This window comes from Eulemur rufifrons, chromosome 29 (assembly GCF_041146395.1).
Source record: "Eulemur rufifrons isolate Redbay chromosome 29, OSU_ERuf_1, whole genome shotgun sequence".
NCBI lineage: Eukaryota > Metazoa > Chordata > Mammalia > Primates > Lemuridae > Eulemur > Eulemur rufifrons.
The window spans coordinates 39,375,430-39,663,787 of record NC_091011.1 but is presented as its reverse complement, the minus strand read 5'-3'; the positions used below and the strand labels follow the sequence as shown (position 1 = coordinate 39,663,787).

The 288,358-nt window shown below is 34.5% G+C and overlaps 2 protein-coding genes across 2 annotated transcripts; one reads left to right on the top strand and one right to left on the bottom strand.

Moving 5' to 3' along the window:
* Positions 1 to 92,359: 92,359 nt before the first annotated feature.
* On the bottom strand, positions 92,360 to 98,739 carry NDUFA4 (NDUFA4 mitochondrial complex associated). Its single transcript, XM_069462123.1, has 4 exons — positions 98,608 to 98,739; positions 97,399 to 97,487; positions 96,662 to 96,722; positions 92,360 to 92,571 (listed from the first exon to the last, which is right to left on the bottom strand). Exons 1-4 carry the CDS (start codon positions 98,647 to 98,649, stop codon positions 92,515 to 92,517), a joined length of 249 nt encoding a protein of 82 aa, XP_069318224.1. The 5' UTR covers positions 98,650 to 98,739; the 3' UTR covers positions 92,360 to 92,514.
* A 14,832-nt stretch (positions 98,740 to 113,571) lies between these two features.
* Positions 113,572 to 276,192, top strand: PHF14 (PHD finger protein 14). Its single transcript, XM_069461412.1, has 18 exons — positions 113,572 to 113,977; positions 114,491 to 114,601; positions 122,684 to 123,489; positions 129,967 to 130,111; positions 150,716 to 150,875; positions 155,949 to 156,060; positions 164,729 to 164,866; positions 172,575 to 172,721; positions 173,324 to 173,594; positions 173,904 to 174,010; positions 175,115 to 175,210; positions 177,085 to 177,188; positions 179,487 to 179,618; positions 180,695 to 180,863; positions 188,153 to 188,203; positions 188,332 to 188,453; positions 232,776 to 232,893; positions 276,057 to 276,192. Coding segments are annotated over exons 1-18 (2,865 nt in total). The 5' UTR covers positions 113,572 to 113,976; the 3' UTR covers positions 276,132 to 276,192.
* The last annotated feature ends 12,166 nt before the right edge of the window (positions 276,193 to 288,358 follow it).

The window sequence follows — 288,358 nt, the reverse complement described above, 5'->3', positions numbered from 1 at the left end:
ACAGAATTAAATGACCCACCATATTTTACTTGATATCATCCCAGAACCCCAAAATTACCAAAAGTTCATATTGGCTAATCTTCTGGATTTACTCCAAATGTCCAGCTCTTTTTTCATGGATATCAGTGATGGCCAGTTAACAAGCAACTTTCTCCCAAGTAACAAACAATAGGCAAGAAGTCTACAAATAATTGATGTATGGATATTTGTATATATAACAAAGCAGTAGGGCAGTTTTATCACATGTTGTCTCCATAGCTTAGTCTAGTTTGAGAGCTGGTTGTAGTATGTATTCACACAACTTGTCCAAAACTCAGGATATTAATCTTTTGCCACAGAACACACACTAATCCAGTGCTTCTTTAAGCATTTAAAACAAGTGGGGAAAAGTACATAAATAGGTGGGGAAGAGGTTGTCTCAGGATTAGCAGTCATAAAGGTCCTAGAATTCAACAGTTTTCTATCAATAGAGGAAAGGATGGCTACATCTACCAGAATGAAAGTAGATGAAAAATCCTTCAAGAAGGATTTTTTTTTTTTTGAAGTGTAACCAAGCATATTAAAAACTGAGGTAAGTAAACACCTAAGATACTGGTTTGTTCCAACAGAGGCATCTCCTACAGGGCACCAAATGAGTGCATTTAGCAGAGTTCTATGATTCCCGAAAAGCTTCAAAGACTGTATTACCAAAAGGTATACAACTGCAGATGCCCACTGTGTAGGACAATTGGGTTCTGTGGGTTTACTGTCCATACACCATATATGAGCAATACCTCACACTTCATAATGGATATGTACTATGTCATAGGTTCAGCTCTGCTAAATAAATGTATTAATCTAACTTTGTGGTGAGGAGGTCTGCCTTATGTTTTAGTTATCTCTTGAAATCCTGAGTAGGAAGGAAAATATGTCACATTTGTATTCCATGGAATGAAACTTTGAAGAATTCACAAAATCAGCAAAAGAAGTACTGCTACACAAGGAAACGTAGACAAGGTAACAGAGGAGGATGCCAATTCACTAACTTGATTAGAAATTGCTAATAAATGTCTAGAAATCTATGTTCAGCAAATTAAGGTTAAGTACTTATGAGTTTAATTTGTAATTGAGGCAAAATTTGATTGAAATGCCTTGTATGTTCATATTCACACCTAAACATTGAGGGGAATACTATTATGCAATTCAAGTGTTAGCTATTACAAATATTTCAGGACAAAAGATTAGCTAGGTTCTTCTTTGACTATATTCGCTAATTATTTTCAAACAAAGCTCATATTATGAAATTTGACAATTGTTTGAACTAAAGTTGCCAATAAATTTTATGTTATCAATAATCTTAAATTCTGCACCTAAAAAGCAAGGATATGATACTCTAAGAAAAGAACATTTGGAGAACAAAAATTGGCTCCTAGAGACTAAAAAGATGATAACAGAAGTCCAAACTCTATATAAAGAATCTCTCAGAAAGAAAAAAAAAAAAGAAATGGAAAATAGAAAAAATTGTTTTTAAATCCATATTAGGCATGAAAATAGATGTTTCAGAGATACCAACAAAAATGGAGAAAAGTCATCAAGAGAATAAGTGAAAAAAAATTTCAGAACTTGTAGATGTGAGTTTCCAAATTTAACGGGCTACTAAAGGCCCAAAATAATGGATAAAAAAGGACACTGTCCAAGAAATAGCATTTGAAATTTTACATCACTGGAAACAGAGAATCCCTTGAGCTGCCAGAGAGAGGGAAAAAATAATATATCTATATTAGATAAAGAATCAGGATCAAACTAACATAAAACTTCTGAATAGCAAAACTGAAAGCTAGAGGACAAAAGGGGAAATACTTTCAAAATTCTGACAGAAATGTTCCAAACCAGAATGCTATATTGTGTCAAATTATCAAAGTAGAATAAAGACATTTTCTGATAGGCAAAAACAATTCCTACCACGTATGTATGGCTCCTACCACATTACCTTCTATGTAAGATACTGGCAGGAAAAAAAAAAAAAAAGAGAGAGAAAGTAAGTCCAGGAAGTAGGGTATCCAGTCCAAGAGAGGCAAAAGAGCTATTTGTTATAAAAGAATATCCAAGGACGGCACTGGGCAGTATGCCTAAATAGCATCAGATGCAGATTTAAGCACTGCAAAAAACTTCAAGTGAGAAATGTCCAGTAAGATGAAACCAATAAAATCGCTCATGATTTTGAACATATGACAGAATATTTACACATATTCTAGAGAGGAGTATAGGGCTGAATTGGTGATAAATCCAAAGAAAAATAAGCATATGAAAAACCAAAACAATTATTAACCCAGGAAAACCAAAGATTATGTCCAAAAGAAAAATAAAAGTATACCATATGGGTCAGCTATAAATAGCGATGACTTGGTTGTCTAATGTAAACCCTGAGAATTGATCTTTACAAAACCAACATATTACTACATTGGAAAAGTACATGCATGTACTGAGGTCAGTGGTGAAGCTATGAAAAACAAATGAATCTTCATTTCCCAAAGTTGCCTATTCTTCAGCAATATGGCAAGAAACATTAAAATATTTTAAAAGTTGAAATTAGTTGCTTAGAGAGAGCAAGAAAGGGAAGAGGGTGTGCCAGTGCAAAAAGAAATTGCTGTCACACATAATAAGCTTAATTTCAGTTTAAAACTATTTCCATATGTAACTTTTATAAAAATAAAAATGCCTTGGTGAGGTGCAGTGCCTCACACCTGTAATCCCATCACTTTGGGACACTGAGAGAGGAGGATCACTTGAGGCCAGGAGTTCAAGACCAGCCTGGGCAACATAGCAAGATCCATCTCTACAAAATAAGAAAAATTAGTCAGGCATGGTGGCATTTGCCTGTAGTCCTCGTTACTTGGGAGGCTGAGGCAAGAGGATTGCTTGAGCCCACGGGTTCAAGGCTGCAGTGATTTCATCTTAGATTTAAGTCTGTTATCCAACTTGAATTAATTTTTGTGAGTGGTGAGAGATAGGGATCCTGTTTCAATCTTCTACATGTGGCTATCCAATTTTCCCAGCACCAGTTATTGAATAGGGATTCTTTTCTCCTGTGTATATTGCTGTCTACTTTGTCAAAGATTAGATGGCAATATGTGGATGGTTTTATATTTGGGTTCTCTGTTCTGTTCCATTGGTCTATGTCTCAATTTTTGTGCCAGTACCATGCTGTTTTGGTTACTTTAGCTTGTAGTATAGCTTAAAGCCTGGAAAAGTGATGCCTCCAGATTAGTTCCTTTTGCATAAAGTTGCTTTGGCTATTTGGGCTCTTTTCTGGTTCTAAACAAAGCATAGAAATATTTTTTTTAGATCTGTGAAAAATGACTGTTTTTTATAGGGGTTGCATTACATCTGTAAACCACTTTGGGTAGTGTGAACATTTTAACAATGTTGATTCTGCCCATCCATGAGCATGATCTGTTTTTCCATTTGTTTACATCATCTGAAATTTCTTTCCTCCATAAGAATTCTAGTAGAAAATTTCAGAAAAACTCTTTTAGATATTGGCCTAGGCAAAGAATTTATGAAGAAGACCCCAAGGGCAATCACAGCAACAATGAAAATAAATAAATGGGCCTTGTTTAAATTAAAATGCTTCTGCACAGCCAAAGAAACAATCAACAGAGCAAATAGACAACCTACAGAATGGAAAAAAATATTTCCATGCTATACCTCCAATAAAGGGCTAATAACCAGAATCTACAAAGAACTCAAGCAAATCAGCAAGAAAAAATCAAACAACTCCATTAAAAAGTAGGCAAAAGACATGAACAGAAGATTTTTGAAAGAAGATAGACTAATGGCCAATAAACATATGAAAAAGTACTCAACATCACTAATCATCAGAGAAATGTAAATCAAAACGAGAATGAGATATCACCCAACACTGGTAAGAATGGCTTTTATCAAAAGGTCCCAAAACAGGCCGGGCGCGGTGGCTCACGCCTGTAATCCTAGCACTCTGGGAGGCCGAGGTGGGCGGATCGTTTGAGCTCAGGAGTTCGAGACCAGCCTGAGCAAGAGCGAGACCCCATCTCTACTAAAAAAATAGAAAGAAATTATATGGACAGCTAAAAATATATATAGAAAAAATTAGCCGGGCATGGTGGCGCATGCCTGTAGTCCCAGCTACTCGGGAGGCTGAGACAGGAGGATCGCTTGAGCTCAGGAGTTTGAGGTTGCTGTGAGCTAGGCTGACGCCATGGCACTCACTCTAGCCTGGGCAACAGGGTGAGACTGTCTCCAAAAAAAAAAAAAAAAAGTCCCAAAACAATAGATGATGGTGTGGATGCAGAGAGAAAGGAACACTTATACATGTTGGTGGGACTGCAAGCTAGTGCAATCTCTATGAAAAATAGTATGGTGATTCCTCAAAGAACTAAAAGTAGACCTACCATTTGATCCAGCAATCCCATTACTGGTTAATGGGAAAAAAGTCATTTTATCAAAAAGACACTTGCACTCGAATGTTTACTGCAGCACAAATTCACAAATGCAAATATGTGGAATCAACCCAAATGTCCATCAATTCATGAGTAGATTAATAAAATGTGGTATATATACACTATGAAGTATACTCAGACATTAAAAATGAATTAATTACCTTTTGCAACAATCTGGATGGAACTGAAGACAATTCTCCTAAGTGAAGTATCACAAAAATGGAAAAATAAACACCAGATGTACTCACTATTAAATTGGAACTAACCAACCAGCACTCGTGTGCACAGATGGAAGTAAAACTCAACAGAAATCATGCAGGTGGGAGGAGGAGAAGGGGATGGGTGACATCATACCTAGTGGGTACAGTGTATACTACCTGGGAATGGGCACATTTATAACTCTGATTCAAGCAGTACAAAAGCAATCCATGTAATCAAAATACTCATACCGTCATAATATTCTGAAATTAAAAATAAAAAGGCTGCGGTGAGCTATGATCACACCACTGCACTTCAGCCTGGGCAACAGAGTGAGACCCTGTCTCTAAAACAAAAAACAAAAAAACAAAAATTCTGATGCTCACTAAAGTTAAATATATATATATATTTTCTATTAAAAAATCCAAGTGCTTACCATAGCATCTTTAAAAATAAATAAATAAGCAAGAAAGCAACCTATTTAAGCCCATTGTAGCCCCCATCAACTCAAACTCAAGACTCTTGACCAAATAAGTTCAGATTCCTACGTCTTCAATAGTCCTTATAAACTAAAAATAGCCATTAATAAATGCTTTATTTAGCAAATCACAACCCTCGATTCTGTCCCTTTGTCTTCAGAGTGAAACAAAAAAAAAATTTTAAAAGATAGTCTTTTAGAATTATATTCGATACCAGCCTGGGTAACATAGTCAGACTCTGTCTCCAAAAAAATCAAAAAAAGAAAATTAGCCAGGTGGCTCAGACCTGTAGTCCCAGGTACTTGGGAAGCTGAGATGGGAGGATCGCTTGAGGCCAGGAGTTCAAGACCAGCCTGGGTGATATAGCAAGACCCTAATTCAAAAAATATATACACATATATGTGTGTGTGTGTATGTGTATATTCTTGATTTGATTTGTGACTGTTGTAATATTTCCTAAGATGTTACATTTAGAAATAAACTTAAGCAAAGCAAAAAAAAATTGACAGCTTTTGGTTTTAATGCTTTTCTTTGTGCCATAATATTTATTGAAAATATTAAATCTGATTTTGAAAATTTTCTATTGTTTTAGGAACTCTTTATATTTTTATTCATATATTCAACTTCCCAGATCTCCAAGATAGTGTGGGAGCAGTCAAGGCTTGAGAGTTGTGAAGTAAATCAGATTTAAAATATTAACCCACTTTCTGACTCAAATGGATTTAATTGTTTTACATTCAGTATTTCATTCATGCTGTTTTTGTCTTATTCTTTGTTTTCACTCATTCACCCATTCAATTAATTATTAAAGCCCAGGAAATGTGATAGGCACTAGAGAATTTCTATGTTTTGACTCCTCAAATAGATTTTTGTTCGTTTTAGACAAAGATAATATATAAGATTTGTTTAGAACTCCCTCATAGAGTACTCAGCCTATAGCAAATGTGTAAAATCTCCTGAATAAATAAACTTTCTCTTCTTGCATTTTGACTTGGATAACGCTGACATATAATATAATATGGGTTAAAATCATAAGGACTATTTTATCTAGCTTTATTTTATTAAATAAGCAGCTCTACTAGTCCAATTGAGTTATTGACCATTTTAAACATCCCAAATGGATCAAAACAATTTGCTATACATAAGCAACAATTCCAGTACTCCAGAAGGCTATAAAAAGTCACAAGTGAAATATCCTTCCTGTCACAATTTATTACATTATAGCCAGTGTTGATAGATTGCCATTGTTACCATTTAAAATATTAACCAACCTTCAAACTACACTTAAAGAACCATCTATACACACAATCTGAACCAAATACAAAGTCAAATAAACATTAGCAACAAAGACTAAGCTGCATATAAACAAAAATAAGAATGTGACATATAATATTAATTCAATATTCCAAAGAATGCAGGTTGAGAGGATACACGACAGGAATGTCTAAGGCATTGTTTGTCTTGTAGGAGGAAAACTCACAAATGAAAACCTTCTCAGGACTCTTGGTTGTCCACTTTTTCTTTTCCTCTGAGTTCTGATGATCTTTTATACAACATGTAGCTTGTTTTACCTTATGAGCTAAGATTATTGATATCAAATGTGTATTTTGGTCATCATTTGGGACTAATAGGACCCAAACTTAACTGTAAAACAGGAAGGTGCCTGGGAACTATTTAAATACCATTGTCCAATAGGACCCTAAAATACAAAGGTGAAACAAGGATTAGTTCTCAGAATTGAGCAATGCTAAATTCAAAAGTAGAGAGAAGTCAACAAATGGGTTATTAAATTTTATAAATTAATTTCTATTTACTAGGAAGTTGCCTATAATCTTTACTACCACTGAAACCTGATGTTTCATTCCTAAAAAAAAAAAAAGTACTTTATGATGTATAATGTGGTCATATAACTATAGCCTAAGCATTTATTATAAATGATATTCTAGCCCAGGCTTTGTGGGAGACCCAAACATCTATAAAACACAGATCTCTCAAAAAGCTCACAATATGGAGGAGGCTATGAGACAAATTTCTGGAAGGCAAGACTGTAATGACAGCCATACAACAGAAAATCATAGAAATCCTCAGATGATCTGCCCAGGAGTTTCAACCAATAATGAAATTCAGGATTCATGAGCTGAAGTTAGATCATTTATGTTGTATATTCAAATACTTTTTTTCCTGTAATGCTGACATCTTTTGACTGGATAAATTAGGAAATCTGAAAAAAAGATATGACAAGCTAAAATTAGATGAAAGTAAAAACTGTCATTTTTTCCTCATGTTTTATAAGGTAGATATCACTTTGATGTGTCTTGTGAAATAATACCTTGAAATACCATGCTATTTTATTGAACTTTATTTGTTTACCAAAGAAGTATGAAAATAATAATTGAAAAAATAAGAATACCTCTCTTCAATTTAAAAGCCCTGAGATTTGTTATTCCAATAAATCTCTGCATCAAAATGAACACACATTAGAGTTTACAGCTCTGAGAGCCTATTTTGGAAAATAGGTTAGTCTGATAATATGATATTCAGACATTTGAAAGGGTTTTTTCCCCTTAATAACATATTATTTGGCATTATTTTCATTCTTTTTATGTGAAATTTGACCCAAATTTCCTTTCTTATTTGTATAAAATTCTTTTGATATCACACTTGAAAGAAAGAAGATAATGACAGAGTAAAGGAGGCTCTCTTTTCCACAGTAAACAAGACACAGACTGGCATCTTTTGATTATGTTTTATGATGTGCAATTCTTGATTATACAAAGGTTTTATTTAAATTACAGAATTTCAAAGCTATGACAGAAATTAAAAATAATTATTCAGTTTGAAAACTGACTCCAAAAATGTACAATGTTATTCCTTAAATAAAAATATAAAATGTTTTGATGAAAAAAATAAAAGAAAAATAGCTAATTGGCCAGGATTTGGTAACAATGCCTCTTAAGACAACAAAGAGAAGATAACGATCCTCATACATAGAGCTCTAGGGATGCTTAAATTTTAAACTACGGAGAATTCCGTGTCTGCTTCACCGTGAATAGTATTCTTAAAATAAAACATTTCTTTTTGATTTGCTAAGATATGATACTGGTTATGTGCCCTTTAAACTGGCTTCATTAAAACCCATTTGCCTTAAAGGTGATACAATATCAGAAAATCTATTCATATGCTACACCTTATTAATAGGAAAAAAGAGAATGACATAAGTCTATCTCTATAGATGTCAAATAAAAGCTCTTAAAAAACTTCAACAGTCACCAGAGAAGAATGTCCACTTTCATAATTATTATTTAATATTTCTCTGGACATATCAGTCAATGAAAGGAAAAAAATAAAGGAAATATATATTGAAAATGAGGAGAGAAAATTACTATGACTGGTATGGGAAATTCTGAATACTTATAAAGGCTCAAGAAATCAATACAAAACTATAATAAATAATAAGAAAATTCAGTAACGTGTCTGGTTGTAAAATTATACTCAAAATCAATTTTTTTCTATGTATAATCAACAATCAGCTGGAAAACATAATTTAAAAAATATATCTCATTTACAATAGCAAAAATAGATAAAATAGATAGAAAAAACTTTTTTTAAAATGTGAAGAATTTATATAAACAAAACATTAAAAGTTTACTGAAATATAAAAGAATTTTACTGTTGGATAGTGATACTCAAAATTTAAAAGATTTAATATATATTAACAGGATTATTTTTGAAACTTTACAAAATTGTACTAAAGTTCATTTAAAATATAATGAGAGGCCGGGCGCGGTGGCTCACGCCTGTAATCCTAGCACTCTGGGAGGCCGAGGTGGGCGGATCGTTTGAGCTCAGGAGTTCGAGACCAGCCTGAGCAAGAGCGAGACCCCATCTCTACTAAAAATAGAAAGAAATTATATGGACAGCTAAAAATATATATAGAAAAAATTAGCCGGGCATGGTGGTGTATGCCTGTAGTCCCAGCTACTCGGGAGGCTGAGACAGGAGGATCACTTGAGCTCAGGAGTTTGAGGTTGCTGTGAGCTAGGCTGACGCCACGGCACTCACTCTAGCCTGGGCAACAGAGTGAGACTCTGTCTCAAAAAAAAAAATAAATAAATAATGAGAGAATATCCAGAACAGTCTTGAAAAAGATTAATGGGGGGCAGGGGGTAACTAGTCTTACCAGATATTAAAATATATTTTGAAGCCATAATCATTCTTTAGTACTAGGGAAATATTTGACAGATGAATGAATTGCACAGAATATATATCTAAAATATTATGAAACTATAGTTGACATTAAAGATTGTTTTTAATTAGGAGGGAAAGGAATTATTCAATAAATCATACTGAAACAACTGGTTAGCTATTTGGCAAAAATAAATCTAGATTTCTTCTTTATTCTATTCACTAAAATATTGTCCATAAAGCACCAAAGAGTAATAAAAAGTAAAAAGATTAAATGAAAAATATATTTGAAATCTTAGAATACTGTAGGTATTTGTAAATAGGAAATAAAACTTGGAAGTCATGAAGAAATGAATTGATAAGTTTTCTACATTAGAAAATGATATATTTAAATCACAAAAAAATTCATAATAGTAAATTATTAATCACATGATTTGCTATATCAATCATGAAAATATATTTGACTATAAACTATAACAACATAAAACTAAACCTGTCAGAGAAGTTCTATGAAAATGTTTTTAAAATATATTAAAATGTAAAAATTAGGTATAGTAACCTGTTATTTCCCCCTCCCTGCCAAAAAAATTATCCCAAATTTGAAATGATATTTATTCTACCTGAGACTTTTACATAATGATGATTTTGTCTGTGCTCAAATGACACAATGTTAAAACTAGGACACAATGCCTCTATTCAAGGGATACATAAAGTCTATATAGGAAGCAAAAAACAAATACAAAGGTGACTGCTTTATAGGGTAAAACAAGACACAGATGCCACTGGAGTAACAAAACAGCAAATTTATTAATTTTAGGGAATATCATTTTATGGGGGTTGAGGGGACAGAGAGAAGAGCAGAAAATCTCATGGAGAATGAGTGCAGTGCACACTGCCTGGGGAGTGGGCACACTTGTAGCTCTGCCTCGGGCGGGGCAACGGCAATATATGTAACCTAAACATTTGTAACCTATAATATTCTGAAATAAAAAAGAAAAAAAAAGAATGAAGCATGTTATAGCCTTTATATAATTTTCAACCTTTCTTTGCCACTTTGAAGCTTCATAATCTTTTGATGTAGTGATGTTCCTTTCTGGTCTGGGAACACGTACAGGGCCATAACCCTAGTCAACAAGAACTATGAGATATGCAACTTTCCTAGGGAAAAAATAACTTACAGCTGCCTCATCTCCTAACTCAACTCATCACATTATCACCCCAATACAAACTTTTTTTTTTTTTGAGACAGAGTCTCACTCTGTTGCCTAGGCTAGAGTGCCGTGGCATCAGCCTAGCTCACAGCAACCTCAAACTCCTGGGCTCAAGTGATCCTCCCGCCTCAGCCTCCCGAGGTACGGGGACTACAGGCACATGCCATCACACCCAGCTAATTTTTTCTATTTTTGGTAGTGACAGGATCTCACTCTTGCTCAGGCTGGTCTCAAACTCCTGAACTCAAGTGATCCTCCGGCCTCAGCCTCCGAGAGTGCAAGGATTATAGGCATGAGCCACTGTGCTCAGCACCCAATACAAACTTTAAAATAAACAAAAATATTTTCAATAAATGGTATTATACTTGCTGTCTAGATTTCATAACTCATCAAAAAAGTTGGCCAAATCCAGCAGAAGAAAAGAAATAACTAAGCTCAGAGCAGACCTAAACAAAATGGAAACCGAAAAAACAATACAAAGGATCAATGAAACAAAAAGTTGATTCTATAAAAGATAAACAAAATCAATAGACCACTAGCCAAATTAACCAGAAATAGAAGAGAAAGGACTCAAATAAGCTCAATCATAAATGAAAAAGGAGACAATACAACTGATACCACATAAATACAAAATATCTAATGACTATAATTATCTAAAAATTACTATTCCTGACCAGGTGTGGAGGCTCACGCCTATAATCCTAGCACTCTGGGAGGCCAAGGCAGGAGGATTGCTTGAGCTCTGGAGTTTGAGACCAGCCTGAGCAAGAGTGAGACCGTGTCTCTACTAAACATGGAAAAATTAGCTGGGTGTGGTGGCACATGCCTGTAGTCCCAGCTACTCGGGAGGCTAAGGCAGGAGGATCCCTTGAACCTAGGAGTTTGAGGCTGCAGTGATCTACAATGACATCCCTGCACTCTACCCAAAGTGACAGAGTGAGATTCAGTCTCAAAAACAATATTTAAAAAATTAAAAAATAAAATAAAATTACTATTTCTTTAGGTTCAACAGTTAGCATCTACTTTCTTATGCTTTTTCTTTTTTTGTTAACACTAAATTCAGAATCCAGTGCTTTTTTTTGATACATGAGTTTCTACTGCTGGTTAGCTTCCCACTCCAGGTAATATTACTTGTTAAAATTGGGAATATATCTGCTTTGTTCACAACAGAGTTTAGCACAGTGTTCAGTACAAAGTAAACTTTTAATAAATGCGAATTTGTTGAGTAGATAAAAAATGTAATATGATGGATATCTAATTACCCTGATTTGATCTTTACATATTATATGAATGTATTCAATTATCCCAAAAATATGTACATCTATTATGTATCAATAAAAAAATTTCAAATAAATGAAATTTAATAAATTAATGCCTCAAAATCATTTTCACTGATGTTAATGGCTTCCAACTACAGATTCGCCATATTCAAATTGCCTCCTTTAAGCACTTTTTTATAATTTTCTCTACCCTATCTCAGATACCCACACTTCTAAGGAAGGCAGAATAATATCCTGGAGAACAGCATGGACTCCACAGTAACACAGCATTAGGTGCACATCTGGGCTCTCACACTTGAACTTGGGAAATGAGCAGATGACATTGTTTCCTTACTTGTTTTTGAGGATCATTATGCATATTAAGTAGATAGTGTGTGTGTGTGTGTATATATATATATATATATATGTGTATATATGAAAGTTCATGTCACAGCATTTGGCATGTAATAGGCATCAAAAAGTGTTGCATTTTCCTTCCTCTCTCTGTAGCATACTTTTCTGCATATCCAGCTCCATCTGGTCTGGTATCTACAAAATAGTTACTGTAGATTTCCAGTTCAAGGGCTCTGCCACTGGAATCTACCAGTCCTCCACCCTGGCCAGGAGCCACGTATCATGCCCTTCCCACCAACCCATACCAACAGAAGATCTCCTTCATTATGCCAGCAAAGGAATTTAAAATTTTTAGGTTAGAACAACAAGATAAAAACAACAACAAGATTCTGATCTCTGCTTTTTTCATTTACTCCAATTTCTGAAGAGAAAGCCAAGTATGCCAGCACCAGGTTTTAATTTCTTTGTATTTAATCAAAAAAATGCACTTCTAAGGATAACGGAAAATTTTATCTAATTAACACTCACTACTCTCTCTCTAAAACAGACTTTTAAAGTTAGTGGCTTGAAATTTTCTTCCTTGGGTATTATTACCTTTTGAAATCAAAGTAATTTGAAATCTTAGTACCCATTACTATTTCATTGAACATTTCTTCAAAATCTTAAGTAACTCAATTTCAACATAAAGTATTAATTAGCAATTTATACCTTTTCAATGGCATGAGTGACCTTTATTCAGAGGTTGTTGAGGTAATTCTGTGAGTTAAACAAATTAAATTTCAACCTTAGGCACAGGGAATTATTTGCAATCGGGTCCTTTAATAGTGACTAAATAGACACTTGTATTACTGACATTGTAAGTTATTTCCCCACAGAGAGTTAATAACTGTTGTCCCTTTGTATAGCCATCATGCTTAAGAGTTTTCTACAAAGCCAAGGCAAACGTATGCTCACTCATACAGTAGCAGAAAATGGAGGAATACCTGCCTGCTCCCACAATATATTTAATTTTGGTTTTGAAAAAATTGCTTTCATTGTCCCAAGGCGATCTTCTACACAGTAGTCTTTCTTCCTGGTTTTGCTGGGCTCCCTTCTCTTTGCCTTAGTTGCTTTTATTCTCCAATCTATACCCTATTACTAACAATATACTTATCTCTCAATCTCATCCATTTTATCATGGAGACTATTCTAGAATGATTTTCTCTAGCCCTCTCATTGATGTTTCTTTCCTGATTACTTTGTTTTCCTAAAAAGAAAATACAGAAACAATTTTCACCAAACTGGAAAGGAACTATCTTGCTAATATGCTGTAGTTTGTAGAGTCCCATGCCAGACAGGTCACGAAAAAGTCTTAAATCACTGAAAATGCCATAATGGTATTCAATAATTCCTTTATTCAAAAAATACTTAATATCTTTAACATTTCACTGAAAAAAATGTCCAGATTCTCTTTCAGTCTATCTAGCCCAGAAAAAAAGAATGAAAGCCCTTTTGATGTTAAATAAAACTAGGATGACTTCATGTTCCACTCTTATTTAGCTACATATATAATTATTGTTTTAAATGTATGAGTGCTTGAGACAGGTGTGGTGGCATGTACCTGTAGTCCCAGCTACTCACAGGTTGAGGCAGGAGGATTGGTTGAGCCCAGGAGTTCCAGGCCAGCCTGCACAACACAGTGAGACCATGAGACCCTCTCTCTAAAAAGAAAGAAAGAAAGAAAGAAGAAATTATGACCCCAAAGATAACTGAAGAAGTAGAATGAGAAAAAATCTTGCTGCTTAATATGTCTCAGTTCTCTAAGAATACAAAGTAGGCATCACAGAGTTGGATTTAGTTCCATTTATTCATTCTATAAATATTTGTTGAGTACATACTGTGTTCTGGACACTGCCTATGATTTGAATGATACATTGGTGAAGAATCATAACAGTTCATGCTCATGTAAAGCTGAAAGTCTTATAGTCTTACAAATTTTGGTAAGTGAAATGGAAGGAAAGCATAGGATGACTTGAGAGAGTAGAACCAAGGGTCCAGATTTAGATCGGGGTGTCAGGGAATTCACCAATAAGTAGGACTTGTGGAAATCAAATGAGATAGTAGATGCAAATGTGCAGCTCCCAAATACTGGATAAATATGAGTAAATAACATCAAGTGACTTGTCTACAGTTGGGGAGGCATAGGAAAGTGGGGAGCTGGGATGGTGGGGGGAGGCTTGCAGAACATGTTTGATGGTGCTGACTCAGAAAGCGTCCTGTATATGGAAATGGGGCACCCATTCCTACACACCTGCAGGCTACACACAGGTGTTTAAAATGTCCTTTCCCTCACTACAGCATAAAGAATACCACGAATGTTTGCTTTTCTAGCACTTACAAGGTGGGATTTCCTTTGAAGAACAGTTCCAAAATCAGGACCCCCTGAGTCCAATGGGGCCTTTCACAGTGGTAAATTGTGGTTGCATTGCCACATGTGTCCAACATTCCTAAGGAAAAGATAAAAAAAACCCAATGGAGCCACTCAATGGAGGAAAGTTAAAGCCCCCTACATTATTAACAGTTCCAAATCCTCCTTTTCTGAATACTGCCACAGGTTATTATAAGATAATGGATAATTTGAAGAACAGTGGAGAAGATGCTTCCTGGGGAATTCTAATCCACATAAGTTTTATTTAAAGAAAAAAACAGCTCATGTAGGAAGGCCAGGGAACAGAATGAACACCACCAGTTCTTAAGTGTCTTCAGGCAGACCTATACCTTTCATCTTTTCATTGCCCTGGAATCTCAGCTTTGGACACAGATTTATGAGTGAAGGACCTGGAAATTTGCTATGCTAACAAGTTTTCCAGGTAATTTTAAGTTTAAGCCAAATTTAAGAAGCACTGTTATAGAGAAAGCTAGCCAAGTTGTACAACCCTGGACTAACAAGGTAAAACATGTCTTACAAAGCCTAGAAAATGTATTTCATCTTTATGCTATGCCTACTAAATAATTTGGTTACAAATTGTTAAGAAAATTTGAACTTCAGGGCCAGGCATGGTGGCTCACGCCTGTAATCCTAGCACTCTGGGAGGCCAAGATGGGTGGATCATTTGAGCTCAGGAGTTCAAGACCAGCCTGAGCAAGAGCAAGACCCCTGTCTCTACTAAAAATAGAAAGAAATTATATGGACATCTAAAAATATATATAGAAAAATTAGCTGGGCATCGTGGCACATGCTTGTAGTACCAGCTACTCAGGAGGCTGAGGCAGGAGATTGCTTGAGCCCAGGAGTTTGAGGTTGCTGTGAGCTAGGCTGATGCCACTGCACTCTAGCCCGGGCAACAGAGTGAGACTCTGTCTCAAAAAAAAAAAAAAAAAAAAAAAAAAGGAAAGAAAGAAAGAAAATTTGAACTTCAAATATTGAATTTTAAAACTGATAGATTGGTTAAATGTTTGTAGGGATTTAATTTCAACTCATTATTTTATCTAGATATTTACTTCCTATGTCAGATAAGTTTCCACAAACAGATTATAGATTTTATAAAGATAAGCAGCTACATTCTTCTGAATATCTCACAATAGTCCTCCAATAACATATGCACATAAAATACTTGTTAAACAAATACTTATTAAACCAAATTTAATTACAAAACCAGTTGCTGCCAGTTACCTAGTCTCACACATATGAAAAGTTCTTCGGGGTTCCTGAGAAACCAGCAATTTTATTTTTCATTTAATTTTCACAAAACAGTTTATACTTCAGGCTGTCAAGTTCATAACAATGAATAGCCTACCTTCCTCAATTTTAGTCTGAAAAACTCATTGCCATTTCCCTTTCTTGCTTGTCTGGCTGGGACTTCTTTTCATTTTGTTTTACTTTCTTATCCTTTGTAAAGCATCACCAAACAAAGGACAAAATAAGGACAACGAAACAATTGTAATGTCTTTTATTTCACAGTTCTGCTCATCTGCTGCACAAATAGCAGAACCCATGGTTAATCACTGCAAACCCTCGGTTCCCTGGGCACTCGTGGAGCTTTCCATATGGTCTGTTCAAAATGGGGATTCATCTATATATCAAATATAAATTATGCAAAGAAATGCGATCATATAGTGGAACCAAGTCATAAGAGAAAAATACCTGTTCAACAAAAACAGAAACCTACTTAACAAACACTCCATATTTCTGGTTCCCAAGGCAAAGCAATAATGTGCACACTATATAAATCTTCATCTTAACATTAACTAGGATAATCTCTCAGACATACTCAACTGGAAGCTTTTATTTTCACTCATCCAGAGCAAAAGAAAAAAAGTTTAATTGATTATTTCCATTTTTTTTTTCTTCCTTAATGTTTTAAGCTTTTCAAGTCCTGATGCCTCCTTGATGACTTAGTCCCTCTATGGTAAAGTATTGAGGTGTTTTCTTTTTCCCCAAATTTGATCTTTAAACTTTAGTCTGTCCCTTTTCCTGCTGGTTTAAATAGATCATTTTTATTAGCCTTAGAAAGGGTAACCACATAAACAGGGGCCCTTTTGAAAGTGAAAAGAAGCACTAAACAGAAAGGACCCTATGACAATAAGCAAAAATAGGGATTGTGCTGGCAAACTGAGAGACACAGTCACCTAACTTTAGGGTTTGCTTTTTAGCCAACATAAACCTTTTTCTTTAATTTGTAAGGTTAGTCCAAAGAATCACTTACATGGGCAGAAACTATTTTGACTGTAGGTTGGATCACATTTCCAAAGCATTTCACATTCCTTGCAACAGTCAAGTGGGAAAGGCAGAAAAACATCAGTTTTCATGAAACACATCCAGTAACAAGAAAGCATGGAGAATGAAAGTGGAAAAAAGCCTTTTGGTACAACTGTACATCAGGCACTCTATCTACAAAGAGAGAGGGAAAGCAAGCAATTATATTTTCTTAACAATCCTTTGATATAGATATTAGCATTCCCATTTTAAGAAATGGAGAGCCCATACATTGACAGTAAATACGTAAATTACTACAACTGTTTTTGGAAAATAACTGACAATATCTATTCAATAACTTGAAGTGCCTACATTTAGAGACTGTAATCCTGCACTGAAGAATATCTTTTAAAAATGAAAGCACCAGTACATAACTGATGTATGTCTTATACAAGGAAGTTTATTACAGCATTGCTTTTAGAGCCAAAAATGAACTAATCAGATTCACATCAATAAAGCATATCCCAGAATAATATGTACAATCTGATATTATTTTTGTAAAAAGGGAAAACCACCTTTGTATAATGTATATATGACTTATTTTATTCATTCAACAAAGATTTTTTGAGTTCTCAGTATGTGCTAAGGTGTGCTCTAGGTGCTATATTGGTGTATACTTGAAGGAGCGTAGAGAAAGATGAGCGAAGATTCACATCAAATGTTAATTACATCAGGATGGCAGAACTGACAAGGGAAAGGGTAAGAATAACAACATTTCATACACCTCCATCTTTTGGCAGCTTATAACAAGTATGTATTTGTTTTACAACTTTTATAAATCCAATTAAGAAGGGAATTGTGCATTTTATATCTGCAGAAGCAAAAGCTCATTGCTCTTAAGTAATTAAATGAATTGGCCCTCCTGACACAACTAGAAAGGGGTCAACATGAGCTCAGATTCATGCCAAACTCCACAGCATCAGGTCTCCATAAGAAGTTGTTGCTTTAAAGTCAATTTATTGCTTAGAAATCCAGCAATTCATGCAAGATAAAACAAAGCTAAAAGGAAATGGAAAGATATATGAAGTAGGTTAACCATTTCAACTTCAACAATAACAAACTAAACACTAATGTCCAATGCCATACACTCCTAGAAATATTTTTGTTTACTCAACCTCATTATAAATTTGAGATTCTTTCTTCATTTTGCCAACTTTGGTCCTGATTTTTCTAATTTCATAATCTACCTATGAGATCTTCTACAGCAGAGTTTAATAACTCAATAGCTGTACAAAAGGTAAATAAATAGAGTTTCCTAGGGTTGTGAAATCAATTGAAATCATACCAACTGTTTTATCTGACCACAATGGAATAAAACTAGAAAATCAAGGCCGGGTGCAGTGGCTCACAACTGTAATCCTAGCACTCTGGAAGGCTGAGGCAGGAGGATCACTTGAGTTCAAGAGTTTGAGACCAGCCTGAGCAAGAGCAAGATCCCACCTCTACTAAAAATAGAAAACATTAGCCAGGCATGGTGGTGTGCACCAACAATCCCAGCTATTTGGGAGGCTGACACAGAAGGATCAGTTGAGGTTGCTGTGAGCTAAGCTGTTGCCACAGCACTTTAGCCTGGGTGACAGAGTGAGACTCTGTCTCAAACAAACAAACAAACAAACAAAAAAAAACTAGAAATCAATAACAAGAGGAACATTAGAAAATACACAAACGTGGATATTAAACAATATGCTTCTGAATGACCAGTGAGTCAATGAAGAGATTAAGAAGGAAATTAAAAAATTTCTCAAAACAAATAAAAATGAAACACAAAATATCAAAACCTATGGGATATAGCAAAAGCGGTAATAACAGGAAAGTTTATAGCAATAAGTACCTACATCAAGAAAAGTAGAAAACTTTCAAATAAACAGCCTTACAATGCATATCAAAGAACTAGAAAACCAACAGTAAACTAAACACAAAATTAGCAGAAAAAAAAGAAATAATGAAGATCAGAGCACAAATAAATGAAATTGCAACCAAAAAAAAAATTGCAAAAGATCAACAAAACAAAAAGTTGGTGTTTTGAAAAGATAAACAAAATTGACACACCTTTAGCCAGACTAAGAAAATAAGAGGGAAGACCCAAATAAATAAAATCAGAGATGAAAAAGGAAACATTACAACTGTTTCTTCAGAAATCAAAAAGATCATTAGAGACTACTATGAGCAACTATATGCCAGTAAATTGGAAAACCTAGAAAAAAATGGACAAATTCCTAGACATATCCAACTGACCAAAATTGAACCAGGAGGAAACCCAAAACCTTAATAAACCAATAATGGGCAACAAGACAGAAGCAGTAATAAAAAGTCTCCCATCAAAGAAAAGCCGAGGACCTGATAGCTTCACTGCTGAATTCCACCAAGCAATCAAAGGAAGAACTAATACCCATTCTAGTTAAACTATTTCAAAAAATCGAGGAGAAGGGCATACTCCCAAACTCATTCTGTGAGGCTTGTATCACCTATATCACCTTTATCACCAGAACCAGACAAAAACACAACAACAAAAAAAAACTATAGATCAATATTTCTGATGACCAGAGAGGCAAAAATCCTCAACAAAATACAAGCAAACCAAATTCAACAACATGTTAAAAAGATTATTCATCATAATCAGATAGGATTCATCCCAGAGATACAAGGATGGTTAAAAATATGCAAATCAATCAATGTGATACAATGTATCAACACAACAAAGGACAAAAACCACATGATCATTTCAATTGATGCTGAGAAAGCATTCAATAAAATTCCACATCTCTTCATGACAAAAACTTCCCTTCGGGATAAAAAGATCTAAAATAAGACAAGGATGCCCACTTTCACCACTGTTATTCAACACAGAACTGAAAGTTCTAGCTAGAGCAATCAGATAAGAGAAAGAAAGAAAGTGCATCCAAATTAGAAAGGGAAAAGTCAAATTATTCTTGTTTGCAGATGATATGATCTTATATCTAGAGAAACCTAAAGACTCCACCCAAAAACTATTAAAACTGATACACAAATTCAGTAAAGTTGCAGGATACAAAATCAACATACAAAAACCAACAGTATTTCTCTATGCCAGCAGTAAACAATCTGAAAAAGAAACCAAGAAAGAAATATCCCATTTATTAAAGCTACCAATAAAACAAAATAACTAGGAGTAAACTTAACCAAAGAAGTAAAAGATTTCTATAATGAAAACTATAAAACATTGATGAAAGAAATTGAAGAGGACACCAAAAAATGAAGATATTCCATGCTCATATTGGAAGAACCAATATTGTTAAAATGCCCATACTATCTAAAGTAGTCTACAGGTTCAATGCAATCCCCATCAAAATACCAATGACATTCTTCACAGAAATAGAAAAAACAATCCTAAAATTTATATGGAACCACAAAAGACCTAGAATAGCCAAAGCCGTCCTGAGCAAACAGAACAAAACTGGAGGAATCACATTACCTGACTTCAAATCATACTAAAGAGCTGTATTAAACAAAACAGCATGGACACTGGTCTTGGCAAGGACTTCTTGAGTAATACCCCCAAAGCACAGGCAACCAAAGCAAAATTGGACAAACGGGATCACATAAAGCTAAAAAGCTTCTGCACAGCAAAGGACACAACCAACAGAATGGGAGAAAATACTTGCAAACTACCCATCTGACAAGGGATTAATAACTAGAATATATAAGGAGCTCCAACAATTGATAGAAAAAAATCAACTAGTGCCGGATGAGGTGGCTCACATCTGTAATCCTAACACTCTGGGAGGCTGAGGCAGGAAGATCACTTGAGCTCATGAGTTCAAGAGCAAGACCCCTGTCTCTACTAAAAATAGAAAAAAATTGCCAGGCTTGGTGGCACACATCTGTAGTCCCAGCTACTTGGGAGGCTGAGACAGGAGGATCACTTGAGCCTAGCAGTTTGAGGTTGGTTGCTGTGAGGTAGGCTGATGCCACAGCACTCTAGCATAGGCAACAGGGTGAGACTCTGTCAAAAATAAATAAATAAAAATTTAAAAATTTAAATTAAAAAAATAAGGAATAACAAAAGGCATATGTTTAAATAAATAAATAAATAAAGCACCATGATGGCTGAGGAAGAGAATGGGGCAGTAAGAAACAAAGTTAGAATAAAGTTTGCACTGTTTTTTTTTCCCTAAAGCTTCTGTTTTCTTATCCTACTTATTACTACTTCTAACGTGAGTCCTGTATTGAGAAATTGTCATGTGCGAAGATCGGGTCCACACTAAGAACCTGACAGGCCTCTGTGCCACAGCCTCAAAAGTGCCTGATGCATGAATGAGGCAGAGAAGGAAGGGGTGAGAGGAAGGGAGAATTCTGCTGGCCCTCCCTGGAGAACCCATTTGTAAATGCAAGGACGTTTATAAGTCAGGCATATGTAAGTCAGGGACTGTGTGTAATTGGATCGTATAATATGACATTCATCCCTGACTTTTTTCCTCTCACCTAGTCTCCTGGTTTTATATCCTGCTTTGATGTGAGATAATATGGTTGTACATGAGTGACTTGAGTTAAAAAATAGATGCATAAAATTCTCTCAAGCTAGATACTCAGCCACCTAAATTGTGAGGCACACTTTAGCCAGAAACAATTTCATAGAGAAGAGAAATGCAGCACTGTATTACACAAATGGAAAACAGCCTTTATTCCCTTATTAAATTTTCAAGGAGTTGCATGGAGATTTAACCACAAAGCTCACATTATTTAGGGGATTTAATTATTGTTTGTTTCCTGCCTTCATTTTCTGTCTTCAAATAAAAGCATATTTCATTACATGGTGAGCTTTAATGCTTTTAGGAAGGTTCCGGAAAAAAAAAATATCAGCTTTTCACAAAAACAAAACCATATTCCTTATTATCTACACAAATTAAGAAAAGCCATGGTGCTCTAGCATTGGACAGAAAAGAGGGGAAAAATGTTCAGGTGGCACCTTTTTAGATTTCTTTTCGTAGCCAGGCCTTTTTAAATTTTGGAATTTGGGACTGCTGAGACCTGGTCTCACATAGGGAGGCTGCTATTAGGACAGTGTTTCCTAAATACAAGGTGCCCAGAATCACCCAGGGAGAATCACTGAAAGTAAAGCTTCCCTGGGCCCCAATCCAGGCACTCTGAAAGGCAACCCTTCCAAATTTTACCCTCAATAAGTTCTCCATCCAAATCTTTTTGTAGCAGATATATATCTCTTTTTTGAAAAACAATTGCCTTAGAGCAGTTTTTTTTTCCTCTTAAGTGTGATTCTAGTATTATCTTCAAGAAGAATCACTTAGCATGTTTGTAAAACATGCAGATTTCCAGACTAAACTTTAGTTTCTAAACTAAACTGAATCAGATTCTCTGGGAGGTGGGATCCAGTAATCTTCCTGCTATAAAAGTTTGGATATTTGTCCCCTCCAAATCTCGTGCTGATATTTGATCCCCAATGCTGGAGGTGGGTCCTGAGGGGAGGGGTTTGGGTCATGGGGGTGGATCCCTCATGAAGGGCATTGTGCCATTCTGGAGTTAATGAGTAAGGTCCCCCTCTTTTCCTTCCCACCTGAGCTGGTTGGTTGAAAGGGCCTTGCATCTTCCTCCCCCTACCCCCCTTGCTGCTTCTCTCATCTTGTGATCTCTGCACAGCTGGCTCCCCATCCCCTGTCCCCAGGAGTGGAAGCAGCCTGAGGCCCTCACCAGGAAAAGATGTTGGCACCATGCTTCTCATACAGTCTGCAGAACCGTGAGCCAAATAAGCCTCTTTCCTTTATAAATTACCCAGCCTCAAATATTCCTTTATAGCAACACAAATGCACTAAGACACTTCCCTTTTAACAAGCACCCCAGTTAAGTTTTATTCCTGCTAAAGTTGGAGAATCACTGCCTTTAGAGCCTTCAGCCAGGCATGCATCGCTTGTCTATTTTTCTTTTTCTATTCTGTTGTTAATTTCTTTATCAGCACAAGATTTTACCCTTTATATTTTGATTATTAAATTAATAATAAAAGAAATAAACATCTTCGACATGTTCCCGCATGACCTTGAGGTTTTTCTGGATGTGCCAAGAAACATGGGGAAGGTCTGCACTGGTGACAGAGACTTCTGGCCATTTTCCAATTGAAACTCCTTCCTTCCTCCCTTAGGAAATGGGACTTACAGAGGGTTGTCAGTGGATTAGACTTTAGGATTTTAAGGCCTTAACTTCTGCCTACCACACTCAGTCTCTCTTATATTCTGATGTGTGCACAACTTCTTACCAGTAAAGTATCAGCAAAAATGGTTTCTGTTCCATGCCAGGGATTTTAAAAGTCAGGCATTCCTTCTCCTGTACCTCTCTCCCCATCTTCTGGATGAATTTTAAGGGCTTCAAGGCCCTAAGAGATGGTGGAGCCACAAGTAAAAAGTTCCTGAGTCTCTGAATCATCAGCTGGAAGAAAGCAGCTTATGGACAAGGAAGATACACTCCAGATTATTAATGGGCAAGAAATAGATTTTATTGGGTTAAGCTACTAAAAATTGGGGATTGATTTGGCACAGCAAATAGTACTATCTTACCAGATATCTTATTTCTTTTGCTTCTAAATATAGACTAAATAAAATTAATTCAAAATATGCATTTCCTGAGTGGAATGGGACAGCTCTCAGTCTGAAGTCCAGTTCCTTCACATAATAGTTTTGTGGCCTTACAAAAAATTATTTCACCTTTTGACTATGATCAAGTCTTAACAAACTTCTGAGGCCTGACTAATTAGAATAGAAGTACTAAAATTTCATCTCCCTTTTTAGCAAAGATCCTAATTCATATTAGTCGTTAACACCTATTAAATTCAAGTAATTATGCTCTTCAAGTACAAATCCTCTGGCATTGGAAATGCTAACCCAAACAATGCAAAATTTAATAAGGACCCTAGACTCCCCGTAAGCAATTCCGTCATGCTATTATAGATTATATTCATATGTTTGGTTCTATCAAACATACATTTTATGTACCTATGGGTACTGTATATCTTCTTCAAAACACAAAAACATATTAACTGGGTAGAATGTATAAAAATATCCATTAGCAAACCACAGAAAATGAGAATTACCTCTTCAGTATTGTCCCCAAAACACAAGAAAAATAGATAATATTCACTTCTTGAACTAGAAAACCAGCAAATACATTTTAAATGATTTTGAAATAAAATTCCCACTTCATGTGCAGGAAGGGTTTTTTATTTCCTTCAGCAAATCAACATTTAGTCTGTAAAACACGATGCTCACTCATAATGTCATGCATCTCACTCACAATAATTCTTTCTTATTAACTGCTTGGGTACAATTTATTTTCCTCTCAGGCTACGAAGGTGCGTGCAAGTGCAGCACACTCTGGCTGGAGCTGATAAGCCAGCCCATGGCAGCAGCACTGCTGGCCTGATGAGATTTGTAAGAAGACAATATTCCATTGGCTCAGAAAACGATGCTGTATATCAAACCTATCAAAAATAATATCTACAAACAATGCCTTGATGCATTTGCCAACTCTCACAGAAAGCTCTCTGATGTTCTTCTGAAAATATAGCTCAGTGGGTTTGGGTTTTTTTTTTTTTTTTTTTTTTTGGAAGACACACAGACTACTTTTTTAAAAGATCCTTGCTTTTGTTTATATTTTTTTCACGAAGCAGGATAGTCTAAAGGAATATTTCTAAACCTTGACTTTGAAAAAGACATCACTATAGTTCAAGAAGAGAATGGTTTACCCATCTTTAGGGTTAAGACAATTTATTTCATAGAAGAATAAAAAAGAAATCAAGGACGGCCAAGAAAGAAACATGTCACAATCCCATAAACTAAAATTCTTATTAAAAGTTTCTAATGCTTTTTAAGTGAAATATTTATTATTTGAGAAAGGCAAACACAGTCCTTCAAAAATATTTGCTTTTTCTTCTGCTTAGGGTAATTATTCATTATTTTTGTTATTTTAGCACCACACAATTGTTTGTTTCAAAAGCACTTTTAGCTATTTTAATCTAATCTATTTCTGAGATATTTCTTTCTTAAAAAATTGATGATATTAAGAAAAATGCTATTTTAAAGATAAACCACTGTGAGGAATATAAATAGATCATCCACTGGATGTATTTAAGGGAAAATAAATTGTAATGATATTATATTCAGATAACGTTTTACAGTTTCCAACACACTGACATATATTTTCCACAATGCTGTCATGTGGATATGGCTCACCCTGGAATTAGCTTCCAGTGTCAATTGGCTATCATTTATTGAATGCCTATTGTATACTCTATGCTTCATATACGTTACCTCCTTTAATCCCCATAACAACCACATGACATTTTTTAGAAGGCAATATTCTATTGGGTCAGGTAAATTCTGCAGTATATAAAATCTATTCAATGCTTAGTGGATTTTCTAACTTTTACACACAAAAAACTATCGCTGTACATTGAAATATAAAGCAATTTGTTTTTTTCCTTTTTTCAAGAAAGAGTAAGTAAGAGGCCTGAGGCTTAGAGAGTTAAGTGACTTAGCAAAAGGAAGGAGACAACTACATGATTTGAGCACTAACTCTGGATGTGCTAAGTTCTTTACACACACACACACACACACACACACACTCTTACGTGATTTCAGTGAATTTTATCAACTGCTCCATAAGTCTGGTATTATTATACCCCTTTTTTCCTCTGTTAAATTTTATTTTTCAATTTTATTTTTGAAATTGTCATACAGTAAGATTTCCTTTTTAACTTTAGATGTACAGTTCCATAAATTATACTTCATGTATAAATTCATGTAACCACCATAATCAGATGCAAAACAGTTCCATCACGCCATAATCCTCCCTTGTACTATCGTTTTAGTCTCACACACACAGGTCCCTCATTCCTAACCTCTAGTAAGCACTGATCTGTTCTCTGTCACGATATTTTTCTTTTCAAGAATGTCATACAAATGGAATCAAATCGTATCTAACCTTTGAGACTGACATCTTTCACTCAGCTTGATGGTTTTGAAATTCATCTAAGCTTTTGCATGTATCAATAGTCTGTCCCTTTCTATTATATGATATCTATTTTAAATATGAAAAAATAAAACAAAAAGTGTAAATAACCTGCCCAAAGACACACATCCAGAAACTAGTGAAGGTGGAATTTAAAACCAGGTCTGACTCTAAAGCTCATGTTCCTTCAACTAAGATTCAAAAATTTAAAATCAGGAATCAAACAGAAAAACAGGCCTGCTAAAACTTTTAGGTACAACGACTGTATCAAAGGAAGGGTAAGGGAATCACAGGCACTTCAAATAGAGAAATTCACTGATACTCAGGAAGAGAAATACTTCTCATTCTTCATGTCAATTCTAGATAGAAATACTATTTTACATTCTTAATTTTACAAAATGTGAACTTTCCAGTAATTTAAATGTAATTTTTATTACTTCTCAATTTTTCATTCAAATGTAGTGAAAAATATTCAGTTTTAAATCTATATCGTACTTTTTAAGTATATTGTATGTCTCCACTTCACAAAGAAAAACAAAATTTGAGAGTTGGACAAAATAGCAAATTTACACACAAACACACAATTGTTGAGGCATGTAGGTAAAATAGCACTAGCAAAAGAGAAAGTTAGTGTCAAGTGATTCTACCTAGCTTAAATTTAGCAGCCAATTGCCCTTGCTGGCCACACCTATCTGGTAGCTCCATGTTCCCCCAGGGAAGCTGCCAACCATTAGCCAAGAAGCTGCCACTCCAGGTTGATGGTGGGTGCCCTTCAGAGCACAGCCTTGTAGCTTTCCTGGAGAGAGGAACAACCACTAAACAGGAAAGGCATAATGCCACTTCTCTGTCACCCCCTTTTCTGCTAACAGTAAGCCCATCCCTTCTTTGGTCTTCTTCCAGTTCTAGTAACAGTTTAAAAGCCTTTATTATTGTCTCTTTTTTTAATGCCAAATTCATTCTTCTTAACACGGCCTAAAGATAACATCTGTTAGTTTTGTACTCTCCCATGGTCTTCCTCTTTTGTATATGCCCTTTTAAAATCTAGATTTTCATGGCCACATTGGTATATGTAAATGTTTCTCTTGTTTCCACCTTACTGGGATAAAGTGTGATTGTACTATTGGAATATTGCTATTTAGAGCCTTCTTTCTCCCACCATTCTCTTAAATCATTTTTCTTCAAGATTCTCAGAATTTAGACGTAGGTAGAAAACAGAGTGTAATAGAAAAGTTTTTATCAAAACTCCTTGGAAACGAAATATCAACCAATTATCTGGGGATGGTGTAGACAGGGGGGATCCAATATTGGTAAAGGCACACTAAGCGGGAAAGTCTCAACACCCAAAGATGATCTTTGCTTATGTTATAAGTGTGTTACTTAGGAAAATTTCTTATTACAATTGCAAATAATGTCTATGCAAACTAATCAAACATTATTTTACTCTACATGGAACCACCTATAAAATCAGGAAAATAGTACTTACTGAAGGGACCCTGCCTACTCATGCCCCAATGAATTTGCCCCCTCCCCCATCCCAGAGCACAGAGCAATGCTTTGCCAGAAGGAAGCTCTCAAACATGGTTGATTAAACGACCTATTACCAGTCTCTCAAGGACATTGCCTTCCTCAATGCTCCAGTGGCTCCTTGAAAAGAAATGTTTCCATTGTTGTAAAAGAGCAGATTTTTATTCCCAATAACACAACCAACAGATGTCTTTAAAATCCTAAGGCAACTAGGATGGTGGCAGTTTGTGGTATTTTCCCTCCCTTATGGTGCATTGAAAATATCTGTGCGACCACCTGTGTTCTTACCTTTTGCCCATGCAATCAAAGCTGTTTCCTAATAGAGCCAAATGAGGCAATAAAAGGACTCCAAGGAATCAGAAGCTTGTCATATAAGTTACAATCTCCAGAGTGACAAAGGGTGAATTTTAAGAACTAAAAAGATTTAGATTCCTAAACTGTGTATCCTTTCTTACAAATTAGCCTGTCTCTTGTTATGGAAAATTTTCTGTTGATACTTATGTGAAAGAAAAATAATCCGTAAATTATGACTCCATGTTCTATCCAAAATATATCAATGCTATGATCATTATGCTCCACATTTATATCCATGACCTCAATTTTCATAACCCTATAACGTAGAAGTGCTTATCTTTATTTCACAGATAAACCAAAATAGTCACACTGGTCATAAGTGGCAGAGCAGTATTCAGAGCCGTGTCTGCTTAATGTCCGAGTCCATAGTCTTTCTGCCTCAACATGCTACCTCTCCTCAACAACGAAAAAGAAAATCAGAAATTATTTGTCACCTCTTATTCTTAAATTTGTTTCTAAAATTTAGTAATTCAACAGCAAAACAAAAAAAGAATTCTGGTACATACAAAGCCTTCGTATTTCACTATATTGTGTGTTAGACCATATTGTCAGTAAAACAAATATAATGTGTAAGAGGTTCATTTACATTAAGGCAAGAAAAATTTTTGAAAAAAATTACTTTAAGCTACATTTTTCATTCCCAAAAAGGAAAACTTTTGCTTCAATTTTCAAAGCAGACCTATATGTAAGCATCATTTGCCAACATATCTACAAAGAAAGATTACTCCTTGGGTACAAAAAGAGGATGTGCTATAGTCTTCATTCATTCCTATGCTAATTTTGTCCTTTTGCATAAAAGGCTTTCCTGAAGAGTTGTGCCAAATGTGCGGTAATTTTGTAATATAACCTTTAGGCCACATAAAACTTAGCCGAAGTTACTGAAATAATTTCATTCAGCAGAATTTGGATTCAGTCCCTTAGTAAATAAAGAAAACCTGGGAAAAGAAAAAAAAAATAGTCTTTTAAAGTAGGGAAACAACAGCAAACAAAAGGCAACCAGTGTCTGCTTTCACAATACCACTGATAGTAAGGCTCATGGATCTTTTCCCAGTGTACTTCAATATAACGTAAAGCTTTCTAGCTATGGTAACTCCGTTATAGAATTAGTTCACGGAATTGTCTCAGGCTCTCCTCTTTTCTCTTGCCTTAGCCTGCACGGTTTTGTGACTACCGGTCAGCTCTATATGAATAATCCACAGATCCACATCTCAATGCTTTAGAAATCTTGAACAGGTCCATGCGCTCCTAGTAGCACTTCAGAGAACAGTGGTGTCTAAAGTGAGTTCATCCTTTTGCCTTCCAAACCTATTTCTCCTCTTGTGGTCCCATTTCTTTGTTTATTGCACCACCAGTTACCCAGGCCCACACCTTAGGTTGTTATCAACTGTCGCCTAAACTCTTGAAGTTACCCTCTGATTCGTTTTCTAATCTTTTCTCAATCCATTTTACAAATTACTGTCATTCCCTTCACCTTGACATACTTTATATTGCCAACAAAACAAAAGCGTTGATCCTGATTTCTAATTACTGCAAACATGGAAATACTACTACAGCTAACTATAAGAGAAACTAGAATGATTAACTTTGGTGCTCAAGTCTCCCAAATGTAATGATTTGACATTAAATAATATCATAAAGTAGGTCATGTTACTCAGTAACTTGGGAAGGTATTTGGCAGCTCTCTCGAGCAGGGACATCAGAAGGCCAGCCCTCTCAGAAAGAGACCTGCCACAGGAAGATTTCTGAGGTTTCCTATAGTTGAAGTGGATAAATTCTTGCCACTGCTATAAAAAGCTTTCCAGGTAAAAACCATATTCACTGTGCTCTTTACTCTCTAGGGAAATTCTTGAGTTTATATGAATAATCCAAATACTGGAGCAAATACAAATTGCTTATTGAAACAGATGTAGCAAACATATGCATATGCTAGCAAAACATGAGTCTACCCTCAATATGTTATGAAGAATACCAGCATGCCATTCCCACATTCCATTCCAAAACCCAGATAAAACTGTTATATGTGAAAAATACTGCAAAGGATATGTTATTCATTTATTTAATTTACTTACTATATTTATTGAGTGCCTGTTATGTGGCACTGTTCTAGGGCCAGGAAGCACATCAGTAAGCAAGATAGACAAAGTCCTCATGGGTCTTACACTTTAGGGGAAGGAAACAGAGAATAAACAAACTGATTATGTAATATATAAGGCTGTGGTAAATACGGTGAGAAAAAATAAATTAGTACAAGGGAATAGTGAGTGACAAGAAGAAAGGGAGTGGCTACTTGTACTGATTGGACCAGGATTATCTGAGCAGAAATCTGATGGGAGCAAAGAAACAAGCCTTGGCATTATATTCATTGCCTAGGACTGCTGAAACAAATTACTACAAACTGGGTGGCTTAAACCCCCAGGAATTTATTCTCTCTCAAGGTTCTGGAGGCCAGAAAACTGAAATCAGGATATACCAGGGCACATTCTCTCCAGTGATTTTAGGGGACAATCATTCCTTACCTCTCCCAGCTTCTGGTGGTTCCTGGTGCTCCTTGGTTTGTGGCAGCATCCGTCTGCCTCCAGCTCTACATCACCTTCTCTCCTATGTCTCTGTGTCTCTCTTCTTACGAGAACACTAGTCATTGGATTTAGGGCCCCTCTAAATCCAGGCAGATTTCACCTCAAGATCCTTATCTATTTGCATCTGCAAAAACCCTACATCCAAATAAGCTCACATTCCGAGGTTCCAGATTGATAAAAATTTTGGGAGAACACCATTCAACCAACTACAGGAGTATATGGAAATCCGGATAAAGAATATTCCAGGCAGAGCAAGCAGCAGTACAAAGGACATGCGGTAGTAACATTCTTGGAATATCTAATGGACAACAAGGTGGAAAGTGTAGCTGGAGCACAGGAAATAAAAGACAGTGGTAAAAGATGATGTCAGAGAGGGAGCCAGGAATCAGAGTATATGGAGTCTTGTAGGGTGTGGAAGAACTTTGGAAAATTTTAGCAGAGAACTTATGTTTTAAAAGGATTGCTCTGGCTGTTGGATGGATAAATGACTCTGGTGGGGTATAACAAAGACTATTTAGTTGCCCCAAATATTTACTCTCTATATTTAGTTGGTAACTTGGCCTCCCAAAATAAAGAATTCATTTCCCAGCCTCCCTTGCACCTATATATGGCAATGAAACCAAATTTATAACTAAAGATAGAAACTGGAAATAATAAGGGAAATTTTCAGGAACTGCTTTTTATTTATTTATTTATTTTTTATTTTTTTTTTTTTTTTTGAGACAGAGTCTCACTCTGTTGCCCAGGCTAGAGTGAGTGCCGTGGCATCAGCCTAGCTCACAGCAACCTCAAACTCCTGAGCTCAAGGGATCCTCCTGTCTCAGCCTCCCAAGTAGCTGGGACCACAGGCATGCACCACCATGCCCGGCTAATTTTTTCTATATATATTTTTAGCTGTCCATATAATTTCTTTCTATTTATAGTAGAGATTGGGTCTCACTCTTGCTCAGGCTGGTCTCGAACTCCTGAGCTCAAACAATCCGCCCACCTCGGCCTCCCAGAGTGCTAGGATTACAGGCGTGAGCCACCGCGCCCAGCCAGGAACTGCTTTTTAAAAGAGGTAGCATTTCTTCTTCAACCTTCCTGCCTATGTGCTGAATTAGATATGAACTTTATGGCTTGAGTGACCATCTTAGATTATGAGGAGAACCCTCTTCATTGTGGAGCAACAAGATGGAAGGAGCCTGGGTCATTGATATCATAGAACATCATACCAATCCTGAAATACCTTACCTGGACTATTTCACACGTGAGAGGAATACACTTCTATCTCGTTTAAGGTTCTACTATTTGAGAAGTGCTGTCATATACAGCAATACCCAATCCTAATTGATACAGGAGGAAATAAGGAAACAAGAAGATCTATTATAAGTCCATTTCAATAATTCAAGTGAGAGAAGACAGTGGCTTGGAGTAGGTGGCAGCAGTGGAGGTGGTAAAAAAAAAAATATTCAGATTCTGAAATGATTTTCAAAGTAGAACCAACATGATTTGCAAATAGATTGAAACTAGTATCTGTGACAATGAGAGAAGGTAAGAATATTCCCAAGGTTATTGGTCTAAGCAACTAGAAGGGAATTACCACTTACTAAGATGGAAAAGAGTTCAGTTTTAGACATGTTGAGTTTGAGGTGCCTATTATTAATAGATATCAACTAGAAACATGAGCTTAGATTCAAGGCATAAGTCAGAGATGTAGATACAAATTTAGGAGTCAACAGTGTGGAGATATTATTGAAACCTATATGCATGGCTGAGATCCCCTAAAGAGGGAGTGTAGCCAAAGAAGAAAAGAAGTCTAAGAACTAAGCCTTGAAGACTAAACCAAAGTTTTGAGGAAATGAGAAGGTACCAGCAAAGGAGACTGAGAAACCATGGACAATTTCTCTTAGACAGGAGGATGTCCTGGAAGCCAAAGTAAATAAAATGTTCCAAAAGGAAGGAATAATCATGTCAACTGCTGATGGTTCAAGTAAGAAGATTGAAAATTGACATGAAAGCCATTGATGACATTGATAAGACAATATTTGGTAGAGTGGTAACTGGGCAAAAAGGGTTATTGGAATGGATTCAAGAAATAATGGAGGTAAGTGAACAGTGAAAAAAATATGCAATTTTAAGAAAGTTTTACATAAAGAAAAACAAAGAAATCAGATGGTATCTAGAGAGTTACATGGTGTAAAGGGAGATTTTTGTTTGTTGTTTTTAATATGGAATCTTTTTATGCTCATTAATATGACCCCATATCCATATGGGAATGATGGGTGCAGGAGAGAATGATGATAATTACTGAAGTGACATCCTTGAGTAGGCCAGAGGAAACAGAATCTAATACATGAGTACAAGGGTTGACGTTAAATCAGTGTTTATCCTAGTATCAGGAGAAGCCAAAATAAGTGCATATAGCTGCAGGTCAACCCACATATGTGGTTTTGTGGATATACAGATGTTCTCTTCTAATTGCTTCTATTTCCTAGTGAAGTAGGAAGCAGGGTCATCATGGGATAGGGTAAGAGTATACTGAAATTTTGACAGTGGAGGGGAAGATCTGAAATAGTATCTAGCAGGGAGAGAGTATGAATGAAGTAGGAAAGAGTAGTAGGATTGCCCTTTAACATCTCTGGTCTTGAATTTGAAATGAAAAGATTCAGAATGGCTGTATATCCAGCCACAGTTGGCTATAGAGATAGAGGCACAAAGTAGTAATATCGATAGATAGAAAAAGCAGGACTGAGGGATTTACAAGCAAATATAAAAACATGAAAAAGGATTAGCAGAGCTGGAGGAGTACAAAAGTGAGTGAACCATAGAGTCTAATATGGCTAGGAATGGAAGTAAGGATACAAGCAGCACGAATGTTTAGTCTCACTTCTCTAAGAAGCAGATACAAAATGGGATTAAAAGTGTAAAAATTTTATTAGGGGAACTATCTGTGTGAAAAGAAATACAAATAAAGCCAGAGAGGACAAGAAAAACTGCCAGACCACGATCCAAATCTAACCACAAGAAAAAGAAAGTTGGTTGTAAGCATTCCAGACTATAACGCAGTCTAAGGAAGGTTCAGCAAGCCACTGCAGTCTTTGAGTCAAAGTTGGCAGACAAAGGAGTCCCATGTCTCCCAGGAATGGGTCTGCCTTGCAATATCTACCACACTGAGTCACTGGCTTTGGCACAAATGCAGCAATAAATTTCAATTCACTTGCTGTATTAGGAGGTCACCAAGATGCATTCTCATGGCCATTGCAGCAGGAGACAGTTAAAACATGATAGAATCAAAGAATTACCAGTCTCAATAGGTGCAAAGAATTTTTAATAATATATTAGAGGGAGTAAACTTGATAGATAGATGGCAGAAAACCTGAAATTAAGATTTAAGAAGGAAAGTAGTTATTGGTGACAAAATCTATGTCACCATGGGGATGAGTAGCTGAAGTAGGAAGGAAACAAGATCATTGGAGGAGGAAATATCAAGAAGACAAGAACATTAAAGAGATCTTCTGCTTGGGATAGAGAATCCACCAAAAATTGTAGGTAGAGCAACATGGAGAAAATGCCAGTAAGCCATAGACTGAAGTCTTAAAAGAACTAAGAGAAGCAATTTGTGATCTCCAGATGACTGTACAAGGAGAGCAGGTGGGTAGTATGATCTTATGGCTGCGGCTCTTCAGGGGAAGGAAGGAAGAAAAATTTGGTAACAACAATAAAGAGCAAGTAATATATCTATACTACTTCCCAGCTCCGTGGTTCAAAGTGTATGGGAAAGAAAGAAGTCACTGATCCAGAATGATGGAGGCAAAATATTGTCTTTAGTATTTGACTTCAGTTATTAGCAAAAAAAAAAAAAAAGAAAAGAAAAATGGTGGGGGAGGGTAAAACAGAGAAGATATTGAGCTTTAAAGCTGAGGTATTTTTGTTTATAAAAATATATTCTAGATAGCAGAAGAGATGGATTTAAGAAACAGGGAAAAAAGGAAGATGGGACCCAGCTTAGGAGCTGCACAGAGCCATATCAGGATGAGAATCCACATAACAGTCCAAGTGGGCTTTGGGCTTCCTATAGTTACTGATATGAACAGGGAGGCAGGACTTAAGGCAGTTAATATCATAACCAGCATTCAGATTAAACCACCAAAGTCTACATACTTGGACTGTATTCTTTAAACCTAAACCTAACTAAATCACCTATGTGGAGCTTGTATTTGATTTAAAAAAAAAAAAATGTGTTACAAGAAACAGCTACATGAAATCCACTTCTGTACATGCTGTAAAACTTTAAATAGACTGTAAAACGTTAAAGATGTTTAGAGCAAGCCCTGGGAAAAAAAAATACAAGGATATATGGCCAAAAATAAATAATAAAAAAGTAGACCTAAATCCAATCAAATAAAAAAAATGGTAGTTAACAGACTAAACGCTCTTATTAAAAGGTAGAAATTGTCAGGGTGGATCACAAAGCAAGACCTAACTATATGTTTTCTACATAGGATATACCTTAATATAAAGACACTAGATTGAAAGTGGACAGGTGGGAAAAGATAGAGCATGAAAACAGCAAGTGTAAGAAGATTAAAGTTCTTATAGTATTATCGGATAAAGCAGACTGTTAGGCAGAGTATTACCAGAGATGAAGACAGACACTACACAATGATAAAATGATCACTTTATCAGTTAATTTCCCACTTAATGCCCTTGCTCTTAAGGAAGCCCACCAAAGCTCAATGAAAATGAGAGGAGTCTGGTCCATCTAAACTCCAGAGCTGCAGTGTTTTCTTTCCTTCAATTCTCCCCTTCCTTTCATGCACCTGTTTATTAGGCCCTGATCAAAAACTATTTACTTTATCATGCCTTATTACTCAGTTTATTTTCTTTAGTACTAAATCTTCTGGCAGACTGGGGATCAAGTCTCAGGCATCACCTCTCCCTGAGGACCCCCTTAGTTAATCCATCATCTTGCAACATGTTGTTGGGCATATTTTCTACCTGGGTATTTTGTGGGTCAACCAATATAAATAGTACCTCGAGTTCTTTGTACAGCTCCTAATAGTCTATAGCTATCAGGATTATTCCGATTCCCTGTATCAATCCTTCCCTACTTTAACAGAAAAAGAATCTCATATCTACACTATATAGATATAGGCTTAATAATGGAAACAGAATACCCACATATGTCTATACAAATGATACTGCACCATGATCACAGAGGGAGTTACGCACTCTCAGAGTGAGGGATTCCTTTTCTTGGAGAGTGAGAAATTCTTTTATAAAGGTGTTCTTTCTATTGTATACTTTTCAGCTACAAATCACTAGTAGCCTGCTTTGTAAATGGATTCACCTCAAAAGATAAATATGGCAAGTTTCCTCCTGCTGTATCCAACAAAAGAGTTGCTAAAAGATAACAGTGCCTCCTGGGAAGAAGGTGAAAATGCATCTCTAAATTTTATTATGAGTCATATACCAAATTGTAACAAACCTGGTAGAAGAAAAACATCAAAAGGAAGTTATCAGAATAGAATGCTGTCAGATGCTATAACCAGATTAGAAAATATCCACAAAAGATGAATAAAGTTTCATTTCTGTTTGTGACAATTTCAAAACGGAAAATTTTTCTCTATTGAAGACATCAGATGAGAAAATTTTCTTTGCCACATTATCGATTTCAAATCAATGTTGTTTCAGACTGCTGCATATATGTGCACACACACACGCACACACACACACATTTCTCCCTTAAAAGCATAACATTAGTAACCAGAATATATACACAATTATCCATACTTCATCCTCCATCATACATTTTTTGTGAAAACTTAAAATTTTCAAGAGCTATCATCTGCTGAAACTTTGTTGAATTTCACTTATATCAACCTTAATATTTTTAGCTTTATTTCAGGAAATGAAAAATGTCAAACAACAATCCATCCTGTTTTGGACATAAAAAAACAATTAGAATTAAAGTGGCAACGTCTAAGAGAATAAGAAAAAGGACTTTACCCTTTAATATTACCTGCTTTATTGCTGAATTGATTATTCAAAACAAAGATAAGTCTGTGTTAGAGTAGATGAGGTAGATTTGGCTATTCAAAATCCATTCATTTTGGTGACTTTCCTCATTAAATTAACTAGTCCTGCAGCAATCCACATTGATCAGGGTTAAATTAATAAATCAACTAGGTTCCAATCTATTACTTTATCAATATAGCCAAAAGGAGTATGAATGAAAAAAAAACTTTTAAAAAGAAAAATAATAGCTTCTGTTTTATTCCTCTTTGTTTGTTTTCATTTGTGATGAAGATCCTTGAAAGAAACTGAGTTTGCTTTAAAATGAAAAGAAAGAGCTGTGAGCCACATCCACAGTCAAACAGGTTTCTTCAACATGAAGAGAGGAGTAGACTTAAAGAGTCAAATAAAAGTGGTTAATATTAGACATTCAAGTGCTTCCAGTGTATTGGCTTGCTGGTTTTATTCTTAAGCCACAAAAAAGAAACTGGAATTACATAGAGTTCCTGAAATTTTTAATCTTTAAAGCACACACACACACACACACACACACACACATTTTAAGCACTTCCCCTGCTCACAGAGTGAACACGGACATATTCCTATTCCCAAATACTGAGGAATACTATTCACTCTTCAACTGCCTCTTTTCATCCTTTCTAAAATATTGTTTGTTCAGCAAATATTTCCTGAATGTCTATCATATGTCAAGCATTGGAAAAGGCATTAGAGTCCATGGATGAATGTTTTCTGAGCCCCTTCTCCTTGCTGTACTCAATGGGATGGTGGGTACTTCGCAATCCCCCTTTTCTTTGCTGTGTAAACTGTGTTTGTAGGGACAGCTTTACAATCTGGGCTCTTTCACCATTAGCTCACTGAAACTGTCTGAGTGCATAGTGCACCCAAAATTAGATACAAATTCAACCCCAAAATGACATTGTATCAAATTTTCATCAGAAGATGATAGAGATATGACATCACAGAGAAAAAAAATAATCCTCATAGCCCCATCAAATCCTGCTACCCCTATTTTTCCTCCCCACACAAAAATTCAAAATCCTCCAACTAATATACCCTACTCTGCAAAACAAAAGCCTGATGCATTCTAAACAGCTCCCATTAAATGAAGCCCCAGTGGTTAGCCAAACCCCAAGTAAGTGGTGTGATTCATGTCTATATATATATACATATATATATATATATATATATGTATATATATAAAAACATTTTTTCTCATTTGAACCCTGGCCACTGAACTAATGGCTCATGCAGTCTTTTCACCATATCATTTACCTGAGTAAATGTACCTATGGCCATAAATTCTCAATTTAGAAAAAGAATGTCACACCTGGATTGTTGATGGCATAGAGTAGAACCAAATTATATAGAGTCCTGTTTCTGCTTAGCTGCTCAGTCTTAAACCAGTTTCTAAGCAGAAGTTCAAGTTGGGACACTGAAATCAAAATTGTTTCGTTCTGTTACACAAACACAATGGAACTGCCCACAGGTAACTCCACATACGCCTGTAGAGTCTTCTGTCCACACTACCTGTCCTGTCTAAATATACCCATTCTTCCTTCAACCACTCCCTTTCTCAGTCCAAAACCCAAACATGTTTCCCCAGTTGCATGTTCAGGACCCTCTCTAAGCTCTGGGGTACAGAAGAAGGAGAAATAAAAGCTGCACAAAAAATAGGGCAGGAGCATGGTACTCACTTGTCTACGTGATCAATTTCTCCTTGCTTTTTCAAGAATCATATAATGTTGATAAAAAAACAAATAAGTCCTTAATGAGTGTTAATTGCTGTTTTTGTTGCTATTGTTGTGTTATTTCTATTTGTTCTTCTGTCAACCATGGGAAAAGAGAGCCAAATCAATATGCTCTTTAAAAATAGGCACCTGTGCTACAAATGGGACGAAGAAGGACTATCCTTCCCAAGGACAAGTTTTAATTGATGACGGCTGCAGCACTAATGAGGCTGCCTCCCATAGCTACAACTCCTGCTCCAAAGTACCACTCAGAGGGGCAGCCATAGAGGCAGACAGAAATGACCCACTCTGTTGCCAGAACCTCCCATGTGGCAACATCAATAACTAGAGAGGCACCAATCTTCCCATCTTTAAGTCCATGTTGTCAGCTCATACCATGCTTAGGGTATCAGACTCTCCAGGGAAATACCAGTTAATAAAATAACTAGGGAGAAACCAAGTGTTACTATAAGGTGGTTCTTCTGGTAGATGACTAGTGTGTATTATTAGGAAAGTCTGGTGATATATAAGACATTTTATTCAAGGCTTCAGAAAAATAAAATTTTCAACGGTTAATTTAGCAGTTGTGAAAAAAGATATTTCCATGTAGTTTCAATTATACATGTGAGCAAGATATTTTAAAGACAAACATTTCTGCAAAAAACATCTAAAATTTTCAACGAGAGTAGGAGAAGAGAAAATTAAGGTAAGTCACCCCCCATAAACCTCAAATGTTTGGATATTTGAGATGATCTTTTCTTGTTTCTCAGATTTCTGGGTTGATGCTTTAAACTGCCTGTTTTATTTTTTAAAAAATAGCTGAAATTGAGGTTTACCATGTACCACAGTGGACCAAATGCTTTGGGTGAATTGTTTCATTTGTTAGTCACAACTTTCTGGGTAAGTACATTTATTACTCGATTTTCCAATTGAGGAAACTGAGGGATAGAAATGAAAACTAATTTTCCCAAAATCACATAGCTAGCACATCATGGTACTGGCTTCAACCTACGTGATCTTCCTCCTAAAACTGCTCTTTTTAACCACTAATTTTACTGCTTTCCTTTAATTTTTCTGATCAAATAGAGCTTGCCAAAGAAGTTCATGTCCGCTTAGGAGTAGAAAGTCAGATAGTTAAAGGCATGCTCTTTGCAATTTTCTTTCATATTGTCAAATTAAATCTACAAAAGTGAGCACATATATCAATATTCCACAGTTTTACTACTACACCTTTTATATTACAGTTCCCCTCACTCTCCAAAATCTACCAATGAGAGCTGTCAGCTCTACTTCCAAAAATATACTGAATCAGTCCGCTGCTCTCCAACTGCATGGCGGCCACTTTTATTTTAGCTATTGTCATCCCTTTCCTGGACTACTGCAGTAGCTTCCTAATTTGTCTTCTTTCCATTCATATTTCCCAAAAACTCCTTTAATATGTATGTATTCCCTACATAGTAGGATTTTTATGCAATTTAAATCAGATCATATTCCTCCCATGTTTAAAGCCCTTCAATGACTTTACACTGCTCTTAGAATAAAATTTAAACTCTTTAATATAGCCCACAAAATCCTTCATAATGTGGCTGCTAACTCTCTAGTCAACCTCACCTCATACTTCCCTCCCCCTTGTTCACTGGGCTTCATGTACTCCAGTCTTCCTTCTGTTCTTTGAAAGGAAGCTATGTTCCACCATTGAGGAATGATTGACAAATAAAAAATTGTATGTAGTTAAGGTGTACAATGTGGTGTTTTGTTATAAGTGTACCATGTGTAATGATTCTCACAATCAAGATAATTAACATATCCATCATTTCATACAGTTACCATTTTGTGTGCATGTATGATAAGAACACTTAGATCTATTCTCTTAGCAAATTTCAAGTATACAATACATTATTATTAACTACAGTCACCATGCTGTACATTATATTTCCGGAACTTATTCATCTTATAATTGCAAGTTTGTATCCTTTGACAAACATCTCCCCATTTCTCCTACTGCCACCCTCCAAGCCCTTGGCAACTACCATTCTACTCTGTTTCTCACTGCAGCATCATTCGTATCGAAAACTCAGAAACAACCTAAGTGTCTACCAACATACGAATGGATAAAGAAAAGAAAAAAAGGAAATCCTTCCATTTGCAACTATGTGGATGAATTTGGAGAACATCATGCTAAGAAATAAACCAGAGAAGGATAAGATATTGCTTGATATCCTTATATGTGGAAATTACTCCTTTTAAAATCTAACTGTAGAAATTCCCCTTTGATATTCAGAAAATCAAGGGACTAAAAAACATTAGGTCAGACTTCAGGAAAAATTGTACATAAACACATACACCAAAAAGAGCTGAAAATATTTTCATAATACATATACTACCAACTGTAATCATAAATCTGATTGAAAAGAATAGCAAAAAAATTTTTGGACTGGTATAATGCTTTCTAAAATTCATAAATTTAGCCCAATAATTATAACTTCTAAATAATTTAAAATTGAAAAAAAGGTGGAAAACTTTTTAAAGTAACCTGACCTATTCTTGCTCATCTGCATGTTTTTTAACTTTTTTAACCCAACCAAGAGTCTAAGAAAACCACAAATTCCACTTAGTTTTCATACCACTTACCTCAGTGGAAAAAGTGGAAAAATTATCAACAAATTGTAATCAACAAGAAGATGTTTTCAGGATACGTTAGACATGTGTATATATCTTTGATTACCTGTGTCAGCAATGTTTTTCTTTGCCTAGTGGGCAAATTTCTGAGCAAATTTATTGTCTGTCTCAAAGATTGGAAGGTAACCATATTTTTTATGCCAGAAATAAAGACACTTAAGAAATATGCTAAAGTATGAAAATATTGTAGGAAAAGAATTCAATAAGAATTGTAAAGCAAACTAGTCAAAAAGATACTCAAATTTTAAGGTCTGAGCCAGGCATGCTGGCGCACACCTATAGTCCCAGCTACTCAGGAGGCTGACGTGAGATGATTGCTTGAGTGCAGGAGTTTGAGTCCAGCCTGGGCATCATAGAAAGATCTTGAAAATTAATTAATTTTAAATTTCAAGGTCTGGGGAATCCAACGAAAAACCACCAATTGGTAATTTCTGCCTAAAATGATTATTGCCTGCAATCTAAGACTCTTCTAGGTCTTTACTCAATGAGACATTTATTGATTTCCTACTACAGGTATGTGCAAAGTGATACATGTGATTGAAAGTTCAAATAATGATAATATATGGCCCCTACTCTTTAGCTGATTATAGTCTGCCAAATTAAACACACCAACAATCAATTACTGGTTCAAATCTCTCCTCCCTATAGGTAGCAGGCCCTAACTGACCTGAACAGACTGACACATCGACAAGTTCTCCACAGTGATGCTATATTTCTGTATTTCTAAGATCCTTTCACTACAGAAAAATAAAATGTAACTATTATAATTAATTTATTCTCTCTTACCTATACCTTGCAATTCATTTTAGATATAGAGCAGCATAGTATTTGTCATGAACAGAGACAGTGTTATATACTGAAGGATGTAAACCAAAAGCAAATTCTCCAGACCTGATTCCAAGGTCCTGACTCAGCCAAAACTCAGGGACTAGTGTACAAGTGCAAATGACAGAATCATGCCCTCAGGAAATAAGAGTCATTCAAAATGCTAAATCCAGCTAGCAGCTGCAATATCCTCTATTGGCCATCTATCCTATTACCTGACTTCATGAGATTAACCTGAACAGAATTTCAGTTTTAACATCAGTTTAATGGAAAACTGAATGTATCTTTAAAATACAAATGTCAAAAATACTGGAAAACATTAATAGACTTCTATTCATTAAGGGATGTATTGAGTGTCTTCTATATAATTTGTTTGTACTAGGCACCCTGATGGCTTTTTCTTTCATTAAACATTTGTATATTATTTACTTAATTATGCCCATATAGGCAAATACATGCCAAGGAGACATGTGCAGTATAATAAATGACATCTATTTAATAAAATTTTATCCTACTCTACAAAGAATAGTTTACCTGCCTTTTATTTTATTTAACAAAAATTTCTTTTATTCAGTGGATCACAAGGAAGTGGAGACACCAAGTTCTTTTTTAAATGTAAGAAATACAGTGTCTGTTACCTTTACCTTTTATGAGTTGCCTGCTCTCCCACATTTGGCAAGACAAATAGAATTACATACTGTGAGTGACTCAGAACAGAACTTCACTATCAATCATCTGCCTGGCTCTGCACAAATTCTGTAGGGCATTCAGGACATTTTGCTGCCTATGAATATTTTAGACAAGAAGAATCCCTGAAAGCTTCCTGATGGATTAATTTAAGAAAGGAGGACGTTTTCATGTTTTATAGCTATTTGCTAAAGTACTACGGCCATTACTACACTCCAATGAAAGGATGCCTCTTTAAACAGAAAGAAGCGGCCCCATAGAAGAGTTCTGGCACCCTTTATCATAAACTGATTTCACAGTAATGATATATAATATATAAATATTGCATGTACTCCTCTGTAGAAAATGAAATGCTGTACTGGTGCTAGCACCTTTACACCTAGCAATAATTGTGGGGGGAAAAAAAGGAAAAGAAGGAAGAAAACCTATGCCAATCATTTAAGAAACTAAGTTTGCTCGCATACCTCTTTAGCTGTGCTAATGAAATAAAATGCAATTTAGTAGCTTCTCTATCATTTTATTGTGGGATTCACGCCCATGAAGAAATAGCAGAGTACCACTGTCAATAGCAGTTCACAAGTTCGCAAATAAAGTTTATATATGTTTTAAAGGTAACAGAGAAAATTTAGAAAACACAGGAAAATAAAACAGAAAAAATTCACATGTGGGTCTACCATTATTGATATTTTAAATCATTTCCTTCCAGTTTTTAATGTATTTTTATACGTAGTATTCTATATATTACTTTTCCACAAATATTTACTTTTTTTTTTTTTTTTTTTTTCTTGAGACAGGGTTTTGCTCTGTTGCCTGGGCTAGAATACAGTGGCATCATCATAGCTCACTGCAACCTCAAACTCCTGGGCTCAAGCGATCCTCCTGCCTCAGCCTCAGGAGTAGCTGGGACTATAGGCATGTGCCACCACGCCCTGCTAATTTTTCTATTTTTTGTAGAGACAGCCTCCCCAAGTGCTAGGATTACAGGCATTAGCCACTGCGCCGCGCCCGGCCTTTTCCACTAATATTTAAACATTTCCCATGTTATGAACTCTCTGTAAACATTTTAATGGCTACATAACATTCCATGAAGAATATGTAGGCCAGGTGCAGTTCACTCCTATAATCCTAGCACCCTGGCCCAAGGTGGGAGGATTGTTTGAGGTCAGGAGTTTGAGACCAGCCTGAGCAAGAGCAAGACACCATCTCTACCAAAAATAGAAAAATTAGCCAGGTGTTGTGGCCCGCGTCTGTAGTCCCAGCTACTTAGCAGGCTGAGGCAAGTGGATCGATTGAGCTCAGGAGTTTGAGGTTGCAGTGAGCTTTGATGATACCACCTCACTCTACCAAGGGTTCCAGAGGGAAACACTGTCTTAAAAAAAAAAAAAGAATATGTAACAAAGTTGATTTGCATTTATCCATTGTCAGATATTTAGAAGAGGTCTAATTTTTTACTCTTATAAATATCATTATTTCACATCACTGTTTAAATATATTTATCTTATTTTTGATTACTTGAACTTTTTTATTTCTAAATCAAGCAATATCTCTGCCATCTAGAAATGGTAGGATAATATACCCAACTGATCTCTTTTTTTTTTTAAGCACCTCTTCTATTACTAAGGACAATATATAGAAAATTCACATATATCTAGAGAACAAATTAATGACCACCAATATAAGGTGCTTTGCAATTTGTCACAACTACCCTGGGAGTATGTGTAATTATTATGCCACTTTTAATTAATAAATTGTGGGTGACTTAAGTGCCCTACTCAAGTTTAGACAGTTAGTAAGTCATGGGGCTGATATTTTACTCCACACTGTTCTGACTTCTCACCACGTGGCGCTAGGCAGGAAGCTGGGAGGCTGGACTCCATCCTTGTCATGAGCCTGAGCACTTGAGTCCTACGGCCTTGGCCCAGAACCTGCTTATTCTCTCTGTGATCTTATACAAACTACCCATTCCCTCTGTGGCTCCATTTTCTAATCTCTAAAATTCTGATGAAAATAAGTATATTAAACCTAGCACAGGTTTGTTTTATTGTTTTAAGAATTAAATGAGAAAGTCTGGTATATTAAGCACACAGTTCATGTCTGCATTCACTTTTTACCTGTTAGGTGAAGTTTCCATACACTTAATTAATATAATCTTTAATGTGACAGTTTTCCATATTTCCCTACTTCCAAGTAGACAATATATGTTTCACTGTTCATTAAAAATAAATATGAAACAAAGTCACACCTCCAAACTATCACCCATGATCTAAAAAAGCATACAGCAGATTACTTAATCAACCCATTCTCAGATTACTTACTTATGTTAAGGACTCTAATGAACTGATCTAGCTAAACTTCCAATAAGAAGTGTGTACTACAAAAATACGTTTTATAGAGCTCAAATAAGATCATCTGATTACCACCTAGTACTACAACTCTATATGATTTTAAACAAGGTCTTCGGCATAATCAGTTTTAAAAATAGTAGTTAAGGTGTAATTATTGTTTTGGTTACACTCAGAATGTACTAGAATGAGAACACTGAAAAATTCTGGAAAAATAAAATTTAGACTTCTTGCTAATAATTGAAATCAAATTTTTGCATATCAAGAGAGAAGTCTTAAATTTGAAAAAAAAAATCATAGTAATTCATGACACAGAACAAGTGGCAATAGAAAAGTTATCAGAATAAGTTTCAGCATGAAGAGTTGAATCCCTCAGGGTGCAACCAGAAAGCTGACCCACATGAGTCACGGGCTATGATATTTATTGTGAGTTATACCTTACACAATTGGGGAAAGAGCTGGGAAGGTGGAGCTCCAGGAGGGAAGTTGGAGGATCAGAGTTAGAGTAACCAGCCACTAAACTGAGAAACCAAGACCATCCAGCCACTGATTGTGTCTGTAAAAGGAAAGCTTATGGTCTATGGGAAGTGCAGCCACCATTTCTGGGAATCCAGTGCAGAGTCTGAGGGTGGGCCTGGAGCTTTGTGGCTCCACAGGGTCAGCAGTCAGAAAGAAAAGCTGGATGCAGACTAAGGACCAGCTGGAACCAGCCAGCACTTCTGCATCTGTCTGTCACAACAAACCATGCCAGCCTTCTAGAGTAATGGTTACTGCCTCATTTCTGCCTTCCAAGTCTTGCCCGAAGTCGTCTTTTGGCCAATGCTAGCCTAAAGCTACACAGGAAGGAGCATTCTAACATGTACGGTTCCTTGCATAACTAACATAGTACAAACCACCACAAGAGTTTGGATTAAATGGACAGGTAATTAACATTATGACACAGCATGTCTCTTCTAACAATAGTTCTTGCTATCATAGAAATAAAAAACATCAAGATGCTAATATCAAGGAAAACTGCAACATTAGCGGAGGAAAAAAAGCAAAAGCTTTCTTTTCACACCAAAACACGAGAGGTGAAATGGAAATAAGCAAGTAAAATTGTCTAATTTGCATGCCTAGGAGAGAAATGATCTAGTAAGATTACTCTTCTCAATTTAATAAGATATTGCTTCCTCATTAATCATCACCACCATTAAACAAGATTCAAGGAGAATCTTGGTTGCTCATCTGTTACAGCTAATGAAGACAATGCAGGATTTTTCAATTGTTTTTTTCAAATTTGTGAAGGGAAAAACAAAACTTAAAAGGCCCAAAACATTAAAAAGGAAGAAGACAAGAGAAATACCAAGTGATTGCACTCCATCAATCTGAATGGGACTGATGGAATGTGAAATAAGTTCTAGGACAAAAATGCACCATGGAACTATAGGAAATGTCAAATATTATTTATTTGCTTAGCATTATAAGGCACAGGTAAGAAAAAAGAAATGGAAAATAATGTTTTTCTTAAATAAAATGTCTAAAACACTTTGGGCACTGAATGTGCCTTATATCCCCCAAATAAGAAATACAAAGCCATTTTTGCTGTTTTGAAAAAAATACATAATTTTCTAAAGAACAAATTATAGTGGTAATTATCCAATCTCACAGTGAAGTTAGTTTACAAAAACAAATTAAAATAATACATTATAATCTAGTATTATACTGTCTAAATGACCAAACGAAGGGGAGGAAATTTTATGTGAATTACTCTAATTAATTGTTAAAACAATTTTCTAAATTCAATTCAAAATCAGTTATTTATTGTTTCTCATGTGCTACTGCTACACGAGGTGCTAAGTATGCAAAGATGAGTAAGGTATATATATGCAGAAATCTGCCATATGTGTTAGCCATCCAAATCTGAACTCCTTTACATTTGTAGGGGAAAGTCTTCATTTTATTTTCTTGTTGGAAAAACAAAAATTTCTTCCCTCACAGGAGCTGAAAATATTAGACACTCACATATTCAGTCATTCTTGCAGATAGAGAATAATCTTAGGCTCTGGCAATCAATACAACATACCTGACTCACTCTCACACTATCTGAAGACTTAGTATCAGTAACAGAATCTGCAAGGTCAAGGCACAGAAATGGTATGAGGTAGCAGTTGTAGCAAAGTTGAGGTGCTGGCCCCAAAGAGACAGTAGTGCACCTATAGCACCTTGTCCTCTCCCATGGTTTCCTCATCAGACCAGCTCCAATGTGGGATTTGGAGCTTTATTTCTAGAAACATTATCTCACGCCTAGTGCTACAGACTTCCATTATCCCTGGGAGATATCCAATATCTTTTCAATAAACTCCTTTCTCCTTAATTGAAGTCAGCATCTGTTGCCTGAAAACAAGAACTGTGAGTGATAAAACGTGTTTCCTAGCTTTAGAGAGTTCATAGTCTCAAAAGAGATACGGATGATGACACCATATAAAGGCATAAACGTGGTATATCTAATTACCAATCAGTATCTCCACCGTGAGGTCTCAAAGGCACATCAAACTTAGAATGTCCAAAACTAGACCTCAAACTGGTCCTCTGTCAATTTTCCCTGAGTCAGTGACTGGCACTCCTCTTCCAGTTGTTCATGACAGAAACCAGTTAAGACATTCTTGAAACTGTCCTCTCCCTTACTTCCAATATCCAATACATTATCAAGTCCTGTCAGTCTTGCCCCCTAAATATCTCTGTAATCATTCGCTTCTCTCCAGCATCATCATCACTCCTCAAGTCTAAGCTTCCATGATCTCTCTCTGGAGCTGCATTAATAGTCTTCTAACTAATGACCCACATTTCGGCTTTCTTCCAAACCACTACCAGCAAAGTGATCTTTTTAAAAAACAGGTCAGATCAATCATTCAACTACTCAAACTTTTCAATAGCTTCTCAAGGCTCTACATACTCTGGCCCCTACATGTCTTCCCACTCTTATTTCTGACCACTTTCTGGCCCTCGTGTTTGCATCACAAACATACCAGCCTTCTTGCTTGTGGACATTACCTAATTCTTTGCCTTGTTTTGTAACATTAATTTCTACTCACCCTTCGAATTATAGTTCAAATATCACAGCTTCAGGGAAGTTTAGACTGCTGAAATGCTAGACTGTATCTGGTCTTCTTATTATAAACAATCAAAGCTCCTTGTATTTTTAATCATAGCTCTTATCACAGTTTGCAATTTATTTATGTGATTACTTAATTAACATTTGGCTCTCCACTAGAGCATAAGTTCACACAAAGGCCAAGACTACATCTGGTTTTACTCACCATTGTGGGCCCAGTGTCTGGCACATTGAAAATACATGGGAAACAGGAAGTATTTGTTGAATGGAAGAATTAATTAAGTAAAAGAAAGAAACAGATTAAGTAATTCGATACAGATAGGGAGACAAATGAGGGTAAGGATTTGCACAAATGGTGGTACTGAAGTTAAAGGGTGACTAGAACTTCCGCAGGCAGAGAAATCACTGTATCATCTTTCAGTCACCCTCACTGGTGTAAATCCCAACATTCATAGAGGTAATCAAGGTCAAAATGCATAATGCACTCATGTCCTGAACTCTCCAATTTGCTCATAACAATGATAGATAAAATATATTATTTAAATTTCTTACAACCTAACCACCCACAAAATCAAGATAAGAACAATCATGTTCCAGAAATAGAACAGAAAAAAAGAGTAGTGACTAGAGCCATAAGCCCTGTATATTCAAAGTCCCTCAAAAAGCAACAGCTGTGAGTCCACTCCTTGGGGTTAACAGAGACTAAGGTTTCCCAGGAAGAGTTAAAACTCACTCTGTAGAAGCAAAAGTTGGAAAAGGGCTTCTCAACTTCAGAAAAGGTGGCAACAAAATCCTATGACTGCCTAGGCCTCCTGCCAGGGGTGTGCTGATAAATGTCTAAAAACCAGCTTTCCAGGGTGTGGGGGAGAGTATGCATATATACAAATACAAGTTTATTGTAAATTTTATTGATAATAATGACATATAACAATTTATAAATAAGATATACACTATTCCTTATTGTAAATTCCAGATAGTCAATTGATTGTAGCAGAATGCTTTTATTGATTTTTGCTGAACCCATGTCCACAGCCAACCTATAGTTGCAATTGACAAACTAGTATACTTACAGCGTGAAGATTGATATTTCCCTTTACATTAAACAGTAAGATGAAATAATGAATAACTTTACTTATTCATCAGTGATGTGAAGGTCTTCTTTGGAAATAGTTTTTGAATACTAGAAGAATATTTCCTCATTTTTCTATGCTATTCACTATTTAATAGCTACAAACACAGCACATTTTTAAATTTAATCTGCATTATTAATATGTTTTCCATAACTATCTTAAGTCTATATATACGACAAAGCAATAAATGAAGCCCTGATTTATAGCATTTGCCAACTTCTCTGGAAAAAATATTAATACTTCCATTATGGTCAATTGTAAGCCACCAATAAGACGTCATTGAACAGAGAGGTGGGAAAGATGCACAGTATCACACCACTATATAGTATTTCTACCATAAAGTCATAATAGACATAAATAACCCTAAGAGTATAGATAATAGTAAAATAATTAGAAAGTTATGAGTTTTGAATATTTATTACCTTTGTTTTTAATATAATGTATGTGATTATAAGTTTATATAACTTAATTTTTAATAATGGCTGTGTTTAAAAACTGACTTCCAATATTTCTTAAAACTTTAACAATCGAGTCTTGGAAGCCAATAAAAGCTGACTTCAGCACATCATGGGTAGCACCTGAATGAAGCTTCTGTATACTTCTGATAGCATGAAAAAGAAAAAACAACTCTCCAGGTTGGAATGACACAACAGCACCGTGTTTCTCTGTTTTTTTATATAACACTGAAATATTCATGTCAATATTGGTATTTTATTGAATATGTTCAGAATTTATTACATTTTTTAAATGAACAAGATAATTTTAAATATTTAAGATATAATTTTATAAAATATCAATAAAAATGAAAGTTTATTAAATATAAACATATTCTCAGTCTATCATAATAAAAGTTATTGGCACATAAGCTAATGGCAGTAAAATATTATCCAAAAATAACAGAACACTACATTAAAATTAATAAAATTAAATTATATAAAATTGAGAAAAAATATTATTTAGTTTAAAAAGCAAAGTGTGCCAACAGTGGCATTATTAGTCATAGGTATATTTTTGTAGAAATTTTTCCAGCTGCTATAAAAGCTCTTTTTGGCTTGGCTCAGCCCTGCCCAGAAAAAACCGGTAAAGAGATGATAAATGACTCCTAAATATTTTCCTCTGATTCCTCTATCTTCAAAAAATTTCAACTTTTTATACCTTGATAAAAATATTGATAACATTGGAGAGTTCTATTTAAAAAGCTGTTTGGCCCTTTTTCAGAGACTATACTCACTTTGTTTGATAGCAAGCTACAGTTTTTGATTCAAAGAAAGCATTTTACATTCCCTATCATCATCTTTAGTTTCTTGAAAATCTTCTACAACGATTTGGCAATACCTATCGTGACATTACTTATGCAATTATCCTTTGACCCAGATATTCTACTTTTAAGGATCGATATAAATACAAAGAAAAAGTAAGCATAAAAACTATTTGTGGTATCCACAAACTGGAAACAGAAATCATGCTAAATAGTTCAATCACAGAGTATTTACTACAAGGAAATGTTATAAAATAATCCAAGGGCTGAAGGATCAACAAGGTCTAGGTAATGTGAGGTCAACCAAAGAATAAGAACCCTGGAAGCTGCTCCCACCCCTTGGGCTGGAATGACGAATGGGAAGAGGGGGGGATACCAGCACCCATAGCACACTGACTCTGACACTGCTAGAGACTGCTGTCTTCACTGAAGCCTCTGCCACCCCTGTTTTAACCACCAAAAGCCACTGGGGTTGGTAGTCAGCCCTGGCCTCGCTGCTGGTACCACTGAAACCACAGGAGCCACCTCTTCCGCTGCTGGAACCGCCAAAGCACACTATACTTTAGAGCTCTTTGCTGCTGCTTCCCGCCTTCAGTCTCCCACAGGTGCCTCCCATTAGCCAAATCTAACTGGAATTTACCTGGCAAAAGAGGCTGGAAAGTGAAGTTTGCAGGGATCCAGCCTCTTGAGATACAGGGTAAGATTATGGAACGTCAGGAGTTGAACTAAGAGCAGGCAAAGGATAGCCCAATACACCGCTTTGGCTACTTAGTATCGATTCTCTTCCTTCTGTCCCCATTTAACTTCCTTATAACAACTTGTTATTTGGAAGAATGTAAGTCAGCTTTTCAAAAACTGAGCTGAAGCCACCAGGCTCAATGCTGAGCTGACTTCTACCATTTGAATCTCTCTATCAAAGCACAGCAGTTCACCTAAAATAGCAGCTTTAAGAGATGGTCAGTTTCAGTGAATTCTAAACCAGAGTTCCTAGGATTAACCAACATGTCATCCACTGCTGGTTGATAGTTATGACTCTATTTGATATGATTTAGCCTTTATCATAACAACAATTTTAGAGTTTTGTTCCCCATGAACAAAAAGTGGCATACTGCCAAACTATTTCACTGACGCTAATTTACCAATTAACTGTACCTGAAATAATTTAAACCCCTCTATATTATAGAAGTTATACCAATATATAGCTATTTGGCTCCTGCAATTAAAACAGCAATTATTAATATACTCACCAATGATTCAAAATTTTCATAATAAGAAATGAATCATTATATTACTGCAGGTTTAATTTTAATTGGCCCAGCCAATTAAAATTCATTTAATGGTAAACATATTATAACTTTATTAATCTAGATTTTATGATGATCTCTAACTTTTATATATTCCATATTTAAAACAAAGGCTGGTTTATTAGGTATTAGCATTGATAACACAATAACTCATAAAATTACCATTATATTTCAGAAAAATATAATCAAACAACAATCATATAAATCTTTTATTTTTTTAATGTACGCTAGTGACAAAAATTCAGTTGGTTGAAAAAAAATCATCATAGTTGATATATCAGGACAACTTCCAATATATAAAATGTCAACTACCAGGTGTAAATGTAAAACGATTCCCTATTTTCTAAAATTCCCATTCATCCATTGTATAATATATCATGCTTCATGCTGTTTTACATTATGTAAAATAAACAATGAATACAGACTCTGCGTTTTAATGCCTGAGGTGTGAAATTAGTTCTTTGCCAAGTGTGTTTTTGATTGTTTGAGATTTAAAACATTCAGAAGTGTGTCAGTCTGAGACCACATTTCTACAGTTCAGTTACAAGAAATGAAAAGTAATCTAGACATTTAAAAGAAGAGAATAAGACTGTGCTATAGAATGCACTGTGTTGTGATTTTGCACTGTCTTTGGTATTCATTGCATTCTATGCACACTACTAACTCAGGCAATAAATAGTTTGCATACTCAGTTTTCTTAATTTTTCCTCTGAGGCTCCTTTGCATTGCAGTTATCACAAATCCTCCATTATAACAAGATCATCTTGTTTACAAAAGTATAATCTCAAAAAAATTTGCATCTCTAATGTAATTAAGTACTTGTTCACATCATAATGTGTCCTATCTAATCTTCTATTTGCAAATTTTCATTTCTGCAGGAGTGAAAATCTTTTTCTGGCTATTAAAAAGCTTTGGGGATTCCTGAGCTAAGATAGTGGAATGAAACAGAATTTCCTCTTTCAACATCCAATTCCCAAAAAAAAAAAAAAATAATAACAAAGTTCAGGAAAAATTCAGCAGCAGCAACTAAGCAAACTAATGCCATAACGTTCAAAAAGTGGAAGCCAAGAGGGGGAAAGAAGTTGAAATTCTGGAGCAGAGTGGGAGTTACTTTAGAGGGAGGCACCCAACCTCTCCCCCATTCATATCCCCCAGAAGCCAAATAGTGAGTCAGGGCATCTAAGTCCTCTCCTAAAACCCCCAAATCTGAGGAAAAATGAACTGAGTGATATTCTTACAGGGAAAAGTGGCAAGAGCTACAGCCATGACATTAGTCAAGCATACAGACAGCAAGCAATCATTTGAAAACATGAAAGAATTTGGGGACCACAAAACTCACAAGCCTTTCTTCAAAAACTACCTTTAAGAAACAAATCAAAATTTAAAACTATTTTTATAGGAGGAATGAAAATAAAGAACTCAGGAACAGTGGAATGACGTAAAAACAACAAATGATGAGTACTGCCTCAATTCAAGTATAGTACTAAGAGAATTGTGCAGATTATGTATATAGAATGGAATATAAATGCTATAAACCTTGACAGTATGAAAATAATAATATGCTAAGAAAAATCAAGAGATTAAGCTAAGAAAAATTAAGAGATTCCTTTCTCTCAAAGGAAATGTGAGAGTACTAATGCCAAATCTCACAAAGCAATGAGTCAATCAACACCATCTTAAATTGAAGATATAGTTTTTTAAAAGGCTCCAAATTGTTAATATTTTCCATGATTCTTTTATTTAATCTTAGATCCTTAGAAGGATCTTTTAGGGAATTATTCTTGTGGTGAAAAAATTTTGTTTTAGCAATTTCCTGTATTTCACTGCATTTTCATTTGCTCCTGTTAAATTCAAATTAAATGAAATTTATTTTGGTTTTAAAATATCACATGCAATATGATACTATTTCATGAAAAATACTTCAAAGGTTTCTTTCTAGCCTCTATTTGCATACATATATAAAAATAATGGGGTAATGTTCACTTAATATGATGGTTGTTTGGGGGTAGTGAGATTGGAGAGCAATTTTATTACTTTCTTTTTTGCAATTTGCTAAATTGCTTAAATTCTTTATTACAAAAATAACAGTAATTTTTCTGTGAAAAAAATTCTTTGTTGTTATATGATAAAAATCAGTTCCAAAGACTTAATAATGTTTTCTACGTACAGACATTTGAAAGTAACATGCATTGCCATTAGAGTTAGCTTTTTAAAAGCATATATGTCTTATTTGCAGAATTAGATCATAATCTTGAAGAGAAAACTGAAGGTTTATAGCTGTTAATATGCCCACCAAATCACTAAGGACTTAAAAATACACATTTATACATACAAATGAAATTTTAGGTTTTTTTTTTTGCATTTTGAGTCATAAAGAATTATTCTGTTAGCAACCAAAAATTAATCTGTCAATCAAATTTATGCATACTGTTTTTTAAAACACATATAAAAATATTTAAAACAAAATGTACAGAATATGTTATCATGTGATATTTTCTAAAGGAGGAAAATATTGTTAAACATTTATATTTGCTTGTATATTCATAAAGAATCTCTGGAAGAATACAGAATAATATTGTTAATAATTTTACCTTGAATATTTTAAATCATACATACTTCCATTATCCCTCCCTCGTCTTTCCACAGAGATTTTTCTTAATATCTAAACTGGCTAAACCAATTTTTTTCAATAATAGGTGTGATATAGTTTGGATACTTGTCCCCTCTAAAGCTCATGTTGAAATTTGATCCCTAATGTTGGAGGTGAGGCCTAATGGGAGGCGTTTGGGTCACGGGGTGGATCCCTCCTGAATGGCTTGGTGTGCTCCCCATCGGTAATGAGTGAGTTCTCATTGTGTTAGTTCACACAGAGCTAGTTGTTTCAAAGAGCCTGGCACCTTCCCCCTCTTTCTTGCTCCATCCCTCACCATGTGACAGGCCTACTCCCCATCTCCTTCCACCTTGATTGGAAGTTCCCCAAAGCCCTCACAAGAAGCAGATGCTTCTTGTACTGTCTGCAGAACTGTGAGCTAAATAAACGTCTTTTTTTAATTAATTGCCCAGTTTTGGATATTTTCTGTATAGCAGAGCACAGGACTAACACAAGGTGTTACCCAAACTTCCATGAATCTAAGTAGCAACTGCAATAACGCAAAATACCCCTCCCTCTCCAGCCCTTGTTGGTTCCCGGGACAGTAAAAGGGTGTGAAAAGTGATTAAATGCTCATTTAGCCAGGAGCCCTCCCAAGTGCTAAACAACTCAAGGTGTCTGGGCTGTAGCTGCTGACAGCTGCCATGAGTTGGGAGGATGCATATTTAAACAAGAAGGATAGAAAATTCTGCAGAAAGTATATACATAGATACTTCCTCTGTGAGTTAAGAGAGGAGACATAGAAATGCACACAAAGAAATAAATGCTTAAATAAAATAGCTGATTAATTGTGTCCTACTAACTCATCCTTTGACTTCAAGGAAGGGGATAGCATAAACATACATTTTAGTATTCTGGTATTTTTAATTAATTTGAAATTGAGGAGCAAGGAGGGGAAAGCAAGTATTTCTTTAGGTTTCCTCCACTTGAGACTTAAAGGCTGATTTTATAGACCAATGTTCCAAAGTTCAGACCAGAAGAATTATGAGAAAAAAAGAGCAGGTGTCCAGGCCAGATCTTCCATGCAGTGAACCGATGTACCCTTGCAAGGAATGGGGCCTGAGCCACAATGGGAACAGCTTTGTCCTCTGTTTATCCATTAAAAAAGGGCAGTACTTTTTGTTTTTCATGAATTCATTGAGCAGAGGTATAGTGAGTCATCTGAGCGAAGGTAGGTCTAGTCTCAGAAAATAGGGGTGCCTCAAGGCCATTAATGAGGTGACTAGAAAGAAATATAGATGGAGTGACTGATGTAAATCGCTAAGAAGGTCAAGTTGAACACATCAGTATTTTGTGATCCTATTAGTCAGTCAAAGATAAACACAGGCTTTTAATCAAATGTGATTAAATTACTGCTGTAAGTCCAAGTCTTAATAACCATAGCCAAAATGCCAGTTGAACCACAAAAAAATTTCCCCTAATTGTTTTTAAAAATTCTTCAAAGTACCATTCTATAAATTAAATGAAGTTCTTTTCCTATGTGTGCCCAAATGTCTTTGGGTCAATGTATCCATAGGTACGTATATGGACAGAGTCTGAAAAAGGATTTACAAGTATTCATGGAGATAACATATGGTATATGTATGATTTATAAAAAATATATATATTCTGAAAAACTATTTATAAAAATATATATAGTCTGAAAAATGATTTCCTGAATCTCCAATCAATATAATTGAATTCCTTACTTTGTTTTATGATTACAGTTATTTCTAATCTTTACAAATAGAAAAGTTTACTGTAAAACAGCTTAGTTTTCCATTGTTTTTTAATTAAAGATGGGCAATAAAAAAATTCCTTAGAAAAATAAATTCTAACCAGTTCTTTTATGTAAAGACAGATTTACATTTGTATCCCTCCTAGGTAAGTTTTAGAAGCAGCTCACCTATAGTGCATTTAACACAATGCAGATAAAACATGGGTTACAGATGTTATTATAATATGGCATTCTGTTTTATGTTTTATATTGTTTGCCTTCTTTTTTCATAATACTTTTCTAGCAGTTTTTAGATGCTAATTATAAACTTTGAAAACTCGGGATCATCCAAACAGACATGCAGACACTGATTTATATTAAAATAGAAATTGTGCACTTTAGGCTTTAATCATCTAAATATGATTAAATAAACACAATTTCTAGTCTATTATCATTTAATAGATTAATACACTCCTACTGTTACAACTCAGGGGTGTTTTGAAAGGTAATCAAATTGAAAACACTTCTCCCACCAATATGAGGATGCTTTCATTATTGCTGTTAAACCAGAGTTTTGTCTCTAAATGTATATAACATAATAATTTGAAAGAGTCAAAATTCTATGAATACGGAGTAATTAGTACTACATAAATGACCTTCTAAATTCCTTTTTAGGCAATGCTCAGTTGTTTATGAGAAACATCCCAATCTAATTTGTGGATTACAGCTCCTCCCTGATTTGTACCAAGAGATAACTTTAGTTTATTTTTAAAGAGCTCATCATTTATATGAAAAGACACAGGTTGAAATGAAAACATGTAGAAGAAAATAATTCTCATAAACTGAAAGAAGCACTGGCTTGCTATAGGATGAGATAGCATCTATCAGTAAAATGAAACAGCTGTTTCAGAAAACAAAGATAAAAACCAAATGCCTTCATCAAGGAAAAGGGAATGGAAGACCACACTGTACTATTCAAACTCAGAAGTCCTAGAGACAGAGAAAGGTCATTGACAGGTACAATTGCTGTGGTGGTGCTGCCCACACTGAACGCTGTGGTCCAGGAGGTCAACTTGCTTCAGAATGTTTTCAGTCTAAATGGCATCTGCTCAGACATCTTTCCTGGCCACCTTCCGAAAGTATTCTCAACTCTCTCACCCAATCCAGCAACAACATCTTCATGCTCATACTCTGTTCATTTCCTTCAAGGCACTTATCACTTTACTCTGTTTCCCCCACTGCTCCGGGAGGACAGGGTTCACTTCAAATTTATTCACCACCACAATTCCAGCACCTACCAGTGTGCCTAACACAAAGTAGGTCTTCATAGTACCTAGCACATAGTGGGAATTTGTTATGGAACAAATTAACAAATGTTCCACTGCCACAGAGAGAACACTAAGGCCCAGCCAGTCCCAAAAATATGAGCTATTAATATAATGCCTTAAGGATGGATTCTAGAGCTTTCATCTCATTATCACAGTGCGCTTCCCAATTAACTTTATAAAGTTACTTACTGAACTCACCATTGTGAAAAATATTAACAGATACTTAGCAGACACCCAAAATTAAACCCAGAACTACTTTTCCAAAAAGAAAAGGCTGGGCTCTGCTTCCAAGGGGAATCTATGAGTCTGTGAGAGAGGTCAAACCTATAGAGAGGGGGCGTTTTTTATCACCTTTGTGCTAAAGACATTATAATCATGTTATGGAAAGAAACATTAATTCACTGACAAACTGTAGATTCTCTATACTTATTTCAGAAACAAAAAGAAAATGGACTGTGTGGTGGTTAATTTTATGTGTCAACCTGACTGGGCTAAAGGATGCCCTGATAGCTGATAAAGTATTATTTCTGGGTGTGTCTGTGACAGTGTTTCTGGAAGGGATTAGTTTGAATTGGCAGAGTGAATAAAGAAGACGACCCTCATCGATGCAGGTGGGCATCATCCAATCTCTTGTGGGCCTGAAAAGGTGGAGGAAGAGCAAATTTGCTTCCGGTTTGAGCTGCCCTTGAACATTGGCACTCCTGGTTCTCAAGCCTTTGGACTGGACCAGTACTTACACCATTGCCTGCCCCACCCCTCTCCTCAGGCCTTTGTACTCAGACTGAAGTGAATTACATCTCCAGCTTTCCCAGTTCTCAGCTTGCAGATGGAAGGTTGTGGCATTTGTTGGCCTCCATAACCATGTGAGCCAATTTCTATGATAAATTTTCTCATTTTTATATCTACATCCTATTGGTTCTGTTTCTCTGGAGACCCCTAATACAGCCTACCACCTGTATTTCAAACACAGATGTAGAATTTTTTAAACTTCAATATAAATATAAACTTCAATGTAATAATGATTTAAATCCTAATTGAATGTGATTACTTTCTCAAAAAACATCTCAATAGATCCCATGAATTAATATACTTTTGCATATAAAAATGTTTATTATGCCTTTAGTAGATAAAATGCAACAATTCTGTTTAGAGTACAATGTCTTAGTAGTCTATGCCACAGCATAGTAATAATTATCACAAAATGAACACATACTGTCTACTAGGCATTTTATAAATATTATTTAACTAGATTCTCACAATTCTATGAGATAACTATGTATAGCTCTGCTTTACATTTGAGAGACTTGAGGCTTGGAGAGATCAAAAAACTTTCTCTACAGTCAAGCTGCTGGCCATGATAATTACAAAAACCTTGCAGTTAAGTGTGACTCTATGGAACAAACCACAGTGAAATGTTTTGATTAGCCAAACAATATTCTAATGGCAGAAGGAAAATCTTTATCCAGGAAAAAATAAGGAAGAAAAATCATGAGTCATTTGAAGATCTGAATATATAAGTTCTACAAAGCAAAAACCATCATTTTCTTCACATGTTGTGCCTTGGGTAGCTTTCTTAAACTCAGCCTGAAACCTATCCCATACCTCTCTCTTCTTTGAAAAAAATCTCTTCAGCCAGGCACCATGGTGCACACCTGTAATCCCAGCTACTCAGGAAGCTGAAGCAAGAGGATCCCTTGTGTCCAGGAGTTGGAGACCAGCCTTGACAACATAGTGAGACCTCATCTTTAAAAAAAATTAAAACTTTAAAATAATTAAAAAATAAAAACTCTTGTAAGTTACAGACTTTGTATCTTAAAATGTGGTATTGAAGAAAGATATGAAAGAAGATTTTAAGTAATATTATTACCAATAAAACTCCAAATTCCAAAAGTGTATTGTGGATGTCTCTGCTGTTGGAAGATCACAGCATAGCCTTTAAAGCTATTAGATCTCACAGATAATCATGGTGTTCTGAAGGTAGATCCTGGAATATGTGAACAATTCATTTATTTTCTCTGTCCTCCCAGCGTGCTTAGATTGAATGTAGATTTTTACTTTTTGCCAATTTCATTGCTACCCTAAGCATATCTTCAAATAGATGCCTCATATCCTGCAACCACTATACATTCATCCAAGCAGCTTTTCCCTGAATCCAGCAAAATAGTTTTTTCATTTACAATCTTATGTGTCTTGAGTGAGCATTGACTTTGTGTCCTTCCTAACAGATGACCATGAAGTCTGACACAGGTTGCTTAGCAACTACCTTATGCCCAGAAGTAGAAATAACTCTTTGATATACTCACTATGTGTATTTCTCTTGATTTATTTCATTTGTGTTTAACATGGTAGATCAAACAAAATCATTAGAATCCTACTAACACCTCCAAGGGTAGAAGAGTTCTGGTCCACTTAAAGCTAAGTACTCCGAGATCAAAACAGCTTACGTGTCATCACAGAACAGTACTGCAGAGTAAAAGAACAAGAAAATATGTTGCACTGTTACCAAGGACGAGGTGTGTACATTCTCATCAGTGCTGGCACCATGATATTCTTTGAGATTTGAAAAGAATGCTCAACATTGTTATTGCAAGTCTTACTTTTTGCTAAGTGATAAAGGACTATATATTTCCCATCATGTTGTTTGCTTAAAAGTCTTTGATATCCTGAAGGACAATCCATTGTTTTAATGCACGATGTAGTGTAATTCATCATGCACCAAGAACAATACTAATCACCCCTCTCATTTGCATCAGCCATCACTCTTCAACCCTCATCGTATCTGATCTAATCTAAGCTCATTTATATTATTCTTGACTTGTTTTTCTAGAAAGAAGTCAAACAAATATGTGGAGGTATTGTACCTCAGAATAATAATCTATGCAGAAAGATCCTGGGTCTAAAATTCAAAATTCAAGAACTAAAAACATTTAAAATATAATTTTAGGTTAGGAATATGAGGTTAATATTAGAATATAAGGAATATAAAACCTTAGCATATCACAAGGATAAAAATTAGAATTTTAATAAAGGAAACTTCAGTTAAATTTTGTAAGCCTACTGCTGTTAGCACAAGTTTAAAAATGTTAATGTTCTGGAAACCTGCACACCTTTTTTACACAAAACCAAATAGCATGTAAAAAAAATCTTTTGAAATTGTAAAAAGTCTATTTAAAAATCATAAAGTTATGAAAATAATAATATCAAAGCAAAATTCATCCCAGTTCAAGCCTAATGTGTAAGAGACTATTTTATTTTAGACAATGATTTAAAAATCAACCAAATGTCTATGAAATGGAGACTAGTTGAATAAATTATAGTAATCCATTCAGCGAAATATAGTTAAATAAATTTAACGGTCTATACTACAATACTCTGCTGCAATTTTTGTTTCTTTTTTCTTTTGTCAATGATGCAGAACTCTATGTACTGATATGGAAACATGCCCAGAAAGAATTGTAATGCGAATAAAGTAGGGGATAGAACAGTGTGCATGCTACATTTGTATTCAAAAAGGGGAGTTTCATATATGCATATGAGTGTAAATATTGCATATATGTGATATGCATATTTTATATATTCATATATATTCCCTAGAAGAATACACAAGAAACTGGAAATAATTTTTGCCTTTGGGAACTGGGAGATATGGGTGGACAGAGAGTTATTTTTTCAATGTACATCCAGGTGAACCATCTTCACAGAAAAGCATTATTCCTCTTTTTGTTTTGCTCATGTGTGATGACAGAGACAGAAAAGTATACAGGGTTTTTTTAACATATTGATATGGAGAGAACACATAACACATAGTGCTCGCTAGATCCCAAAAGTTGCACAAGCTTATCAAGAAAGACTAATTTGCAATAATAAAGCAAGGACCTATAGGGAAAAAAATCAGATTATATGTTTTATAATCCAATCTTCTATCCACTAATCCAAATGTCAGCAAATGGAATTAACAAGATTTGGGAACATTAAAGAATAGTACTTCTCTATGAAATATTATTTCCTGTAGATCTGAAACCTGGCTTTTCATAATTCTAAAAACAAACAAAAATTTAATAGAGAATTATTCTAAATTACAGAAAACTTTTAAGTGACTTAATTGTTGCACTGCAGTAGCACCATAAATATGTCATGCAGTAAAGAAAGGGAGAGTGCTCTAAAGCAATGCATTCCAAAGTGTGTTCCACAGAGCACTACTCCCAGGAGAAGCTCCCATTGTCAAATAAGTTTAGGACGTTGTATACTGTATTTCTGTTAAAAGAGAGAAACTATAAACATTGGTATATTAAAGGCACTATGGAATTGGTGCAGTAAAGAAATTTAACTTTTTTAACCACAAAACCATTTTGACACACACAATGATTAAAATTCCCAGGAACTAGTACTTCATTGATCCCATTTTGGTAAACACTGCTCTAAGAATATAAAAGCCAAATTGATGACTTTTCCCATGGGGAAAAATACACTTTATCAATGAATCGGGAAGATTAGTAGTAAGAGGCAACTATTAAACTGATTGGTCTGCTCTAATTAGAGTCACATTAAGTTACCTGATAAGGCATTACAATTAATTTTCAAGAATAATTGAACTACACTTATTCTACACCCTATGACACCGTTCTATTTCATCTACATCATATTACCTGTTTTATTTTTAGGGTTTTTTTATGTGTTTATTTGTTACTGTCTATACCCAATGTAAGCTCCCTAAGAGTTGGGATATTGTCTGTCTTACTCAGTGCTGCATCTCCAGCACTTTGAATAGTTCATACTAGTTTCTCAATAAACGTTGGCAGAATATGTGAGTAAATCTAGTTCTTTTTTCTTTGTTACCTAAGTCAAAAAAGTACTTCCCACTTTGTCTCCCAAGATATCAGTGGTTAAAGAAGTATTCTGTGCTGACTTATTAGCTGTGTCACCATGATTATTTCATTTAACTACTCTGTGTCTCTTCAGCAATAATAAAACCATTGAGACAATGAGTTAATATGTATAAAGTGCTTAGAACAGTGTCTAGTGTATGGTAACCATAAGTGTTTCTTCTAAGAAAAAAGTCTTAAACTCAAATGAATTTGGGAAATACCTGATTTACAAGATTAAACAAATATTTTACTATATTTGCAGAGCTTTTACTATGTTGCTAATACGCTTTGGTGAATCTATGAAAAGTAGACACAGTTGGAAAAATTTCAAAATTTAATCTTCAAACTGCCTTTCACAGAGTGCGTATTAATATCTCCTAGAATATAAGCACTTCCAGAAACAGTTTGGGAAGAACTCGGTCAGAAGTTCTTGCCTAGATTCCTCCTCTACCTTTTTCCCTTTCTCCTTTGCTTTCCCCTCTTGGCCCTCCCCCACTAAGAAGAAGTTCTTCCCTAAAGCAAACACGTGTAGAATACGTCCCTCCACCCTCCCCAGGACACACACAAATTCCCATGATTGATAAACTAGAAAGTGAGTGGATGCAAAAGGCACTCATCTCATGGCTTAATTTATTTCCAATCTCTCTTTTTACCTTTGGTTCTGAAGGTCAAGAATGCTTTGGTTCTGCGAAGGACTTGTTTAAAAAAAAAAAAAAATGGCCAGGTGCAGTGGTGGCTCATGCCTATAATTCTAGCACTTTCTTGTCTTCCAGCTGCCTTATCTTTCAAAAGATCTAAGTTAACATTCTTTATCATAGCCTTTTCAGTCAATGAGACCTCAAAGGATAAAAGAGAATTCTACCATGATCAAAAGACTAAAGTTGTAGTAAAAGAAAGAAAATTTTAAGGTCTTTCACCTAACAAGTCTCTACATAAATGAAAAGGGTTGTGGTTGATTTTTAATGCCTTTTAAAGGGGAAGAATTTTTATTTAAACAGAGATCAAGACAGAATCAGAATCCCAGAGGCGAATAAGGGCATCTCCTGATAAGAGGGACGGGAGAGCAGCAGAGATGAATCAAAGCAGAGCAGTGTGGTGTCGTAAATCATGAGCTCTAGAGCATAGAACCTGAACTGGACTATCAGCATCAGCTTCCAGCTCTGGACCCTCTTTGAATTTCCATATTTCTATCTACACAATTATAAAACACTATCTAGATAATAACCATTGAGTACTTCTAAGGTACCAGGCATTATTCTAGGTGCTTTACATGGATTAACTCATTCATTCTGATACAAGAAAGTGGACCCCAAAACTGAGGTCTGGCCTGAAGGCCAAGTGCATACTTGGCTTCACATAGGAAAGAATTCAAGAGTGAGTTGACAAGAGTAAGGTGACGGCAAGTTTATTGAAGTCACAAAGAAACAGAAGGAAGGCTTACTTCATAGGCAAAGCAGTGAACCTTGTGAGTTTCCAAGGTCTTATTTCATACCTTCTATTTAATTTAATGGTAAGTGGAGGGAGGATTATTCATAACATTTCTGGGAAACGGGTGGGGAGCTCCTGGAACTGAGGGTCTCTCCTCTTTTTAAACCATACAGGGTAACTTCTGACACTTACCATGGCATTTGTAAACTGTCATGGTGCTGGTGGGAGTTTCTTTTAGCATGCTGATACATTATAAGCAGGGTATAATGAGCAGTGAGGTAACTTGAGGTCTTTTTTGTGTATGGGTGGATATCTTGGTTCTGGCTGGTTTAGGCCCACTTCCCCACTGTCTCCTGTTTTATCAGAGACCTTGGCTAGGGTCTTAGGACTCCTTACTGAGCAGGGCCTGTTGTTTCCCTCTATCAATTTCACATGAGGACCACCTATGTTCAAACAGGGTTGGGTGTATTGACTTCTTACAACAAAGAAGACTATCATAGAAAACCACGTGGCATCTCAGCAAGTGGGTGTTTGAAAGAACTGGAATTCAAACTTGCATTCCGGTGAAGAGTAAAGTACATTTTAATTGTTTATCCTTAAAAAAATATAAAATTAAAATTTCATTTTACTCTAGTGATGATTGCAATATCAAAAGCGAGTTCTAGCAAAAGAGTCCCACTGCTAGGTGAGTGCTAGAAGCAGGTACAAAAATATGGCACTTTCAAATAACATTCTTAAAGGCTTGGTTTTCCTCAGAATACAAATACAACATATGGAACTAGCCTATGCAAAATTATGAACAAGAAAAAATTTCTTTCTGCGTCATTCCATGTCACTCCACCAATCTTATTTATTCTTTGATTCCAACTCCAAGCTCCTACTACCTTCATGGTAACTCTGGTTGTCATAGCATGTCCCTTAGCCATTCTGAGTTCCATTATCTTTCATCTCACCACTCCTCCAAATTCAATCTTTCTTGTTTCTCATCCTTACTCTCTGCTAGTTAACCTAGTTAACAAAATAGTTCATGTGTACTTACTTATTCTGATAAATCATTGTGTTAACTCTCCAAGAGGATACATTTGCATATTTTGATTAAAGCAAACTTTGTTGATACAGACCTTCCAGGCATCATGGCAGGGATAGCAAGAGATAGTTTTGTCTACGTATATGCAAGGAGAGAGGAAGAGTCAGAGCTAGCTCTATGAGTAGGAGTAGGTAACCTATACTTTGGTATTTCAGGAGTACTCAAAATAGTTTCCCTCCCTCACCTCTAAAACAGTTATACATGTATAATATGTTTATGGGCAGGGGAAGGGGGAACTGTTTGTGTAATCAGCAAATACACACACACACACACACACACACACACAATGTTGCTATTTGGCTTCTATGGAATCAGAAATGAATGATTTTCTATTTTGCAAATGAGTTAATGTCTAATGAAATGACAGTTACATCAACATGCTGCTAAAACAAAATTAACCTCTCAATTCTTATTGTTAAAGGATTGCAAAAAGAAAACAACAATGAAAAACATTGCCATGGAACTTATTTTCCAGGAAATGTCCAGAATATAGTTCCATATATCTGATATCTTAAATGTCTCCTAAGCTTAGATTTGCTCAGTTTGTATCATGTAAGAAAAAAAAAACAACAAAACCAGCCAACTCAAATTTCTAGATTCACCTTTTGTGAGAAGTATTAACTTCATTCATTGCCATAAGCCATAATGATTAATCCTAAAGAAGAGAGAACTCCCAGTGTTAACAAAGATAGAACATTTGACTTGAATCAGTGTAACTTTAAACAAGTGAGCTATTCATCTGCAAACTGAGAGAGCTACAGAAAAATAGTTCCCTGGAAAAGAAGTAGTTCCCCGGGTCCTTAGGAGTTCTGGAGCTATTTTCAATTTTTCAAAACTATAATAGAATTAATATATTTGTTCCCAGTGAGTATGCACTAAATACTAGGGTTTTTTTTTTTTTTTAATTTGGTTGAGATTCACTCTCTCAGGATCATGGTATTGTTGAACCCATGCTGAAGAGACCAGCAGTTATATGTGTTTCAAATTTATTTAAAATGAAAAACCTAATTATTTAAAGAGTGCTTTTGGTGAGGAAAAAATAGACAAAATATTTCAAAATGTTGAACCACTGAAGAAAAAAATAATTAAAAGAGCCCTTGGCATGAAAATGTCAAGGACTGCTTGTACCAGACAATGTCTATGGTATCTTCCAGCTTGAAAAATCAATTTGAATATGTATCACTTTGAGTCATATTTTTGAATTTTTTTGTATAAAGTTAGATGAAAAAGATCAGATTTTATTTCCAGGCAGTTTTAAAGCTGATATTTTTAAATGTCTACATTTTACATTTCCCCATGCCTGTTAATAAGAAAGTAGGTTATCAAAAAATGTTTGTAGTCTAGTAACTACAAACAGCCTCCTCAAATTCATCTGCTTACTAAAATTTCCCATAAAGATATAAAATTCAAATAGCAATAACCTCCACTTTAAAACAGGGCTACAAATAAATTTAAAACAAATATGAAAACAAAAATGTTATTTGTAATCATATAGTAATAGGGAAACGGAAATGAACATTTGACAATGGGTTTATAATTATCTAGTACTTTAGAATTCAAAAATATAAGCTCTTGTTAAAGTAATCTAAAATATTCCTAAGATCCTTTAAATTCTTCCTAACTCCATGACCCAAGGTATCAACAACTAAAGAGCTTAAACTTCACTAATGAGTTTTTGTGCAGTCTTTCACAAGTTCTTGGAAGATTTTACAAAGACACACACCAATCTATTTAAAACAGGATCAAAGAATCTTGGAAAACCTACCTCCGTCTTCCTTTTACGTGAATACACAGTAGGAAACATTCAGGTACTCTGGCTTCTGTTCCTCATTTATATACAAATAAATGGTGGGATTGCAACACCTTCAGGCTAGCAATATTAGGACAATTTGTAAAAACTAAGGAAGGAAGGATGCTAGACTGCTCTCTCATTCCTCACAATGTTACTGGGTAATAGTTTTGATTAAACTAAACACCAATAAATCCATCCTTGAATTTCAGATATCTTAGGTATCTTAGAATTCATCCAGTCTCCAATCCCCTAATTTGTCCATGAGAAGCCAGAATCCCAAGGAATGTAAAGGACTTGCTCACAATCATATAACCAGTTGGTAGACAAGCCTAGAATCCAGCTCTCAGGACTCTAAGCAGTGTTCTTTCCTCTACCAGAAGTTAGAAACTGTTTCACTAAAATGTTGCCTCTTCTTATAACATCCAAGCTGCACAATTCCTCATGCCCTACCCATTTGCTGCTCACTTGTTACCCCCATGTGCGGCCTCTTCTAATGGAGGGTCTGCTCAGATGATGTCAGAGCCATGTTGTCACAACCCTCTGATATCCCTGGCTCTTGTACCAACATCGTCTTTCCCTAATATGTGCTCTTCAAACTTTACCACAGCTTTACCTTCTCCTTCAAATGAATAACCTGGCAACCCATGGCTTTTGGCTTACACTTGGTGATTCATTTGTTTCTTCATTTGCTTGTTTCAATCCTCCAAAAGGTTTAAGATAAGTGCCTGTTAAGCACCTAACCCTTTTTAGCACTCTTGTTACTCCTTCATTTTGTTGGCCTCTCAAGCTACCGAATAGAACCTTTATTGCAGGCTCCTTGAACCCAAACGTCTGTGTCTGCCCTGAACAGATGGTTCCCCAGCCTGGCGGAGCCTCTTCAGCCTATTCAAGTCAGTGCTTTTCCCGCCAGTTCCTGGCTTCTGCTGCCCTCTAGCATCCATTGGTGGCATGGCAGGACTTGAAACAATAAAGTCAAGTTTTTACTGAAATGAATTACTCGATGGGTTGTTTGGCTTCATGCAAATGTAACCTAAAAAAAAAATTGTGACATGCAATCAATGCCACTGTTATGTGATTCCCCCACCCCTAAGCAAGAGTTAGAACCTGGTCTTAAAGTTTGAGCAATAATAGGACAATAATGTCTAGGCATGAATAGATTAGTTTATGTCTCAATTTAGTTGCCCAACTCTGATGCTCGTCAGTGGTTCCTTTCAAAAGTCAATTCTTTAAAATTTGCATCTGCTCATTTGAAATCCTGCCATAGGAACACTTCAAAAGGAAGGAGTGACAAAAACAACCTTAAATGTCCACAAATCAGGGATGACTTAAATAAATTATAGTGCATCCTACAATGGTATATTTTGCGACTACTAAAAATTATGCTTTAAAAAATTTCCAAAACTATAAGGAAATTCTTAGAATGTAAAATTAAGTGCAATAGCTAAAAAAATAAAGAAAGAATTACTATGAAATTCCAATAATAGACAAAGAAAGAAAAGAAATGGTCTAAAATGTTAATAGTGGTTGTTTTTTGTATTATCCAATAAGCATGTGTTACATTTTACAATCATAAAAGCTGCATCTGTAGAAGTCAGACTGTGAATCACTCATGCCTGAGTATAAGACACAGAGAATAAGATCTTCAAAAAGAACTACTGTGGCCCATGCAGGTCATCACAGTGATGACAGTAGCATCATCACAGCCAAGGACAAGAGTCATATTAGTTTGAGTGGCATAAAGTGTTGCAATGGCAAGACAAACGATAGCATTAGTCATATTCTCTTCTTGCTTCACTGCCTAGAGTTTGCAAGATGATCCCTTTTGGCAAATTAAGCCCACTGAATTTTTCACATAGGGGTGGCCTCAAAAGTGAGTTCCCAGATAGATGTTCTATTTCCTTGAGCATGCAGAATATTGTGCAATTTATATGACTGTGAATTTTTTAAGGTAAATATGACCTTTTGTATAACTAGGCTGGTGAAATAGGTCAATCATTTATATAAACAACACTGATATTATCATACAGGACAAATTGTGGTGTCAACTGTCATAATACATTTAAGGTTTTCTACATACATAATCCATTTCCTTCTAGAAAGTTTGTACCAATTTACACTACGGGTATCATGTACATACAGCTGCAGGTTGTGTACATTTTCTAGTATAGTTGCTGCAAATCTCCTGCTTTCACTCTTTCAAAAAAAGGGAGATTCTGATTCACGCAGCAGAGACAAGGGAAAAAAAGGAAGAGGCTGTAATAATAAGAATAATCATCACATCTGCTCTTATGTTATTTTTTTAACTAAATCTTACTCAAATTTTGGTTCTCCTTCACTGAGGGGAACACATATGCACGAGAACACATTGTATTGGCAAGGACAAGAAATTTGCTACCCACAATGAGGACCAGATGCCCACAACTAGGGCAGGTGCTGCTGCCTGGAGTCAGCAGTTACTGAGTCCAATAAGACTCCTTAGATTTTCCTTGTTTTAGTTTTTAGAAGGTATTTTTGATAAAGGAAAACATTTAAAAGTACATTTTTGTTGGCCTTTCTGAGTCCCTTTTATTGTACCCCACTCACATTTTATTGGTTGACTAAATACATGTTTCCCGACATTTTTCCAGTGGTAATTTCTACACCCGTCATTAAAAAGGATGATATGAACTCCAAAAAACAGCACCGAGACTAGATTTCCTCTTTACTTTTTATTTATTCATCCAACAATTCAACAACCATCTGTTTAACACTCATTGTATTCCAGGCGTTGTTGTAGGAATTGGGGACATAGAAGCGAACAAAAATAACCCTCTCCCTGCAGAAAAAAAATCCCTGACCTCATTAAGCTTACATTTCAGTATTTTGTTCTTAAATAATTGTTATTCATAGTAAATGCAGATTTACATATTTCTGAACCAAAGTTATTTTGTAAAAGAATTTTAGAATAAAAATTCTACCCACAGTTCTTCATGGTATAGTTGTCCTTCTGCTTCTCAATTGTTACTTTCAGACCATTTTCCCATTCTTCTTCCTAAAAATAGAAACCTGACCTTATTGTTATCATAAGGCCATACCACCCTCTACTCCTACTGGTTGTGGTCATCTATTTACCTCCAGCTCACTTCCCTTAATGTTTTGGAGATTTGGGCTTTGTGCCCACTGTTAGTGCTATCTCCAACAATACTCATGTCATAATTCTTGGTGATTTCAATGTCCCCATAGATGATTCTTCTAATACTCTGCATTCTCAGTTATTTGATCTCCTCTCTTCCAATGTCTTATTCTCTGTCCTACCTCAGTCAAGCACCCCCCCATAGTCATGCCCAAATATTGTTATTACTAATAATTTCCACCACACAAAGTTTGTTTCAGACATTTCTATCACTAGCCATGACCTTTTATCTCTCTAGTTCATTCCTTCCAGTTTTCTGACTCCAATAATTCTTCAATCCCATAGAGATCTATAGTCCCCTGATCCTGTCGCCTTTTCACTGTCCATTACCCAACATGAATCTTCACTATCTTACTTGCTCAAATTAAATTGCATCATTATATCAATCTTTAGAATATACCATCAACTCCCTTGCTCCTTTTTCATTGTCTTTATTCTAGCCTCCTCCTGTGCCTGCATTCACTCAACAGAATGTGAATGGAGAGAAAAACATACACACACACAAACCTAACCATTCCAACTGGTCTATTGCTTTGAATTCATGACCACTAACTCAAGAAGGTGATTGGCTGCCCAACAATTACACTACATTCTTTCTAGTCCATTCTTTCTCCCTCTCTCATAGTCCTCTAGAAGCAAATCAGAAGACAATATCCACAATGTGATTTCAAGTGTGCTTAGATTATCTACTACAGTCTAGACATTTTTTGAGAAGCAATTAACTTGTATTTAATAGTAAAAATGATAAGTCTTGAGTTCTGGAAGTTTAAGGCTTCCAATTTCATTTCTCTTTTTAAAAGACTTACCATAATTAGCCGGGCATGGTGGCACATGCCTGTAGTCCCAGCTATTCGGGAGGCTGAGGCAGGAGGATTGCTTGAGCCCAGGAGTTTGAGGTTGCTGTGAGCTAGGCTGACGCCACAGCACTCACTCTAGCCTGGGCAACAGAGTGAGACTCTGTCTCAAAAAAAAAAAAATAAAAAATAAATAAAAGACTTACCATAAAACTATAGTAATTAAGACAACGTACAATACACTTGAACAGGCACATTATAAGAACAGATATCCAAACAGACACTAGGCATATGAAAAGGTGCTCAATATCATTATGTACCCTGGAATTAAAACCACATGCCTCATTAAAATCACAATGAGATACGCTACACATACAAAAGAATACAAAAGGTACATACCATCAACTCATGTTTTGGTGAAAGTATAAAATGGAATAATACCTTTGGAAAATTGTTTCATGGTTTCTATTATGTTAAACATATGCTTACCCCATAAGCCAGCAATCTAGGTATATGTCTAAGAGAAAAAAAGATTTCTTCAAGAATGTTTATAGCATCCTTATTAATTATTATGAAAAACTGGAAACAACCCAAGTATCCATCAACAGTAGAATGTACAAATTGTTTTATACTTATACAATGGAATTCTACACAGCAATAAAAAACAAGCTATTGATAGACACAAAAACATATATGAAACTCAAAGCATTATGTTGAGGTGAAGTAGCCAGACACAAAATAGTATATATTGTATGATGCCATTTATTTGAAGTTCAAGGACATGAAAATCGTATCAATGGTGATAGAAATCAGAACAGTCATTACCTTTGGTAGCTGGCAGTAGTTATTAACTGGGAAAGAGCATGAGGGAACTTTCTAGGGTGATGGAAATGTTCTGTTACTTGATCTGAATGGTTGTAGCACAGGAATATACATATATAAAAATTCATCAAGTTGTACAATTAAAAAAAAATAGTAAAAATGAGATCAACTTACTTTATATATTCATATTTTCAAGAAAAGTTTCCAAAACCTGCCAAACCAAAGACTGTTGGATCAGTTAGGATAGGTTAGATTATCCTGCAGTAGCAGTGAAACTGTCACTATAGATTACTGCAGGTCAGCTGGGGTTGTTGTCCCACAGGGCTCCAGGCTAAAAGAGGCTCAATCACCATATTACAAAGCCAGGAAGAAGTAGCAAGTTATACATTAGTTCTCAAAATTCTGCCCAGAAATGACATACTACTGTTCATATTTCATTGGCCAAAGTATAACACATGGTCCCATCTAACTTCAAAGGTACAAGAAAATGCAATCCTACCATGTACCCAAAAAAGGAGTGAACTAGAAAGATTTGATGAACAGCAATAATGACTACCATAAAAGGCCCTACAGCTCCCCAAATATCCTGTTCATTGTTCTTCCACAGGCAAAATGTAATCACCAGCTCCTTACAGACTAAGGAGTAATGGCATCAAACTCAGAGTACAGAATCTCTGGGTGATATGCAAAAGTCTCTGCATTTGTGGTTGATATAAAGTCCTGGGTGTGGCTTCTCTTCTTAGGCCTAAGAACTCAAAAGTCAAATTATCTGTCCTACAAAACCAATATACAACAGTGAAGCAGGACAGGATAACCAAAATAAATACATTCAGCAAGTGAAAAAATGGAAGAGACACCATAGAAAACATTGATCCTTAGCAGTTCTGAAAACTTCAGGGCAAAACTATGAGTATCTGCTTATATGAAATGAAAAATGATCTTTGATTAGGCCTTAATTTCACTTCCTGAAAGTAACATTCTTCCCATTTTTCTTCATGGTCCCTGGCTCCACCCTCTGGGATAGTTGTCCTTTCCCACAGGTGCCACACCTAATGGGGGCACCAAGAGACACACTCTCTTTGGAGTCTGAGCTGCTTTCTTCTGCCTATAGATGGCATTATTTTAAGCCTCAAGTAGTCACAAACTTTTTCACTCCAGTCTAGTGGTTTATCAGCATGACTTTCTTACAAACATAAAAAACTTTGTATCTATTTGATTCTAGTTATTTCTATGTGCCCATAACCATAGCCATAGCCATAGTTCTTTGATTTGTTATTTGTTCTCTTTGTTTATTGCTCTGTTTTGCTTTCTTGCCAGCATACCACATCCACCTCCAACATAATTATGTATTCTATGAGCCTATGGAAACTAGAGAATAACTACATTAATCCCTTTTTGCTGAGCAATGTTGTTCAATTTAAAAGATTTACTGAATGCTCCCTTAAGACATTCATGAGTTTCAGCAATGGGTATAATGAGCAAACATTTGGTTTGATCTTTATCATGTGGTTGAATTTTAATGGTTTTGTATTTACTGGTTGAGATTGTGAAGCTGCTCCCTTGTCCAGCCCTGCAAGTTTCTGAATTTCTGGACTTACTCTATTCCCTTTAATCCTTGCTTATAAGCAGACCAATTCTTTTCTGAGCTTGTCTCTATCTTATAATACCTTGTCAAATGCAATCAATAGAAGCTAGCTTACATTCTAATACTTTGCTTAAAACCTCTTTCCTAAGAGTTACAAATTAATTTAGTTCATGATTTTCCTTCTAAGTCATTGCATGTAGCATTTTCCCAAAGACTTTTATCACAATACACGGATTGCTATCTTTCCCATTCCCAAAAACCATTTTTCACAGGCTGTCTTCAAATCTCTAAACCATATTTTATATTTTTATGACAGCCCCTACTTCTGGTACCAACTTTATATAGAACAGACTTGATTATACTTGGTAACAATCAAATACTCAGTGTCTTAAAACAACAATGGTCTATTCCTTATTCATGCTACGTGTCCATTATGAGTCAGCTTAGATGGAGAGTAGCGGGTGGACTCTGCCTTATATCATCCTCACTCAGGAATTCTAGCTAAGGGAAGTCCATCTGCATGTTTCTGTGTTCCAGGGTAGGAAGAAGAGAAAATAGTAAAATATGCACTGACTCTTACAGCTTTTATTTGGAAGTGACAAGCATCATTTCTGTCCATATATCATTACCCAATGCAAGTAACCTCAAGGTACAGGAAAGTGCAATACTACCTATATCTGGAAATATTTAGTGAATAGAACTAATTACTCTCTCAGCTGTTAAAATGAGTTCAATGCATAAATGTAAGGGCTATACTACTTGGACATCTCCCATCTTACTATCACCTTATCACCCAGGATTAATTCTGTCTTATGGAAGGATTTCCCTCTATCATTCTATGTATCTCCTTTTTAAAGCTGCTGCTCTCTTAAAGAGGAACATTTATAAAATAGAAGCAAACCCTTCCTTAATCAACAATAACATATTGTTGATTCATATTCCTATGGTCTTCTTCTACATGGATCTCAACCCACTTTAAGATTACAATATGACCTCCAAAAAATATTGGCTACTTAGCCAAAATAATCCTGAAAAGGAACAAAGAAGGAGGACTCACACTTTACGATTTCCAAACTTACTACAAAGCAATGTAAATCAAGACAGCATGTACCAGTGCAAGGATAGACATATAGATAAATGGAATAGAATTGAAAGTCCAGAAATAAATCCATACATCTATAGGTCGACTGATTTTTTATGAGGATCCCAAGACCCTTCAGTAGAGAAAATAGGTCTTTCAACAAATGCTGCTAGGACAACTGGGCAGCCACATGCAAAAGAATGAAGTTGGATCTTTTGTATTGTAAGTTCTGACATTGCATGCGCTGCATTGACAACTTTAAGTTTCATAGGGCCCCAAAGCCCTAACCATGGGATCCCTTACTCTCACTAGAGTGAGAAAAGCTCCCCACCTGCCTAGTTCCCCTATCAGCTGGGCCAGCCAAACCCCACACAGACCTCAACATAATTTCAGCCCATGAAATTCAAACAATCTCATCACATCCTATCCCGGGTACCAGGGATTATCTCATCCTCTGGTTACTACAAAGCCAGACTTCCATGTCCCTGTTTGTCCTTTCTATTCCCAAGTAAGTGCAACCCCCACGTGGCCCTGCATGACATGTTGTGTTCTTTTCTGAGACTATGTTTATAATTGATTAACAAACTATTTGATTTCATCTGTCTGATACTTGGTATCATATGTTCAGTCATCTCATATTTATGATAGGGGATTTCTCCATCACCAACAGGGAGAATAGGAGGCAATCACAATAGATTGCCCCTTACCTCACAAGAGATACAAAATTAACTCAAAATGGATCAAACACCTAAACATAAGAGATAAAACTATAAAGCTCATAGAAAACATATAATAAATCTTCATGACCTTGGCAAAGAATTCTTAGATAGGATAACAAAATCATGAGCAAATAAAGAAAACAATAGATAAATTGGGCTTCATCAAAATTAAAAATGTGTGTGCTTTAAAGGACACTGTCAAAAAAGTGAAAAGACAATCCACACAATGAAAGAAAATATTGTAAATCATATATCTGGTAATTGAGCTTGTATTTAGAATATATAAAAAATTCTTACAACCTAATAATAAAAAGACAAATAACTCAATTAAAAATATAGCAAAAGTGCCGAGCATGGTGGTTCGTGCCTGTAATCCCAGTATTTTGGGAGGCTGAGTAAGGAGGATTGCTTAAGGCCAGGAGTTCGAGACCAGCTGGAGCAACATAGCAAGACCCTGTCTCTACAAAAAATTTAAAAATCGGGTGGGTGCAGTAACTCATGCCTATAGTCCTAGCTACTTGGGAGGCTGATGTGGGAGAATCATTTGAGCCCAGGCAACCCTGGACCAGGTCAAGGTGTTTGATGCCATCCCACTGCACTATGACAAGGAAAAGTGGATGGCGATTCCTTCTGCCCTCAAGATGTGCAACTGAAGCCTATGAGAAAGTTTGCCTGCTTAGGGTGCTTTGCCTACTTTGTGCCTGGCTCACAAAATTGGCTGGAAGTACCAGGCAGTGACTGCCAGCCTGGAGGAGAATAAGAAAAATCCACTACCAGAAGAAAAACAGCTCATGAGGCTACAGAAACAGGCCAAAAAGAATGTGGAGAACAAAATTGATAAATACACAGAGGTCCTCAAGACCCATGGATTCCTGGTCTGAGCCCAATAAAGACTGTTTATTCCTCATGTTTGACCTGGCCTGCCCTTCTTCTATCACTGCCCTGGGATGTGGGGGACCCAGGGGAGGAAATCCAGGTGCCAGGTGTTCTAAAGTTGACTGTGGTGGACCTAGAAAGCTGGAGACAAGGAAAGGGCCTTAGTCACTGCCTTTCTATAGGATTAATTTAAAAGATTCTAAGACTTGTGCAAACATAATTTGTCTATGACCTACTTGTTCATGAGAGAGCTTTAAGAAAATCAATAGTAAGAACAACCAGGTACTTCAGTTTCAATATTAGCAAAAGTGGCCTGGAACACTAATTGGAGCAGAGTGAATGGGACATCTGTTTTAACTTCCCACCTGATCATACATGATACTCTGCAGCTGTTGGAATGTGAGACTATGTCTGTGAGGACAGCATGAACTTGGTGTTGTACAAAGTATTTATAGATGCATAAATAGGAAAGATGTGCAACCAAGGGGCTATAGGTATCACCCTTGTTCCTTCTCTGCATTTTGTGATTGGAAACAAATAAATTACTTTCAAAGAAAAAAAAAGAACAAAGTATAGCTTAGGTGAGCCCTGAAACCATTATACTAAGTGAAAGAAGTCAGTCACAAAATTTCACATATTATATGATTCCATTCATATAAAAAAACCAAAATAGGCAAATCTATAGAGGCAGAAAGTAGATTAGTGGTTGCTTAGGGGTGAGAGAGTTATGGAGGAGTAGGATGGATAGCCAAAGGGTACAGAGTTTCTTTTTGAGGTGATGAAAATGTTCTGAAGTTGACTGTGGTGATAGTTGTACATAATCTTTGAATACACAAAGTACCATTGAATTGTACACTCTCTATGGGTGAATTGTATGGTAGGGGGATCATATCTCAATAAACCTATCTAAAAATTTATATTGGCTACTACCAAGAAGAGTACTGTGGTAGATTCAAGAAGATTGACACAAATACACAGATGACTAATTTGTAATAGATTGTTAAGAAAAGTTAGCAAACTTGGTTTTAGTTGTTGCTTAAAGAGAATTATGTTCTCCTATAAAATATTTCTTCAGCCAGACATGGTGGTACACACCTGTAGTCCCAGCCACTCCGAAGGCTGAGGTGGGCGGATGGTCTGGGCCCAGGAGTTCGAGGCTGCAGTGAGCTATGATTCGAGCTACTGCACTCGAGCCTGGGCAGTGGAGCCAGACCCCCTCCCTAAAATAAATTAAATAAATAAATAAATAAAGTATTTATTGGTGCCAGTACACAAAGAAGATAGAGATGGATGATCCACTAGTATAAATAAATATGTCAATTTGTGGAGTTGAATATGTTTAAAAAAAAGATAGAGTTTTCAAAATTTAGGCTCTGAATTAATGAATCTACTTTTTCCTTATCATAACTTCTCCCAGATCTTTGAAACCATCGTCCATCTTCTGATTTTACTTGCCTCTTTATAAATCTTAAGCAGAGCTCTCTGAAATGATGCTCTCTCTAACCTTGCGGGGGCACACGGGGACCTGGATCTATAATCCCAGGACACCACTTGGTCACCTCTGGCAGAAAGCAGTCCCCTCTGGGGCTCCTCAGAGGGCAGCCCAAGAGCCGCCCACCAGTGATGAGTAACCTCTGGTGTCTCCTGTTCTGTCATCCAATGACAAGCACAGACAAAGATGTGTTCTATCACCTGGACATCCTCAAAAATCTTTGTCAGCATTCAGTAAATGCCCATTACACACAAATGAACCTAGAAGCTGTGGAAGGAGTTTGTGTTCCAGGCATCCAAGTAAAACAGCCCACACCCCAGAAAGTTAGGGGTGAGGAAGGAAGTCAGGCAGACACAGCTGGAGGCTACATGCCCAAAATCTGTCATCAGAAACAATATTCTTGGCTAATTTTCCCTTGCAGTGGCCACCGAGCTAGCTACACAAGTATTCTTCTAGCAGTGCATATACATTTAAATGCTTGGTCTAAAAAAAATTTACTTAGATGTGAAATCTCTTTTCATTATCTAAAAACATTCTAACATTACATTTGTCAATGAAAAAAAAGGAAAATCTGTATTTAAAAAAGTGTTTGAAACAGATTTCAACTCCTATAAAATTGAATTTTCCTATAGAATTTAATTTTTTATTACATACTTATGTGAATAACATTTTTTTATCAATAATAACTATCAAGAATTTAAAAGGATCATCATGTAAAAGTCTTGATCAGGAATTGCATATGGCCATTCTAGGGGGAAAACAATCCTGATATTAAAAATGATATGCTTATGAAAAGAAACTTAAGTTTTTCATTAAAACATTTTAAAATATTTTATTTAGGATTGTATATGCAAATTCAATAGTTAATATCTTCCATAATATTTGCTTTTCACTATTTTCATTATAGTATATATTACTAAAAATAAAATAGGAAAATTTTTTTTCCACCAAGTCCCACATAGATGCCTCCAAATGCCACAAAAATTGTCATTTCTATGTCATTTTCCTGCCAAGATATTAAAAAAGTAGAAAAGCATTAGTTTAAATCCAATAGTCAACCATTTCAAGGAAGCCCTCAACAATATTGTCCGCTCCCTACCCTCACACCCATTCTCCAAAACGTTCCTGTCTTTGTCTGTCACTCCAATTCACAATCCTATGTACCCTGGCATTTATACAAATTCCCACTGCCAGACCGCCATTTCTCGCTTGGGAATATGATCAAACTGCAGCAAACAGATGCACAGTATTTCCGCTTATTTCCTAAAATCAGCAGGGGATGAATCTTCCTTTTGCAAGAAGAGTAAATCTACGAATTATGGACTAAATTGTGTCCCTGCAAAATTCATATATTGAACCCCTAACCCTCAATGTGACTATAGGGCCTTTAAGGAAGCTAATTAAGGTTAAATGAGGTCATAAGGGTAGAGCCCTAATCCGAAGGGACTGGGGTCCTCATAAGAAGAGGAAGAGACATCAGAATCAATGTCATGTAAGGACAGGGAGAGGGCAGCAGTCCACAAGCCAGAAGAGAGGCCTCACCAGGGATTGAGTCTGCCAGCACCTTGATCTTATGCTTCTAACCTTCAGAACTGTGAGAAAAAGAAAATCTTATTGTTTAAGACACCCAGTCTGTGGTATTGTGTTAGGGCAGCCTTAGCTGACTAATACGCCATCCTAGAAGAGTTCTACTCTCAGTCACTTACTATTAATACATATTTAGCTGTGTTTGATTACATTCTATCTTCTTTACTTGCCTCTTAGGAGAACAAAAGCCTCTTATCTCCAAAATAAATCCTTTCCTCTGTAGCCTTCCTGGCACCCCTTTCCATCCAAATTTTCTCTGTTCCTTTCTTTCCCACCGACTTTTCCTTTCTCTCTGGGATCAAGTCACTTTAGGATGCTGAATTATTAGTAAGAATGTTGTTTTGTAGGCAAGAAATCGAAGTAAAGAGAGATGGATAGTCTTGAGGAAATATTCGTTCAGAGAATAGCAAAATCTGAAGAATTCTCCTTGTCCTTCAACAAAGTCAGCTCTGTGGTGATGAAAATGGTTCTTCTCTCTATATTCATTGCCATGCTCCCTTTGTGCCTGCTGGACTAATAGTACTACATTCCTGGACTTTGGCCTCCTTTTTCTAGGTGTTATGCTCACTGTCACTTTCTGTTCATTAATTTCCATCTAGAGATAAGTAATGTAATTATGAACTGGTGTATTTCCCATTTACTCTAGTATATGAAGTTGCAATTTAATTATGTTACAGCTATTTACTATTTAATATGATTCATTTATGCCTGAAGACCTTTATCTATGTTTACTCTCTCCATTTCCTGACTTTCTACTCATTTCTCAGCCCACTCCATAGATATTGCTCTTGTCGTGATCTGCACATTGCAAGACGTGGTGGCTATTTTCCATCCTTTTCTTCTTGAACTTTTCGGTAGCACATTCACCCACCACCACTGCACCTTCTTGAAACAATCTCCCACTGGGGATGCATTATGCTACACTGCCTCTAGCAACACCTTCTCTGTCTCCTTTCCTGTTCCTCCTTCTCGACAAAATCTCTAAATGTTAGAGCACATCCAGATCTATCCAGGACCTTCTTCGCTTCCGTATCTACACTCTGTCCCTAGCTGATCTTAACCACTCCCCTACCTTCAAATGCCATCAATATGTGGATATCTCATTAATGTTTATCTCCAGTCCACACTTCTCTCCAGGGCGCCAGACCCACATACCACACATGATACATTCACTGGTATATGATACACCCACCTGGATGTCTAACAAATATACCAAATGACCCGTTCAAGCAGAATTCTTCATTTTCTCACTAACTCTGTTTGTTCCAAGTGTTTCCATAGGTAAGTAATAGGAGTATATCCATTCATTCAGTTGCTCAAACCAGAAACTAAAGTTGATCTTTCTTTCTTTCCCCCTTCCTTCCATCATTAAGTCCTGTTCTTCTGCTAGTTCAACATTATATCTAAAATCCACCCTCTTCTCTCCATCCCCACTGACAGCACCCTAGTCCAAGTGCCATTGTCTCATCGAGATTGTTAAAAGTGGCTTCTAGCTAATTTCTTTGCCTTCACTCTTGCCCTCTTCCATCCATTCTCCAAACAGCAATCAGATTGCTCTTTGAAAAACAAAAAGCAAATCATATCACTTCTTGAATATAAATCTTTCTGTTGTCAGAATAAAGTCCAAATTCCTTACCCTGGTTTGGCTATTATCTCCTGTTCCACCTTTTCGTATTGATTTTCCACATGGCTACCTTCTAGTCACCCGGCTTCACTTGGCTCCTCTTCTAAGCTGCAATGTCTTTGCACTTGCTGATGCTTGTGCCTGTAAAGCTATTCCACCAGTTCTTCCCTTCTCAAGCTCATTCCTACTACCTCTTAGGTTTCAGCTTGTGTGACTGCCCACTCCCACCCCCCGCCAACACACACACACACAGACACACACACACAGAGCAAACTTCCCTTATTACCAGACTCCAAAGTCTTCCTACCTCTTCTTTGCCCTCTCTGTTATCTTATCATCTAGCTCCTTCCCTTCCCAGTACTTATCACAATCTAAAACCATTTGTTTATGTGTCTCCCGTAATAAGAACAGGGACATTTCATCTTACTACTCTATATCCCTAGTCATTATGACAGTACTTGTCATTCAATAAATATTTGTTGATTAAATGAATAGATGAATAAATAAATGAATGCTATTCTGAGCCCACATGCTAGTAACTGATAGACTTGGAAATTCTTAAAGCTCATTTTTGCATTCACTGAGTTCAGAGAGAGTAATTTCTACTGGTGGTTAATTTGCATTCATTGCCTATACGTTCTTCAAAACTTCATTCCTAAACAGTAACAGATCTTATGTATTATCTCTACTACCACATGCACATGTCTATATAGTGATTAAAACCAAGAAGGTGTTTGTTGCTAAATTCTAGTTCAAAAGCAGATTCTGTTATTCTTTGGATCTGATTTATTTTCTGGATCTCCTTCTACACAGCTACTTTTATTATTTTTATGTTGATTTTATTTGTTCAACTTTTTGTATGTTTTAGTACCTTAAGCCACCAAAATTTCTTTTATAAATGAAAAGTCTTAGTAGCTGCTTATCAAACCACTTTGTGTTCTTAGGCACAGAGCTAGTGTGTCAGTCATTTGTTGGTGTGCACTAAATATTTGTCACTCTCTGCCTTACACATGGTCGGTTGCTCTTACTTGCCCACTTTGATCTTAGGCATCGCCATGTGACTTGCATTGGCCAATGAGAGAAAGAAGTGGCAGATGTCACTATTGGGCACATGCCTTAAGAGTCAAGTTTTCTTCCCACTGCCGCAGTGATTGCGTGGGGGTGAGCAACCATCCTAATTTTCCCAGGATGGTGGGAGTTCGTGGGACACAGGACTTCTAGCTTTAAAACAAAAACAGTTCCAGACAAAATTGCCCTGGTTTGACTGGAACTAATGGGGGTTCCTGGGATGCAGAGTAAACCTGGGAAAGATCTAAATAAACCAGAATGATTTGGCCACCCTATGATTTTGGAAGAAAGTGTTTAGATGAAACCTCCTCCATTCTTAATTCTAGAGTGGATATGATGAACAGAAGCTCTCACTCAACCCACACCAAGCATGCAGCATGAAGAAAAAGAATTTTGGTTGAGTAAGTCACTGAGTTTTTTGATTCTATATCATAATCTGACCTATCCCGAGAAATGCAGAAATTGTTACTAACTAGTCAAGTGCTGCCATGACAACAAAACCTAGCAAATGTGGCTTTGGATCCAGGCAATAGATGATAAGGAAATTCTTTCCAGAGGCTGAAAACATGGTTTTTCAATACCATGCCACGGTGAAATATATGATAGTTTTGCCACCTGGAATAATTTGAATGGAAGATGATATACCTAATGAACTTGTGGCCCTAAGGGAAAAGGTTGGAAAGGGGAGTTTAGCGGTGTGTTTTGGTTGCTGTTGCCTACATTCAATGAGGTATTACAAGAAAATGAGAAGCTCATGAAAATAATTGGCTGGTAACAAGCAGAAATATATGGTTTAGAGAGAAGGCACAAATTCAGTGAATTGTAGGGTCAGAAGAGGTAATTCTTCTCAAACCCAAACTGTAAAAGATAAAACAGAGAAGAAAACAGAGCAAGAAAGAATGACTAAAACTCAGCTTTCTAACAGAGATCAAACCTAGAGTTTGTAACTAAATCGAGGCAGCATACAGTATATGCTTTCAATTGATTGCAATGAAAAGACTTCAAGGGGGTGCTTTTACCACTGAAGTCTGACAAGTCCAAGATGCCCCAGTTAAGTTGAGACACAAAGAGAGAACGATGAGGGTGAGAGAGTAATAGAAAGAGAGAGGGAGAAAAAGCAGATGAGATGAGAAAGAAAAGATATATAGTAAATCTAAATATTCTGCGAAAGAACTGTAGTTATGTCATTGGCACATGGAAGCAACTGTAATGAGTTTAAAATTCTACTAAGTTTAAAAAGGCATTTTTTCTGTCAAATAAATCATAAACTTTCTGCCAATCAAGAATATCTGTTTTGGACTTCACTGAATCCTATTGTGTTAAAGCATGGATATTTGGGGGTGTTACTGACTCAACGTTTGTGTTCCCCCAAAATTCATATGTTGAAGCTCTAATTCCCAGTGTGATGACAATTGAGATGGAGCATTTGGGATGTAATTGGGGTCAGATGAGGTCATAAGGGTGGGAGCCTCCTGATGTGATGAGTGTCCTTATTAGAAGGGACACCGGAGAGCTCACCCTCTCTTTCCACCATGTGATGACACAGAGAGAAGGTGGCCATTTACAAGACAGGAAGAAAGCCCTCACCAGAAACCAAGCCATTTGGGTGGCTTGACCTTGGACTTCAAGCCTCCAGAAATGTGAGAAAATATATTGCTGTTGTTTATGTCACCAACTCTATGGTATTGTGTTATAGCAACCCAAGCTGACTAAGGGGGATTTGTCTGTTTTAACAATTAATATTTTCCTAAAAAATACACACAGTATAACTTATTTTTTAAATAACCTTTCATTTGGACATCCTAATTCCTGTGTCTTTTCTGTCCAACTCACCACGTACAACTATGCCAAATTAATCTCACAAAAGGAAAACTCTGATTATGCTCATCATACTCTTCTTCAACTACCACATAAAATCCAAACTTATCATTTTTCCTTTCTTGTTCTGTCCTCAACACACACTTTCAGTCTTATCTCTTACTACCAGGTTATATAGCTTCACTACAAACAATATATCTTATAAACCTTATATCCCTATTAACTACTATTCAGATATAACTTTTGTTTTCCTGCCTTTCACAACATAGACTAAAAGCAGGTGTGGGCCATAAGGCAATCACCAAGGCGATGAATTAAAGAACTGCATTTGGGGATGGATATATGCATACATAATGAGTGCGATGCACACCGTCTGGGGGATGGACACGCCTGAAGCTCTGACTTGGGGGGGGTGGGGGTGGGGGGAAGGGCAATATACGTAACCTAAGCATTTGTACCCCCATAATATGCTGAAATTAAAAAAAAGAGTTAGGTCACTTGGGTTTTAAAAAAAAGAACTGCATTTGAGCTCCCTTCCCTCTCGAACTCCCTCCCCCCCCACACACACACACCTCCCCACCCACCTTTCCACAAGCAACATAAATCCCCAGGAGATGATGAAGTCTGTGGTAGGGAGGAAGGATTACAATTCCTCCTCTATGAGGCTGGGCATTTTAGCACAGTGGTTAAGTATATTGTGCTCTGGAGTTACCCTGCCTGGTTTCAAATCTCAATTCAGCAATTTGTGTCCTGTGAAACATCAGGTAATTTACTTAACTCCAATTTTCTCAACTGTTACAATAGGAACAAAAATAGCCCAAAGACGATGAAAAAAAGCAAGCGACAATTAGGGCAAAGCGAAGCCACTCTCGTCAGGGTTGCAAATTGGTAAATCCACATCATTTTGCCAATGACTTTAGGACTCCAAATAACTGACACGTCTTCATGGGCTGCCCCAACAAGTATAGCTACAAGTAGAGAGGATCTTGCCAGAGAAGAGGCCTGGTATAGTGGGAACAGAATGGACTTGGGAAGCTATGTAGGTTTGGACTGAAATACCTCTCTTAAAAGCTGATAGCATGACTTTGAATCATGTATTCAATCAGACTCCCTGAACTTTATTTTTCCTATATGGAAATGAGAAAAGTGATGGCAGCACAATAGGACTGATGTGAAAATAAAAAGTAAGATAACCCATGTAAATAGCCTTGCACATTTAAACGCAAGTCCTTTCTCTCCCCTCCCTATTCATTACAGAAGCAAGAGCAAAATTAATCCTCCTAATTCTTTAAGCTTCATTTTTTATCCCTAGCAATCTGATTATTCAATGTTTCCCCATGTTCTTTGCTTCCTAAGCATTTCTTTCCTAATACAATATTTCATTTGGTTTGTGCTTTCAAGAAGCAGTATAAATTAGCTAAAATGTTCTCTGTTTTCTTTCCAGGGAACTAATTCTCACTGCATTCTAATAAATAAATTGTACTGTATTGCTTGCACTTGTTTATGATCTGTGATCGTGTCTACATATTGATGTACCAGCAAATACCATACTCATTTTTTTCTCCTGGCAACATTCATTTGAACTCAAAATTATACTTATTTGAAATTTGAGTTCAAAACTAGAATTAAAATCATTTTTTTTTTTTACCAATACTGGCCAATAATATGATCTATTTTGTTTGTTTCTGAACCTGAAAATGAGTGATAGGCATCTAGTTAGTATTTTTCCATGGCATAACTTATTCTCCTTATCCATTAGGTCCTTTATTTTATTTGCCTACAGTAATGAAACTAAAAGAAGAGGACATTTCATGCTCATAGTCATTTTGCTTCATTATGAAAAACAAGTCTATAAATTTATTCATGACTGTTAGTCACTGTGGGATTCTAGTAAAAAAAGGGGAAAATATCATCACATTATAATAATAAAGTATAAATGCCTATATACATCATTTTTCTAGAGTAATTCAAATTAATAGCTTCCATCTAGAAACATCATATTAGGTGTCTACATGGTAAACAATTGTCAGTAATTAGGATTTCTTCAACAGCTATTTTATTGCTGTTTTATATATGATCCCTTAGGTGCTTATAAAAAAACATTTACTACATTTTATTTTCATTTTAATAACCCATAAGTACTTGAGTTTCCACTTCTAAACATTCATTCAAAATTCAGTTACCATCTACAAATTAAATTATGCTATCACTGAGAAAATGTTTATACATCAAAAGCCTTTGCAATTGCATTATTTTCAATATATTCAATCAATGAGTACTTGCAGGCCTATTACACAGCCACCGTCAGGCCCTGGATATTCAATGATGAGCAAAAAAGACATGGACTTCGTTCTCAGGGATATACAGAAACCTCAGTGGGACCTCGTTCTCATGGATATACAGAAACCTAAGTGCACTCAAGGTGTGTGTAATTAAGAAGTAGAATTTACACATAAAGTTTTTGAAAACATCATAAATAGTAAATCCATGGCCAAGTGTTGTGGGAGGTGCAAGGGAAAAGGAGTTAAATTGACTGGAAGTCACACCCTGGATTTTAAAAAAGAAACAGAACTAGAAATAAAGTACTCTTCATAAAAAAACAAAGAACAAATTCATAAAATATTACCCAGTACGTATATTCCCCTCCTTCCACACCTCCTACCTTTTAATGGCATTTATGAAATTTCTGGATTAAAGTGAGTTGAAAGTGGCCATCATTTTTCTCTCTCCCTTGGCCAAATGTCCCAAGACATGAGTCTTTCTGCCAGAGTACTGCTTCTAACCCTAATGACCTGATGAATCAGTTGAATTATATCTAACATGTCAGCATGCTTATTCAGATGCACCGTTTTTTCTAATGGAAATTTTTATCTGTGAAATATATGTATACAAGGATTGTGTCATATATATTTAAAATGGTAATTTTAGTTGAGTTTGAATACCCAGCAAATACATTGGAATGACATAATATTAACATATTTTAAATAAATTTCAAGAGTATAGATTCACAAAAGGACATATGAAAAATTCTTAGAGATTGGAATTACAGGAAACAATCGGTTTTCCCACAAAAAGGCAGTATTTGTGAAGTAATCAAAGAACAATTGGATGATTAGTGTATCTGAGCATGGTCAGTCTTATGTTGCAACATTAGACAAAACACACACACACTCAGAATATAGAGCAGTAAAATTAAGGAAAAGATAAAGGAAATAATAATTTACTGACTACTCATTTTTAGGTGCTTCATTTATTAATTCTACCAGGAAACAATTACTATGTGTTCATGTAAGGCAAAATACACAGAAAAGGAGTATGCACACAGGCCAATAGAAAAATAAAGTTTCAGAGAGCTTCCAGATAGCTAAACACATAGAGTTTCCTTGAGGGTGGTGTGCCCAGGCAGGGCATGGAAGTTCCGCACCTCTTCCCTCACACCTCAACCTATATACATCTCTTCATCTGTATCCTTTATATGAACCAGTAAATGCAAGTAAATGTTTTCCTGAGTTCTGTGATATTTCCCTGCTCTGGCAAATTAATTGAACCCATAGAGAAAATTGTGTGACTTGAAGCTGATCAGTTAGAAGTTCCAGAGGCACAGACTTGCCGCTGATGTCTGGGTGTGGAGGTAGGGGAAGACTTGGGGACTAACTAAACCATCAACCTGTGGGATCTGATGCTATCTCCAAGTAGAAAGTGTCAGAATTGAATTGGAGGATACCCAGTTAGTGTGTGCTTAAGAATTAATTGCTTGCTTGATGGTGGGGAGAAACCCCATACACACACATTTTGTCACAGAAGTCTTCATTGGTGGTGGTGGTGGTGGTGGCAGTGGTGCAAGAGCAGAGACCAAACAGGTTTGGGGTTGAGTTTTTCCCCCTCATTTTGCTCAACCCCATGAGATGTCATTTGTACCACAGTGTACTTGAAAAGGCCTCCTAATGAGCTCCACATGACAACCCTGTCCCATTTCTTTTTTCCTCCCTAATTTCTCACCATCCTACCTTCCAGCTGCCTTAGGTCCTAAATAAAAAAGCAAGAAAAGTAAACACCAGCAAATGGCATAATTATAGTGTGTGGTTTTCAATTAATTACCTTTTATCTAGCTTATATTCTACTATGAAATATAAAGAGAAAATGAACAAAACTTTTATTGGAGTCCACCCAGGGGACAGCTCACATCAGCTCCCAAGAACTAATTATTCTTATCTTTTCCCAACCTGTGGTCAGTAATGCCAAGATGGTACCTTGGACCCTTGCCACTGTGTGTGTATTAGTTTCTATTGTTTCTATAACAAACTACTACAAATTTGGTGGCTTTAAAAAGCACAAATTTATTATCTTACAATTCTGTAGGTTAGAAGTCTGTCATGGTTCTCACTGGGCTGAATTCCTTTCTGGAAGCTCTGGGAAAATCCATGTCAATAGCTTTTCCAGCGTCTGGAGGCAGCCCACATTCCTTGGCTCATGGCTCCCTTTCTCCATCTTCAAAGCCAGCAGATTGCACTTTTTTGACCATTCTTCCATACTCAGACCTTTCCCTGACCTTCTTCAGCTTCCCTCTTCCACTTTTGAGGATCCTTCTGTTTACATTGGGCTCACCTAGATAATCTAGGATAATCTATTTTAAGGTCAGCTGATTAACAACATTAATTTCATCTGCAGTCTTATTTCTCTTTTGCCATAACCTAATATAGTATCAGGTTCCAGGGATTAGGACATGGATATCTTTGGAGAAAGGCCAATCACAGTTGGGAATATTTAACACAACAGAAATTGGCAAATGCTGCAAATCAGGATTTTTTTTTTCCCGGAGAGCTGGTTGTGAAATGTTTGCCAGCACACCACTATCTACAATTAATTATTAAAAAAAAAAAAAAAAAAAGACAGATCTCTTGTTAGAATTATAGGATCAAGGCAATTTAACTGGATTCTTCTAACAATGTTGCTTTGTGACTTAAGATGTTTAAATATAGTACAGATGTTCCTCAATTTATGATGGGGTTGTGTCCCAATAAACCCATTGTAAATTGAACAGATATCTAATACACCTAATCCATCAAACATCATAGGTCAATCTTACCTACTTTAAACATGCTCAGAACACTTACATTAGCCTACATTTGGGCAAAATCATCTAACACAAAACCTATTATAATAAAGTGTTGACTATCTCGTGTAATTTATTGAATAAATTATCACATATCACGTACGATGTGCATTATCACTTTTGCACAATTGTAAAGTTGAAAAATTGAAAATTGTAAGGTGAACCATCGAAGTTGGGGACCGTCTGTATATAGCAGGGAAGGATAAATGACTGGCAAGTTTAAAACAAACACATTTGCAATGTAACTTCACCTAGGATAGAGGTCTAAAAATCTTGTGTAGCATTAACTCCTTTCTTTTTCTGATGTTAGGAATAAACATAAAAAGGTTATTATAGAGCATACAAGCTGTTGCCTTTTAAGATTAAAAAGACAACAGCAGAGGAAGAGACCTGAAATAAATTTTTCCTGATGCTATTTGTCATTCATATAGCATCAAATAATTCTTTCTATCTCAGACATGGATTAACTCAGTATCATTTTCAACCTAGGGAAGATGACCTGCATATCAAGATTTTAATTCACTGAGTCATAATGCAAATCAGAAAGAGTGGAATGTTATTATGACATGGTATGTGGGCAGGCATTGCTTTAGAAAACCTAGGGAAAAATGTAAATCACACCACTTCTTAGACTTACAACTCTGATGTAAAGGCAGTCACCTTGTCCATATGTTGAAATCAATGATATTTGCATAAAAGATTATTTAATCAGATTGTTGACAGTTGGATAGGCTTTTACTAAATCGTCCTTTTCTTTCCTCTGAGTTTTATATGACTTTTAGAATTTTCCCATTAAAGTTTCTGGAGAAGGGAGGAAATGCATTCCAAAGTTTATAATTGTAATAGCTGATATTTAAGTAATGCTTTTTCTGCCAGGCGATATACTAAACCCCTTTTACAAGATATCATTTAATTTTAAAGACAACCTTATGAGATAAATCTAAAGGGTTTAGGGCTTGAATTCTGAAGTAAAGTGTTTGGATTCAAGTCCTGGCTCCACCATTTCCTAGTTTTTTGTTTGTTTTGTTTTGTTTTGTTTTAAAAAGAAAGTTCTCTTTGGTTTTATTTGTGCCTGTATCTGCTTTCCTTTTTAAAAAAACTAATATTCATCTTAATTGAAATGTGAAATAAGAAAATAAACAACCTTCAAAATCCAGAACAGGAGAGGTTGTTTTAGCACAAACATAATGCTTTATTTGGAGATTTTTTAAAATCTATTTAAAAGTTATCAACTGGGGTTAATGGTGAGAAAATACCGCTTACAGTCCTTTTGCAAAAGGCCTTCTACCATCTCCAATTCTGACTCTCTGTCGCTGGTCAAGAACCACTTGTAACCACTTAAGACTAGATAACTCCAATCTTATCCTTGACAAACTGGCCCTTTATTTATTCAACAAATATTTATTGAACACCAACTATGTGCTAGGTACTGTCTTAGGTGTCCAGAATACAATAAACAAAGTATAAAAATACTTGTCCTCATGGTGCTTACATTTCAGGGGTAGAGAGACATTTCAAACAAAATAAGTAAGCTAATTATATAATGTTAAAAGGTAGTAAATATCGAGTAAAAATAAAAGGAAGGAGATAAAAAGTGATGGGAGTGAGGTAGGGAGTAAAATTTTGGACAGGGAAGCCCTTATTGAAAAGGTAATAATGAAGCAAAGACCAGAAAAAAGTGAGTGAATCATGCCAATATTGGGGGGAAAGAATTCCAAGCAGAGGGAAGGACAAATGCAAAGTCCTGCTGCAGGAACATGCTTCTGTTTGCAGATCAAAGAAGTCCATTTGGTGGAAATGTGCAAGTGAAGTAAAAAGGGGAGTCAGAAAGTTATTGGTAGCAGAAGAGGTGGCAGATTTTGTAGGGCCTTGTTTGGGATTTTGTTAAGTATCTAGCTTTTACTGAGTAAAATGGGGAAATGTTGGTGGGTGTTGAGCAGAGCAATATTATATTCCAAGTTATGTATTAAAGATTACTCTGGCTGTTGTGTTGAGAATATGTTTTACACAGGAGACCAGCTGAGAGATCATTTTAATAATCCAGGTTAGATGATGGTGTTTTAAGATCAAGGTGATAGTACAAAAATTGTGTGGAAAATATGTATTCTAGATATATTTTGAAGGTAGAGCAAACATGATTTATTGATATATTAGACATGGGGTGTGAAAGAGAGTTAATGAAGACTCTAAGGTCTTTTGGTCTAAATCACTGAAAGGATTCCCATTGTTGGAGGTAGGGCCTAATGGCAGGTGTTTGGGTCACAGAGGCAGATCCCTCATGAATGGCTTGATGTAGTTTTCATAGTCATGAGGGAATTCTCACTCATTACCCTCAAGAGCTGGTTGCCAAAAAAAGAGGCACCTCTCTTTTTGCTCTCTTGCCATGTGATCTCTGCATATGCCCGCTCCCCTTTGCCTTCCACCAGGATATTGAAGCAGCCTGAGGCTTTCACCAGACACCCAACCTTCCAGCCAGCAGAATCATGAAACAAATAAACCTTTATAAATTACCCAGTTGCAGGTATTCATTTACAGTAACACAAATGGACTAAGACAAGTACCTACTGGCAAACATTTGTAAACTCTGAAAACTGTAACTTTTCAAGTACACATAAATGCCAATCAAGGACAACATCTGTATTTAAATGTAGCTTTGCCTGGTGCCCTCATTAACGTGAAAAACTAACAAAGCAGTCTGTTTTCTGGTCAAGTAAGCAGCACAGTAAAAGCACAATTTTAACTAAATTCATTCAAGGAAAAAAAGAGTATGTTATCTTTCTTGGCAGCATTGACACCTGATAAATTTCTAAATGACAATTTACTTCTCTTGCCATTGTAATTTCCCAAATAGCAGTAATAGAAAGTAGTTTCTTCTTTAAGACATACTGTATTTCATGCCAATTTAACATTTATTCTTACATTGCAAAGTCTAATAGACACTGAATACAAAGATGTTATTCTAAGTGTCTTTAAGATCTATAAAATTACCCACAATAGAAAATGCTATTACTTATTTCTTAATGTACCATTTGGAATTGCTTAATGTTTTTCAATTACTTAATACAGTGTTTCTTTACACAATTTTAAACTTTGAGGTCAGTGATTTATACCAAAGTCTCTAGGGTAGTTCTCAACTGAGGCAGGAGTGGGGCACTTTTGCCCACCAGGGGACATTTGGTAATTAATGTCTGGAGACAATTTTTTCACAATCTGGAGGAGGGAAGAGAAGGAATGCTTCTGGTCTGCAGTGGTAGAGGCCAGATTAGCTGCTAAAACATGCTAAAAATGCACAGGACAGTTAATTGCAATGAACTGTCAATTATTGTCTAGCAGAAATAGTTGATAGCAGCAAGACTGAGAAACTTTGCTCTTAGAGATTGAAATTATACATGACACGCAGGAGCTAAAAGTATACTCAAGCAATTGAAAAGCACTCTGCACACTCTAAATTCAATATCTGGGTTCAAATGTCAACCATTTGACTAACAGAATGAATTCAAGTAATTTAACTAATCCAAGATTTAGTTTTAACTGTTTAAAAATTTAAAAAATTATATGAGATAACCCATGTGATTCAATTGCTTAGTTCAGTTCCTGATATGTAAAATGTGCTCTACCTTGTAAACATTTAATCTTATATATATTAAAATCCAAAATTGTCTAAGTTCCTCAAGTTTCTATGATGTGATGACTTGCACACACCTATGTAAAAATCTGATAAATAAGGTATGATTAATTCTTGATTAGCCACCCTTGAAATGTTCTGCTCATTGGACCATTTGACTTGGCTAAAAGGTCTGAGCCATGTTAAGAGGTAACATCAATATACACATTCAATATTTCTCCAATCTAATTCCAATTCCAAAACCCATTTTAAAAAACACAGCTCTCCTACATTTTCCCCACCTTAAAATTGCTACTAATGTACTTTCTGGCTTTTGAAAACCTGCCAAGACTCAGCAGCAGAAATTCTCAAAATCTCTTGACTTCTAGCTCCATGGTTAGCATGAGACTCAGAATTCAACTTCAATCTTAAGACCAAAGCCACTGAAAACCTTGAAAATCTTCAACAAAGAGAATGCCAAGGTAAAAACCATTACAAAAAGTGCACACACTTCCAACATCAGCCAGTAACAGAAATCCAGGTTTCCATTTTGCCAATGTTACAGAAGCTGCAGTATTCTTCCCAATCTACCTTTCTATAATATCCAGTTCCAGTTGCCAAATACGCTCTAGTGAAGTTACAAATGGTCTATACACAGAATGTGTTTTATTATACAAATACATAGAAATTCAAGAAATTCTTTAATAGTTTATTTCCCATACCCTAAAGTTCAGAGCATGTTTTCAGCATTAAAGAGTGACACATATACCAAGTTTCAGATATTTATTAATCAGTGTGAATCCTCAACACAATACATCAACATGATTTCATGCATTTAGAGGATAAATATTTCCTGGTTAAGTGAAAAATTGTGCGGATGGCTTCTGGAAGACCTTCATTCTAAGCAGCTTTATAGTGAAACATTTGGTTTAGAAGTCTGGACCTTCTTTCTTCAGTTTGCTATAATCCACATTCACTGAGTAGAACTTGGAGAAGAAAAAAGATATTTTAGATAATCTATCAAATACACAGAGATAGCATAAAAGTTTTATTCAGTTCTCCTATAGTAACAATTGTAGATATGAATTTTTAAAGTATATTTAACAATGTTAAAGTCATTCAGAGAAAAATACTATCTCCTAAATTCCAGTGCTTTAATTATGGTTTTGGTAAAATAAAAACATTCAATATACCTCAAAAGAGCAGTGTAATAACAGTCTATTAGTCAGAACCCATAAAAAAATCCTTTTATTTCAAAGTGAATAATTAAGAATTCCTTCTTATACTTTCAATTCTGTAAGTTTTTATTTCATCACCACTACATACATGGAAGAATCTCCAAGAGAACAGAGGAATATCAAGAATTAGCATCCCTACTTGGTTAATATAGTGCTATAATTTAGATGGAGAGATCTTGCAACAGAGGCTAGTAATATAAGGGAATGCTTTATTTTGTGATTTACATAACTTTTTAGACACAAACTGCCTTGCCTCAATGGCTTTTCTATTTTCTCTGTCTCTGTCACTTAGATGTTTCCTTAATTTCCTAACCTGAACTGTATCAGTATCAAACTGACATTTCGCCACCTGTGGTAATAGCTTTTAAATAACACTGCAATTTTTGGGTGTTCAAAATTTCCAAAAATTTCTTTGTATTCAATTAAAATTAATTTTATAATAGAACTAAATCTTACTGTATTTAAAAAACCGCCTATGATTCCCAATAACTTTTTCAAAAAAATGATTTATATTTGAAACTAGTCCAGAGTTTCTACTGTGTAAACATTAAGACGTGTACATAAGCCCCACTAAGGCTATAATCTTCGGTTTACTCATTCTTGTGCCAAAGAACACTGAAGAAGCTGTTATAATTACTGTATTATTTATCTCCAAAAAACCCAAAATTACAGAACCATCAACATTTTCTTCAGGATCTTAAGCAAGGAGTTCGCAAATCTGTACCCATTTTTTCTTCAAATCCTTTTCTTTATTCCTTCAAACATACTCTAATTTCTTTCTCTCTCATTGAAAAACCCTTTTTTTTTTACTTCATTTTTTTAAAAAAGAAAAATCTTCAGGTTGTAAACTGTATTACTCAAGTATTCTTGAGACACATACAGACACAGACGTTTATGGACAGAAAATTATGAATAAGCCATAAAGCAGTATTCTTTGTTCTGACAGCATTCTCTTAAAAAGCAATGAACCTAGATAATGAGACTTAAAAAAAAAACTAACTGTGCTATCCTCTAACATATTAACAAAATATTAGAAACAATATTTACAGAAGACTTTGCAGGTATATATTAAGAAGAAAATAAACATTTGTTAGGCTCATGTCAGCCACTGGGCTAGATGCTTTATGTGTTATCTTAATTAATTATCACAACACTTCTCATTCTTACTTTACAAAAGAGGCAATTGATCAAGTTATATGACCTGCCAAACACTGAATAAAAAGAAAGATCAAGCCCCTACACTCATGCAGTAGAAAGCTCATGGTACCTTTGGCAATTTTCTCAAAACTAAGCAGGCTTCTGATGCATTTGCTTCATACTCAAAATTCCTTCTAGAAGTAATTTTAAAATCTGCTTTACTTTTCAACTTCCAGGCCCCTATTCTTTTTCTCCATTTAAAAGTGGCTACCTTGAGAGTCTTTGAAACAATAGTTGGGAGGGAACAACATATTCCGATCTTAGCTTTGAGGAATTTTACTCAGTTGACAAGTGTTGCTAGGCTTTTAATGCTTAAATCTTATTTTAGTCCTATCTCTTGCTGTTTGTATTCATTAGCTTTTGCTAGATTATAACACGGCAATACATAACCCCCTGCTATAGACTGAATGTTTATGTCCTCCCAAAATTCATATGCTGTAACCCTAATCCCCAGTGTGATACTATTTCAAGACTGGGCATTCGGGAAGTAATTAGGTCATGAGGGTGGGGCCTGCATGACTGTATTAATGCTTTTATAAGAGATAAGAGTGAGCTCATTTCCTCTCACTCTAACTTGTGAGGACATAACCTGGCAGACACCCTTCATCAGGAACAGAATTGGCTAGCACCTTGATCTTGGACTTTCCAGCCTACAGAACTGTGAGAAATAAATTTGTTGTTTAAGCCACTCAGTCTATGATATCTTGGTATAGGAGTCCAAACTAAGATTACCCTCAAATCTTAGTGGCTTACCTAATAAAGGTTTATTTTTCACTCACATTATATGTCATTTGTAAGTTGACTGCTCCATGTTCTTTTCACTCTAATTTGAAACTGAATGACTAGCCCTTACCTTTCAGTTTTGGTCTCATGAGAGATGGAAAAGAACAATGGGGGAATCACGCAATGGTTCAGAAGTGGCAGATACCATTTCCCCCAACTTATGATTTGTCAGAGCAACTCACACGGCCAAATCTGATACCAGTGGGCCAGAAAAACAAATTATCTTAGGTGAGAGACTGTGAATGACGGAGACAATAATCTAGTCTACGTACGTCATTCTCCTTGGGTTTAAAAGCAGTAGTAAGCAGGCTTCATTCACTCCAGATTCCCAAGTTTCTAAATGTGGTTCCTTTCATTTCTACCACTATATAGCATGACTCTTCATCCTCCCAGACTCTAACATCAATGTCGTAACTATTCACAGACCATTCTATGCCACACACATTTTTGTTGCAGCAACATTCCTTTTCCAGTTCACATGGCTCACACTGGCATGTGTTATATTCCAAAACATTAGCAACTGGATGCATTATCAGAATCATTGGTTATACTTTTTGAACTACACATACCCAGGGACTTCAATATGCTCTCTGGTGGAAAGACCAAGGCCTGCTGTTTTTTTGTTTACTTTTCTGCAGTTTCTTGGTTGTGGAATAATTTTCTCCGGAATGGACTTAATTTAAACAAATTCATAAGGCCAATACATAAATCAGGATGCCTATTTATCATTTTTTGAGGCAAAATCAGATTGCTGAAAACAGATCAGATTGCTGTTTCAGCCTGGCCAGTGCATTTTTATTTGCTTCTTGGAGGAAGATGTATGTAGGGATTCAGAAGCCAAATTATAATAAGGTTAAGTGGGAAGTTTGAAATCACAAATGGTGATCTTAAAAGTTGCTGTCACCAGTAGTGACAGCATCCATCTCCAGCATGGACATATGTCAGCTAAGGGATCCTGGACACACATTGGTCAGGGCCCCTCTTCTTAAGAGTGCTAAAGCAAACTGCCAATTATTCTCTTTCAATGAAGCAGCTTGGTATAGTAGAAAGTACATGGGTAAGTTAAACTCTTTAAATAGGTGAACTGTATGGCATGTGAATTATACCTTAATAAAGCTGCCCTAGTTTTTGACATTTGTGAGGGTCTGTCTTTGTATGCAAAAATTTTTACACATAAGGAAGGCTATGTTTGGAGAATTAATAAATGGTCTCGGTGCATGAAATCATTCTCTGGAATAGTTCCATAGATGATTTTAAGTTTATCTAGGAGGTTCATAGTAAAATTTAAGCTTCAACTGACTTTCATTTCTTCCTATTAAGCCTCACCTAAAATATTTTAGCCACACCAATAAGAACAGCTAACCAAACCAACCAATAGATTAGTGCTACTCAAAGTGTGATCCACAGATAAGAAGCATCAGCATCATCTGGAACCTTCTTAGAAATGCAAACCCTCAGTCTCCACAAAAGGCCAACTGAATCAGAATCTCTGGGAGTAAAGGTGAAGAATCAGAGGTTTTAACAAGCTCTACATACAATAAATCTGAGAACCAACTGCTAGATTATCCAAGAACTAAGAAAATGGTAAACGATAGCTATACCAGCTTTCCTTATCTCTTAGTGAAATCACTATAATTGAGACATTATATTAATTTCACATCGAGTCTAAAACCAGGAATAAAATTCCTAGAAAAAATATTAGAACAATATGCTATTTTAATTTCACAAATCCAACTGTCCTTCTAAGTTCATTATAATGGATTTTTACTTGTATATTCAATTTCAAAAAGAAACCACCTCATAACAAAATTTATTATAATATACTTTCCAGCAATTTTGAAACAATTTTGTAGTTTACCTTGTATTGATCATTGGGACCCAGCTTATTCCAGGGTTCTGGGTTATTCTTTCTGTCCCAACTAAAAGAAATAAAACATTATGATTGTTATAGTAATAAAACATTATTTAAAATAGTGTTTTGTACTTCTTAAGAAGGTAGTATCTCAAATAGATCAATCTCATTTTTTATTAAGTGAAGTATGGTGTTATTTCCATTTCAGAGTTGAAACAGAGATAGGATCTGTAATAAGCAATCCCATGCAATCAATTAGAAAAAAGGTAGAACACAGGGCCTCTTATAGCAGTTTGTTGGTGTCTCTATCCCTATCACAAGAAACTTTACACCCGGCTTTTACAAAGGTTTCTATTTCTTAAAAAAAGTGACATATAGAATAATGCTGAATCAATCTTTTCATTGCTTATTGTTCTTCAACTGCAAAAAGAATCATAACCTACTGTGGAAATGCAGGCAAAAAAAATTTACATGTGCCATGAACCATGATTAAGTATTTTATAAAAAACAATTATTTTCATGTCAATCCTCAAATCATTACAAGCAGTTCTACTTTATCAATGAGAAAATAAGACTCAGAAAAATTAGATAATTTCATGAACCAGAAAAAGTAAATGACAAGGGCAGAATGGGGATGCGAACTTGTATGACTCTAAAAGTCAGTTTTATTCTACTACGTGATGCTACCTCCCTAGAAAGACTGTGGCTCCTACAGCAGTGCTTAAATATGTTTAAGTACTTACCTAACATCTGGATTGAACAATGCCAGACGCAAGACATACAGTGCTGCTCCAGTACCTCCAGTTCCAATAAATACGAAGAGGGGGATCAACTAGAACCAAACGCAAAATAGAAAGAATAGCCATCTTCAAATATCTAGACACTGATCAAAAAGAAGCTATGGTAGTTTCTATACATTGATTCCCAAGTTTTAAACTACTATTTTGTCTTAAAATTTGAATAAAGGTATACATTACATTGAGGTAATATTTCCCATAACTGTGTTCTTAAAAAATGGAATTTGCAAAGGATATTACGATGATTCTGGTTTAAGTATCTGATTTTTTAATGTGGAGCAAATTATATGCAAACTTTTCAATTTTCAAGAAAACATTAAGTCTTCTTCACCTCTCTAATATTTATACATCATTCCTATTAAATTTTCTGGCTTTCTTTATCCTGAAGCTTGCAAAAAGTTTCTTTGTAAATTAATTAAGTGTACCTCCATATAGATGCTCGAAAAACAAAATCTCTATGAAATAAGGAGTCTGAATGACCAAGTAAACATGTCTATTACAAATATTTGCATTAGCCAAAATCTCTGAAAACATATTGCTATCAATGCTTGCTGCATATTTATGGAACTGGACTTAAGATAGACTAAAGACTGCATATAGTTTTAGGTTCACAGCACAGTGGTGTGCTGGGGAAAATAAGATACAAAAGAACTTAACTGCAATTAAATTCTGCACGACCAAATTCCCCCAAATACAAAGACGTCCAAAATGAAGATTCCAAATTATGGATCCCTCATATTTGCCACAAGGCCTGATGGTGCAATGCAGTGAGTGCAAGATTTTCAAGAGCATGGCTTACAAATAGGGAACCTGACCTATACTAGTTGTCTAACCCACACAGCACACATCTATTCCTCTTGGACCGACCAACCTGCAAGAGAGCACGGGCACCACATTGTCCCAACATTCACTAGTTTATTTTCCCCGCAGGTGTCCCTCATCTTTCGCCTGCCAGCCAAACCCCACAATACATGGCCTAGAAGGTCAAAGCTCAAGGGCCTGGGGCAACCGAGACAACAACACAAGGAGAGGTAGGGTCTAGCCCGAGAGACGGGAAGCGGCTGTTAAAGAAGGACGCTCCCCGGGTACCAAGGCTGCCGCACCCTGACAAAAAACGGACAAGGGAGGACACTGGGAGAGGGATCACGAACTTACGCTCGGATGTTTCTTGGCCTGACCGATGATCTGGCGAAGCATGTTTGCGGCAGGCCTTCGGGTCTACAAGGAGAGAAAAACAAACCTGCTTGGCGAGCCCTGGACTAAATCTGCACCGAGGCTCTGCGGACGTCCAAAGTCACCCAGGACCTCCTACCTGAAGGACCCCTGGCTGGAAGGGCAGCCTGCGGCAGGAGGGCCCGGATACGGCTGTCCTTAACAGTGCCTGATTTGATTCAGCTCCTCACGTGTCTCTCCTGACCTGGCCCGAAGATAACAATTCCACTTCGTAGTGAAACATCCTTCATTCCTGTGCTCTGTATATTTCCGACGGGAAATTTTTTGCGCTGACTCTAGGACCCTTCGACCGACCAGACAGGCACTTTCAGAGGAGGCCACATATGGAGCAATGGGGTCAACGGGAGGGCGGACGGGCCGCGCGCTCAGCGAGGGGGGGCCCTCTCGCAAGGAGCCTGAGAGCCGGGGCCGCGCGCCGAGGCGCTGGAGGCGCGCGTGCCGGGCGCGCGCCGGCCGGCCGGGCCGGCTGCCGAGGGAGCTGCGCGGCGCCTCTGGCTGCCGAGTGCCGGGCGCCTGGAGGCCAGGTCGGGTCTCTTGCCGCTAAGGTCAGCAGCTGCGGTTTAAGAAGACTGCAGCTGCTTCCTGTCGTAGGCTGTCGCTTACAGGCAGAAGTTAAAAACTAGTAAATGACTTAAAGATGACAATAGTCCTGCCAGTGTGATCTCTTAACCCTCTCAGGTCCTGGCCATCGGTCGAAAGTTCATCACCACAAAGACCTTTGCGATGTGCCACCATCCCCTCTCCCTGGTCCCGAAAATTTCATTCTTAAAATGTATTTCCCATGGTCCTGTTTCTGCACATAATCTTTTCCACCATTCCAATCCAATTTTTGTTTATCAATTTTTTTAACACGAAAATTTTCCATAGAACAGGCTTTATGGGGCCCTGGGGATAAAACGGACACTCTGAACCCTTTTCAACTAGATTACGTAGCTTAAAGCATTAAGCAAATGATCAAGCAAGTAATAGGAAGAGTAGAAGAAAACTCCGAAAAGTAACATTAGACCTAAAGGACATTAACTAGGTAAAACCGGAAAATGCAGGTGTAAGAGCAGAGGTAATGCATGTGAAGGTCTGCAGGTAGCGCTAGCGAGAAGTTTGGGGGAGCTGAAGGAGGTCTGGTATGGCTGAAACCTGAAAAGTGAGGGCAAGGGGGGATTAGACCTGCAGGCTAATGACTGCTTGTACTTCATGGGTTTTGTACTGACAGCTTTGGGACGTTCAGCAAATACAAGATGTTGTGGTTTTAAATTACTGCTTTGTCTATTATTTAGGGTTGATTAGAGGGGTTAAACGTGAAAAGGGGGAGATCCATTAAGGTGCCAGTACAGTAGTCCGTATTACATATAATGGTAGCTTGTACTAAGGTAAGGATGTAATGATGAAAAAAAGATTCCAGAGATATTTAGGAGGTGGCACCAACAGTACTTGGTGGTTGGTTCAATATGGGGGAGAGAAGACAGAGGGGAGTCAAAAATCATTTCAGAGATTCAGTTTTGACCACCCATGTGGATATTGATGACAATTAGTGAAACAAGAAACCAAAGAAAATGATGTATAAGTACCTATGTAAAAATCCAAGTGGATTTCTGTAGGGCAGAAGAGAGATCTAAACTAAATGAGTAAATTTAGGACTCAGTTTATTGATGAGAAATGAAGCGATATGACTGGATAAGATTGCTTGGGAAGAGAAAAGTTGAGTGAGAAGAGAGACAGGGGACAATGGAGCTGAGGAATTCCTACCTGCAATGCTTGGGAGAGGAGATGTGGCCATTAGGTAGGAAAAAAAATAGATAGTGACTATTAAGGTGATATAGCATGAAGTTTATGAAGACTAGTGTCTTTGTTTCATTCATTCAGCTAATCTTTATGAAGTACCTACTCTGCGCTAGGCACTGTTCTAGCCACTAGGGCTATATCAATGAACTAGAAAATTTTTCAGCCCTAATGAAGCATACATGCTGACTGGGGAAGACAAATAACAAGTAAGATTATTTTTGATAGTGGTAAGCCAACAAAATAGAATAATGAGAAAGAAAATGACATGGGAAGGATGGAGGAGAGAAAGTTACTTTAGGTAGAGTAGACAAGGAAAGTCCTTCTGAAGATATTCGAGCTGAAACCCAAATGAAAAGAAGGAGATAACCTGGTGAAGATCTGGGGCAGAACATTTCAATTGGCAAGAGAGATGGTATTGAGATTTTAAAAAACAACAAAGAAAAAGTGCTCAAAAAAGTGATCAGGGTGGGTGATCCATAACAAAGGAGAAGGAGAGGAAAATGAGATCAAAGAGGTAGTAAAGATCTCTCTGACATGGACCTTAAAGACTATCTATAGTAAAGAGTAGGGTTATGTTGAAAGATCAGCACAACAAAACATGGAAAATACTTAGAAGTAAACAAAGAAACCTAGCAGTAATAAATGTAGATAGACTTTCAGGAAAGACATTAGAAGAGGGGAGGCCTCTTCTTGCAATATTTTATTTTGAATGATAATAGTTGATAATAAAATAAGTGAATAGGGATACAGGAGTCCCATTAGCAATAAGAAAGTAAAATCCAGTGACTTAGTTTTTTGTCATTGACCTAGTTTCTAGAGCTAACAGTATTATAAATAGCCAAGTAATACTTTTGGAAATGTTAACAAAGCAGGGTTACAAAATATAAATTTCATTAACTATAAAACAAAATGTCAAACTGTAAAAGTTTAAATTTTGCACATTGAAGTTAGCAAAAAGAGTATGTGACCTATATTTTAAGCAGGAATGGGTGGAACAGAGATGACAGTCTAGAAAAAGAAGCCATGGTAGAGGAGTTTTTGCAAAATTCAATGTGAACTCCTGAAATAAGGTTGGTATGTGTAGTAGATTAAATTGTATATAAATATTAATACCTGCAGACTCTCTCTAGGAGATATCCCTTGCCTTGTTAATGTCAGACTTGATAATATGACTTGCTTTATTACCAAATGAGATGTGAAAAGTAGCATGTGTTATGTACAAGCAGAAGCTTTAAGAGATAACATGTGCCATGTTCTCTCTTTTCCCTCTGCCACAAGATCAGCAGTGTTCTAGACAGAGGACACTCTATCAGTTTGGGAGTCAAGGTTGTAACTATCTGGAGCAGAGCCATTGCTCACCTTTAATGTATATGTATTGCAACCTTTACTGTTGTAAGTCACCAAATTTGGGAGTAGTTTGTTAATGTGACATAACCTAGCCTACTCTGATTGATAAATAATTCAGTACTAAAAGTGAGGTGGCATATTATCATAATAAGAATCCTAAAATATTGGCATTAGATTCAGGTCTAATCAGGTGACAGGGAAACTATTATGAGAGGCTAGAAAGTTGGCAATCTATATAATGCAATGTTGGAACATTTGATGAAACATTTATTTCAATAAATTATAAGGCAGTTAATGTCCCTGATGAACTCATAGCTTTCAGTGAAATATTATAGTAGGCAAAGAGTATGTTAACAGCATATATCAATTACTACTGGCTACAGTTGACAAGATAGTGCAATAAAGAGATGAATTCAAAATAATTGGTCAGCCTGCAGGTTTTAATGACAGAATAACACGTCTAGAAATTTACAGACGTTCAGAGTCGGAAGATCCAATTGAGTCTCATATCCAGTTGTATAAGATAAAAGTGAGAGGGTATTTAAGCTACAAAGTCAATTAAGACATCAAGATAATGGCCTAATCAAGAATGTGACCATCATACCTTTGTTAAAATATTTCAATAAAATATCTTCAGTAAATCTTTTCAACTGAACAATTTAAAAGTCTGAACAAGGATGTAGCTCTCCCACCAAAGCCTGATAGGATCGAGGTGACTGACATTAAGTCTAGAGAAAGAGTGAGGTATGTCTGAAAAAGAATTGTGGATGTGGCCATTGGTGCACAGAGCTGACTAGAACCAAATATAAGAGAAGTAGAGTACTACTAAAAGAACCAACAGTCTTGGATTAAGAGACTGTGACTGTTTGAGATGTGAAATGCCCCGGGCTCCCCAATCTTCTGGAGATAAGAAGCAGCTAGAGAGACATGCTCATCTTCCAAAGAGGGCCTATCCTCTAATGTCCTCCTTAGATGGCTCTAAGGCAAGACTTACCCAGTGGGTGAGGCAAGAACCACAGAGAAGAGTGGACTAGAACTAATTCCAAAATGGCAAAATCAGGACCTACCCAAGGAATATTCCCCACCTTCAGTCAATAGCAACTTCAAGCTAGTGAAATTTCAGGACCAGTGTCTACCTTCCATTGTTTTCCTTCCAGAATAGTATCATTCATTGTAATTATCCAGTCCATGTTCCACCATTGTATTTTGGGTGTTGTGAGGCAAATAACTTGTCTTTGTTACTTCATAGATCACCAGATCAAGAGAAGACATACCCAGAACAAACACAGAGACTGCAGCACCATTCATAGATCATAGATTTTGAGCTGGAAATAATGACAGTACAGGACTTTTAAGTTATCTCCCTTGGGGAGTATATTTTGAGAAAATAAAACGGAGAGATCTGAATGATTGTAATCAGAAGGGCAGACTATGGTAGATTTCCTTTTTGTTCACAAATATTTAATGTCCTTACTGGGAAAATATTACATTTTATCTCCCTTTTGATATCAGTTTTAGCCAGGTGACTTGATTTGTGTAAGGAAGAATACAAAAGTAAAAATACTGATAATACAGAAAGAATTAAGACTGTGGGGCCTGTGAAGAACTGAATGAAGACTGTGACAATGTATTGGACTGTGCAGCATAATCAGGCCGAAAAAGAGGGAGAATTGCATTTCACATAGACCAAAAACCTGAACGAGGCAGAGAGAAATGAAAGTTCATAGTGTAAGTGCGTAGTGTGTGGATGAAATTGAGATGAGGTCAGTGTGATGGGGGCTTAAGTTACCTAGGAAAGAGTTGTAGAAAATGAAACTGAAAAGGTTAGGCCAGATTTTTGAGAATTTTAGATTTGGGACTTTATTTTTTAGGCAATCAAGGCTTATAAAATGTTTTGTATCTAAACACAGAATAAAATAACTGCAGGGCATAAGATCATAATAAATGAATTGGAGATATCTTTACCATCTCGCTCTGAGGCTTGTGCCCTCTGGATTTCTTGTTCTTCTGTTTGGTTTAATTTTGTGAATGACTTTACAATACGAAAAACATATAAATATTAGTTGTCTGAATTAAGGGTAAGTTGTATGGTGAATAGCTCTAAAAAAACCTATGCAATGTATCAATAGCACTCAAGATGAAACATTTCTCTTGCACAATTTCCCTGAGATCTCTGGCCTAGAAAATTCTAGAAGGTATAGTGATTATATGTTGTTATTAATGTGTGACAGTAAAGAAATAGCTTCCTTAGAGAAACATAATTTGATAAGTGAGCCATGGAATACAATTATATTAATGCAAATTGAAACCATAATCTTATTTTTTTATTCTGTTTGCATTTGGGCATTTAATTATTTTTCTAATAGATAAATTGACAACTGGTTGTTTTACTGATAATGCAAATACAAATTATACTTTCACTTGTTAATAAAGATTTTGCAGCTATTCTTAATCTAAAAACAAATATGTTCTTTCATTAGTATAATGGTTATTTAGCATAAACTATATTTAATTATAAAATTTCTATTAGAAAAATTAAAACAGTTTTTGTTCTGTGAAAGTTTACTTCCACTTTTATAAATATCAAAGCTTTGTGTACTGTCATCAGTTTAAATTAAGTACCTGAAGCACTTTATGTACAAAATTCAGTGAATACTAAAAAGCAGAAATATTCTAGCAATTTTAAATAGTGGTGCTTCTTTTCACTGAAACCTGGTTAAATAATATTTTAGGAAAACAATATTTACAATTTTGGAAATATTATGCCAAACACCTAGATCTTCAAGTTATAGCCTTTTTACATTTAGATTTCCTATGTTTTATTACTCTTCTGTTGCCATTTATTATCTCTCTGCAATTATCTTTCCTATGAATCTATACATTCAGTCATTTGTTCATTCATTTATTCATTCATTAAACATATATTGAGTGCCTCCTAAGTACTATTCATTGTGTGGAGTGCTTAGGATAAGAAGATTAACACACTGATGTCTTTTTTCAACACTTTGTAGTCCAGTGGTTCTGGCAGATACATAATTATTACAAAGCTTTATGATAAGTGCTGCAATAGACACTGAAATATAGCTTTGGTTACTGGGTGTACAGTGGTGCCACTTACCAAGATCAGGAATATGAATTCATTTTTGGAAATGTCGAGTCTAGGATGCCTATGGAATATTTTCCAACTAGAGACACTCTGAAGGCAGGCAGAAACATCACTCTTGAGCTCAAGAAAGAAGTTTGGGCTGGGGGTACAATTTAAAAATAAATGGCATATGGGTGAGAATTAATACACTGGAAGTTGATTATCTTGTCTACAAGGCTGTGTAAAAAGGAGAATATAAGCAAAGAAAAGAGTCAGTGCTAAAACCCTAGAGGACATGAACAAATGAAGATGAGGCCAGGAGGGAGGAGTTAGTAATGAAAAGTTAGAACAAGTCGGAAATGTAGGCAGATGCGTTAGTCAGGGCTCAACCTGAGAAGCAGACATTCTAGGATATGTACATATATAATAAGAGATGTATTATAAGGAATTAACATTATGCAATTTGTGGGAGCAGTGTTTCCTTGGCAGCCTCAAGTCAGTAGGGGAGGCAGTCAGGAAGGGAAAGAAGGACATGAAGCAGAGAAGCAAAAATATATTACAACTTGAGGGGATAAGTGGAACCCATGAGGACACAGGGAACCCATTGATCTCCTGTTGCTTCCAAAATCCCAGCTTCGATGATGTGAGTGAACTGCAGAAGAGGCTAGAGCCCTTTGTCACGGAGCTAAACACAAACCAAGTCCCGAAGCATAGAAACTAAAGGAGGAATTTGGCAAGAACAGGAGTACTAAGAGGTGTTTCAGGGAATCTCATGCATTCCAGACATACTCCTTTGTAACCCCACTGAGTTGTGTACCCCAATAACCCCTTGATAATCAGGATCAATCACCCAAACTAATAGAATAAACTTTTATTTGCCTATTGATTGGTTGACTGGCTTGATGAGCCCAAAGTGACCAGGTGGCAGTCTCAACTTCCGGTTTAATAGAACCATTGCCCTAACTACTGATGGAAGCATTCTTCTCTTGAAATTAAGACTTCTAGACCAGCAAAGCCCAAAGGTGCTAGGATGGGAAGTTAACATTTCACTAGTGAATCACTGGGGACAATAGTAAGAGGAGCACTTCCATATACACCTCCTTGAGTTTCAGACCCATGAATCCTAGCAAACAGTAGCATATACCATATCCTAGGAGATATTGTTTCAGCCCACCAAGGTGTTGCTCCCAACTGGCACTGTACCTGAGTCTTCAAAAGACTATACCACCTATTCTATTAGATCAGATGTTTCAGGGTGATGGAGCATATGGTAAGACCAGTGAATTCCATAAGTATAAGCCCATTGCCATATTTCATTTGCTGTAAATTTAGTTTCTTGGTCAAAAACAATACTGTGTGCAATATTGTTATTGTGAAGCATTTCAGAAGTTCATGGAAGCATTGTAGGCAAGGAAGCCAAATCCTCGTCCACAGTGTCTATGCCATTGACAACAAAGCACTGCCCCTTCCACAATTATTCATATCTTCTACTGCAGCAGTTCTTTGATGAGCATCCATCTGGAACACAAATATCTTCACACTCTGTGACAATGCAGAAACATCTATCCGCATATCTCTTTCCCAGATCTCCTTGTTACCAATTTTCTAATTATGTCTCTTCCAAATCCCTGGTTAAACAGTCAAAATGTTAGCCACACCTACAAATCAACATAGATCCATACCTCTGGCCGTTTTTTCTTCCAAACAAAATGAATATCAAGGTGAACTTCTAAAAGTTCTGCTCTCTGGGATGTTTATCTTTCCTTACTGTCTCTCAGGGCCAATCTAGAGTGGGACTAAAGTTCTATAACTCTCTACTTTGAAGTATTAACAGCATTTTATACCGAACTGTCTTTACACCAGGTTCAGATATTTCTTCCTCAATTAACTGGAAGAGGAACCCTCCAGGGAGTCATATGTGCAGGTTGAAAGGGAAGGAGGCACTATTGCAGGAGTATGGACCATGGGCATTTATGACACTTGCTCGTGCGACTTAATCATGCCTTTAGGACCTGTTCAAATACTGGTTTTTCCTATTTCCATTTAGTGGTGGAATGTTCCTATTCATATAAAATATTATGTCTTTGTTTTTCAGATAAGACCAAGTCCATGATGAATAACTCAGTCTGGTAACTTGCTGCAAGCACCCAAGCACCAACAGACGTGCTGGGTTATACATCTCAGCAAGTTGTGTGGCCACCTAGACTTGTTGCAGAGCCTTCTTTTGTTCTGGGCCCTACCCCAAAGTGTTAATAGCAGCCTTTCAGGTTGCTCAGTAAAGAGGTAAGGGTAGCATGCTCAACTGAGGTAAATGTTGCCTCTCAAATTCAAAGAGGCCCACATAATACTATACCTCTTCATGGTAAGAGGAGCCAGATGCAGTCCTTCACTTTGAAAAGGATATCTTGACATATCACAAACTATTGGAGCCCTAGAAATTTTACTGAGAGGGTAGAAATCTGATTTTTTGTCAGATTTACTTCCCATCATCTGGCCTACAAGTATCTTACCAATATGTCTAGAGTAGTAATTGCTTCTTTTTTGCCAGGTCCAATTAACATATTATCAATGTAAATGACCAATATGATTTCCTGTGGAATAAGGACAAAATCAAGGCCTCACTGGACATGCTGGCTTTATGCCTATAATCCCAGCACTTTGAGAGGACAAGGCAGGAGGATCATTTGAGGCCAGGAGTTTGAGATCAGCCTGGGCAACGCAAAAAGACCCCATCTCTACAAAAATTAAAATAAAATCACCCAGGAATGGTGGTGCAAGCCTGCAGTTCAAGCTACTTGGGAGGCTGAGGCAGGAAGATTGCCGAGCCTAGGAGTTTGAGGCTGCAGTGAGCTATGTATGATTGCACCACTGCATTCCAACCTGGGTAGCAGAGCAAGACCTTGTCTCAAAAACAAAAACGAAAACGAAAACAAAAAACTAGGTCCCTGCAACAGGGCTGAAGAATTAACATAACCCTGAGGTAAGATAGTCAAAGTATATAACTAAGTAACAGAAAGCAAACTACTTTTGATAGTCTTTAATAACAGCTATAGATACAAAAGCACTCACCAGTTCAATTGTTAAAACACTAGAAGCCAAGATATCTGTTGATTTTCTCTAGCAATAAAACCACATCTAGAACTGCAGCTGCAATTAAAATTACCACCAGATTAAGTTTACGATAATTCACTGTCATTCCCCAAGATCCATCTTTCTTTTCCACAGTCCTAATTCAGAGAGGATTCTGAATAGCTATGTCTATTCTTATTATTGCCGTGGCTCTGCTGCCTGTTATAATAACCAAGAACAATCTATCTATGGTTTCTTTAATCTTTACCAGACTAATTGCAGCAGTTGTATCAAAGAAATATGAGATCCTTCAAAATGTGGGACCCTCGTAAAATATTATGAGTTAAAATTACTGGATTTTAAAATTGTTCACAGACCTTTATTTCCAGGATTGGCAGAGTAGGTTAGTTAGATGTTGCAGATCATGTTTTCTTGATCAAAGACATTGAGGAGCATAATGGGTTGAATGGTGTTCCCCTAGAATTCATGAATACCTGGAACCTCAGAATGTGAACTTATTTGGAAATAAGGTCCTTGCAGATATAATTAATTAGATGAGGCCGTACTGGATTAGGATGGGCCCTAAATCAAATGACTGGTATCCTTATAAGAAGAGGAGGGATACACAGAAGTAGACACACAGGGAAGAAGGCTGCGTGAAGACAGAGCCAGAGACTGGAATTATGCTGCCACAAACCCGGAAACACTAGGAGCCACTAGGAACTGGAAGAGACAAGGAAAGATTCTATTCTAGAGCCTTTGGAGAGAGCGTGACCTGTACACACCTTGATTTCAGATTTCTGACCTTTAGAACTGTGGGAAAATAAATTCCTGTTGTTTTAAGCCACCCAGTTTGTAGTAATTTTCATGGTAGTCCTGGAAAACCAACATAGATTTTGGTATCAGAAATGAGATGCTACCGTAACAGATACCCAAACATGTGGAAATGGCTTTGAAATTGGGTAATGGGTAGAGGCTGAAAGAATTTTGAAGTGCATAATAGAAAAAAACCTAGATTTCCATGAAGAGACAGTTGGTAGAAATATGGACACCAAATGCAGTTCTAGTGAGAGTTCAGATGGAAGTGAGGAGCACAGCAAAGAAAGCTTCTATGAATACACAAATTGTCGGGAACAGAATGTTGTTAGAAATATAAATGGTGCTTCTGGAGAGGTCTTAGAAAGAAAGGAAGCACATTTGTTGGACAGAAATTTGATAGTAGGCTTAGACTCAAGATAATAACTACCTTTAGGCCAGGTGCAGTGGCTCATGCCCATAATCCTAGCACTTTGGGACGCCAAGGTGGGAGGATCACTTGAGACCAGGAATTCAAGACCAGCCTGAGCAAGAGTGAGACCCTGTCTCTATAAAAAATAGAAAAATTATCTAGGTGGTGTTGTGCACACCTCTAGTCCCAGATACTTGAGAGGCTGAGGCAGGAGGATTGCTTGAGCCCAGAAGTTTGAGGCTGCAGTGAGCTATAAATGATGCTATTGCACTCTAGCTGGGGAAACAGAGCAAGACCCTGTGTCAAAACCAAAACCAAAACCAAAAACAAAAGGAAACAAATTAACTTTAGGTAGACAGGAGGAATATTAATTGAAGTAGCTCAAGAGAGGCTTCTTGGTATTGACAGGGATAGTGTTCATAAGAGTGTTTGTTTCATCATGATCTTTTGATACGTACATTTGCATATTTATTTTTCACTTTTCTCTGTTATATATTCCAATAAATTTTAAAAAGATGAGTTTATAGATTTAGAACAATGTTACAGAGTTTGCTTATTATTTGTCACTTAGGGATGTGATGAATTAAATAAAGCAGACAGTATCATTATGCATTTTTGTTTGTTTGAAAGCTTCTCCACCTTTTGGGTTCATGACATGAAACCTCCTGTCTCTAACTAACCTTGTTTGTCTGTCTTACATATAATATTATACACTTTACGATGTTGCTCTACTGTTGCTGTCTTTGCCCATCTGTTTTGCTTTCTTGGGACTTGCCCCTTGTGAAACACAACTCCTAAGACTGACATTCATATGCACTGAAACATGAGTAAATACCTCAGCGTGTCTAAGAGATCTGTCTAATAAATAGCTATTATAGCAAATATTGAAGTGTTCACTTTTCACTTGTGTCTCGTTTCCATGCAGAACACATACTGATAACATTTCACAGCATTAAGTTAGTTAAAAACAAGTTATGTTACAACATGGAGGAACCATGAAAACATGCTAAGTGAAAGAAGCCAGACACACAAGACCACATATTTTTATTCCATTTATTAATATATAAAACATTAGAATAGGCAAATCTATAGAACCAGAAAGCAGATTAGTGATTACCAGGGGATAGGTGTAGGGGAAATGAAGAGTAACTGCTAATTGGCATGGGATATCTATGTGGGTTGTTGTAAATGTTCTTGAATTAGATAGTGGTAATGGTTGTAAAACTTTTTTAATACAGTAAAAACCATTGAATTATATACCACAAAAGGGTAAATTTTATGTGAATTATATTTCAATAAAGCTGTGGTAAAAACTCAGCCCTGTGCTAAGCACCTTTAAAGAAAAAGTTAATTCTTGTATGACTAACTGGCTAGGGCACAAATATAGGATGAAAATTTTAGTTTTCTTTTGTGCATTTAAAATTTTTATACTGGTCAGGTGCAGTGGCGCATGCCCATAATCCCAGCACTTTGGGAGGCCAAGGTGGGAGGATCACCTGAGGCCAAGAGTTTGAGACCAGCCTGAGCAATGTAGTGAGACCCTGTCTCTACAAAAATTTTTTTAAAAAATTAGCTGGGCATAGTGGCATGCACCTGTAATCCTAGTTACTCAGGAGGCTGAGGCAAAAGGATGCCTTGAGCCCAGGAGTTGAAGGTTACAGTGAGCTATGATCATTTCACTGTACTCCAGTCTGGGCAACAGAGTGAGACACTACTTCTAAAAAATAAATAAAATAAAATAAAATAAAATTTTTGTATATGTGTATATACTACTTAGGAAAAATTAATTGATTAACTTAAAACTTTTAAACAATATTATTCATTTGTTATATACGCGAAAAGTTTTTACAGTATAATACCAGAGTAGATCAATGCTATCTAAATATTGAAGAAAATTCTGTAGCAGTGTTTTAACATAATTTGGAAAGGGTGATTATCAATGAAATCTTTATTAGAAAACATTGAAATAATTTTAGAAGTTCCCAGCCATACAGAGTTGCCGTTGAGAATTCTGATTTGAAACTTATTCCTATTTCTTTATAGATATCCTGTCTTTTCTCTCTGGGAGTATTTAGGATTTTCTTAAAGTTCAGAAATTTCAGCACAATCTTTTCTTGCTTTCTCAATAGTATTTTCTCTTGAATGTCTCTGAAAATATTAACTACAGCAAGATAAAATGAGCCACGTATTCTCTGCAAAAGATTTATGATCTCCTTTAGGGATCCCAAATGACAGCTGTTTGGCTAGCTGCCATACTTTTGGATTGCCAAGTTAACTCTACAAGGTGAGGGAAGAGAGGAATTGCTGTGGACAAAGTATTATAGAAGATTTTTTAAAAAAGAGTTTGTTATCAGTCAAGGTATAGTGCACCAGAAATAGACACTACTCTGTGTTTTCAAGCAGGAAATAGTTTAACAGCTGGAATTAGGTATTTACAAACTCAATGGGAGGTCTGGAGAAGTAGTTAGGGAGTTGCCTTCTGAATTTTGGCTCCAAGGTTACACAACTGTATTTGCAATCCAGTTGTCAGGAAGCTGGTGCCTGTTACTGCTTTTGTGGCTACCCATACCACAACCACCTAACATCCACAACTCTCCGATCTAGACGCTAGAACAAGTCATCTAGTGCTCCATATTAGATGGAACTCACGCCTATTGCAGTTTGTTGCCTGCTGCTACAATTGCAAGAAATTGGCGACTACTTTCCTTCTATTTTTAAATCTTGAAAGTTCATCTTATTGGCAGAACTTAAATCACATCTATAATCCTAGTTCTGAGGGAGTCTGAGAAATGTAGCTTTTATTTTGACAGCACCTGTAATACAGAGAATAGTGTCAGTGGACAAAATCTAGCCCAGTTTTCTGCTTTAGCCTACTCAGCAGCCATACACACTCTTCCCACAGCAACAGTAGCAATAAAGCCAGGCTACTAGTAACATAATGTAACTATTCCTACTATAAATGAAAACATTGTTTCCTTCAGGGTCAGAATTTGTCCTTGCCCCTTCCAGAAAACTGGGATCTGACTCTAGTTATAGGATGCAGTGAGGGGATGCAATAGGGATGGACATGAGGAGAACCACCATCCTTTTGCGAGGTAATTACCTCAGGTGAGACCATTTATTATAATGTCTTCAACAAGAAAGAAGTGTCTAATTCTACTGGACAAAGGGAGGCTCTGGGATTTTGAGGTACCATTCTTTCTCAATAAATATCCTAAATTCTTACAGACTTGCCTAAAACCTGCGATTTGTAGGTTCAGACTTCTGGAAATTGATGGTATAGGAAGAATACATGTGAGTAGGCTCTCCTTTATGGTTTATGAATAGTTTCTATGCTGGTTCTTCCTATTGCTTGAGATAGCTGAAAGTCAATGGGGTTGTACTGTTTCCCTGCTGTAAACCTGGTGCCCACTTTGATAATCTCTGGAGTTAGATTTCCCACATAATAGAACTGAACTTGACATATAAACGTTATAAAAACTATTAATACTGCTTCAGATTCTAACTTTTTAATAATGTTTTAAAAACAGTTAATTTGTATGTGAGTAAATGTGGCTAGACATTGTTGAAGGACTGCCATATCTGATTGTACATACTGTCAAGTTTTTACGGGTTTAAAAATTCATCTAAAAAAATAAATTCTATAAGTGGATACAAAGCATTATTTCACATTCATGTGGACACACATCCTGAGAAAATACATAATATATTTCTGAGAAGGTATTTTCCCCAGATTTATTCTTTCTCTTTTTCTCTTAGCAGTACCGTGTATGTTTTATTGATGTGGAAATGTCTGTCCACAGTACAAGAGTTAATTATATAATTAAATGAATATTTTTTTTCTCTGTTAGATTTATAATTTTCAAAGCAGCAAACAGGGTCTTATTACCCCTCTTCAAAAAATAATTTTTGCACGTTCCAGGATATTCTAAGACATGGAATTTACGGAAGCAGCAGGTAGAGTGTGGCTGTCGGTATCAATTGGGTTTTGGTAGTGACTTAAGGTAGGAAACATCCCTTTGTGGGAAGTTTACTCTGAGAAAATTCTTAAAAACAAACCAGAAACAAAAACTAGCCTCCCGATTTGGACCGAAGGGCGGGATTGGGCGCGGAGAGGGTGGAGCCTCGGGGTTGAGGGCGGAGCCGCAAGGGTCTGGGAGGGACGTCTGCTCCCGCTTGGCACTAGCCGGCTCCGCTCGGCTCCTCACGGTTCCACCGGCTCCCTCTCGACTTCCGTTCGGCTCTATTCGGTTTGTGCTCTGGGAGAGAGCGCAGCGGCGAGTCCTGCGCACGCGCTCTCCGCTCTTGCTGTTCTCAGGGCTGCACTCGGCCTCATGTTTTCACTTCCTTCTCTTCAGAGCTGTATCCGGGTCGTTGCTTTCCCTATTGTCTGAGGCAGCCTGCCTCGGACTGTGCAAATTCTGGGTCTTTTGTTGCTTCTGGTGCAGGCTAATAAAGTTTTCTTTATTTTATTTTTTTCTTCTACTTTTAACGGGAGAAATTAACTCCCTGCGGCCGCCGGGTTGGAAGCGCTGCCTAGGCCGGAGGGCTCCTCCGGCCGGGGAGCGCCGTGGGAAGGGGAGCAAGCGGCGAGGGCCGGGGGAGAACGGGGGAGACCGCGGGGCTGCTCCTGGGAGCGCCCTGGTCCGGTTGGCGACGCCGCCGATTTAAAATAGCATCTTTCGGCCTTGTCTCCGCGTCCCCAGTCCCAGACCTCGGCGCTGCCTGGGCTCCAGCAGCCTCTCTCTAGGTCTCCTCCAAACGACCACCTCACGGATTCCTTAGTAAGTGTGTCCGAGGCCTCCGCGGCGAGAAAGGTCTCTTTTAGCCCTTCTAGAGGTCAGGGCTAGGGGAAACAGGGCAGGGGTGGGAGAGCCCCGCGGGAAGCTGGACCCTTCGTGGACGCTCTCGCTCCGTGGTCCGCGGGAATGAACACCGCTTCTTTTATTCCCTGGGCTTTGCGTTTTCTTTCTATTGACTGTCACGGTGTCTGAATGAGGAGGAATTACGAGGGAGTCGCAGAAACATCTTGACAAGATATGCAAGAGGAGGGTCAGCTTCGATTTTAGCCGGTCTGAGTTGGCGTTGGTCGTATCCCTGGGCAGGAGCTGTCCACAGAGCAGCTCAACTCTCCCCAGCCCATGTCCCGTCCCAACCTTCCTCCGACCCCTTTTGCTGAGAACGCAATTAGTCAAAGATTCCTTGTGTGAGGTCATCTTTATCTTCCCTCAGCAGCACAGCTCTCCCCTGTGTTTGGTGTGATTATGAATGACGAAGTAATTTTTTTCTCTCAACAGTGGATCGCAGCTCCAAGAGGAGGCAGGTGAAGCCTTTGGCAGCTTCTCTGCTGGAAGCTCTCGATTATGATAGTTCAGATGACAGTGATTTTAAAGTTGGAGATGCCTCAGGTAAATGTTTCCTTCTTTCTTCCCCTTACCCAGCTTTCTGGAGTTGGGCTTATTTTTAGACTTTTTTTTAAAAAAAATTGGTTTTGATTAAAATGCCAATTTAAAGTGAAAGCACATAAATTTCATTTGTTTGTTTGACTTCCCTCCCACATTACCCTAAGATCCTATCACTAGATCTATCATTGCTTCCGTTTTCTTTGATACTTACTCAGAGATAATTAGGGAGGGAAGGACTTTTTCTTAAGATGCAGAAACATTTTATCTATTCTACACCTTAAAATATATTTGTGCTTATTTCATAAATGGAGGCAAAAAATCCAGAGATAATACTCCGAAGTAGAATAATATCCTGAGAGTAATGTGGACCATGAATAACACCTGAATAGCATTCTACTCTTTTCAAATCACTTGGCACCCTTCGAGGGGAGTTTTGCATTTTGTCTATTAGCTCTCTTACTAGAATAAAATAGACTAAAGTAAAAGTTGTATTTTAAATTATGATAGATGGTGGACCTTGTGGATGGTGGACCTTTCAGAAATCTTTGAGGTTTAAAACATCCATGCTTGCTTATTATACTTAGTGATTTTAAAAATAACTTTTTAGAAAGTCATATGTTCACATTTTGCAAAATTGGAAAACCTAGAAGTGTGGTTTTCCTTTGTATCTTCTGCTCAGTGTACCTGATATATATAATATATAAAGTTTTTATTTTTTTATTTAAAAACATTTTTTTTTCTTGGAGAACAGGTCTTGCTATGTTGCCCTGGCTAGTCTCAAACTCCTGGTCTCAAGCGATCCTCTAGCCTCAGCCTCCCAAAGTGCTGAGATTATAGATGTGGGCCACTGCGCCTGCCTGTTTTTAAAGTTTTAGTTGAGGGAATCTGAGAAGCATAAAAATTAGGTTGAATATTTTATGTGGAAAATACTAATGATAATACTAACATGAGCAATAAAAATTATTTACAATTCTGCCCCTTTTGATGGAAATTTAAATAAAATGAGAAAATCCTTTCCCATTTCGTTCCTTTATCAATTTTGAAATATCCTTCTGGAGAGTTTGCTACACTTAGTCATACTCTCTCCTTCCCTCTGGTTTTCCTTTGTTTTTTTCCTGCTGGCGATGGTAAGAAGGGATAAAATTAGGTTGTGTTGTATTGCTGTTGCTACTTTTAATTAATAGAATCAACAAGCAGAATTTGCTTTGTGTTTATTGATAACTTTTTGTTTGCATAATCTCATTTAATTTTTACACTAAATCAGTGAAGGAGGTACTATTTTACAGGTAATAGGTATATTGAGTTCTAAAGAACTTGCATGAGGTCACTCAGGCAGTAATGTATCAAATGGATTTGACTCCAGAGTTTGTAGTCTTCACTGCTTAGATCCCAAGAGTTGATAGATGGAAGCTTAAACTGAAACTACTTGGATATTGTGATTACTAATTGAGTTCCCTCCTAGCAATCAAAAGTTGATAAGTTTGTCTTGAGTAACTGTTTTTTTACCTTTGCTTCTCAGTGCTTTATCTCCCACTTAGTCAGGTTCACTGGTGTTTGATACTTCCAAAGAAAGGAAAGAAAGGGAAGAGAAAGGAGGTAAAATTTTAATCTTGGTAAAGACGTTGGCAGATGAGCATATTCCTGGCAGAGTGTAGTTTTGGTTTGTTATAGTTGAGGTTGTAAACCTTGACAAAAATAGTTGGGTCTCAGAAGTTATGAATTCTTTGAATATTATTATGGGGAAAACCCCAAAACTTATTTTCTTTCAGTATTCCATAGTTATTTCTGTGACAATAAATCCTGACTTTGTTGATAATTTTTTTCTTTTTGTTTATTGAAATGTAGGTATCATTTCTCTTTACAAGGGATAAAACAATCTAATGATACAAACATAAACTATTTTCCCTAAATAATTTATGGTATCAAGCTAAGTACAGATTCTTGACCTTGTTAAGTCCTAAGCAGAGTTGAAGGGAACTGTCTCTGTTATTTGTGAAGAGTGAGAGGATGAGTTTTGTTAGGCTGATATACGTGTGTGAGTATATATGTATGTGTGTGTGTGTGTATATATGTGTGTGTATATATCCCCTAAAAACACTAAAAACTATATACCTTCTTTTCCTTTCTCAAAAGAATTTATACAAGCTAAGTAGAGATTCTTTACCTTGTTAAATCTTATCAGAGTTGAAAGGAACTATTATTTGTGAAAAATGATAGGATGAGTTTTGTTAGGTTGATATATATGTGTGTGTGTGTGTGTGTGTGTGTTTGTATATGCATGTGTATGTGTATACATATATCCCCTAAAAGTACTCAAAAATACATACTTTGTTTCCTCTTGTCATAACAGTATCTAGTCTGCTGCATTCATAATTGATTTCCCTGGACCCTGGGTAGCTTACATTTCTGAGCTAAGGTCTAAGGTCACAACTTTATCTGTGTAGTTGTTGGTATGTTATTGTAAAAGGAAATTAAGTAGAAAATGATTTTGTTTAAAATAATTAGTAGTCAACAGAAATTGAATCATGTTTTCCACTCTTGGTGCAGGTACGTTGGTGCTCCCCATAGGTTGGCCTCAATTTTTGTTAACTGGATTCTGTGCATCAATTTCTTATCTTCATTTTGAAATATGAAATTCTCATAAAACTTTTTGGCTTTCTGAATAAATATAGAAAACACCAAAAGATTATTATCAGCACCCTCGCAGATAAATGTTATTTTACTCATATGCTTTTCAGATAATGATAAAATAGAAAAAAGACCAACATTGCTAGAGAATGACCTGCCAATAAGATTGGCAAGTGACTATCAACAAAGTTAATAATTATAAGCCTCTACCTTTAAAATATTATAAAACTGAAGATAGTTTATCTTTTATTTCTAATGTGAAAGTAAAGCTGTGTTTTCTTTTTTTGACTGAGGGTAGTCAATAAATATAGTTTAAAATGAATAAGTCCTAAAACAGGATATTTATGTGTTAGAATTATGGTGATAATCACCAGACGAACCATATGTAGAAATGCTAGGTGGAATCATATGAAATCACCAGTTTTGTATGTCTAAAGCAGTCAAATATTGGCAATTTCATGGTTCAACCTAAAGTGGTTATATTTGAGACGTGAGCCTACTATTGGGGATAAGATGGGAGACTTACTTACATTTAGTTATCTGCTATTTAAATTGAGTGTTTTGAAAAATGTGTGCATGTATTCTAGTAAACAAGACAAACTAGCAGTGCCATGTTTAGCCCCCCCACACTGCTCTGGCAAAAGTAAAATGGTTAACCTGAGATCTTGATCCATGGTTAGTTTAGTCAGGCCATACTACCAGGAAATAATTTGACTAGAAAAGTCAGGCTGAGACTTTGGGAGTATTTTGGTTTGGTAGTATTTTATGCTTAATTTGACTTTGGATAAATGGATCAAGATATGTTCAATGACTATCTTTAGTTTTGTTCAGTGCTTTGCTAGATGTTATAATTAATTTACAAAGGAATAGTAATATTAAAATAATTAAGTAAAATATGTAAATAAAATAACAATTAGAATAATTACATAAAATAATAGGTGATAGAAAGGATGATTGATCACTTGTATAGATCAGGTCTTTCAGAGGACCTGGGATTACTTTGGACTAATGTAGAATGTAGAACAATTTCATTGAGGAGATAAGACTGGACCAATGTACTGAAAGAGGGAGAAGATTTCAATAAAGAACAGTCTTGATGTGGGAAATATTAAATGTTAAAGGTGTGGATGCTCAGAATTGCCATTTATATTTGCGGATCAGGGTGAGTAAAAGGACAGTAGGAGAAAGATAAGCCTGGGAAAGTATAAAGAAGTCAAACTGAGACCTTAAATTCTCATGGAGAGTTTCTCAACCTGGGCACTATTGGCATTGGATAATTTGGCACTATTTGTGTTTGATAATTCTTTGTTGTGGAGGTGTGTCCTATATATTGTAGGATGTTTAGCAGCATCCCTGTCCTCTACTAGTGTGGTCCCCAACCACTGGGCTGAGGACCTTGGCCTGTTAGGAACTGGACAACACAGCGGGAGATGAGCGGCTGTCAAGCCTGTGAAGCTTCATCTGTATTTATAGCTGCTCCCGATCACTGTGCATCACCATAAGCTCCGCCTCCTGTCAGATCCGCTAGGGGGCGTTAGATTCTCATAGAAGGCAACCTTACTGTAAACTGGGCATGCAAGGGATCTAGGTTGCCCGCTCCTTATGAAAATCTAATGCCTGATGGTCTGAGGTGGAGCTGAGGCAGTGATGCTAGTGGTAGGGAATGGCTGCAAATACAGATTATCATTAGCAGAAAGGTTTGACTGCACAATAAATGTAATGCGCTTGAATCATCCTGAAGCCACCCCCCTCATCTCCCACTGGCTGTGGAAAAATTGTCTTCCATGAAACCAGTCCCTGGTGCCAAAAAGATTGGGGACCCTTGCTCTACTAGGCGCTAGTAATATCTTCCTTACCTGCCCCACCCCTGCTTCCTTGTTGCAACTGTTATCTCCAGACATTGCCAGATGTCCTTTGGGGAAAAATTATCCACACTTGGGAACCACTGCTTTAGATATACCTAGAAAATGTAAAGTAACACAACTGGCACTAGAATCAGAAGTAGAGGATTAATTGTGTTGACTGATTGTCTTTTTTCAGGAGATAATACAGGATTATTCAAAGATGGCCTCAAGATGAAAATGCTGAATAACTGGTAGACTAGTGATATGTCTATTATCTATTGTTTATATTTATAGTATTAATTACTGTTACACTAGATCAGTGAACAGAATAACTCAAGTTGATGAAATTGATGAACAAAGATTATGCTGGAAAGTTATCAAAAAAACTCTGAATTAAATCATACTGATTTTTATTGTTTAATATTTATCCTGGGGCAAACTTAAGCATTGGATATAATGGTATTGATGGTTGATATTAGTTAAATTAATTCTTATTTATTATTTAAGATTGTGAAGGGATTCTTGAAGCTTGTTTTTTTAATTCTATAACTAAAAAAATTCCTTACCTGTCTGCTAGTTGAAATAGCCATTACTTGGAGAGTTTCTGATATATTGTGTGTTTGAGAAAAGTTGCTTTTTATTTAAGCAAACGTGAAGTAGGATTTCAATTTTAAAGATTTTTTTTAATGTAAAAAAGTTTATTGTAGACTTGGAATTAATTCTGTCCTTATGCCTAAGATATCTTTATTTGAAGTGTTTGTCAGATACTTCAGCTTTCTTCAGTCTATTATCCCTTTTTTTTCCGGTTATTTCTTCAGTCTAATAATGCTTTTGGGAGAGGTGTAGAAATGATAGATTTGGAACATGGAAAGGAGTCATTTTTTGATTTTGTAGTGGTAGGAAATTTTTTCTTTATATCCTATGAAAATATAGACAGACAAGGACGTTGATTTTCTCATTGTCATTATTACCAAGCTATGCTTGTAACTAAATATTGTTTATCTTTGTCCCTCAAGTGCATATATAATAAAAAGAAGTGATGCCTAATCAGATGAAGTTATTTTCCAGAGATCAAAGAAATATAAGACTAGTTATATTCCTGATCCCTGCAGCTAAAGCATGGGTAGTGTTAAAAATGAAGAGTTGAGTAAGCTACTTACTAGGATATGGATTTGTGGAAAAATTTCACATTCTTCTCATAATGCATTAATAAATATAAAACATTTAAATCTTTTTAAAACATTGCTTTCTTTTCAGGCATGATTGCAAAACAAAAACACAAAGAGAATCAATTTACTTATAGTTTTTAAAAATAATTAATTAATTGGCATTGCAACAACAGCCAAAACAAACTTGCAAAAATCCCTGACATTTTGTAAAATTTACCAAGTAATAGCCAAGTTGGGTTGACCTTCATTGTGGTCAGGTAACCACACTTCTTCCCCCAGTTAATCTTAATTTTGTATCTCTCATTAAGTTTTTATTGGTAAAAACACTTTTGGGATATTGATCCAGAAGAAAAGTACTTTTTCTTTTTATCCCTATCTTCTAGCTCTCTTAATTATGGCATTGTTTGTAAGATATTTCAGTTTTCATTAGTCAACATGCAGAAGATCTTTCTCTGCCTTAGAAGCATTTTGTCAACTCTGTTTATTAAATCATTATTTTAAATGTTTAGAATTTATTATTATTTTTATCAGAGGTGATTTTTCTTGGTAGGTTGAGTTTAATTGTTGTGAGTAATTTTCATAATCATAATTTTCCTAATGCTTTGTAGAGCTCTTGAACTGAAAAGAAGTCACCTGTTTGTGAGTAATATTGGGTCCACACTCAAGAAGCTCAAGAAACTCAAAAATCCAAGTGTTTCCTAAGTTTGAAACAAACTTATTTGATAGCAAAACATGACTAGAACTGATATGAGTTTATTTCTACTATAGTGTTTATGTCTCATACTCTGTAAATATTCATGCTTTCCACTGCAGAAATAATGTGTTTGATTGTAGGATAGTACTCTAGACCTCACTGAGGGTATTAGTGTAATATGTGGTACATATGCCATGCTACCCTTCTAAAATCTGAAAATTTCTGAATTCCAAGGCACATCTGGCTCCAAAAGTCTCAGGGAATTGTTAACCTGTATAATAATTGTTCTTGTGGCCTGTGCAAGAGTGTTTAGGATGAGAGGGTTTTTTCAGAGCAGTCTGGAGTAAGTTATGGATACCTACACGATAATCTTGAGATTGATAATGATTTCACAGGGTCAGTCAACATCTGTTAAATGTTAGTCTTTATTTTTTATATGATTCAACCTGCAGAATATTTTTATCATCAGTTATTGGTGTAGGACTTCTGAGGTGCTTTGGATACAGATACTAGTTACAGACAACTTCCTTCACTTTTATTGCTCAGTTAATTTTATAGAGGTCAAGGCTAGTTAGGTTAATAGAAATTAAAATGATGTGGAAACACTGACTGTTTTCACCATTTTATCATTACCTTTTTCTTGGCTATAGGTATTCAAAATTCATTAGCCTATAGATTTTACTATTCGTATTGGCCAAGACTCGACTGATTTCTTCTCCACCTTCTCTTCCCCCACTTCCCCCTCTTCCTCTCCTCCCATTAATACCTTCCTTCAAGTATTTTAGAGTTTTGTTTGTTTGATTGGGTGCAAAGAGGATTAGAAGGTTACTGAGTAGTGTTAAATTGAGAGAGACTGGGCTGCCCTGGGCAGGAATGGAAGAAACTTGCTAGAAAGTTTATAGTCCTATATGAGCTCTTTAATGTCCTCAGCCTAACTTTCCAGTATTTACCATGACTACTCATTTCTAAGATAGACTCCTTTATTGATCAGTTTCTTCCATATTAGGGCCTATAGTAGTTACTGCCTAGAATTTTTGAAAGTTTATGTGACTCTTCTTTTACTGATATGTATAGTATCCTGATATGCAGGAAAAGTGTAACTTCTCTTGCAACTTCCATTTTCTGTGCCATTGCTATTGTCTTTTTTCATCTGTGTACTTAGTACTCCTAAAATTAATTTAGTATATAAGAGATGTGGTATAAGTTGACTATCATAAATACCTATGCTAATTTGGTGGGTAAAGAGTAAAATAAATGAAACAAAGTTTTTTGGACCAGATTTATCTTGTTTTGGATGTGACTCTTTCAATACTTATAAGTCCATACAGTTTATAAAAGGAAGATGTAAGGGAAGAATTTTTTTCGGTATTACATTATAATACAATTTAAATCAGGTGCCCAATTTAAAAAGAAGCACATTAACTTTTAGAAAAAAATTGCCCCTAGGGTACCAAATATAGCATGAGCTATAGGACACAAAATAGTGCTCCTCTTTTTAAAGCATATGTTAATTTAGAGTTACATATATTCACCTTCATTAGTGCTATGCTGAACTAAAACCATTATATCAACTTCATTGATTTATTATTTAATCAGGTTGGGAATGTCTACCATTCTTTGACTTAAATTTGTTTATATTGTTTTGCGAGTTATTCACAAATTTTGGTGGTTTCATTTGTGTCAGCGTTGTGTGTGTGTGTGTGTATGTATATACATATGTGTGGTTTTTTTTTTCTCATATTTTCAACAGATTCTGAAGGGAGTGGTAATGGAAGTGAAGATCCCTCAAAGGACAGTGGAGAAGGATCCTGTAGTGATTCTGAAGAAAATGTTTTAGAGGAAGAACTGAATGAAGATATTAAAGTAAAAGAAGAACAAGTTAAAAACTCTGCAGAGGAAGAAATACTGTCATCAGAAAAACAGTTAAGTAAAATGGAAAAGAAGGAGGAAGAAGAAAATGGAGAAAAACCTAGAAAGAAAAAAGAGAAAGAGAAGGAAAAAGAAAAGGAAAAAGAAAAGGAAAAAGAAAAAGAGAAAGAGAAGGAAAGAGAGAAGGAAAAAGAAAAAGCAACAGTATCTGATAATGTGGCCGCTTCTGCTGCTGCCACCACCCCAGCCACAAGTCCTCCTGCTATTAACACATCCCCTTCTGTTCCCACTACAACAACTGCTACAGAGGAACAAGTCAGTGAGCCAAAAAAATGGAACCTTCGTCGCAACCGACCACTTCTGGATTTTGTATCCATGGAAGAGCTGAATGACATGGATGACTATGACAGTGAGGATGACAATGATTGGCGACCTACTGTAGTAAAGAGAAAAGGGAGATCTGCGTCTCAGAAAGAGGGAAGTGATGGTGACAATGAGGATGATGAAGATGAGGGAAGTGGAAGTGATGATGATGAGAATGATGAAGGCAATGATGAAGATCATAGCAGCCCTGCCAGTGAAGGGGGTTGCAAGAAGAAGAAGAGTAAAGTTCTTAGCAGAAACAGTGCTGATGATGAGGAACTGACCAATGATAGCCTGACACTATCTCAAAGCAAGAGTAATGAGGTAGATCAACCCAATTTTTATGATATCTGTCTGTCTGGGGAAAAGGGAATTCTCTCTAAATCACTCTACACTTTATATTAAGTGGCTTCTTTGAAATCCTATTTATTGACAGCTGTGGGAGTGAATGAGCGCTCTAACTGTAACATTTATTCATTTGGTCAACAAACTTTTATTGAGTATCTACTCTTTGTCACCGTTCTCAAGGAGCTCACAATCTCTGTCCTCAAGGAGAAATATATAGAGAAATATTTTTTTATCCATAGACTTGGGAAATGATAGAATTTTCCATTCTCCTTTTTATCCCCTTAATCCATTGTTCATAGGACTGCTGAATGGTGCTGAGTGGATTATGAAAACAAAGGTCACCTTTCTTTCAATTTAGTTATGTCCATATCCACATAAAAATGTAGGGCTTTAGAATAGAGCAGGGCAACAGACAGCTTAATGATTCTCTCAGACTTTTAGAGATTCATTTTAAAGGTTAATTCTTTTACCAGTTATAGCACCCATTATCTGTATAGTCACCAAATCTTTATATGTATGGGAGTACATATGAACTATATATTTAGTGAATAGTTTTCTCTACAAGGAAATGGAAACAAAAGCAAACATTTCCATCATAAAACAAACATTTTTATCATAAAACTACAGTAATGGCTCAGTTCTTCCACTTGAAGTTCTACTACTGAAAGTTAGGTTTATGCATTGGGCCCAGAGATGCATCATTCAAGACTCTTCAGTCAAACACATTTGTGTCTCTTTGTCTGTGTGTTTATGTATATGTTTTTCTTCAAAAGAAAGATTGAGTTGTCTTACATGTAGATGTATCTGTTACATCACATGTAGAACTAAAGTAATTAATTGTCATTTTTGTTAATGTGTTTAGTCACCAAAATTTATTTCTTTGCTAAATGCTTTCTGTTTTTTCATGTCATTGAAGTAGGTTCAACTGGTAGAAGATTTTCAATTAAGTTTCACTTAAAAATTTGGTGATTTCCTTACCATGATAATGTACAGCAGGCTTTGAGGGTTTAAATGTCAGCGGAGATGAGATGGCAGCTTATATTTTGGATAGTAAACATTGGTTAACTTTATGCCCACTTTCTTATGAAGAATGTTGCCTGCCATCCTGATTCTTATCTTTAGGTAAAGGAAAATTGTCATTTGTGAAATAGTATAGTATTTTTAATGATATAGCACAGACAATTTCATATTATCAATGCTATCTTAGGGACCAGAGGTATGGAAAATCCAATTGTTCATATTTTAGACATAAATTCAGTTTATTTTATAGCACTTAGTACTCTGTATCTAATGAATAACATTACTTTTGGCAACATCACTCCCTTTCTTCATTTTTATTAGGCTGATATTCACAAAAGTAGTCTAGCTAATGATAGAAGTAGTATAGATTAGATTTATGTTAAGGTGTGGGGGACACTTGCATGTGTTTAGAAACTTGCCATATAAAATGTATACATTATTCTGTTTGCTAATAACCTGTAGTTCATAACTTACTGCTTAAGAGGTTGTGTAGACTAACCTTTATGATGCATTTAAAGGCCACATGTGCTGTTTAATTTTTTCCCACTAGAAGACACTTTAGTAAATAATGAGACCTTTTATGTTTAGGTTAATAGTCCCAAAGACATTCCAGGAATGAGATTCTGAAGCACTTCTGGGAAAAGTACCCATGTAAAAGAGCTTATAGAAAGCTTATAGAAAGTTAATTTTCTCCCAGGATAACATTCTGCCTAAAAGCTTGATAACTGTGTTTTTCTTCACAACTCTATTGTGCAAACTCTACAACAATTTTTTGATGATTCTGATTCTATTTAAATCATATTACTCAAACTAGATATTAAATTTTAATTAAAAACTAATCAATTGAGAGTGTTACTTAAATTTCTAAATTTCCTATTCAGATGATCTTGATTTTATAAAAATATGATGAAAGTTAATCATTGTTGCCTTGTGGCCAGTGTTTGTGTCTTAACCTTCCTAGTTATTTTAGATAGTGATAATTGCTAAGTGATAGTTACTTAAGTATATATTTGTTTATATTTGAAATTTTATTTTCTCTTTTACTTTAAGTTTTCAGATACAACTTTGTAGTAGAGATAACTAAAAATGTAGCTTTAGAAATACATAATTATATTTAGTTTATAAGCAGGTAAATTTTTTTCTTGGCTGCTATGTAAAGTGCATTTGTAGGGAAAGGATGTAGGGCATCACTTTTTTTTTTTCCAGCAGTAGGATCAAGGAAAGAGGGCATGATTTTTAGGTAAATGATACCCTAACTTCCATAATTTTGAAGTTTCTTATGAGAATTTGATATTTTTTTGAGCAGAGTCCTTTTATAACTATTGCTCTTAATGGCCTTAATACACCTATAGAACAGTGGTTCTCAAAATTTTTTGTCTCAGGACCCCTTTACATTCTTAAAAATTATTGAGGACCCTCATTATTATTTATGTAGATTATATTTGTTGATAATTTACCATTTCAAATTAAAACTTCACCATACATCCATGAGAGAAAAAGAGAGCGAAAAGACAAATAGCATTTTTTGTATCATTAAGAAAATAGGCCGGGCGCGGTGGCTCACGCCTGTAATCCTAGCACTCTGGGAGGCCGAGGTGGGCGGATCGTTTGAGCTCAGGAGTTCGAGACCAGCCTGAGCAAGAGCGAGACCCCATCTCTACTAAAAAAAAAAAAATAGAAAGAAATTATATGGACAGCTAAAAATATATATAGAAAAAATTAGCCGGGCATGGTGGTGCATGCCTGTAGTCCCAGCTACTCGGGAGGCTGAGACAGGAGGATCGCTTGAGCTCAGGAGTTTGAGGTTGCTGTGAGCTAGGCTAATGCCACGGCACTCACTCTAGCCTGGGCAACAGAGTGAGACTCTGTCTCAAAAAAAAAAAAAAAAAAGAAAAGAAAAGAAAATAGTCTTTACCTTGTAGATCCCCTGAAGGTGTGTTCCCTGGACTACATCTTGGGAACTACTGCTCTAGAATTGGGAATTTGATAACCTGCATTTTCTGCAAATGGGCACCTGTCTTTGTCAATGGCCTCATGGCATTTGTGAATTTAGTGCTGTCTGAATATTCCTCTTGAAATATGATTGTATATCTTTTTCAACATTTTGTATTGAAGCTTTTGATTTTCACTAAGATTATTAGTTTTCTGAGGTAAGTTTTTTGGGGAGAGCAGATTAGCATTTTTAGAAAACGGTTCCTGTTTTCAAGAATTTGAAACTAGAGCTTTGGATGAGAATTAGTACATGACAGAAAATTATGTCAGTAGAAATGATAGGTTTTTTGTTTTTATAAAAGGAAGAAAAGCCCTTGTCTCACAGAATATTTAAAATTGGAGACAGTTTGGATTACTGTTTTATCATTGTAACCTTATATTCTTTGCTGAGTGGAAAATCTTTTCTTGTAAAAGGCTCTGTTTTGTTAAATGGATTAGACACCTTGCCATGTTAAGAAATAGCCATTGTCGCCTGATTTTTGCTAGTTAAAATATAAAATTTTTTCCAAAATTCATAAATATGCTTCTTTTAGGGGATTCTGAAGTATTAATTGCCTTTTTACACATTTCAAACTAAAACAAATTGCTCTAAGTCGTAAAAGAAATAGTTGTGTGATTTTATACAAATTCTTGGTGATTTAATCTTTTTAAAAAATTTAGAGGAAGAATTATTATTCAGACTTTTTGGTATACTAATTTTTTTCTCATCTTCAGGGCAATGGGATTCTTTTAATTATGATTTTACATGAAGTATGCTGGAATTTCCTTCTAGTAAACACACATATAACTTAGATAGGTAAAATTTAGGGTATTGTACAAACCATTTACAATCATATATGTGGAATACATATATAAATGAACCCTAAACATTTTAGAGCCCATGGAGAACATTGGACAGTATTATCATTTTGGGGGTAAATTTTAAATCTTGAGGGGAAAAAATAAAAAAATTTATTATAAGTAGTCATTGATTTATTAGTATAGTATATATTATGTAATGGAAGAATAATTGAAAGACAATATACATCTTCAGAAATATGCTAACAAAAATTGAAGATAAATTAGGTTTATATGGATCTGACCATAATTGTGCTTAAACCTATGTTTGATTTATTAAAGAAAATTTAGATCATAATTTTTTTAAAGAGGGTGTATTATTTAGATTTTCCCATTCAAACATTGTCTGCCAGCCGTTTGGTTAGGGGAATATTGTAGGGGTCCAGTTTCCTCCTTTTCTTTCATTACATTTCTATTAAGAGCGGGGATCAAGAGGGCCAGAAATACTAGTTAATTCTAGTATTTTACTTTGCCTCTAAGTGAATATATATGGAGACAAATTGGTGTAAAGACTTAATTTAGACACTTTTTCTGAGCAAAATGGAAAAATAGGAAAATAGAGGAATGAGAATTACCTGTTGATCCTATATTTTCTGAGCCATAGAAATTACTTGTTTCCCATATATCGGTAAACCTTTTTTTTCTAGGGCTGATTAGTTGTAATTCTACCAGATAAACACAAATAACCATTAAATTATCAAACTCTGATTGTTTGCTAGGTCATTTCCTAGTCTGTGATTTTTTTTTTTTTTTTAATCTAGAAGTGGTATTTTAAGAAAAAAATCCTTTTTTGGACTTACCAGGGGGATGATATTAATATGTAAATTAGCAGTGCTTATTGAAGCGTCTAACTTTTCTTTTGGGGTTCTCAAAAGTATAATGAATTGACAGTTCATGCTCCTGTTTTTGAATTACCTACAAGAAATGCAGAGGAAATGAGAAGGGAATGAACATTAATTGAGTGCCTAGTATGTGCTAAGAACATTCTTGCCATGTATTATTTTGTTCTCACAACAACCTCATGAGGTAGGTATTATTTTTATCATCCCCATTTTACAGGTAAAAAAATTCAGCTTCGAGGTTCAACAGCTATTAAGTGAGAGCTAAGGGTGAAACCCAAGAATATTTGACTTTAAGTTACATGCTGTTACTTTGAAGTGCAGTTAATGGTATGAAAATCTGGACATATTTTTGTTTGCTTACTATACTGTAAAACATATGAGTTTTCTTTTTAGGATCTTTTCATCTTTATTTGCCAGCCATTTGTTAGCTCTAAACTATTTTGTTTGGTTTTATAACAAAGATAGAAGCAAAATATAAAACTTTGAAGCACTAGAATTCTCAAGGGAAATAATGTTATATCCTTGTTGACTGTTGCATTCTTTTCTTATTTGTTTTGCAGATGAACTGTAATTTAGATGTGATATACAAAATATATTGAAAGAATTATTAATTTTGATCTTCAAGTATTATTCAAATGTCATTTACAAATTGCTATTGTAATGATGGCTCCAAATGTTAACCTTTGGATATTGGTCAAGTTTAAAAGACTATAAAAATATTAATATGAAACAAAATATATTTAGTGAATATATGGTATGAGACTAATTTATTAAATTTGTTTCTGAATATTGTTAGGTTCATAAATGAAATCTATAGACTCAAGTGCCATCTTTTATGTTATTTAATAATAAGCCCAACCTATTAAACATGACAGAATCATTTTCTTATTCACGTAAAGTTTAAATTCATAGTGCAGAAGGTTTAAATTAAAACAAGCAGACTCTTTTTTTTTCCCTGAAATTTTATCTTCTTATATGTATATATATCTGTTAATTTTTTCTCCTTTTATATTATAACTAGTTAGGTGTCTTTATTACCAGTTTACACTACATATTTATTGACATAAACTTAATTAGTAGAGTATTCTGACTCTTCTAGCAACTGGTCAATCTGGGTCCTGTTTTAGATTATTTTCTGTACCTATGTATACAGAAATACTTATGCCAGGATCTCCTGGATCTATCATCTGGTAATTTGATAACCTTGGAATTTCTGAATTCCCCAGTGCTTAAGGAACATGGAGTCTGTAACTCTGCCATCACATGCATACTTGCTTATATGTTATCTTGAATTGATTTCTTCCTATTTCATATATGTGTGTCTTGTCTCCCCTGGGTAGAATTATAAGCTTCCAAAGTATAAGAATCATGTCTTATACTTTCTTAAACCCATCTATAGGATTAATAATTACTTATGGATTAATTTTTCCTTTCTCCTATAAGGGGCAAAGCAGAATGCAAAGCAGATGAAGAGTTGTTAGTAGCATGCCTGCTTTTTCATTTCCTAGTGGAGAGAGAATATGGAACTTTGCAGAGAAGTGAAAAATTAAGTGAGAGGGTGCTTAGAGTGTCCTTTGACAAAGAGGTATACTTCTTAAATGTAGCATATTTTGAAGTTACTAAAAGAGTAGAAAATGGGGTATAAATTTGGAAATGCATAAAATAATGTTTTAAAATGATTTAAAATGAAAATTTTAGTGATAAAATTTCCTTTTATTTTAAATGTGTGATTTTCTGATATATTTTAATATTTTAATATTAGGACTCGCTGATTCTTGAGAAGAGTCAAAACTGGAGTTCTCAAAAAATGGACCATATTCTGATTTGCTGTGTTTGTCTTGGAGATAATAGTGAGGATGCTGATGAAATAATTCAGTGTGACAATTGTGGCATTACAGTCCATGAAGGTAATTTTGCTTTGTTTTGTCTCCTATAGAAATGGCTGATTCATATCATGTTTAAATAAATAAAATCAGCTCTTTCACATTTTGTACTATTTTAAGGCTTTTCTATAATATTTAATGGTGTTTCAACTGAAATAATAAACTGAATCCTCAAAACTGTGATGGGTGCTATGTGGTCATCTTAACTTGAAATATTTTTAAATAATTAAAGTAGAAATATTATTATATGGAAATTAATATTTCTTTAAAGGTTACTGTTATAGTCTTTTCCTTCATGGTATTATTTATTTCTAGTTTTTAAATAAAATTTAGAAGTAGGAAAAAGTTTAGTGTATTAGTCCAACAGAAAGTATTCTTAGAAAACTTACAGTCTATTGATTTTTTTACAGTTTCTTCTTTCATAATTATACTTTTTAATTTTGAATTTGAATGAATTTGTAGAGGTCATCTGAAAAGGAGCTGCTCTAATAAATTGAAAATATTCTTTTCCCCATTATGATTTTTAAACCTTTTTGTTACGGATTTATTTTTTTTACTTAAATTATTTTGATATAATTTCCTACTTATAGAAAAGTTACAAGAATAATACAAAGGCTTCTCATATAGTCTTCACTCAACTTTCTCAAATGGTAACATTTTACTGTATTTGTTTTATCTTCTCTGTCCCATAACAATTTTTCCCTTCTATGAAAGTAAACTGTGGACATAATGTTCCCCTTTACCCCTACATACCTTGTTGTGTATTTCTTAAGAACAAGGGCATTCTTTTACATGTAATTATCAAAGTGGGGAAATCAGCATTGATGGAATACTCTTATCTAATCTACAGACTGTATTCAGATTTTGCCAACTGTCCCAAGAATGTCATTATTAACAAATAAAATTCAGGATCATGTATTGTATTTGGTTGTCATGTCTGTTTAGTTACCTTTAATCTGAAGTAGTTCCTGAGTCTTTGTGTTTCATGCCATTGACATATTTGAAGAATATAGGTCAGTTTTTTTAAAAATAAAATGTCCCTAATATTTTTTTCTTATGTTTTCTCATGATTAGATTCATGTTATATGTTTGTGGCAAGAATGCTGCATAAGTTATATTATGTTCTCAGTACATCATATTAGGAAGCATATAATATTTATACAGCTGCTGGTGATAGTATTAATATTTTGATCCCTTTGGTTGAGAGGGTGTCTTCCTGGTTTCTCTTTGGTAAAGTTATTTTTTTCTTATCAGTTAATTTTTTTTTTATCAGGGCGATGACTACCACAAAACAGTATTTGTATGACCTTGCCCTTACCTGCCTTTCTGGTCTTACAGCCAGCTCTCCTCCCAGATAGTTCTGGGAGTCTGCTGGACTTCAGGGACCTGTGGAGCCTGTGCTTTTTCAGCTAATCCTCTTGCCCTCATGTGGAACTGCCCTTTTGCTTCTAAGGCACACTGTGGGAATGTCACCTGTTACTGATAATTTGTTTATTTTTTAGTAATGTTTGTTGAGTATCTTCTATGTGCTTGGCATTCTGTAAATTTTAGGTATATGAAATACAGTGTCAAATTGTTGACCTCATGGAACTTAATGTATAGAGAGACAGGCAGTAAAGAAATAAACCAATAAATATCTATCAGGTAGTGATTTGGACTATGGAGAAAAATAAAGCAAAACAAGGAGTATAGGGAATACTGTGGATGGGGGATGGTTGGGTAGGTTTGTATTTATAAAGGATGATAAGGAAAGTGCTCTCTAACAAGATGATATCTGAGCAGTGATCTGAAGGAAGTAAAGGATCAAGTCATGTGAATATTTGGGCAAAGAGCACTCCAAGCAGAGGGAGTAGTGACCGTGAAGATCTTGAAGTGGGAACATGCTTGGAATATTTGCATAATGGCACAGAGGTTAATATGGCTAGAACTGAGTAAGCTGGTTAGTGGTGGGGATGGGGCTGGAAGTAAACCAAGTGAGTCCTTGCAGATCATGGTACTGACTTTAGATTTTACTATCATAGATACGGAATGATATATGAATTTTGAGCAGAGGATTAGTATGATTTGATTTACGTTTTGAAAGGATCATTCTGACTGAGAGTAGTCTGAAGTGGATCTAAGATGCGAATCTGGGCTACTATATAGGAGACCATTGCAATGATCCAAGAGAGGAATAGGTTTTGAGGTAGATAGTAAAAATTTGGTTTTAAACTGTGTGGAGTTTTTATGTAAGATGTTAGAACTGGAAATATAAATCTGGGACTTATTAGTCTGCAGATGTTATGTAAAGCTATAAGTTATGATGTTTAGGGAGTGAGTGTATATAGTAGCAAAGTAGTCTCAGCACTTTAGAGAAGATGAGAAACACATGGCTAGTGAGATATGAGGAGAACCATGAGTGATGGCACAGAGAAAAATGTTTCAAAAGGAGAATGTGTAATTGTGTCAAATAGGGTTTTTAAGAGTCAGATGAGGACCTCTATCATGTGGGAAATGACCCTAATTCAATGGTAGACTTCAAGTACACCACCAGGCAAGCTATCCCAGAAGTTATGGAAAAAAAGGGTCACTGACAAAATGTTTACATCCTATGGGTTTATTAAATAAATATAAAATACCCAGAAGCAAGGAGAAAGATAGAGGATAACAACTCACTTAGGGTAGCGTACAGTGGGGTAGAAGCACCATACTATGTAAATACTGGGGTACATAGTATACCCCAGTATACCCCATATTTTGCCTCTCTTTGTCTTGTCAGCCTTCTTTGCTGATGGTATGATTATGAGGACCAGAGCCCACATGAAAGGTGTCCTGGCCAAAAATACACTGTCAGGAAGATGCAGCGACAAGTATGCCTGGCCATGGCTTTAGCTCTCCAGTTAATCTGATAAACAGCTATGGGTTTTATTTGTGTTTCTAAGGCAGTGGACACATGTTGCCAGAATAGGTATCACTTACTGATGGATAGCCAAATTAAGACCTCATGAATATTGAGTTCTCAATATGTCTCATGTATATTTAATATATTCTGGCTCTTTGGAGCCTTTTGTATATTTGGTAAATAGGTACCTCAAGGATGTTAGGTATCTTTTGGTCCTTTTGTCCCTTTCTGTGTTTAATGCATACATGCTTTACTTTTATCTATACGTAATACACATAAGTTTTATTTATCTCATTCCGTTCTCTGTAGCAGAATTTAATATCCTCAAGCAGAGCAAAGAAAGCACATAATAATTGAGAATTTACCATTGAACTTAGTAACATGAGCGTTATTGGCCATCTTGGTCTGAGACAGTTCAAATGAGAATAAAAGAAGGGAAATTGAAAAAAATTACTAAATACAGTTTCTCTGATGAGTTTTATATAAAGAAAAGCAGGGAGATGGGACTTTAGCTAAAGGGAATGTGAAATCTCAATTTCAAGAAGAGTTTTTTCCTTCTTATTTTAGATGCTATATTAGTTATCTACTGCTATTTAACAAATTATCTCAAAACAGCAGCTAAAAACAGCAAATGTTTATTACTTCACACAGTTTCTAAGGGTTAAGAATCTGGGAGCAATTAGTTGGGTTGTTCTGACTTAGCATCTCTCATGGAGTTGCAGGTCAAAGCTGTCAGCCTGGCTGCAGTCATTTCAAAGCTTGACTGGGGCTGGAGGATTTGCTTCCAAGCTTACTCACATAGTTGTTGGTAGGCCTCAGTTCTTTCCTGGCTGTTGGCCAGACATCTTAGTTCCTTACCATGTGGGCCTCTCCATAGGCTGCCTAAACGTCCTTATGACTTCAGAGTGAGTGACTGAGTCTTCAAAGAAAGAGATGGAAACAATTGTATGAGAGGGGTAGTATCTTTTATAATCTAATTTTGGTACTATATACGGTCACTTCTGCCATATTCTGCTGTTGCACACAAACCAGCCCAAGTCAAGTGTAGGAGGGGAACATTGTAAGAGTGTGAGTTCCAGGAGGCAGTGAACATGGAGGGGTATCTTACAGGCTGCCTACCACATGGGCGGAGATTATATAGCATGTTGTGTGCTGGTGGAAGTGACCTAGTGAAAGGGAGAGTTGAGAATTTGATGATATAAGGAAAGAAAGGGAAACAATTGCTGGAACAAAGGTTTTGAGTACAAGGTTAGAAGGGATGAGATCCACTACTAAGTGGAGAGATTGAATAGATAACAGTAGCCAAAGTGTTTGTAGTGAAAAAAAGGGTAGATTAGTCCAGATGTAGGTAGGTTGTTAGATGTGGTGTTTGGAACATGTGGAAGTTGGTTTTGGATGTGTCTTGTTTTCTCAGTGAAATAGAAGCAAGGCCATTAGCAGAGAGTGGGTATGGGGAGGAGTTAGAGATTTGGGGGGAGACTGGATGGTATAAAATTTGGGAGAGTAAATGGAATAATAAGATATGTACATAAAATATATATACACATATGTATGTATATACACATACCCACACACATATATTTAGGCAGCAATAAAGGACCACCTGATATTAGTGGTGATGAATATAAACTGAGAACAGTCAACATGGTTGTGTGTATGTGTATTTTTCTTCTCCAAGTATGTTTCAGATTCCCGACAGCAGATACTACAGTAGTAGCTGTGCTGCCAAATGTGTGTTGTGTCTGTTACCACTGATGATCATAACTATGTTACTGAGGTTTATATCCATGAATGTGTGATACAAGCCTGACCACTGCTGTTAGTGTTGGTGACTTTTCTTATTATGGTGAGGGTGCTATTTCTGTTTATTTATCTCTACATTATAATGCTGAGGATACTATCTCTACTTGGTAGGTCATTCTTAGGTTGAGGTCATTGACCACAGAAGTATTTTTTAAGGCCAGCACAGTGGTTTTAGGAAATTGAATTGGTTGCTAATGTTTAGACACTGGGAGATTTTATTGTACACATTTAAGATTTGAAACAACTTTTGAAGAATACAAAGTTCTGGCAGCTCTAGAGTTTTTTTGTTTGTTTGTTTTTGGACATAGGGTCTCCCAAACTGCCTTTGACCTCCTGGGCTCAAGCAATCCTCCTGCCTCAGCTTCTTGAGTAGTTGGGACTACAGATGCACACCACCATGCCTGGTTTAGTGCTAGGTTTTCACTCTCTTCAAGCACAATCTGCTGGAGCTGAATAGCGCCACCCCATGCTAATCAGGTCTATAATCTCCAGTTCACAGTCCTCTCGCAAACCATTTACTTATTTTTGTTAGTTCCTAGAGGTATTTGAATATATAATTCCTCATCTACTTTAAGGGTGCTGTCTCTTGATGCTGGTATTCAGGCTGCCAGTGCCTTGTGGTCTCAATTTCCTACATCTGTAATAGTAAAACAGTGCTTTTACTATAGCTTTTTCCTTTCAGACTCAGGCTTGAGGTCACTGGGGACTAGTACCATGCAAAGCTAAAAAGGAACCCTCTGCTCTGTCGTATTGTTTTTGAATTACATTTGTGCCCCTTCGACTCTTAACTTGGATGAATTCTTTCCCAGTAGATTCATTGTTCAAATGAACATAGGTTTCTGGAAGGGTACCGCATTAGTCACACTGATATGCTTAGAGCTTTAAAGGTCATAATAGAACCCTTGCTTCTATTATGCTTCTTCAGATGAATAGCCTTAGTAATGGCAGATCTACCTTCTTTCTAAGGTAGCTTTGATTTTTAGAATCACCTAAAAAGCCTTTCTGAGTCCAGGCAGACAAATACGATGATTAAACTGAGTGGTAATGCCATTTAAGTCAAAAGGAAGTTGTGTCTATAAAGTAATATAATAACTGTGCTTGGGTAATTCATTTAACTGTCTCTGATGGCAGTTCAAGTTCCAAATATTTTTGAGAATTTGCTAATGACTACTCATTTAATCCTCAAACTAATTCATAAGAATTGGGGACCTATTTTTATCATCGGAGAAGGAAGAAGTTTAGAAAAGGGAGAGGGAAATTAATGCTCCTGAGTGTAATGCTTTATAAGCTTTTTGAGACCTAACTATTAAATATAATAATATGTGACTTATAAACACATTGTTTTCCTCTTCTTTAGGTGAATCTTTATGTTGTATAATTAATTTGTTGGTAATATTTTGAATTATATAAACTTTTTATATGTCCAAAGTAAAGATATAAATTATAAATCAAAGTAAAAAATAAATTTTGAGTTTTTAAAAATTATGCTAAGACTTTCACCCTCTAGTATGGATAATTTCCTATTTCCCTTTTTAATTTTAGAGCTTTTGTTGTATGATTATGATTATCATATAATTCTCTCTGTCTTGCTTTCTTAGTAGAGTTAGAACTAAGCTTGAAAGATTCCTGGTTTTGGAGATTTTAAGTGATCTTTTATGGGTTAGGGGAGAAGTATTATTAAACATTAATGTAGTTTTCATAAACTTAATAAATTAAAGTAACCATTCTAATAAAATTATTATACAGTGTTAGTAAATGTTTCAAATATGGTATTTGGGTCCTTTTAAATGTAATTTCCTATAGATCATTTTTGTCTTGATAAGTAGTCCACAGAGTTCCTTTACCAGGTATCACTGGGTAGTATGCTTGAAAGGGTGTGCTTTGCCATGCATATACTCCTGATTTTTAGTAATGTTAGTTTTATTTGGTAATACTTGGATAGTGTCAGTAAGAAATTATGTTGACTAGTACATCTATGAAGAAATTTTTCATCTTCTACCAGCTTTACATCAGTTGAATCTACTAATAGGAATTTTTCTTTTCTTTTTTTTTTTTTTTTAAGAAAACAAACCTTGCTTAGTAATCTTTGGTTAGATGATTGAATTTCTCTTCTGATAAAGAATAATGATGATAATTCTCAATACAGTAATGTATAGCCTGATTGGTATGTGTATTTCCTGGAGCCCTTTTGGGTCATCAGGTTCTTACTGATACTGTTATGTGTTGTTGCCAGTCCATGTTATTTAATAATTAGAGGATGGGCTGAAAAAATGAAAAGTAACAACATGTGACCTGGTCCAAATAACTTGGATTTTTTTGTTTGTTTCTTTCTAAGTCTACCAGGTTCTTAATACTTTTTAACTTTAATTTTATTTTCCTTTCTATAAAATGGGGGCTAGCAGCCTCTCAAAAGTAAACTTTTTTATCCTAATAGGAGCTTTTATGGCTACTTAATTATTTTAATTTTAAATGTCCCTTTCACTATATAACTGAACTGTTGCTGCATCTAAAGTAAATAAGATTTTAAAAATGTTCCAGACCTCATTTAATAATTAAAATGTCACTCTTACAATTTTGGGAGTTTAAAAAAATTTATTTTTAATTATTATGGATACATAATAGTTGTATATATTTATGGGGTACGTGTGATGTTTTGATAAAGACATACAATGTACAACGATCAAATCAAGGTAATGAGGTATTTATCACTTTAAGCATTTATCATTTCTTTGTGTTAGGGACATTCCAATTCCACTGTTTTAGTTATTTAAAAATATATAATAAATTGTTATTAACTATAGTCACTCTATTGTGCTACTGACTGCTAGATCTCATTTATTTTATCTAATTATATTTTTGTACTGTTAACCATCTGTTCTTTATCCCCCCATCCCCACTACCCTTCCCAGCCTCTGGGAACCATCATTCTACTCTCCATCTCCATGAGTTCAGTTTTTTTTTTTTTAGCTGCCACATATGAGTGAGAACATGTGATGTTTGTCTTTCTGTGGCTGGCTTATTTCACTGAACATAATGTCCTTCAGTTCCATCTATGTGTGGAAATGACAGGATTTCATTCCTTTTTATGGCTGAATAATATTCCATTTGTATATATACTATGTTTCTCTTTATCCTTTTATCTATTGATGGACACTTAGGTTGATTCGCTATCTTGGCTATTGTGGATAGTGCTGCAGTAAACATGGGAGTGCTGATACCTCTTCGATAAACTGATTTCCTTTCTTTTGGATATATACCCAGCAGTGGGATTGGTGGGCCATATGGTAGTTCTATTTTTAATTTTTTGAATATCTCAATAATTTTTTTAAAGCTTGGTACTCAAAGTGTGGTTTATGGATCAACAACATTAAGCAGTGGCGTCTGTATCACCTGGGAACTTGTTAGAAATGCAGAATCACAGGCCAAGTCCCAGATTTTCTGAACCAGAATCTGTATTTTAACAAGATCCCCCAATCTTTCTTACGTACATTAAACCAGAGGTCCCCAATCTTTTTGGCACCAGGAACTGGTTTCATGGAAGACAGGTTTTCCTAGGTTGGGGGCTGTGGGGGGATGGAGCTCAGGTGGTGATGCCAGTGATGGGGAGCAGCTATAAATACAGATGATGAAGCTTCACTGGCTCACCTGCCACTCACCTCCTGCTGTGCAGCCCGGTTCCTAAGTTTCATGGAAGACAATTTTTCCGTGGATGGGCAGGGGAGAGCTTAGGTGGTGATTTGTGGCCGGTTCCTAACAGGCTGCGGACTAGTACCGGGCTATGGTCTGGGGGTTGGGGACCTCAGCATTAAACTGTTAGCTCCATTGACAGTATAAAGGAGTGGCTCTGCAGTGCTTTCCAGGGTGTCTAAAATTTAAGATTTTCAACAGTATGAAAGGCCATAGTTAGCATCATTTTATTCATGATAGAGGAGGAAAAAACGCAGCTCACCAGCAAGGCAGCCTCATGTATTCCTCTTGTGTGAAAGTCTTTGTAGTAGTCTTTATAGTAGCTCACATAGTCATCAGGAAGCTGTCTTCTTTGGACTCATTGCCTTCCTCTCTGTTCCTCCCTCACCCAAGAGACCGTTCAGATAAAAATGAATGATATCTCCCTAAGGTGGCTGTAAGGAGTCACCCTGCCATAGAAGCTTCATCCTGCACAGGAGTCAACATACCTTTTAACAGTGCCATAATCATGGGTACCAAGGACATGCTCCATTATTAGAGTCACAGCACTCAGAAAAGCCCAAATTAGGTGTCCCTGTCAGGTGTTTATAGTTCTTTCCAGTTGAGATACAATCTACCAATAAGGATCATATTTACTATAAGCAATATTTCCAAGTAGCATAGTTGATATTCTACCCTTTTCTGGTTTCCAGGGTAACAGAGGTGGAGAGTTATCCAAAGGTCACAATGTAATGCAGCAGAGGAAAGGGTCAGTTAAAATCACAGGTATTCCTATCAGTAATCTAGACTTCAGGATTAAGGGATATGAAGTGTTCTAATGCCTATGTCCCTTTTGGACCTGCTTCATAATGACCATAGGTATTGTTTTATTATCTACATACCCAGAAAGTACTGTTTTGTACTTTGTTTTTTCAACTGTACTGGACTTCCCTGTTATCTATCTTTGAGTCTTAGAGCCTATCAGCATTTCTGGCTCTTTAGTATTATGATTCTAAACTTATTACTACCTAGGGAGGATGAGAGATTTGGGGAACACAGCTTTCTCTATGTATTTGATATACATATATATTTAAATGCAAAATTTTGTGCTAGGGAACTGGGGGAATGCAGAGGTATAGTTTCTGCTATTTCACTGTTTATATTCTAATAGGGAAGATAAGACATGTACATAAATAAGAGCAAAGAATAAAGTTTTGTAAGTGAATAGTAGATTCTGTGCTATGGGCATATATTTCTAGTAAATGGACAGGTAGCATGAAACTGTCCACAAATTATCTATGAATGCTAATTTGGTGGTAGAAATAGAGGGTGCAATAGTGCTTATATATATTTATGTTCATAACAGGACGTAGGTAAGGGAGTGTAACATTTTTGTAAACATAGGTGACTCATGAATTAATTGCATATTCTTTTGACATGCAAACAATAAGCTGCTAATCCTTGCTGTAAAATATTTATTTATGAATGTATATAGTTTATTGCTTTTTACTTATGTGAAATTTTAGTATATTTATGGTTTTAACCATCTTTAATACTATTAAATTCATTTATAGGCTGAGTGCATTTTTTTTTTTCATTTGGGAATCACTCTTTTTCAAGGCTGGCTTTTATGTTCTTGCGTTTAGCGTATGCTACTTTTCATAAAAATAAGCTTGTCTAACTAAGCAGAGATTGTTTTGTATTTGTTGAGACAAATTATGTTTCTTGTGAAAAATCTTTTCAATACAGAATTGTTAACTTTGTTTATTTTCAGAAATGGAAGACAGTTTAGAGATTTCTTATATATGCATAAAATGATATAATCTGATTTGTTTTATAAAGATAAGGTGACTTTCACAAAGTTGTTACACCAACTAAGAAACAGTGTCTTTTAGAAGTATATTTCATTTTTCTTTGTTGCTATTTTGAAGGGTATTGAGTCTTTAATTTGGTTTTCCGATTGACAAGAAAATAAAATATCTAGGTATATATCTAACTAAAGAGGTAAAGGACCTCTATAAGGAAAACTATGAAACACTGAGAAAAGAAATAGCAGAACTTGCAAATAGATGGAAAAATATACCATGCTCGTGGATCGGAAGAATCAACATTGTTAAAATGTCTATACTACCCAAAGTGATCTACAGATTCAATGCAATCCCTATTAAATTACCAACATCATTCTTTACAGACGTAGAGAAAATAATTATACACTTTGTATGGAATCAAAGAAGACCCCGTATAGCAAAAGCAATTTTAAGCAACAAAAACAAAATGGGAGGTATTAATTTGCCAGACCTCAAACTATACTACAAGGCTGTGGTTCTTAAAACAGCCTGGTATTGGCACAAGTGCAGGGACACAGACCAGTGGAACACAACAGAAAATCCAAATATAGAACCATTCTCATATAGTCACCTAATTTTTGACAAAGCGGGAAAGAATATACTCTGGGGACAAGAATCCCTATTCAATAAATGGTGCTGGGAGAATTGGTTAGCCACTTGTAGAAAACTGAAACAGGACCCACAGCTTTCACCTCTCACAAAAATCAAATCACGGTGGATAACAGACTTAAACCTTAGGCGTGATACAATCAGAATTCTAGAAGAAAATGTAGGAAAGACTCTTACAGACATTGGCCTAGGCAAAGAATTTGTGAAGAAGACCCCCAAGGCAATCACAGCAGCAACAAAAATAAATGAATGGGACATGATTAAACTAAAAAGCTTCTGCACAGCCAAAGAAACAGTCAAGAGAATAAACAGACCACCTACAGAATGGGAAAAAATTTTTGCATACTACACATCAGATAAAGGACTGATAACAAGAATCTATTTAGAACTCAGGAAAATCAGCAAGAAAAAATCAAGCAACCCTATCAAAAAGTGGGCAAATGACATGAATAGAAACTTCTCGAAAGAAGATATAAGAATGGCTAACAAACATATGAAAAAATGCTCAACATCCCTAATCATCAGAGAAATGCAAATCAAAACCACAATGAGATATCACTTAACTCCGATGAGAATGGCCTTTATCAAAAAAACCCAAAACAACACATGTTGGCATGGGTGTGGAGAGACAGGAACACTAATACACTGCTGGTGGGACTGCAAACTAGTGCAACCCCTGTGGAAAGCATTATGGAGGTATCTTAAACAGATTCAAGTAGACCTGCCATTTGACCCAGCAATCCCATTACTGGGCATATACCCAAAGGAAAAAAGGTCATTCTTTGACAAAGACACATGTACCCGAATGTTTATAGCAGCACAATTCACAATAGCAAAGATGTGGAAACAAACCAAATGCCCATCAATACATGATTGGATTAGTAAGCTGTGGTATATGTATACCATGGAATATTACTCAGCTATAAGGAATGATGAAGATACGACATCTCTATGGTTCTCCTGGAGAGAGTTGGAACCCATTATATTAAGTGAAGTATCCCAAGAATGGAAAAACAAGCATCACATGTACTCACCAGAAAATTGGTTTCCCTGATCATCACCTAAATACAAATCTGGGAACGACACCAATCGGATATCAGACTGAGGTGAGGGGTGGGGGAGGGGATGGGGGTATGCCTACACAATGAGTGCATTGCACACCGTTTGGGGATTGATAACGATTGAAGGTGCTGACTCGGGAAGGCGGGGTGGGGAAGGGAGGGATATACACCTACATGATGGGTGCAACGCGCACGACCTGGAGAACAGACACGCCTGGATCTCTGACTTGGGGGGAAAGGCGGTACAGGAGCAACGTATGTAACCTGCAATTCTGTATCCCCCATAACAAGATGAAATAATAAAAAAAAAAGTATATTTCAAAATTTATTTAGATAATTTCCTCTAATTATATAAGCAATAGGATGGAATTGTAATATTTTAAATGGCTCCATAATGTGTCCTTTGTCGTTTATTCTGCTATCAGCCAAGAACTTATCAACTTTCTTGTTGCTCTACATCCTCACCAGCATTTGATATTGTCAGTATTCTAGATTTTGGCTATTCTAACATATATATCATAGTATCTCGTTGTTTAAATTTGCACTTCCCTAATGGCATATGACATGGAGTATCTTTTTATATGTTTATTTGCCATCTGTCTATCTTCTTTGCTGAGGTGTCTGTTCAGTTCTTTTGCCCATTTTTTAAATGGGTTATTTGTTTTCTCGTTGAGTTTTAAGAGTTCTTTATATGTTTTAGATAACAGTTCTTTATCAGATATGTTTTTTGCAAACATTTTCTCCCAGTCTGTGTTTTGTCTTTTCCGTCTCTTGACAATATCTTTCACAGAGCAACAGATATAATTTAATGAAGTCCAACTTATAAATTATTTCTTTCATTGATCATGCCTTTGGTTTTGTATCTAAAGTCATCACCATGTTGAGGATCATCTAGATTTTCTCCCTTGTTATTTTGTAGTTTATAATTTTGCATCTTATATTTGGGTCTATGATCAATTTTGAATTAATTTTTGTGAGGAGTAGAAGGTCTTTCTCTAGATTCATTTTTTTACATGTGTATGTCTAGTTGTCCCATCACCATTTGTTCAAAAAAACTGTCTTTGCTTCATTGTATTGCTCCTTTGTCAAAGAGCAGTTGACTGTATTTATGTCGGTCTATTTCTGGGTTCGGTTCTATTCCATCAACTGACCTATTTGTTCTTTAATCTATACCATACTGTCTTGATTACTGTAGCTTTAGATTTAGGTTATTAAGTATGAAATGTCCAATTTCCTTGAGTACTAAGTTTGACAGTTGATTTCTCTGACATTTCACTTTGGCACTTCTTATTTGATTTTTATTGTGAAGGTACATCCTCAGTCTTTCAAACGCACATTTTGTCTTGTGATTATCTTTTACATTTTTTTTTTAGTGTAATTTTTGTGAAACCACGGATATGTCAAAAACTTGTGTTATTTTCGACTATGTGTTCTGTCATGGAACCAGTGCAGCGCAGAGAGTTCAAAATATTAATGAAGTGTTTGGGAAGGATGTGGCTAATAAACATATAGTACATTGATGGTTTGAGAAGTTCCATTCTGGTGATTTTAATTTTGAAAGTGAGCCATGTGGGTGACCTGAGACCAAAGTGGATAATGATAAGCTGAAAGCTGTAGTGGAAGTGAATCCATCTCAGCCTATGCATGAATTAGCAGAAGGATTTGACATCACTATTCCAATAATATTGGACCATTGGGCAAGGTAAAGAAGCTGGGTAGATGGGTACTGCATGAATTAAAAGAGCGTCAGAAGAGAAACGATCTCGAAACTTGCCTTTGCTGTTACAACATAAAGGCAAACAATATCTAACTGTATTGTATTGTTACTTGTGATGAAAAATGGATTCTTTTTGATAATCACAAGTGTTTGGCACAATGGTTGGATAAAGATGAATTGCCGAAACACAGTCCAAAACCGAATATTCATCCAAAAAAGCTAATGGTGTCTATTTGGTGGTCCATTACTGGTATTATCCACTACAGCTTCATGAAACCTGGTCAATCGATTACAGCAGATGTCTACTGCAACCAATTGGATGAAATGATGAGGATGCTTGCGATTAAGAAGCAGAGATTGGTCTATAGAGACAGGCCAATCCTCTTGCAAGACAACACTCAACCACATGTTGCACAAACAACGCTGCTCAAACTCCAGAAGCTGGACTTGGAAGCTCTCTATCATCCACTGCATTCACCAAACCTTGCACCAACTGATTACCACTTCTTCCAGGCTTTGGATCACTTTTTGCAAGGAAAAATATTCAATTCTCAATAAGCTATAGAAAATGCCTCTGGCAATTTCATTGCCACTTGCTTTTCATGCTTCTTTGCTGCTGGCATAAATAAGCTACTGTTAAGATGACAAAACTGTGTCAATAGTTTAGGCATATACTTTGATTAATTGTACTGCTTCTTGTTTGAGATATAATAAACTAAACTTTTGATTAGAAATCAGACATTTCGTATTTAATGACCTAATAGTAAGTTGGAAGTTGGAAGTGTCACTCTGTTGACTTTGTTCTTGCCCTTTTATGTTGTGTTGGCTCTTCTGGGTCTTTTGCCTCTCCATGTAAACTTTAGAATCAGTTTGTCAATATTTACAAAATATCTTTCTGGGATTTTGATTGTGATTGCATTCAATCTATAGATCAATTTGGGAAGAACTGACATCTTGGCAATATTGAGTTTTCCTATCCGTGAACATACATCTTTCTATTTATTTAGTTCTTCTTTGATTTCTTTCATCAGTTTTGTAGTTTTCTTCATAAAGATCTTGCCAATATTTTGTTGGATTTATACCTAAGGTTTTTTGGGGGGGTGCTAATGTAGATGGTATTATGTTTTTAATTTTAAATTCCACTTGTTCATTGCTGGTATGCAAAAAATTGATTGGTTTTTGTATGTTAACCTGGATCCTGCAGTCTTGCTATAATCACTTATTAGTTCCAGGATTTTTTTGCCAGTTCTTTCAGATTTTCTGCATAGACAATCATGTCATCTGAAAACAAAGATCTTCCATCCTAATCTGTCTACCTTTTATTTCCCTTTCTTGTCTTACTGCATTACCAATGTTGAAAAGCAGTAGTGAGAGAGGACATCCTGCCTTGTACCTGATCTTAGCAGGGAAGCTTCTACTTTTCTTTTTGAAATCTGGGGTCTGCAGTCTGTCACTTAGTATAAACACCTTTGTGGCAAGATCTTGTAACTGACTTGTAATAGTAGGGTACTCCTGACTGTGATGTCACTTATCCTGATATACTGATAGCAGCGTGTCTGAAGAAAAACATCAGGTATATGTCACAGTACATGAGGGAATATTAGGCAGTGCACTTACTAGCACTTGCCCTCAGGTTTAGTTACTATGCATTAAACAAGATAATGCCTACTAAGAGATGTTTTCCCCCATTATTTGTTTATTTTTAGTCTGCTGTTAGCCTAGCCCTAGACCTTTTTATTTTTTAGTGTATGCAAAAAGATATCCTCATCAGTGTTTACTAGGTAGTAGAGTATGTTCAAGTTGTAACATTTAGACTTCATAAGTACTTTGATTCTTTTATACTTTAGGACATATTTGTGACAAGTATTATGCATGTTATAGGTACTTCTTTTTTCATAAATGGTATTACTCATTTTAAAATCTTTTTTAGGCTATGTGTGGTGGCTCACACCTGTAATCTTAGCAATCTGGAAAGCCGAGGTGGGAGAATTGCATGAGGCCATGAGTTGGAGATCAGCCTGGGCAATATAGCAAGACACTGTCTGTATGAAAAATAAATAAAAACATTAGCCAAGCATGGTGGTGCATGCCTGTAGTCCTAGGTGCTTGGGAAGCTGAGGCAGGAGAATCGCTTGAGTCCAGAAATTTGCGGCTACAGTGAGCTATGATCACACCATTGCACTCTAGCCCGGGTGACAGAGCAAGACCCTGTCTCAAAAACAACGAAAAAACCCAACTTTTTTCTTGTTGAGTTTTGTAATCGAAAGCCTAATGATAGGATGTTAAATACAGAACAAGTATTTTATGTTTTTAAGTGGCAACTTTTGTGTTTCTGTTTTTCTCCTTTATATAGGGAGAGATAATTAGGATAGATACTATTAAACACGTATTGCAGATAAAGTAACTAAGCCTTAGAGATTTGGTTTGTCCAAAGTTACATAGCCAGAAGCTAGAAGACTGAAAAGCTGAATGGGGAAAATGTTCACTCATTTGGATTACCCATATCTTTGCACAATTCAAAACAATTGTAAACGCATTTTGTATTATTTTTTCCTTAAATATGATTTGTGTAGATTGTATATGTTAGTCAGAGGTTGATCCTTATTTTTTTTTTGGTGTTTTTTTTTTTTTTTTTTATTTCATCTTATTGTTATGGGGGATACAGAATTGCAGGTTACATACGTTGCCCATGTACCGCCTTTCCCCCCAAGTCAGAGCTCCAGGCGTGTCTGTTCCCCAGATAGTGCGTGTTGCACCCATCATGTAGGTGTATATCCCTCCCTTCCCCACCCCCCCCTTCCCGAGTCAGCACCTTCAAGCGTTATCAATCCCCAAACGGTGTGCAATGCACTCATTGTGTAGGCATACCCCCATCCCCTTCCCCACCCCCCACCTCAGTCTGATATCCAATTGGTGTCGTTCCCAGATTTGTATTTAGGTGATGATCAGGGAAACCAATTTTCTGGTGAGTACATGTGATGCTTGTTTTTCCATTCTTGGGATACTTCACTTAATATAATGGGTTCCAACTCTCTCCAGGAGAACCATAGAGATGTCGTATCTTCATTATTCCTTATAGCTGAGTAATATTCCATGGTATACATATACCACAGCTTACTAATCCAATCATGTATTGATGGGCATTTGGGTTATTTCCACTGATCCTTATTAAATAGCTATAGAAACATGTTTTCTATGTTGCACATTTGAAAACATAACACATGAAATGAGTTTTACATGTTTCTAAATTTTTTATTTTACATGTTTACTCATATAAAATTTTTTTTTCCATACTCATGTTTTGTATAGAAGAAAGAGAGATTTCAAAATGTATTTATTTAGTCATTAGTTAAAGTGGATTAAAGTTGTAGAACTTTGATTTTTAGAACTCAGTAAACCCAACAGTTATGGCAAAGAAATAGAGAAAAAGTGGGAGGTGAAAGTACCAAGTAAAGAACTCTGTAAAGGTAATGACACAGTGTGGATCATTTTTCAGGGTCAGTGAAGCTGAAGAAGAAATATTTATCCCCTTGCTCGTGATTCTCTGAGCTTGCTCAATACCTATCTTCTACATTACAAAGGAGGAATTTCCTAGGAGTTGAGCTCAGAAATCACTCCTAAGGTGGTGTGAAGGAGGTTTAAAACTCTACAGATGTGCACAAGTTTGCCGTGTCTTTAAAAATAGAATTGAAATTTTACTTTATTCTAAAAAGTAAACTTCTGTGATTTACCTTGATTTTACTGAGTGAAGTTAACAAGTTGGATAGCCCCTAAGGGTTTTATTATCTTGTTAATTGCTTACTTTGTGTGAATACAGATTTTATCTAGTTTGAAAGAATTTTTTCAAAGCTGCATGATTTTGTAAAGAAAATAGATATTCACTCCCTCCCATGGTATTGCATAGCCCACTGAGAAAATAGATTGACTTATTGTTTTATGATTTTTCTTTGATTATAACATTTTACTTACTCTTGCTGTTATAGAAAAATTTTATTGGAAGCAATAATAGCTGATCCCAAGAAGAAAATTTTATTTCCTTTTAATTTTATGATTTTGCATTTAAAATGTATATCTAAACAAACGTGGTAAAGATGATGATTGCTAACCGCAACTTAATGACATTAAAGAAATTAATGAGTTTTGATTCCTTGTGTGCTGTAGTCTAGTTTCTTTAAAATCTTTTTTTTTTTTGGCATTGTTTTATATGACTTTCAGATTGTATTAAAGTTCACTATTATAAAACCTTTGCATAGCATAAGGATTTGGGCTGGTCAGCGTGGCTTGTGCCTGCAATCTTAGCACTTTGGAAGGCCAAGGTGGGAGGATCGCTTGAGGCCAGGAGTTGGAGACCAACTTGAGCCACATAGGGCATAGTGAGACTTTGTCTCTAAAAAACAAACAAAAAAACAAAACATAATAGCCAGAAGTCTGGCACCTGTAGTCCCAGCTAATTGGGAGGCTGAGGCAGGATTGCTTGAGCCCAGGAGTTCAAGGTTGCAAGGAGCTATGATAATAGCACTACACTTTAGCTTGCGCAACAGAGCAAGACCCTGTCTCACCAAAAAAAAAATTAAGGATTTGCTTGAGGCAGCTTATGTTAGTCATAGTTGCAAACCAAGTGTTTAGGTTTCTGCCCATTATTAGACTATTTTAATTATGAATGAGATAATTACATGTAACTATTGACCTATAATGACATCAAGTGAATTAATGTTGGTGATTTAAAACTATTTACTAGTTTTATATGGTTCTTTTCTTTCTTGTGGGTGATTTGGTTGACTCAGTATTTATTTATTCATCCATTCGTTCATTCATTTATTTATGTATATACTTGGTTATTTATTTTAATTTGGGTGTCTTTGGTGGTTGTGAGAGGTCATTCTCCAACTTAGACTTCTATTGTCTGTTTAGTGTAGAACCAGTTCACATAATCACATGATCTTACATTGGATGCATATCAACTTTACCTGTGTGGTGAAGACTTTTGAGAGATGATTATCACTGACACATGTTTCTCATAGTGGCTTTTTTTGGTGTCATTGTTTATTAGGGGTTACTTTGAGTGCCTCTTAGAATTTGCCACAAGGACTATCCTTTTAGAATAAACTTGGTCAAAAGTATCCTGGGATGGTTGTTATTTGGTTATCTTTAAAAGTGACCTATCTTGAGATGTAATAAATGTGTCTTAGGAGATTGGAGAAATGCCCAAACCTAAAGATGTATATATCAGGACTAGAATTAAATTACAGTCTATTTCATTACTATATAGGCATTAAATTGTTTCTCTGAAGAATATGTTAACATAAGGGCAGTGTTTTCCTTTTTAGAAGAATGGAAATTGGATAATATGAAATCAGTATGTGGGAAACCATTTGGGAAAAAGAAAGCTGTTTAGGAGTCATGACTATTGTCCCTAGAGAAGGGACGGCTCTTTATTGTAAGCCGTCAGTTATTCAGCATGGTTTTTTATACTGCAGATGAAATGACCTCTCAGAATGTTTCAATTATCCTTTATCAGATTCTCTGTTTATCAGTACTTTGTTGGTACTAATACAGTCTTCTAGGTGTGTTGATGCTGAGAAAGAATTATTCATGGTAATGAGTGTGGCATTACTTACTAGTGAGTTTGGTTGGTTTGTCAGGCACCGAGAGCTTCATCAATGCTGAGTTCGTAGACAAAATTGAGTTTTAGGATTTTTAATTATGAGAACCTGATCTTACCAAAATGTCAGTGAAGTCCTATCTGAATTTCTGGTTGGCTTACATCTTTGACGTCTGATCTACACTTTATAATCTCAAAATCAAGAAAATATTTTGACTTGATCTGGAAGCACTAATAAATTTAAATGTATAGTTGTCCCTTAGTATATGCTAGGGATTGGTTCCAGGACCCCTATGTGTACCAAAATCGTCCATGCTCAAGTCCCAGAGTTCACTCTGTGGAAACCAAGTATATGAAAAGTTGGCCCTTCACATATGTGAGTTTTCCTTCTGTGAATACTGTATTTTCTATTCGTGTTTAGTTGGAAAAAATCTGCATATAAGTGGACGCACACAGTTCAAACACATGTTGTTCAAGGGTTAACTGTAATTTGTAACTCCAGACGTATATATTTGAGTTAATAAGGAAACTTTTTGCTTTTCATAATTGGAAGATAGTTGAAATATATCATGTCCTACTCTAAAATGTAAAGAACTATGCTGAATTATCTTGTTAGGTGTGATCATAAGGATGTTTAAAGATTTTTATCACATTATCTGCCTAAATAATTCATCTAAATCCTCTCAGAATATCGAGTTTAGTGAATGAGAAGAGGACAAAAGAGAATGATCTGTTGTTATCATTCATTTCAGTTATGGATCAATTTTTACAGAAGACAGAAGAATTTTAAATTTTTAAAGAGATTAAATATTTCATGTAGTTAGAGATTGGCTCAGTTGTGACTGGAACTTAGCTTGTCTAACTCTAGCTTGAACTTTTCAAATTGTTTTATAGCTTTAATTTATGTGTGTGTGTATGTTTCTGTATTACTTTCCTTTTAATAATATTTACTTTGCATTTATGGGTATATGAGTTTTTGTTACAATCTGCCACCTCCAAAAGATCAAAATCTTTTTTGTTTGTTTGTTTTTCATGAGCTTGGTCTTTTATATGTATATTCTAGTACTTGGTACAAAGGGAGCTAAAGAAATATTGACTATCTAATATTTCATTAATCTGATGTCTTCTTAGTGACAGTTCGTATTTTTATATTTTTAAAAAATTAAAAAATTATTAACTGTTTTCCCACTTTTAATGCTTTTCCAGTACAACTAAACTACTTTAAAATGTCATTTATTTCATTATATATATTATATTAGGTGACAAACTATTTTTATAAAATGATTTTACTTTTGTGCTTTAATATTGGTATAAACAATTGGATTTTCAGATTTTTTTCTCTCCTTGTTTCCCTTTTTCCTTTTTTTCTTGTGAAATTATAAATGTGAGTTTAGAAAAAAAAACCCTATTTAATTATACTGTTTCTTTTTTTTTTTTTTTAGGTTGTTATGGAGTTGATGGAGAGAGTGATTCTATTATGAGTTCAGCTTCTGAAAACTCCACTGAACCTTGGTTTTGTGATGCCTGTAAATGTGGTGTTTCTCCTAGTTGTGAACTATGTCCTAATCAGGATGGAATTTTCAAGGAGACAGATGCTGGAAGGTTGATGTCTTAATTATGTTGGGTTCATATGCCTACCTTATAATGTGTCTGCTTTTGACTATCTTATTCTTCTGTTTATGATTTTCTGAGTTACACACTTTCATTTGATTGTTTTTTATCATCTTGGCATAGAATAAATGGCCAGTAGGCTAGAGATGGGGAAAGGAGGGAGGAAAAACCATTTATTGAGTACCTGCATTTGCCTTTATATCCATGATCTCATTTAATCTTAATAATGACCCTATGATGAGGCAGGTGGTAACATTTTTTATAGGTGTAGTAGCCAGGGCACAGATCATTTAAATAATTTATTAGTTCAAGGCCACAAACTGGTGAATAGTTAAATTTGAACCCAGATCTGTCTTGTCAGACTTTAAAAGTATATTAGGAGATAGAACCTATACGGTGATTTAAAAAGGGGAAGTGTAGTATACAGAATTATTAAGCTATGACCAAAGAGTAACCATAAAATATAAAAGAACTCCCAAGGATACTCTGGGGTTGAAAGCGATTATCCAAGAAAGACAAAATTGGAAGGATGCCCTCTTTCCTTAGGTTGGGGTTCAGACTTTGTTGGTGAAATTGCAGCTATAGCCTACTGGGTAGCAGAGAAGTATGCTGGTTTGCTTGGGCCAGAGTTGGTCTGCAGTTCTTGATAAGTGAGTAGCTGGTACAGTTTGCAGGGGGAAGCTAGGGCACTGGTTTGAAGCCTGAGTATGTGCTGTCTATGTTGAGAGGGCCATGGAAAATGATCTCCAGGTTGAATCAGGGCTGTGAGGTCACTGAAGGACTGTGTGTGTGGCTGGGCCAGAGCACATAAGAGATTCTCTGCCCATCTCTGCTGAGAACCGGCACCCCCCCCCGCCCTCCCCCCCACCTCCTACAATGCCCTCTACCGTTGAACTTGCAGTGCCCTCTACTATTGAGCTTAATGTCATGCTGACTGTGAAGGAGAACTGCTGAAGAAATTGTGCCCATTATTGTAGAGCAGGTATTGACGTATGAATTTAGAGTTGAGAGGCAATAAATTGATAACTGGTAGAAAGACCTGTGTTTTTTTCACTACATTCATACTCATGTTTGTTATCGTCTTTTAGCAGCCGTCATCATAATTGTGTTGATGTCTTTCATGTTTTTTTCCATGAGACTGCCATTTGGGGTTGGTGACTTAAATATAAGAGTAGTTTTTAACCTTTTGTATTTTGTATAGATTACTCTCTTCCCCATCTTCCCCAATATAAGAGGGGGGTCCTTAAGTTTTTATTTTGCCACATAAGGATGTTTCATTATTTTTATTAAACATGTTTAATATTATATAGATAATCTATATAAATTATCACCATCATCTTAACATTGAAAATGGTAGGATACATTTTGTCCTAAAATAAAGGATAGGCTTTTAAATTAAATAAATTTTACTCTACTAAGGCAAAAAGTATTTTTATTTTTCTCATTTTTGCCTCAATTGGTGGACAGGCCCTTGAGAAATGTTGCCATACAAGATTGCTGAGATAGCATTGACTCTGCCATGGAATCTTGGTGAACCCTGTGTGTTGATGTTCAGGAAAACTGACTGGAAATCTTCCTTCTTCATCCCCTATCCAAAAATAAAATAAAATAAATATATAACATATTTTGATATATTGACATGAATCTGTGGTCTATATCATAGACGTGGACATTATGTTTGGACTGACTTTGGCCTAGAATTAGGGAGTTTAGTAAGTATTAAAAGTGTGTACTTTCAAGTTGGACTGCCTATATTTGGATTCTGGTCTTTTTTTACTATGGTTTTAGACAAATGATTTAACGTTTTCATACCTCTGTTTCCTTAGCACTGTTTGGAGGATTAAATGAGATAATTTATATAGAACAATTAGTACAGTTTCTGGAACATAGTAAATGGTCCTTACTCCTCCTACTGCTGCTGCAGCTACTGCTAGTGCCTCCTCATTACCAATATTGCTCTACTTATTTAAGGTAATCATGGAGTACCAGCTGCTGCATACATTTTTTTGGTAACTCTACCAATCCTGAGAGTTGAAATTTATGGTGATAAATTATGACAAATAAGTAAGGCAACTTTGGAAAACACAACTTACTTTTAGGGAAGAGAATTTTTTTTCTTCCTTGTCAATAATTTACAAGTTCTATTGAAAAGTTGTAAAATAGCTGTCTTTTCATGCTATCATAATCCACAAAGCAACTTGTAAAGTTGTTTCTAAATGAAGAAAAGTGACACCTCTTTACCCATTTAGTTTTGCATTTGTGTTGGCCACCGTGGATATTATACTTCCCTTGGTGGTGCAGCCTGGCAAAAATTCTTTTACGTGTAATACTATTTGAACACTTTATTTGTGTTGTTGTCCACATTCACCTATAGGCTATAGTGGAAATTTTAGGCCTTGATATATTTTGGAGGTTGTGGTACTAACTTGATTCAAGGCATAAAAAGCCAAGAAAATTTGACAAGCCTTTTAGTATTCTATCTTCAAATGGAAAGCAGGGGAAAAGAAAGAGTTGTGTATAGAAAGAATGGAAAAAGTTTTGAAGTTGACTTATATCACAGGGCTTAATTAGACTTCTCCCCCTCTATTCTTGTTGGGAGCTGGAAGTTCTGCATAGAAAATAATGTGATTTAATGTTAGAAAACCATCAGTACATTCTTGTTAAATTTTTGTATCTTTTGGTGAGATTTTATCTTAAGTGTTCTTATAAACCTGATTATGGGAAATATTAGACATACTCTTCTTCTTCATGTCCTTTATTGGTTGTCTATTGTGAATGAAATGTGGCTCTGAACTAAATTCTTTAATTTTTTAAAATAAACATTATGGTGCTTCTTTTTAAGTCTCAGTTCCATCACTTGCTAGCTCCTTTAAGTCTCGGTCTGTCACTTGCTAACTTTATTATATTTGAAAATCATTTAATCCTTCTGAACCCATTTCTTGATATGCAAAATGAGAATAACAATCTCCTACTCACCAGAAGCTTTTGGACTTTTTTTTCTTGTAGTTAACCTTTTTTGAGTGAAGACAGTGAGTGAGATACTATGCTGTAAGCACTTCATGTACATCTTTATAACTTTCAGACTGTCTTTGTGTTGCTCCATGCCTAGTAGACACCTAGTAATTGATTACTGAATGAAGGAATGAAGGGCTGAAAATAATATACTGCAAGTGAATTTGTTTTATAAGCTGTAAAGGCACTACAGATATAACGCATTTCAAAATCTAATTTTATTGATTAATCCATTCTCAAAAGAGAATCTTTTGAGAAGTATTTTTCTAGTCTGCTTTATTAATATATATAACTTAAAATAATCTGTTAATAGTTTATTCTAGAATGACAATTCTGACACTTTGTTTTTTGGTGGTTTTATGTGATACTTGTTTTCTGTTCCTTTCCCCAATCAACATCTGTCATCATAGCTGCAAGCAAAATTGATGGTAAAGTAACAAGGAAGATTTTTTTTTTTAATTTTCAGATTTGTCTTAATTACAAAGTTGTGAAGTATGTGCAGCTAAACAAACGGGCAAAAGACTATTTACAGCTGGTATTAAAAAGGATCAAAATTGTCTTGGCTGTGATTTTCACTGACTTTGATATGTATTTTAATAAGGACTCAAGTTGGTATCCTTACATGAGTGGTTGGGGGAAATGATACACTTGTGTGCCAATCACACTGAAATGGCAGTTTAAATTTGTAGTATTTATGTGACTTGTACTAAAACATTTCAAGAAGGTCAGTATGAAGCAAGCAGCCAGCTGTTGGGTTTATCAAAGATAAACTCCTACAGAGTACAGCGGCATTTAATACATCAGTGGAGCATGAAAAAACTGCGCAAATTAAATTGAGAAAGCAGCTGCTTGTTGAAGATGGGTATCTTTATATTGAACTCCACAGGATGTATTTGGGAGGTTGGATTAAAATGTTATATCAAGAAAAATCTCAAAACCTTGGATTTTCTTCCCAATAAAAAAATAACTTTTAAGAAGATTTATGACTATTTTTCCCGGTACCGCTATAGAATGATTCTTAGTCTTAGTCCTTTAAGACTCATAATGCATCACAAAACCAGAACCATGTAGCATTCACAGCATCTTAAGTTGTGATAAAGCCAAATTTGTTGTTAACATATTCACAAGGTTAATAGAGAGCTCCCATCTCATTTTTATACCCTTTTTTACAAAAGTGATATAGATCTGTTGTTTAAATTTCAAAGTCATTGATCCCACAGTTTGGTTGTAAGCAAACACAAAAGGTGCCTAGTATACTAAAAATGGCTCAGAGTAGTTTTAAAAAAAATGAAATTAGAACCAACTCCCCCCATTTTTTAGGGTGCTGAAACTCTGAGCATTTTTTGTTACATCATTCAGACTTTAAAATTATATTTAGCACATATAAATTTAGTACATAAGTTGTACAATAAATTTTATTATATAAGTTGTACAGTGAACAGATGAGATGAATGAAAATATGACTTGCTTATATTATTATAACTTTGATCTGTACCTTCTTCCAGCAATCAGTTTTAACCTGGAAAGAAAGTCAAACTGTATACAAAAACTGTTTTAAAATATGTCTTTAAAGATTACCTATCAGCTTTTGGAAAAGAGTAACAAGAGTAACAAGAAAGCAATTTTACCTAATTACTGCAGAGTAACTTCACCCTTCTTAAATTAGGATCCTTAATTCTCCAAGTGCTTAAAATATGTGAATACTTTTCCATGCATATGAAAATAATGTTTTGTTTCATTTGAATAGTTGTTTTATGCAAATATTTAAGAATAGCAGATAAGTGCAAAGTGCAGTGAATTTTAGCGGAAGATAATTATAGTTGTTAACTTTCAGTTTTGGCTAAGCTACTGAAGTAATCGTAGTCCCTTTTCTGTCATTCTATAGGTGTTCAGAATTCTTCAGTTATGTGTCTGAGATTGTGAGATTTTAACATTTTATCACAGAATTCTTACAGTAGTATTTTGAGATGGCACATGTTTTATATGTTTGTTTTCCATGTGGGAATTTCATGAAAGGATTTGATAGCAAAATCATATTTTCTCTTCTTATAGATGGGTTCATATTGTTTGTGCCCTGTATGTTCCTGGAGTAGCCTTTGGAGATATTGACAAATTACGACCAGTGACACTAACAGAAATGAACTATTCCAAATATGGTGCAAAGGTGAGACAAAGTGTTTTTGATTGTCTAAAAGAGAAAGTTTTTATTTGTTAGTTTACATGGCTTTTTATTTATATCATTGCTGACTATAGAAATGCTTATTAGTAATCATGCTGTGTAGCGCTAACACATTTATTATTGATAGTAGTTATCCCAGAATCCCAATAATGTATAAATTCTGCCACATATTCTTAATTTATAATAACTTACGGGGTAGAATGGTAATTGGTACTACTGCTATTTCCCTGGCACTTTTCATACCGCCTAGTACATAGAACAAAGCTTTGTTTATAATTAGTTGAATCAAATATAAACCTAATTTTTTACTTTTGACTTTTGAAGTGGAATTTATCAAAATTATTTTTTAAAAAAAGTATAAGAAGTACCCTTTATTTTATTTAGGTTTCAAGGACTCTTTTTATCTGCATTACTACATAACCTACTGCCTAGCAAATGATTCTCAGCCTTGATAGTTTACAAATTGGTTGTTATTCATTGAGCTCTAGGATTATAAATGATTAAAAATTTTCACTTTATTAACTTAAACTTCAGTATATAATTACTACAAACATCCTAGGAACACTAGAGCTGCTTGGGCACCGATATATTCTCTTTTCTTTAATGTCTGTAGGGAAATTAGGAAGGAAGACTCTTGAATAGCATCAGTAACATATTAAAGGTGGGTTAGGGAACTGTCTGACTCCTTTTAGGCTGTTATAACAAAACAAACTGGATAATTTATAAACAGTAGAAATTTATTGTGCACAGTTCTGTATGCTGGGAAGTTCAAGATGAGGGTGCCAGCAGATTCAGTGTAATGGTAAGGGCTTGCTTTCTGCTTCAAAGATGGCACCTTATTGCTGCATCTTCACATGGAAGAAGGCGGCGAGGCAGCTCCTTTCAACCTCTTTTATAAGTGCATTAATCTTATTCAGTAGGTCAGAGCCCTCATGACTTAATCACTTCCCAAAGGCCCCATCTTTTAATATGATCACATCGGATATTAGGTTCCGACATAAGAATTTTGGGGAGACACAAACCTTTTGACATAGCAAGAACTTACAGCTTGTTACATCTTAGAAAATTCTGATACTGAAAATTCAGAAATTTGATGATATATTATAATCAGAATATTGTCCTTGAGCTCTAATCTCTCCTTCCAAGCATCTTCCTCCTCGTTCACCCCAACCCCAGACCCAATACTCTTATGCTTTAGTTTGAGTAATTGCTATTGAACTATCCTCAGTTGCCCTTTCCAGAATTAATTAGCCCCAGGGGGAAAAGCAAGCCCAAACACTGAACTCACTTTCCTGGTCCTTAGATAATTCTACATTGTTATGTTACCTCTCTGATGCCTTTAAGGTATAGTTAAAAAAATAATAATAATTTGTCCAGATTGCCTAGTTGTGAAACATTAGTAAAAATTATCTAGTCCACTGTTACTGCAAGTAGAAGTTAACTTCTTTCCTTCTTTCTTTTATGATAATAGCCTCATAATTCCTAAACACAGAGCTTAGAAGAGAATAGCTTACGTACTTTTCAGTGGGTACACATTTTACAGTAAGTATAAATCCAGAAGCAATTAAAAAAACTCAAAGAAGGTTAACCATTATTTCTTACTTGACAGTGCTTCCCATGCAAATTTAACATATCTAATCAGCCAAATGAGTTTTATGTCTCTCTCTTTATAAGGAGAGAGAACACATTTTGGTGGATATCCCAGGGGTCCTCTGGGATATCCCAAAGTTGGTTCAAGGTCAAAATAACTTAATTTTGAATTTGATTTTGGGAAGTTGTAAAAAATGTCAAAAGGTTTAAAACACTTGATTAAATAGAATCACATATCACTGTGAAACAATATTTAGTTATCTAAAGTGACAAAAGATTTTATAGGCAAATACAGAAAGTTATATAGTTGCAAGAAAAACCTTAGCTCTTTTAATAGAGAGAATTCAGTTTTCTTAAGTAATAAAGGCCTGCTAAAAGACAGCATGATAAGTAGGAAATTATTTTGATAAGAAACAAAGTCTTTGTTTCCTTGTTGGATTACTTAAAAGGAGAAAGTATGGAAAACCTTTTACAATTTCTTAAGAGCAGGCCAATTCTCTAAGAAAACCTTGTTGTTTAAATAGACCATTTTCTAGTTGTGCATCTGCATATTTTTAATATTAATGCTCAAGTTAAAAAATTAAAAGTCCCTTCAAATCTTAGTCAGCTTGATCACACATAAAATTCTTTTGCAAGATTCCTTTTCCACAAAGCCTCTATGACTTTTTTATATCCATTCAGTTTTTGTCTTATGGTTTTCCCCTTTTCTCATTGTGAACAACCAATCATTTCACTCTAGGACAAAAGTTAATTTCCTTAATATAACAACATCCATTGTAAAAACACAACTCTCACACCTCATAGATTTACTTTCCAAAAACATGTCTGTCTTTTCTCCCATACAGACTTGTTTCTCTTATTATTTCTAGTTTTAATCATCATATATTAGCTAGAATTCTGAACTGTTGGTAACTTTTAATTTCTAATGAAACTTTTAATTTCTAATGAAATTCAATTGTGAATTATCTGTCACATACCAGCCTTCTGTAGTTTAACACCATTTCATAATTTCTCGAAGTATGTGCTTCTGCATGATACAATTTTTCATTGTGGTATAGGACTGTGGTCCCCAACACCTGGGCCACCGCCCGGTACCAGTCTATGGCCCATTAGAAACCAGGCTGCACATCACCACCTTAGCTTTGCACTCTCCCACCTATGGCACCCTACCCCTCAACCCCCAGTCTGTGGAAAAATTGTTTTCCATGAAACTCGTCCCTGGTGCCAAAAAGCTTGAGGACTGCTGGCATAGGATGTGTTTGCTAACAGACCCAAATATCTTTAGTTTCTTTGTAATAATAAGCCAAAAATGGGTATACTTATGTTCAGCAATTAATGTTTCAGTATTTTATCTTATTTGGAAATGATCTAGGTATTTAATGAATAGTCATCATTTAATTAAACTTAGCAAAACTCTAAGTGGTAAGTTACTAAAACAATTTGGGAAGCTGTTTTTAAGTATACATATGTTAACAATAAACAGGGCTAGCCATCAGCAAGTTATTTCCCTGTTAGCATTTATACAGTATATATAAGTTAGGCAGTCATCATGAAGGCAAGAACCCTAAAAAATTAAATACATGGATTTTTTGTCTTACTGCTATGCTTGAACTAACTGATATTTATTAAAAGACTTTTAAGATTTTTCATTTACTTTTTGTAGAGAGTCTTTGGAGAGGAAATTTTTGATTTGTTTAATCTTCTAGATGCCTCTGTGTACCTGTCAAAAACATCTCATTGTTTTTGAAGCATTTTGAGTCTATCCTTTTCTGATGCACCTCCCAAGTGAACAATTTTGTCAAGATTAAAACTTCTCTATTGTGGCCACTAAATTCCAAGTTATCCTAGTAAGGTTAACCCATTTTTTCAAAAATACACAGGTTCGGGGCCTATAATATTTATACATAAAATTAACTGGTGTCCTAGAAAGTGAAGTCCCCGACTCCTTAGATTCAGGGGAACCCATTTTAGAAGATCTCTGAGGCCTCTGACTGGATCCAGTCCAGTTACTTATTAGAGCCAATCTAATTCTGATCCCAGTCTGGTTAAAGAAATGCTCAAAGTCCAAGAGCTCAAAAATGCAAGTTTGCAGAGCTTGAATCTGAGAAGAACTCACCTACAACCTCCAGTTGCTAATAAGAGAACAGCAAGTACAATTGGTTCCCGTGGGTACCTTTGCTTAGTCGCTCATTGTTCCTGGGGAACACCAGAGGTCTCCTTCAGATCCCAGGCTGACACCAAAACTGTTAAAAACTGCAGGCATACCTTGTTTTAATGCACTTCACTTTATTGAGCTTTGCAGATACTGCATTTTGTACAAATTGAAGATTTATGGCAACCCTGTGTCAAGCAAGTCTGTAGGCACCATTTTTCTAACAGCATGTGCTTAATTTGTGTCTTTGTCACATTTTGGTAATCCTTGCAATATTTCAGATCTTTTCATCATTATTATATCTGCTATGGTGATGTGTGATCCAGGGATCTTTTTTTTTTTTCTTTTTAATTAATTTTACCCAGTGTCAGCATAGGGATCTCTTGTTTTGGGACACAATGAACCATGCCCATATAGGACTTTAAACTTAATTGATAAATGTTGTATATGTTTTGACTACTCCACAAACTGACTCCATCTCTCTCCCTCTCCTTGGGCCTCCCTATTCCTTGAGACACAACAATATTAAAATGAGGCCAATTAATAACCCTACAGTGGTCTCTAAGTGTTCAAGTGAAAGGAAGAGTCACACGTCCTACATTAAATCGAAAGCTAGAAATGATTAAACTTTGTGAGGAAGGCATGTGTGAGGATGAGACGGGCTGAAAGCAGAGCTCTGGTGCCAAACAGCCAATTTGTGAATGCAAAGGAAAGTTCTTAAAGGAAATATGAAGTGCTACTCCATTGAACACAGAAATGATAAGCCTTATTGTTGAATGAACACATGAATAAACAGCCTTATTGTTGATATGGAGAAGATTTTAGTGGTCTGGATAGAAGATCAAACCAGCCACAACATTCCCTTAAGTCAAAGCTTTGTGTAGAGCAAGACCCTAACTCTGTTCAATTCTATGAAGGCTAAGAGAGGTGAGGAAGCTGTGGAAGAAAAGTTTCAAGCTAGCGTTGGTTGGTTCATGAGAATTAAGGAAAGAAGCCATCTCTATAACATAAAAGTACAAGGATAAGCAGCAAGTATTGATGTATATATAAGGGGCAGCAAGTTATCCAGAATATCTAGCTAAAGTAAAAGATGAAGGTGGCTACACTCAACAGATTTTCAACATAGGTGAAACAGCCTTATACTATATTGGAAGAAGATGCTATCTAGGACTTTCAAAGGACAGGCTGACTCTCTTGTTAAGGATGAATACTGCTGGTGACCTTAAGTTGAATCCTGTGCTCATTTGCCATTTTGAAAATATTAGGGCCTTTAAGAATTATGCTAAATGTACTCTGCCTGTGCTCTATAAATGAAACAACAAAGCTTAGATGGCAGCACATCAGTTTACAGCATGTTTTGCTGAATATTTTAAGCCCATTGTTGAAACGTACTGCTCAGAACAAAAGATTCCTTTCAAAATATTGCTGCTCATTTACAGTGCATGTGGTCACCCAAGATCTCTGATGGAGAAGTACAAGGAAATTAATGTTGTACAAGGAAATGTATGTTGTTTTCATGCCTGCTAACACAACATCCATTGTGCTGCCCATGGGTCAAGGAGTAATTTTGACTTTTGAGTCTTATTATTTAAAAAATACATTTTGTAAGGCTATAGCTGCTATAGATAGTGATTCTTCTAGATGGATCTGGGAAAAGAGAATTGAAGACCTTCTAGAAAGGATTTACCATACTAAATGCCAGTAGGAATATTCTTGATTCATGGGAGGAGGTCAAAATGTTCACATTGACAGGAGTTTGGAAGAATTTGGTTCTGGCCCTCATGGGTGACTTCGAGGGGTTTGAGACTTGCGTGAAGGAAGTCACTGCAGATATGGTAGCATAGCAAGAGAGCTGGTATTGGAAGTTGACTCTGAAGATGTGATTGAATGGCTGCAATCTCATGGTAAAACTTGAATGGGTGAGTTGTTTCTTATGGTTGAGCAGAGAAAGTGATTTCTTGAGATGGAATGTACTCCTGGTGACGACGCTGTGAACACTGTTGAATGAAATAACAGAGTATTTAGAATATTGTATAAACTTAGTTGGTAAAGCAATAGCAGAGTTTGAGAGGATTGACTCTAATTTTGAAGGAAGTTCTGCTGTCGGTAAAATGCTGTCAGTGTCATACACTACAGAGAAATCTTTTGTGAAAGGAAGAGACAATCAATGTGGCAAACTTCATTGTTGTCTTACTTTAAGAAATTGCCTTGGCCATGCCAAGCTTTAGCAGCCACCACTATGATCAGTCGGCAGCCATCAACATCTAGGCTAGACCTTCCAGCAGCAAATGTGAGTTGCTGAAGGCTCAGGTGATCATAAGGATTTTTTAGCAATGAAGTATTTTTTTATTTAAGATATGTAGATTGTTTTTTTAGACATAATGCCATTGCGCACTTAATATAGTATAGTTTAAACCCAACTTTTATATGCACTTAGAAATCCAAAAATTCATGTGACTTCCTTTATTAGGATATTTTCTTTATTGGAGTGGTTTGGAACTCAACCTGAAATATCTCCAAGGTATGCTTGTAAATTTAACAGAGTTTATTTCAGCATTAAAAGATTAATCAGGCAACACTCAAAACTGGAAAAGGTTTAGAGAGCTCTGGTTTAGCAGCGTAAGCACGGGGCTTTTATAGGCTGAATGTGAAACCAAAGTAAGGAATTTACTTAATTGACTACTGCTGTGGGTGAAAGTTTCTAGTTGCATATCTAATGGCTAGTTGTGGTTGGCTAAAGATTTTTTTTTCTTTAAATTAATTACAAAGTTTTTCTAAGTTCAATTTCAGTTTGCTTGTATAATGTTTCTGGGTACAAAAATAATCCCAGGCTAATGGCCTCATGCTTATTTTGCTTTAACAAAATATGATTGACAAAAGTAGTTGAAAATTATGTATTCTCAGTCTAACTCATCTGTAAAGTCAAAAGTAATGTTGATTATAACTGGGACAGTCTTCTAGACCACATTGTGTACCCATTTTCCAATCTGAATTGCCATCTCCTTCTCCTCTGTGTTCTGTGTTGCCTGGTTCACTAGCATTTTAAATGATTCAGGCAATTGAGAAAGATGTTATTTTCTCTAATAGATTGTTTTGTTGTCTAATAAAACTCTGTTGTCCGGAAATTTTTCCTTGTATTCACTCTGAAATCCCTTGCTCAATTTCATCATATTACTTGAAATTTCCCACTTGGGGAATTATCCCCAAATTTGTCTCTCCATGGTGTTGACATCCTTTAAATAATTTAATTTCTCTCTCTCTCTCTCTCTCTCTCCCCCCCTCTCTCATTCTCCCTCTCCCTCACTTCTTCTCTGTCTCATATTCATATTCTTTCTGTCTCTCTTTCTTTCTCGCTCTCATGTTTATATTGCTATTTGCCAATACTTTATACCATTGGAAAAAGATATTAGCTAGGTAGTAGAATGTCAGGATTTGGGAGTGTTTTCACATCTGCGCCCAGAGTCGTCTTCTTGCTAGTTTTATTCATTTCTGATGTCCAGTCTGGTGCTGCCTACCCACCAGGTAGTCACTAACTATTGCAACATTATAATAGTAGTTTAGTATCTATTAAAACTTTTTTATTTTCCTCTTTACTTGTTTCTTTTGTATGTCATTTACTTAGAATAAACTAAATAATTCTTCAATTGTCCACTGTCAGTCTTCACAATTTAACAGGTTTTTCTTTTATAAAGATTTCTGTTATCAAAACAGTTTATATTTTGAGACTAGTTTTTTTTTGTTTTCCTCTCCTCTTTTGTTAATACAGTTAAAGGGAAAAAAATTTTGATGACAGGATTTTGGGTGATTTCAGCAGTTCATACTTCTGGTTTTACAATTTTTCCCTTTTTATACAGAAAGAATATAAATAATTGGCTATATTGTATGTCACTGCCAATTTCACCAGTTTTTTTTTAACCTAAAAATACTTTTAATTCTCTTAAAGGTATTTTTAAAAATGCATGATTTCTAGGTTGCAATGCCTAGATTTTTCGTTGGATTTTCTCTGGTCTCTTACTTATTTCCTTTCATTTCCTAGGCAATATTGTATTGTTTAAGAGTTAGTATAGTTTAATGGTGGACTTTAAAAGAAGATTGTCCTGGTTTGAAGCCTGACTTTCATTTTCCTTCTTTGTTTTTTTTTTTTTTAAGCAGATTTCTTAATTCATCTTCATCTCAATCTTCTCATCTGTAAAATGGGAATAATTATAGTACTTCTTCTACATAGTAGTTGTGAATGTTAATTGATTGCATATATTTAGACAGTTGGTCCTCAATTTATGATGGGGTTAGTCCCAATAAATCCATCATAAGTTGATAATTTCACAAGTTGAAATTTATTTAATTCACCTAACCTACTGAAAAACATCATAGCTTAACCTAGCCTACTGTAAATGTGCTCAGAACACTTACGTTACATTGGACAAAACCATGTAACACAAAGCCTGTTTTATAATAAAGTGTTGATTATCTCATGCAATTTTTTGGATGCTGTGCTGAAAGTGAAAAACAATGGTTACATGAATGCATATCACTTTCACATCATTGTTAAGTTGAAAAATTTTGAGTCAACTCACTGTAAATTGGGACCATCTCTATGTGTAAAGTGCTTAGAAGAGTACATAGCACATACTAAGTCCTCAAATAATATTAATTATGATTGTATTGTGATTTGTTATTATCATCATTATAATAATATAAATGGAATTTTGGTTTATTGGAACCATATAGAGAATTACTTTTTTGCCTACAAACTCTTGTCTTCACTGCAATTATTGTTTGTATTGGTACACAGTTGGTTCACTATTTGTATTTCTTTAGCATTTTAAATATTTAGTGGATGCTTTTTATGGGAATGCGGTCTTTGTTCTGGAAATATTTTGCTCTGAGAATTTTTCTGTTATTCTGTTGTAGGAATGTAGCTTTTGTGAAGACCCTCGCTTTGCTAGAACTGGGGTTTGCATTAGTTGTGATGCAGGGATGTGCAGAGCCTATTTCCATGTAACCTGTGCCCAGAAGGAAGGTCTGCTTTCAGAGGCAGCAGCAGAAGAGGTACGTTTATATAAATCCATAGTTGGTGAATATGTTCATAAGACTTCTCATGACTTTGTTGTATCGTATAACAGGTAAAATAATTAAAGGAATTTTAAAATCTATTCTTAAAGTCTTTGCTGAGATCACTGTTCTGAAATTTTAAGAGTAGATGTCTATGAGTTTTCTCGGTCTTAAAGCTAGTCAGACATTTGGAAAATGTGCTAAAATTTTTATAGGGAGATCTGGAAGGTAAAGATAATCTAAGGTGTTTTAAAGCATTAAAATGTCAACATATTTTATACAAAAATGTAAAATTGTATTTGGTAACCTTGATCTGTTTTTCTCTAAGTAAAATCATTACCCTATCTTTAGTATCTGTTAGTATCTCTTTACTTTTTTCTTTTTTTAATTTCAGAATATTATGGCAGTATAAATGTTTTAGTTACATGAATTGCTTTTCTATAGTTTGAGTCAAAATTATAAGTGTGTGCATCACTCAGATAGTGCATTGTACTCCTTAAGAGTGAATTTACCCATCCCCTTCCCCAAACCACCTGCTTGAGTTCTGTTGAATTTTACTACCATATGTGCACTTGAGTGTTGATCAATTATTTCCAATTTGATGGTGAGTACATGTGGTATTTGCTTTTCCATTCTTGCAATACTTCACTTAGAATGATGGTCTCCAGTTCCATCCAGGTTGTTACAAAAGGTATTAATTCATGATTTTTTTTATGGCTGAACAGTACTCCATGGTATACATATACCACATTTTATCAATCCATTCATGTACTGATAGGCACTTGGGCTGTTTCCACATCTTTGCAATTGTGAATTGTGCTGCTATAAACATTCCAGTGCAAGTGTCTTTTTAATAAAGGGTCTTTTCCTTTGGGTAAATACCCAATAGTGGGATTGCTGAATCAAATGGTAGGTCTACTTTTAGTTCTTTGAAGTATCTCCATACTGCTTTCCATAGAGGTAGTACTAGTTTGCAGTCCCACCAACAGTGTATAAGTGTTCTTTTCTCTCTGCATCCATGCCAGCATCTGCTGTTTTTGGACTTTTGGATAAAAGCCATTCTCACTGTAGTTAGGTGATATCTCATTGTGGTTTTGATTTGCATTTCCTTGATGATTAGAGATGTTGAGCATTTTTTTATATGTTTATTGGCCATTAGTCTATCTTCTTTTGAAAAGCTTCTGTTCCTTTCTTTCTCCCACTTTTTAATGGAGTTGTTTGATGTTTTCTTGCAGAGTTCCTTGAGTTCTTTGTAGTTTCTGGTTATTAAGCTTTTATTAGATATATAGCATGCAAATATTTTCTCCTATTCTGTAGGTAGTTTGTTCACTCTATTGATTGTTTCCTTGCCTATGCAGAAGCCTTTTAATTCAATCAGGTCCCATATATTTGTTTTTGTTGCTGCCGTGATTGCCTTTAGGGCCTTCTTATAAATTCTTTGCGTAGGCCAATATCTATAAGAGTGTTTCTAATCTCTTCCTCCAGAATTCTCAGAGTTTCATGCCTTAGATTTGTGAGTGGTAAGAGGTGTGGATCCTGTTTCAATCTTCTACATGTGGCTATCTACTTTTCCCAGCACCATTTACTGAATAGGGAATCTTTTCCTCATTGTGTATGTTTGTCTGCTTTGTCAAAATTATAGATGGTGGACTTGGAAACTCTCTGTCATCCACCATATTTCACCAGACCTTGCACCAACTGACTACCACTTCTTCCAGGCTCTGAACCACTTCTTGCAAGGAAAAATATTCAATTCTGAACAAGCTGTGGAAAGTGCCTTCCACAATTTCATTGCCATTCACTCTCCAGGCTTCTTAGCTGCTGGCATAAGCAAGCTACCGTTAAGACAGCAAAACTATGTTGATAGTTTAGGTGCACACTTTGATTAATTGTACTGCTTCTTGTTTGAGATACAATAAACTACACTTTTGATTTGAAGTCAGACATTTCATATTTTATGACCGACTAACTAGAGAAAGAAGGTAGTTCCCTGGAATTAGCAGAAACTTTAGCTTACCTTTCTCTTACCTCTAGCTATTTAAGGGTTACAAATTAATGTGTTGTAATGTCATTCATTTAACATATTTATTCAAGAGATAGTCTGACCTATTATATGTTAGGTATTATATTACTATAGATCCCATAAAGATAGCAGTGAACTACACAGACAAATTATGTACTCTTAAAGGAGCTTACATTTGAGTGGCAAGTAGGGAGAGGACAGATAATGAAAAAAACAAACAAATAAATATATAGTGCTAAGTACTGCCAAGAAATACAAAGTAGAATAAAGTGTTTAGGGAGTAATGGAGATAGGGTAATGCTATTTTATATGGGAAGGTCAGAAAGGATTCTTTATTAAGGTGACATTAATGAAAATAAGTGAGAGAAGTGATGATTGGCATGTGAATATTTGAGGGGAGAACCTTACAAGCAGTCAGAATACCACATGCAAAGGCCCTGAGAGAGGAACATACTTGGTTTGTATGTTGGTCTCCAACAAGGAGACCAGTGTGGTTGTACTTAGTTAGGAGCTGGATTGGTGAGAAGGGAGGAAGGAGTAATAGAGGTAGCAAGAGGCCACATCATGTAGGACCTGGGATAACATGGGGAAGTGAGATAAAAAACCACAAGTTTTGCATAGAGTAGATGTGAATTGACTGTTGGTTTAAAAGGACCGCTCTGATTATTTTATTGAGTACATACTGTAGGGTTAAAGTAGGGAGACCAGTTAGGAAGCTGTTGCAACAGGCTTTGGGCGGAGGTAATGAGATATGACAGATTTTGTAGGTATTTGCTATTAGATTTTTTTATAGAGTATAAAAGAAAGGGAGGGATCAAAGATGATTTCTCTTTGGCCTGAGCTTCTGGTAGAATGAAGTTGAAGTTTAATGAGCTGGAGAAGGCTTTGGGAAGAGCAGACTTGTTTGAAGAGAAAGTGAAATTGAGTAGTTTTGACATGTTGAGTTCACAGTGCCTATTAAATATCTAAATGGAGATATCAAGTAGATAGTTGGCTATCTTAGTGTGAAGTTCAGGACGGCAGTTAGGACTAAAAATATAAATTTGGGAGTTGCTGAAATATAGATAGTATTTATGGTAAGATGACTAGATGAAATTACCTAGGGTATAAGAGTAGGTGAGATATGAAGAGGTCTGATGACAGGTCAGGCTACTTCAGCATTCTGTGTTGGGAAGATGAGGGAGAATCTGCAAAGGAGGCTGAAGAGTGATTAGTAATGTAAAAGTGAAGTAAGAGATAATAGTATCCCAGGGGTCCAGTGAAGAAGTGTTTCAAGGGGGAGTGAGTTTTGTGTCAAATGGGTAAGGTTAAAGTTTAGAAATGACCATTGGATTTATCAAATAGGAAGTCTTTTTTTTTTTTTTTTTTTGACAGAACAGGAGTTATTCATTGGAGTGGTTGGTAGTCATCATGAAAATTTGGGAGTGGAATAGAACTGAAGATAGCTAATGTGGACAGGCCTTTGGACTTTTACTTTTAGGGGGATCTTAGAAGTGGAGCAGTAGATGGGTGTCAAAGGAAGATATTTAAACTTTTTAAAATACATATTGCAGTTTGTATGCTGAAGAGATTGATCCCAAAGGGAGAAAAAAAATGCAGGAGAGAGTTAGAATTGGTGGAGGCAGTAGGGAAGAGGATATGGGATCCAATGCACAAGTGGAGTTAACCTTAGACAGGAACATTTGGCAGTTTGTCCATAGTAACAAGGAGGAGAGGCAGAGGATATAGTAGGGACGCAGATAGGTTGCTGTAAGTTGTCATTAGAGGATGTGGAAGCTCTCATTTCATTGATTTTCAATTTTTTTATTCTCTTTTTTTGAGTGAAATAAGAAGCAAGATCACTGCAAATCAGCAACAGGGAAGAGATAGTAAAGGTGTGTGAGGAGAGATGAAGTTATCCGATAATTGTCTAGGAAAACAGAGAGTAAATTAATTTGGGAATGTGTTCAGCTGCTCAGGTGCATGTGCAGTGTAGGGTAAGAGTTGGATTAAAGTATGCTTCAGGTTCTGTCAAGGGAAGTTAGATGAGGAAGGGTAGGGCTAAGAGAGTAGATCCTCCGTGCAAAGGAGTAGTTAGCTGATGGGCCATAGAATAATAAGGTAAAGAGGGCAGTTATGCACATGGGCTGTAGGATAGTCAAAACGTAGAAAGTCAATAAATTGGAGATCCTTATGGTTTTAAAAACTTGTTTGAGTTTTAGAGGGAGTGACCAAGAAAGATAAAAGTTCAGAGAATGATATTTTGGGTATTGAATTAAGGAGAAAGTACAGAGTCTAGGTAAAATTGGAGCAATTGGATGGCTAAGGTGGAGTGGACAATAGCATTGATACTGTATAATTGAGAAGATAAGTTTGATATGACACTAAGTCATTACGATACTTAGGCTTTTCTGCTTTCAGTAAACACTTTACTAAGATACCAATAAAGCACATCTACTTTCTTCAGGTGTACAGTTTTTACAAATGCCAGCTGATTCTCAATGTACGAGACTTCCATTTGTTTATGTGCCTTTGATCTGCTGTGTTGGTATTACTCAGGGAGCTTTGTGAGAAAAAAATTAAGATTTTAGACCAAACCGAGCAATCTGGAGGTCCACAAATTAAATTTAACTCATGGATACATTTTGTTTGATAGGAATAGTGTTTAAAAAAAAACTAAAAACCTTGAATTTGAATGCCTTTAGATGGGATATTCCAGTTTGCAACAGGCTCTACAGTTCTCGCGTGTCCCACCACTTACTCCCTGCCCCCATCATTTATTTTTATGATTTTCTAGCATCTTTTAGGTCCCCTTTACTCATTTATGTTTACTGTTACTGCTTTCCAAGATATTCACATTTAAAGTTCTTTCCTTAGACTTGCTGAATGAGACTCTCCGGAGTTGTGCTTCAGTAATCTTTATTTAGAAACCTCCTAAAATAAAACTGATTATAGTCAGGTAGTGGTTGACAAAGACAGATCTTACATACTGGCTATGTATCTTGGTTTAGCAGCTTAACCTTTGAGCTTTTCAGTTTTCTATCCATAAAATTGATATTTAAATAGTAGAACCCACCTCATATGGTAATGGTGAAGGTTAAGTGAGATAGCACGTAAAAAAGCACATGTGCTTGGTACATGGTAGATATTTGGATAAATGTTTTTCCCTTTCCATTGGGAGTAGTATCTTGAAAGCTCCATTTCTTTGAGCAGGTTGAAAGGATATTCCACATCAACCAATGAGTTATTAATAATTAGGACACTATTTTGACTGGTTTAACAAGTCCAAATAACCAGTGTCTTAAACAAGGCAGAAGTTAAATTCACTATAATTTGAAATTTCTGGCCAATTGGATACTCAGGGGAATTTGGTTCCAGGGATTAGTTTCCTTCTTTCTTGTTGCTTTACTTTCCCTTAGTCTGTTGCACTTTCCCACACAAAGACTTGTGGTTCCAAGTTATTGAAAGGAGCAAAGAGGAGGTTAAGAATAGGAGGCTTCCTTTCAAGGGCAGGGTCTAGGAATTTCACACACATTGTTGGCCAGAACTTAATCACATGGCTACATCTAGCCATAGGGAAGCTGGAGCAGATATTTTCTAGCAGGGTAGCCATGTGCCCAGTAAAAACTCAGAGGGTTCTAGTACTAAAGGGAAGAAGAGGGGAATGGATATTAAGACAGTGGTTTCTGCGTAGTTAATATTTCTGTGGTATATCTCTTTCCATTCTGTAAGCAAATTTAATCCATTGGTTATTCTAGCCTTAGAATTAGAATTTACTGTCCCCTAATCCCAAATTAATTAAAAAAAATTACTTGGGTTACTTATTCCTGTACAAATCTCTTTTAGGACAGGGATGACTGATGTTTTTCCTAAGTCAGAGTCTTGGTCCTAATGCTTAACTCACATATGCAGGCATGAATCTTATCTCTAATAACTTGATTTCAACCTTACTTACTTTAAAATAATAGAATGATTATCTAGATCTGGGCATTTTGGCTAAGATTCAACATAAACATCTCTGTCACCAAGATTTAGAGCATGTCATGAGAAATAGCTGTGTCTGTGTGTTAATGCAATCTTCTACTTACACTTTAGTATTTATTTTTAGTCATATGAAATAATTATAATTAAAATACACTTTACTAATGAAGTAACTGAGGCCCAGAGATGTCAAGCAACTTATTTGAAGTCACACAGCCAGTAAATGATGAAGCCAAGATTTGTATCCAAGTTTTTATATCTCCAAATTCTGTCATCTTATAAGAGTGCTATACTATGACTTCTGTGGATATCACAGTACAGAATTGCCTCATATGCTTTTTTTTATATTGAGGACACATTAGATTTTTAAAAATAATTTTCTTTCTATTCTGTCTCATATGTCTCTCCTTGTTAATGTCATCATTTCTCTTTGGGTTATAAAACCTCACCTTACTAAGAGACTCTTTTAACGTTACTTAGATAAAAATTATATAGATAGCTTATCTTTACTGTTTTTCCTTGGGACAGACCTAAAGAATGAATTACCTGTCATTTTGTTAGCAATCTTCCTGCAAATTATTTCTCTTGACTACATCTTTATAAATTATTTCTGTTTTGGGTAGAATAAATCTTTTTTTAATACTTTACTTTTCATGAACACAAAATGTACCATTAGGCTAGACCATGAAAGATGGCTGTGAGGGAGCTGTGATTCCATTTGAAGATTGATTGATTGATTGATTGAAACTAGGCCTTGCTCTGTTGCCTGGGTAGGGTGCCGTGGCATCATCATAGCTCACTGTAACCTCAAACTCCTGGGCTCAAGCAATCCTCCTTCCTCAGTCTTTTGAGTAGTTGGGACTATAGGCTCAGGCCACCACACCTGGCTGATTTTTTTGTTTCTTGTAGAGAGGAGGTTTGGCTATTGCCCAGGCTGGTCTCAAACTCCTGGCCTCAAGTTATCTTCCCTCCTTGGCTTCCCAAAGTGCTGGAATTACAGGTGGGAACTTCTGGGCCCAGCCTTCTAATTTTTTTAAATGATGATTTAAAAAAAATATATAGCCAGCCCTCTGTGACGATGGATTTCGCATTGGCAGATACAACCAACCATGGATCAAAAATATTTGGAAAAAAAAAGAAAAAATAATAAAAAATAACAATGCAACAATAAAAAATAACAATGCAATAATAAAAAAGAGTACAAATAAAAACTAATACAGTATAACAATTATTTGTACAAGAATTACATTTGTTTGTATTGGGTATTATAAGAAATCTAGAGATGATTTAAAGTGTACAGGAGGATGTGTGTAGGTTGTACACAAATACTATGCCAATTTTTATAAGGTATTTGAGTGTCTGGATTTTGATATCCTGGGGGATGGAGGTCCTGGAACCAATCCCTCACCACCAATACTGAGGGATGACTGTATAAGTACACCTAAATAATGTGTTAGATTTGATTTCAATATCTCTAAATCTACAAAGCCCTTTAAAGAAAAAAACTTACTTTTAATTTGAAGTTTATTTGAAGTTGATGCACAGAATAAAGCTTTAAGGAAGTAATTTTTATCATTAAGTATAAAAAACTATTTTTATAATTTATTATAGAAGGAACTTTCTCTAGGAGATTCTTCAAAACGAGAATATTTTTTTGTGTTAGGTTTTTTATGACTCTTTAGAGTAAAAATGTTCACTTCCCCCCCTCTTTTTTTTGTATAGGATATAGCAGATCCATTTTTTGCTTATTGTAAGCAACATGCAGATAGATTAGACAGAAAGTGGAAGAGAAAAAACTACTTGGCTTTACAGTCCTATTGTAAAATGTCTTTGCAAGAGAGAGAGAAACAACTATCACCAGAAGCACAGGTATGAGATTTATGCCAAAACTCATATTTTTTTGTTTTAAGGTTATGGATTTCAGATTTCATGTGTGTTTTCCAGGTGACATGTGAAATATAATTATGAAATTTGGTTAGTTACCTAGGAAGTGGATTGTGATTAAGGTAAATGGTGAGTATAATTTGTGGCTAAATATATTACTCCTCATCTAGTCAACAGACCAGTTATTTACAAAATATGTTTTCACATTGAAAAATATAACTGATAGAAAATTATTCTATCAGGACAATATGTTGACTACACTGTTTTTGAGTCTGTTCAAAGAATTTGATCAGTTTGCCCATTATTTAAAATGTGTTTTTATATACATTAATTAAATCTGTGGAGTCTATTACAGTTATTGAGAAGAGAAACTGCATCTTAATCAGATTAGTTTCCCACAACTCTGATCATAAATTAGGTCAGTTGTTACTAGGGGTAAATCTAGTTTATCGTAACTCAAGAATTTTACAGTATACCTTAATGACTATTGATATATGTAATTTGCATTGACATACGAAATTCTGGTTATCATAAGGAATATGTTCCATTTTATTATCTTTTAAACTTTGTATACATTTCTTTTATAGGCAAGGATCAATGCCCGGCTTCAGCAATATCGTGCCAAAGCAGAGCTAGCTCGATCTACCAGACCCCAGGCCTGGGTACCAAGGGAAAAATTGCCCAGACCACTCACTAGTAGTGCTTCAGCCATTCGTAAACTGATGCGGAAAGCAGAACTAATGGGGATCAGTACAGATATCTTTCCAGTGGACAATTCAGATACTAGTTCTAGTGTGGATGGAAGGAGAAAACATAAGCAACCAGCCCTCACTGCTGATTTTGTGAATTATTATTTTGGTTAGTAGAGATACTGATACATGCACATTTTCGCTAAGAACAATTTGCTAATGAAAATATTTGATATGTTGTTAATTTTTAGAAATTTATTAGCCATGCTACATATATCACATAGAGGCATGTTTTCCTAATAAGTTGTGGGTTTTTGTAAACTGTTAGGTTCATGTAATTGTGGTTATACTTAAAAGTGTTTTAAACAATGTAAGTTTATCCATATGGTCATCCCTATGGCTAGTTTCTTCCTTTGTGTATTTTGTATATCAGCTTTTATTTTCTACTGAAGTAAAATTGGATATTTAATTTAAATAGAGAGAAATATGCGCATGATTCAAATTCAGGAAAATATGGCTGAACAAAAGAATATAAAGGATAAATTAGAGAATGAACAAGAAAAGCTTCATGTGGAATATAATAAGGTAAGTTGGCTACAAAATATGTAACATAATAAATCTTATTGATGATTTCTTTTGTGATTTTATGGCATTTCTGTTTATGCTTCACTTTGAAATTCTTCTAGAGATTTTAGACTCTTCCCTATAGCTCCTATCCCTTATTATCTTCATTATCATCACTATCTCTTACTGAGCGCTTTATGTGCCAGGTGTAATTCTGATCTCTTTACATGTATTACCTCATTTAATTCCCACCTTCACTTTACAGTGTAGGTTATGATTATTGCTCCTATTTTCAGACAAGGAAACCGAGTCCTGAAGAGGTTAAGTAATTTGTCCAGGTTCACAAAGGTAGTAAAGCAATAGAGTTGGGGTTCGTGGCCAACCTATCTGACTCTTCCTTATTTCTAATCAATACACAGTACTATAGAGCTTCTCTTTCTAAGTTTGTATAGAAACTTATTTTTAAATTACTGTTTATCTTGAATTGTAATGTTACTTTTAATAAAAATACAGCACTTTCCAATTTACATTTTCATGTACTCCTTCTAAGGACGAGGAAGATAAAAAAGAAATATGTAAAAGCAAAATATTGCTAAAATGTCAGGTATACGTAACATGAGCATATAAAACGAATATTGACTTACAAGAAAACATTTTAAGTTATAAAAAATTAGTAGGAAATAAGTTTCCAATAATCACCTACACTGCTGTGAAAAGAGTACTGGGATTAGGTTCAGAAGAACTGGGGGTTATTGCCATCTCTGTGGTCTTGGCCAACTCATAAAAACTCCGTGATCTTTAGTTTTCTCACTGGGAAAATGGTAGAAATGCATCTTGATAGAGTCATAAGGATTAATTAGCAGAATTTCTGTGAAATTATGTAGTAAACTATAACAATATATAAATATAGGTATTATCATTAGTAAAAATGTTAGCATAAAACAAAATGCTTACATAACAGCAATAGATGGAGCTAAATAATTGGATAGCCAGTGGTATTGTGACTTGACTATATTAAAAGTATATGGAATATAAATGCAGATATTCTTGGACATTTATTGATAAATTATTTAAATTTTCACATATTTTAATGAAGTTTACTAATTTGACTTATTCATTTTGTAGCTATGTGAATCTTTAGAAGAATTACAAAACTTGAATGGAAAACTTCGAAGTGAAGGGCAAGGAATATGGGCCTTACTAGGCAGAATCACAGGGCAGGTTAGTTTCTTTCCAGTTGCTATCTTCTTCTTCAGTTCTTGCTCTCCATATGATTTTCAAAGAACAGATTTCTGATAGAACTGTCACTTTGCTAACTGAAGAATTTTGTTTGATCAGGGCCTAATCCTCTGGGATAATGATTTCTGCCTGAAATATATCTAGACCATTGGCAGCTACCTACTGAGAACCTTAGCTTAATTTGGTTGTTTCAACAGCTATCTTGTTTGCAGAATTTTTTCATTTGCTCTAACTGATTGAACTGTCATTTGTGATGAATCTAAGATCTGAAGCATGAGTTTCTCCTACTACATTCTTCTTTCCTTTAATTTAGCAGTTTTAGATTCCTTGCCAAATTTTTTTCTTTCCTGTTCTTGTGCTATTTTTATTTCTTTTTTAGATTTGGATATATAAATCAAAATTTAAAAGCACAAACTAGAGGGATTCATTTCATGTTAATTTGGTTTTGAGCTGTGTAAGGAATGTTTTTGAAACTTAAATGTTAAAGTGTAGTTTTTCTCTTTTAACAGTAGCTGTAATTATAGTTATGGTTAAAAAAAAAAAAAAAAAAAAAAAAGAACTTTATCCTTAAACACTTTCAGGCTGTTGAAGTTCTTGGTGTTAAAAGGAAGAATTATTGTCCAATGGATTTCTTTGAGTGCCTTTTTTTAGTTCTGTGTATGTAATTGATAAACTAAGAATTTTTTCAAATAATTTCAATTATATGTTTTAAAGATGACAGAGACCCACTGTTTGTGGTCCTTTCACTACAAAAGTGGTTTTATTCGTGAAGGAGACTTTTCAAAGAACAGATATTTTTCATAGAACTTGTTGATGAGGTTTACAGAGTCCAATCTGTCAAACAATTTGTATAGATATTTTATGAAGTGATACATACTGATTTCTACTATGCCATACTAGCTCTGAAGATTTTTTTTTTTTTGATGAACAGTTTATGTGGCTTGTATTATGAAGAATAATTTATTTTAAAAGGTGAGAATAAGTAGCCACCCTAGAAGAATTAGCCTTTGTTTCCATTGATGGGCTATTGATGGATTTTTGGAAGATTATGGTGTTTTTTAATATTTAGAGAAGTTAATGTTGAGTGCAAGGCTTTAGTTACCGGCCAGGCTAGCATTATCTTTCGGTTTGATTACAAATTTCTCTCATAAGAATCTTCTGTTTAGTGTAAAATATTATCTACTATAAAAGACATTCTTATTATGTATTAAAGGACTTTTGTCAGAGGTTTGCAAATTTCCTTGTGCAAGTGTAAAATACACAGCAGAAATGGAATTCATTTGTACTGCTTACATGACACTTTTTTTCAGTTGGTTGAACAGATGCAGGCCCACCAGGCCACTAAGAAATGACTTTGATAGATGGTTGCTGTCTGAGAAACCACCATAGTACAGATTAGTAGAAACCCAAAGAGAATCTCGTCCACTTTGTTGTAGAGTTTGGTCCAATAAGATAATTTTTCTAATTAACCTATGGAGCACCAATATAGCTGAGATGTTGAGGAAAATAAACGGGCTCAATATTCTTTTTGTCAAGTGTACTGTGTTATTTTTTTTTAAACTTCCTAAATGCTTATCCTTGTCTTTCAGTTTTAAAGCTAAAGTGGAAGTTTAATTTTCATAATGTTTTAGTGTACCACTGAGAATTAATAAAAGCATGTAATTATAGGTTTCAAATGGATATAACATTAGACAAAAACTCATTTTAATCTTTTTTGCTGGTGTAGTAACTGGTAAAGCAGATTTCCGCATAACAGTTCTACCCTATTTAGTTGGCTTGAGTGGCAAATAGAGGAAAATGTTGCTTTTATTTATTTATCTTAAAACAATATATACTGCATTTGTTCAAATTAATAGAAGTTGAATATACCGGCAATTTTGCGAGCACCCAAGGAGAGAAAACCAAGTAAAAAAGAAGGAGGTACACAAAAGACATCTACACTTCCTGCGGTACTTTATAGGCAAGTAATGAAATTATGATAGAATAATATTGTGTATTTTTTTAACTAATACTTATTAGTGAGAAGATATTTCAAATATTTGAGAATTAATTTTGTTTATACCAGAATTTAAGTTAAATGCATTTGAAGTTCGTTTTATCAAAGATGCCTTCCAGGTTGAATGATAGAAGAGATTATTGTTGCTGTTTTAATAAGATAAATGACTTTTTGTAGACTTTAAGTAACTGGGGATATATATACATAAACTCCATGGAAATGAAGAGTTCTCTGTGGGGAACTGGAAAGTTACTATAAATAACATGATGATTATTGTCTTAAATAATTAAAATAGTATAATAAATAAATGGGCATTTATATTTTATTTTACTTGAATGAGTTGTAGAGCTTTGTATTTTTAGGTAGTGATGGATATCATATATACAGTCTGATCTGTTGCCTTTGTAGGTAGTGGATAATGAAGATAAGTTTAGATTTCAGTCTGTTTATACTTTTTTCTCTCTATTCTCAGTTGCAATAATTTTGTTTGCAGAAGTATTTTTGTTCGTTATTTTCTTTGCTTAATATTTTTACAGTGTTCAATTCATTACAGTAATTATACATAATTAAGACTTTCCATATCCAAATAGGTTAGGATGTCACTTTTTTCATGTCACTTTTATTAAGTGATTATGAAGATGCTGGTGTGTTTTTGTGTGTGTATGTGTATGTACATGTATATATACGTATACATGCATAAATATATGTACACATACCTATGTAAATACATAAATATTCTTCTCAAAACATCTTTCTCAGAAGTAGCAGCAATAACAACAGTTTCAACATCCATAAACTACCTTCCATTTTTTGTTGGAAGCTCCCTCTACAAGTAATAGCAAATAACTTTCTTGAAATATGGGAAAAGCCCACTATTGTCTTAGTGTACGATGTGAATATCAGGATGTTCTTAGGTCAGCTTTTCTAAACACAGTTGGTTCATAGGGAGCCATCAGGCATATCACTGTGCTTCTGACTTTTATGACTAGAATTCATTTTTGGTTCAAAATGTATTTTAAAGTGGTTTTCCTTTTTTTACTCTTGTTGTTTTGTGAGTTTTTTTGTTTGTGTGTGATTTGTTTTTTATGGGAGTATTAAAAAATTCTAAACATCATTGTTCTATTGCTCTTTCTGTACATAGATGGCTCTTTTAGATTTTCAACAACTTTTTCCTCACCATGTACCTTCCCAATATAAATATACCCTAGATTTCCTGGTCATGTTACTTGTGTTGTCAGGAATAGTTAAATTGCCTTTTTGCACAAAAGAAGTTAGATGTCTTAGTCCGGGCTCACGTTTGTAATCCTAGCACTCTGGGAGGCCAAGGTGGGCGGATCGTTTGAGGTCATGAGTTCGAGGCCAGCCTGAGTAAGAGTGAGACTCCGTCTCTACTAAAAAAAAAATATATATATATATATATATATATATATATATATATATAAAGAAAATTAGCTGGACAACTAAAAATATATAGAAAAAATTAGCCGGGCATAGTGGCCCATGCCTGTAATCCCAGCTACTTGAGAGGCTGAGGCAGCAGGATTGCTTGAGCCCAGGAGTTTGAGTTTGCCGTGACCTAGGCTGATGTACTCTAGCCTGGGTAACAGAGTGAGACTCTGTCTCAAAAAAAAAAAAAAAAAAAGTTAGATGTCTTAAAAACAAACCAAAAAGAAAAAAATCCAAAATAACAGTAACAAATGTGAAACTCTCCAATCTGTGCAGTAAATATCAATTGGCATATTTTTAAGACTCAAAATCTAATTTTGAAAAGAGACTTATGTACATGTGCAGCTTACTTGCATGTTTTCTACACTTTGAAAGGTTTATAATGATAGAAAATAAACTGAATTTTGTTTGTGCAGTAATTTCTTTTGTAGTTTAGAAAATTACAAAATTATTTTGTTTGATAATTTATGTTTCTAGAGAAAAAGTGAACTAATGTTAGATGAGTTTTAAATTATAATTAAAATGAAGATGATGAGACTAAATATATGTATATATCTTTTTACCAAAAGTGTTGACTCTGGTAATATTTAAATTTACACTAGATCTAAGCTATTTTTTTAACATTCCCAAAATGATTTAGAACTAACAGTTAGTTACTGACATTGTAAAAAGACATGCACCATGAAAAAAAATTCTGATTTCAACAGAAGAAATATTAAGTTAATCAAGATGAAATTTTTAAATTAAAATTATTCTATAAAAGAACTTTGTTTCACTATGATTATTCAAATCCTTATTTGCTATCTTTATTCAAAGTTGTGGGATTTGTAAGAAGAACCATGATCAGCATCTTCTGTTATTGTGTGATACCTGTAAGCTCCATTACCATCTTGGATGTCTGGATCCTCCTCTTACAAGGATGCCTAGAAAGACCAAAAACAGTTATTGGTAAGTAAAATGGAGGAGATTTAAATGTTTGTACTGATTTATTCTTAGTTTCAGCAGAACAAGATGAAGTATTATATCATATTGATTCATAATAAAGTTTTTAGCATTTTTTGAATTGATATTTTCATAAATATTTAGTATGTGAATAAAACTGTAACAGTTTTCTTGAGAAGTGAATTTTCAGTTAATTGTAGCTATTTTGGTATCTTAGAAATGGATTCTTAAGGCACGGATTCTGCCTACTTTGTTTATAATTCTCTTTTGTTTTGTTAAGAATTTCTCAAATTTAAATTTAAAAATTCAGTTTCTTAGTCACATCAGCCACATTTCAAGTGTTCAGTAGCCACATATGGCTTGTGTCTGGTCAGTGCAAACACAGATATTTCTAACATCATAGAAATTTCCATTGGACACCACTGATCTGAACTGAAGTTTCAATTTCTGTTATCTTTTACAGTTACCCGTATTAAAATGCTTTATAAATGCTGCTTTAACAAATTCGTTTAGTAAATAAATTTATATTTTTTCTTTTACTATGAGCCACCAACTAAAATGTCCATTTTTACCCAACACTTCTTAGAGTTTGTTTCTATAGTTTTCTTCAAGTAGTATATTCAGCACAGCTTGCCATTAACTACAATTAAAGGATGTGACAAGGCATAGTTATCAAAGTCCACGAAGGACTTGATTTTCAGATGTCACAGAATATGTCATTTATCAAAAAGTTATGATTTCCAAAGGGAAACTACCCTTTTAATCAGTGCTAAGTCTCTTATGTCGGTTCACTTAAACATACAGCATTGTTGCATGTCTTTATTATACTTACAGAGATACATTAAATCATTTTACATATTATATTCACAGTAGTCATTCCTAAGAGAGTATATGTGCATTTTTATATGTTTAATCATTATTTACCCTGCAATCACATTACCTGTGTATATATATTTTTTACCTGAGTATATTTTTATATGTTTTTAACATTACCTGTTTTTTTTATTTATAGAAACTATAGCTAAAGCTAGAAGATAATAATAAATATATGGCCTTACTGTTGTTTTTTTCCCCTTATGTAGGCAGTGCTCAGAATGTGACCAGGCAGGGAGCAGTGACATGGAAGCAGACATGGCTATGGAAACCTTACCAGATGGGACCAAACGCTCAAGGAGACAGATTAAGGAACCAGTGAAATTTGTTCCACAGGATGTGCCACCAGAACCCAAGAAGATTCCAATAAGAAATACGGTAACTTATTTCTTATTTATCATAATCATAAAATTCTGAGTCCAAAATTTAAGAGAGCAAGAAAGACAAAGGGCAAACATATACTCAGGATCCATAAAAAGAAACATGTATATTCCTATTGGTTATTCTTATTTCGTTTTATTTATTTTATTGTATTTCATTTTATTTTTATTATATTTCATTTCATTTCATTTAAAATAGGGTGTCACTCTTTCACCCAGGCTGGAGTACAGTGGCGCAGTCATAGCTCACTGCAACCTTGAACTCTTGGGCTCACGTGATCTTCCCGAAGCCTCAGCCTCCCAAGTAACTGGGACTATAGGCGTGTGCTACCTCGCTTAGCTAATTTTTCTTATTTTTTTGTACAGATGGGATCTTGCTATGTTGCCCGGGCTGGTTTTGAATTCTTGTGCCTAAAGCAGTCTTCCTGCCTCAGCCTCCAAAAGTGCTGGGATTCAGCACTCACTGTTATACCCCAATTTTGGTTCATATGAGATTAAGAGTAAAACCTAGTGTGGTATTAATATATGGTTCATAGGGTGAACTGAATGATGAAGTTCTAGAAAGGATACTCTGAGAAATAATTGAAAGATTATTTCCTTACTGCTATTTTTTTTTGCTGCCCTTACCACAATTGTAATTGTTTTTGTATGTTTATTTGCTTAATAAATGAATGAACAGAGACAATTTACATATTAAAGACCTAGCTATTTATCTTTAAATACTTAAAAGTTCTGTTACATGAATACTTGGATAAAGTCAGTCTTTGTTCAGACAGTAAAATGGGAACCAACAATTAGAACTGTCTTACATTAGAACATGTTTCCTTGTTCTTTGTAGTGGTTGAAGCTATATGACTGTCAGTGATATTTTTTGAAGAGTTTCCTGCATTGGGTAGAGAAAGAGGATTATATGAAATAATCCTTGATTTTATTTTTAAGATGTCTGTGAAACAAGAGTGATTAAATCCAAATTCCTGTGATCTCAGTATATTGTGGGTTCTTCATCACACTTCTAGGCAAGTAGCCATCTTTATTCTTAAAGTTACCCAGCCAAGTTGCCCAGGTACCTTCTGCCTTCACTTTAGCTCTGGTATCTCAACTAGATTTACGTTTATTCATGTTAGTAATGCTTTTGCTGCTGTCCTTGCTTCTTTTATCCTCTTGCCCTTCCTTACCTATCTTGAACTCTTTTTTTTCCCATTCCTACCAGAGGGTTGTCAGCATCATTCTTAAATTTGTTTCTTTAACTTTTTTTTAAAATTTGTTAGGTGTTTTCCCTATACCCATCTTTAGGATTAATGTAGAGTTTTATATCATTAATGGATATTAAAATTATGACTCACTCTTACATTGAAGGACAATTTTGATAAATGGATTGTAGTTGAGATTTTGAAAGACAAGAGCAGCACGTGGCTTTTATACTTTTATATATTTTTATACTTCACCTTAGCTGTACTTACCATATCTATAGGTAATTAATTCATGTATGTTTATTTTTGATATCTGTAGACTCATGGACCTGAACTTCAGGTGGACAGGAGCTGTCCTGTTCACCACAGAGGAATTGGTCCCATTCTCCTTGTGTGTTTTACCATATTTCATCAGCAAAACTATAGAATTACTGTAAAGGCAGCCTGAGAGACTTTTGTTTAAATACCTTGTTATTTTGTTATTTAGACATTTTCTCTGCATTATTTTTTATGTGGAAACTTTTCATTTCCATTTAGGCAAGGAAATTACTTTTGAAGAAAATATAAATTAGCTTACCCATGTCCCTTTTGAAGTTACTTTAAAATTGATATTTGTACTTTTGGGTATATTTTCTAATAACTTTAATGTAACTTGAAAGCTTTCAGATTTTCTTTCTGTTTTCTTTGCACTCCATGTCATCTAGTGACTTTTCATCTTTTATAGAAGTGCCAAAGGACTTGCTGGGACCTATCTTTCCATAGTCTTTTACACACATGCATCATTTTCTATTCTCTTTGAAATTCTGAGTTCTTTCTTCTTGACTGATAAATTTTTGTTGTGTATTCTATATTTCCTTTTTTGCAAAATAAATGCAATAAATAGTCAGAGTACTTTTTAGCGGCTTTGACTGAAAACCATATGTTTTCTATGATGCACTGTTCCCTTTAGATCATTATTTTGGAAAAATACTTAAACATGTTTAATCTGTTTTTCATTTTACTTAACAAAATGAGCCACTAACGTGTTCCAAGTGGCACTCTTTATTTGAAAGATAATCAAATATTCTGGGGTTTACTTTTATTACATTTATGTTTTAAGTAGTTTTACACATATGCAAAGTAGCTATTTAATGTTAGGACTTAAGTCTTGAGAATCTGAAAATGTGAAATGTTTCTCATATATATTTTTGGATGCTGGTTTAGGAAAAAACGTGGAAGCATTTGGATTCGGTCCTATTGAAATCACTAAAGGTTACTGTGCATTGTGTCCATGTCTTATTTTACTTATCCTTATCCTAACTGTTTGAATTATTACAGTTCTGGGAAAGAAGGTTGTTTATGGGGGCTTTAGATATCAGAGTTATCTGTTATCAAACCCAAGGTGACCTCTGAAGTACTAAACAGATTATAAAATCTCTTTCTGTCATAGATTCTTAGAAGAAACCCTGGCAAACAATTTTTGTGGTGAACTAGAACATACTTAATTCACTTTGGTCACTGTGGGAATCCTTAACTCAAGTAATCTTATGCATAACCCAAACGCTCCTGTTTTGTTTTTTGCCTCTTGGAAATCCATCATTTTTATTTTTTTCTAGGACTATGAAATAAGAAGGATGAGGAATAGGTGGAGCTTCAAGTTTACTTATTTTGTATATACCATTACCTGTGAGAAGCTTTTTATAGCAGCACTTACATATCATGTAGAATATATATTTTATTATATATCTTTAGACCTGTAGTTATTTTAATTTATAGTAGTTAAGCCAAATTGGCCATGATTTTATTTTTCCGCTTATATTCATAACACTGTTAATATAAATTAAATTAGATAAAAATAAACTATGCAGCCAATTGACCAGAAGGGAAACACTCACTCTTGGTGATCACCATTCCATCTGTTGTTTGTTGATAGCCAACAGAAACAGACGGCACTTTTTTACACCTTGTTCTCATATATATATATATACACCATTTTTCTTTGAATATTTTATGAACCTTAATTTATGATTTGTTTTCAATATAGTTTCATAATTGAATAAACTTTATATTGAAGCATTTTTGAACAGCTGCCAGAAAGCTACTGGCATTTATTCCCCAGCATAAATCTGATACTATTTAGCTTCACAGTGTTTTTCAAGATTTGACTTAATTGTCCTAATTAACCGTGAATTGGGAATTTTACTCATGGAATAAGTTTATTCTCTTTTAAAATACAAATCACAGAGGGGAACATTCCTTATGATTCATCTAACTTATATATGACTTATTAATTGTTATTAGTATAAATGTTGATTTGTCATCAGAAATGTGTTAAATTTAGAGAACACAGTTCACAAGTAAAGCTTAGTTTAGCGATATCAAAGAGATTAAGGCACTCACTGTGTTTTAGCTTTTTGCTAAATGAATCATTCTAACCTTGGGAAAATCATCATGCATTTGACTTAATTGTAGACTAAAATAACTTCAGCTCTAAAGCATTAATTAAAGTTTGTTACATGTTTTCTAGTACAAATCAGAAGTTATAAAAATATTTAATTATTTGATTCAGATGAATATACTATTACAATTGATGCCTGGTAACTAAAAATAATTTTATTCTTTTTCAATTTAGACACATTATCGCTAATACAATGCCAATATCTTCTATGTATGTTTTTATCACCTTTTTTTAAGTAAATTTCATACGTAGATTAAGAACCAGGTGATTTAAGCAGATTAGATTATCGTTGTTCCCTAAACAAATTAAGTTCTAAAAAAATTTTTAAAAATGGAATGTGTCAAGATTTGGAGGGAGTTTCAAACTTTCATTTACTTTTAGTAGCTTAATAATAACTTTCAAAATGAAGCAAATTTAGAATTGAACTCCTAAGTGATTAATCATTTGGAATTTGCAGATAATATCTGTGTTAAATTCTAAAACACATATTTGTAAAGTAAAATTCTTCCTTCTTCCACATACTGTTTTCACCCTGCTGCTTTATTTATTTTGTTTCTGAAGTAGTTTGTGTCAGCGTCAACATATATTGTGAAATGACCACTCAGTTTTGAATACTTCTATTCATTTGAGATGAGGCAAGCTCTTTGAAAATTGAAATTTGTTAGATGAGCCAAATTTGTTTTGTTTTTTTCTTTCTTTTTGCTTCTTTTTTTTTTTTTTCCCATTTTGACCTCTTTTAAAGTCCCCTTACATTTTCTGATTAAGTCAAGGATGCCACGTTTAAGACACTTCATTGTAATGTTAGGCGGTTATGAGTTTTCGTGGTTAATAGTTGCTGTCACGTCATGAACAATAGAAAAAACCCATAGCTCTCTACATTTTCTTGAATACTATTTTGAATAGTTGTGTTTGGATTAAATCCTCTTTTATTTTTTTCTTTGGAAATATGAGTAATGTGACAAATGCTAAAGAAGCATGTTATAAATTACTTTGGTGATAGATTGTTAATCATTGTAGTGTATGGGGATATCTAATTAGGTAGAATATAGTGCCAATTTGAATTTCCTCTTCATTAGGTATGATAAAATTCTCTAACTTCTTTTGAAATGTAAGAAATCTTCATCAGGCATCATGATGTTACAGTCAAGTATTCAAGTGGAGTAAAAGATTTGCTTTCTTGTGATTTTGCTCATTTCTATTTTGGATTAAGTTATTAGTGTTGGATTTGAAATTCAAGAAAAGTCACTGAATTGAGAGTTGAGATACCTGGGTTTAAGGTTTACTTCTGACACTTACCAGCTATGTGACATTGGCAAGTCATTTCTCTAGACTGCTTTTTCAGAGCTCTAAGGTGATATTTCATAGTCTTATAAAAACCTTGTTTTGTAACTGAAAATTGTTCTTGTTGCTATTGTTTGTTATTTAAAATTATTACACAGATAAATCAATGACTACCATTTGGTAATAAATGCACTTAATTTGAAGTGCCTGTTTTAGATAATTGCAAATACCTGTTCATTTCAAAAATAACACTCTATAAAATATATATATAGTTATATAAGAAGGAATTTATAAATATATAGAGAAATGTAGCTATATACCATTATGTGATAGAATCACAAATTGGCATTATGCCATATGATACTAATTGCAATCTGGGTATGAAAAGAGTTCTAATTGATGGAATCATACCAGATGTTCGAAGAGTTAAAGTATTGTCAAAAATAGTAAATAATTAAATATCTTTAAAATAATTGAAAACATGAACTTGGAACATTAACATATATGCTTGAAAGATTAATTCAAAACTAGATGATACATTTCCTACTTCATTACCTAAAAGATGGGTTGAATGAAGAGAAATGTGGAAATGTATGAAGGCCTTTTTGAATATTCTCTTTAGAAGTTCATAGAACTAAAATGAGTAATTTGAATATTTTTTCCTTGATATTGGTTACTAATTCTGAACACCTTATTGAAATGCCTCACATATATAAATTATGCAAATTGATAATAGATTATCAGATAAAAGAAAAATAATTTAAAATTTTTTCATATCTTTTTTCATTTGTATTATGTAGTATAATCATTTATTCATTTTAATCTAACCACTTATTTATTTTATTAAAAAATATATTGAGTCTTTATATGATAAGCATTGTATTAAGTTTAACTGGAAAGATGAATATGATATGGTCCATACCAATTTGGGGATGAATGTGTCAGGGGACAGAAATTGACGCATTAAAGGGCAAGAGTGTCACAGAAGGAAAAGAGTTGAATATAGAAAGTGCTAGCCATGAGGTTTCAGTTAGAACTTGAGTAAGTGTTGTTGATATTAAAGACTCTTCTTACACTGGTGTTCTTAAACTTAATGTGTGTTGACTTGGGATTCTCCTTAAAAGACAGAATCTAATTCAGTATGTTGGAGTTAGCTTGAGATTCTGCATTTCTGACAGGCACCCGGAGATGCCAGTGCTTATAGGCCATGATTAATATGAGGAGCAAAGCTCAGTATTGTTCTTTGGACATAAGAATAGTAGATGTAGGGTCTGCATTTAAAGATCTTTCCAATATATACTCCTCATTTTTTCCCCCTAATTACTTCTATAGTGTAATTAAAACATTGATTGGTAATACAAATATAAAAGAATACATAGTCTGTAAATTTACTTTTTTGAATGACAAACTTAGTTGCCTCTTGGTTCTCTAGGGCAGTTTAATTAGTATGCAGATAGCCATGGTATTAAATAACAATGGACTTGGTATTGTGAAGAATTGAAATGACAGTAATTTAAGAAAACATTAATGTATTTATATTATAATATAATTCTGCTTAGAATTATTTGATACTTAGTACTCTAATTTGGGAATGTTCCTTGATTTTAACTGTCAAAGTAATTTGTGGGAGCGGTGCCTGCTCTCTTCTAATCTCTAAAAGAGCTGTGGTCTACATATGGGGATTATAAATCTACAGAGACTGCTATGGGGGTAGAGATTTCTAATGTATTAGCTGCAAACACTGTTGCCTATGTTACTTTTAAACATTTGAATGTGTTCTTTCAAATGGTAAGTATGTTCTGAAATATAAGATGTAAATTTTAACTGTATTAGTTTAAAATAAGTCATTTTGTATCATGTTTTAATTAACTTTGTTATGTTTTAATTAATTTTATTTTAATTAGAATTTTGAGATGTGTGAGACCTGTTCCTTCCACTTTTTTTTTGGCTGCTTAAGAATTGTTTCTTTACATCATATGGACATATGCATGTGTACACACGTGGGCAAACAATAGATGTAGTATGACCCTAGGTTTAGCATTTTAGCTATAGAAGTCGTGGATGATAAGTTATGAAAATTTAAATGCTCTAAGTAAGTTATAATTATGTGACAATCATGAAGTATTGAGAAAATTCTTCAAAATAATTTTAGAGAATTTATGTTTATTTAAACATAAAGCACTGTAAAGTGTTATTCGTGGTTTTATTTCCTATGACATAAATTGTAATAAAATGCAGTGGTCCAATAGAGCTTTAACTAGAAATACTAATTTTCCGAATACTTAACATAAGTAGTAATGTTTAACAGAGAAAAATTATTTTTATCATTAATGAAACATTAGATATTTGTATGGATTTTTTTTTTTTTTTTTTTTTTAGAGAACCAGAGGACGAAAACGAAGCTTCATTCCTGAGGAAGAAAAACATGAGGTTGGAATAAGTTAAGCACTTTTTACACAGTCTAAACTTTGAGAAACTTTCTTGCTTAAAATTATTTCTTTTTCCTTACATCCTGATTTTGTTTTATTATGTTTTATTTTGTCCTCACTGTATGTCAGGAGAGAGTTCCTAGAGAAAGAAGACAAAGACAGTCTGTGTTACAAAAGAAGCCCAAGGCTGAAGATTTAAGAACTGAATGTGCAACTTGCAAGGGAACTGGAGACAATGAAAATCTTGTCAGGTAAGTTGGATGCTAAGACCTAGTCTTTAGGGGATTAAAATTCCATGTTTGTCATTTTCTCATCACAGATAAAATGAAAAAAAAAAAATTACAGCATAGGGCTTTTCTTAAAATTTTATTTAGTGGAAACAGTACAGATTTCATGCACTTATTAACCTGCCACACATGGTTATACTCTGGATTTAGATGTTTAAAAACAAAGTGATAATCTGCATTTTGAACACCAAGAATTATTTTTCTCTTGACAAGAGAAGTTGACAGTGCTCTGTATATAAAATAATTTGATCTAAACACTTTGTATTAAGATTATGTTTTATGTCATAAAACAATAAAGTTACTATTCTCTGTTAGCATATCATTAAAGTTGAAGTTTATTAGCAATAATAAGACAGACTTTTTATTAACAAGAACTGCATTAGCATTTCTTTATTGCTTATTGAAACAAATGTGTTAAATGCTTCTTTCTTATGAAATAAAGAAAGGTGAAAAGATGGCCTAGGTAGATTTTGATTTTTGTTTTGTCTTCTTTCTTTCTTTGTTTTGTTTTGATAATTTTTTTTGTTTTTATCAAACACAGTGTTAATCAGGAATCTCAGCTGATGCTGCACAGGGTCCAGAGACTGCCAATTTTAGCCATTTACTTCTTTTGTGGAAATGAAAAGATTGCTCAAAGCCCTGAGTGAGATGGGGGAGTGAGTGGGTGAACAAAAGGAGAGCTCATTTAAAAGAGGGATCAGTCTTTCAAAGGATAGTGACACAAAGGTTCTTATAGTATGGTAAAGGAACACTTTCTGATTTCTTTCAAAAAATGTCTTTTGGTAAAGCTCTGTTAAATTAACTGAGGACGCAGAAATTAAACATTTCAAAAAGAATAAACTTACATTGATAAAACAAATAGTATTGTTATATGATTTTAAATATTTACTTCTAAAATGATGTAATTTATTTCAGTCATTAAGAAGATAATTTCTGTTTGTCTTAATTCCTCAAATAAAGGCATGCATTTTTAAATTTTATGAATTTTTTTATACTACCACTGAGATAGATAAGGTGAAAGTGAAAATTCCAGTGAAGAAATACAAAGTGCTTCAACAAAGTTAAGAAAGTCTATAACATTTGGCCAGTGATTTTTAAGCTAGTTCATGTAGAATGTCCTGGGAGCTATCCTGAAGTTTAAGTTCATTTAAATTTAAGATAAAGAGTTCCAAGTTCTGGAGATATACGTGAATAATTCTGACCACAGTATAATTTTTTGAAGTATGTCAAAAATGAAATCGGCATAAGCATAATATGAAGTACATAAAACAAAAAGAAAAGAAAACCATAATAATCTTACATAATGAATAAAAATTCAATTCAGGTAAATTCCCTTGGGGTTGGGAGTGAAGTTGAGCACCACGATGAATTTGAAACAATAGTTAAAAACTATTGAGCTAGTGATATTCTTTTTAATTACTTGAACTATGTGAATATTTACTCTCCTATTAATTTTTTTTGAGATACATGATTGATTCAAGTGTTTTTGCTATAGGACCTACACATTTTACGAGATTTTTTTGGTTTGTTTTGTTTTTGTCATACATTTGAAATACAGAACCTAGGAAATGAATGTAATTTTTATTTCAAAAATGACTGTATAATGGAATATTTTCAATCCATCATATTTTAGTCATTTAAAAAAAATAGATATCTTTCTTCTAATCTTGATAAGATTTTTGAATGGTATATTCCTATGTTATTAATTTTGTTAGTTTCTGCTATAAAATTTTTATTTCTAATTGCATTATTACAACATGCCAGTGTCTGGAATTTTGTGAAAGTCTTCTAGAAGGTAAAGATATTTTTATTACCCTAGAAATGATGGAAATACAAAGTCCCCTTCCTTGGTTTGGCCTTGTTAAGAAGATAACATCATAGATTTTCTGCAGAGGTTTTAAAGAGGTAATCAAGAGTAAATTAAATGTTTTATAAATATTATATATTAATATTTTTGAGAACAAGACAAGATGGATATAAAGCAATACCAGAAAATGTTTTATGGTTATAATATGATCTTTCTTTAAAAAAAAATCATTATTTAAGCACTATTGTTCTTGGGATAAAGAAGAATTTTATTTTATGTAGAATTTCATTATGTTTAATAAAAGTAATCTTATAAGCTAATATCTACCATTTTCCCTGACATCTCGTTTGCTTTAGACTTGGCACCATTATTATTTGAAAATCATCCCCCCAAAGTCCACACTTTTATGATTACATTACATCTTAAATATTATGTATACATGCTGTTTTTTTAACTTTAATTTTAAGATATTTTGAATAAAGTTTTTATTTTCTCTAAAGATATATTTCAGTGCTTGCTCAGAGATACATTATACTGATTGTGTATTATTAGGTTCTCTTATGAAATTAAACTTCTCAAGTCATAATAATCTTTCATTGAATAAACTGTCTTTATTTTCTCAAGTTCCTTTGAATGTACATAACTCAGTAGAATCTGCTCTTTAGCAGCTTCTATTTTGAAACCACACTTCTCTATGTAATTCAGGCTATATAGAAAATTCCTTTCAAATTATTTTCCTTTGCTTTTTCAGTTATTTGTATATCATTATATGTGAATTTACACATTTTAAAATATATCCTTAGGAAATTGTATGCAATTTATCAGTAAAGTATAATTAGTTACAACTTTAATTTTCTGCTTAGACTGTAAGTTTTTCTTAATTCTTTGGCAAATAATTATAGCATTTCTGTGCCTCAGTTTTCTCTTCTATTGTACATGATCAGAATCATACTGTGCTTCATTAGATAGGTTGTGAATAATTGCTGTGTGATAGTAAAGTTCTTTCTATATAAAATATTAGAACAGTAGTATTATTTAGTAATGAAAGATACATGTATGTGTGCATTGAAATAAGGGTCACAATTGGTAATATGTTTCCAGTAATGATAAATACTTATTTTACCTCTCAGAAAATGTGCATACCCTGTTTTTGTACATAATTATTTCTAGAATATGGGGGACAAAAAGAAACTTGAATTTGTTGTTACGTGTTCTTTAAAATGATTAAACTGAAGGTTTACAGCATCTTAGGCAATTTTTTTTAAAGTGTTTACTTTTTATCAGCTACTTTTAAAATTTAATTAGAAATTACCTGAGAATTTCCCAACCAAAAATATATTTCTTTATGTCACTTAATGCACTTTAAATGGTGAAGGCCAAGTTGAAACTCTGTCTTGGAATTGTGATGTCTTTTTAGGCATTTATGTGTTTATGATAGGTGTTATGTATTGGTGGTGGTTATGGACCCATTTAGTGATACCTTATTTATTTTTGTTTTCCACAGTTTCTGGGACATTTAATACTCAGTAATGCCTTGATAAATAAATGATAAATGCCTGGTAAATGAACTTCACATAAGTAATGACTGATTATTCTTTTGCTGAAATAATAAACTTTTATAATTTAATCCTAGAACAAATTGAGTCACTAAATATAAGTATTTGATGAAGATGTTTAAAAAACTTAATAAAGGAGGATTCATTTTATCGCATTAGTGAATGGCTTTTTTTTTTCCTGTGTATAAGTAAGGAAATATTCACCACAGATGAGCAATTAGTTGATGCATCTATGTAAAATAAAGTGAAGTGATTCCTTGAACATATTGGAGAGGGAGGTGGGCCTTTCTTCTCCATGAGTCTTTATCAAACTATCAAATTAGGAATAAGACCAAATTTATAAAACTCAAATTTTAACTATGTAAACCAAATGTGACACATTCTGTTACTTAATGAAAGAGAGGAGAGAAAGAAAAAAGGTTTCCAAAAACTAAGAACCTAGAATCCATGAGTCCTCTTAAATAGCATCTTTCATTTTATTTTGTATTGTGGCCATTATTCAGAAGCACTGATGGTAGGGAATGATCTATGAAGCTATTTCACTTTTATAGCTTATTCTTTACTGTTAAATGCTTGCTAGATTCTCCTCCTTATTTGAGTATATAGCAAATTATATAGGTTTTGAACCATTTTGGTTGCAAGGTTAAGATGTCAATTTAGTCTCTAAACAATGTTGTTGACATTTTTATTTATTTCACATTTTAAACACCTGGCTTGTGACTGCTTCACCCCTCCAAACATAATTTGATTTTATCATAAATTGTTAGGGTCACCAGCAAGAATTCATATATATTATATTTTTATTTCAAATATTAGTCTCTTATTCTGATTTTTTATTTTTAATTAACTTTTCTGTTCTAGCTAATACAGAGGCTTGTAGACTGCCTGGGTCATAATAGAAGGTTTTTTTCCCCTGAGATTTGATTAGACTGAGAGTAAAGCTAAAATTGTTATAAATTTAGTTACTATTTTCTCAAAATGGATTATTTTAAATTATTTTAATAAAAGTGAAACCTAGTTTTATCTTTTAAGAACAGTTAGGATTGTGTTTGATAAATTTCTTAAAATAGATTTAGTTACTTTGATTATAGACTTGCTAGATTACTGTTTCTTGTACAGTTTATCATACAGTAATCGCTCTTAATGGTAATAAAATTTGCATATTTATGTAGGAATATCATGATTGTGAAGTGATGATGCAAATGTATATTATTTGGATACTTACAAATAAAACTAAGAATCAAATATCGGTCCTTAAAATGATATGTGTCTTCTAATAAATTTTAAGTGCATTAAAGCCAGACATTTCTTGCACAAGGACAGTTTTGGATAAACTTCTGTTTCTGGTCTTTACCTCTACCAACAATTTCCAGGATAGGTTTTTGGGCTTGTTTTCTTTCTCTTGTATTCCCAAGTCATTGATTAGTATTATGCAGTTATTGTTTTTAAATGATTGTCTCCAGAGCTAGGATTTATTTTATTATTATTATTTTTAGAGACAGGGTCTACCTCTATAGCCAGGTTGGATTGCAGTGGCCTGATCATAGCTCACTGCAGCCTAAAACTCCTGTCCTCAAGCAGTCCTCCTGCCTCAGCCCTCCAAGAAGCTAGGACTATAGGTGTACCCCACCACATCTGACTTATTTTTTTATTTTTTATAGAGATGGGGTTTTATTATGTTTCCCAGGCTGGTCTCAAACTCTTGGCCTCAACTGATCCTCCTGTCTCAGCCTCCCAAAGTGCTGGTATTACAGGCGTGAGCCACTGTGCCCAGATCAGAGTTTGGATTTCTAATATTTCTTTCTGTTAAGTATGGAAAAGTGTATCCCCTCATTTCACCCCATTTCTATCAAGATATAAACATTTTCATGGCTCCAAAGACTTGCCTTTGGAGCAAGACTTGCCTTTGAGGCAATAACTTTTCTAGTTTTTTCACCATAGCTTAGTTTTGTGTCTTCTAGAATTTTATATAAATGCCATTTTTAGCCTTTATTTGATTTTAGCCATTTTAGTAGGGTGTAGGGGAATCCCACGTTGGGTTTTATTTGTATTACCCTGATAAGTAATGATGTTGAGCACATTTTCATGTGCTCACTGGTTGTTTGGGTATCTTCCTTTGTGAAGTAATTCTTTGCCTTTTTAAAAAAAAATTAAGTTGTTTAGTATTGAATGGTAAGACTTTTTTTATTTTGGATGTGAGTCCTTATTTGAATATATGTTTTGCAAACATATTCTCCTTATCTGTGGCTTGCCTATTTATTTACTTAGTGGTGTCACTTAAAAAGCAGAAGATGCTAATTTTGCTGAAGTCCGGTGTGGCAACTTTTTGTTGTATGGTTATTGCTTTCATTTCCTATCTAATAATTCTTTGCTTAGGGCCAAGTCACGAAGATTATCTACTTTGTTTTCTTCGAGAAGCTTTGTAGTTTTAGCTTATATATTGAGATATGTGAGCTATCTGAAATTAATTTTTGTATTTGGTTTCTTGTAGAGTTAAGAAAGTTTTATTATCTATCTCATGTGGATTTCCAGTTTTTTTAGTATCATTGGTTGAAAATACTTGCCTTTCCACATTAGATTGCCTTAGTGCCACTGTTAAATATCAATTGACTTTTTTGTTGTAGGTCTGTTTCTAGACTTTGTATTATATTCCATTGACCTAGGTAATTATTCCTATGCCAGTAACAACTGTCTTGATTACTGAGGCCTTATAGTAACCTGTTTCGTTATTCCAGATCCTTTGCATTTCCATATAAATGTTAGTAATGGCTTGTCCATTTTCATTAAACAAAAAAAGCCCGATATAACACCAAAAGCACAGGTAACAACAGCATCAAAAAATTAAATTAGTTGAACTTTATTCAAAATTAAGAACTTTTAAAAATGGTTGTGGCAAAATACACATAAAGTTCACCATTTTAACTAAACAGCTCTGTAACAGTAAGTACATTCACTGTTGGGCAACCATCACCATCATCCATCTCCAGAATCCAGTAGCAAAGGATACTGTCAACAGAGTAAAAGGACAATCCATAGAATGGGTGAAAATATTTGCAAGTCATATATCTAATAAGAGATTGCCATTGAGAATATATAAGGAACTTCTCAACAACAAGAAAACAAACAACCCCATTAAAAATAATTAAAGGGCTTGAAAAATTTTTTCTCCAAAAAAGATATACAAATAGCCAAGTAAGCACATTAAAAGATGTTCAATATCACTAATCATTAGGGAAATGCAAATCAAAGCCACAATGAGATACTACTACCTTACACCCATTAGGGTAGCTGTCATTGAAAAAACAGAAAATAACAAGTGTTAGCAAGGATGTGGAGAAACTGGAACCCTTGTATATTGCTGGCAGGAATGTAAAATTGTGCAGCTGTTGTAGAAAACAGTATTGCAGTTCCTCAAAAAATAAATACAGAATTACTATTTGACCTACCAATACCATGTCTGGCTACACACTCAAAAGAATTGAAAGCAAGTACTCAAAACAGATTTGTACACCTGTGTTCATAGCAGCATTATTCGCCATGGGCCTCTGCATCTGGAAGGGCCTTAGGCTCCTTCCACTCATAATGGAAGGTGAAGGGAAGCCAGGCTTTGATAGAGATCACATGGGAGAGAGGAAGCAAGAGAGAGGGAAGGTCCCAGGGTCTTTTTAACAACCAGCTCTCCAGGGCACTAATACAGAACTCACCCCCAAAGGAGGGCATTAATGTCATCATGAAGGATGTGTCTGCATGATCTGAACACCTTCCATTAGGTCCTCCAACATTGAGGATCAAATTTCAACATGAAGTTTGAAGGTGACAAACATCCAAACCATAGCGTGCATACATTAGAGTGCTATTCAGCCTTAAAAAGGAAGATAATTTTGACACAGGCTGTAACAGATGAACCTTGGGGCCTAAGTGAAATAAGACAATCAAGGACAAATTTCTTATGATTGCACTTGTATGAGTTTCCTAGAGTAGTCAAATTGATAAGACAAAGTAAAAATGGTAGTTGCTGGGGGAGAGGGGAATGAGGAGTTAGTGTTAATGGGTATAGAGTTTCAGTTGGGGAAGATGAAAAAGTTCTGGAGATGGATGATGGTGATGGTTGCCCAACAGTGAATATACTTAATGTCACAGAGCTGTTTAGTTAAAATGGTGAACTTTATGTATTTTAACAGTATTTAGTCTTTCAATCCATGAACTTGGTGTGTCTCTCCATTTATTCAAATATTTAGATAATTTTTATTTTTTCTCAATGATGTTGTAGTTTTCAACATAGAAGTCTTATTATTACATGAATTTCTGAGTATTTTTTTTATATTATTGTATGGGATATTTTTAATATTTTCCGTTTATGTTAGAGTTGAGATCTGCCAGATAGTAAATTAGGATAACAAGCCAAATTGAAAGTAACAAACCTTTCTTTTATTATTGCAGTAGTATAAGCAAGAGGACAGACAGGAAAGCTTGCTAGCTCCAGAATATTACATTTTTCCCCTCTGAACAGCACTGGGTAAGGGTCAGGTAGATCAGTGAAACATTAACTGCTCCCCCTTGTACTCAGAGGAGAGATTTAGTCTCACTGCTGTTTGAGCCCCAAACAAAAGCCTCCTGCTGTCTTATGGACCTAGAGGCTGGTGGGGGGTGGGGGGGCCTACAGCTAGGAAATGGAAAGGTACTGAATCAGAGTGGAGGAAAGTATCCTTAAGTGTCCTCAATAAGGAGGAGGTCTTGGCACAGGTACATGAACAGTGTTTCTGCTGAGCTTCCCGCCCCACCCCAACCCCTTAGCCAGGGAGGCCTCAAAAGTTGAAACAACCTTGCAAACCTGGGATAACCTTTTCTGATCATGATGTATTGCCTCTTTATTTTTGGATTTTATTTGCTAGTATTTTGATAAGGGTTTTGCTAGTATTTGATAAGGGTTTCTCTATTCATGAAAAATATTTTTCTGTTAATTTCTTTTTTTGTAAAGTCTTTATCAGGTCTTGTTTATTAGGTATACTGGCCTTCTGAATGGAGTTGGAAAGTGTTCCCGTCTTTTTTGTTTTTAAAGCATTTGTTTAAGATATTGCGTCTTCATTAAATTTTGGTAGAATTTTCCAGTGAAACCATATGGACCTGGAGTTTTTATTGTGGGAAGATTTTTAATAATGAATTCAATTTTTAAAATAGATTTATTGAGATTTTTTTCTTTCATTTTGTGTCAGTTTTGATAAGCTGTGTTTTTCAAGGAATTTATTCATTTCATGCTTGTTTCCTGTGTGTCAGATGCTTCTTTCCTGTGTGTCAGCACCATCATATTTTTTTTTTTTAAATCATGCTGGTCTTTTGAATGTACATTATAACTACTTGCTTAAGACTTTTCTGATTTCTATAATGTATTGGAGCATATTTTCCTTTTCCTTCTAACACCATGTCAGTGTTTACTTCTTTAATGTATTCTTTCTGACTTATATGACCCAATATTGATCTTCCTGCATTGATTGCACTTGGAACCCTCATAAAATCCCAAGTCGTGCTGTCATCCACTTGCTTTTAAATTGTGTTGTCATTGTCTGTGAATTATTTTTATTTTTTCCACTAGATGAATGTAGGGTCTGGGCCTTCCATTTATTCCTGATGGTTCTTATAGTCTAATACAATATGGCTTAGGTAGTTATAGGTTATTATTAATCTGTATGAAATGTCTGATTTCCTTAAGTACTAAGTTAGACAGTTGCTATCTCTGACATTTCACCTTGACACTTCTTGTTTTATTTTTATTGTAAAGGTACATTCTCATTCTTTCAAATGCACTTGTGATCATCTTTCAAAGTTTTTTTAAAAGAAATTTTTCTAAAACCATGGACAATTCAAAAATTTGTGTTATTTTTCAATATGAGTTCTGTTGTGGAACCAGTGCAGCACAGACAGCTCGAAATATCAACGAAGTGTTTGGGAAGGATATGGCTAATGAACGCACAGTACGTCCATGGTTTGAGCAGTTCCATTCTGGTGATTTTAATCTTGAAAATGAGCCCCATGGGCAACCTGAGACCAAGATGTGGATAATGATGAGCTGAAAACTGTAGAGGAAGCGAATCCATCTCAACCTATATGTGAATTAGCAGCAAGGTTTGATGTTATTATTCCGACAATATTGGACCATTCGAAACAAAAGAGCAAGGTAAAGAACCTGGATAGATGGGTTCCGCATGAATTAAATGAGCATCAGAAGAGAAATCATCTTGAAGCTTGCCTTTCTTTGCTGTCACGACATAAAGGTGAACCATTTCTACGTGTTGTTACATGTGAGGCAAAACGGATTTTTTTTGACAATTGCAAGCGTTTGGCACATGGTTGGATAAAGATGAAGTGCCAAAACACAGTCCAAAACCCAAATATTTATCAAAAAAGCTAATGGTGTCTGTTTGGTGGTCCAGCGCTGGTATTATCCACTACAGCTTCATGAAACCTGGTCAATCGATTATAGTGAATGTCTACTGCAACCAGTTGGATGAAATGATGAGGATGCTTGTGATTAAGCAGCCAAGATTGATCAATAGAGACAGCCCAATCCTCTTGCAAGACCACACGTCACACAAAGAACGCTGCTCAAACTACAGATGGTGGACTTGGAGAATCTCTGTCATCCACCATGTTCACCAGACCTTGCACCAACTGACTACCACTTCTTCCAGGCTCTGGACTACTTCTTGCAAGGAAAAATACTCAATTCTCAAAATGCTGTGGAAAATGCCTTTGGCTACTCGCTCTCCAGGCTTCTTAGCTGCTGGCACAAACAAGCTATAGTTAAGTGGCAGAACTATGTCGAGTTTAGGTGAATACTTCGATTAATTGTACTGCTTCTTGTTTGAAGTATAATAAACTACACTTTTGATTTGAAATCAGACATTTTATATTTTATGACCTAATAATTCAGAATAAATGCTTGTTAGTTTACTGATGCACTGCTATATCTGTACACATTTGCGAATTTATACAATTGAAATAGTTTATAATCTCTTTTCTGGCAGAGATATTTCTTTATTTCCTGATTGGTTTTATTTTTAAAAATTTAAAGACTTCTTAAATTATTAAGAACAAATTTATAAATAGTATATACTGTTACAAGCAAAAATAATAGGTAACAATGGTTTTTGATTAACTGATGATTCTTTATTTTTGTAATAGTTGTTTATTGCACTGAAAGATAGGAGCTCTCAACTAGTTCAAACTTGTCACTTAACCAATTTTGTAATTTTAAGCAAATCACTTAATCTCTGTGAATCTCCATTTTCTTATTTTAGGAGAGTACCTTAGACTATATCATCTCTGAGACCTAACACACTAGCGGTGATATTCAAAGATTGTATGATATTCCAAGTTCCCAAGTCCATCCCACCTATTTGTTTACATTTGGTGACAAGCTCTTGTGTAAAAACATACTTTCAGTAGCACCCTGTACTTGTTAGAATGTGATTTTTTTTCTTGTTTAAATCTCTCAGAATGGAAGCTGATTGTCTAGTTGCCCTTTCTTTCATTTAGCTAGTGAAGTAGAAAGTAAGTCAGTTCAAAAAACCTGCTTCCTTTGATAAATAGCAAATGTTACTTTCTTTTTTAAAAACAAACCCCTCTATTGGAATCTACTTTTCATCCATAAAATTTCACCTATTATAAATGTAGAGCTTAATGATTTTTAATAAATTTATATAATTGTTCAGCCATCACTACAATCCACTTTTGGAGTATTTCCATTACCTCAAACGGCACTGTGCCTGTTTATAGTCAATCCTAGCCCCCATATGCAGCTTCAGGCAACTGCTGCAAATGTTCTGTTGTCACAGGTTTCTCATAGCCTTGAGATATGTTTCTGACGTATACATTACTTTCCCCCCCAAATTTTAATATACTAAGGGAACTTCTAATTAAGGAAATATTAAAATGAGTCTTTCTTATAATGTAGAAAAATTATCCTATTTTATTCATTCTTCAACTCAATATATTTTTTTTTTTTTTTTTTTTTTTTTGAGACAGAGTCTCGCTCTGTTGCCCGGGCTAGAGTGAGTGCCATGGCGTCAGCCTAGCTCACAGCAACCTCAAACTCCTGGGCTTAAGCGATCCTATCGCCTCAGCCTCCTGCGTAGCTGGGACTACAGGCATGCACCACCATGCCCGGCTAATTTTTTCTATATATATTTTAGTTGGCCAGATAATTTCTTTCTATTTTTAGTAGAGATGGGGTCTCGCTCTTGCTCAGGCTGGTCTGGAACTCCTGACCTTGAGCGATCCACCCGCTTCGGCCTCCCAGAGTGCTAGGATTACAGGCGTGAGCCACCGCTCCCAGCCTCATTCTTCAACTCAATATTTTTAATGTTGGATATTTAAAAAGGGACTCTGATAAATTTATATGAAGAGCCTAGATTTTATTAAATTTTAAATTGTCTTTCTATATTTTGAGAGATAGTATTGTATAATGAATAAGTATGAGGATTTATTGCCATTCTGCTGAAGGTTTGAAACCTGTTTCTGTTATTTGTGAACTCTGCCTTTTTCTTCCCTGTGTTTTAACTTCCTTACCTGTAAAGTAGCAATAAACTATAGTACCTATTCTGTGGGTTGTCTGGATGATTAATGAGATAGTAAAGGATTTGGCACAGTAGGTAGGAAATGGTAAATGCTCTATATATGTAAGCAACAACTCTAATAAAACACTTATGTAATGCTTTCTTATATATTAAGTATTTTATATTTATATGTATTAAATCATTTAGCTACTCTGTGAATATTATCTCCGTTGAATTGATAAGAAAACTAAGGCTTAGAGACCTTAAGTAACTTCCCAAAATTTGCATAGCTAGAAAGTGGTAGAACTAGAATTCAAACTTAGGCAGTCTGGCTCCAGAGTCTATAATCCTAACCCTTACATAATTTATATTTCCTCTCTGTGGTTGGCTAAAACTTGCCTTTGATAAATGTATTTATTATAGGCTAAATGATGACATCCCCTGATGTTTTATTTTCTTTATTTTATGGTTTTCAAGACTATATTTGATCTTCTTTGAGATTCCAGTGTTATAATCTTTATTTTCTTAAGCATGCTATTTGGTTCCCTTTGATATTAAATGGATTTATTAAAATGTACTAACTACTTTTTAACTTTAGATGTCATTGAATTATTCTTTATGTTTTATATTGAATGAGGGTCATAGCACTAATAATGGAACTGGACCTTCTTTGTAGATGCTTATCTCTGGGATATTTGCTTTTTGGCAAGATTACACTTTTTTTCAGATAATTTTAAGTTATGTTAATATCTCAATGATATATGAATATGACATTTACATTGTATTTATATTGTATATGCACATATTAAAATGGCACATGTGGTACATACTTAATTCACACATTTAATATACACATTTACTACCATATTTTTTTTCATTTTTTTAAAAATTTCAATAGATTTAGGGAGTACAAGTGGATTTTTGATACATGGATAAATTTTATAGCAGTAAAGTCAGGGTTTTTACTGTACCTATCACCCAAATAGTATATGTTGTACCGGATAGGTAATTTTTGATCCTTTATCCTCCTCCCAAACTCCCCACTTCCAAGTCTCCAAAGTCTATTATACCACTCTGTAATATCATATATATTTATTGACGTTGCTGTTTGGGAAATTCTGTGATGGCATCTAACTTTTACTTTTTTGGTCATTAGCAATTTTAATTGCATCTATTTACTAAATGCCCTTGTAGTCCCTTTGTCTTGTCTTAAAGAACAATAAACATCATTGCTCTTTGTAGATTGAAGAAACTTCTAAATATGTAGGCTTAATTATGTGAAATTTAGAGAAGTAAATATTTGAGTTGACCACTAGTTGTGCAAAAAAAGTCACATTACAAGCACACTGTATTTGCGTTTTGTTAATTAAATTTGGGGAACAGATAATACCTCACATACAGTCAGCTCTAGTTTACCGTTATCTGAGGAGTTATTTTTTTGGCACAGGAGAGGTTATTTGAGTGCAAATATAAGGTAATAGACAAAGAATTGCAGTTCTTTGAAATTTAGTAAGCTTAGCAAATAAGAACATTGTCTATTTCAAAATCATCATAAAATAAATGTCAGTTTGTTTCTCATTTTTGAAATTTTGTACCATTAAGTTGATTCTCTCTTCAGCATGCATGAAAATGAGACTTAAATTGCAAGAAGACATGACCTCAGAATTAGAAAACCTTAAGGTGATCTTGTTCAAGTATTAAAGTGTGTGTGTGTGTGTGTGTGTGTTTGTGTGTATTTTAGTTAACACTGATACTTGAACAGAAATGATGTTTGAATCAGAAAATCTGTTTTCTGATTGAGGATAGAAAAGAGAAGCTATCAAATCTCATTTTCTTCCTCATTTCTTCTTCTTCATTTTATTCTTCAGATGTAATATGTGTCATTAGTTTGTCCCTTAATGTTGTTGATATATATGGAAAGGTTGTTAACTAGGAAATCCAGGACGATGATTTTCTTGTTTATTAAGGGACAGTCTCGCCCTGCCCCAATTTTTTGAGCAATAGTAGTGCATTTAATATTTATCTTAATAGTGAACAACAACAAAAATAAGCCTCACTTGAAAATTTAATCAGTAATTAGGAAAAAATGAGGGGAGAAGGCATAGGGCTAATATTGAAGAGTTGAAGTTTTTGGTAAGGCTCTACCAAGGAAGAGCCTGTGTAACCATGAGAAATACAGAGAACATCTCTGGGAACCAGTTGTCTCATTTGTAAAGTGAGCAGTTCATTAGATTGATTTGAAAATCACTTTTAATTTTCATGTTTCATGATTTTGTAATACTGCTAGAATGAAGAAGAGAAAGAAATTTGGAAATGCAAAATATTATCCAGGTATGAGGAATTATGAATCATTTGTAGAATAAACCTCCCACTGACTATGCTATTTTTAATTATTTATTAACCTATAATATTTTTCTAATTTTGATTTTAATTATATATTTTATAGGCCATAGCCTATCAAAAATATGTGAGCTAATTATAAGGCAGTCACTTTTCATTTATTGCTAATTGAGACAAGTTTGTAAGAAATGCTTTATAGTAGAAAATGTTTTATTTTAATCTGAAAAGCTTGTCTTTTTCTTTCTATATAACTAAATTGAGCTTTTAAATAGAATAAAATATGTGTATAGGTTAAAATGAATTATATTATCTGGGTATTTATAGCATTTCTCATATTTATTCTCTTTAAATAGCTACTAATGTATGATATATGATTGCTTTTCATTTTAATTCTTAAGTACCTAAATCCTTTATGTAAAAGTTTCAAGGATCCATTACATTTATCCTAAACTGAAGTGAATTTAAGGTTATCAATTTCTGAATTAGCTTTTCCTATCACAAGGTACTTAATAGGATTTAAATCTAAAATAGTGTACCTATATATATACAGCAGGATCCCTTTGAAAATAAGTTTCCTCTAATTCTGTTCTCTCTCTCTCGGCTGACCTCATGTATTATTAAGAAAATACATAATCAAGAATTAGATTGTCACTGTGAAATGGCTTGGTAGCTGGCTTTTACCATTGCATACAAGCAGAGCAGTTATTCTAAATCATAGCATCACTTTCAGCCAGATAACCACTAAAATCACTGCACTGTGGTTTTCTGAAAATGCCATAATCCTTCAAATACCACATTAGACTGAGAGAAAAAAATCATCAGTAGTGCCTGCACAGTTATGTAGAAGGATGAGCCATGAACTAAGTGAAGAGATGTTCTGGAAGCACAGTAACCTTTCCCTTGATGTGTGCATTTCCCATTACGTTTTTGACACAAAATGGTGCAGAATGATTTAATGGTGGCATTTTGTGACTTTTCTTTTCTTCATTAAAAAGAAACCAAAGTTAGGATAGGAATGTAGAGGAAGAGTGACCAAGCACTGAATTCTATAATAGGAATCTGTTTTCAAAATAGATTAACAAAATATTTTAGGAGCATAGCTTTTCCTCTTTTACTTTGTATATTATCAGTAATATATAAACTCATTTAGCTTATTATATTGTCAACAATGATGTTGTTTATTCTTTAAAGGTAATTTTTTCTCCATTGTTGTCCTCTTTTTTTTTCTTCCTAGTAACCCTGGATCATAAATGACATGCCAACAAATTAGGAAAGCTTTGTTTTAGTAATGAAATAGACTTATCTATTATATGTAACTCAGTGTCTTATTTTTGATTGTCACTTTGGTTGTATATTACTAAAGCTGATTATACAGGGAAACAAAATATGAATATGCTCAGTGGTCTAAATGATGAATTCCTATTAACTTTGAGAGGATACATTTCTATTAGAAATGAATGTCATAAAGTTATTCCACATAAAATAACTATAAAGTTTATTTGCACCTAGGAAAACATACTTAGCTGAATAGTGAAAGTAACTTGCCAAAATACAGTTTTCAGTTTTAGTGTTGATGTGGAATAGCTGGGTGTGGATCCTGTCACACATTCATTTAAAAAACAAACAAATGAAAATAAAAAACTTGAGGATTTATTTTACACACATGTACTTGTTAGTATCTGACTTTTAAAAAAATTCATCTGGTATTGTTTGACTAAGCACTACTTTGGTTTGGAGTTTCTCATTATGCTATCAATTGTTCATTTCAACCAACTGAGTAGCTTTTTTAGTAGGAGATTATTGCTCTTATGAACTCTATATAAGTGTAGATTAGATTTAGTTTTATTTGTTTGTTTTGAAACAGAATCTTGCTCTGTTACCATTGCAGTGGCATCATTATAGCTAACTGCAACCTCAAATTCCTGGGCTCCAGTGATCCTCCTGCCTCAGCCTCCCAAGGGTAGGACTACAGGAACACTACCCAGTTAATTTTTCTATTTTTTGTAGAGATTGGATCTTGCTCTTGCCCAGGCTGGTATCTAACTCCTGGCCTCAAGAGATTCTCCTGCCTTGGCCTCCCACAGTGCTAGGATTAGAGGGGTAAGCCACTACACCCAGCCCAAGATTTAATTTTTTAGCAAATGTTGACTGTACTGCTTTTTCTCCCAAGTGTCTCAAAATAGAAGGCTTTACATTTAGTTCAGCAATTCTTTATCTTCATTTTATCTTATTTAATCCTTGCAAACAACTCTTCCTTAGACCAAAAGAACTGATCAGGACCATATTCAGTATGGATATATATCCTTATGGTTTCAACTAAAAATGATGTAAGGCCTTTGTTAGTCTTATGATTAAAGTGTGCCCTGCTGAGCAAGTACCTTTGAGGGCCATCAAGTACAAAGTCTTGAATTTTGAGTATAGAGGAAATTCCTGAAGAGTTGGGCTATGTACTTTCATTTACCTATCTCATTTAATAACCATTGTTACCTATTCCACGTGTTAATGGTGCTATAACAGTGATAAAGATAATTTCTAAAACACTATTGTTATCCCCAGAGAGCTGCTGGTGATTTGGCCTAAGGTGATAATGGAAAATATAAAAGAAGTAAGAAATTTATCACTCTAGTTTGGAAAATGAGACAAGCACATGGAAATTTATAATACCCTTGCATGCTGGTACTAGAAAATTAAAGTGGTATAACTTTTCTGGAAAATAATTTAGCAATATGAATCAAGGCATTAAGCATGACAATACTGTTTTTAAAGCAACAGCACTTGTAGGAATCTTTCCAGAGGAATATTTGGAAATTAGCACAATTTTTATGTAAGAGTGTTCTTTATAGTGCTCATCATAATAGTGAAAAGTATTTGGAACCAACACAAATGCCTGCTAGGAGAATGGTTAAATGAATTATGGTATACTATAAATTTCTTTTCTCTCATTTGATCACTTATTCAGCCATTTAAAAAGAATATTTAAGGTGTAGGAAAACAAAACCTTCATGTAAGCTTAAGTTAAAAATATCCCATTTCTGAATAGGATTTATGATTTTAATTTTTTATATAAAATAATTATTTTTATTTTCTTTTAAAGCTTTTCTGTAGTTTTAAAGATTTTTGATAGTGAATATATCTTTTAGAAGCAGAAAAAATGTTTTTAAAAAGTTAATAGTATACATAGAATTCTGTTAAGAGACTCTGAGTATTAGGTGAGAGGGCAGGCACATCAGATTGGGAAAATTGAAAGTACAACTGAACCATGGAATCTCTTATGACTGCCTTTAAAAAATTAATTTAATAAAACCATAATGGAAGGGTATAAAATAAAGTCAGTTCTATTTTAATTTGTATATCCTAAGTTAGCATAATGAGTTCATGAATTCTCTTCCTTTACAATTTCAATGCCCATTTCACATTTGTAGATAAGAAGCATGCTCTTCTTCTATTCAATTATTTATCCCAGTATTCAGTGCCGTTCTGATTTAATGGCAGTCAGTTGTTGCCTTCTACTATTTCTCAGTCTTCCTTCTCTCACAAGTACTAGGAGTAACTGGAGATTAAAAAATGAAAACAAAACAGTTGAGGATAACTAAACATACTCAGTTTATCCTGGCTCCAGAGGTATTTCTCATTTTCCTCCTTCATCACACGTAGGTAGTAGCTCTACTCAACTATGTTGGGAGCCCCTCTTCAGTCTCAGCCCTCTCACTCTGTAGAATTTTGGAGAGTTTGATTTTTCTCTTCCAGAAATTATAGTTCAGAGTCTGTTATTCCTGTCTTACGTTCTACTTTTCCTTCTAAGTGTACCCACACGCTCCCTCTTGCTCATTTTCCCTCCCTTCCTCCCTTTCCCCCTCTTTATTCCCTCCCTGCTCCCGTCTTCATGACTGGAAAGCTTCAGAAAGTTGTTATATAGAAATAATCTGTGTTTTCCCAAGAATTTTATCTAATGGGAACGCTTAGGTGGTATAGGATTACCCAGTAAGATAATTGTAAAAATGAGTGGTAACCAATAAAACCAGTGGGGCTGTATAAAGAATGGGTAGGTTTAAGCTAGAAGGAAATAATGGAGCAAGGCATTCCAGAGGAGGGGCGTAGGGGCTGGCTCTATAAGCATAGCCAGGATGATGGGATGAGTCATTCTGGAGCAACAGGTAGATTTGAGCAGAGGTTTATGGAGAATTATTTGATCTGAAACAGCACAATCTTCAGTTGTTTTTCTTAGACTATAATAGTACATAAGTAAAGTACAAAAAGATACTTTATCAGACACTGTTTTACAACAATTACTATTTGTTAACAATTTAGTAAAAATAATTACAGAACTTAAACTTCAAAATATTTGGGGAGAGTTTATATACATACACATATATTCTGGAAAAAAATTTTAAAAAATTAGCAGAGCAAATGTTTTGGAATATACACATGGTCTTTGATTTTAAAGATGATTAATGGCATTCTGAATTAGAACATATGTATTTACTTGTTGAATTGATTTTTAAAGGACCAAATGTTATTTTCTCCTTAATTCCTCTAAACCTGTCCCTTTGAGTGAACAAAATTGTTTTAATGTATAATCATTCACACTTCTTTCTTCTAAGTACAAACAAAATGTTCAGGGCCTCCTGCCTGGCCTGCCTCTTCCATTTCAGTTATAGCTGTTACAGGCTTTACTGTGAAACTTGCTTTTTTAAAATGTAACATCACATAATGGACTTTTTCTCAGTAAATATAGAACTAAACCAGTTTTTAAAATAGCTATAAAATATATCAATGTGGAAGTATAACTCACTGTAATATTTACCTATTAATGAAAATTCATTTTTCTATTTGATTTCTATCCCAAAGTGAGTGGTGCTAGTTCAAAGTATATGCATATTTTACATTTTAATGGACAGTAGTATTTTATTTCCCATCACACATGAATGTGTCATGATGTCATAGCAGAGATTTTTGTCAATTTGATGGGTGGAAATTGGCATTTTGATTGTATTTTGTAACTATTGGGTTGAACATTTATTTATATATTGACAAGCCATTTGAATTTTCTTATGTGTGAACTGTCTTTCCATATCTTGTCCCTGTTTATCTATGGAGATGTTTTTTTTCTTTTTTAAAAATGAATTTAACACATGTCTTTGTGTAAGTTACAAATGTTTTCTTTCAGGTTGTTGAGATTTTTGTTCATTTTTTCTTTCTTTGCTAATGACACTTTTTGCCAAATTTAAATTTTTTATGTTATGATATTTATATCTGAAAAAAGAAAAACTGATTTGGTGTGCTATTATGAAATATACATGACTTAGGCAGGAAGTGCATATTATCTGTCCTTACTTACACTTTAGGCTATGTATGTACAGTTTCGCTTGAAATGTTTTTAAAGATCTGCTGAGACACTGTGTCATCTAAAAATAATTTTTTAATTATACATCTTGGCATTCACTTAATATAAAAATGCTATTTTGTTTTATCAGGATATGTCATATTCTTCTGTTGGTTTAAAAACTATTTATTAGTTTTCAGAGCCTCTATTTTGTTAATTTTTTAATATCAGGACTACTAATTTTAAAGCACATCGAAGCTACCTGTTGATGTTATAACTTTTTGTGTAGTAGGACCTTGAGGGTGTTGGATATATGTTTGGTGATTGGTTCCAAAAGCAAAGATTATTACTTCCATTGAAGTCACTGGTGAACTCTGAAATGCTAAATTTAATGGTCTTTCAGTTTTCTGAATATTCATCTTATTTGGCCTCATTTTGGCATTTAACATTGGTGACCACCCTTCCTCCTTAAAACTATCTTTTCTTGGTTTTTATGGTGCAATATTTTACTCTAGTTCTTATCAGCAGCAAAGCATAGTGGTTTTTTAAAAAACAAACAAACAAACAAACAAAAAACATGTGATTAAATGCTTGAATTCTGGAGCCTAGTTCTTTGGGTTCACATCCTTGCCCAGTGCTCATCAGTGATGACTTTGAGCTGGTTACACAATCTCTGTGCTTTAGTTTCTTTATCTGTAAACTGGGGATAATAATTATTTTTACCTCTAGAATTGCTGTGAGAATTAAATGAATACAGATATATAGTGCTTATTCTTTATCAACTCTCTCCTGGACTATTAAAATAACCAGCACCTTCTCTAGTTTGAGTACGGCTAGTCTCTATCCTGTTGTCTTACTGAAACACAAATTTGTTAGTGTTGTACTTAAATTGGTGCAGAGGCTTCCCATTTCTTGCAAGGTAAATCTGGACTTTATAACATGGTTTATAAGGCCCTCCAAACCTGGCCTCAGTCTATCTTTTTGTTGTCATTTTCAGCTCTTCATAGCTCCAGGTGACCCATATTTAGACCACTGGAGTCTATTTCTCCTTCCCTAAACTAATTACCACTCTTTCCTAGCCTTGGATAAACATTTTTAAATAGGTAAGAAGAAATGAATAATTTAGGAAAATTATGATTATTTTAAGAAGTTGAATGGAGGCAAAAAGATTAAATAAATAAATGTATAACTTGAAAGTAATACAAAGATTAAAAATCACCTAGAGTAATTGCTTTTGATAGGACATAATTTTCGAAGTTCTAATTGTAGAATACTGTTTACTATGTTTCCTTCAGTATAAAATTTAACTTTGCAAGATAATTACTATTATAGTCATCCCTTGGTATCCATGGGGGATTGGTTTCAGGACCCCACTGGATACCAAAATCCCAGGATACTCAAGCCCCTTACGTTAAACAGTGTATTTGCATATAACCTATGCACATCCTCCCAAATACTTAAATCATCTCTAGATTACTTATAATACCTAACACAGTGCAAATGCTGTGTAAATAATTATTATACGGTATTTTTTTCATTTTTTTTGTTGTATTGTTATTTTTATTACTTTTTTTCCCGAATATTTTTGATCCATGGTTGGTTGAATTCATTGATGCAGAACTTGTGGATATAGAGGGCTGACTGTATTAACTTCAGAAGGTAATGTGTACTGTTCACACACATGCATGCATACACGCACAAGGACCTATTTCCCAGCATGAGAAGTTGTCAAATGATTCGTACATTAACAACTAATGAAAATAACAGAGTATTTTTGGTTTTCAGGAATTTTAAAGTGCCTTTTATAAATTTAATGCATTTTATACATAATCCAACTTTTTCATTTTAAGGAAAAGTTTTAGTTTCTGACTGTTTTGGTTTTGTTAGACAGACATATATATATATATATATATATTTAAATCATAAGAAACCTCCTCCTGGGAATTTATCACAAGGAAATAAAGAAAGAAAGTCTAATAAAAAGGACATTTATAGCTATAGTTATATTGGGAAAATTATTGCTAGCAAAAATATACAAATCCCAAAATAAAACAGCTTAAAATATTTTATAGGAGGGGGATGATAAACTGCAGCAAGTCAGTATAAAATATTATGCATCTCTTATAGATTCGGAGATATTTATGTAGGAATGAAAAAGCTTTTTTTAGGACATAAGTATATGCTACCAAATTGTTACGTATAGGTGCCTAGAGATTGGAAGGGAGCAAAAATATAAGCATAGTATTATTTAGGATGATTGTAGTATGAGTAAAATTTTACAGCATTTTAAAAATAATTTTAAGTAAGTTAATTTTATGAATTTAATGTCTAAGTAGAGCTTTATTTTGACCACATACACACAAAGGTTAACTAAATATAAAGAACATGGCTATGATCAGTTAACCACAACAAATAAAAACGTATGACTAACCTTTGCTCAGGAACTACCACTTTCTAGGGCAACTTATATTCACGTGAAATAAACAGCAAATCTCAAAAACAATATTAAAGTTATTAAGTTTTTTGTATGCATAATTTCAGCTAGTTATGCAACAGAATACTAAATGGGGTATTTTATTCATTGAGGTATAAACTGTACTATATTCATTGAGGTATAAACACTTCATTGATTTATATATATGTGTATATATTTTTAAGTATGCCTAATCATTATAAACTAGGCCCTCAGTGTTGTCTGGGAGTCCTTCCATGTTTTCCTAGCCACCTTGAACTTTCATTCCTATTTCCATTCTCCTCATGCTTCTGACCCCAATCACCTCTTCTCTTCTTCCTTCATGTTTAACAAATGACCTCATCTACTTCACGTAAGAAACAAGCCATCAGACAGAAACGAGTAAACTTTCTGACGATTAACCTATAAACTTACATACATCTATAGGCATCTCTTTTCTACCACCCTTCTCTCTCCTTGCTTGCTATTCCTTTTCCTTCTAAAGCCAATTTTTCTACCAGTACTCTGGATCCTACCCTCCTTGACTTTGGTTATTTTCTTAATCTTGTGTATCTTTAGCTGCTTCTCCACTGAATCCTTCCCTTTGGCTTTCAAGACATGGATTTTCCTGTGTTCTTCTACCTCTCTTGCTAGTCCTCTTTTAGACTTCTCTACCTCTGTCTTCTCTGTACATATTACTGTTCTTGAGCATTCCGTCCTAGGTCCTTTTCTTATTCTATACACTCTTTGCTGATCTAATCCTTGACATCTCTTCAGTTACCATGTTAATGCTGACTATACCCAAATTTTTAACTGTGCTCGCATGTGGTCTCTTTCATGCATACTTTTTTCTCTCTATCTCTGTCTCTTCGTAGTTTCTGACTGGTATAGCCAAATGCCTAGCAAGACATCTATCTCCAATTGAGATTCTGTAGGAACCTCAGATTCAATATAAAAATTGTTGACTTGATTTCTTAAATCTTATGGCAATCTAGACTTTCATCTGCATCTTTACTCCTGCTACCTCAGTTTAGACCTTTCTACTGTCTCATTTGAGCTTTTGCAAATAACTTTCTAAAATTTCTCCCTCTTTATATTTTCCTTTTCTTCAGTTAATACATCCCATAGCTCTCTTTCTGTATCATACATTTATGTTACATAATTGTGTAAGTCCTTTCAGAGAGTCTCAAGGAAAATGTCTTACATTGCTTGTCATTTACTCAGAGTTCTCTTTACTCCAACTATACCAAGCTATGTGGATTTCCTGACATACTCTTTTTTAAATTACTCTGTACCTTTGTTAATGCCTTTCCTTTTGCCTCACATTTTATTCTTCAGCTTCACTTGTCTGGTGAATTCCTACTTACCTTTTAACATTTGCTTTAATTCCTTGTTAATCTTTTTCTGTTAATCTTTTGCTTTACACTCTCTCTCCTGCTTTTCCCTCTCTCTCCTGCTTTTCAAGCAGAAATGATCTATCTACCCAATATGATATGCTTCATTAGCAGCTTATGCAAGCCTCTGTGATAATACTTGTCACACTGTATTGAATCTGTCCTATTTTAGAGTCTTATACTTTTTTCGAATTGACTCCCCCTCAGTCTGTTCAATTGACCCCTCCCATCACTCCAGGAAAGAGTTTTACTTATCTTTATATCTCAAGAGTTGGGATAATGTTTGTCATGCTATAGTCTTTCAGTAATTTCTTGATTGGATGGTTTCTAAAAGCTTACATAGTTAGTGAGAGTTAGGCTTGGAACACAGATCTCTTGACTTCAGTGTTCATGATCATACTATTTCCATAGATTCTGTGTTAAGTTCTTGCAATAATATCAGCCTTTTAAAAGATACTCTTACATTGTGCAGTTATATCTCTACATGCCCTATCACCAATACTTTTTTAAATGAAATATGTGTACTTTTTGATATTTTTATTCTAGTGTCTTCACTCATCATTTTAATTGTTTGGAGAGAATATCTTCTGCTGCTTTAACTGTACAAGTCCCTTCATTGTTTAAATACTTGAAATACTAAATATTTTGTTGTATCATGTCACTGTATGTCATTGTATTTCCACATTTTGCTTCTGTGACAGCAGCTACCTTCATTCTGGGGCAATTTATTCATTTAGTCTGATCAGTTCAGTGTAATTGGTGGTCAGTTCCTGTTATGTTTCTTAAGCATTTATCTCCACTGTCACATCTTTGTAAATTCTGCACCATTATAGCAGTAATATTATATCCCATATATGAAAATGTTTACTTTGTAAATTCCCTAGGCCTTCTTGTTCCAGTATTTGGCTCTCTTAAGTCCCCCAATTTTTATTAACAGTGTGTGGTTTATTGCTATCAGACAGACATGTTATCTGTGGGCAAGTTTTTTAGTCTCATTAAACCTCTGTGCTGGCAAATAATAAATATAACTCTTATCCCCTAGGCTTGTTGTAAATATTTTTTAAAAAGGATATTAAATGCTTAGAAATACCTGGAATATAGTAGGTTTTCAACAGGTATTTTTTCCGACCCCTGTTTTTCTTTACCTTATCACAATTTTTTTTTGTAAATATTTTATATACTGATTAGCAATCTACTTGTTTCATTTGCTTAATATGACATTGCTTTTAAATGGGACAGTTGGCAGGATAGCTATCTTAACCCTTCTGAGGTGTTAGTCATTAAAATATTCTTTGAAAGTACATCACATTTTGAAAAAATATATGTATATATAATATTGCTCCGTTTATACTTCATTGCTTAGCCTGCAATTCTCTATGATAAGAATAGATTTAGGATTAGATTGTCTCTATATAAGATTGCTTTTTTTTAACAGTAACCGTTTGGATTACACTAACTACAATTTTAGATTAGACTAACTACACTTTTGGATTACACTAACTTTATTAGTTAGTAGAACTAGAATTAAAAACTGGAACATAAATAACTGAAATGACTTACCAGAAATTTCAAAAGATTTATTTCTTATCATAAATCTGGATTTTTTCCTTTAAAATCCTGCATATTTTCATAAAAAAGGGTTCTTATAATCTTTGTTCTATTACATGTAGTATTATCTGAAAATTAAAGTATCAGTTCCAGAATTGTTATTTCTTCCCAAAACAGTACCTTTTTTCATTTACCCAAATTGGTTATTATGATATTTAATTCTATCCTAGGCAAGAATATTCTGTTATTTAAACAAAGTTTGTTTTATTGTACCCTAACTTTAGTTCTTTGGTAAAAGAAAGAGAAAAAATTTAGAAAAGTTTAAAAAGTGAACCACCCAGTTTTCTCAGCCTTTCATAGAAACTATGTCAGTTCTTTGACTCTTACGGTTTTTCTTTGAACTTTATCTGAATACTCCATAGTTTCTTAAAAGGTAAAATTCAGAACTCTGGAAACATTTTTTATGAAGTACTTAAACTTAACATATGTCTATATTCCTAAACTATTTAAGCAAGTTTCAGAAAGGTATCATGAATGAATAGAAGAGGGGCAAGTTAAAATGGTTGATTATTACCTCATGACTGTACTATTCAAAGTGACTTTAGTGAACAATTGTTCATGCATTCTTTGTGTATGTGTGTGTCATTTTTTAGATTAAAAAATGGATGAAGCAAAGGACTCTAAGTATGACTTAGCTCATAAATAGGTAACCTGCTGAGCTCTGAGAATTGATTGAACTACATGAAAGTAATTCGTTAAGTGTGTTCTCTACAAATAATAGCAAGTAGAGGACGAGTTCTGCTTTGAATGAAACTGTTAAGTACTCTCTGTAATAGCCCCTGAATCAGATTGACACAGATAGCTGCACAAGGAAGATAGGCTTAGGAAGGTATAAATTAATGGGATTTAGTCACATCCAAGTGAAATTATATTAATCAATAACTTTGCTTTTAAGTAACTGAAATCTTCCAGACCCCAATTTTTCTTTTCAGTTTACTCATTTATGTCAATTGCCAGATTATGTCAAGGACCTTGTTGTGATATGTCTGTAAATGTAGATCTTTACTAAAAGGAAAGTTGTATTTCACATAGAGCATTGAGCACACTGACTGAAGATTTCTTTGACTATTTTTCTGAAGCTTTCATGTGTAAAAGAGATTGTGAAATCTATTTTTTCCTTTTATTTTTAAAATAAGATTATTATGTCTTCTTACCAGATTTACTTTCTATTTCATATTTATTAAAGATATTGAAAGCCATTTGCTTATTAATCTATTAAATTGTTATGTAGAGGGTCTATAAGAGACATAAGAATTCAGAAGATCATGGGATCATTCCTAAAAGGATGAAGGAGAAGTCTTCATATAGACCAAGGTGACTTTTGAACTGGATCTTGAAGTATGAGTAGGTTTTAAGAGATTGGAATGGGAAGTAGCAAATCCTTCAAGGGACTGAATGAACATGAATAAAAGACACAGGATGGGACCACAGAAGTCATGTGTGATGTAGGCTTAAGAGAACAGGTAGATTGGGGCCTAGGTTCAGGCTAAGGATGTTAAGAGGCCTAATGGGGATTTACTGAAGTCAAAGGATGATATGAACAATAGTACTTTAAAAGATTGATATTGCAGTAGTGTACATGAGGAATGAATGGGCAGCTAGAGGAAAACCGTTTTGGGGGCTGAGAACCTAGACTGATGGAAGTAGAAATGGAAAGGATTAGAAAGATCTAGGAAATATAATGTCACACAGGGGTTGCAGGAGATAATTTAACCAACAATGGGAAGGCAAGGAAGAAAGAGGAGTGTTAAAGTAGCTGACTTTAAGCTGAATAATTAGAGAAAATGGTGAGACCAGTAACAGAAAAAAGATAAGTGGCTAAAGCTATTTTTTGAAGACAAATATAATAGGTGAATAGAGGATTGTGAGGTTTGTTTTTAGGCCTGTTCAATTAGAAATTTTTGGAAAACATTTTAAGTTATGGGATGATAAGTATAGAGAAAAGTAAAACTCTGGAAATAAATTTGGTACCTGTTACAGATTTGTTCTTTACCCCTTAAGTATTCATTCCTAATTTTCCTACTTTAAGTAAATGATTGTGTCTCTGAATGGATTTTGAAGGTCTGGTAAGAAATCATATTCTATAAAATGGAGAAACTGAAAAAGTAGGGTAGATGACCTTGGTTTAGTTGGGCAACAGGCTGATTCCAGAGAAATTTAATTACCAAGTAGGAGATCCTCAAGATGAAAATGTTTAATATTCTGCTGGTGTTTTTTTTTTTTTTTTTTTTACTTTTTAATACTATGTTTTGCCGACCAAAGTTTCTCTGTATATAAATAATACTTGTCTCTGCTTAGTGGAATGTCAACTGGTCCACCTTAAGTAAAGTTGTGGAATATATGTAATTTGTCTATTACCACCTTTATTTGTTTTGCGTTTGTTTCCACGCCTCCTTCTTTGTGGTTACCTTTATACCAGTTGAATTTGCCGTACTTTAAGATAGTGGTTCTTAAACATTAGGATGCATTTGAATCACCTGAAAGCCTTGTTGAAACATGGAGTTTCTGTTTCGAAAGTTCTGGGGGGGATGACCAAGAATTTGTTGTTATTGTTTTTTTTTGATACAGGGTCTCACTCTGTTGCCCAGGCTAGAGTTTAGTGGTGTGATCATAGCTCACTGCAACCTCAAATTCCTGAGTTTAAGTGATCCTCCCACTTCATCCTTCCAAGTAGTTGGGACCAGAGGTGTGTGCCATCAAGCCTGGCTAATTGTTGTAATTTTTGTAGACACACAGTCTTGCTATGTTGCTTAGGCTAGTCTCGAACTCCTGGCCTCAAGTGATCCTCCTGCCTCGGCCTCCCAAAGTGCTAGGACTACAGGTGTGACCCACCATGCCTGGCCAAGAATTTGTATTTCTAACAAGTTCCTAGAGCAGGCTTTTAGAATCACTACTTTATTCAAAAAGCCCATTAAGCTAAAGCCTTAAGATAGTTGTTCTCAGCTTGGCTAGGGATGCAAATGAATAACGTGTGGAAAGGATTACAAAAAAATAAACAAAAACAGGCCTGGGGCCCACTCTTGGGGATTACAAATCAATAGCTTCTAAATCTATGGGGTGGGATTTGTCATCTGTGGTTTTTATAAATCTTCACAGGTACTAGGTGCTACCTGATAGTACCTATATCAGTTCTTTCTCTGGCCCTTAGATTCACTCTTTCATTATGTAAGTTCCAACTGTTTGTGGGAGATTTTAGAAAAGCATTCATTCATTCAGCAAATAATTATTGTATATCCATTTGCACCAAGTGCTAGACTTGGTGCTGGAGGTACAAAGATGAATAACTTAGGAATGGCATCTCAGAGTTTAAATCTCCCCTGCCTTTTTAACATATGCCCACATATTTACTCATGTAAACCCACTGAGTTGCCTTTTTGAAGTCTCTGTACTGGAGCTGCCCTTATGTGGAAATCTTACAAGAAAGAGCCCCATTCGATACTAGTTGAACCTAGTCAGATACACTGATCAGGTACCTGGTGGTGCTTAAGAGTATTACAAGTTTTCTATGGCTGCTGGAACAAATTACCACAAATTTGGTGGCTTAAAACATCATAAATTTTTTATCTTACAATTCTGGAGGACAGAAGTCCAAAATCTGTTTTAGTTGGTCAAGGTGTCAGCAGGGCTTGTTCCTTCTAGAGCTGTTCCTTCTAGAGCTGTGGTCCCCAGCCCCCAGGTAGCAGACCGCCAGGAACCGGGTACACAGCAGGAGGCCAGCTAGCGAAGCCCCACCTGCACCCACAGCTGCTGCTCATCGCTCCATCACCGCCTGAGACCACCCCTGTCAGATCAGCTGTGGCATCAGACCCTCGTAGGAGAGCTAACGCTACTACAAACTGCACATGTGAGAGATCCAGGTTGTGCACTCCCCAAGAGAATCCAACGCCTGATGATCTGAAGTAGAGCCAAGATGGTGACACCCTTTGTGGCCCCCGCCATCCATGGGAAAACTGTCTTCCACGAAATTGGTCCCTGGTATCAGAAAGGTTGGGGAACACTGTTCTAGAGGGTTTAGATGAGAACCCATTTGCTTACCTTTTCTAGTGTTGGAGGTTGTCTGCATTCCTTGGTTTACAGCTCTACCTTGCATCACTCCAACCTCTTGCTTCCATGATCACATCTATTTATCTCTGATTCTGACTCATCCTACTTCTCTTTTATTAGGATCCTTGTGATTATGGAGGCTCACTGGATAATCCAGGATAATACCCTCGTCTCAAAATTCTCAATATAATCACATGTGCAAAATCTCTTAGCCTTATAAAGTAATATATTTACAGATTCTGAGGATTAGAACATGGAATCTTTGGGACCATTATTTAGCCTACCACAAGGTCCATGGAAAAAAGTTTGTGAATGAATGTAAACATTCCTGAGCCTGTAGATGGCAAGGTTTCTGTATTCTCAGGTTAGCCAACATTTGATCTTTAGGAAATCTTTGAAATTTTTAACTGAATTCTTCTTACTTACTTGTATGGTGCTCAGCATCTCTTCCTCTCATATTTTGCCACAGGTGATCCAGAGTTTGCATCCCATCTCTCTTTTGTGGGGCCTGTCTTTCCTTGTATTTCAGGCCATTTGGTTGCCCTGTGACCTCACCTCTCTGCTGGTTTCAAAAAATTATGATTTTTATAGTTTGACTTCTTTTTTTTATTATTGGGATGGAAGCAATGCTTTTTCTAGGGTTTTTTTTTTTTTTTTTTTTTTCCTATGATAGCCAGAACAGAAGTTCAGAGAAACTGTCTACCTTTACTGAACCAGAGGGAAACTTCCTACCATTACTGAATCAGAATCCACTCCCAGTAATCACCATCTTCAGCTTAATAGGTAATAGTAGTAGTAGTATAAGTAGAAGTTTCAGTAGCAGTAGCAGTAGTAGTTGTAGTTTTAGTAGTAATGAAGATAGTAAGTGTTAACACAAAACACATAGCACCACCATATGCCTGGCATTATTTTATGCACTTATTTAGTCCTTAAACTCTATGAAGTGGGTATTGTTTTTATTCAAATTTATAAATGAGAAAACTGAAGCACATGGAGGTTGAGTAATTTTCCCAGGGTCTCATCAGGCTGATAAAGAGCCAGGATTTTAATCCAGGAAGTATCTCTCTAGTCTCTGTACTCTTAGACTATACTGCTCCTCAAAGAATAATTTACTCTGAGGATAAGATGGGTTATCATTCTACAGTTAATTTCTTCTGTGAACTTTTTTCCTGAACTATTTGCTCATATTTTCGAGGGTCATCGGCATTCCATTTAATCCTATATTACCAGCAGTGGATGGAAATCAAGATCAGCTTTTCTCAACCTGAGTTTCCTCAGAGAATTAATCACTAATGCTCTAAGGCATCCATTTAATGTAGTGAATAAATTTTTTTTGGTGCATCTTAAATTGTATTAGGAAGTAAAAAAAGATAGTCACTCAATTTTCTGTGTTTTGTGCTTCAGATGAGAGGTCCTATAATCACCCACAAAATAATGCCTGTATTATGTAAATATCAGGTATCATGAACATCTCAACTAGGGTGTGAGATAAAATCTCCTGACCTTGATTTTCTAGATTTTTCCCCCCTGTTCTCATCATCTTTGAAAGTGAAGATTTATCTTTTTCTAGTTGTTCTCTATTCAAGGGATATATCTCTATACCTGTATATAAAAGAGCAGCTTTGGGCTATACTTTGAACTCATAACTTAGAATTATCTTTCTGGGTGCTATCTAAGGTTTAGTCTTCACCACTGGGAATCCCAAAAGAGATTGATGTCTTTATCAGAATGCCAACTTTTTAAGATATATTTCAAATAAAGAGGATTTCCTTAATTGTACGGTTTTCTCAATAATGCAAAATTCATTTTGGTGCTTATGTTCTTTCTCAATACCTGACTGTATGCATGCATGGGCATTTACAAGTAACCTTCAATTCAGATTAATGATTCTGTTCAAAACATTTTTAAAAAGTTTAGCTACTGGATATTATTTGAAAGCTGAAAATATCAGAATATTTTGGGAACAATTTTCTGTCATAGCATTTCTTGATCCATTTTCTCCCTTTCCTATTCTAATGGCTTCCTTGAGAACTTTCTCAATATCCCGTCTCACTCTTCTACCATGTTTTTCTGTCTACATTAGCTGCTTTGTTGTTTCCCCTTACTTATTTCTCTGTTTCTCACTTCTGATTATCCCTCCTTTGGATCAGACTGTTTGCCTTGCCTCTCCTTACTTTTATTGCTAGTGTATAATGGGATTCTATAGCTCTATTATGTTTGAATTCCTCCAACCTTCTGGATCTTTCTTTTGCCCAACAAAATGGCCAGAACCTGAACTCCAATCATTGTGGAAAGTCCACCATTGTCCTGACTAACATCTAGAGCAGGACATGTGTTTTCCTTCTTCTTCATTCCCCGCTGCACCCTGCTATACTTTATTTTCTAAATACCATTATTCCAAGGCTGTCTTGAACATTTACTGAACGATTTAGGGTAACAGAAATCTTACAGCACAGAACAGCATAAAATTTAAAATTAAATGCTTTGTATCACTGTTCTTAAGAGTTAACTTGGCCACCCGCACTGCTACTGAAAGTGTTCTCTTTTTGCCTTAGACCTGGCTTACAAAAACAATCAATGATTTAAGCTAAATATCTTTAGACTTAAAATGATGCTTCATTGTATATCATGAAGAGAATAAATTCCAAGGAAGGAATTGGAAAATTAACTGGATTTTTTGAATGAAAATTTACCAAAAGTGCTTTTAAAAAATGCTTTTCTATTAGAAAAAATTGGAGAACAGATGTTTAATATCCAAAATACTCCTGTTTGGATAATGAAGGCAGCCCAACTGCCACTGAATTTTTCTTAAGTTGGTCTTCTGATAAAATTTGAATTAAAAGATGTTTACTTGGTATATTTTTTTCTATAATTAAGTTGATTTGATGATTTTGTTTGACATTTGGAATGACTAACTTGCCTCACACATTTAGTATTTATTGTATGACATTCTTTGACTTTAAAGTCTATGTTAAAAACATTAAACCTTTAAGTGGGCCTTTGTATGAGTCATAAATATTTTTTGTTGTGTGTTATCAATGTTTGAATTTTTAAATTTTCTTTTTTAATAAATACAATATAGACAAGAAATTTGTATTTAAAGAAAACAGAAGCCTGAACGTGGTACACATTACATATTGAAGTGTGGTATTTCTGGGGTATGCAATTTTAGAGTAGTAAACATCATAATTTCAAGCACATATAGCAATGAAATATTTCTCGTTTCACTCATTTGTTTTTCAGTAAGATTTATTTTTGCAATTTTTAACTTTTTTCCCATTGCAGTGTGTTAATATCATTAACTTATAAGTGGAAGTATTATTTATTATATACTTAATCATTTAGAAAGACTGATAGCCACAATTTTGCTATTGGCTAGATGAATGACCTTTAATTGAATTACCTCTAAAGTCATTTTCTTATCTGTAAAATGAAGGCATTAACCTCATTTTTTCTCAAATTTTATAACTTTTATAACTCAAAGAGATTTCAAAACAATATATACTTCTACGAAAAGATCCCAAAGTCTGTAATCTCACCATTCGTCTGACATTTGAATCATCTGCCTAGCATCACTATTAAGCAACAGAGAATGAGCTTCTACTACGGATAAAGGGGTTACCTCCTTCCCTCTTGAAGCAACTCTATTGACAATTTCTTTAAGTGAGATGACATATCTTTCCTTAAAAAGTTCAACCCTTGGAGTAATACAAAACAAGTATAATCCAACTTCTAGCATTAGAAGCCAACTATGTTGTTTTCTGGTTTTTCTTTCTTTTTTTAATTAGGCATTCCTGTTTCATCTGTTTCTCTTATAACCAGGTTTGATTTGCGTTACTTTGGACTTATGAAATAGATATAATATTAATGAAATGATAGGTGAAACAAATCTGAAAATAAAATTGGATATAAAATTTGAAGTTTGATAAATTTTGGTATTTAAGATATAAAAGAATCTTATTTTTTTAAAAAAAATTGTAATTGAATCCCAGAGAAATGTTATTTTAAAATCTTTTTGGCCTGGAAATTATAATAATGTTACTGTTAGATGCTCATTGTGTCTCAGACTATGTTCTTGGCGTGTATTATCTCATTTACTTCTTAAAACAGTCCTATGAGGTATGCATTGCATATCTCCATTTTAGAGATGAAATAACTGAGATACATAAACACTAAACAATGTGAATAGAAATTAATTCAATTATATATTGAAATTCTATTGCATAAATTATGTATTAAAATATAATTTCTTCCCTTCCAAAAAATACTACTATAATGTTTGATAAAATCTACTGGCTTTCACGTTAGTTTCCAAGATTTATTGAGGGCTTATTATGTGCCAGTCAGTGTACCAGTTCTTTTCATAATTTATCTCATTTAATCCTCACAATAACCCCATGAGATAGATATTGATTTTATTACCACTTTATGGGTGAGAATACCGAGAAGAACTACTTGCTCAAGATCATACAACTAGAAAATGGTGGAATTAGAATTTGAGTCTAGGTAGTCATGACAGTAAGACTCATGCATTAATCATTAGGCATATTGCCTCATCGCACTACACTGCTTTAGCATATTGGTGCAAGAGAAATAGGTACTTCCTCTTGAAGGCAATTCGAACTATACAAGATGTAGAATATATTGATAGTTACTGATGCGTACATCAGTGCAGCCCTTTGAAAATATTCTTTTTTTCCTACATTAATTTATTAAGTATACTTACTGAGTGCATATGGAATAAATACAAAGCCTAAACTTGATCTTTGATTTAAAATACTGTACAGTCTTTTGTCCTAGGAAGATAGGAGCCAAGACATATCACCCTGCTTATTCTGGCCTTAAGGGAAATTTGTACTATTAAATGGAATTTAGGATGGAGGAATATTAGTGATAGTTCTTTAGTTTTTCAAAAATTAAACTTCAATTGGGATTTAATTGGGGTTTAAAGCAGATTTCCTTGGTATCTGATGTATCTATATTCAGATGCATATCAAAGACAAATACAAATATCTCTTTTCAGTTGTCTGCTCATCTCCATTATTTGTGCATGTAATTGAGAGTTAATTGCACTTCTATCATAAATGATGTGGTTGCTTCCTCTTGCATTATGCCTTCTAGTAGTGCTTAAACTGCAGACAGAGCACTTCTCAAAATTCACAATAGCCAGATTTATAATGTGCTCAAAGCTTTAAAGCTTTTCGCTTAGAGACTGAAGCACTGAGAAAAGTTAGCACAGCACATGTGACTTTACTATTTCACAGGGCAATTCAACTCTGTTATATTGATAAATACAACATTCTCTGAAAACTGTTTTACATTTTTATTTATTTTTTAATTTTTTTTGGTACAATTTTGTTTTTGCTTTCTTTGGAGATTATTCAGTTTGGCATGATAGCTCTCCTTGGTAGTGCTTTATTTGGGTGCCACTTTTCACTTTCTTTTTCTCAACGGAATGTAGAAGCATTAAACACATCTCTCTGATAATTAAATATAAGAAATGAACTTTTTCTATGATGTGTGTCTACTTGGCATTTTTACCTCATCTACACAGATCTAAATATTTGAAAGAAATGATAAATTTTTATGTTTACCGCAGTCAAAAAATTTTGCTTTTAGTCACTAAGCGCCTAAAATTTCTCCTCTGAAAATAAGACACAAAGGTAGCAAATAATTGTAACCAAACATGTCTAATATAATCGTTTAAAAAGGAAGGCAGTGTAGGTACAGGAGATAAAAATCACTTGAAAGTTTCCTCCTTGAGACTCTGTATTTGAGTATAACCAGCACTATAACTGATTAGATGTGCTTGTTTTCAGCACAGTTGTATGCTTTCTCAAGCAATGTTAAATTGCCATATTTGATAAAAAAATAACAAAGTACTATTTTTGAAAACCTTTATTGATCAATATGTGTTTCCTTTTATAAATATAAGCCCTTCATCATTTTTGTATCATTTTCTTTTTTGTTTTAGGAAGATAGATTTATTTTGATAATCAAAAGTTGTAAAAACAATAATAATAATACAAGAGGAGGCAACTCAGTGTTCCTAATGATAAAATAGTTCCATTGAAACCAGTAAGACCTACACATGATCATGGCATTTAGGTTTAGGGTTTCTGTCTCTTTGCACCAGGTCATGTTATTTGAATCTACTGTGGTATTATTCGTATGTTTCATAAGACATAGTGCAGAGCTGCTATGATCTTTAAATGTTAATGTTCTTTTCTTATCACTTTACTGTGTAGATACCCTTCATGAGACCCAACTCTGCCACAGCTCATCCTCGGAGGCAATCCTGGAAACCTCTTTTATAAGTGTGATTTAAAAAATGTGGATTAACCTCTCAATAGAGTACATAAAGTAAAGGAGAACAGCTATCTTGTCCTTTTCATAAGCTTATCACCGCAAAAAGTTGCTTTTGCTTGTCAGGTTTGGATAGAATGTAATTGATTGGTTTGTTATTGGGACTGACAAGGCAGTTGATTTGCCTATGTGGATTTTTTTCCTATTTTTTCTTTGTCTTTTTTTCTTTCCTTTTTTTTTTTTTTTTTTGCACTGATCAGAAATATTTGATATGTGCATTGTTGAAAATACTGGATAGATGAATGTCTTATCAGAATTGTCTTATTAAGTAATGTCTTTCCTTCTTGCTTCTTTGGCAAATGATGATATACAATGTTTGGACTTAACTGAAGAGTTATGGAAGCCTGTGGGACTTAAATGCAATATGCACTCCCTGTTGTTGAACAATGCAAGTAACAAACAAGAAAGACAGTGCATTCCATTAGCCTGCTATTCTGTTTCATTCAACTTAATACATATGTTCATATATAAAATGCTGCATTGAGAAACAACTATAGACTCTTATATTAAACATTATTCCTATTTATAATATTCAGCAAAAGTGAAAGACTTGTGAAGTGTATGACACTCTATTTTTGACTTATTGGTCCTAGTGTGAAAGCACTAATATTGTTAGCATGAAATTTTTACAACTTCAGATTTTAAGCTCATGAATAAAAATATATCTGTGTTGATCTCTAGATATTTTTAGTAATATCCAAATATATTCAGTCCATATTGTTTTAATATGAGCTGTGTTCAGTATAGTTTTATTTTTCTCAAACTTAAATATGAACTTATGAAATAAAGAGGGAAATACAAAGCTTATTGACTATACAACCTGCCAGCCGAAAGATCTTCATCAACATCTGTATCTTTCCAAAGGTATACAGAATTAAAATTTGATCATCAAGCTTTAATGATGCAGTTTTAAGTCAACGACAGAAATATGTTGAATATTCCATCACTCAATCTTGAACTGATTTAGAAAAGACTCTTTGCTGAAATTGAAATGTACATTTACATGTAAATTGTCAATATGTCTTTTGGAATTTCCTGATTTATAAATGTGGTTTTGGACATCTTTTCAGGTATAGTGACAATTGAAAATAGTTTAAACTTTAGGAATAGAGTAGGTGATGTTATTGATAATCAAAAGCAATTATAAAATTTCTGTATGATAGTAATCTTAATCTATAGTTATAGTAAGGAACCATATGATTGGATGACATGTTTAATAAAAGTAAAATATGTATAAAGTTACATACAAACAGATTAACTTATTGAATGATCTCATAACATTGAAGGATAAATATTAATAATCTTTAACAAACCTAGTAGGCTTTTTTTTAAAGAATAAAAAGGACTAATTATCACTATATAAGCTTAAGAAAAAGTTGGTAATTATTCCTATTGCTGAACTGTAGCTAATTTTAAGAAAAATGATAGATTGCATTTTCTTATTAGAATATACTAATACATTGTACCCTGGTTCTCTTTTAATATATAATGAAAAATTACTAGTGGTCATTTTATTTTAGATTTTTCAAGAAATCATTTGGCTTTGTGGTTTTGGTGTCACTGTTAATGAAAATACTTTTCATCTTGGTTCCAGTTAGAATACTACATTATCATTCCCCATCTTACAATTTTCAGTGGTAGATATGCTATTCCATATTTGGTGCTAGTCCAAAGAATCTTTGTCACATATTACACATACAAACTGCATAATTCATAGGATGATAGGTCCTATGAAAGTATAGTTGAAGTGTGAAAACTCTTGAAGGAAGTAATATAAAGCACTTTCTCCTAGTAATATCCTAAACAGTCTCATATTTTCACACTATCATATTAACTCTTGTCCATAATTGATCCAATTGCTGTAAGGAGAAAATTAATGTAGTTAAGAAAATATGTACTAAATGATTCATGTTTTACAGAAATATGTAAGAGAAAATGGCACATCAGGTAAATGAAGGTTACTTGTCACACAGTAGGGAAAGGAAGAAACACTAAAATATCATTAAGGAAATTAAATGTCTCTGAAATACAAAAATGACATGGTAGTAAATAGTTGTGGTTCTCAGACTTTAATGTGCATTAGAATCACGGGAAGGATTTGTTAAAACACTGATGGTTGCCCTATTTTCCTCCTTATCCTCCCTTTCCTCACCTTACTCCCTTCCCCTGTTGCCCTGGAGTTTCTGATATTAGTAGGTCTGGGATGAGATCTGAAAGTTTGCATTCTAACAAGTTCCCAGATGATGCTAGTGCTGCTGGCCAGGAAAACCACACTGAGAACCATTCATATGTAATATTTAAAAAAAAAAAAAAATCATTGTGCTATGTTTAACATCAGTTATAAAGAAGTATGACTTTAATCTCCTCATAAGGGCCCTTAGATTTTAAAAAATACTTCTTAGATAAAAGAGTTTGTAGTGGTTTCATCTACAACACATACAATACAATTTCTTTATTTTTATAAATTCAGTTATTAACAAATGTTTGTTTTACACTTACGGGAACAGCACTATTTTAGATACAGAAAGGAATCAAGGAACATAGCCAGTGTCCACAATTCAGTAATTCTTTTGTTATTAAAAAAGACTTGAAGTTGGGGTTATGTGTGAACATGAAAACAAAATTTAGCCTTAGCCTTTATCTATCTCAAGTTTAGAAATTATATTTATATATCTCATGTATATATCATTGCCATTATTTCTTGAATGTTTATTTGATTTTACAGTTATGATGTAAAAATAGATTGCTGCCCAATAGATAATAAGAATATTCACACTCATTATCCTGTTGCCCTGTTTTTACATCCTATTACTTAATGAAACTGGTTTTAAACACTTAAAGTCACTTATTTCACAAAATTCACCTCTCTTTTACTTGATTCACAATATGGCAGTATTTTATAAATATTTCTCTAAAATCTATTTAAGGAATTCAGACAGACTCTCCAGCAAGTGAAATATTTACATTCTTAAATGTTTTCTAATTTTCAAAAATGGTTTTTGACAAATGATACTCGTTTAAGAGACTCAGAGTTGCATGGCATATGAAGACAGAATTTTTTTTCTAACCTGTCTGATTCAGCACTTTGTAAATGTACATAATATTAAGGATTGTGATTTCTGAGACAGGCATGCTTTACAAATATTTCTTTATAAAAATGTTGGCCTCTTTCCCATAGTACTCGCTCTAAGGCTTTCTGTAGGTCTGCCGATAAGAGATAAGATTCACTGCTGTTCAGGTATATAAGATGTAATGAAATTGGATGCTCATGCTGGGCTTTGTAAATAAAATGAGATTGACCCCAGCCATTATCTCATTTACCTGATTTACATTGTAAAACCAGAATCCACATTATTGATTAGAGCATAATTAGTTAATTATGAACAGGGAAATACAAAGTTATGTGGAGCTTGAGCACAGCAGGTTGTACTGCTGAAAATTTCCAAGAGCATGAGCAGATGGAGATCAGTTTATTAAAGAACAAAGCAGACGTGTTTCAGGTATGGAAATGTCTAATCATCCACTCATGCTGTGAAGAGGTACTTGACCTTATTGTGTATTTTTATATGAATTGTTTTGTTTCATGTTTTTTTTTTTGTTTCACTTTTAATCTTGTAACCTGGCTGCTGCAGATGTAGCTGATTCCATTCTCTAAGTGACTATTAAATATGGATTTGAATTTGGATAATTTTCCACATTTTTTCAGTTAATATACTTTTATGTATAAAGAATATTTTTCTTGCTTTTTACCCATTTATTCATTATTCCCTGTGATAGAAGTCTATAGTAGCATTAATGAAATAACTTTGAATCTTCCATGTTAATCTTCTTTTCATGGTATATTATATAAAAGACATTTTCTGATTATTTTGTATAGAAAATGCTTATGTAGGTGATTTACACTAAAATTGTTGTAAATTACAAGGAATAAAATAGTGTCTTTATTGATATTAAATGTTATTCAAATATTAGCAGAATGCAGAATTTTGTGAAAGCATTATTTTAAAAGAGATTTAATTCATTGGCCACAATCTGTATTTTTTCCATCTCTTAAGATGGTTAATTGAAATAATTGGCCACTATTCAATGAAATAATCCATCACTACTTGTTAATAGATTTGTGTAGGTGTCTGAGCTGCTAGTGAGATTTTTATTTAAGCAATATTAACATTCAAGACTAATTTTTTGATTTTTCGTATATGGAGTTTTTACATAGAAATGACAAAGTTGGAAAATCCAGCCCATCAATTCTCTTGATGTTTGTTTTTTTTTTTAAGTGAACAGATGTAATAGTATGTATTTTCAGAGTCAGTTTTTTATTTTATTCTGTATAGACTTGGAGAAGATCTAAGTAAAATGTTCCATTGTTACAACTTGATCATAAAAATGCACATCCCTTTTCAAGTCTACAATATGGATTTTGAAGTTTAGGTTGTCATCTGGCTATACATGATTTGCATAGCAGGTTCACTTAATTGTTTCAGTTAGTATTTAAAAACTAGTTTATTCCTCTAATGAAATTGTCAATTGGAAATTAAGGGAGTTAAAGAAACTGACTTTTAGCCTGTCTCTTTGGAATACTGACTTTTAGACTGTCTTTTAGGCACAAGAGGAAATAATGTAGCTGCTTCTTTTTTCACTTTTTTTGCAAATTCTCAGTAGTCAGATAAATATCTAATTGCTTGTTGTATGGATCATAGCACATATGAAGATAAATCATTTCCTTCCTCTTCTTTGTCTAGGGTGCTATCCTTAATCATATGCTAAGTAAGTATTTTAAATAAATGTAGAACTATGTTTATTTGGTCACTGCATTTTGTTAAATCAATGTGTAAAAGACCATATATAAAGCTGCTTTGTTATTTACATCTGTATCTATTATGAATCTGATGTCCAGGAAGTTGTATTTAGTAATAATCTAATTAAACAATCAGGTTTCCTTTTATCTTATAAATGGCATTAATTTTATCTCATTTAAAATTGTAGTTTTAGAATGCCCTGTAGTGTTAATGTGTACAATGTTTATTAAAAGCTTACAGGATACTTCTTTGAGCATCCAGTTTGCATTTTATTTTAAAAATTTAGTGTTTCTTTGTAGTTTAGTGTCATATTCTCTTTTAGTATTTTAAGACATTGCATTCCTATTTAATAATGCGCTATTTGTATAATGGTCTGTTTTTATTACGTAGACATTTGTGTTATTTAATAAAGTATATTGTGTTATATCACTATACTTTTGTGGGTCAATGACTGCTTTTGCAAAAGTTTTTAAACATTTTTTTAGTTTTAAACATTTTAAATAGTTTTTAAACTATTTTTTTTGATAAGTTAAACATGTACTGTATTGTATGCTGCAGTTCTGTGTTTCCAAGTATATATAAGAAATAGAGGTAGAGACAATAAATGAAATTGATCTAACTACTTTAACTCTATTACAGCTTTTACATAGCAGATGGTTACATACCTTTATATGAGTTTCTGATTTTTGAGTTTTGTAAGGTGGTGTGTGTGTGTATGAAGTAAAAAAGCCACTATTTTGACCATCCACATTGTCTTTGGTTTCTACGGTTCTTAATGTTATCTCTTATATTTGTCTATGGTATATTAATTCTTGCAAATTCTTCTAGAGTTCACTTGTGTCATTCAGGATATTTTTGTTACCAGCACATAAAGCTATGGATTTTTTTCAATTCATTATTCTAGGATAGAAACAACTAGATTTTTTCCACATGGAAATTTTTAGACATCTTTACGGAGAACTTATATTTGTATATTTATGTGTTTATCAACAAAGCTATTGACTTCAAGATTCTTTGTTTTGTTTCTCTCTTGGATTTTGGCAGTTTCTGAGAGTATTAACTACTCTTTTTTGCTACTTAGTTTTGGAGTTGCACCTTTTATTTACTGATGAGTAAGCTAGAAATTTAGAGAACTTCCATATCACTCCTCATTCTGACAAGCAAATTCTGCTTTTCCTTTGGAATTCATCCCAAATATATTAGATTTCTGCATGTCAAGTAAGTCATTCTGAAAGGCATCACTAATGAAGAAATTGATCGGTAAGGATTAGGTCATTTCCAAATCATGCATATTTCGAATTGAGGTCTGACCGAGCTAGTTTGTAAAACATTTCTTTTCCCCTTTTAATTAGTTCTTGAGCTGAAAGATAATTTGATTTTTATACATAATTGAAATCAACAACATATTGAAACTGTATCAGTGTAGCAAACTTGTTCTTAATTTATTAGCTGGGATTTCATAGCTATATCAATAAGAATCATCTATGTACATGAACGTGGTAAATAATGAATTCACTTTTACCTTCATCAGTATGTTTGCCTCAAGTTACACACTAGAAATCATAATTTGCAAATTATTATGACAGAGTTATTAAGGAAATATGCAGTAATTAGATTGCAATTTGATGTGAACTAAGAAAATGTATTGTAACTCTTCACTTACCAAAAACTTCAGTTATTAGCGATCTAAACTATATGGAGCATTGCCTAAAAACCTAAAGTTAAGGAAAAAAGACCATCGTTAACAACCAAAATTGAGCCCAGGTACTTAACTCAGTAGAAATTCTCATTTTCCTATCTTTTTTACTGTCAATTTGCATAGTCTTAATAAGTTTTAGTGGTCTGGTTTCTGCATCTACACAAATTATTGTTGGGGAAATTAAGCTTAGCCAAATACACTGGCAGTATCAGTGACTGATAGTTTTCAAGCAAGTGAGGACCTTGAAAACCTTTAAAAGTTGACTACAAGAATTCAAAAAGAGTAGCAGACTAATGGTACTCATTCCAAGTACAAAAGACCAGCATACCGTTCGACACGTAGCAGCATATGTTGTTCATACTGATGACCCTGAGATGACAAAGACAGAGTAAATTATATTTATTTCCTTGATGAAACAAATAATGTGCTTATTTTTAAATCATCAAAGATGATTGAAATATTAGTTTTTATGCTTGAGAGAATATGCCCTCAGCTATCTAGAAAGTTCACCCTTCTCATAAACTCAGAAATGCTTATACTTTGAAGGTTCCTATAGCAATATATATAATGTAACTGAAATTTTGACTATTGAAAGGTCAATAAGATACATTGAGAAACAAAGAGCATTAAATTATGTGGGCATGCCATTTAGTCTCCTTATATTACATTTGGAGTTAGCTACTACATATTATCTATTATTTTTTCTTAATGCCAGAACAACAGGTATTTGAACATTTTAACTGCTTTTAAATGTATTTTTAGATGGTTTATCTGTGTTGTTGACATAGTAAGTAAAGTATTGTTAGTCCTATTTGATTTTATTTATTCCAGTAGCTAGAATTGTCATAGTAAACATCTTTTGGTCAAGACCATACCTTGAGTCTAAAAGATTTTTGGAAATGTACATAAGCTTATTTTATTCATAAGGAGAAAGTTGTAGAGGAAGAAATGCATAAACTATGACATATATTTGTATTATAAACTTCTTTTATAACTAAATAGCGTAGTTGTTTAACTTTATTGAAACTCTTCATTCCCAAAATGGGCTTTTGAGAGATTGGGTTTTTGTAGCATGATATGAAATTTCTAGTAAAAATGTAGATTTATAGTCCCCTTTATTGTAATGGTGTCTTAAAACCAATTGGGTATTTTTGTGTATGTGCTGTTTATGTAAGAATAGTTCCTTCCCCTTTTTTCCTAATAAAGGTTATAGAATAATAATTTTTTACTTTATTCAAGTAATACATATTCTATAAATTTTTCACCTTGGTTTCTTAGTTGTAGATTTCTTGACATTTGAAGTTCTAAAACAATAAGAGATAAACAATAAAGAATCTGATAGATTGATTAAGAAAATATTATTGTTTATTTTTTTTTTAAGCACAAATAAATGAGGAATATAACCCCTTCTGTAAAGTGTATACATTTGTTTTTTGTTGTTAAATTTTGGTCTTGCTATTCCAACTGATGCAAAGTTTTTTTTACAAAGCACTGAAATAATACAGATTTTTCTTCATTGTCAGCAGGATGAGATTGTCTGAAACGAAGAATGGGTATGATAGTTTTCTTAGATTTTGTACGTCTTAGGTAGCAAAGACACTATGAAAACATTTGTTAATAAGTTTTAAAATATACTAGGAAATACTTTATGAAATGAAATGCTCTGAGAGAAAGTGACAGGTAAATTTTGAGAGAATAATATTAAATTCTTGGAATGGTTTCTTACCTCTTTGTATATTTAAGTGTTCTGTGATTTAACATGTAAAGATTGTATTTATTTGCTATGGATTGTGTTAGCATGCTATAAATATTAAAAAGTTTATTTGTAATCTAGTTTAACTTGGAGAGAGTGAGTTGAGATATAAATTGTATAGCATTGATTGCAACCTAGTGTAGCCTAGTAGAATTTTTTAGAATTCTAATTTTAAAGTAATCAAAATATATTGGATTGAATTTATAACCTTAAATTATGTGTATCTTATTAAATGTTTTAAAGTATCTAATGGGCAAATGATTAGTTCTTTAAGTTCACAATTGAAATTGTTATGGTTATTAGTTTTGAACACATAAGATTATACACATACATTCATTCATATGTTTTTAATGTTTCTACTATCAAAGTGTTCTGAATGATATCTGTTTTGGTTTTCAATTTTATTGCTGATGCATTTGTTTTTTCTAAAACATTTATTTCAGGTTCAGGTTGACTTTATCATGATCATTAATTTTACGAGACAAGAATAGAATTAAGTGTTGAAATTGAAATGTACACTAGTTTGTCTTTTTGTCTGTGAAATAGATGGTTTTTATATTATAGATATACCTATAAATCTGTTTATCCTACAGGTGTGATGAATGCAGACTCTGCTACCATTTTGGCTGTTTGGATCCTCCTTTGAAAAAGTCTCCTAAACAAACAGGCTATGGATGGATATGTCAGGAGTGTGATTCTTCATCTTCTAAGGTAAGGAAAGAAGAGTCTATAAGAAAAAGAGTTATTTCCCATCATTTTGATAGCTTTTCCATATCATACCATCAGCTTCCTAATTTTAAAGATAATTGTAATATGAGGGACCAACATTTTAACCTAATGCACTTTGAGAATATATTGCTGTGGTGAATGCATTGCCCTTAAATTATGGATAAAAAAACTTTACTAAATGATATAAATTTCCTCTATGGAATATTTAGCTGTTTTGTCTATTCTCCATATTATTGTAGCATATTAAATAGAGCTTTAGTAGCCAAAAAAACCCAGGCACCCTCTGCTCATTTAGCACATCTAGGGAATGGCAGGAAAATTCCACCCTGAGTCATAAGAAATTATGTTAACCAACAGAATAACCAATAAAATCCAATTATATTTTATAGATGACTCATCTTAAAATATAATAATATGTTGTGGATATTGTATAAAGGCTGTTCCTTAAAAAAAGACAACTGATTTTTACATCCTAAATCTTATTTCTGATATTTATTTTAGCTGAATAGAAACGATGAAATTGCTAGTGAGGTTGTTTAGATTATCCCCCAAATAAACTTGGAAATTATGTCTTTTGAATATAAATATTCTAATCTTAAATTGTGGTAATCTGTATTTTATGATTAGTTTGTATGTCTTTAAAGTGTGTGAGTGAATAGCTGGGCTCCTAATGCTTTGACTTATTTGACAGAAATATTGGATACATTTGAATGAAGCCATTCTGGTCAACTGTGGGTTAATCAAATTGTTCTTCTTTTAAAGGAAATGAAAAGTAACTATCTATTGTTAATATGTACATCAAACCATCTTTCTTCAATGCCACTTAAATGCATTTTTCTGTCCCAGAGTGAATTAAAATTGATATTGAATTCCTGTCAGATTATGGAATCAAAAATATTCTTTTTAAAATCATTAGCTAAAATGATTTGCTCCAGCTTACTACAGAGGTCTTCTGCAAAAGTTTCTTAATTCGAAACTGTAAAAAAAAAATGTGAAGTATGTTAAAGCTTTCTACATGTTGAAATTATATTTGGCTATTGGGTTAAATAAATACATTACTACATGCAAAAAAAACTGCAAAAAAGCATTTGGTTTTAGAAAAAAACTAAATTTTAAAAAAAATCTATTTTAAATTTTTATGTATTTTATAATAATTATTAAAATATAGTATTTTATATATTTTATTTAATAGTCAAGCATTTTTGCCTAAGATTAAAATGATATAGTAGCAAGAATTATTTTCCATTCATTTTACTAAGACCTAGATTTAAGAGGGAACATTTAACATCCAAAAATTTTATTGCATAGTTAAAAATGCATTCCCAAAATTTTATTAAAATAAAAAAATAATGAAATACTATAGACCTTAAAAGTTGTCTTAGAGGATTCTATTATATAAGGTAGTTTTTTTAAGTGAACTTTTTATTTGGGGTTCCCTACTACCCCCACAAACAAGTTAGGAAAACAATTTTTGAAAAAGGATTTATTGCTTTTTATAAATGTGCCTTTTGCATATATTCTTTTGAAAAGGCTCTATACTGATGTAAATATGTAGCATCATATTAAATGCAAAGGGTATCTTTATTAAGTTATTAGTAATTTTGTTAATATTGAAAATGCAAGGGAGTATATTTCAGATTTGTTCAGAGTGTAGTATACATTTTATACATGCCATAGATGCCGGTAGCCATCGAATAAGGTTTTGTTTTTGTTTTGTCTTCCTCTACCAAAGAATGGCTCTTGGGACTCTGAATGGAAATCCATTAGGAAAGCACATTGTTAGAAAACTTGCATTTTATTTTACTGGATTCTGTTTGACCCGTGGTTGAATACCAAATGTAAACAACCAGCATTTTTAAACTTTCATCCAAATATGGTGTCTAATTTTTGGAATATCATAGCAGTTTACTGTAAGGATTACAGCCATGAAATGGAGTTGTATTTTCATCGTGCCCACAGGACTATCAATATGCTACTTTTTTCCAATGAAAAATTAAATTTAATATAATACTGAAACTGAAAATTAAGGAGACTTAATTCATTCCCTTGAATATTTGTATTACATCAATTCTGTTTTTTTTTACTTTTGAAGACTTTTCATTTCTGACCAGCAGGTAGTACATTTCTTTTTTTTTTATTTCAGAATATTATGGGGGCACAAATGTTTTGGTTATATGGATTGTTTTTGTACTGCTTAAGTCAAAGTTATAGGTGTGCCCATCACCCAGATAGTGTACATTATACCTTTTAGGTATGATTTCACCTATCCCTTCCACCCTCTTCCCACCTGCATGATTTCTGTTGAGTTTTATTTCCATCTGTGCACATGAGTGCTGATCAATTAGTTCCAATGTAACAGTGAGTACATGCAGTGTTTGTTTTTCCATTCTTATGATACTTCACTTAGCAGAATAGTCCCTGGTTCCATCCAGATTGTTACAAAAGGTATGAATTCACTTTTTATGGCTGAGTAGTACTCCATGGTATACCTATACCACATTTTATTAATCCACTCATGAATTGATGAGCACTTGGGTTGATTTCCCATCTTTGCAATTGTGAATTGTGCTGCAATACACATTCTATTGTAAGTGTCTTTTTGATAAAATGACTTCTCCACTCTCATCTCATTTCTAATTAATAAAAGTGATTTGTAGTGAAGAACCTAAGACTATGCCAGTGTCCTCTTTCTTATCAAAGTCTTGTTTTCTTTTTTATCCAGTGGATTTTATTGATTGTTATTATTATTTTGATGTTCAGATTGTCTCAAATTTGGCTAATGTGAAAGCCACTTCAGACTGGCTCTGTGTCCTTTCAACATGATTACACCAGTTTTTGAGTATTTTCTTGCTGAAGGTGTTCCAAAGTCAACTTGTATTTTCTCTTTCCCCACTCCTGGAATCAGCTGTTTCTCCAAGGAGCCTTGGTTCCTTTTAATGGAGAATGGTATTTAGAAACCAAGATCCAGTGTGGTTGTTACTGGGATGTTGCTTTTCCTAGATCTTCTCAGCAGACAGAGCCAAAGACTAGATTTGTGTTTATACATTCATGCACACTCACACTCACATCTGTATTCCTGTGTTTTTATAGATACTGAAAACCATTCTAATTTTCTTCCTTTCTATCTCTGTAACTCCCTTGTTTGATAGAAAACTAGCTCCCATTATCCTTATTACATATTCTTACATGATTACTCTCCTGATAAGGAACTTTTGTCACCATCTGTCCCTACCCCACATGGATACCTACTTTGTTTACTGTTGAATTGAATTATTCAGGAAGAGGAGAGAGAAGGGATGAAGATGGACATTTGTATTTTTACAAGTTCCACAGGTGATTTTATGAGCAGTTAGGAATAAGAATTTCTTATAGACCTATTTTCATAAAAATTCACTTATCAAAAAAGTTTTGAAGGTAAAATTTAATTTATTAGAATTTTAAAACAAATAATATACAATATGTGTAATGCAAATAAAATTTCAGCAAATAAACATTTTAATATTATGTTGTATACTTACATATAAGATATAAAGCAGACTTAGTATTATAATGTTTTTCAAAATAGGGCATAGTTCAGTCTCTAATCTTTCCCAGGATATTCTTGATGTACATCCCAGCAACTCATGTTGCTGAAACACTCGAAATGAAAATAATTTGTCTTGACTTGACATGGTTAAATGTGCGTGTATAAATATTTCTTTTAAAAAACTGTTTCCTCTAAGTCATATATATTCATAAGTGCCACTGAAGATTTACCTATACATCGTGTACTTTACAGTGACTATGCCAGTTACTATTCTAGCTTTTTATCCTTGTTTAAGCTCTGTTTTGTGAGAAGCCATGTAGTGTACATGACAGGTCATTATTGGACTACTTACAAGATGAGCTGTCTTAGCTGGAGACTTCCATTTGGTTCACTCTTATTTGATCTTTCTAGTATACTACACTTTTTGAGTAGTAATCAATTGTGAATTTATATGCATAAATCCCTTATCAAAGATTTTCTGGAACTACAAATATGTGACATACCACCTGAGTCAAGAGGCATTTCTTGATAATCATTTGTAGTAAAAATCTCTGGGTAGGAAACAAATGATTTTTTATTTTTTTTTAATTTTCTACATTTTCTGTTTGAGCAACTAGAATTCTATAACTTATATAAAAGCAACAGATATAAGTATATATTTTCAAGTAAGGCAGTCTTTGAGAATTGTACCTCTTTAAGAACTTAACAGAACAATTTCTCCAAGGAGTATCTTGCCACAATACATTAAATAAGCACATTTAATTGAACCTGGTAATAATGGAAGTTGAATGTCTGAATTTTATGTATTGAGAAGATTTATTAAAAATATAAAATTAAAGTGAATTATCCTTTAAAGTTCTTTAAAATTTAAAGCATATAACTGACCCGTTAAATAAAGGACTTTTTAATATTTTAACTATTCATTTGACCTCTGAGATTTTATCTGACATTAGGTTGAACTTTAAGTTTCTGAACTTAGCATTGTTGATGGAGAAGCCATTTTTAGGTAAAACTTATATCACTTAAGTGTCTGAGTTCAGTACTCTTTTAGCATTTGTGTGACCAGTTTACAAAAGCTAACAAAACTGTGCTTTACCAAGCTTTACTGAGTTTTGGTTTACCTTTTCATTGATACAGGGATGGAAAAGTCTGGGAAGAAAGTTGTTTGTACCATGTCCTATAATATATTAGAATCCCATAGAATAAATCCGTGGTGGTTTGTAGACTTATTAAAAGTCTGAGAATTAAAACTTTGGGCCAGGCGCGGTGGCTCACGCCTGTAATCCTAGCACTCTGGGAGGCCGAGGCGGGTGGATTGTTTGAGCTCAGGAGTTCGAGACCAGCCTGAGCAAGAGTGAGACCCCGTCTCTACTAAAAATAGAAAGAAATTATCTGGCCAACTAAAATATATATATAGAAAAAATTAGCCGGGCATGGTGGTGCATGCCTGTAGTCCCAGCTACTCGGGAGGCTGAGGCAGTAGGATCGTTTAAGCCCAGGAGTTTGAGGTTGCTGTGAGCTAGGCTGACGCCACGGCACTCACTCTAACCCGGGCAACAAAGCGAGACTCTGTCTCAAAATAAATAAATAAATAAATAAAAACTGTGGTGTGGTTATCCTCAAAAATGGCTATAATTTCGTATTTAAACTTTAGATTTCCTCATTGCTAGTGGGTAGGATAATACCCACAAACTTCAGTTGATCTTCTAGTACAGGACAAGGTCCTTGACTAAGTTCAGGCTGTGGCATTCATTTTCCATAGCAGGCAAAATTGTTTGTATAAATGTCTTTTAGCCCCTTCTAATTGAGTGCTATACTTTGGGACTAGTAACAATGATTTGCCATTAACAATTCCACTAATTATAGTACTATGCTTAAAAAAAAAAAAAAAGTAGTGTGTTTTTGTTTAAAGTGAACATTTATGTCCTGAACTGAACTTATTTGGCATTATTGCCTGCTCAAAGAGGTTATTTACTTGATTGTCCTGAACATGTTTTCTGAAACCTACCCCTAGGTCATATTTTTATCAAGTAACAATTTTTAGGAAAACACAGATTGTTAACTGGTCATTTATAATAGAATTGGAATCAGTATTATTCAGTTTAATTCTATAACCCACAGTAGTTTTCATGGGAACCATATAATACACATTAAGCATATACTTTAGTAAGTTATGGTCAGTATTCCTTAAGAATCTTTCTGAAAATATGATTTTCCTTAAGGTACAGTTTGTCAATGTTTATAGTACATATATTTTGATATATTTCAATATCAAATTCAGAGAAAGGAAAATGATTAAAACCTCTGAAAATAGTTTTTTTATATTAATAATTTGTAAAATTAAAAAACTAATTCACTTGCTAAATTACACTTTCTACAAACATAAAAAACTAAGCCATTTTCTAAGTTAGGTGGCACATGTCCTGATGCATTTACATAGCATGCTATGGAACACCATATGTGATAAAAACTAAATCACAACTGAGGCAATTAATCTAAGTGCAGTAGGTGCTATACATACAAATGCCTTTTAAAAATCATCAACTTCATACTGTCCTTTAATTTAAAATAGTTTTTTATGTTTTTATTTTTTTTTATTTTGGAGAAAAAGGTTACCTATGAAATACCTGAAAATTAAGGTAAAGGATATTTTATTAAAGCTTTTAAAGTGTTCATAGGAGTATTTTTACCTTACTAACCCAGCATTTCAAATGTTAAAATTGGTTACATAATAAACCAAACCATTATAGATGATAATGTTATAAAATTCAGAAGTAATATGGAATGTATTCATTATGTAAACTTGTTATTTCATTATTTACACACAGTGTAAGTATCAGAAACATGTTCATTGTGAAGACATAGTCCTAGTTGAAATAACATTCTCAGAATTGTGAAAGTAATACCTGAGTAATAGGAAAGGCATAAATCCTAGCTTCAAAAATAAACAGCTGGGCATGGTGACTCATACTTGTAATACCAGCAACTTGGGAGGTTGCAGTAGGATTGAGGTGAAGAATTCGAGACTGGCCTGGGCAACATAGTGAGAACTCATCTCTCAAAAATTTTTTTTTAAATTAGCTGGGTGTGGTGGTGCACCACTGTCATCCCTGTGACTAGAGCGTCTGAGGCAGGAGGATCACTTGAGCCCAGGAGTTCAAGGCTACAGGGAGCTATGATTGTGCCACGGCACTTCCAGCCTGGATGACAACGTAAAGCCCTATCTTTGAAAAAAACAAAAAAGTGAGATTTCATGTATCTAGGTATATATAGTTAGAGTAATTTTTTCTTTCTAATTTATTAAACATTTATTTTAATTATTTCATCATTTTGTAGAATTACTTACCTGTTAAAAAAATTTTCTTTCTAACTTACATATTGTAGTTTAAGAAGTGCCCTTTTGCCTATAGCTAAGGTAGACTCTTCAAGACAGTCTTCAGATCTAAGCCAAGAAAATTCAAAGAATGAACTCTAATAGTTAATGGAATGGAGTTCTGAAATGAAATATATTTAAGCATGCTACTCTTGATTTTCTGATAGAATCTTTACTAAAATTGATAAGAAATTATAGATTGGGGAGGTTGGAGACATAATGAAAGTGCATTATGCCATTTTACTTACATTCTAATATATTCATTTTTTGATATTTGTGAAATTAGAATGTGTATCTATAAGTAGTTTTTATCCTTAAATAATAATAATTATTTTTCAAAAAATATGCCTTTAAATTAATGGAGTTCTAATCTGAGGCATTATATGGTAGGAAAATAGAGTAATTTAAATTATATAAAAGGTCAAAGTATGCAACATGGTGTAGAGAAAAGAGCTTTGTGAGCTTTGAAAGGAAACAAACTGGGTTCAAATCTTAACAATTTACAATGCTTGTGAACTTCAGCAAGTTGCTTCACTGTAGTGAGCTTCAAGTCACTCATTTGTAAAAGATTGAATGGCTATACTTGGAATAATAGAGGTTCTCAGTAAATGACAGCATTAAGCCACAAAGAGAAAAGTTTAATATTAGTGATAATGTTCTGCTTTTCCAGTGTAAGAAATGTTTTTAAAAGTAATATGAAGGTAATTTTCTATTTCATTTTAGCCTTCTTACACATCAGATAAACATCTTTCCTGTATCTTTCAGAGTTTCACACTAAATAGAGGAAGGTCATGTCTAACTTCTTCATGCAGAAAAAAGTACATTTGTTTTAATTTCTTGCTAGAGCTAAGAAGTAATGAAAGCTATCTTTATAATTAATGTTATTTTTAACCCAGGGCATTCATGGCTCTCTAAACTTATAAAATTATATTTTATCAGGTATTTTTTTCTAAATGTATTGTATATCATTAGGAAATGGTTGGTACTTTTGATGGTAGTTCATATTTCACATTAAATATAGAATTATGGTTCTATATTTAGAAGATCATGCACTAATATATTTATTTTATAAGTAGAAAGCATGATATTTAGAAATAAAAGGATTGCGTTTGTATTTAAGCCACTGGCTGACCCTGCCAGATATGAATAATAGGAAAAGATCTAACTGATATGAACATAAAAGGGAAACTTGTTTTTAACTGAAGACATATTTTATAACAAGTGAAGAAATTTCCCATAGACTGTAAAAGGGTATTATTTCCTTGTCAAGGTCATGAAAACTTTAAACTTTAAATTGAAATGAAAACATAGGGTAAATAAAATAAAATTTAAAAATAACAAACCACTGAAGACAGGTGTAAGACAATTTGTGAGTATACTTTGTCAAAGTGTATGCAGTTTCTTGTAATAAAAGATTCATTAAGCCTAATGAATGACTTTCAGAGAACAGGCATATATCAACAACATATCTTGTTACTGTATATACATTTGGATTCTTTTAAGAATGGGAATGTTGGAAATTCTGGCCTAGCACTTTTACATTCCTAGAGGAACCTGAAAATTAAGCTTAACTTTAGAGCATACTGTGTAAACACACTTAGAATTTCAGAATATGATTATGTGCTTCCAACGTGCCTTATGGTATTTATGCTAAGAGAGAACCTCACTCTTAAGTAAGGAAATTTGTACTCATTCTCAGATGCGACTAATTCCTTTCTTTTAGAAAGGTAGAATCTCAATACAGTAGTGCCTGCTTGTCTGTGGGGGATATGTTCTGTCCTGCAGAAATTATTCCACAACATCGAGAAGGAAGGAATCCTCCCCAACATATTTTATGAAGTCAGCATCACCCTGATACCAAAGCCAGGAAAGGACTCAACAACAAAAGAAAACTACAGACCAGTATCCCTTATGAATATAGATGCAAAAATTCTCAATAAAATCCTAGCAAATTGAATTCAGCTGCTCATAAAAAAAAAAAAAAATCTATCATGATGAAGTGGGCTTCAATCCAGAGATGCAGGAATGGTCCAACATACACAAATCTATAAGTGTAATTCGCCACGGGAACAGAAGTAAAAACAAAGAACATATGATCCTCTCAATAGATGCAGAAAAAGCATTTGACAAAATTCAGCACCCTTTTATGATAAGATCACTTAACAAAATAGGCACAGATGGGACTTACTTCAAAATGATAAGAGCCATATATGACAAACCCACAGCCAACATCATGTTGAATGGGGAAAAATTGAAAACATTCCCACTTAGAACTGAAACCAGACAAGGTTGCCCTGTGTTACCACTTCTATTCAATATTGTGCTAGAAGTCCTAGCCAGAGCAATCAGACAAGAGAAGGAAATCAAGGGCATCCAAGTGGGAGCAGAAGAGGTGAAACTATTGCTCTTTGCTGATGATATGCTCTTATATATAGAAAAGCTCAAAGATTCTGCCAAGAGACTACTGGAATTGATAAATAAGTTCAGCAAAGTTTCAGGTTACAAAATCAATGTACACAAATCAATAGTCTTCATATGCAACAACAACAGTCAAACTGAGAACCAAATCAAAGATTTTGATTAACTTTAAATCTCAAAGGTAATAATTCAAAATAGGAATTTTGTTTAATAAAAGTACTATTCTTTATATAAAATCTTACTTTAAAAAATGACATACTTCTCACTGTTTTTCTTTTTTTACTTTTTTCTTTTCTCTGACTCTACTTTTGTGGAAAAAGTTGGAATCAAAGAAAAATACATACACTTTGGGTGTTTTCTTAAAAAGGTTTTATAAAGGTAATACATGGTCATTTTGGAATATTTGGAAAATTTTTAAAAACATAAGAAAAATATTTTAAATTATCTGCAATTATAGCATGTATACTACATTTCTACTTATGTTTTGATAGTATATCCTTATATCCTACTGCAACCTACATTTTAAAAATTGCAGTCATAGAATACGTTATATATGGCAGTTTTCCATGTTGTTAAATATTCTCTTCTAATCTGATTTTTAAGAGCTATATAGTATTTCTTTACACAGGGATACTCTCAATGTAATGGCTGGGTCAAAGAATATAAATATTTTTAAAATAAGAAAGTATTCTAATAGCAGTTAACATTTATTGGATAGCACTATGTACCTTACATTATCTGAGCACTTAAAATGTATAATCCTGTTTAGTTCTCACTACAACTTGTAAGGTAGTTAGTTATCCTTTGTGCAGATGAAAAAAAATGGGGTTCAGAGAAGTTAAGGATTACACAGTTAATAAGTGGTGTTAACAGTGATCCAAACCCAAATCGTCCTGACTCTAGAGCCTGTGTTTTAGAAACTAGATTTTATATATTTAAATAGATACTTTCTATTCCTTTTTGCAAGAGATTCTCCATTTAGATTTTGTCCTAAAGCCATTTTAGAATTTCATAATGTAGAAACTCAGATAATTTTTCTGTTATAAACAAACACCACTAGCAACAAGAAAAATGAACAATATATTATTAAGTGGGATCTCCTTTGTTTTTTCTAACAGAGGAATAAAATCTGGAGATCATTTAAAACAAATAAATTGATTAAAGATGGTTCTACTGTGAGGTGAGGGAAAATGGATGTGGAAGATGATATAATACCTCAAGACCTTTTGTTCATAAAATTCAGTGAAATAATTATCTGTGTTAAGGGAGATCCCATTTGACAATATGGGTGACTTATGTAGACCCAGCAGAAACTAAATCATTGAATTTGGAGGGAGATGAGGGAAAGGGAACTAAAAGTGAATTTTTTTATTAAGCAGTAAGCACTGTATTTTGGCTGAGTCAAATCTTGTTTTTTAATGTTTGTTAGGAGTTGTGAAGTTTGAAAACCTATATTGTGGAAAGAAACTATAGCCAGCCATATTTAATCTCTTTTCAAAGATAGTTTTAGAATATTCTGATTTGTGCAATGTCAGCCACTTTGTGTATACACTGGAAGATTTTGTATCATTTTTATCCAGTATCAGCATTCTTTTACAGTAAAAATACCTCCTATTCAAAAATAATACCTTGTTTGTAAGTGGAGTAAGTACTAAATATAATGCAATTTAGACCTATTTGGATTAATTCTTTTGTTAATTCTTTTGTTTGTTAATCAAAGAATATGAAATTATTACCTCACCTATGAACAGTTAAACATGATTCTATCCTCATTTACAGAATAAAGGTCCATATGTAAGTGTTTTTGTTCCATTGTATTTCCACTTGTGACCTAGTTCAGCCATCTTATTTGGTTATTCCAGACTTCTGCAAGTTGTTATAGGTTCAATATATTGTTCTCTTTTTTCCTCTGGACTATATTCATATGCCAAATCTAATCTCTGGTCATCTAAGATGCAACCTGTTTTAATGTTTTCTCTGAAGGTTTCTTAAAGGTTTATATTGTAGTATTATACCTTCATTGAAGTTAAGTTGGTTTTTTGTTTAATGTACCTTCAATAATGGCTACAAATGATTATCTGCTTCACTGGTTTGAAAACTCTTTAAAGTATGCTTGTAGAGGTTAAAATTTTTAAGAATCACTTTGAAAAGTTCAAGCTGCACCAAGGCACTTTTGTCAGCATTATGTTCACTTTTGTGTTATTGAGGGCTGGACTATTCTCTCAGATTTTAAAGACAAATACTATTCTTTATATTGTTTGAAAAATCAGATGTCTAAATTTAGATTATCAGATATGTATAAATCATTTTCCAAGACACAGATGTATATAAAGCAAGTCATGAGTATATAAGGTATTTTAGCATTGTTTCCTTATTTAAGTGAAGCAGTGTCAACAACCAATAACAGCAAAACATTACTTAATAACTCTATTTAAACTTTATCCTAATATTCAATTAATAATTTATTAATTTTTCCCACTTCAAGTCATGTTCAGAGTATGAATGAAATAGATATTTTTAGAAAACATTACTTAGTCTTTTACAAGAAGGCAAAATGCTATAAAGGGTAGACATTTTTCTACGTTTTCCTGTAACAGTGTTGAAGCATTCGCCTGTTTACAACATAAAGACTGTATTAAGTACGCTCTTAATCTTTCATTTCTTTTTGAGTGCTCCCAGGTCTACTATACATGTATCTGATTTTTACAGTGAAATAAACTTCCTTTCTTCATTATTTAGCTATTTCAGAATCCCTGAATTTTCTCATTCTGTCTACTCCTTCACATTTTTAAGCAGTATTTGGAAACATGACACTATTTATTTGTCAAGTGACAGTATTTATTTGTGTTCCCTGATTAGTAAAAAGATTCTCTACGATAGAAACCTCCCTAATAGGATCAAATACAGTTGTTGTTTTTGTTGTTGTTGTTGTTGTTGTTGTTTTTAACCTCATAATAGCAATATAAAAAAAATATATACTGCATTCTGAATTTAAATAAAAACTTTAAACAAAACTCTTCAAATTAATTTTAAATAAAGAGTAAAGAAAGAGATAATAGAAGTAGTTTAATTTGTTCTCCATATTAATTGCCTTAAGGACTGTCCAGATTACTGTTTTTCAAAGACTAATCTGTCTTTATTCTAATCTAAGTGAATTTTGCTCTTCAATTCAAAACAAGGTACAAACAAAAACCAGCTTAATTCTTTTATCCCAGTGCCTTTAAGCATGCTCTGTTGGATCTTCCTTTTTCCTCAGTGACTCTCAGGTAGATCTCATGGCTTTTCTGGTTGCCCTTAGGTATTAATAGTCTTTTTTTTTTAATATAAAAAAAATCAAGTCCAGTTTAATGTCAAAGCTTCAATCTCTTAACCAGTTCAAAGCTGTCTCCTCTCACCAGCTCAGACCTGCTTTAAACTGGGAAATCTGTAGTTTGCAAGGTGGTTGTACTTGACTTTGAATCTTATCCCTCCTTCCTTTTGTGGGTTTTTAGTGATCTCTCATTGCTAGAGTTTTCCTGCCTACAGGCCCCTTGATAATGAGAGATGCCTTATCCTATGGGTTACTTATGATTTCCTTTTCAGGACTTAAGTTCCTTTTGTCTACCCTTTGACTGGCATCACCCCATCCTGTTAAGGCTGTCCTCTTTGGCTAAATAGATCCCTTTCTAGACAGATCCTTCTCTAGATCCTTCTCTCTTTCTTCAGCCCACATTTGTCCTAAGGGAAACAAACAAACCCTTACCCTGACAAGCTCAGAAAGAGTAGTCATTCTCCCTGCAGCCCCGCATTTTGCTCTGCTGCTCTGTGCTACAGCCAGACAGACATGCATCATCACCTGGTCTGTGTCCCCCAAACTCCTAGGGGGACAAACTCTCTGGGTAATTTTCTGAAAATTCATCTTATATGAGGGGCTTCCTTTAAAGTACATCTTCTTAAGAAATCCTTACTCTCCAGTTTCACATTTCCTTATTCTTCAGGCTTCCCCTTTGATAAGTTACCAGACCAATGTTTGTGTGAGACTTTGAAGAAAATACTTTCTGAAGTATTTTATCAGTGCATCTTTTTTAAAACATGAATATTTTAGACCATTTATGAGAGCTTGAGAGAGAAAATTTCACCCACTCCATGAGTCCTTTAATGTGGTTATGTCAAATACCCTATCACCACGACTCAAATCATGATCTTTTTTCTAGCTCATTTTTTTTTTTTAATTATCACTTCTTCCACTCTTTTAAACAGTTTGTACCAGTCCCTCAACTCTTCTCAAGACCTCCAGGCCATTATCCTCATTCGCAATTTATTACCCTCCCTTTTTTCAAAACTATGACTTGACATTTTAATGTATACTTTTTAAAAACATTAGAGTCCTCTATATCTCCCTTTCTCTGGATTCACTGTGTTGGTTCATCTCAACTGTTTCTCTTTTTTTTTTTTTTGAGACAGAGTCTCACTCTGTTGCCCGGGCTAGAGTGAGTGCCGTGGCGTCAGCCTAGCTCACAGCAACCTCAAACTCCTGGGCTCAAGCGATCCTCCTGCCTCAGCCTCCCGAGTAGCTGGGACTACAGGCATGCACCACTATGCCCGGCTAATTTTTTCTATATGTATTTTTAGCTGTCCATATAATTTCTTTCTATTTTTAGTAGAGATGGGGTCTCGCTCTTGCTCAGGCTGGTCTCGAACTCCTGAGCTCAAACGATCCACCCACCTCGGCCTCCCAGAGTGCTAGGATTACAGGCGTGAGCCACCGCGCCCGGCCTCAACTGTTTCTCTTTTGGCTAGAAATAACTGGAGAAATTTATTGAAGTTCATTTCAAATTTATACCTCCTAATTTAAACCAAAACACATTGCTGTTTTTTGTGTACTCCTTACCAGATTTTTATAGCAATTATTTCAAATCTTTGCCACATATCTCAGTCTCCAGTTTTATTTCCAGCACCCTGATTTTTTTCAAGATGACTTGTCTCTTAACTTCACTGAGGAAAAGAGGTCGATATCCTTACATTTTTTCCTTACAACCTTTAGAAAGTCTGTTACTTTTTCTGCCTCAATCTCTTATTTCCTGTCTCAGAAGAAAAAAAATGACACTTACCTTTGTTCTTTATTCAGTACCTAAGTGTCTACTCTCATTAAGCCATCCTACAAACTTTTTCCCAATCACTGTTTTTGAAAGATCACTTTTCACATTTCCAGGTCAGAAACCCCAAGGAAGGGATTTCTGTTGTCCATACTATAGGACAGATGTCAGAGTTTTATCTCTGACTTTCAAGGCCATCTATAATAAACCTATGCTAATGTTACAAATATCATAGGTATGAATCAACTTTCTCTTTCCCTCCCTGACTCCCTCTCTCCCTCCCTCCTTTCTCTTTCTCTCCTTCTTTCTATCTTCCTCCCTCATTCTCTCTCTCTGTTGCTCTTACTCTCAATAATCTTTTACAAAAAGCTTCGTATCATCAGGGTTTGTTCGTTCTTTTTTAAAAAAATTAAATCTCCAATTTAAATCTTAGTTTCCCCACAATCCTTAGAACAACACTACATTTGTTTTGCACTTTTTTTGCTAGACTGTTCATTTGACATTCAGTAGATTATTTTTTGTATTGTTATTTATCTTTTTATATTTAGGTTGTTTGTACCAGCTAAGTTGCAAACTCTCTTGTAATAGAGGATATTTCTCTCATACTTCCTTGAAGACAAGGAGCCTGGATATTACACCTTTTTTTTCCTAAGGTAGATTTAAAATTATTCCTGTTAGTTCTCCACTGCTAGCCTGTTTCCTGTTATTTGTTACTGAAATTATTTTTTAAACTTTGTTTTTCTGAACAGCAGTGGAAGAGTTGTAGGTTCTAGTTTTTGCCTTAGAGGCCTAAGGCTATTTATTGAAACAACAAACGATGTCTGAAACATAAATTTCTGCCAGCCATGACCCAAATATGCAGATAAGACCGAGAGTAAGAAACATAAGAAAATATCTGTTTAGTAAAGTTAAAATCATATTCTTTCTTAGAATAGCTTCTGTTCCTATCTAGTTCACTCAGTATTTCTATTAACATTTAATAGTGCCTGTTAATTATAGCTGATTTCTTTGGAGTAGATATATAGTTTTAAATTTTAAAAAAAAGTTGTAGTTGTCTCCTTCAGAGTAAAGAACACTGGGATTGTCTAAGACTGTAAAATTAATCTGAAAGAAAATGTCTATTTTGGGGAGGATTTTTTACATAAAATTTGAGAAGAAACAATATACTTTTTATTTATAGAGATATTTTCTTTCTTTTGATCTACCTACCAATATGTCTGTAATAGGAGTCTCATTTTATTGAATAAAAGTCTGTATGTATAAGGACATGTACCTACCATTCTACTATCATACAGAGTAGTTCACTGCCCTAAAAATCTGTGCTCCATCTGTTCACTACTCCTTCCCTACCCTCAAACCCCTGGCAGCCACAGATCTTTTTACTGTCTCTATGGTTTTACCTTTTCTGGAATGTCATATAGTTGGGATCATACAGTATGTAGCCTGTTCCCATTGACTTCTTTTCACTTAGAAATATGCATTTAGGGTTCCTCTGTGTCTTTTCATGGCTTGAGACCTCATTTCTTTTTATTATTGAATATATTTTCTCGTATAAATATGCCACAGTTGATTTATCCATTCTCCTGTTAAAGGGGTGTGTGTGTGTGTGTGTATGTGTATTTACAATTTGTTTTGTGTACTACAATATTATTTGTGTTGGTAATTATGAATAAAGCTACTGTAAACATTGATGTGCATGTTTCTATGTAGGCATAAATGAGTTTTCAGCTTAGTTAAGAAATATGAAGGAGCCCAATTACTGGATCATATGTTAAGAATATGTTTAGTTTTTTAAGAAGCTGCCAAGCTATCTTCCAAAATAGTTGTATCATTCTACATTCCCTCCAGCAGTGAGTGAGAGTTCATGTTCCACATCCTTGCCAACACCGGTGTTGTGGATGTTTTGGATTTTAGCCATTCTAACAGGTATCTTATTTTGATTTGCAATTCCCTAATGACATGTGATGTTGAACATCTTTTCATATACTTACTTGCCGTTATCTATATCTTCTTTGTTGAGGTGTCCAGATCTTTTGCCTATTTTTTGTTGGGGTTGTTTGTCTTCTTCTTGTTTAATTTTAAGAGTTCTTTATATATTTTGGATGCCAATCCTTTATCAGATGTTTTGCACTTGTTTTCTCCGAGTAATTTTATCCTCTGATCAGTGTGTTTTGCAGTGTAAAATTTTTTAATTTTAGGGAAGTCCGACTTAATTTTCTCTCGTGGATTATACTTTTAGTATTACATCTAAAAAGTCATTATCAAACTCATTGTTACCTAGATTTTCTCCTGTTATCTCCTAGGATTTTTATGGTTTTGCATTTTACATATAGGTCTGTGATCCATTTTGAGTTAATTTCTGTGAAAGGTATGAGGTCTGTGTCTAGATTCTTTTTGCATGTAAATGTCCAGATGATCCAGCACTGTTTGTTAATATTCAAAAGTCAATTGCTTTATGTTACTACAGTGAACAACTGGAATTTTTTGTTGTTGGGTTTTTGTTTGTTTTTATTAAATTTTATTGTATATGTTTAAGATATACAACATGATATTATAGGATATAAATAGGTAGTAAAAACGTTACTAGAGTGAAGCAGAATAACATATCTATCATCTGACATAGTTACCCTTTTTTTTTTTTTTTTTTTTTTTTTTTGTGGCAAGAACAGCTAAAATCTACCCATATAGCAAGAATCCCAAATACAGTACAATGTTATTACCTAAAGTCCTCATGTTGTACATTTACATCTCTAGACTTGTTCATCCTACATATCTGCAGCTTTGTATCTTCTGACCTGTATTTTCCCATTTCCTCTCCATGTCCTCTGGTAATCACTGTTTTGTTCTGTCTGTATGTTTGATTTTTTTTTTAGATCCTACATATAAATGAGATCATGCAATGTTTTTCTTTCTGTGTCTGGCTTATTTCATGTAGCATAATGTCCTCCAGGCCCATCGATGTTGTGGCAAATGGCAAGATCTCATTCTTTTTTTCAGGACTAAATAGTATTCCATGGTATGTTTATACCAGTTTCTTTATTTATTTGTCTGGTTAACAGAGACTTAAGTTGTTTCTATATCTTGGCTATTGTGAATAATGCTGCAGTGAATATAGGAGTACAGATATCTTCACAAGGTAGTGATTTCAGTTCATTTGGGTGTGTGGGTCCTACATTGGTCATGTGATAGTTTTATTTCTAATTTCTTTAGAAACCTTCGCACTATTTTCCATAATGGCTATACCAATTTATATTCCCACCAACAGTGCGCAAGAGTTCCGTTTGCACCAACATTTATCTTTTGACTTTTTGATGATATCCATCCTAATGGGTGTGAGGTGGTATCTCATAGTGGTTTTATTTGCATTTCCCAGATGATTAATGACGTGGACCACCTTTTCATATACTTGTTGGTGATTTTTATGTCTTCTTTGAAGAAATGTCTGTTCAGGTCTGAAATTTTAAATGTAAACCATTCACATTAGTACCAGGAAAAAAAAAAAACATGAAATACTACAAAATTCTGATAAATGAAATCAAAGAACTAAATAAATGGAGAACTTTTCCATGTTCAGGGGTAGGAGAACTCAGGATGTCAGTTCTTGTTAACTTGAACTATAGGTTCAATGCAATTGCAATCAAACTCTGAGCAAGTTATTTCGTGGATTTTTGAGAAACTGATTCTAAAGTTTATATGCAAAAGTAGAAGACTCAGAATAGCCAACACAATATTGAAGGAGAACAAAATCAGAGAACTGACACTACCCATTTTAAAACTTACTATAAAGTTACAGCAATCAAGAGAGTGTGGTATTTGTGAAAGAACAGACAAATAATAAAACACAGTAGAGAGTCCTGAAATAGGCAAACATAAGTAAACTGATCTTTGACAAAGCAGCAAAGGCAATTCAGTGGAGAAAATGTCTTTTTATAGAATTTGTTTTTAATGCAGAGTGATTGGGACAAGAGACTGAGACCATATTATAAAGGGTTATAAATATTATGGCATGAGTTTATGGCCACTGAAGTACTAGTCAGAGTTTTTTTAGAGGGTATTAGGGATCAGAAAAAGAGGAGAGGAAAAGCTAATCTCCAGAGCTTCCCAAGCAAAGACACTCCTTTTTTTGAAATAGAACGTGTAGTGTAGAGTTTAGGGCAGTGTCCTTACTTTAAACTTCTCAGCTGCCTGAAGTTCTAGTAATACATTTGGATTATTCTCTTAAAAAGGCAAACACCGTCATTGTGTTATATTTTACACATTATATCACAAACCAGTTCCTTCTGGATGCTTGCCTTCTAACACAACAGTGGCACTGATAGAAAAGGAAGTTTTAATTTACAGAAGAGTATGTAGGAAATAATTTTGGATTTTGAAATTTTTTTAGGGTGAAGACTCAACTGCATCAGGTAATCAAGTGAGGAATTAAAGGATGTTAATCACTTAAGTAGAAAGGTACTGAATAGTAAGAGGACTTGACAAATTAGCCTTCCAATTTTAATCTTTTGTCTAAGACTAATGCCTAGAAAATCGGATACTCATTTCTCTTCTCTTTTTGTTAGGAGTCAGAATTTGAAATAGGCATTGTGGTTGGGCTGTAACCCTTTTAGAAGGTTTCTGGGGAAAATATTCTAACTTTAAAATGATAAACTTACCAAGGATTTATAGAATCCCACTTGTTTAGAATCTGAGTACTGCCTATATTTTTAAGTCAAGAAAGACCTTAAAATTCTAAGCCTTATTAGAAAGCATGTAAAAATTTTGCCATTTAAAAAATTTTAAAGACATACCTTAAAATCTACTAGAATTTGAACCTAAAATATCTAGACCAGTGACTTGCATACTTTTTAAATGAAAGATTTTATATTGTTTATTATACATAACAGGAAAAAGAAATGAAATGGTTTTCATTAAGATAAAAGTGACATATATTTCTAGTTTAATATTTCTGAAGTACTGAAAATAGCATGTCCATTGTATTTTATTTTTTTTCTTTATTTGAGGACTATTTAAAATTATTTAATAACATGCTTGCTTAGCTATGATTTTTGGAAATGCTCTTTATTTTAAATTTAAGTTTAAACCAAGTGTTAATTTTTGTATATTTTTCACAGTGAAGAAATGCCTTTTTTTTAAATTGAAACTCCTGTTTCATTAAGGAGCAACATTGGCAATGTTAAATGTAACTTTAGCTTTCAATTCATTGCTGCAGTTATATTTTCAGAGCCTGCTATAAGAGATAAACCCATTGCAAATGAAGACAGCATTCATTTTGCTTCCACCTCAGGCCACAGAGAATTGATTGGGGTAATAAAATGACAGCACCTTGTAATATAGTGAAGGCTCTTTAATTCGAAAACCAGTTCTAACCTGATTCAGAGCTTGTTTAAAGCTAATTTATAGCTTACATAATTTTCAGCTGGCCGACCAAGGTAAAGGATGATGTATGAAAACTGATAAAGAATTAACTTATGATATATTCAGACATGTCATTAAAGTCAGTTGGTATTAAAAAATAGAGAGAGAGATGAAATGGTAGAAAAAAATAATTGATAAGCTTTTGCTTTACCTAAGTAACGTTGTTGACAATAGTTTAAATTTCCTGTCATCTTCTTTTAAACTTAGCTTCTTGTCCTTTCTTTGTAAAATTAGTTATATTTGCATTTCTTATATTTTAAAATCCTTCATTTTTCTTCACATATTAAGGTCAATGTCAGGCTGGATACAGTTAGCAGCTGTTGTGACTTCCACAGTGCCAGATCTATTGTGTGCCATGGTGGCAATATTGCTGCTGAATAGTTCTGGTCTGTCAGCATTTTAATTATAAATAATCTTTTTCAAGATGCAAGCTGCAAGAATTTAGAGCTCTTCATTTTTATTTTAGCTGAAAAATCAGTATTAGACTTTTTGCTTTTGTGGGCTATTTTTATCTCTTTATTCTGGCATATTTAATCATTTTTTAACTCACAAATAATATAACTACCATAGTAAAATATTCTGTACTATGAATGAATCCAGATTTTCAGAAATTTCATGTCAGCATTCACATGTAAAAAATGAATCACATTGTCCTTTTTTATGTTTAAGTCCTTTACATCTGTGGTCTCTAACCACCCGCCGCCCCTCGCCCCCTCCCACCCCTCCACCCCGGCTGCAGAGGCCACAGAGGCCTCAGACTGGTACCAGTACTGGTCTGTTAGGCACTGGGCCGCATAGCAGGAGGTGAATGGTGGGCGAGAGAGCCCTACTGTAAACTGTGCATGCAAGGGATTTAGGCTGCAGGCTCCTTATGAGAATCTAATATCTGATGATGTGAGGTGGAGCTGAGGCAGTGATGCTAGACTGGGGAGTGGCTGCAAATATAGATTATCATTAACAGAGAGGTTTGACTGCACAATAAATGTAATGCACTTGAATCATCCCAAAACCATCTCCCTCCCCCCATCTATGGAAAATTGTATTCCATGAAACTGGTCCCTGGTGCCAAAAAGGTTGGGGACTGCTGCTTTATATAGTTATTACTTTTTACCTTAAAAAAAAAAAAAAAAGACAATAGAGGATGAGCATGTATTTTGCCGTATTCTATCAATATAACATCATAGAAAGTGTCATCATTTTCAGAAGTGCATTTATAATTCTTAACCATGTATATTGCACTTAGTACACTGCAAATGTTTTGGATAACTATGCTAAAGAAAAAAAAGTTAATAAATAAATGTATATAAACATAAGATTAGATATATGAGACTGAGAAATTCTGTGGTTTCTTCAAAGTTGGGTATTAAGACCAAAAAGTTGTGGTATTAAGTTGGGTATTAAGACCAAAAAGTTGTGGTCTGATTATGATGTACATGGCCAACATGATCAAAATTATTTTAATTGCTTTTAAAAACAATTATAAAGTAGTATATGCGTATTATAGAAAACTTAAAAAAAACTTGGGAGAATAACTAATATATAAAGATAAACATAAAAATTATTCAAGGAATAACCACTGCTAACATTTTGTTATTTTTTCTATGCCTACTTTTTAAGACTTTAATATTGTAAGCCATAAGTCATGCAGTCTCAATGGACACAACATTGGTTCTTATGAAGACAAAAAAGCAAAATTATAGTTAGTTGTGATTCTTCACAGATAAACCCTTCCCAAGGAAATCATATTCTTAGTATCTAATTTTTGTCAGATTTTCTTGGGTATCACATAAGTGTTACTGACATTGAGTTCATGGACAACACACAAATATATACAAGATCATTGCCATGAAACAATGGCAAATAGATGACTAGACCGGGAGGACTTTTGATCTTGAAGTTGTTTCAGAAGAGGTGGCCTGCACCTGCCTATCAGCTGCCATTGGCTGCCTTGCAGATGTTGCTTATGCTTGATCCTAAGTGTTTTTGTGTGTGCAACTCTACATATATCCCTAGTTAAGAGTTATTTTCTCTCATCAACCTATATTTTTCCTTGTATTTTAAAGTTCACTAAAATGATGTTCAAGACATGTAATTTTTTTTAATTACTTTTGCTGGTAATATGATAGTTTTGAATGATATTTTTAAAACTTGATTTTACCTTTTATGTCTATGTAAATTGATAATTTTTGCATGTAATTTGATATACTACAATATATAAGTAAATTGTATGAAAAGTTACACAGCCAATACATTTCTAAAGTTGTTTTAATATCTTTAAAATTTTAACCTTAAAAATTGTATTTATTCTTAACCTTAATAGCAAATAAAGAGTTAAACTTTATACTTACTCTTTTTATGTATAAAGTACAACTGTACATATAGTATATAAACAGATCAACAGTATATCAGTGGCATTAAAATTTCATGAGGAGGCAGTTAGGTAAAAATATTTCTAAAAAGACTCTTTGGGAGTTCTTAATGGAAGGAAAAAACAGATGAGAACCACTGGCATAATCGACTTTTACCCTGCTCTTTCCCTTAGTTTTACATGCTAAACATTAAAAATTGTTTTTAAGCAAAGCCAATTTTTTGCTCTACATACAGTGTGCATACTACTAAATTAAGAAGTAAATAGTAGATTCACTTTTGTTACTAACATCAGTTATAATTAATGGGGCTAACAACCAAATACTTGGCAGAATTAAGGATAATAATATTGTGTAAAACATATTGCACTAAATGTTGTAATAAATAATGTTTTAGTTTCTAAAACTTTATCTCTCTTGTGCATAATTTTTGCTAGTTCTCTAAATAGGAAAAAAAATGTGACAGACAAGTACTCTAAGTCTTAGGATGAGGAATGGGAATAGTGTATTTTTGCTTGTATTTTCCTTCTTACTTTTACAATTTGAAGAACTATTTTTTAATACTCAGCTTTGTTTTCATTTGCTTCAGTGTCAGTAAAAGTTAAACTCTGTGACTTGGATCATATAATATAAAAAATTATTTTTGAGTTTTTACTTTTTTTTAAGTGAATTTGCAATCCACATAGCTTAAATGAACTTGGAACCCAAGTAACCTATCCAAACGTGAACCAATGATTGATATTATATACTTTTCCTATGTTTATAATTTGGGGAAAATGATGTTTCTAAGTCACATGTTTTCCTTTTTTCGTGTATGAATTTTAAAAAATCTAATGAAAGCAAAGGCTTTTATATTCTTATTGTAAAAGTTTTAGGGATCAGGGAGGCCTGCAAAAGATTATTGTTTTCATATTCACAATATTTATATACAGAAGAAAAATTTTGTTTTGTAGCAAAAATGTTTTAAATATATTCATCTAGTTCCATTGAAATTGTCAATAGAAAGAAGTTAGTTTTGAGTAACATAAAGCCATATTTGCCCCTAACATAGAAGTGAATTATTTTAAGATTTACAGATTTATTAACAAGAAACACATTGAGATAAAATGTTTAAATAAGCAGTTATAAAAATTAGACATTCATCTATATTTCACCCTTCATAATCACTGTATTTATTTCAATGTATACTAATTTGTTTCTCCTCATATTTGGAGGGTATTTACAACATGACTTAATGTCATTTCCATTACATAAGAAGATTAATTTTACAAGCTCCATTCTCAATTTCAGTAAATTTACGTATTGACCTATGAAAGAACATAATCAACTTAGCCTAATTAATTGTCACACTTTGAATTTCATATTGGGAAGAAATTAAAGGCAAGTCATCAGCTTTGGTTTGAAATCCAATTTAAAGAATTTTATAAAGTATTGTATTTAAATTAAGAATGTATCTATTTCATACTAACCCTAAGGTATTGATCATTTAATAGTTAAAAGTCAAATGTCTAGAATATGCCAAGTATTTAGCTTTGTTTCTGAAATAAATGAAAAATAAACTACAAAAAGTAGAAAATGCAAGACATGTAACTTGTGGTACCCTCTAAAGTACAAAAAGTCTAACTTAAGGTAAATGATTACAGTATGACAATTAATAAAAATTGAGTAAAATTTTCCGTAGGGTATGACTTAGTATACTATTCCTAATAATTACTAATGCATCATTGTGAGGAGCAAGTCCATATAATAATGACACTGACTTCTGGATTCTTGTGAGAGTAGTGGGGATGACCTGGCCCATCAGGCTGGTTGTTTGGAACAGTAACTTTGAAAGGTCTTTGGGACTCATAGTAAGAAATACATGTTACCCTGCAACTCCCTACACATTTTACACACCGTCCTGTTCACAATCCTACATACACCCCTACACACATTTCTATATATGACTACATATACCCCGGTACGTCAGCCTTCTCATACCCCTGCACATGCCTGTACATACACCCCTACACATAACTCTACACATAGGCTTGCACACACTCATACACAGCCCATTATACAACCCTACCATACACACACTCCATATATACATGTGCACACCTCCCATACTGAAATAAAACTTACCCTTTTTATCCTTACTATGTGTAATATATCCTATTTTATTCTTTCTATTCAATTTCACCTTTAAACAAATATTGTTCACAACTTACTAAATCTATGTCTTATCTAGACCAGAGTGTACTGGATATTATAGTACATCCTGATTGATATATATAGGTCTGTATGTTTTTTGCTGGTTATCTAGGTATATAAATCCAGTTATAGAAGTAAATACACACAATTTAGGAGAAAGTAATGTTTTGCTTATTTTGCACATTTTTTATAGTTTTTTTAAGCTTTCAGGATGTGGTCTTTCATTGTTCAGCAATGATGAGCTATAGGTTTATAAATTTCCTTTTTTTCTCACCATACTATAGACAAACTGCAAGAATATACTATGCAGAAATATTTAAAGAGACTAGCAGTTTAAGGAAAGAGGTTCAAATGATAGTATTTAGAAGAGGGCCAAATAATAGGATTGAAATTTCTATACTGTTTATGATTATGCTAGTTGGGCTATTGTTTAGTATATTTAGAAAAAGACCAATCTTTTATCACTGTTTTGATATAAAGTAAGTTATTAATACTCAAAACTTTCCTTGCACTGTGTTATATGATAGTCTGAGTTTCACCAACAGTATAATTTTATGTATGATTCCCACAGGGAAGTTCATGTACAGATTTCATTCTTTGAAATTAGTTTCATGTTACATCAGTACAGTATGTAAATCTCTACCTGATTATTAGTATTTTTTTTGTTTCATTTTTTAAACCTAGTCTGACCTTGTTTATTTCTAGCATCCATAAGTTTTTAATACTTACGTATGACTTTATTATTGATATAGTTTTTTTATTCCTACTTGGTACTTCCTTTTATTTACCATGTCATCTGCCAAAATTGGTAATAAATATTGTTTCATGAAAGAAAAATAATACTAGCATATTGTCCTCTAATTACCTGACTATGAGAAATATTTACTTAGAAAATTTTAAGTGGCCATATTTTGAATATCTAGAAATCAGAATTTTGGCAAAATAAAACGAATAATCAAGCAAACAGCTTCACTGATTATTATTTTTAGATTAGGATTCCTTAGAAATTGTTTTCTTGGTTTTGTTGCTGTAGATGCTTCTCAGTTAAAGCAAATGGTTTTATTGCATTTTCTCCAAAGTGTGCTATAGACAAAAATGTTAAATTTATGAACAGTGAAAAACTAGGAACCACATTCATATATTATCCAAACACAAAATTACAGATTTTTTTTTATTTTCTTGATAACCTTAGATATCTTCAAATTTAAAGCTCGTAGAAATACTTGATGCCCTTTTCTGTTCTTATAATGAAATACATAGCAATTATTCACTGCTTCATAATGGATCATTTTTATCTGCATCTTGTACCCATTCTGTTTGTGTAGAATAAATATTTATGTTTTCTCATTTTTCTGGACTAGGAGATACAAATAGAATAGGTTTGAAGTATCAGCTATAATTCATTGCTTGAAAAGAAATGCCTTATACTGATATTGTGTGGAAAAGAAAACTATCTAAATCATTTCAGCAGCAAGCTTATAACCAAGATAACATCAGCATTTTCCTTCTTGAAAATGTATCTTCCATATATTAAAGTAAAAAAGCAGTATTTTATTAAAAATGTTTGTGACAAGTTTAACCTATCATCATCACAAACCCTAGCATAAAGAAGGTCCTGTTATGTCTGATAGGGGGAAAAAATGGTGGTAAGATTTTGCTTTAGTCACATGCTCTGTATTGCAAGATTTTCACAAAACTTCTAAAATGCAATGAAATGTAAATGAAATAGTTCTTATTTTACTAGTTCATAGTTTTCTACTTTAAGTTCTCAAAACCAAATCATTATCCTATCTAAATATACAGTGATAACACTGCTTTAATGACTTAATGGCTAGTTTGGCTAATGTCATAAAAGTTATCAGTTTGAAAAAGCTGGAATTTTGTTCTCTGCTCACTTACAAATTGTAGCCTTATAATTTACCACTGTTTGGATTTTTGTTATACAGTTAAATATCTGGACAGAATAGGCACAAGCTACACACAATTTGATTTGTATTACTTAAAAATTAGGAATATAAAAAGTTTTAATTTTGTCAGAAATATTTGCCTTGTTTTGGGCATCTGTACTTAAATTTCTGAAATTTGATGTGATGTTTGCTTTTCCAATAATGAAAAATAAAATTTTATCAAACTATGGTTTATAGTATTAAAATGTGTCTCTAAATAATTTTTTGAAGATAGTATGCTATAATAATTTGTAAATAAAATATATAAACTTCATTTATCACAAATGTTTCCTATAAATAACCATTCAGCATTAATTTATTTTAATTATTTTTACATTTGTCTTTATGGTTTATTTATTAAGTGGCAAATTGCTTTAAGAGATGCCATATTGAATGTTTTAGAATGAATTATCTTGTTCTCAAGTAATACAGGTTCATTATAGAACCCTTGGAAAATGCAGAAAAATATATAAAGAAAACAAAAGTCATAACCTACCTTCCAGAGATTACCACTGTTAGCATATTGTTATATTTTTTCTGGCTTTTCTTCTTGCTGTTATTTAACACATATTTACCAATTACCTTGTATGTGTAAGGCCCAGTGATAGTTGCTGGTAATATGGTATTCCTGTCAGGTCATAACCCCTCTCCTCTTAATGCTTATAGTCTATAAAATATATATAGACAAGTGACATGAAAACTATGGAAGAAGAACCCAAGATACTGTTAACACAGGTAGCAAAAACAAAAATAGACAAATGGGACTATATCAAATGAAAAAGCTTCTGCACAGCAAAGGAAACAATCAACAAAGTGAAGTAACAACCTGTAGAATAGGAAAAAATGTTTGCAAAGTGTTCATCGATAAGAAGCTAATATCCAGAACATATAAGGAACTCAAACAACTCAATAGCAAAAATATATATGTACATATTATAAAATTATATTTTGAAATAAAATAATTTTGTTATGAACTAAAACTTTTATTTTTGAGACTAATACCACAGGACTATCATATGAAATATATTTTTGTACCTTCAAGAAGAATCTCTTCATTTCTCTAATATTTTCTTTGACAAACATGTTTTAATATTTCCCTTTTTTCAGAGACTCTAACCTTGTCCTCTTTCATTCTCCAGTCATTGCCTCATTTCTATACTACAGCAAAAGTTCTAAATAGTTGTCCATACTCAAAACTTCCATTTTCTCATTTTCATTTCTCTTTTTCCTCCAAAATTGGAAATGTTTTAAGAAATAAATGAAAAGTACAAAATACTATATACTCCTGATTAAAATCATATAGAGATAATTACCAGAATATATATATTTTTTATATATTTAAATTTATAACTTCATTTTTTTGGTTAACTATGGCATTGGACAGAGTTTTATATATTTATATTTATATTCAGTTTAATAGTATACTAGGATTTTCCTTTAAGACAATTAAATTTCAAGTCTCAACATGCCCAAGATCCCCAAGAGTCCTGTGTGGACTTGGCTCTGTAGCAGCTTGTGATTCTTCCTACAAATGGAGCGTATTTTCTTCTGGCTTGTAAAATAAGCTTTTGTTTTAGCAGCTGTCAAGGAATTAAGAAAGCTTCTATATGACCCTATTTTAGGACATAAGAACAGTCATCCCAAGGTAATGACAGAACTTTATAATATATAGCTTTAGCAGAAGCTGATCCTTATAGTATTTTTCCAGTATACCTTTTTTCCTCTTCTGTTTCTATATCCTTATAAAATTTCAGAAGTATACCATAACAAATCCTAAATACTATCAGAATACTTGAAAAATTATAAAGACAGTTGATATGTTTACCAAAATTTTTATAAATCTTCAGGGAGCAGAATTATCAAACTGCTTTGGATTTGAAGATTGTTTTTGGTCAGTTCTGCACCATAGACTTAGGACCTTTTAGATAACTGAGTAATAATGTGGTCAATATCCATTGAGCAAAAATTGAATTGTTTCGGAAAAGTACATGAAGCTTTTAAATTTACTGATCATGAGCAATTCTAATTGTACACATGGTGTACTGAAAAGAGAATACTCTTTGGAATCAGACAGAGGTGAGTTTGAATCCAGCTCTTCTAATATTTTTAGGTGTGTGACCAAGGGCAATTCCTTAATGTCATCAATCCTCATTTTCCTCAATGGGAAATGGAAGTGATAATGCTTATCTTGTCTGGCTTTTGTGAGGATTACAGATAATGTATCTAAATACAAGCATTTATTTAGTAATATATAGTAATATATCAGTAATATATTTAGTATACATTTAGTAAGCACTCAAAAAGTCAAAGTTCTTATTTAATTCTTGTAATAGGGAATTCATTCATATTTTCAAGAACTATTAATTGAGAGGCTGTAGTATGATAGAAATAGCACTAGCTGCTGAGGATACTGCAGTAAGAATGACAGAGAATATCTGTTGTCATATAGCTTACACTGTAGTCAAGAAAGACAGATAATTTGTAAATAAGCAAGTAAATGACCATTTCATTATAATAAATGTTACGGTGAACAATCTGAGTGGTGGAGGAAGGGCCAATTTTGTGCACAAAGTCAGAGAACTCCTTGCTGACTGAGACCTGTAAAAGAAAAACCAGCTATACAAAATCAAGGGCAGAGGAAATAGCTAGTGCAGTTTGTTCAGAAATCAGAGGGAAGCCGAACATGTTTGGAGCCAGGTGAGCAAGTTGAATCTGTGAGCAAATTGGTGACCTCAATGAGGCCAGAAAGGTGGAAGGGCCAGATGATGTAGTACTTTCTAGGCCATGGCAGGAGTTTGGATTTTATTCTAAATACAAAGCTATTGGAGAGTTTCAATTAAGTGTAGGTTGTGATGTGATTTGTGCCTTACAAAGATCACTGCCTCCTATATGAAGAATAGGTGTATGAATATTAAATGAAAACAAGAAGGCTGATTAGGACGGTATTGGAGTAGTCCAGGCAATAAACGTGATAGCTTGAACTAGGATGGCAACAATGGAGATGGAAAGCACTGGACAGGTTTTAGATACCTTTTGGTGATAAAGACAACAGGAGTTGGCTATGAGGCATGAGAGAAACAAAGGAATTAAGGAGTAACCCCTAGAGTTTGTGTTTGAGCAATGGAGTTTTACAGACCAAGGAAGATATAAGCCTTTTTTGTGAGAAGAAAGAGGAGAGAGTTGAGGGAGGGGAATCAAGAGTTTGGCTTTGTACATGATATGTTTGAGGTCACTAGAGACAAGTATCAGTTGTATATCTGAGTTTTAAGCATGATTTAGATGTCAAAGCTGAAGATATCAATTGGAAAGTCATCATAAAATAGGTGGCATTTGTAGCCCTTTAGAGTCATCTCCAGATAGGGTTTTCAAAGGATAGCAGAATTCTAAGGACAGCATTAAAGAGAAGTTAAATAAAAAGATAAGGGGAAACTCACAGAATTAGAAGAAGAAATTTAAGAAAGATGCCAATGTTGTATTGGTAAAGATTCTTTAAGTAACAGAAAACCCACCTACTTTTAACATTTCATATCTTGAACATTCAGAATTATAAAATTAGGTGGTTATGGAGTTAATTAAAGAAGATTTTTTGGTCTTCTGACATTATCATTGTGTTGACTTTTAGCCTTACACTTGTCCTCACATCATAATACACAGAGAGAAGCCAATGGAAGTGATCCTTGTCTTGTCTTATTTTTTTAAGAATGAGGAATACTTTCCCAGAGCTCTCCAGTAGGCTTCCTTACATGTCTTGCTTCGTATGCTTGTCTTCAATAGGGTCTACCATGGTAATGATAGTCAAACACATTTGAAAGAAACTAATAGATTTGAACAGGTTATTTATATGGAATATATGGAATTTACATTATAATGAAGCTTCTTTCCTGTGCCTTATACTATTTATTCAATAATTACTATATTTGAATATATTACTATATATTGTTTATATACAGACCTCCCCAATTTAAAATATTATCCATTTGAGTATATGTTACATATCTGTGCATTTACATATGTAAAAGAAAAAAATCTCAGTATTAATCCAGGAAGTTAAATTACTTTTAATTTCTCTTCTAGTTCTAATATTCAGTATTTCTAAAAATATAAGAATACTTTTTATCTGTAAGAATATGTTGGCTTGTTTTCTTTTAAGCAACTCTATGCCTTAAAGGGTTTTAAGTCAATTCAATAAGATGTATTTGCCTAATTTCTGCACCAGATCATTATTTATTGTTCTGATATATTGGTCCTACCCTAGATTCCCAAGATTTTTTTCCTGTTCATTTGGATCATCACAGATTGTTTTATTAAGGGAGAAAAAGCATTAGTTTACATTCATCTACAGTGACATCACACAGACTATAAGGTAACCCTGGAAAGAATTTCAATCAAAAATACTAATCAGGCCGGGCGAGGTGGCTCACGCCTGTAATCCTAGCACTCTGGGAGGCCGAGGCGGGTGGATCGCTCGAGGTCAGGAGTTCGAGACCAGCCTGAGCAAGAGCGAGACCCCATCTCTACTAAAAATAGAAAGAAATTATATGGACAACTAAAATATACATATACAAAAAATTAGCCGGGCATGGTGGCGCATGCCTGTAGTCCCAGCTACTCGGGAGGCTGAGGCAGTAGGATCGCTTAAGCCCAGGAGTTTGAGGTTGCTGTGAGCTAGACTGACGCCACGGCACTCACTCTAGCCCGGGCAACAGAGTGAGACTCTGTCTCAAAAAAAAAAAAAAAAAAAAATACTAATCAAAGTCCCATGGTGTGACTTTGAGGACTTATTTAATTATTAGCCTTTTCCTATTTGTTACTTATGAATGAATATCTTTCAGCATAATCATTTACCCAATTAATTTTTTTTATTTACTCTTGCTGTTTTTGGGTAATATAACCAATTGAAATTGCAATTCAAGAAATTAAAGAGACACAGGTAGAATTGGGTTCTATTTAATAGCGTAATGATTATTCAGCTAAGAAAGCACTGTTTCTGAAGAAGATACCCACTACCTACCTGCACTTCACCTTTAGACCATTAATGATTAAAACCTGTCATAAAGTTAAGCCTGGCAAGAGAAAGGAATAGAGTTTATTGTGCTTTCTATGGGCCAGAATTTGTGCTAGGCTCGTCACGTTTTATTTAATATCTTTAGCCATCAGAAATAGTTATTACTATTTTATAGATGAGGAAAATTAGGTCCAATGATTTTAAGTGATTTTTTCAAAATAGTTTTGGATTGTATATATATATCAAAATTAGGATTTGAATCTAGATTTGCCAGTCACTGACCACAAAGCATAAGTTTCCTCCACTACACAATAGCATGAAAGAAACAGGACAAATTTGAAGTATGTCAGAAGTAACCACCCATGAGCATTGGGTGATGCTAGAACCAGAAAAGCAGTGTTGCCTGCCTTTCCATGTCATTTTCTCCTACTTTTCCTTCTCTCACTGGGCTTCAGCTGACTTACCCTTCTCACTGTTCCCTCCACTCAGAATAGTCTCCCCTCCAACTCCTTCTTATCCTTCAGGTCTCAATGTATTAATCATTTTCTGGAGTGTGAGGAACTTCACTGAAACTTTTAAGTCCTTTTACTGAAAGTCTCAGAGCATTATATTTTTCTTTTATCAAATGTATCGTAATTGCACTGATACAGTTACTCGAGTAATCCATTGTTTAGTCACAGATTGTAAGCTCCATAAGGCAGGGACTATATCTGTCTAATATACCATGGTTTTCTTTTAGCACCTTGCACAGTGGCTGACACGTAGCTAGTTGCTTAATCAGGGAGGAGTGGATGGATAGATAGCTCATATAGCTTGCTGGAGATCTTTTTTCAAATAAGACATTTGAAAATATCATTGTATGAAATAATACATTTATAATGTCTTATAGCCTAGATTATGAAATACTTATAGAATAATTATAATAATTGATCATGGACACCACTGGTTAAGTGAGTGCATGTTCAGGCAAGCTTTATAAGTGATTTGATACTTGCCAAGTGGCCTGTTTTTGTGAATCATTTGAATGCATATCAATGGATGCTTTTCATAATGGTAAAGTTTAAAACATTTAATTATTTGTTTTAAATAACAAAGTAATAGCTAAGAGATAATCTGTAAATTCAAGATGTGAAAATATGGCTGCCATTTTTGATACTGATTATAAAGGGAGACTATTGGGGAATTTTGTGTGTGTAAAATTTTCCAAAATAGTTATTTTTAATTTTTATTGAAGTAAAATCAACTTTTTTTAATCTATGAAAAATTAATGGGCCATAGGAGATATGTTACTTAGATGTCTAATGAGCTATTAATTTCCAATAAAACTACAAAGATTAATGGATTCACTCTGGGGAAAATAACATTCCACTTGAAATAAGGATATTTGTGGCAACTTAAATCTGTTCACTTTGGAGTAAAGTTTTAAAAATTCACTTTCTAAACATGTTTATTTCTGAAAGATGATACTGAGTTTATCTTAATAAAAGAGCAATATAAGTTACATTGAGAAGTATTTGTTTTAAAGATTCATTATACTAATTTTTGGGCATGAGGAAGAGTATATTATTTTCATATCATAACCCAACTCTGTAGAATATTAATCATTAAAAAAACTATTCTTATATATTGTTATAATTCAGTTTTCTTTATCACATCTATACACCTGATGTAGTTTATTATATACTTTCTCCATTGCATTGTAATTATTTGCATGCCACATCAGAGCAAGAGATCCTCTAGGCCTACAGTCCCCAACCCCCCGGGCCATGGCCTGGTACTGGTCCATGGTCTGTTAGGAACTGGGCTGTGCATCACTACCTGAACTCCACCCCCCACCCTGCCCTCATGCATGGAAAAATTTTCTTCCATGAAACCAGTCTCTGGTGCCAAAAAGATTGGGGACCACTGCTCTAGCCAATAAGACATTTTGTTCATCTTTATCTTCAACACCTTGCCCAGTTTCTGGCACACAATCATTGTTCAATAAATGTTTGTGGGGGGAATAGAGGAAGGATTGTAGGAATAAAAGTTACTTTAAGAGTTAACATCATCTTAAAAAGATAAAATGTCTAATATCAGTTAAGGGGGAAATGTATTCCACTCTTCTAAATTGAGAAAATTGTTTAATTAATATAATAAAGTCTGTCAATGGCTTACCAAAAAAAAAAAAAAAAAAAAAAACCCAGTAAATAAAAAAGAGGCAAAGTGGTTATTTAGGTGTTGATTACCAAACATTTTCACTTTGTTTTAACATTTTATACCTTATCAGGTAAGCCCTAGATCAATTGATGCTTATATGGAGAAATTTCTTTTGTTAAGGAAAAATACCTTTTTTCCTCTAGATAAAAGTAACACATCATTTTGAAATCCTGATTGAAGACACTGAAATAAAATGACAGTATTAATAGGAACATCTGCTACCCAAAGAAACTACAATTGAAAAAATAAAAAACAATCATATTACATTTTACCATATTACAGTTGAATCTTTTTCTAATGTTTCTTAAATGGGATGAATCCAAAAAAACATGACAATGAATTCCATATATTAAATATCACTCAGTGTTACTGAATGACTACGATTTTACTAGCAAGCAGTAAATACTAATTATAGTGTGGAATCTGTAATGAGCTGTCCATATCATGGAAATGCTGAAACCTCATTATCTATATAACTCTGATTACCTCTGCACATTATTTTGGCAGGTAACTTTATAGTACTTGAAACCAAAGTATACTTATTTCTGAATCTTCTAACAAATATTTGTTGTCTATTTTTATTTTTTATGTTGAGATAACTTTAGAATTTAAAAAGTTACAAAAATAGTATGGAGAGTTCTGATATACCCTTTATCTACCTTCTCCTTATGTTAACATCTTTTATAAGCATAGAACAATTATCAAACCTAAGAAAATAACGCTTAGTACAATACTGTTAAGTAAACTATAGAATTTGTTTGTATTTTACCAGTTTTGTCAACTAGTGTTCTTTTTCTGGTTCAAAACCTAATCCAGGATCTCCCATTTTATTTTGTCATGATGTCTCCTTAATCTCTTCCAGTCTCTGGCAGTTCCTCACACTTTGCTTGCCTTTCATGATCTTGATAATTTTGAAGAGTACCATTCGGTTATTTTGTAGAATGTCCCTCAGTTTGGGTTTGTCTGATATTTTCTCCTGATTAGATTGAGTTTGTACATTACTGGACAGCTACAACAACAGACCAAGGGTGATATCACTTCTCAATGCTTCACATCAGGGGAACACGATGTCAATATACATATTATATTTTACTAGAGGCGTTAACCTTGGTCAATCAGTTAACTTGGTATTGTCAGGTTTCTCCACTATAAAGTTACTATTTTCATTTAACAAAGTAGATTTAAATCATTTTGAGTTTGGGAGAGAGTTTGGGGAGTTGTTTTATTTTTATGTCACTAGGCAGTTTTAAAAGTCTCATGAAGAAATTGATTTCATATTTTTGTCAATCTAGTGGTCAGAATTTTCATACATACAATGGGAATTTAGATAAGATCTCTTAGGATTCTCTCAACTTTAATATTCTGTGTCTTGATGACTCTAAGGAGAAATATAAGAGAATAAGAGAAATGCCTCATAAATATCATAGTTGGTTCCAAATTAGCCTTAAGTCCATCTTTGAATTTGATTGGCTTTTAAGATGAATACATTGACAACTTCTTACTTACCAAGGGTATTGTATATTAAAGACATCTTTTATTGAAACAGTTCATAAATTTCCTAACTGAAAATCTATTATCTAGACATTTTATGATTTAGATACTAAGTTGTTTCTTAGTCTCAAAATTTTCAATTTAAAATATTTATAATTTATCTGGTCTCAGAAGTAATAATATTAAAGGTATTTTAAGTATTGAAATACTTTAAGTCAGGCTATTTTATATCTTAATGCAAATTATAGTTTTCACTCTGAATCTTATAAATTTGATTCAGTGAAATCAAGTTATTATGTAAATTATATAATTTTCATTAAGAGAGTTTGTGTTACCTTTCACTTTTTGAATATCTTCTGTATTCTAAAGTAGCATTAAGATTGTTATATTACTGCTTATATAAACTCTGATTTTTGACAGTGATAAGAGCTATAACTGTTCTTGGATTAGAACATCAAGACTCAGCAAAGGAAATATAAAATTATATTTTTAGTATTTTCTCTTATTTTTTTTATTGTGGTATCAATTAAAATGGCTAAAGCTTATTATTATGCTTTTGCTAATGGCAGTATAGAAGTTAGTTTTGGTAAAAAATTAACCTTAGGACCTAAGCAAAAAAAGATATTTTTCTCTTAATACATGTAGTACCTTTTCAGGCTATGTTGTATTACAATTCTCATTGTTCAGTAAAGGATCAAAATTTTGTCATATCTTTCTAAAGAAGGCACTGCTTCCAACAATGGCTAATCCCAGAATCGTGGTTATTGTTTATATTAATGAATAAATAAAATACTCTATATATGAATATTTTTCAGTTTGTATAATGAACTTAGTTATTGCTAAGTGATTTCTAGTCATACTAAACAGTGCATGTATGTCTCTGAAAATATTAATGGGCCAATCACTTATTTTTATCCAACTAGAAAATCTCTTGACTATGGAACTATAATTTGACTAGTGATTTTGCATATTTTGAACATTTTAGACATTTTTCCTTCATTTTAACTTGGTAGAAATTTTTAAACTTGCATGTGTATTTAGGGCAAGAAATAAAGCAATGTAAATGTAGAAATATCTGTTCTCATTGAGTACCTATGAGAAAAGTAGAAGTTTATATGTACCATCTTTAAATATTAGCATGTTTGGATTTTTTAAATACCACATTTAATAAATAGATGATTTGTGTAAAAATATTTTCTAAAAGATTTATTTAAATATCATGTCTTAGTATGCCAATAAACTTTTAATTAATATATATTTGACATGTACTGTTCTCATTTGAAAATATATTTATGTTGGCTCATTTTAGAATTTGAGGGAGGTTTTTGGTTTTTGTTTTTTTTTGTAATCAGTGTTGACTATACACCAGCTTATCAAACTGAATACTTCAAAAGCAGGTAAAACTTTTAAACCAAAAATGTTATAAATGAAGGAAAGTTGCCAATGTAGGGGCCTCTGATGTAGATTTCTAGCATATACCTTCATGCTTATTTCACAGATATTAGAAGTCTGCTAGCAAAAGGGAGTTCTATGTCATCAAGACCATAAGTGCTTCAGAGGTTAACAAACATACTCATATAAGAACTCATCTGTCAGAGGAAGAAAAGACTGTTACAATATTCTTTTAACACCATATTTTAATATATCTTAAACACCTAAAATTTGCATTATTAAGTTATACTTTTTCATGTTTATGGGAAGATACAAACTTAGAGAATTGGATTTATGCTCATTAAGAATCTACCCTAACTTACACTTAACCATCCATCGTTCATTTCTTTTCCTTTCTTTTATTCTTCCGATTTTGCCAGACTCCCACCTTTCACTCACTAATTTTCATTTCCATCAGTATAAATTTGCCATTTTTAGGTGGCTGTGCCAATCCTTAGGGCCTTTCTTCCTAGGTCAGAGAGAGTCCCTCTTGATTGTAAATCATACACGGAAAATCCAAAGTCTTATATTTAACTGCCCCATTTCTTTGCTACCAAAAGCCACCACAAAAAAGTAAAAAGTGATAGGAGGAGATAAAGACTTAGAAAACTTATTCTACTAGATCTGCTCCAGAATCATGAATTGAAGGGAGAAGTGATTGCTCAAAAAAAGAAATACTTATTCATATATTCTCATGCATGAAATTAGAAACTTATTACTGCCCTTTTTCTATCTTATGTGTTGTTAAAGAATGTGATTTTGAAATATTAAATAAAGGAAAACTTCTTTGATTAACTATCTTTTATTTGAATCACAAAGTAGAGAAAAAAGGTAAAAATTTACTAAATAGCTCCATTCTGCTTAATGACATATGTGTATGAGCTAGGTTTACTAAGAATGACCTAGTTACTTTAATTTTATAATATAGCCCTAGAATTTTTAATTAAATATGCAATTTCTGTCATAAGAAAAAAATTTCTTATGCTTTTTACAGTAAATTTAATTAAGCATTTCTTGTAAGTTCATTTCAGTATCTATCATGGCTCACTAAAGTTGAGATTCAGTTGTAAAATGGTAGATTAATTGCCTTTTGTATTAAATGCAATTTGAATCTCAAATATGCAAAGTCAGGAAATTTAATTGTGGTCTTCAATTGCTTATTCAATGCATTGGAAAACTGAATGCAGAAGTATAGAAAAAAAGGCCAAAAGGTTGTTAAATGTAGCACATCACACACATTTTGCACTTTACTTAATGATCCAAGTGTTTATTACTATGAAGTAAATGCACCATTTAAAGAATTATGGTAGAATTGTAAAACGTTAAAAACTCTAATTAATTTTAGTCTGAAGCATGCAGCATGTTCATTTTGCCTAAAACATTTTCATTATCATCAGTATTTTTCCAGTTATTAAGATAAATTTTTTCCTCATTGTGCAGCACTAGCATATTTTATGTATTAGAAGCACAGTTTTAAATGCTGTGGAGAGTTAAATTAATAAAAGAGGGTAATTTTTGACCACAGTTTGAAGCAATATGGTTTTCTACACTTGTTCTATAACAGAATGGGTTGAGTGTGTCTATGTATTTTTCCCCTAAAAGTTATATAAAAGGACCATTTTTAAGGCATACAGATAACTTTGAGTGTTAATTTGAATCTAATTACAATAACTATTCCTTCTCTGATTACTCAAATGAATATTTAAAATTTAAAGAAAATATCATAAGTAAATGGAAGCATTTTAAGTTCTTATCTGTACCTTCTCATTTAATTTTACTGTTGTGCCATCATATATCTTTGCTTGCAATGAATAGCAAATTTGTTAAAGTAGAAACAACTGACTTCATTCTCTTTGTAAACATAGATTCCTTTTATTCTTATTTATTTCTGAAAATAGTTCATATGGCCAGATTATAAAGGGACTTGATAAAAGAATGCTCTACTTTCTGATTATGTAATCCATGCCCTCAGTGGAAAATTGAAAAATACAGGAAAGCACAGACAAGAAAATAAAAATCATTAACATCACCATTATGAACATTTCAGGTACTTAGTAAAGAAAATATAAGTAGAATGATGGAAAGCAAACTATTTTAGCTATATATTTCAGTGTAGGGGCTAGAGGTACTTGGAGTTTTTTTTCTCGTAAAATGTTTGCCCATATATTTTACATACTTTATTTGAATTTGGTAAACTTTCATTAAGTAGCCATTTTTATTCTGTTTTTAAAATCTTTTTATTTTAAAATAATTTTAAACCTACAGGAAATTTGCAAAAATAGTGTAGAGAATTCATATTTGCCTTCCACCCAGTTTCCTGTAGTGTTATCATCTTATATAACTGTAGTACATCTGAATCCAGGAAATTAACATGGAGATGATACTATTAACCACTCTATGGACCATATTCAAATTTCACCAGTTTTCCCACTAATGTCCTTTTTATGGTCCATGATTCCATACTGCATTTAGGCATCCTGTCCCCTTGGTCTTGTCCAGTTTGTGATAGTTCCAAGTCTTATCTATTACCTTGATACTTTTGAAGACTACTGTTCATTTATTTTGTTTACCTGATGTTTTCTCATGATTAGACTGAGGTTGTACATTATTGGGAAGGATACCACAGACCAGAGGTGATGTGCTCTTTTTAGTGCATCATATCAGGAAGTAAATGTTAGTATGAATTACTGATGATGTTGACCTTGACCACTTGGTTAAGGTGGTGTTTTCCAGGTTTCTCCATTTTAAAGGTACTTGCATAGCCATCTTTATCTAAGAAGCAATGAGGAAAGTTGTCCCTTTGTATAATACTATCTTTAAAAAGAAATCACTTAAAACTTGGCCGTCTAAAAGGTAAATATAGAGTCATCTGTACTCACAGGCTGCGATTTGAGTCCAGGTATTACCTGACCAGTGTAAGTCCAGGGGCTAATATAATTGGCCATTGTTTGGAGTTGGTTACCTCTTAAGAGAAAGGAAAAGAAGGATGGATGGGTTTTATTAATTGGCATTAATTCTTTGAACTATTATGAGAACTAAATCACATTTGTAAATAAGAAAAAATAGAGGGACTTCTCTATTCCAAATTGACAGTACAAGCTGAATAACATTTAAACAAAATCTTGCAAGTCTGATTCAGTGGTAAGAAGGATTTACTTTAGGTAAACATGGCAGTGTTTTTACTTATTTCTCTATGAGAATAACTCTTTTAGTGTCATATTACCACCTGGATAGACCGTTATTACATGGTCCATGTATGCCTGGTAATTATCATTCTCCTCACTACAAGTGTGTCAGTGTAAAAAGAGCAAGAAGGCTAAGGAACCACGTTTATTTATTTTGTATAATGGGTGTTACTATCATATGAGTGCACATTCTTGAAATTCCACATATAACTAGCAGATCTGCAAGGTTGTGATAATCAACATATTTTCTGGAATATGAATTAACAAGCTTAAATATTAAGAGATAAGCCTGTCTACTTTCCATTAGCCTAAAGGGTACATTTTCTTGCTGTCTGTTTCAGAACACTTCATGAAACAAATGTCAAAATTGTCAGGGCTGTCACTAAGAAAATGATCCGTGTAGCAAGGGTCTTCTCATTGGGAAGCAAACAGATGTCTTATCACAGCAGAGAAAAGAAGACCTACCATCTATCAGAATATATTTTTGCTTGCTTTTAATATCTAATAATAAAGAAATACTTTGGTGAAAAGCTTCCTTTCTTTGCAGTTTTATTTGTTATGCAGTCATTTGTCAATGATACTTGATTTGCTGCCTGAGCTACTTTAATGATTTTATTAATCTTGAACTGCATATAAAGTTCTTATAAAAATTGACCTGCAATGTTAAAAACACAAATTAGCACTTTCAAAAAAATCTTTTCTGGAGCTTCTTAGATCAAATTCTAGTGTTTTTATTTATGATAAAATCTATTGCTATTATTTTAATGATATTATACATTAGCAATTTTAATGTTATACTCTAGCAATTAGAGTTGAATCCTTTTCTATCCCTCCATAATTCTGTACTACAACTAGATCATAGCTATTTTTGTAGAAAGGAAGAAAGAGATTGACTCTTGTTAGTTATACAAGTGGTTTAAAAGCATAAAAGGGCAAGATATTTTAAGACAAGTCCTCAACATTAAGAAAGATGTAAAACAGCAGGAGGCAGTGTTAGAAGAGACATGCATTTATCAACTCTATTACTAAGAAAATTTAACAACAAAAAGACTAGCATTGTATCAAGAATGTTAATTTACTGACATAGCTCCATGTATTTTATCCATATATTAAACTGCATCCAAATTATTGGAATTGCAAATTTTATTTATTTATTTATTTTTTGACAGAGTCTCACTTTGTTGCCCGGGCTAGAGTGAGTGCCGTGGCGTCAGCCTAGCTCACAGCAACCTCAAACTCCTAGGCTTAAGCGATCCTACTGCCTCAGCCTCCAGAGTAGCTGGGACTACAGGCATGCGCCACCATGCCCGGCTAATTTTTTCTATATATATTTTAGTTGGCCAGATAATTTCTTTCTATTTTTAGTAGAGACGAGGGTCTCACTCTTGCTCAGGCTGGTCTCAAACTCCTGACCTTGAGCGATCCACCCGCCTCGGCCTCCCAGAGTGCTAGGATTACAGGCGTGAGCCACCGCGCCTGGCCAATTGCAAATTTTTATTTCATTCAAAAGTATGGTCTGATAGTTTGTATTCATACTTAAATATGGAAGCAGAGTGTATACATACTTCCTAGTCCTCAGGTTTACTATTAAGCCTTTACATTTCTATTTTGACTTAGGACAGCATTGAAGGTTGCTAGGGAAAACTAGCTAACTAAGCTGATTAAAACAGGAAATCATATGGTGTGGAAACCTAGTAGACTGTCCATGTGATAAAGGCTCCATTCCTCTGCAGATTAAAGGATATGAACTTGATAATGGCTATTTTGGCTTGAACTGCTTCAAACAGTTTTGGCTTATTTCTGTTTACAATGGTGTTATATTAAGATTGGTGGAAGTGTGACTACTAGATAAGGAATGAAATTATGCTTTTCCAAATTAAATATTAATTTAGGCAGACTTCTCTTTTATTTATTTATTACTCCACTGTTTCACATAGTTCAGAAAACATTTCTTGGACTCCAACTATATACTAAGTGTGTTTTGTTAGATGGTAGGAATATAAGATATAGAAGATAAAACTATGCCTTAAGGAACATATTGACAAATTCAGTGCTACCTAACAAATTTCTTGCCATCTTTACCCTCTAATTTAACACTTCTGATGGTATCTCACCTGCAGAAGACAGTGGAAAGTATACAAAGTAACTTTTTGTTGAAATGTAACCTCTAGGAACTTTTGTCTAAACATGGAAGCCACTTGTCTCTATTCACTAGAGATAAATTGGGAAAAAAGTAAGTAAGATATAGTGGCTTTCATGCTTGGAAAAATATATTAAAGTTACATTAACAAAATGATATTCAAAACCCCATCCTTGGTGTCCTATCTATATCTATGATTATTCAAATTGGTTGATAAGATTGATAATTTCTCTACTTTCCTAGTATGGACAAAGTCTAAATCACAGATACTGTTGAATTTAGAAAGACAAAGTACATTAAGGAAAAATTTTCTACCTGAATGATTACATGCATGGGTTGTGTTTTTAAATAGAAAACATATATACTTTGATTTGTTTTTACATAATAAAATAAATATACTAAGCAGAGCTCAAGAATTATTTATTTGAATTTGGTTTTATCACTTAACAGAGAAACAGAGTGATGTGTTTGATGATACTGATATTATTACCATTGTCTAGAAATACATAAGAAATTGCTGCTCATGCTTTTAATTAATTCAATAAAGAATGAGATAGTGACTTTTGTTTTTGTTAATAAAAATAAAAGTTCTAACATGATAAATTAGAAGTATTAGGAAAGTAAGACTTCTTTGTACTTGGGTATTGTTGAAGGAACATGTATGATGAGATGGGTTACAAATTATAAGATGAAATATTTGTCCAGACTCTCATTAATTATACTTTGAAGGTCACCGTTTAATATTGAACACAAGATACACTTCATGGAAGCAGACATTATGATGTCACTTCATTTATTCACTACATTCCACAGGAGCCTGCTGTGAATTATGAGGCCACCGCTTAGAATCGAAACTGTAGAAGATTGTAAGCATTCTACAGCCTGACATGCCCATGTTTCCTATTTTAGACCTGACTGATCCTCAGATAACATATGGTGGTACAGGTAATTGGAAAATTGGCAGACCTGTCAAGAAAGCATGCTAGATGGGACAAAAATGCCATGCTGGAGCACATAAAGTATCTTAGAAGTTAAATTTATTGTTTTTTATCAAGCAGTGAAGTAAAACTATCTGGTTCATCTCCTAGAAAGAACACTTTTCAGTGGCAAGTATTTTCAAAAGTAATTTTTAGGACATTGATAAAATTGGTTGCTTTTAAAAATGTATCAGGAAATTTTAGTGTGTACTGTGAAACAATACCCATTGTAAATATTCAAATGTTACATAATCTTACCATTTGTGTTTATAGTCTTTTCCCTAGGATTACTGAAATCACAATAGCTCATAATTCTACAGATAAATACAGTTAAAACGTGTTAAGTATAGCTGATGAAATGCCCTAAAGTTTATATTTTAACATTTTTTTAAATTTATTTCACAGGAAGATGAAAATGAAGCTGAAAGAAAAAATGTATCTCAGGAGCTCAGCATGGAACAGAAAAATCCAAAGAAATAAAAGATTTTCTGTAGCATTTTGAAAAGTTTGCAACTTATGCAATAGCAGATAAAATTTCCAATTGTAAAATGTTAAATTGTAAAATCTAATTTGCAAAATGTTCTCAATAAAGTTGAAAATGAAATAGGAGTTCATATTTGGAATTTGTATGTGTTTTAGAGCAATTTCAACATTTTTTTAAAAGCTGGACCCTTAAAATGTTTTTAAAAAAAGAAAAATTCTTAACTAAAATTTGAGAACAGAGACAGAATTTTCTTTTATCTATAACCTAAGTGTCAACACATCTGGATGACCTAAAAGAAAACTCTGAAAGTCTTTTTTTCTCCTTACTTCTCTGTTGTCTTTTTTTAAAGGCCTTAACAAAATTCCAATTATCTATATAAATAAAAACCAATATAGTTCAAAAATAAATAGGGAACACTTGCACATGAAAATCGTTAAAACCGGTCAATGCCACAAGATGAAATGTCATTTTCTAATTCCATCAATTTATGTATCACATGATACTCTAAGATTGCAGGAAAAGACTAAAAAGAAATGATTATTTAACATTCTCTATGGCAGAAGTAGTAACATGATTTTTAATTCATAAAATATTTATTAAGGACCTAATATGTGCAGGGCCCTACACATTTTTCCTGGACATGTCAAGAACAGTTCCCAAACGTGTTTCTTTGATTTGGGAATTTTCCAAATTCCTCTGGTCCGTATCTTTATCAATGTTCTCAGTAACCAGCCACTTTAATAATTTCCAACCTGCCATTTGCCAACTACAGCAGCAGCAATAAATCTACTTGCTATTTGCAGAGCCAGATTTTGTTGACAGATGTCTTTGATTATTTAAGGCAGAGTTTCTTAAAATGGGAAGTGTAACTCTGAGACGTTTATAAGAGAATGTGAGAACGGAATCAGTATATATTCCCTGGAGCCATATTTTTATCACATGCATCTAACAAGCTCAAATGTGTGACAGTAGGACACACTGGCAGCTACAGTACAGTGGGCAGAGATGGGAGAAACTAGGAGTGGGTAAGAGAAAATTCAGAAGGATAGTCTCAAATAATACTAGTCTGGATATCAGGAAAACAGCTAGAGCCCACAGAGTGGATGCCCTGAATGAATTTTGCAGCAAAAACTTGGAGCCAAAGAAAAGGTTGAAAAAGTAGTTCAGAGTCTTCAGGGGACCTTTGCAATGAGCAAATACAAAAATTAGACATTTTTTCCCCACATCAATCTATTTCAGAATACCCACATTCACACAGATTGGGAGTATATCTTCTTTTCTACTTTTGGAAAGAAGAAATAATACATGACTCACAGCTAATATTATATTTACTATGTTGCAGATACTATGCTAAATGTCTAGCACATATTATGCCTCTTAATTATGAACATGTAAGATAGATACTATTGCTTTTCCCTTTTTACCAGTGATTAATCTGAGGCTTAGGGGAAATAAATTAACCAAGGTTATATGACTTATTATTGGCAGAGTAAGAGTTCAAATTCAGCAGTCTTATCACAGAAGATTACATGTAATCATTGTGTAATACCTATTAATACTATTAATATGATACCTCTTTTGGTCCACTATCTTCCCTAAAAGGGTATAGTCTTTTTCATTAGCACTTCATTCATCACCTGCTGCCTCTCCTTTAGTTTTCTCTTCTCTAGCCTCTTAGCTACACTTAAATTCGTTTTGAAGACTTTGGTTTAAATGAAATAAGTGAAACCATTATAACCGCCATTCTGTCTGCTCCAAAACATGATAATTCTGCTTTATCTTTTTTTACATTGAGTTATGTTGGAACAACAAGTATGAAAGCACCTAATATTCTCTAAGATTTCTCAAGAAATCTTTGGCCATATTTTTCAATCGACTGTTCATTCAGTTATTAGTGTACTGTCATCTCATCTCTTAATACTTGCATTTCTAAAATAAACTGTTGAGTGTGAGACACAATGACACTTAGCCACCCTGCAGGCATTTTAAATATTTATATTTAAATGATAGCTTTAACCATATCAAACCCTAGTTTTCCTTTTTTAAAAAGGTTATCAAAAATACATACCACTCGGTTTAGGATGATGAATAATAAAGTTAAATCACCTTAAATTTCCGTTAGCAAAAATTTGTGTATGAATTACTCAAGTTTTAGGGTTCATACCTTCATACTCTATGTATATACATATAAGTCTCATGATGCTACAAGGTTATATGTGACTGTGATGGAGCCAGTCACTTTATTTGAAGCAAATTATGCATATTATATATTTTTATATGGAATATGTTATGTATCTGTCAGCTGGGGCTGCCATAACAAAATAACCAAGGGTTAGTGGCTTAAACAACAGAAATTTTATTTTCTCATAATTCTCGAATCAGAAGTTTCAGATCAAGGTCCAGCAGGGTTCAGTTTCTGGTGAGGGCTCTGTTTCTGGCCTGTAGAGGGTCATGTTCTCACTGTATTCTATAAGGCCTTTCCTTGCTGCGTGCACAGAGAACGAAAGAAAGTATGTGAGTTTTCTGATACCTTCTTATAGGAACACTAATCCTATCAGGTCAGGGCTCCACTCTTACGACCTCATTTAACCTTAATTCCTTACTCCAAACACAGCCGCAATGGAGGTTAGGTCTTCAACATGTGAATTTGGGTGGGGTGGGGGAGGGGGACACATTCTATCCATAACACATTTAAATAAAGTCCAAGTGCTTCTGTTAATAACAATTCTGAGCTATGAGCTATGTTAAGGAGCACTGGAGTAAAGACACAATGAAATGTCTATGCCAATACATATTTAGGGAGAGTCCTTATAAATGATAACTCAGTTATAATCCATACATTGATATCTAAAAAAGACAAACCATTACACAAAATTAAATGTACCTGTTTTCTTTACCTCTTTATTCCTATTACTTAGCTCGTCTTTTTTTTGGCCCATACTAGGTGTAACACTGCCACCGTAAGTCAGCCTATAACTAACAATGAAGAATACCCAAAGAACAAGAGTTCATTTATATTTCATGACACCTGTATAATTTTCACCCAGTGAACCGAATTGTTTTCTCTTTATGCTAGTGAGTTGTATTTCTTCATATCTTCTAAGAATTTAAAAATAAAAGAATTTTAAATCAGCAGATGTCTCTATTCTTAGAAACAACATTTTTTAAAAAATTGTATTCAAGATCACACTCTTACCTCAGGTCTAGGGAGCAAACAGGAGAAGCAGGAAGGGGTGTTGTGCTGCTCCCAAACTTGGGCACTAGGATGCCCAAGTTCTTAAAATCATTCAACAAAACTTTACTGGGACCTACTACATGCTAACCTTTGTTCTATCACTGGGGATTCAATGACAGACAAACTTCCTCTGCTGTTACAGTCTCGAAATTCTTAACTTTTGAACAAGGAGCCCCACAGATTTACTTTACACTAAGCTCGCCAATTGCATAGCAGGTATCACTAACGTATTTTTTTCCTCTCTTATCAATGTTATTGGAATATAATATACATTTAAATTGTACCCATTTTGAATGTGCAATCCAATAAATTTTGATAAAGGTATATATTCATGTAACCACCACTCCAATCAAGATAAAAAGCATTTCTATCACCCCAAAAAGTTCTTTCTTGCAGTTTTACAGTCATTTACACACCCCCATTGAAGCCGATGATCTACTTTCTTTTGTGATTAGTTTTGCCTGCCCTAAAATTTCATACAAATGTAATTATACGTATCTTTATGTCTGGCTTTTTTTGGTAGGCATAAAGTTTTGAGATTCATTCAAATTACTGCATTAATCTGTAATTTATTTCTTTTTAGCTAAGTACTTTTTCGTTGTATGAATATATCACAGTTTATGTTTCCATTCACCTATTGATGGCCATTTGAACAGACATACCATAGAAGATATACAAATGACCAACAAGCACATGAAAATATACTCAACATCATTAGCTATCAGGAAAATGCAAATTAAAACCAAAATGAGTTAGCCCTTGTGCTCACTAAAATGTCTATAGCTCTATTAACCAATATAGCAGCCACTAATCACATGTAGCTAATGAACACTTGAAATATGATTTGTCCCAGTTGGAACATGCTGTAGCATAAAATATACACCAGATTTTGGGGCTATAATACAAAAAAATGTAAGCTATCTCAATAATTTGTATTCTGATTACATGTTAAAATTACATGTTACATATTTTGAATAGTTTTGGTTAAATAAAATACTAAAATTAATTTCAACTATTTTTACCTCTTAAATTATAGCTATTAGAAGATTTGAATTTACCCATGTGGTTTCCATTGTTTTCCTACTGGACAGTCCTCCTGTGCTATAATTTAAAGTCTAATAATAAAATGTTGACAAGATTATGAAACAACTGCAACTCTTGTACATTGTTGGTGGAAGCATAAAATGGTACTTCATTTTGGCAAAGAGTTTGGAAGTTTCTTATAAAGTTAAATATACGCTTAATATATGACCCAGTAATGCCACTACTAGATATTTACAAGAAAGAAATGAAACATATGCCCACACAGATTTATACATGTTTTCAACAGATTTATTAATAGTAGCCAAAAACTGGAGCCAATTTTTTTAATAAAAATCACACTTCATACTGGTTATTCTTTTCATACTAAGCTGGGTAGTGTGATTCACAAGATTAGGATTTAATCCTTGATTTTCTTCAGGGAAATTGAATGTATTGTATAATAATATTTGTAACAACAATATCAAAGTTAGAAGTAATTATTGTCTAAAAAACATGTTAATGAAAAATTTTTTAAAAATCTAAACAACATACAAAAAATTTTGCAAATCCAACATTCAAAAACTAGTCAGTGTGATATGATACTTTATTTGAAAACAATGCAGTTAAAGCTTTTTAATGATCTCATGTTATTTTGATAATTTTTTTCAATGTGTATCGGGGAACTTTTTCCCCATCATTTTTTTTGTATATATTCATAGGGTACAAGTACAATTTTGCTAAATTTATACATTATATTGTGATCAAGTCAGGGCCTTAAGTGCAAAATGCATATCGTACCCACCAACCAACTTCCCTTAATGATTTTTTAAAATGACCCTTGCAGCCAAAAATACATTTAAACTCAGTTTAAAAATTATAATCATAGCTATGTCTTATTGTAAATTCTATCCATTTTCCTTGGGATTAGAAAGCTTGAGTGAGAGAGAAAGCAGAGGTGTGTGCCCAGTTGCTCCAACTTTAAGTGTCTGTGAACTGCTTTGAGTTTCATTTTCACACACACCACACCAAATAGGACACGCTCTTCCCAGGATATAGTGGTTTTTCATTTGTAACTTTCTGCTCATCCTGATGAAATGAGAGGAGTCTAGATAGTTTTGTTTTGTAATATTTTTTGAAAACAGATAATGATATTCTTATTGCTCATTTTGTGCATGTATATTCTTCCTGTAAAACAATCACTGATGATTTTCCTCTAAGTTTAAACAGTTGGAGGCATTTGGTATATCTGTACTCTCCTACATCCGTTACAATTGGTTTTGTTTTTCCCAGGCATAACAAACTGTTGCTTTTTAAATTGAATGTATACAAAAAGGGTGGAGGGAATCTTTCCTACGAATGCATCTCTCACATGGCTACATCAGATTTATTCCAAAGCCCATTGAGAAAGAAGAAATAAATTCAATTAATTGCTTTGACATTTCCCTAGTGCTTTGGGTCCCTGAGGCCCAAACACATTTCTATTGGTTGGATGCTAACACTGCTTGGGACGGAAACAACTTACTTCTGATATTAGGCTAAATAAGATTCACTCTGAATAGTGAAAGTTGATTAGAAAGCTACTCCATTTCACATTACCTCAAGAAAACAATTTTTACATGGCCATGAATGAGCAAATTTCATCTCCATCCCAGACTATCCTGAGCAATTACAGCAGGTAATAAATGTCTCCCCATGGTGAATTCAATGTGGAGTCCATGGCTTTGTTATCTAGAGAGGAAGTTAAGTGCTAACGGCAACAGCATGAAAACGCATGCATCTATGGTATAATTCTGATTTGTTTTAGAAAAACGATTAATTTCCTTGTTACAAAGCCAAGTAAGAACAACCCTTTAAAACTGCTGAACCATGAAAGCCATTTTCCTTAAGGGTTTTAAATTTGGGAACAGACTCATGAAATTTATAACTTTGATGAGATGTTCTTTGCCTGCAGTCAAGTCGAGAGCTAGATCATTGGTTTCCCAGCATGATACCTATGTGTTCTTATGTGCACTTGATATCATTAGGCTCATAATAACACAGCCAACATCACATCAATGTTTGAAAGGTTCACTTTTGTCTCTTAGTTTATGTCTTCCATTTACACCTATGGCATGCTAAATATCTCATTCTAGAAAATAAGATACACTCTACCTATATTGATACTATCTGTCAATGGAGTAAAAAAAAATCACTATATTCATATCCATGCTTTTAAATCCACAAAGAGTCAATAGATATGGCTTCTAGAAACAGTAGATAATTGAATCAGATGCTGTATGTATAAATCTGAATCTGATAACCTTCCTTGTTGATACATAAGTAGCACAAAATGTGAATCTCCACAATGCATGTCAGTTCCAACTATTATTATTTTTAGCATTGAGCCTAATTCTAAAGGTGATGCAAAACTATTGTTTCCTTTAAAGATAGATGAGTTCTTTAAGAATATTCAGATTTCAAGGCAATTAGAAAGACAGCTTAGTAAGTAGTACCTAATGATCAGAAAGAGGTAATAACCACTGCAGGAAATTGTCATTCTATGTTCCATGATGGACTAATATATATGAAAGAGCTCTGAAGAAAGAAACCTATTATTTGTAGAATACCATTATTATTTTTTGACATTAGGCAACAAAATTCTGTGATTAAGGAACCTAATTCTGTAAGCTGTCCCCTTAGATTTCTGCAAATGTTTGAAGGTATTTTATCTGTAAGTACATGATTGCTCTGCCATTTATTATCAACAATTTTAAACATACACCAGACTAGAGAGAAGGTACAATGAATTCCCATGTACTCTAAACTGAGATTCAACAATTATTGAGAGTTTTGTCATGTCTGATGTATCTGTCTTTTTTTTTACTCTCTTTCTGCTAACTTATCTTAAAGGAGATCTCAGACCGCTATAGGTTTTTTACATATGTTTTTCTTCTCTCAGCAATTCATTTCTGATTGGCTATTTTTAATATATACATATTTTCCTATGACAGATGCAGATTTTGTTTTGGTTTTTAATAATGTGAGCCAGGCAATAGGTTAATATGGAAATGGAAGATTGGACAACAAACAGAACATTCTGCTCATGCACTTCAGACTACGTTTTTAGTGAGATCCAAAAGATTTTCGTTTTGATTTTTTTTAATGGTGATGATATAAGAAGCAGAAGTTACCCAGACTCAGATCATATTTGCATTTTACACCTTAGGCAGAAAAACAGAATTAATTAGAGCTGCAAATCATAAAGGAGAACACATTTCAACCTCCAGAGCATTGTTGAACTGAGATATCTTTCTGATTATACTAACAAGGGGCAAAACTGGTACATTCAGCAATGTCTTCAAAAATGTTATCTTGTTCGTAAAAACCAAATTAACAAACGGAACATCTGTTCAGGGTTATGATTCTTTCTCCTAGGGAATCTTTTGTTTTCCTTTTTCCTTTTTGAGACTATATCTTTTTGGAAAGTATTGATTTAGGATTTATATTATGTCTAATTCAAGAAGTCAGGAATAGTCTTTTTTTTTCTTTCTTAGAAACGAGGTCTCACTCTGTCACCCAGGATGGAGTGCAGTGGCACAATTATAACTCACTGCAGCCTCGAACTCCTGGGCTCGAGCGATCCTCCTGCCTCAACCTCTCGAGTAGCTGGGACTACAGGCATGCAGCACCACACCCAGCTAATTTTTAAAAAATTTTTGTAGAGACAGGATTGCTGGGATTGCAGGTGTGAGCCACCACACCCAGCCAGAAATAGTCTTATAGAAAATGTTTTAGTAGGCTGTTTGCCTTCAGTGTCGTCAGACATACCCAATTTGGGAGTTCTTACTCCCTCATCCCAGTTTAGGTATGCCTTCCCTGTGGAACAATCTCTGTTTGAGATCTTTCCTTCCCATTTTTCATAGTCTCCTCTAAAATCAAGCTCTCCTCTCCACTCCCCTCAAAATCTCTTTCTCATGGAATTCCACATCCTTTAAGTTATATCACAAGAAAACAGCTGACAAATACGGTGAGTGAATTCTTCATGAGTGTGTTATTCAGGCTAGACTAGGATATCCCGTGAAAACAATCCTTTAAATCTCAGTGGCTTAAACCAGCAAAAGTTTACCTAACAGTCACATCGCTGTCTAATACGGAGCAGGTGGCTCTTCTTGGAGAAGAAATGCATCCTAGGTTCATGTGTTCATATTGCAACTTCACCATCTGAGCGTTCTTTGCAGAGAGCAGTGGGGCAGGGGTGGAAGGAGATTGAGAGAATGGAGAATCAATTCACACTTCATTCCTGCAGACTCTAAGTGCAGCAACACTTCCGCTCACACTCTCTAGGGCCAGGAACTAAGTCACATGGTTCCAACCTAAGTACAAGGGAGGCTGAGAAAGGTAAGGTAGCCTTGGCTGCGAGCCCAGCCAGAGGCAACGCTCTGCTGGACACGGAGCACTGGACATGTCTCAGTTAGTTTTCTTATTAGTTACTAGAAAACTGCCGTAATGTATTTTCCTCTCTACCCAGAAGCAATGTAAAGCATAGCATGACCTTTAGCACAGTTTTTGAATTAGATCAGCCTGATTTCTAATCCCAACTTCAACATTTCTTGTGTTACCTTCAGCAATTGACTTAACCTTTCAGAGCCTTTGTTTTCAAGACTGTAAATAGAGACAATACCTGGGGTTCGTGTTTTTCTACTTTTTTTATTGTGGTAAAAAACATATAAAATTTACCATCTTAATCATTTTTAAGTGTACAGTACAGTAGTATTAACTATGTGTACCACCTTGTGCAATGGATCTCTAGAACTTTTTCATCATGAAAAACTGAAATTCTGTGCTCATTGAACAAAATTCTGATTGTCTCCCTTCCCGCAGTTCCTGGCCATCACCATTCTACTTTCTGTTTTTAGGAGTTTGACTACCTTAGGTACCTCATATAAGTGGCATAATGCAGTGTTTGTCTTTTAGTGACTTGTTTATTTCATGTAGCATAAAGTCCTTAAGGTTCATCCATATTATAGCATATGATAGGATTCCTTTCTTCGTTAAGATTGAATAATATTTCATTATATATAAATACACACCTACATTTTCTGTATTCATCCATCAAAAGACATGTAGTTTGCTTACAACTTTTGGCTATTGTGAATTGTGAATAATGCTGCAATGAACATGGGTACACAAATGTCTCTTCAAGATCCTGTTTTCGATTATTTTAGATGTAAAACCAGAAGTGGCATTGTTCAATCATATTATAATTCTCTTTAAAACTTTTTGGTGAACCTCCATACTGTTTTTCATAGCATCTGCACCATTTTACATTCCCACCAACAGTGCACAAGGGTTTCAATGTTTGCACATCCTTGTCACATTTGTTATTTTCTGTTTTTTGAGTAGTGACCGTCCGAACAGGTGTCAAGTGATACCTCATTGTGGTTTTGACTTGCATTTCCTCAAAGATTAGGGATGTTTAGCATATTTTCGTATGGTTTTGGCCATTTCTTCTTTGGACAATTGTCTATTCAAGTCCTTGGCCCATCTTTTAATTGGGTTATTTGTTGTATTGTTGTTGAATTGTAGGAGTTCTTTATATATTCAGGATATTAACCCATTATCAGATATATGGTTAGCAAATATTTTCTCCCATTCAGTAGGTTGCCTTTTCATTCTGATCATTTCCTTTGCTGTGCAGAAGTTTCTAAATTTAACGTGATCCCATTTGTTTGTTTTTCCTTTTGTTGTTTGTGCTTTTGGTATCATATCCAAGAAATCATCACCAAAAGTCATGGCATAAAGCTTTTATCTTATATTTTCTTCGAGGATTTTTATAGTTTGAGGTCTTATATTTAGGTCTTTGGTTCATTTTGAGTTAATTTTTATATACGGTGTAAGGTAAGGGCACAACTTTATTTATTTCTTTTTGCATGTGGATATCCAGATTTTCCGGCACCATTTGTTGAAAAGCATGCTTTTCTTCTTTCCCCTGTGTTTCTGCCTTGGTCCACAAAACAGTAACTTCCTTAAACATTTTAAAATGCCTACCCTCTTGAAGAACAATCAAAAAAAGGGGATTCCACCTTTCTCTTTGCCTCTTCTAGCCGCATCCCATCATAGGAGGGACTTATTTGGTCACCACTCATGTTTCACAGCCCTTGCTTCACTCCTCTGCTATGTGATAACCTCATGTCAGAACCCAGGTGAGTGAATCAGTGCGATTTATTCCCAAAATGGTATAAAGCCCATTTTCAAGTACAATCCAGCTTTATCAGCAATAAGCTGATAGTGTATTTTAAATTTCCACTTGGCTTCTCTGTATGCTTCTCAATTCTTTCAGAATCCAGGCAGAATAAGCAGTGAGGTAGCGACTAGGCTTGCTCAGAAACTCAAACAGCCTTTTAATAAATATTAAAAGAGATGATGTCTATACAGCGTGTGGCACTGCATCTGTCTCACTGTGCAAACTCAGGAAAGGCTCCACTCTCCTGGGCCTGCCACTTGCACCTCTTCTTTCACTTGCACATTCTCCTGAGCCTGGATCACCACTCTAATTTTATTTCTACTCCTCCAGTTATACCATCCATTGTGACTATTCCTCAGCTTGGGTATTGGCAATTGTTTCTCAATTCATTCATCAAACAGCCTCTATTATGAGCCACACACTGTATGGTGCACAAACCCTGTCCTCAAACGGTTCATAGTCCGGTAGGGGAGACAGATGCAGACACGGGACGTTGTCATAATTAAGGCTCTCAACGGAGCTTGATAAAAGGCGCTTTCGAACCCAAAGAGGGGAGCAGCTACACAAGCCTGGGGGTGGTTAAAACACTCCATAAAAATAATACTGGATTCTGGCTTTGAAGGCACAGAATTTTATCAGATGTAGTAGTGGAAATAGTGATTCAAAGAGACGAAATAGTGATATGCACAGGTGAAGTGTTTTAAAGGCTAAAGTGGTTTTTTGGTTTTTTTTTTTTTTTTTCTTTTCAGAACAGCTAGAGCTTTATTGGCCATTCAGCAAACACTTCTTGGCTGAAGATAGTTTTCCACCTTTCCCCCCATAGGGGCTCAAGCTGGTGACATTTGCTCATCCCACAGGGTTTGAGGGACATGGGCAGACAGGGCAGGAAAGGACTATATCGCCTTGACTCTGCAGCCTCCGTTCCGGGCAAGGAGTCCTGCTGTCGCCCAGTGGCAGCGGGCCACTCACCGGGAAGAGCGGGCAGCCCTGGGCCTGGGGCTAAGGCACCATCCTCCACCACTCGAAGGCGAAGGGCACCCGGCGGATGTTGGCACAGGCGCGCAGGTCCCCATCGGTCAGGCAGCAAAGTCGTCAGTGAAGGTGCACTTGAAGCCCAGGGGCTCCAGCAGTTGGCAAACCCTTTCTTCCTGGCAGCAGGTACCTTTGATTTGGGGCCCAAAAGGCTTGGGGATCCCCAGGGTCTTGCCCGTCACAATCATCTGCGGCAGGTCAGGGAAGTACAGCCTCACGAAGGGCCTCTGGGTCTGCTGGTCGGAGGGGACGTTGGTCAGCCGCGCTAAGCAGAAGAGCTGAGGCATGTCGATGATGTCCTTCTCCACCAGGCCCAGCTCCGTCTTCAGGATGTCACGGTTCAGGAGAATGCACTTCTCCGCGTATTCATTCTGCTTTTTCAGGTTTTCATCAGCGAGAAACTGATCGATGGTCTTGGCTTCCCTTCCGTTAGAAAGGAGCTGATCCCCTCTAACCTGTCAAACAGAAGCGCGTTGCCGTAGCCTTGCTTCTGCTTCTCCTGGCAAAGTTTATAGCAGGCGCCGGGGCTGGCCAGGAGCAGCTGGAAGCTCTTTTTGCCATCACTCTTGTCATCTCTGGGGACGAAGCACATGAACTCCTCCATGTGGCCCGTCATTAGCCAGTCTGAGTAGACCTCCACCAGTGTGTCTGGATCCGAGAAAATGCAGGGGAGAAAGTGCTAAGAGCAGAGTCTGGAAAGATAGGATGCA

Excerpts from the sequence above, each read along its gene's own strand:
- NDUFA4 (XM_069462123.1), bottom strand. The coding sequence starts at position 98,649 with ATGCTTCGCCAGATCATCGGTCAGGCCAAGAAACATCCGAGC. Across the intron at positions 97,488-98,607 it reads AGGCCAAGAAACATCCGAGC|TTGATCCCCCTCTTCGTATT; the intron begins GTAAGTTCGTGA and ends GTTTGGTTCTAG. Across the intron at positions 92,572-96,661 it reads GTCCCAATGATCAATACAAG|TTCTACTCAGTGAATGTGGA; the intron begins GTAAACTACAAA and ends TTCTTCTCCAAG.
- PHF14 (XM_069461412.1), top strand. Across the intron at positions 177,189-179,486 it reads CTTCCTGCGGTACTTTATAG|TTGTGGGATTTGTAAGAAGA; the intron begins GCAAGTAATGAA and ends CTTTATTCAAAG. Across the intron at positions 188,454-232,775 it reads GACAATGAAAATCTTGTCAG|GTGTGATGAATGCAGACTCT; the intron begins GTAAGTTGGATG and ends TTTATCCTACAG.